Here is a 244,026-nt window from a genome sequence, read left to right on the forward strand (position 1 = left end):
TAGGGGGGATAGGACAGTGTCGAGGTAGGTAGAAATGAGTTCAGTGGGGCAGGAGCATGCATAAATTAAAAGGTTATTGTGGTGCCAATTACATAACTGAGGCTCGAGTCTATGACTTACATTAAGCTCTATCTCTGCTCTGTAACGTCCACTGGACCAGTAATCTGGAACCACGTGCTGTTTTGGAGATATGCGTCTGATTTCAACCATGCCAGATGGTGAAATTTATATTTTTAAAAGCTGGCTTAATAATGGCTATGCAATCACTGTCATTTGGTGTTAAAAACCCATCTGGTTCACTGATGTTAAGGGAGGGAAATCTATCATCCTTATCTGATCAGACATAGATGTGATTCTGGATACAGCAATGCGATGGATTCATAACTAACTTCAAAACTGGTGAATATCAAATGTCACTGGATGGTGCAGTTGCAAACCAATAAAGGTTATCAGATGATTTTAACATCGTTCTTGCTGGGCAAGGATTGAATTAAAATTAGCAGCAGCATATATCAAATGGTCAAACTGATGTACTAGATTAGCCAATTCTGGGGAAGAGAAACACAAAATTGTATTATGTAGAACTAGGTCATTCAGCCCATTAAGCCTTTGTCAGTGTTTTATTTCAATAAGCTGCCTAACCTGTTCATAGTCATATGCTTCTTCCAGATATCCTTCTGCATGCGTCTGTTTAAAGCTGCTGACTAATTCATTTTTAATATGAGTCTAGAACACAAAGTAGCAATTATTTGTCCTTCAAACAAAACTGTGCCACTGTGGGTGGCTTGCATCCAATCTGCAGGAATTAGACTAAATGAACAATTGATATTAGCTGCGTCTGTATGGATATTGTGTAACCCTTAGTTTAAAATAATTACTGGTTGCTGTTATACAAATGGACTGAGTACCTCTAAGATGGAGGTATGGGCGATGGAAAATGCTTATCACTTTCTCGAATGGTACCACTGGTATAGTCAGCTCCTCTGGCATATATGTACAGGTATGTGTAATTAACGTCCTAAATATTTCAGGTGACATCTAATAGGATGTGCAGCTTTGTATAGATTTAGCTACAGCAGGATAAAGAACTAGCTTTATGTTTCATTACACCATGTTGGGCACACGTATCATACATTGTTCAAAAGAATGTTCTATTCTAATTCAGTTTGGGTACTGGGTCAGAAAGTGCTACATTAGTTTGTGGTAATTTCTTATTTTCTGATTTAGCAAGGAGCTGTCAGCAATTGACTTTTGCAGACTAGTACTTTCTAAAGTGCAGGACTGCATGCTGAAGGACAGTCTAAAGTTTGGGAAATTTGCCTCAATGAATCAATAGCACAAAAGACCAGCATTCAACCCCACTGTCATAGCACACAAAGGATTGGGACCAGTGTAAAAAAGGTTGAGCTTTTCAGGGAATATTAATGTACTATAAATGTAATTTAAGTGGAGTTGTTTTAAAGTAATATGGACTATATTTAACCAAATACAGCAATTAAATATTCTTATCTGTATTGCACAGTGTGACCTGACATATTTGAATTGTACTTTACAAATGTTCCTCAGTTAATATGTTTTGGTCAACCATCTTGTGCAACAGCAAGCTGACCTGAAAATTTCCCTGCTGGCCAATATACCGGTTTTCTGGTACATATCCACCTCTTAGTTATATTTAAACATTTATGGTTGAGCTAAGTATCAGCAAAATCCCTTCATGGGTCTAGTGAGGCCATTGTGCAGGTAACAGCAGAACTTTTCCAATCAGTAATTGAGCCTCCTGCTGAGACCAAATCCTGGGTGACGTTTGGAGGCAGCATATTCAATAAACAGCAAGCTATGTATAGTTTTCCCACTTCCCACTGTCCCCTGCTTGTGATATCAAAATAGCCATGACTGCATTGTGAAAGTGTTTTCCCTCCATGATGACATCTTGGCAGCTGTGGCTTCTTTTTACTTTAAATTGTTTGAAATGTCTTTTTAGACACCTTGCCCCTTTTCTACCTTTTTCAGCAGCTCCCATTTTTGAAGGTGAGGCTGCTAATTTATCAGTGTTGGGAGCCCTCCTCGTGACTTGCAGCCACATGTGTCTGAACTTTATTTGATGTTGAATGTATATTCTGGCCAATAATTGGCCTGCTCATCAAGGATTTGCAATGGACACTAAGTGCAGACACAATGCGGATGAGGACCTTGAGATACATCTGATGCAGATGTCTAACTAAAACTAAATTCATATGCATTGTTAAGTACCAAGAAGAAAACTATTCATGTGCTAGAAGTACTGCAGAAAATGAACATGAAAGCTCATCTCTAACGTGTGATAAAAAGACATTGATTCAAATGTTGGACCGATAGCTGAAAATCCTTCCTCATAAAGTAAGGGCGAAGTATCATTCACATCAGATCAAATGGCCTTCTTCAGTTTCTTGGTTGTGTGAAGAAGAGAACCAGAAATGGGATGTAAATAAACAGCATTATAGTTCAGCTAGTACAGCCAGCCAGTTCACCAATTATGGAACTGGGACCAATTTAATTTCCAAGAGCTGTCACCTCTTCTGTCAATTTGTTTTGAGTTGTTTTGCTGTGAGTTGAAAATTAATGCCGATGTTTCTTGGCTCCAGGTCAATCTCCCACATTGCAGGTTTACTCTCTAACTTGTGCCAGAGGTAACTGCTGAATATTCTTTTCATCTGGCTCTAATTAAGATCATAATATGGTGTTAAGTGGTTCAGATATAAATTTCATTGTACACAGATAAGGTGCAATGCCCTTCTGTAAATGGACATAAATGTAATTGAGGGAAAGAACCATTGGTAATCTTGCTGTTCATTACAACCTTACTTTTTGTGTATGAACTTTGAACCTCCTCATGACCTTGTTTAACTGAAGACTACAGGTGGTTCATCACTGTATATCATCACTTCTTTCTCATATATTGATGATATTTCCACTTGAAATCCTTGCACTTACATTAGAATATAAATGAAATGGCACATAGAAGTCTCTTTCTAAATATAAGGATCATTAACTTTTCAATGTTAAAAACTTTAATTGTATGTAGTTGCAGTCCTGTTCAATGAAGATAGTAGAATAAGTAGCTGCCAAGAACAAAGTAAATGGGTTTCAAGCATTTTACAGTCACACTAAATATCCTGATTTTTGCCTATTGATTGCATTATTTGACACTTAGACCAGGTTATTTCCCCATGTTTTACATTGACCGAGTTCTCTGCGTCGTATCTCTTGCACCTTTTTAGCTCCTTCTTATAATAGCCCAAACATTCCTATCAGTGAACTGCAGCTGGAGTTGACATTGTTTATTTAAATTTATTACATTTTGCATGGCAAATGAACGGAAATGTGAGATTTCCTTTGGTAGCTAGATCCTCATTCTGGCTACACCTCAAGGAAAGAAGCATCCCATGACTTGATTTCAATTTTGACAATGTTTGCAGAGAAAAATGAATTAGTTCTTGTCCAGGGTTGTCCTGAGCAGCTCCATGATGCAGGATTCCGCTCTGACACCGAGATAAACATTGCCTGCACCTAAAAGACCCATTGGCTTGGTGAAAGATGCTCTTTGGTCTGCCGCAAGCTTGTTGGTCTTCCGATGTAAAGAGTTGAGATCAACGGAGTGTTACAGACTGGCACATTCCAAGGTTCAGGACTACATTCTGAAGGATGTACTAAAGCTTGGGGCACCTAGCACCAAAGTCCATTGGGGAAAGAGGAATATTCAGGGACTTGCTGCCAAATTATAACGAAGATTTGTTTAGCAGTCAGACACTCTCAGTGCTTCACAATGAACATGAGTAGGTACCTGCATGAATAGGAAATGCTGTTTTTGCACTGCAGAAAAATGTGAAAATTGCATTGCTTTATTCTTTTTTTCTCTCTACAAAGACTGTACAAATATGACTTAGAATGTTTATAGGTACTTGAAGATGATTTTTATGAATAAAGTATATTTTTGAAATTAAAAAAAGGTTAGCCCAAATCTTCTGGTCTCCAGATTATCAGAATTGGCAGCTAAATTGGGAGACTCACATCAAGACACTGTGGAAAGCATGATATATGCTCATGCACTGACATTGCTCAGGAAGTTTAAACTTTTAACGGACTGATTCCTGCTGCCAAGTACTCTCCACAAATATATCTGACACCAAACTCAGGGCACACACTTGGGACAGATATGTGGAACTTAAGTGGATTCCAACCTTGGAAATGTTGTATAGTTTAATATCTGGGCAAATTCAGTCATGAGCCAGGATATCTCAACTGAGTACCACAACTGAATACCTCTCAGTTGACCATCTATCTCCTTATCACCAGCTACCCTCCCAACTGCCCAATGACCAGATCCAACTAATCACTGAATCAACCAGGTACATCCTTGACCCAAACTTATTAAACCACTGACCTGATCCAACTTCCGGTAAGATGGAGATAGAGTAGGGCTTCTGCGCCCAGCAATTGTCCGCTTTGTCTGCTTTTCTTTTTTTTCTTTGTTTTTCTCACTTTTCTTTTCCCTCTTATTCACTTACCTCTTGTTGAAGAGCTCAATCACGGCAATGGTAGGTGGGCCTAGCAGTGCAGACTTGAGTAGGCCCAGCAGCATGGATTCATAATGGCAGCGTAAGAGGTGAGTTTGGATTCCCAGAAGCTTCTGTATCATTGAAGCAGTCCTACCACTGACTTATGCTTGCTGCGGGGGAGGCAGGTTTATGTTCCCGGCAGCAGTTGCATCTGGTGCAGAATCATGGAGGAAGTGTGTTTGGGCCCAGTGCAGACTCAGTGGCATCGTCAGCAGCTGCATCAGTGAGCTCAGCTGAAAGCAGTCTCATGACAGCAGCGGAATTGGGCTGGTGTAGTACCTGGCGGCATTGGTGGCATCTGCATTGGTGAGGTCCCTTTAGAACTCATAGTGGCGAGGGTCTTGGTTGAGGTGAGACAGTGTCAAAGAGTGGTGACTTTCATTCTAATGGTGATGGCACAGCAAAGGGAACTCATGCCTGGTCACAAGGCCCATGGCCTGTGATGTAGCACTTAACAAGAAAGACTGTAAAGTTGAACACTTTCTTGATTGCTTCATTTTCTGCATTTATATTGTATGGTTTATTTTCTATGTTTTAAGATGGTTCCAGAGAGTGGCAATACGATGTAATAACTTGTCACTGTTCTTTGCAACAAAATACACATAACAATAAATAAATCAAATCAACTACATTTGGTATGCTTTTCTTTATTGGTCAGAGTATTGAGTACAGGAGTTAGGAGGTAGTGTTGCGGTTGGACAGGATATTGGTTAGGCCACTGTTGGAATATTGCGTGCAGTTCTGGTCTCCTTCCTATCGGAAAGATATTGTGAAAACTTGGAAGGGTCCAGAAAAGACTTACAAGGATGTTGCCAGGGATGGAGGATTTGACCTATAGGGAGAGGCTGAACAGGCTAAGGCTGTTTTCCATGGAGCGCGGAGGCTGAGGGATGACCTTATACAGGTTTTTAAAATCATGAGAAAGGCATGATTTCCCTGTGGTGGGGGAATCCAGAACTAGAGGGCATAGGTTTAGGGTGAGAGGGGAAAGCTATAAAAGAGACCCAAGAGTCAACTTTTTCACAGAGGGTCGTGCGTGTATAGAATGAGCTGCCAGAGGAAGTGGTGAAGGCTTGTACAATTACAATATTTAAAAGATATGGGCCAGGTGCTGGAAGGTGGGACTAAATTGGGTTGGGATATCTGGTTGGCATGGACAAGTTGGACCAAAGGGTCTGTTTCCATGCTGTACATCTCTTTGACTATGACTTTAATCTCAGACCACCCATCATCCTTCCAATCCAAACGGGCGGCATGGTGGCACAGTGGTTAGCGCTGCTGCCTCACAGCGCCGGAGACCCGGATTCAATTCCCGCCTCAGGCGACTGACCGTGTGGAGTTTGCACATTCTCCCAGTGTCTGTGTGGGTTTCCTCCGGGTGCTCCGGTTTCCTCCCACAGTCCAAAGATGTGCAGGTCAGGTGAATTGGCCATGCTAAATTACCCCTAGTGTTAGGTAAGGGGTAAATGTAGGGGTATGGGTGGGTTGCGCTTCGGCGGGTCGGTGTGGACTTGTTGGGCCGAAGGGCCTGTTTCCACACTGTAGTATAATCTAATCCATCTTGACGATCCCCTCACCCCCTCAGGGCTCATTGTGCGTCCCACCTGATGATCGAGCTACACACCCTCAACAATTTCCCCCCACCCAACCTGACTAAAGCCCCACTCAATTAACTTCCCATTCAACTATCCTGCAACCACCCAACTACTCCTCCAAATCAACCTATCTCCCTCCCACTGACTATCCCATGAACCCAATTAAATCCTAGCCAGTTCACCTTCTCACCCACCTTCCTACATCACCTACACTTGCATTCAGACAATCTCAGATTCACCTACTCATCCATATGCTAACTCACTCACTTCCATCTTAAAAAAAATTACTTGAATTCACAGTTACTTGTAAAAAGAGAACAGACTGAGGCAAAGGTGTGGTGTGGAAGATCAGGACATGAGTGTTGCCACAAAAGTGGTCCCCTTTTTGGGCTCATTAGAGCCCCTTTTGTGGGTCACAAGATGGTTTACTTAAGAGGAAACTCCTCTGAAGTGCACAGTGATCACAATATTCAATCGGTGGTCATCCATGTGACAGACAGCCTGCCCACTGCTAGTAAAATGTCAGCAATAACATGTGCGATGGTCTTAATTGACCACTATATTGACATTATTGGCTTTGGGCTACATTCCTTGCAGCAGACAGAATATCATGCTACATAGCAACGGGCATCCCATTCACCTCACACTATCCCCCTGATTTTTTAGCGACCCTTGCCTCCTATCGAAGTAGTTTGTTTTTGCTTCCCGAAAGCTTTTCATTAAAAAGGAAAGAACAAACTCAACACTAAAGAGACTGCATGGATGAGTAAAGTCATAAGGGACCGTATGAGACTTTTGACATAGACACAGACAGCAGGGAGTGCAGAAGACAACACAAAGAGGTTAGGAGAAAAGACAAAAATGTGGGAAGGCAAAAAAGAACTATGAAATTAAATTATCAATGAACAAAAAAACAAAAGACTTAAATATTTCCTAGGCCTATCAGTGAAAAAAAGGAAACCTCCGATGAGAATGAGACCACTAAGGAATATGTAGGATAATACCACAGGTTATGATAGATGGCATAAATATTAAATAATTATTTTGCTTCAGTTATTTACTAGAGAGATAGAATAATTAGATGTAACTTTGAATGATGAGCAATGAGATAACTGCATTTAAAATACAAAGGGATGTATAAAATAAATCAAGGTCAACAAAGACAAAGCTGCTAGTTCGAGTGGATTGCGCCCACATAATTTTAAAGAATCCAATAAAGAAATACCAGAGGCAATCATTGAGACAGCTACCTGAAAACCAGTGGCGTCTGAAAACAGGACATTTTCCTTAATTGAAAAAAGTTTACAAAGAAATTTACGTGGACCGTTTGGTTTGGCACTGTATGGCTCTATGAAAACCTTTTACAGATTGGATAAAGAGAACTCTTAAAGGGAAGAGTAACATCTAATCTAAGAAATTCAGTAAGAAATCTAATCTGGAGAATATATTTTACTCCAAACTGTGGTAAGAATGTGAAATGTCGTATCATAGAGTAAATGTAGTGAATAGTATAGTGGGGAGAAACTGGACAGACATGTGAAGAGAAAGTGAAGAGAAATTGATTTGGATTAGGAAAATAAGAGTTGGCTTAAGTGAAGCATTAATAATGGTACAGACTGGTTCAGGCAAATGCACTGCTTCTTTGTCTTATATATCCTATGGAATCCTAAATTGTAATTTATTTCTTGCCTTTAAAACCTACCTGGAAGTCAGTGGCTAGCAGTCTCACTTCTAAGTCAGAAGATTTCAGATTGAAGTCCCATTCCAAAGATCTAAGAGCAAAATGTAAGCTGCTTTAATTTTAACTTATTTTTAAGTTTATAATGAATACATATTTGGCAAATTTCTTTGCACACTCATCAGTATGTCAGCATTAAGTATTAGAATGTATTTTCAAGATATTTGGAAGGGATTCAAAGGGCTTTTGCCTGAAATGTTGATTTTCCTGCTCCTCTGATGCTGCCTGACCTGTTGTGCTTTTCCAGCACCACTCTAATCTTGACTCTAATCTTCAGAATCTGCAGTCCTCACTCTTGCCTTACTGGAAATGCAGTTGATGCTTAATCCCTATAAAGAGGAGGTAGATACAAATCTGGTCCACAATGTGGTTTGAGACGGTAGACAAATGAAAGAAGCAAAATGATGACATTTTCAATGAAAACAAATATTTTCTGCTAATAAAAGCAAAGTACTGTCAATGCTGGAACTCTGAAACAAACCCAGAAAATGTTGGAAAAATTCAGCAGGTCTGGCAGCATCTGTGGAGAGAGGAACAGAGTTAATGTTTTGTATCTGATATGCATTCTTAAGATTTGAACAGAACATGCTGATTCTATTTCTCTCTTGCTGCTGAACCGGTTGACATTCCCTAGCATTTTCTGTATTTGTTGTTTATTTTTTGCTGTTTGGTTCAGTGAATAGTATGCTCCCTATTGCGAATCATAAAGAATGGTTCAATAGCAAAGATGTTAGAATATTCCAATTTTCTTGATTATCATTAGGGATAAGAGAGATTGTGTAGAGATTTGCCTCTTAAAATTAAATAATTGGGATAGACTCCACAACACAATAGAATATATGTAATCTATCAAAGTATGATGGCAAAATAGGTTTTGAAGAAGAATGATATTGAATTTATACCACAGATGTTGCCAGACCTGCAGAATTTCTCCAGCACTTTGTTTTTATGACTGAATAATCTTTTTGTTATTCCAAGCTGTCTTGTGTTCTTAGAAAATGCCAATCAGACTGTAATATCAAGAAGCTTTTTATCTCACTTTGTAGGCATTACAAATACCATCAGTCCTTAGCAGCTTTTCACTTCTGTGAAACACTAACTAGAGAAGTAACAGCAATACTGATGGCAAATGCATTAGTACTAAACAACAGAGATTTGGGAACAGTTTTGATCTATTGCAAGGCTGAGGAATGACAATGCCCTGTATTCCTGATGAAAGGCTTTTGCCCGAAACGTCGATTTTACTGCTCCTCGGATGCTGCCTGAACTGCTTTTCCAGCACCACTCTAATCTAGACTCCGGTTTCCAGCATCTACAGTCATTGTCATTCCTCAGGGTAAAAATCAATCTCGGTCATGGTTTTTGTGGCGTCAGTTGGAGACAAAAAAATGTCAAAATCAGAGGCTAATGTTCTAACTACTCACCTACTGTTTATTCTACTATTCAGATGTGCCTAGGCTAGACTAGGTTGAATAATTTCTAAAATTGACTTCAGAGTAGATAAAATTGTTGGTTTGTGGCTAATCCTGGTTTTACAAGATAGTAGTGAGGACAAAGGCACAGCAGTCTGGAAATGTATTTGGTATTTTGTCAGTGGATAATTCCCATCATTCATTATCATGATGCAAGGAATCTAATAATGGCATCAAGTGTAGCAGTACCAAGTGGAAATTAACATTTTCAGCATTTCCATAGTTACCAATATATGTTAAAGATGTTTTCTTTAACTCTGAGAAAACCATCATTTTAGCTTTCAATAATAGATAACATGTGTCTCAATTTAATAACTGTAATTTGAAAAAAAGACTAATTATTTCTTTATGAATGCTGAGTGTCATAAGTGAAAATAAGGAGCTGAAGTGCAGTCAAAACCTTGTCTGTTCTCTTTGTTTGTCTCAGTGATGATATGGTGCTATGCTTGGTTTACATGTCAATACATATTAATGACTTGGATGATGGAAGTGAATGTGCTATCGCTAAGTTTGTGGATATTACAAAAATAGATGCGAAGGCAAGTGGTGAGAATGACACAAAGACAGCATAAACCATCTTACTCTTATGTTAACATTTCTGCCCTGAGCTTGCTACAATGTACTGATGAAGCACAACACAAGCTCAAGGAACAACACCTCATTTTCTGCTTCAGCAACTTACAGCCTTGAGGTCTCAATATAGAATTCAATAAATTCAGAAAATAACCATATTATATCTGTTCTTCATTTTTCTTACAATTTCTACCACCATGCCTCCACCCACAGGCACTTCCCCCACAGCCACTTCCCCCACAGCCTTGTCTATGAAAAGATGTGGGAGTGAGTTAATCACTAAACAAAAAAAATCTATGGAACTGCAGATGCTAGAAACCGGAAATTAAAACAGAAATTGCTGGAAAAACTGAGCAAGTCTGGCAGCATCTGCAGAGAAAAAGAAAATTTAACATTTTGGGTCCAGTAACTCCCCTTCTGCATTTCTGTTTTTATTCTTGTCTTGCTTGTGTGTTGTTAACTTTGCTCTTAGCTTGCAGGACCCATTCCCTCCCTTTCTTACCTTGATTTACACCCAGTTTCCATCTCTCTTTCTCTGCCATTAAAAAAATCCCTTTGTCTTTTGCACTGGGCCTTTGCCTCTGTCAAAAGTATGAAAAGTTCTGAAGACGTCATACCAGACTCAAAATGTTAACTTTGCTCGTCTCTCTTAGATTTTTCTCTGTATTTAGATGGGATTAATTCATGATCTCATCGTAAAAGATACTCTAGGGAAGAGTGATCATTTCAAAACTAGAGGGCATAAAGTTTAAAGTGAGAGTGTAAAGATTTAAAAGGGATCTGAGGGGCAACCTGATGCTGCATGTATGGAATGAGCTGCCAGAGGAAGTGATGGAGGTGGGTACAATTACAACATTTAAAAGACATTTGGACAGGTACATAATAGGAAAGGTTTAGAGGGATTTGGGCCAAAGGCAAACAAATAGGGAGAAACTCAGTTGAGGAAACCTGGTCGGCATGGATGAGTTGGAAGAAAGGGTCTGTTTTCATGCTGTAGGACTCTAAATTCAGTTTGAGGACAAGAAATTTATGTCTAACACTCGTGTTCTGGTAATAAATAAAGGTAATTGCATAGGGATGAAGATAGATTTGGCCTGAGTGACTGGGCAGAAATACTAACAAGGTAGCATAGTTGATGAACAGCAGCAGACGCTTAAGGAGATATTTAACTCCTCCCAAGTAAAATATATTCCAGAGAGAGAGAAAAATTATAGAGGGGATAATGCATCCATGGCTATGATGTTAAAGTAACATGAAGGCAAAGACTAAGGCATACCACATTGCAAAGATCAGTGGCAGGCTGGAGGCTTAGGAAACTTTCAAAGACCAACAAAGGGTTACTACAAAAAGAAGTTATGAAAGAAAACTAGCACGAGATGTAAAAAATGGATAGCAAAATCTTCCATGAGTCTATAAAAAGAAAGAAGAGTAGCTAATGTGAATGTTGCTCTCTTAGAGGACTAGACTGGGGAGTTAATATTGGGGAACACAAATGGCAAAGGCACTAAATCAATATATTGCCTCAGTTTTTGAGAATGTTGAAATCATCACTATAGTAACAGATAATGCAGAGGTTAGAGAAAAGGAGGAAAAAGTACTGAGCAAACTATTGGAATTAAAGGCAGAAAAGTTCCCAGGGCCTGGCGGCCCAGATCGTGCTGACTTAAAGTGGCAGCATAGTGGATGCAATAGTTATAACATTCCAAAATGTGCCGGGTTCTGGAAAGGTTCCAGCAGACTGGAAAAATACTAACACAACACCCTTATTCAAAAACTGAGGGAGGCAGAAATGAGGAAACTGTAGATCAGTTATGATTTGGAGATGGCGGTGTTGGACTGGGGTGTACAAAGTTAAAAATCACACAACACCAGGTTATAGTCCAACAGGTTTAGTTGGAAGCACACTAGCTTTCAGAGCGCTACTCCTTCATCAGATGGTTGTGGAGTATAAGATCATAAGACACTGAATTTATAGCAAACGTTTACTGTGTGATGTAACTGAAATTATATATTGAAAAAGATCTGAAATGTTTGTCAAGTCTCTCATCTTTTAGAATGAACATTTTGGTTTCAGTTCTTTCATTTTGAGTGTGAGCAGCAGCTAAGGTAAGACAGTTTGTTTTAAAATTACTTACCGGTAGCGGGCAGCGGTGTTTTTTTTCTCTCTTCACAGAAAGAGCGGGAGCAGAAGGGGGAAGTGACGAAGACCAGAAGGGCAGCCGGGACCCGGAAGCAGGTGTAGCGTAAGCTTACCTGGGTAGGTTTTTTTTCCTATAAAAGCACGCAGGAGAAGAACCCGAGGCACTACAGCGGTAGTGCCTCCCAACCGCCCTCCTCCTCTAACCTAATAATAAGACCCGTTGTGGTAAGTAGGTAAGTGCTGCATTTTGCTTGTTCTATTGTTTAGACCCAGTTTTTTTTTAAAGGTTACATTTAGAGGGATGGCAGTGAAGGCAGTGCAATGTTCCTCTTGCAATATGTTTGAGGTAAGGCATGCCATGGACGTCTTTGCTGATTACACTTGCAGAAAGTGCACCCATCTCCAGCTCCTCCAAGACTGTGTTAGGGAACTGGATCTGGAGTTGGATGAACTTAGGATCATTTTGGAGGCAGAGCGGGTCATAGATTGGAGCTTTAGGGAAGTAGTAACTCCAAAGAATGCAGACAGATGGTGACAGTGAGGGGGACTGGGAGGAGGCGGCCAGTGCAGGGACCCCCTGCGGCCGTTCCCCTCAAGAACAAGTATACCGTTTTGGATACTTGTGGGGGGACGACTTACCAGGGGTAAGCAATGGGGTTCAGGCCTCTGGCACGGAGCCTGTCCCCGTTGCTCAGAAGGGAAGGGTGGAGAAGAGCAGAGCAATAGTAATTGGGGACTCGATAGTTCGGGGCACAGATAGGCGGTTTTGTGGGGGCGAGAGAGACTCACGTTTGGTATGTTGCCTCCCAGGTGCAAGGGTCTCTGATCGTGTTTTCCAGGTCCTTAAGGGGGAGGGGGAGCAGCCCAAAGTCGTGGTCCACATTGGCACCAACGACATAGGTAGGAGGAGGGCTGAGGATGTTAGGCAGGCTTTCAGGGAGCTAGGTTCGAAGCTCAGAGTTAGAACAAACAGAGTTGTTGTCTCTGGTTTGTTACCCGTGCCACATGATAGAGAGTCGAGGAACAGAGAGAGAGAACAGTTAAATGCGTGGCTACAGGGATGGTGCAGGAGGGAGGGATTTCGGTATCTGGATAACTAGGGTTCTTTCTGGGGAAGGTGGGACCTCTATAAACAGGATGGTCTACACCTGAACCTGAGGGGCACCAGTATCCTTGGGGGGAGGTTAGCTAGTGCTCTTAGGAGGGGTTTAAACTGACTCTGCAGGGGCATGGGAACCTAGACTGTAAGTTTAGGGTGCAGGACCTGGAGTGTATGGAGATTAGGAACATGGCATCAATCTCAAAACAGGGTGCCTGTAAACAGGAAAGTGGCTTGAAGTGTGTATACTTCAATGCAAGAAGTATACGAAATAAGGTAGGTGAACTTGCAGCATGGGTTGGTACCTGGGATTTCGATGTTGTGGCTATTACGGAGACATGGGTAGAACAGGGACAGGATTGGCTGTTGCAGGTTCCAGGGTTTAAATGTTTTAGTAGGGTCAGAAGTGGGAGTAAAAGAGGGGGAGGTGTGGCTTGCTTGTCAAAGATAGTATTACAGCGGTAGAAAGGACGATGGATGAAGACTCGCCATCTGAGGTAGTTTGGGCTGAGGTTAGGAATAGGAAAGGTGAGGTCACCCTGTTAGGAGTTTTCTATAGGCCTTCTAATAGTCCTAGAGACGTAGAAGAAAGGATTGCGAGGATGATTCCGGAGAAGTGTGAAAGTAATAAGGTGGTTGTTATGGGGGACTTTAACTTTCCTGATATTGATTGGGAAAGCAAAGCTCGAGTTCGTTAGATGGGTCGGTGTTTGTCCAATGTATGCAGGAGGGTTTCCTGACACAATATGTAGACAGGCCAACAAGAGGTGAGGCCATACTGGATTTGGTTCTGGGTAATGAACCAGGCCAAGTGTTAGAATTGGAGGTAGGTGAGCACTTTGGGGACAGTGACCACAATTCGGTGACTTTTACTCGAGTGATGGAGAGGGATAAGTGTGCACTGCAGGGCAAGAGTTATAGCTGGGGGCAGGGAAATTATGATGCGGTGAGGCATGACTTAGGATGCGTGGCTTGGAAAAGTAGGCTTCAAGGCAAAGACGTAATTGATATGTGGAGCTTGTTCAAGTAGCAACTATTGAGTGTCCTTGATAAGTATGTACCTGTCAGGCAGGGAGGAAAGGATCATGTGAGGGAGCCGTGGTTTAATAAGGAATTGGAATCCCTTCTTAAATGGAAGAGGGCGGCCTATGTAAAGATGAGGCGTGAAGGTTCAATTGGGGCGATTGAGAGTTATAAGGTAGCCAGGAAGGATCTAAAGAGAGAGCTAAGAGCAGCAACGAGGGGACATGAAAAGTCCTTAGTTGGTAGGATTAGGGAAAACCCAAAGGCTTTCTATAGGTATGTCAGGAATAAAAGAATGACTAGAGTAGGAATAGGTCCAGTCAAGGATAGTAGTGGGAAGTTGCGTGTGGAGGCTGAAGAGATTGGGGAGACACTGAATGAATACTTTTTGTCAGTATTCACTCAGGAACAGGACATTGTTGCCAATGTGAATACTGAGTCACAATTAATTAGAATGGACGGCTTTGAGGTATGTAGGGAAGAGGTGTTGGAAATTCTGGAAAGGGTGAAAATAGATAAGTCCCCTGGGCCTGATGGCATTTATCCTAGGATTCTCTGGGAAGCAAGGGAGGAGATTGCAGAGCCATTGGCCTTGATATTTATGTCCTCGTTGTCTACAGGAATAGTGCCAGATGACTGGAGGACAGCAAATGTGGTTCCCTTGTTCAAGAAGGGGAGTAGGGATAACCCTAGTAACTATAGGTCGGTGAGTCTCACTTCTGTTGTGGGCAAATGTTAGAGAGAATTGTAAGGGATAGGATTTATGAACATCTGGATAGAAATAATGTGATCAAGGATAGTCAGCATGGTTTTGTGAAGGGCAGGTCGTGCCTCACAAACCTGATTGAATTCTTTGAGAAAGTGACTAAGGAGGTGGACGAGGGGAAAGCGGTAGATGTGGTGTATATGGATTTTAGTAAGGCGTTTGATAAGATTCCCCATGGTAGGCTACTGCAAAAAATAGGGAGGTATGGCATTGAGGGTGAGTTGGAGGTTTGGATTAGGAATTGGCTGGCTGGAAGAAGACAGAGGGTAATAGTTGATGGTAAAGGTTCATCTTGGAGTGCAGTTACTAGCGGTGTTCCGCAAGGATCTGTTTTGAGATCATTGCTGTTTGTCATTTTTATAAATGACCTGGAGGAGGGGCTAGAAGATTGGGTGAGCAAGTTTGCGGATGATACGAAAGTCGGTGGAGTTGTTGACAGTGAGGAAGGATGTGGCAGGTTACAGCGGGATATAGATAAGCTGCAGAGCTGGGCAGAAAGGTGGCAAATGGAGTTCAATGTAGGTAAGTGTGAAGTGATTCACTTTGGTAAGAGTAACAAAAAGATAGGGTACTGGGCTAATGGTCGGATACTTGGTAGTGTGGATGAGCAGAGGGATCTTGGTGTCCATGTACAGAGATCTTTGAAAGTTGCCACCCAGGTAAATAGTGTGGTGAAGAAGGCCTATGGCATACTGCCTTTTATTGGTAGAGGAATTGAGTTCCAGAGTCCTGAGGTCATGTTGCAGTTGTATTAGACTCTGGTGTGCCCGCATCTGGAGTATTGTGTGCAGTTTTGGTCGCCATAGTATAGGAAGGATGTGGAGGCACTGGAACGGGTGCAGAGGAGGTTTACCAGGATGTTGCCTGGTATGGTAGGAAGATCGTATGAGGAAAGGCTGAGGCACTTGGGGTTGTTTTCATTGGAGAAAAGAAGGTTTAGGGGTGACTTGATAGAGGTGTACAAGATGATTAGGGGTTTAGATAGGGTTGACCATGAGAACCTTTTTCCACGTATGGAGTCAGCTATTACGAGGGGGCATAGCTTTAAATTAAGGGGTGGTAGGTATAGGACAGATGTTAGGGGTAGATTCTTTATTCAGTGAGTCGTGAGTTCATGAAATGCCATGCCAGTAGCAGTGGTGGACTCTTTATGGGCATTTAAATGGGCTTTGGATAGGCATATGGAGGACAGTGGGCTAGTGTAGGTTAGGTGGGCTTGGATCAGTGCAACACCGAGGGCCAAAGGGCCTATACTGCGCTGTATTCTTCTAAATTCTAAATTTAAATATATAAATCGCAGAACTTTTATAAAGTTACATTTTCAAGTGAACTTTAAAGTTATTATTAATGTCTTCGATGCAGAGATCGAATCCACTATATCAAAATTTGCAGAAATCACTAAACAGATAGGAAAGTAGGTATCAAGGAAGAAATAAGAAATTTACATATTGATATATATAAGTTTGATGAATTGACCAAAATTTGGCAGATGGAGTTTATCATATAAGGTTATCCATTTTGCATCTTGGTCCAGGATCTCCCCACATACATTTGGGACACCACCCATGCCCTCCACCTCTTCCATGACTTTTGGTTCTCTGGCCCACAATGCCTCATCTTCACCATGGACATTCATTCCCTGTACATGTTCATTGGCCATGATTAAGGCTTTGAAGCCCTCAATTTCTTTACCTCCAACCATCCAACCACTATTCCTCCACTGACACATTCATTCGACTTGCTGAATTGGTCCTCACCCGCAACAATATCGCCTTCGAATCCTCCCATTTCCTTCAGACCAAAGGGGAGCCATGGGCACCCGCATGGGCCCCAACTATGCCTGCCTCTTCATCCGGTACATGGAACAGCCCATCTTCCGTAGTTACACTGGCACCATTCCCCACCTTTTCCTCGGCTACATTGATGACTCTATCAGCATCACATCATGCTCTCATGAGGTTGAACAGTTCATCAACTTCACAGGCACCTTCCACCCTGATCTCAAGTTTACCTGGACCCTCTCAGACACCTCCCTCCCCTTCCTGGACATCTCTACCTCCATTTCCAGTGACCGACTCAACACTGACATCTACTTCAAAGCCACCGACTCTCACAGCTATCTGGACTACACCTCCTCCCACCTCCTATAATATTGCTATCCCTGACTCCCAATTCCTCCGCCTTCGCCACATCAGCTCCCAGGAGGAGCAATTCAACTCCAGAACATCCCAGATGGCCTCCTCATTCAAGGACTGGAATTTTCCCTCCCACATGGTCAACAATGCCCTCCAGTGCAACTCCTCCACTTGCCACACCTCCACCCTTGAACCCCACCCCCAACCACAAGGATAGAACTCCCCCCAGTCCTCACCTTCCACGCCACCAATCTCCTGATACAACGCATCATCCTCTGCCACACCCCACTACCACAGATATATTTCCATCCCCACCCCTTTCAGTATTCCACAGAAATAATTCACTCTGCAACTCCCTCGTTAAGTCTGCACTCCCCACCAACCCACCCTCCACTCCTGGCACCTTCCCTTGCCACCGCAAGAGGTGTAAAACCTGTGCCCACACCTCCTCCCTCACCACCATCCAAGCCCCGCAAGGATCTTTCATCTGGCAGAGACTTTCCTGCACATCCAAACACCTCATCCACTGTGTCCGTTGCTCTCGATGTGGTCTCCTCTACATTGGAGAGACAGACAGTCAACGTGAGGAACATTTCAGAGAACATCTGTGGGACACACTCACTAAACAACCACCCACCTTGTGGCCAACCACTTCAACTCCCCCTCCACCAAGGACATGCAAGTCATGGGCCTTCTCCACTGCCAAATCCTAGCCACCCAACAACTGGAGGAAGAACGCCTCATTCTTCCGTCTTTGGATCCTCCAACCAGTTTTCTGATCCCCCTTCCCCTACCTCATCCCAGATCCAACCCTCCAATTCAGCACTGCCCTGTTGAATTGTCCCACCTGTCCATCTTCCTTCCCACCTATCCGCTCCACCGTCCGGTCTGACCTATCATCATCACCTCCCACCTTCGTCTACGTATCACCTTCCAAGCTACCTCTCCGCCAACCCTACCACCCTCCTATTTATCTCTCCATTCCCTTCATTTCCTAACGCCCCCACCACATTCTTGATGAAGGCCTGATGACCAAAACGTCAACTCTCCTGCTCCTCGGATGCTGCCTGACTTGCAGTTCTTTCCAGCACACACATTTTGACTGTGAATCTCCTCCTGCTCCTAGCTGTAATGTTATTCTCTCTCCACAGATCTGATAAACCTGCCAGACTTGCTTAGTTCCTCCAGCATTCTTTGTTTGTTTCAGATTTTCAGCATTCTCAGCTTGCTTTCATAATATTTATGAAGATTAATATTTACTAATCTTTTAAGATAAAATGCAAACACATCTTTTGCAACTAATGCAGCAATTTTGGTTGAATGTCCAATTCTGAAAGCTCAGATATGCAATCAACAATGAAGCAGTACTCCAGAAGTAAGTTGTCAGATGTGGAGGTGTCTGAGACATCAAATTATCTTTGTCTGTCTTCTAGCAAATAGTTGCTTTCAATCATGTTAGGATTATCAGATGAACTGTGATTTAATTGAATGACAGAGCAGACTCGATGGACTGAGTGGGAGGGTCTACTTCCCCTCTTACTAGTTATGGTCTTAATAGCTGCCAAAACACAAACAAGGAGATGTGATATTACAACATATGAGGAATGATTTAAGATGCAATCCTGTATCATAGCTCTAAATGGGATTTTCTTTTGTCCACCCTAACAGGATTGCCATTGTCTGCTCTTTCTCCACTCTTGTCTGTAAATTGTGATGGAAATCATAGGCCTCATTGTTGGAAAATTTCTTTTTTTGTCCCACTTCCTAATACGTTTCTGGAGTCAGCAAAGGAAAAATGTTGATAGGTTCCAGGAAATCACATTAACAGTTCTGTGCTCTTCAATGGAGGCAAAACCTTTAAAGTGACCTCCCATTCCTCCAATCTAGTTACTCTCAGGAAATTGCAGGATTCTTTCAAATTAATGCAGGTTGCTATGGACCAGGCCTGACCCCTCAAAACATTTTTAGGCAGGTAACCCAGACTGTAACTTTACTATTTGTCTTAGGTAAGTGTATAGTAGATATTCCCGGAGTGAATTAGCTGATCTGACTGCCAAGTTTTAAACAAGCAGAATGTATTTACAAAATTATGGAATGAAACACAAAGAACAGAAAATAGAATACCAGATAACTTATCCTATCTAAAACCAAAAGACTATCTCGACTTAATTATGCTGTTCCGAAAAATACTTGGAACAGTCCCAATAAACACATCCCTTAGCACAAAGAGTGAATATGAAATAAACCAGGGCTGGAAGGCTTGAAGTTAGAGAGAGAGAGAGAGAGAGAGAGAGAGTACCAGACTGGACTAGCCCCAGCAGCCTTTCTTCTCACACACTGCGGCTGAACTGAATGAAAAACTCCAATCTAAACGAAGGTTAGCTACATAGCTGGCTGGCCACTCCCCTTTGATTATACTGGGTTTTTAAAGACATGAAAATCTTAGTACATGACATTCCAACCGGAACTTTGTCAACAAACACATTGACTCGGATCTCATTTACCATCCACTAAGAAAAAGAACAGAAAATGGTGTCACCACAGGAAATGACATCAATAACTCAAGGAAACCTAAACACAGAAATAGAAAGCGGGCCATACCACCAGTGCTTCATCCAGAGGCTCACTGATGATGATATCTAGCATGGTGACAAAACATCTGAAAATGAACCTTCCAGCTCAGCGTGCAAACCTACATCTAGACCAACAATGTGACAAGGTGTGTGGGGTCCATCACATTTCCTCTGCCTCCCAAGATCAGGCCAAGAAATTGATCTTTCATCCCGGCTATATGAGAACTCTTTCAAATTTCCTTCAGTATGAAATATACTGTTTATACAATTAAAAGAATGAACAAGAAATCTAGTTTTGGTGGAATGCCAATCCTCCAGCTCCGTTCTTATGTTAAATTAATTCCATGTATCCTGCATTACAGCAGTGACTTAAATTTCAGGAATTACAACATTACCTGTAAGACACTTTTGGGATATCTTGAGGTCATGGAATTTGCTAGCGAAATGCACTCTTCCTTCTCAGTCAGCTTAGGTGATAGAATAAGATGATATCATGTTTGAAGAGTGAAAGAACCCACAGCATGTCATGAATGCAATGCAGTGACATGTTGGTAAGATCAGTAAGAAAATTGATACTCAACTATGTCTCCTCAGAGCATATCACTTTACAGCCAAATAATTACTTTGGAAGTGCAATCACTTTTTCTCTTTAACATGTTGACACAATTATTTGAAAACATTTAAACAAACAAAACAACTATCTTGTAGCAAGGAAAACCAGTTAAGAATCAAGTATGTTGCAACTTCAAGACTATTTTAATCAAAATGGTGGAGACTACAAATTAAGATGAGAAGCTCTTTAAATGTTATCAAAATTCAGCGAGGAATATTCTTTTGCTTTAAGTTAAAATTCAGCTTTCAATTATTATTCTCCCAGCATGCATGTTACACAGTTTTCATGACCAGATTAGAAGAATAACATGCCTGCCTAATAACTATGTGTTTGTGTGGAAGAAATCAAGTAATATCAATGCACAATTGTTAAGTGTGTGGATTTATACTGACTGAAAAGAAATGTTTTGCAGTGTGAATCCTTGTAACTCTTTCTCTGTTTATTGCTTAGTACAAAAGTTATGCACACAATAACAAAAATCCTAGCTCCAGTCATCTGACATTTTAACAATTAACAACACAAGTTAACAAAACAAAAAGCAATCCAGAGAAATCAGATCAAAATGTCCATTCAACTGCTTGGAAGTTATCTAATCCCTTAAGACCAGGGTATCTATTATCTTTTGTAATTATTATTGATTCCTGAAGAAAGGCTTATGCCTGAAACATTGATTCTCCTGTTTCTTTGATGCTGCCTGACCTGCTGCGCTTTTTCAGCAACACATTTTTAAGCAGTAAATTATTATTAATATGTGGTGAAGACGTCTAAAACAGGCAACCCTATTAATCAGAACTTAAAAATCTATGCCTACATGTTAATTCTGAACAACAATCCATCAAGCCAATAATTTTATTTGCAGAATACCGAGGAAGTGCAATTATTGTTAGCTTGGTGGAATCTGCTCACAGAAAATTCTTATCTTATCTGCCAGGTCCAGACAGTGCAGGATGCGATTCTTTTCAGAGAGTTCAGTGCATGTTTGGCCTGCTAGTTTCTGGGCAAACAAATTGAGGTCTTGCATGAATACTCCAACATGGCTATTAGGTGCTTCTGGAAAATGATCCAAGGTATCTGATTTGAACCGGAAATGTATTTCTTTTTTGCGTTTCAACTCTGATCCTCTTTCCTCAGTCCACACTAGGGGTCTAAGATAGAATCAATAAAAAGCAGGTACTTAACCACACATTGTAAAATTATCACACAGCTCATTTCTTAATGCTGTTACATCTTGGTGTCTTGGCATCAAGTGTCATTCACTCACTCTGATTTTTATCCTTTCTTACTTTAGACTTGTTTCTTGGAAATAGATAAATCAACAACCTCTATTATCATTGATCAAAATTGGGAACTGAAAGGGTATTTAACCTTTAGGAAGGACAAATAAAACAGAAAGCGAGGTGGAGTTGCATTGGTAGCAAAAGATGGGATCAGTACAATAGTGAGAGAGAATATTGGTGAGGTCATCCAGATGTGGCATCAGTCCAGATGGAGTTAAAGCAACAAGAGGCAGAAACATTAGTGGGAGTTGCCTACAGGAGAAGGAACGTTTTCCACTGTTCAGGGCCGGTGACACCACAGCTGGAGTACTGCATGCAGTTTTGGTCTCCGTGGCCAAGAAAATAAATATTTGCCATACAGCAAGTAAATTGAAGGTTCACCAGATAGCTTGCTGGGATAGGATGAGAAAAAAATAATGTCATTGATTGTATAAAACCATAAGAAACAGGAACTAGGGTAAGCTGTTCAGCCCCTTGAGTCTGTTCTGCCATTCAACAGGATCATGGCTGATGACTGAATATTGACGCTAGCCCTGAATTTGAGAGTTTGCCAGATACTGCAACAAATTGTCGAAGTACTTTGGCAAAAATAAAATATTTATGTCTCAAGAACAACCCATTGCAAGATTTTTGTTGTTTTTCTAAAATGTTTATTCTATTGATTCTCACCATAGATTACACAGAACATGCTGGCATACAGTTAGCAATGCAGTGAAATTTAAAGGCCTGATTTTTGCAAGGTCATGAAGACTCCTCAGTCCTTATAAAACGGTGAGCAGACAGATCCAACATTTACTGGGAGAGCAAATGGACAAGGGTTTGACTCCCACAATGGGAAATCCAGTTCAGACAGGCCATTAGAAATTAGTGCTGAGTTCAAATAGACTGCATTTTGGCTATATATTCAGCAAAGTGAAAAGACTCCTCAGTCCTTTCAAAATGGTGGTCAGCTCACCATCTCCCTACAATTTGTGGAATTGAAGACTGATACTGACACTAATTTTGTATCACTAACCTGCTACTTTTAGTAAGGAAATGTACCGTCATCTTCCAGTAATGCTGCTTTTGTTGTTCTTCCAATGTAGCAGATTTAAACGTGAGCTCCCCAAAGAGATCCACAAGCCACGAAAGACGTGATATTCCACTAAAAGCAGGGAATCCAGTGCGTTGTCTATCTAGAGGTCCACCTGGAAAATGATAGGTGTGTATATTGCACAAGCTTTGCTGCAGCAAAATGATATAGGCAAGTTTAGGGTGAGAGGGGAAAGAAGAGATCTAAGGGGCAAGTTTTTCACACAGAGGGTAGTACGTGTATGGAATGAGCTGCCAGAGGAAGTGGTGGAGGCTGGTACAATTGCAACATTTAAGAGGCATTTGGATGAGTATATGAATAGGAAGGGTTTTGAGGGATATGGGCCCGGTGCTGGCAGGTGGGACTAGATTGGGTTGGGATATCTGGCCAGCATGGACAGGTTGGACCGAAGGGTCAGTTTCCATGCTGTACATCTCTATGACCCTATAAGTTAAATCCTAAGGTCTGACATGTCACGATAACATGCTCCTTGTGAAAATAACAATTTTATCTAAAGTTATCTTGCTTTATTATCAAATATTAAATTACCTACAATCTGCACAGTTAACCTGTTGACAACTATCTAGTTGTCAGTGTTATGTAGAGAAGGTATCAATAATGTAAATGTTGGTGAAATAGAGAGCTTTCCTATCATACAACACTGGATGACACGCCTCCTGAACAACAGAAATGGCATAGTATAGATGGATTGAAGCAATATGACAGCTAATGGATCAGATCAAAGCTCTACAGTCCTGCCACACCCATTTGTGAATGATAGTGGGGGTTAGATAAACAACTAAAAGAAGTAGGCATAACTGTGTCCTTCCTCAATAGTCATGGAGGCTAGCACCTGAGTTCAAAAGACAAGTTGAAGTATTTCTAACCATCCAATCATCACCCAATCCATTTGGATTGCAACTATCTTCAGCCATAAGTGCCCAGTAAATAATCCAACTCCGTCTCCTGAGGTAGGAGCACATTACTGCAGATGCTGGAATCTGTACTGAAAACAACAAATGTTGGAGATAACTTGTGGGTCAGATAGCATTGAAACGTTAGCTTGCTCTCTTTCCATGGATGCTGTCTGACTGGCTGTGATCTCCAGCATTTGTTGTTTTCAGTTCAGTCTCGTGAGGTCCCTAACCTCATGGATGCCAGTCTTCAGTCGATTTAATTCACTCTGTGACAACAAGACTCAGCTTAGTGCATCGGTTACATTAAAGTCTATGGGACAAAACAACATTTCAGCTGTATCCTTGGCTAAGTTGTTCCAGTACAGCTATAACATTAGCATCTCCCAAATATTATTGAACATTATGCAGGTTTGTCCTGTCCACAAAAAGTAGGACAAAAACAATCCAGCCAATTACCAAGCTACATGTCAAATGGCACTTCCTCAGCAATAAATCAGTTAATTGTAAGCAAGCAGGTGCAACAGATGGTGAGGAAAGTAAATGATATGTTGGCTTTCATAGTGAGAGGAGCAGGGAAGTCTTGCTGCAATTGCATAGGGAAATTATGCCCCTCACTCTAAAAAAATGCTAGATCAGCCATTAGATAATAAGCAAGGACAATTGTGGAATTTCCATTCTGTATTTCCATTTCAGATATTTTGTTATTATGACTACCTGTGAAATGCAGGGAACCCTCTATCAGCTCTTTTCCATTCACTTGCTGTTTCAACTGCTTGTACGATTCTGTCAGTAATTCTATGTGCTCCACATGTAGAACTTTTCCTGCATTTCAGGGAAAAGAATACATTATAGTTATCATATATTCAACATGTATATGTTTATAAGTATCAATTAAAATAATGCAATTATATTTCCAGAACAGGATAGTTTTTAAATAAAAAAAATGGAAACATGGAAGTGAAATTTGTTTTATATTTACTAGGACAGTTCAATACATTACATTTTCCTGATGGTTTAATGTTATGTTATAATAATTTAGTATTTTATAATTAGTCAAAGTGTGTCTCGGTTCTCCGCAGGTTTGATATCAGGCAGGTATCTGATTCAATTATGTTTTAGGGAAACATTCTTTCATTTCTCATGTCCCTCCATTTTTGTCCCCATACTGGAATTAATATAAATATCAGCACATTGAGTGTATCTGTGTGCTTGTCATAATATTTTGTGTTTTCTAAATAGTAAGTAAAGGACTGACAAATTACACTTTCAGGGAGAAAGTGAGGACTGCAGATGCTGGAGATCAGAGTCGAGAGTGTGGTACTGGAAAAGCACAGCACTTCAGGCAGCATCCGAGGAGCAGGAGACTCAACGTTTCGGGCATAAGCCAAAACATTGCTATATATAAAAATGGGCTCCATAAAAATTTCAAATTTTGGTAATTTATTATAACTTTTAACATTCAAGAACTTACAGAAAGTTAATCCCATCAGCATTGTAAAGCGCTAACTTGAATTCTGCAAAGAATAATTCAATACTCCTTTTCAAAACCAGAATTAAATCTATTTTTGAATACTTTCAGTGCCACTGTCATTTGAGTTTAGCATTTCAAAAAGCGATCTAATGATTAGAGGTGCTGTATGTGGGTACCTGTGGGAACTTGAGGGATAACACGGTCGATATCTCAAAGATAAATTTGAAAAGAGACTCAAACATTCGGCCTTGTTAAGGGCACTTCTGTTCTAGAAGGCGGATTGATGTTACCAGAAGGTTTCAGTCCAGATGAGCAACTGGAGAATTCCACAAAGCAACATTTAAATTGTATATTATCAAATGAAAATAAAACACAATTAAGTTTAATTTTAACACAGTTTTTCCCATTGGGTCTTAAGTTTAATAAAGCTACATTCATCAAATTAACAATAAAGTACATAAGGATATTGTCTCAATAAGACACATTTAACTGCAATGCAGACAATTTCACTTGTTCATGTATTATTTGTCAGTATTCACTCATTTAACTTTTGAATAATCAGTTAGAGTTCAATGGTTGTTGCTGACACCAAAAAAAATGCCATTAGTTTGTATGAATAGTGATGGTATTCTGGAAATTCACATTCACAGAGCTAGTGTTTACAACTGTTAGTGACTTGAAAGTGGCATTAAATTTTGAAAAATAAACTTTATATTATTTAGTGTTTCAAATTTTATATTGAAATCAATTAAAAGGTCCTTCCAAAAGTGGAATAAAGACAGAAAAAGTATTTGTTCCCTGACCCACTGTTTAAATGTTACCAAAACAAATATTAGATGTGACCAGTATTTGAGAGATTTTCCAGATCAAATTTTTAAACATCTATTGGTACCACAGGTCCATTATTGGCCCAGATTCAGATCTCAAACTATAAGTGCTCAATCATTGGAGCTGACACATTTTCAGCACTTTATACAGTCATTGTCGTAAACAATTTTGTTTTACTGCCACTATTTGATCTAATTACCTTTCATATCAGCAAGATCCCATAGTTCTTGGGCCGCAGCCACTGAGAGTGCCAACGGATATTCCACACAGACATGCTTTCCTGCCTCCAGAAACATTCTTTTTAATCAACAAAACATAGAATACACAAAAACAAAATCCAAAATTAATAAACCAAATCTAGCTCAGAAAATACACTTTTTTGTAAATCTGATTATTACATTCTCTCCATTTCCACTATGTATTTTATCAAGACTATTGAACATGGAGCTACCACTGGAAGGTGTTTAGCAGTGTGAAGAAATGATAGGCAAAGGGAGAAACTAAGGGCCATTTGCAATCTTGGATTGTCTTTAATCACTAGTGTAATGCTTTTTCATTTCCATGGAATGCCACCTTGTGCTGAAAAGGCTTGTGTGTTCCGTTGATCCTGAGAACAATACCATCAGGAGTTCTCAACTCCTGACAGGGTCACCTATGACAGTAAGGTTGGGGGAGAAACTAGACAAAGCAGTGAGCCAGTGGATGAAGTCTGCAACAGTAGGGAGCTCCCCAGTCATCGAGGTTTCCTTTGCTACTGGAACTGGATCTACTTTCTGTCAAGGATCGTGTGCCTATTGATGTGCAATTGCATTCCCATGTGAAAAGATATCCTAGGTGTCCATAAGAAAAATTACGCCTCACCTCCCCTCCCCACCACCGCCGCCACCACCACTACCCATACACACCCACCCACCCTGTAGTGATTGGTGAGAGGTGACAGGGACATGGATCTGGAAGTCCCTAGCTTAAGATTGGCTTGTAGGTGATGGAGTGTGACTCAGTCATTTCACCCTTGGAATAGGAACAGGAGAGTGTTTCAGCAGCTTTCTTCATGACTGAACAGCCCTCAGACTGACAAAATTCCTCAACTCCTCATCAAGTATGATCTTGGACTCCCACCCAATGTGACAGAAGTCGAAGCCTCCATTAGACACATGAAGAAGGGAAAAGCTGCAGAAATAGACAGGATTCCACAGAAACTTGCAAATGTTGAGGAGCAGAACTTACCCATCATCTCTATCAACTGTCCTTGAAAATCTGGGACAACGAAGGAAATTGCTATCAATCTCACGGATGCTGTCATTGCCACCTTCTTCAAGGAAGGAGTCAAAGTGGTCTGTGGGAACTACTGAAGAATCTTTCAATTCTCCATCACCAGGAATATTACCAGCCAAATCCTTGCTAGGCACCTTCTCAGGAAGGATTTCCTGAATGTCTGTGTGGCTTCTGACCAAACAGTGGAACTTTGAACATAATTTTCACTGCTTAGTAACTCCAAAAGAAATGCCAGGAACACCACAAACAGCTCTCCATGACATTTATTGACCTGACAAAGAGTTTTGACTTAGTTAATCATGAAGTGCTATGGAAGATCCTTTCAAAGGCTGGCTGTCCAGTGAAATTCACCAACATCCTCTGTCCCCTCCACAACAAGTTGTTGACAGTGGTCCTTCTGACAGTAATAATGACAGAATCCTATGAGGTCAAAACAGGGATGTCATCACTCCCATCTTCACTGCCACTCCTCTTCATCTTGTCACAAACAAGCTACCCAGTGGTGTGGACATTGTCTACAAGATGGATAGAAAACATTTCAACTTCAACTGATTGAAACCAAAGAACGGGTTGTTCGGCTATAACGTGACAGTTATGTTCCTCTGCAATGTCGCGCTATAGAAAATCACTCCAAGGAAAACTGCTATAGAAAATCGTACTGTAGAAGATCGCTAACAAATAATCACTATACCCGTTCAGTAGAAAGTTTACGTTATCCAAACAATGTCCAGAATTCGTCAATTGGGTTACAGCCAATTCGCACTGATGAAATGCGTGTTATAGCTGAACGATCTGTAATAAGTGATACTGTCCTCTCTTGTGGAACTTCAGAATGTGGATGACAATGTCATCTTTGCTTCTGCAGAAGAGAATCTTCAAGCCTCACTTAAAGCCTTTGTGGAAACATCCTAATGCATTAGCCTCAGCCTCAATCTCAAATCCTTTACCAATTTGTCCCAGGTCAAATTCCATTCCATCTCTCCATTAATATCAATGGAAAAACCCTCCCAAATGTGGCACAGTTCCCTTATCCAGGAAGCTAGCTCTCACATAAGGTTGACATCAATATGGAGATTCAATAGCGCATTAAATCCTGCAAGTACCACTTTTGGACACCAAAAGATGACTGTCCTGATGACTGTGAAATTAGTGCTGATACCAAAATCCTTGTGTATAACATAGTTGTGCTTTTTACTCTCCTATATGGCTCAAAAACATGGACTAAGTATAAATGCCACCTCAAGACCTTTGAGAAGTTCTAACAGTGTTGCTTGAGATCGATTCTCTGCATCAGGACAGACATACTAACATCACTACCCTTGAAGCAACTAACAGTACCAGCATTGAGGCCATTATCATGCAAAACAAACTGCTTTGGACCAGCCATGTACCTAGAATCCCTGAGTTCCAACTACCAAAGCAAATCTTCCTCGCCCAGCTCAAGGAAGGCACTCCAACATTAGGAGGACAAAAGAAGCATTTCAAAGACACCATGAAGGCTTCCCTCAAGACACATGACATAGATGTTAGTGCATGGGAGATCCTCATTTAGAAGAAATTGACTTGGAGAAAACTCTTATATGAAGGGACACAATTCTTTGAGAACAGTAGTCAGGAAGATGCAGTACAAAAAGAGGAATGGAATGCCAATGATCTCGAAGACAGGGACCACTTGCACCTCCCGGAAACAACTGCCAAATGTGTGGTTGGAGATGTGGCAGTAGAATCAAGATTATTAGTCATGCAAGGACCCACACAAACCATGATCAGTGACATGAAAATTCCTAGATGCACAATCATATTCATTAGAGAGTAATCGCCAATGAATGATCTTTTATACGTTCTGGAGGAGGCAGGAATTACTGCCTAGGCCAGCATTTATTGCCCAAATGTACTTGTCATGGAGAAGGTGATGAGATTGATTTCTTGAACTGTTGCAAACCTTGGGTTGTAGGTATGCCCGCAATACTGTTTAGAAGGTAGTTCCAGTATTTTGATTTAGCAACTATGAATGAACAGGTATACAGTTCCAAGGAAGGATGGTGTATGGGTGAACAGGATACTTTCAGGTGGTGATGTTGCCATATCCCTTGTCCCTCAAGATGGTAGAAATCACAGCTTAGGAAAGTGCTGTAAGAGGTACCTTGGGTAAGTTAGTGCAATGCATCTTTTGATGATGCAAACTGATGCCATGGTGCATCAGTGGTGAAGGATGTGAAGGTTGAAGATGGTGAATGGATGTCAATCAAGCAAGATGGTTCTTTGTGAATAGTGTTAAGCTTCTTGAGTGTTGTTGGAGCTGCGCTGACCCAGGCAAGTGAGGAGTCTTTCATCACACTCCTTTGGGGAGACATGTGACTTACCTACAGCAGAATTCGCAACCTTTGACCTGTTCTTCAAGCCATTGTATTTATATAGCAATTCCAGATTACTGGTCAATAGTAATCCCCAGAATGCTGATATTGATGGATTCAGTAATGGTAATATCATTGAACATTAATGTATAGATTCCCTGTTGTCAGAGTTGGCTGTTGTCTGGCACTTATTGGCCCAAGCCTGGAGATGTTGTTCAGGTCTCGCTGCATATGAACATGTATTACGTAGTATCTGAGGAGTGACAAATAATGCTGAATATTGTCCAAAAATCATTAGCAAACATCCCCACTTCTGACCTTGCACCAACCAAACCGTGCAGGATCTGACTCAGCCCTACCCAACCTGACTTCTTGGTCTACCATAAGCGCTCATCCACTTACCTGACTTCCTAATTTTCCACCAAGCTACCACCTTATCCCCTCAGATACCTGATGCCCCTACCATCTGACACCTTAAACCCTCATCCACCTGCCACCCCACACCCAAACTTTTCTCCCTCCCCATCTTCCATCCAACTCCATTTACCTTTTCACAGTAACTAATAAAAGGGCTACTGGATCTACAAACTATAGATATGGCATTTACTACTGGAAAAGGGGACACACAGTTTCCACAGTAATCCACTCATTGCTGGATATGCTGTTTTCTAACAAAAGGCTCTTGTGCAGGAAGTTCAAAGGCAGAACAGATCAAAAGACAAGTCCAATCAGGCTTGGAAGTAGGGTTTCCAAGCCTGGTCAGAAGTTTTGGCCCAGTTTCACCCCCTAGCCTATATTAAACTCCTATGCCTAGTGCCAACTTTGTGGAAATGCAATACTATCACCATTGAACAGGAGATCCAGACATTCTTACCTCCATTATGCATCATGTAAATATTAATTCCCAGGTGATCGCATCCATCATTTGGTTAATTCTCAAAACTACATCCTATATGCTTTTCGATATTTTATTAGCAAAATACCAGAAAATGAAACAATAACTTGAGATAAAAATTAACATGCCAGAATTGGAAATTTAAGATGGAAACAGTGAATGATAATACAACATAGTTCATTGGAAATGACAGAGAGTAAAATATAAGCAATGAGGATACAAGGTGTAAAGCTGAACATTTCTGAGAGAGAGGGGGCTTGCTGGGCTAGCAGCCTAACATGAACACACCCAAATTCATATGACTTTTTATAATCTAGTGAAGGAATTGTGGATGTATCACCTCGGAGCATTCCAGAACAGCCAGTGGAGGACCTCTGCCTTTTACACCTCCTGAGGCCTCAGCAAATCTTACACCTAAAGTAGCAGCAAGGATATCATTCCTATCTAGGTTTTTTTAAAAAAGGCCTCTGGTGTTTGGAAGCAGAATAAATGAATGACAGGACTTACTTGACCATATTTGGCCTTAAGAATATCACAGTATTCCTCTAATGTTTCAACTGGCTACCTGAGGCCAGTTCACTGCAACCATGCAAATGACCCAGGGATTCAGGATGGAGCCTCTTTCATGGACAATGCTTCAATTCTACTGATGTTGTTCCAAGAAACACACACCCTCAACTCCACCACTATTTAACTCTTGAGAAATTTTTGGGGAAAAATGGTTGTTAGTTTGTGAAATGACTGCATCGAAGTACTTGACCTGTACCATGACCCTCCATCTCAGTATATAATACAATTCTGTCCAAGCCCTTGGTAATTGTGTCAGTTGTGATAAGAAAAAAAGCACGTATAATATTGATTTTTCTTCCTCTTCCAGATATTGAATCACATGCAATGCATTTCCTGTATTCATAGAAAACTGATTAGGCTTATAACTGCTGTGCACGTTTAAAGGCTGCTTTGTTTATCATACCTCACGTAATCCTCATGAAACTGATTCTCCAAACTGATGATGGCAGCTTGTATTTCATCACTCTGTAGAGCTTCCTCCAGTGTAATCTGTTTCACTTGCTCTATGTTGCCTAATGTCCGCCTGCCAATTTGAAGAAATAAGCTCAGCAATAGATTTAAGACATCAACATAATAAAGAGTGCTTCAACACTGCACTGACTTTATGGCTCAGTGATGGAGGCTGCCAACAGCCCAGGCGACTCAATGTTGAGTTCTCCAATTTCAAATAACCTCTCTTCTCATCCTCTGACTCCCTTCCCAGCCCATCCCCCTCCCTTCCACTGCTCCCTGCAATTAACTGGATTCATTCCTCCCATTGACCAACCAGGTCACACACTCTACCTGTCTTCACCTATCCCCATTTCACCACCCTGCCCCTGCTCCTGCCACCCACTTTATCTGCAGCTCCCCCTACACCCATCCCCAGGCCTGAAGAACGGATACACCTGAAATGTTGACTTTTCCACCTTCTGAAGCTGCCTGGATTAGATTAGATTACTTACAGTGTGGAAACAGGCCCTTCGGCCCAACAAGTCCACACCGCCCCGCCGAAGCGTAACCCACCCATATCCCTACATCTACATCTACATCTACCCCTTACCTAACACTACGGGCAATTTAGCATGGCCAATTCACCTGACCTGCACATCTTTGGACTGTGGGAGGAAACCGGAGCACCCGGAGGAAACCCACGCAGACACGGGGAGAACGTGCAAACTCCACACAGTCAGTCGCCTGAGGCGGGAATTGAACCCGGGTCTCTGGCGCTGTGAGGCAGCAGTGCTAACCACTGTGCCACCGTGCTGCCGTGCCTGGCTTGCTATGTTCTTCCAGCCTCCTGCCTGTTTGTTTTTTCATTTCCTGAAAAAGCAACTTCTCACCCTACTTGAAGCAGCTGGCCAAACAGAGGCCACCTCAGAGGCTAATGCTGCTGGCTATACAACACCACCAAAGCTCAGGAGCAGCAAACAACGTAGGTGACTTTGCAGGAGAATAATTGCGGGTGGCAGCATAGATGAGGGGTATCAGGGAAGTTGTAAGCAAGGGCAGGGAGTGGTTTTCAGCATACAAACTCAAGTCCTATCCACTTCTGATCATATCCAGACTGGAGAAGATTGAGGCCTTCCCCTCAGACCCAGCAGATAGGCCACTCCATTTTATGGAATCACAGACGTTTACACTATAGGAGACCATTCGATCCATTATGTCTGTACTGGTTCACGAAATAGCTACCAACTAGTCCTGCTCTCCAGCACTATCTCCATAGTCCTCGAACTTCATCACTTTTAAATTAATATCCAATTCTCTTTTGAAACAACGCTGAGTAAAGCAGTTTTTCTTCATCTCACTCCTAGCTCTCTCGCTGACAATCTTGAAATTGTGACTCTTAGTTACTGATATAGGGACAAACATAGTGGAAAGAGAATATTGTATTTTACCCTTTCAAAATTCTTAATCTTCACTGCTCCAAGGAGAATAAGCCCAATCTCTCTGATCTTTTCGTGTACCTAATATCCTTACTTCCTGGTATTATTCTAGTACACCTTCTTTGAACTCTCTCCAGGGCTTTAGCATCCTTCCTTAAGTAAGGTGCCTAGAACTGAATACAATATTCCAAATTTATGCATCAGAATGTCTGCCATTATTTCACCTGCCAGGAACCAAAAAAACAGAAAGCATAAGAACAAGGCCTTTGGCAAGGTTATCACAATTGTTAAGACAACATGCCCAAGACACATGGTGCCTTTCTAAACTAAAAACCTTTTGACTCTACGCGTATCCCTTTATTTTCTGCCTATTAATGTTTCTGTCGAGATGCCTCTTAAATGTTGGCATTGTATCTACCTCCAGCAGCTTCTGTGGCAGTGCATTCCAGACACTGAGCACCCTTTATGAAAAAAACTTTGCCTCTCCAATCTCCTTTAACCCTACCTCCTTTTACATTAATCCTACATCCCCTAGTAAATGATATTTTTACCCTGGGAAAAAGACTCCCACTCTGTATAGTCATTGTTAATTGATCACTTAAGGGCCTTCATTGATGGCTGGTCAGAAAAGGCGAGCTTGGGCCTTTGTGCCCACAAGTTAATTTCTATGGTACAGAGAACCTTTCTGATTGTTGTGGTTCTGTTCGCCGAGCTGGGAATTTGTGTTGCAGATGTTTCGTCTCCAGTCTAGGTGACATCCTCAGTGCTTGGGAGCCTCCTGTGAAGCGCTTCTGTGATGTTTCCTCCGTCATTTATATTGGTTTGTTTCTGCCGCTTCCGGTTGTCAGTTCGAGCTGTCCGCTGCAGTGGTCGGTATATTGGGTCCAGGTCGATGTGCTTATTGATTGAATCTGTGGATGAGTGCCATGCCTCTAGGAATTCCCTGGCTGTTCTCTGTTTGGCTTGTCCTATAATAGTAGTGTTGTCCCAGTCGAACTCATGTTGCTTGTCAGTTGCGTGTGTGGCTACTAAGGATAGCTGGTCGTGTCATTTCGTGGCTCGTTGGTGACCACTATAAATGCCAGAGGAAACATCACAGAAGCGCTTCACAGGAGGCTCCCAAGCACTGAGGATGTAATCTAGACAGGAGTCGAAACGTCTGCAACACAAATTCCCAGCTCGGCGAACAGAACCACAACAACGAGCACCCGAGCTACAAATCTTCTCACAAACTTTGAACCTTTCTGATTCCAACCCGATTATTTACCCCTTCCACCAGATTCCTTGCCACTTCTTGGAAGGGAATAATTCCATCCAGGGAGTAGAAATCAGTAGTCTAAATGGTAGGATGTAACTAGTGGTGTCCCAAAACCATCTGTGTTGGGGCCTCAACTATTCATTGTGAGATTATGGGATAAAATGCCATGTTTTTGAGTGTGTTGATGAGACAAAGGTGTCATTGTGTGAAGTATAGATAGAAGCATGAAATGACAAAGAGAGATCCTGAGAAAATCTGCATCAAATTGATTTCAATGTTGGTGAGTGTATAACCTTATATTTATCTATCATGGAATTAATTTTACAATTCTATGCAAACGTTAATACCTCTGCAATCTGTTGCTCCAAATTGAATATACTCCCACAGAGTTTCTAGATTCTGTTTTTAGTTTTGAAGTCTAGATCATGAATATAAATTGTGAACAATTATTCCAGCACTTATCCTCATAGAATATCATCCATTAGATTTTCCCACTCTGAATAACTACCCATTCTTCCTATTCTCAGTTTTGAAGCGAACTAGCTTTCCATTCTGCTATTTCTCCAATTATCACATATTCTCTGACCTAAACTTTTAGTGGCAGTTATCTTGGTGCAGACCCAATGGACTGAAGGGTCTTTTTTTTATTGATTAGATTCCCTACAGTATGGAAACAGGCCCTTCGGCCCAACCAGTCCACACCAACCCTCTGAAGAGTAACCCACCCAGACCCATTTCCCTCTGACTAATGCACCTAAAACAATGGGCAATTTAGCATGGCCAATTCACCTAACCTGCACATCTTTGGACTGTGGGAGGAAACCAGACCACCCGGAGGAAACCCACGCAGACACGGGGAGTATGTGCAAACTCCACACAGACAGTCGCCCGAGGCTGGAATCCAACCTGGGACCCTGGTGCTGAGAGGCAGCAATGCTAACCACTGAGCCACCATGCTGCCATAGATTCACTGTATGAATCTATGAATCTATAATTGATTAGTCTATTATATGGCACTACATGAAACGCACGAAAATAGAGATAAATTAATAGCTACTACATGATTCTTGTCTACTCTTTGTTAAATGACCAAAACTTTAACAGGATTGGTGAACGCTGACTGTTCTTTATGCATACTAATGATGGAATGCAAAAACCACAGTAAGATTTTCTATATTATTTGGGATAAACATAATAATTAATTATCTATTTGATCATGGTTAGTCACATTTGTACAGTGATACAAGATGGAGTAAGCGGCACTTTCCTAAGGTTCTTGTGTCCTTCTCTCCAAATGCCGTAAAAGAGCCTTGCACAATGTGCAGTCCACTGCATAAATGAAAGCAAATTATTCCACTAGGCCTGCTTGAAGGGAACTTAGAATAAACAAGTGACTGACTAAAGATGAATGGAATAAAATCAATTTTTAAAGCAAAAGAAGCTGAATTCTATTTTTGGACAATTTTATTCTAATTTGGACGTTATAACATGATGCTGGCATAGCTGTAACATCATTGGGCTAGTAACTTAGATGTTCATGCACTTTTTTGGGACATGGGTTCAAATCCCCAGCATTGTAGCTGGTGAAATTTAAATTCAATTAACAGAAAGGAAAAAAACATTGACGTGAAAGCTCATCTCAGCAATGGTAACTATGAAGCTATCAGTGATTGTCCCTTCTGGTTCACTTTAGGGAAAGAAAATTGTCATCCTTTCCTGTGAGTCTACACCCACTACGGTCAACTTCTAATTACTGTCTGAAATAGCCTCTCAGTTCGAGAGCAATGGTTGCTGAACTTGCCAGCATTCTCCACATCTCATAAACAATTACATTATCAGAGGTGCAATAAGTCAGAAACACGTCTGAAACAGCTGGAGTGAAATCAGATTCACTAATGAGTTTCATTTCCAGCCCATGTAGCTGTTACTTTTCTCATCAGCACAGGGCAGTGTTTATTTCACTGATGAGTAAACTTGGATAAGTCTGCACTCTTTTGCTTTCAGTTCGAAATTTGTTTATTCATTCTTCTTGATTCGGAGTCTGTGGCTTATAGGATAACAGCTTGTAGGCTACATTTGCTCATTATTTGAAAGAGCTCAGGAAGACTCATGGCATTAGGCCTTTTAATGAAACTATGTAGAGAGCGAGTTGGAACAGTTCAACTCCTTTAAGGAAGTTCCCTCCTAAAAGGGAATTACACCAGGAGTGCCCTTCTAACGTAAAAATATGAAACATTACAGAAGAACGGTATGTAGAAAAGTACATTCAGTACTTACAGTTTATATCTAATGTAGCAATATGGAGTTTTGATGACATTAGCAAGGTTAACACATGAATAGGCAAATGCTCAAGAAAATTGCATGAATGTGCACAATGTTAAATTGCACAATAAAAATTAAACTAAATGTGGTAATAAAAGGATTATTCCCAAAAGGGGCGGCATGGTAACTCAATGGTTAGCACTGTTTCCTCACAGTTCCAGGTATCCAGGTTTGATTCCATCCTCAGGTGACTATCTGTGTGGATTTTGCACATTCTCCCTCTGTCCTCTCACAGTCCAACAATGTGTACATCAGGTGAATTGGCTATGTTAAATTGCCCATAGTGTCCGGGCGGTGTGTAGGTTAGGTGGATTAGCCATGGGAAATGCAGGGTTACAGGGGGGTGGATATGGGCGGAATGCTTTTTGGAAGGTCGGGATTCTATGATTCTGTGAATAGGTGTTTTCTGAAAATGATGGCTATAGCTTGAAATTGTCAAATCTAGAAGGCTGTTAAGTACTTAATTTAAAAAGTGTTTCTCATTTTTTAAAAAATGTGTGCTTTAGTCTCAGAGGCCAGAGCCCTCTTATGACTCATTTTAAGTATCCCTACCTCTGGACTGTGAGGCCCGGGTTCAAGTCCCATTTGCTCCAGAGGTGTGCAGGTTAGCTAGAAAAATAAGTTGAATTTAAATAATAGCTGAAGTAGGAAGGGCCCTCATGTCACAGTGGAAGCATTCCATGTTCAAGTCCCACCTGCTCTACAGGTGTGTAATAAGTAGATAGTGTCATAAAGAAGGCAAATGGCAAGCTTGCCTTTACTGTTTGGGGAATTGAGTATAAGAGTCAGAATGTCTTGTTGCAGCTTTATAAGACTTTGGTTAGGCTTGTATTTTATTCAATTCTGGTTGCCACATTACAGGATGTGGGCTTTGGAGAAGGTGCAAAAGAGGTTTACCAGGATGTCGCCTGGATTAGAAAGTAAGAGCTACAACAAAAGGCTAGAAAAACTTGGGCTGTTTTCTCTAGAGTGATAGAAATCTATAAAATGATGAGATTGGGTTGATGGTCAGAATCTTTTTCCCATAGTTGAAATGTCTAGTTCTAAGGGGCATGCATTTAAGGTGGGAGGGGAAAGTTTAAAGGAGATTTGAGGGGCAAGTTTTTTTATACAAAGAGTGGGAAGAGTCTGAAACGCACTGCTAGTGGTGGTGATGGAGAAAGATGCAATAGGAGTGTTTATGAGACTTTTAGATAAACACATGAATATGCAAGGAATGGAGGGAAATGGACCAAGGGCAGGCAGAAGGAATTAGTTTAATTTGGTGTCATGTTTGGCACAACATCGTGCACCGAAGGGCCTGTTTCAGTGCTGTACTTCTATGTTCTAAGTAATGGGTTCATTAGAAACAAAAGTAGGTTAGTGTTAGAGGCCAAGGATAAAGATGTTAAGAATGTGAGTCACTGACACTTGCTTTAGAGTCATAATTTCTTTAATTACTTGTCCCATTACCAGGCATTTTTGTTTTGCACCATCCTCCCTTTGGTCAGTTAATCCTTCCTGCCTTCTTCTTAGTTGCAGACCTTCCATTTATTCTTTCCTCACTTCAGCTTTTTTCCTCTGCCATTACTTGTGTAAAGCCTATTACATCTCTAATTGTTTCTAGTTCTGAGGAAAGATAATCAACCTGAAATGTTTTTATCTGAAATATGGAGCATTTCCGGCATTTTTGGATACAATTTAAATCACTGTCTTATACACCTTGGCTTAATGAGCTTTGTACAATGCCTGTTTCCTATCGGATTCTTCCTGTGAAATCTATTGCTGCTGTAACACAATGGTGTTTTAGAAATATAGTATTGAATAATTTTTCAAGAATTAATAATTTTGACTTGATCAAGCAAGTGAGGAATTAAATCATATTATAAATAAGTCTGTAAGGATAAAAGCTATATAGTCCAGGTCGAAAGTAAGTTTCTTTTTGCTGTTTCATGGCTCTGACTGATGTAAACTTAGGCTAACTATTGTGAAAATGTTATGAAGTAACATTCTTACTCAAAGACAAGCTTGGTATTAACATATTTTAGTTTTGTAATAAAGTAAGTAACAGGCCAACAGATATATGTATCTATGAGTATATATACATATAAGTATATACATAATAGTGGAATTAGGCTCTATATTGTGTTTTGTACGCTTCTAATTATTTTGATCTTCTTAGATGTATCATTTGGCATATTTAGGAAGATAGCTAATCACCAAGTGGCAATGCTGCATACTGTAAGCAGACACACTAATAACTCATTGGTGCTACATTATCTCACTAAAGATCTTGGAGTTGGGAAACTAACCTATTACAAAACGGGAGATCATCCAAAGGGATTGTTAAAGAATAAACCAATAGACAGGAGGACCCAATATCAGTAAGATGACCATTTGTTTTAAGAAATAAATCAGGAATTGGGCACATTTATTTAGCTAATCCAAGTTTAACTATAAACAGTCTGTGTTCTGTTTATGCATCTAATAAGCCAATTGGAGTTTGACCTTGCTTGTCAGGGTTCCTAAGGCTTGGGTTTTAGTGGGTTGATGCACAGAAAGGAAAATTGAAGATAGAAGAGCAACTTCAGGCAAACAAAAACAGAACAAGGGACCTGTGCCCAGCTAATCAGTGTTGCAAAATGGTGTTCTAAAATAGACTGACTGAAAATCATTGCTTTTAGGAAAGTATTATTTCTTTTGTTGTGATGAACTTAATAAATTATGTAAATCCAGGGAAACATTTTTTTTGGAAGCAATATTAGTAAATTTGAGATTACTTCTGTCAAACTCAGTATATAATTGTAATTTACATAGATCTTATAATTAAAGTGTGCCTCAAAGTCCTATGGAACGGCATCTCTGATGTAGTTACATGAACTTTTAGTAAACCCACATACAAGATTTTGGATATAACATCATTAACTATTTACAAAGTTTGTTCAGAGACTGTTTGGAAATTTCTATGGTGTAAAATTATAGCTCATAAAAGCATCACTTCTCTTTGTAAATCAATTATGTACTTATTAATGGAATACTCATGTTAATTCATTGATCTTAGCAGTATGACATTCCTGATGAAGAGCTTATTGCCCGAAACATCGACTCTCCTGCTCTTCGGATGCTGCCTGACCTGCTGTGTTTTTCTAGTGCCACACTTTTTGTGTATGCATGTTTTTCCAACTGAATGGAATAGTTGAAACCAAATTAAGTATAAGCTTTCCCATATATCTGGTGATTTGCAATCATCAAAAATATAACATATAAATTTACATTATTAATTCAAAATATAATTCCACAAAATGCTTACGTATAGTGGGTGGTTTTGTCATTATGTGCAATTCAATATTGTAATTTATTGTGAATGGTTTGCAATTTGCAGGCACTATTGTATATATCTCATGGCGGCATGGTGGCTCAGTGGTTAGCACTGCTGTCTCACAGAGTAAGGGGCCGGGGTTCGATTCCACGCTTGGGCGACTGTCTTTGTGGAGTTTGCACGTTCTCCCAGTGTCTGAAAGAGTTGCTGCTGGGTGGTCCGGTTTCCTCCCACAGTCCAAAGATGTGCAGGTTATGTGGATTGGCCACGCTAAATTGCCCACAGTGTTCAGGGATGCTTAGATAAGGTGTATTAGCCACAGGAAATGCAAGCTTATATTGTAGGGGGATGAATCTGGGTGGGATGCTCTTCAGAGGGTCGATGTGGACTTGTTGGGCTAAATGGCCTATTTCCACACTATGGGAATTCCATGGTTATATCTTAATGAATCTGCAACAACTTTTACTCACTATGGTGACTATTTCTTTCAGTTGCTACTGATCTGTTACAGTAAGTCAGGTTTCTGTAAGTGCTGCATTTCTGAGGATACAGTGGGACAGAGAGGAAGAACATTTAATGCATAGTATCAGTAGAACCTTGTCTCACAATGGACAGTATTCCAGACTGTTACACCACTATCTCAAAAGAATGTACAGAAAGAACAAGGCAAAGTTAATATCCGTGGCAACACTTTATCCTTGTGTAATTAACAGATCATTGATAGCCCTCTCAATTCAGTTAGACATTGTCAGATTAGACCTCATTCCAGCTTCTGAGCAGTTGCGATGCAATACTAAGGTAGTTCTGTTTTCTATGACGAATTATTAAAGTAAGACCACAACTGCTTCTTTAGATGGGTGCAAAAGATCATAGGGCACAGAACAGTATTGAAGTTATTAAACATTCACTCATGGTACATGGGTGTTGCTGGCTGACCAGCATTTATTGCCCATTCCTGGTTGCCCTTCAGAAGGTAATAATAATAAGCTCCCTACTTGAACCTTCAGAACCTTGTCCAATCGATGTTCTATCTGTAGACTCACAAGAAAGGAAATTCTAGACTTTTGACCTGATATCACTGAAGGAATGGAAATGGTGGGTGGTGAGTGACTTGGCAGCGAACATGCAGATGGTGGTGCTCCCATGTATCTGCTGCTTTTCCGTGTATACCCAGATGGTAGTGGTCATGAGATTGGAAGTGCTGCCTAAGGAGCCTTGATGAATTTCTATGATGCATTTGTAAATGGTACACACTGCTGCTACTGAGCATTGGTGGTAGTGGGAGTGGATATTTGTGGATGTGATGCCAATCAAACAAGCTGTTAGAAGCTAGATATATCAAGCTTCTTGAATGTTATTGGAGCTGCATTCATCCTAACTAGTGGGGAGTATTCCATCATACTCTGACCTGTGCCTTGCAGGGGGTGAACAGACTTTGGGGAGGTAGAAAGTGAGCTGTTCACTGCAGGATTCCAAGCCTCTGACCTCGTCTTGTAGTCATCTTATACGTATGGCTAGGAGGAAGTGAGGACTGCAGATGCTGGAGTACCAGAGTTGAAAAATGTGGTGCTGGAAAAACACAGCAGGCCAGGCAGCATCCGAGGAGCAGGAGAATCGACGTTTCAGGAAGAAGGGCTTATGCTCGAAACGTCGATTCTCCTGCTCCTCTTATACATGTGGTTCGTCTAGTTCAGTTATTGATCAATGGTAACCCCATGATGTGTTCAAAATGGGGAGTGGTAACACCATTGAATGTCAAGGAATGATGGTTAGATTCTCTCTTGATCGAGGTAGCCATTGCCCAGCATTTGTGAGGCGCAAATATTACTTGCCACGGTTCAATACAAGCCTGAATATTTTCCAGGTCTTGCTGCATTTGGGTATGGACTGTTTCAGTAACTGAGGAGTCACAAATGGTGCTGAACACTGTGAGCATCCCGACTTCTGAATTTATGATGGAGGGAAGGTTGTTGTGGAAGCAGTTGAAACGTTCTGGCAATTGATACAAATTAGTGGCTCACTAGGCCACTTCAAAGGGCATTTAAGAGTCCACCACATTGCGGAGGGGATGGAATCACGTGTAAGTCAGACTAGGTAAAGATAATAGATTTCCTTGCCTGAAGGATATTAGTGAACTACATGGGCTTTTCCAACAATCAACAACAGTTTCATGGTCATCATTAGACTTTTCCATTAAAAGAAGAAATCTGGAATTAAACCAAATTTTACATCAACTATTATGGTGGGATTCAAAATCAGATCTCCAGAATATTACTTGGATCTCTGGATGACTAGTCTAGAGATGAAACCACTATGTCATTGCTTTCACCAAAGGGAGTTTAGAATAAGGGTCATTCTCTCAGTGTTCGAGCCAATAGTTATCTCACAACCATTATCATCAAAACAGATGAAATGCTCTTTTATCTTACTGTTGCCATTCAACCTTGCTGCGTGCACATTGACCACTGCATTACCAACAAAACAGTGAAAATATACTGTAAAATGAATCCATTGATAATAAACGGTTTTGGGACATTCCAAGGTCATATGCTATAATAATATAAGTTTCTTTGCTTATTCAGTCATATAATAGTGTGCAACTGGGGTAACAGTTACAAGGACAGTTTATTAAATTCTTTAGTTATTTTGAAGGAAATCAACATCAATTTAATGCACACGATTAGGAAGTGATGATGAATTACATAAAAGCTGGAACATTTTGGGTAACAGTATTGTTAGAATAGAAGCTCTCATGTGTGAAGGAGGCAGTCATGGTATGTTTGAATTTCATGTAAAATGGAAAGTACCAAAATGGATGCCCATTATACAGTTTGCCTGATTTCAAAGGAATTTGATATTCCCTCATTTTACACATGATCCGGAATGTGAAATATTTAGGTAAAAAAGTTGGGCTTAAGCACTGGCAACTCTCATAGTGCTGCTTCAGTCATCACCTTGAAGGTGAACCTAGTTTGAAATAAGTCAGTGATTTCAGGTTTTCCTTGCTCCTAATTAACTGAGTGTTCATTTTTTGACAGATTTGAAACACTTGGAAATGAATATGCTATCTTACACTATATTACAGTTCAGAAGTTACTAATTGAGAAAAACTTTGCCTGCAATGAGGCTGGCTCATATCCCCAGAAGTAGCCTTTTAATTTGCCATCCTTCAGGTTAGCAATTCAATTTAGTACAGTAGGTGATGTATAGTTGCAATTGGTTTGATCAGAAGGTCAACAAAGCTGAAGTGGCCATAAGCCAGCTAAGTGAGATAGGTGCTTTGTTAATAAGTTAATGCTACTGAACAAAATTGAGTTTCACTCAACGGGATCATTTCATATGGTCTTTGGGTGAAGAAACAGTTAATCTTGCACATGTTTCTAATGGAAATTGATATGACATTCCTGGTTTCTTGTATTTTTAATTATTCCTAACCAGTTAATTGTACGTTTTGGTATTAGACAATTAAATACATCTTGTTAGGCAAGACAAATGTCTCCTCTTCTTACAATTCTATAATGATCTATCCTTCATCAATGATAAGTACAGAAGCCCTTAGACTCAGTATAGTAAAGTCACCACAGTCCCAGAGGGCTGCTCTCTCATGAGAGAGAGACAGACATCTGGTGGTTGGTTCAACCTGATGGTCACCATGTGTCAGAAAAGGGATGAAGTTGAGAACGCAGATCTTCATGGTAGCATTAGCTGGTATGAAACACATGTGACCACATTCGGCCCATGTCTGCATGGGTTTCCTCCCACAGTCAAAAGATGTGCAAATTAGGTGGATTGGCAATGATAAATTGTGTGTAGTGTCCAGAATGTGTAGGCTAAGTTGGTTAGCCATGGTAAATGTGGAATAGAGTGGGAGGTGGGGTCTGGGTGGGATGCTCTTCAGATGGTCAGTGCAGGCTGAATGGCCTCTTTCCAAACTGTAGGGATTCTATAATTCATGAAGTTGGTTGTTGGGGAGAGAGCACGGAGAAGTCACTATGCCACCAGCAAAACACTGATAGCCTTACAAAATTGCTCGAATAAGCATTTCATCATTTAAAATCAGTTGACCACCTCACTTTAGCAGGAGAGTAATCCTGACACTGGTTTCTCCTATTTTCTTAGCACCTCACTCCCCATAGCCAGTAAAATTCTGCCCTGTGTGCCTGCAAGGCATAGTCTCTCTATAGGAGTTGGAAAGTCATGTTGTGGCTGTATAGGACAATAGTAGACCACATTTGGAATACTGAGAGAGATTCTGGTCTCCCTCCCATTGGAAGGATGTTGTGAAACTTGAAAGGGTTCAGAAAAGATTTACAGGGATGTTGGCCAGGGTTAGAGGATTTGAGCTGGAGGGAGAGGTTGAATAAGCTGGGGCTGTTTTCCCTGGACCGTTGCAGGCTAAGGGGTGACCTTATAGAGGTTTATAACATCATGAGGGGCATGGTAGGGTAAATAGACAAGATCTTTTCCCTGAGGTGGGGCAGTCCAGAACGAGAGGGAAAGGTTTAGGGTGAGGGGGGAAAAATGCAAGAGAGACCTAAGGGGCAACTTTTTCACACAGAGGATGGTGCGTGTATGGAATGAGCTGCCAGAGGAAGTGGTAAAGGCTAGTACAATTACAACATTTAAAAGGCATCTGGATGGGTATATGAACAGGAAGGGTTCAGAGGAATATGGGCTAAGTGCTGGCAAATGTGACTACATTAGGTTAGGATATCTGGTCAGCATGGACGAGTTGGACCAAAGGGTCTATTTTCCGTACTGTACATGTCTCTGGCTCTATGACTCTCCATAGGTGTTGTTTGACCTCTGTTTACAGTTAGGAGAAAGTGAGGACAGCAGATGCTGGAGATCACAGCTGAAAAGTGTGTTGCTGGAAAAGCGCAGCAGGTCAGGCAGCATCCAAAGAGCAGGAGAATCGACGTTTCAGGCATAAGCTCTTCTTCAGGAATGAGGAGGGTGTGCCAAGCAGGCTAAGATAAAAGGTAGGGAGGAGGGACTTGGGGAAGGGGCGTTGGAAATGCAATCGGTGGAAGGAGGTTAAGATGAGGGTGATAGGCCGGAGAGGGGGTGGGGGCGGAGAGGTTGGGAAGAAGTTTGCAGGTCAAGAGGGCAGTGCTGAGACCGAGGGTTGGGACTGAGATAAGGTGGGGGGAGGGGAAATGAGGAAGCTGGAGAAATCTGCATTCATCCCTTGTGGTTGGAGGGTTCCTAGGCAGAAGATTAGGCGCTCTTCCTCCATGCGTCGTGTTGCCATGGTCTGGCGATGGAGGAGGCCAAGGACCTGCATGTCCTTAGCGGAATGGGAGGGGGAGTTAAAGTGTTCAGCCACAGGGTGGTTGGGTTGGTTGGTGCAGGTGTCCCATAGGTGTTCCTTGAAATGTTCCGCAAGTAGGCAGCCTGTCTCCCTAATGTAGAGGAGGCCACATCAGGTGCAGCGGATGCAGTAAATGATGTGTGTGGAGGTGCAGGTGAATTTGTGGCGGATATGGAAGGATCCCTTGGGGCCTTGGAGGGAAGTGAGGGGGGAGGTGTGGGCGCAAGTTTTGCATTTCTTGCGGTTGCAGGGGAAGGTGCCAGGAGTGGAGGTTGGGTTGGTGGGGGGTGTGGACCTGACGAGGGTGTCGTGGAGGGAGTGGTCTTTCCGGAACGCTGATAGGGGAGGGGAGGGAAATATATCCTTGGTGGTGGGGTCCGTTTGGAGGTGGCGGAAATGACGAAGGATGATATGATGTATCTGGAGATTGGTGAGGTGGTAGGTGAGGACCAGTGGGGTTCTGTCCTGTTGGCGATTGGAGGGGTGGGGTTCAAGGGCGGAGGAGCAGGAAGTGGAGGAGATGCGGTGGAGAGCATCATCATCCACGTCTGAAGGGAAATTGCGGTCTTTGAAGAAGGAGGCCATCTGGGTTGTTTGGTATTGGAATTGGTCCTCCTGGGAGCAGATGCGGCGGAGGCAAAGGAATTGGAAATATGGGATGGTGTTTTTACAGAAGGCAGGGTGGGAGGAGGTGTAATCTCGATAGCTGTGGGAGTTGGTCAGTTTATAGTAAATGTCCGTGTTGGGTCGGTCGCCCGAGATAGAAATGGAGAGGTCTAGGAAGGGGAGGGAGGAGTCTGAGACGGCACAGGTAAATTTGAGGTCGGGGTGGAAGGTGTTAGTAAAGTGGATGAACTGTTCAACCTCCTCGTGGGAGCACGAGATAGCGCCGATACAGTCATCGATGTAGTGGAGGAAAAGGTGGGGGGTGGTGCCAGTGTAGCTGCGGAAGATGGACTGTTCCACATATCCGACTAAGAGGCAGGCATAGCTGGGGCCCATGCGGGTGCCCATGGCTACTCCTTTGGTTTGGAGGAAGTGGGAGGATTGGAAAGAGAAGTTGTTCAGAGTGAGGACCAGTTCAGTCAGTCGAAGGAGGGTGTCAGTGGAAGGGTACTGGTTGGGTCGGCGGGAAAGGAAGAAGCGGAGGGCTTTGAGGCCTTCGTGTTGGGGGATGGAGGTGTGTAGGGATTGGATGTCCATGGTGTAGATAAGGCGTTGGGGGCCGGGAAGCGAAAATCATGGAGGAGGTGGAGGGCCAGGGTGGTGTCCCAAATGTAGGTGGGGAGTTCTTGGACTAAGGGGGACAGGACAGTGTCGAGGTATGCAGAGATGAGTTCGGTGGGACAGGAGCAGGCTGAGACAATGGGTCAGCCAGGGCAGTCAGGTTTGTGGATTTTGGGCAGGAGGTAGAAACGGGCGGTGTGGGGTTTTGGGACGATGAAGTTGGAGGCGGTGGATGGGAGATCCCCGAGGTGATGAGGTTATGGATGGTCTGGGAGATGATGGTTTGAGGGTGGGTGGTGGGGTTTAAATGCGAGCTGGCGTTTAGCCTCAGCAGTGTAAAGGTCGGTGCACCAAACTACCACCGTGCCTCCCTTGTCTGCCGGTTTGATAGTGAGGTTGGGGTTGGAACGGAGGGAGTGGAGGGCTACACGTTCCAAGGGTGAGAGGTTGGAGTGGGTAAGAGGGGTGACAGGTTGAGGCGGTTAATGTTGAAGCAGCAGTTGGCTATGAAAAAATCGAGGGCGGGTAAGAGGCCAGCACGGGGTGTCCAGGTGGATGGGGTGTGTTGGAGGCGGGAGAAGGGGTCATCAGAGGGTGGGTGAGAATCCTGGTTGAAGAAGTAGACGCGGAGGCAAAGGTGGCGGAAGAATTGTTCGATGTCTTGCCGCGTGTTGAACTAATCTAAGAGCGTAGAGGGATGAAGGTGAGGCCTCTGCTCCTTCCACCTCTCGCATTCCCAACGCCCCTCCCCCAAGTCCCTCCTCGCTGCCTTTTATCTTAGCCTGCTTGGCACACCCTCCTCATTCCTGAAGAAGGGCTTATGCCCGAAATGTCGATTCTCCTGCTCCTTGGATGCTTCCTGACCTGCTGCGCTTTTCCAGCAACACATTTTTCAGCTCTGTTTACAGTTGTCTGAATTCAGTAACAGATTGTCCAGTCATTCACTCACAATAGAAAACCATCCTAGCCATCTCATATTTTCCTTTGCAGTTTCCTATTCTAATTTCCAATGTTCTTGTCTTGCAATATTTCTTGAATTAGGTGGCTAGGCCAAAGGGCTTGCTACACCTGCTTACAATGGTAACAAGGAAAGTATGCTCGATGGCTGGATTGATCCAGAAAATAGTCATAAATAACTTATGTTCATATTTCTTGTCAAGGATTCTTTTGTAAATAGCCATGTTTTACTGAGGGTAGGTCTTAGCATTGAGCTGTTATATTCTTGTTGCCAGCCCTATTTCTTGGCTTTGTTGTCCCTAAAGAATCCATTTTCATGTGAGTTTTTAATCGTTGGGAGCCCAAACGCAAGAGTCTGGTTGCATTATTGACAGCATTAGCTCCAAGATTGGTCCTGCAATAGGAACCTGGTAACTGATCTGTTGTAAATCCAGAATGTATAATAATTTATTTTGTTAAAGGGTTCCTCTCGAGGCCAACATTTTGGTTTTCAGAGCCACTTTTTGGTTTTCAGGGGCTATGTTATCATTCTCACAAACTCCTTTATTAGGAGGTGCAGTCTCGCCATAGCATTACTTTCTGCGTTTGTGTGGACATGTGCGCCATTTGGATTCTTACAGAAGCAGATTTAAAAGTACTCATTAAGATCCATAATAGTCATCAATCCTCCATTAACGTTAAAGCTACAACACAAAAGGAAAGAATTAATTTTCCATACACCACAGTATTTAAATTGGCACAACATAGTAGATGTAAGTTAGCAAAAGAGATTTCCAAAATAACTTACATGCACTTCTAACGCACAAAAGGCCATCACCCAAAACATACCTTTCAGATTGGTGAGGTCACAGCAATTGATTGTTAAGCTCAATATCAAACTATAATTTTTCCCCAGCCACAAAAAAAATGCAGCTAGCAACTCTAAAATGCAAGCAAGTGTTCAACTGCTGCAGAGGAAAGCTAGGAAACAGGTAGTTACTACTTTTACTTTGTAACTGTATCTCAGATCCCAATCTGACCAGATTTAAATTTAATATTTGACATTCATTGCATTTTTGTATAGTACCTGCTGAACATATGCAACATTATGATAGAGATTACAAATTCATTTCAAAGTAATTTATTGCTTCAATGACTTCAGGCCTTCTTAGTTAGTTGTGTTCACTTTGTTGACAGATCTGAAACTGTTTTCTCCTTTCCAGCTTCTATCACACTTACGTTTCAGCCTGTCTCTCCCCAACCCTTTGTAGCATCCTTCTTCCTCCAAAGCCCCTCATGGCCTTCCTCTTTTTCCTATCCCCCTTGTAGCCTCCCCAAGCCTTTGTGGACTATCTCACCTTCCCCCCTGCCTTTACCCGAACTCCTTTATCTCTCAATCTGTTCCCAGCAATTTGATAGGTGTTTAAAGTCCTCAGACCCTTAAACTGATCCCAGGCTATCAGCTCTCCTACCTCTCTGACTTGAGGCCCTCGTTCCCAGTCCACACCTTATTCTAATTTAGATCACTCACCCTCAGCCTTAGAATACCCCCACCATCACCCCACTACCTTGATTCTTGCTATTCTCTCCCACATTTACTGCTGATAGTTCACTAGTGAGTTTGTTTTAAGTGGTTTTTCTTCCATTGGTCACTCCCATCAGTGAATTTTGCCTAGTGATTTGGCAATTTTTGGAGGGGGTGGAATAGCCAGCTGCTGTCATGTACTGAGCGCACTGAAGTCCCAGGTTTCAACTTCCCATGGAACACCAGGACAAGCGTTGGCCAGTTGAGGCTGGGTCAGGGAAGGTATGACCACACATGTAAAACACATAAACAACTCAAATTGTGATTGCAATCATTTAGGTCAGTCCATCACCCTCACTGCATCAGCTAAAGCCACTGAATGGATTGTTAAGCTCAATATCAAACTATAATTTTTCCCCAGCCATTAAAAAAAATGTATCTAAGAACGCAAAAATGCAAGCAAGTGTTCAACTGCTGCAGAGGAAAGCTAGGAAACAGATTGTTTTAACAGGATTTGGGAAAAAAAATCCATCACATAGAAGAACATCCCAGGAGGGACAGTTAATAGTGCCTGAAGGGCTTTATCAAGCCTGAAGTCAAAGGAACCTTATAGTTTCAAAGAATGAACTGTATAAGCAATCAGCTGTTTGTCGCCACCCCAGCTGAGACATGGCACAATATTTTTCGAATTAAAATTTTTTGAAGAGTTAAGGAATAAAGTTGCTTGGGGTCATAAAACACTGTGTGCGTGTGTGCAAGCGAGCGAGCGCAAGGTCAATTTGATTGGCTTGGCAATTAAAGTACTATGACTCAAAATTGTTTTAAAACAAAGGTTTCACCACATCTGCAATCTGAATATTGCAGGAAAGTATCAAAATCACACGTAAGCTTCTTTTGAATATTATGGTCATAAAATACACACAGATGAGAAAAACCTTTCAGCATATCCTGCAATTTATAATGCTCTCTACAATGGATCTGAACTGTTTCTTAAATAATCCCAAGTTTTTGTTTTAGTTGGTGTATCCAAAAAATCCCTTCTAGGTGCTCATTATTTCAAGGGTTACCAACTCTCCTGGAACGACCTAGAGTTTCTCTCAACACAGCATTTCTCTTTGGAGCTCTGCTTCCAGCAGCCCAGGAAATTCAATACTTTTAATTTTGTGCTGCAGGGAATCCCTGTGCACCCCCATCCCACCCACATAATAGTGTTGGTGCAAAGGTGAAAGCAAAAATTACAGAGGATTCTACCATCAGAAGGTAAATGCAACAACATCTGTGAAAGTCAAGTATACAAATGTCACAGGATCAGACGTCACGTAACCAGGCGTCTCACGGCCCAGTCTTGTCTCATCAGAATGCCTTGTCATCAAACTTCTATGAATTTGTGTACCCTGAACTAATCCATGTGAAGAAATTCCTATTATTAGTGCTAAATGTTTATTTTGTTAACTTCAAAATGTGTCCCTCTCTCAAATTAATATTGTATTCTAGATTTACCATGCCACTTGCTGTCTGCTCATTCCGTCCAATGACTTTTCAAAATTTCAAAAAGACCAAAGTATTTTGGGGGCTCTGTACCTTTGTCTATTTCTATTTGTGAAATACTTATTTTATTTTAAATGTACTGAGTGGTTGAAAGTGATTGTGTAGAAGTGCAAAAAGTTCAAGGGGCAATCAAAGATCTGGCTCCTTTCATTTTTAATAGTTTCCTTATGATAACACACAAATGGATGAACACACAATGAAGGGAAGGAGAAATAAGCTAATACTTTGGAGGAGAAATTAAGCTAATACTTTTGGAGTGAGTGATGTTGCTCTCAGCTTTTCTGATTATTTCTCAGACTCACATGCCACGATGGAGAGCTTCTTCATTGTGTGGAAAATAGCAGACCAGTTCAGAAACTGAATGAATTCATCAAGCCAAGGCTATTCAGGATCGCATACACTTCAAGGAAGTCAACCCTCACTCTTCTAAACAAAACAAGTTCAGTCTGTTCAATCTTTCCTCAGAAGAAATATTGCTCAATTCAGGTATCAATTTGAGTAAACCCACTGAACTGCCTCCAACGCACCTACATCCTTCCATAAATAGAGACCAAAACAAGATATATAATCTTATGAACTATTTACTCAATCTCAGATGTGTTGAGTTTTTTAAAGGGTTACAATCATGAAATCTCACTAATTCTCTTGCTGTATCTTACCAAACTTGCTGTACTAATTGTCTTCCCCGCCGCATGGCATCTCTCCCATCTGATTTCAGCCCCATTTTACTATGTGCCCTTCCAGAACAATTCACCACTCACTGGATGTCTGCTCAAAGACAGACCTTCTTTACACTTGTACCATCTTTGACAATCTGGCATTGTTCCTTACTGGCAATATCATGGTATAGCAGCCACAAAGCTTCACTGTTCATGGACATTGTTGATATGGCTGACACTCCTTTGCATATACAACCCTCTCACCCTAGTCACTGTTTAACCAGTACATCACAGAGTTTACCATTGCGTAACTACATTCCGTCTGAACACTCTCCAAGTCAGTGTGACCCTGTCCCCATTGACCAATGTAGACTGGCAGCTTATCGTTGTACATAAGGGAATATCAAAACCAGGCAAACAACTGGAAATATACAAACAGAAATGTGAACTTTTATTTGCAGAATGCAAAATGTAAATTTGCCTTTACAACCAGATTTATGAATCATGACCAAATAAAAAGAAAGAGTCAATGATTACCTGCTGCTGCCACTCTCATCCATTTGAAATGGGTATCAGTCAGGTTCTGTCTGGCCTATTATACTCTGCTCTACCACGGTCTTGCTCAAAGAATGGGCCGCATCGGTGAGCGGTTGAGCAATGGTGTCGTCAGCCATGCTGGGTAGCCTTTGTCCCTCAGTAACCAGCTTTGTAAGGTCCTGGATCCTAAAATGCACCAGGTATGTCAGCGTGCTCCAGGAGGTAGGAGAGAAGGTTGCTGTCAAAGTACCAGACAAATACCTCACTAATTCTCCTGCTGTATCTTACCAAACTTGCTGTACTAATTGTCTTCCCCGCCGCATGGCATCTCTCCCATCTGATTTCAGCCCCATTTTACTATGTGCCCTTCCAGAACAATTCACCACTCACTGGATGTCTGCTCAAAGACAGACCTTCTTTACATGTGTACCATCTTTGACAATCTGGCATTGTTCCTTACTGGCAATATCATGGTATAGCAGCCACAAAGCTTCACTGTTCATGGACATTGTTGATATGGCTGACACTCCTTTGCATATGCAACCCTCTCACCCTAGTCACTGTTTAACCAGTACACCACAGGAAACGATAACAGTGATTACGGATCACCTGAACATTAAAGAAGAGGAACCCCTTCCAATTGATGAATTCTGTGGCTATGTGATAATGCTTTCTCAGAGTCATATGCGTGCAGCTGATGGCAACTGCCATAAGGGATACTCACTATGTTCAGGAAACTCCTGAATCCAACTCCCAGGCTAAACACTGATGTTGTCTTTGGGAATAAAATGAACCGCTGTGACCTTACACGATAGCAATGGTCACGGTCATGATGTTTTTGTACAGAGATCCCAAGCCAGTCACCCATCACTCCCTGGAAGGAGTCAGCTACAAAGAAGTTCAGTGTAGCAGTGACTTTCGCAGGGACTCAGAGGAGCCAGTCTCTAACTCCTGCAGCCCTCCAGTCCCATGTCTGGTAAGTTTCATCGCAGTGTCCCAGGACATATGAAGCCTGCACTGATTAGGCACCTCACTCATCGCCAGGAAATGGAGGGGGAGGGGGGGTGGAAGAGATATGAGTGGCTGCTCCTGGGCTTGCTGCCATCTGTGTTTGTTCTACATCTGTCTTCACCTTATGTTGGTCACTGCCTAGTTATCACTAGTGGCTGGGTACAGCAATCTTGGTGTAAAAAGGACCAAACGTGGGCACAAAAGTTTCTGAAATGTCAGAACAGTCATGAGTGGCGAACCTTGCAGAAGTGGCTATGTATACTTTCACACACACTGAGACATGCTGAGTGCAGATAATGGGGATATATATAATGCCACACCAACTGAACATGCACCACTTATCAGTGAGAATGTGTCTACAGCACAACACAACCCTCCCAACTATTCACCCACATCTGCCATTGATCCCTCTCCCCAAGTCAAGCCTTCAGAAACATGGATGGATGACTCATCCCAAATCCATGACTGTTTTTGATGATCAGCCCCAGTGCATGACCAGACACCCCATTTGCCATGCCCATAACTCTTAGATTAAATGACAGGCAATGCCCCTGATAATTGAGTCCTGTGGGGCCAACACATTGGAGGGAATCCTGAGGGACAGGATGTACATGTATTTGGAAAGGCAAGGATTCATTAGGGATAGGCAACATGGCTTTGTGTGTTGGAAATCATGATCACAAACTTGATTGAGTTTTTTGAAGAAGTCATAAAGAGGAATGATGAGGGCAGAACAATGGGCATGATCTATACAGATTTCAGTAAGGTATTCAACAAGGTTCCCCATGGGAGACTGGTTAGCAAGGTTAGATCTCATGGAATACAGGAAGAACTAGCCATTTGGATACAGAACTAGCTCAAAGGTAGAAGACAGAAGGTGGTGATGGAGGGTTGTTTTTCAGACTGGAGGCCTGTTACCAGTGGAGTGCCACAAGGATCGGTGTTGGGTCCACTACTTTTCATCATTTTTCTATATGATTTGGATGTGAGCATAACAGGTATAGTTAGTAAGTTTGCAGATGACACCAAAATTGGAGGTGTAGTGGACAGCGAAGAAGGTTATCTCAGATTACAGCAGGATCTTGATCAGATTGGCCAATGGGCTGAGAAATGGCTGATAGAGTTGAATTCAGATAACGAACAGGAAATGACATCACCACAAACCCCAGGAACCCCATCCAAGAGAAAGGTATAAATAGAAAGCAGGAGACAACAGCTTCGCTTCACTTGGAGGTCGCCACTGATGATGTTACCTAACCAGGTAATGATACGTCTGGCTATCAAACCTACAGCTCAGCGAGCAAACCTACACCCTAAATCTCAACCTGAGCTACAAACTTTCACAAACCTTGCAATTCAGATAAATGTGAGATGCAGGATCTTAGCAGGATTTATACACTTATTGGTAAGGTCCTAGAGAATATTGCTGAACAAAGAGACCTTGGAGTGCAGGTTCATAGCTCCTTAAAAGTGGAGTCGCAGGTAGATAGGATAGTGAAGAAGGTGTTTGGTATGCTTTCCTTTATTGGTCAGAGTATTGAGTACAGGAGTTGGGAGGTCATGTTGCGGCTGTACAGGAAATTGGTTAGGCCACTGTTAGAATATTGCGTGCAATTCTGGTCTCCTTCCTATCTGAAAGATGTTGTGAAATTTGAAAGGGTTCAGAAATATTTACAGAATGTTGCTAGGGTTGGAGGATTTGAGCTATAGGGAGGGGTTGAATAGGCTAGGGCTGTTTTCCCTGGAGCATCAGAGGCTGAGAAGTGACCTTATAGAGGATTATAAAATCATGAGGGGCATGGATAGGATAAATAGACAAAGTCTTTTCCCTGGATTGGGGAGTCCTGAACTAGAGGGCATAGGTTTAGGGAGAGGGGAAAGATATAAAAGAGACCTTGGGGCAACATTTTCACACAGAGGGTGATACGTGTATGGAATTAGCATCCAGAAGAATTGGTGGAGGCTGGTACAATTGCAACATTTAAAAGACATCTGGATGGGTATATGAATATGAAAGGTTTGGAGGGATATGGGCCAAGTGTTGGCAGGTGGGACTAGATTGGGTTGGGATATCTGGTCGGCATGGACGAGTTGGACCAAAGGGTCTGTTTCCGTGCTGTACATCTCTATGACTCATTGGTGAACAGACACCACCCTTCCCCCACTGAACTGCAACAGGATTCCAAGACATTGAGTGTCCCCAAATGGACAAGTAACTGAAACAGAGGTAAATCATCATGTGCGGACTGTGCCTGTAACTGATGGTATGGGGACACCCTAACAGACAGTGACACCCTACATGATTTGAACTGTGGACTAGTCCTGAACAGTTGCTGCCGCGTGCACTTTCTTTGAATTACAGTGGTTCAATGGTTAGCACTACTGCCTCCCAGGTTCAATTCCAGCCTTGGATGACTGTCTGTGTGGAGTTTGCCTACTCTCCCAGTGTCTGCGTGGGTTTCCTCTGGGTGCTCTGGTTTCCTTCCACAGCCCAAAGATGTGCAGGTCAGGTGAATTGGCCATGCTAAATTGCCCACAGTGTTAGGTGTGTTAGTCAGAGGGAAATGGGTCTGGGCGGGTTACTCTTCGGAGGCTCAGCGTAGACTGGTTGGGCCAATGGGCCTGTTTCCACGCTGTAGGGAATCGAATCTAATCTAATATCGATCAGAAGAGGCCTTTCGGTCCATTGATTCTGCATTGACGGCAAAACCCCTTTAAGTCTACACCCTTCTCACTTTCTTGCACTTGGCCTTTAGCCTTGAATGTTATAACATTTCAATAGCTCACCCAAGTACTTTTTAAAAAGTGGGGGTTTCCTGCCTCACTTATCCTCCCAGGCAGTGCATTCCTCCACCCTCTGGGCAAAGTAAAATCTTTCCTCAAATCCCCTGTAACCTACCTGACTTTCACCTTAAAATTATGCCCATTTGCTATCAATCCTTTTGTTGAATGAATGTGCCTTGCCATGTAGGCAGTTGGCATATTTGAAAGGTGTCACATTACACTCTCAACATGCCATGCAGCAAGTTTTTCCCAGCTTCCAATGGCAAGACATTCTAACACTGAAGAGCAGCCTTTGTGTTAGTGCTAGACAGCCCTTTAGAATAGTGATGACAGCCTTTGGCTCTCACTTAAGCACCAACGTGATAACACGATAAGGTAAGGATGATGGAAGGTAGGTGCAAAATCAATGAACACTAAGAAAGCAAAGAAGCAGTCCTGTGATACAGTCTGGTTCATTGTGAGCTGGGAGCCTGTTCCTCTGTGCAAAATGTTCCAGCTTCAGCCTTGCTGTAACCACGTTGTACCTTATGAGCAGTCTGCCTGTGTACCAGGAAGATAGCATGATAGTCATCATGGATTGGCAGACGCTAGATGCCATTCTCTGCAGGTGATAGGTACCACTGGTACTCGTTTACACATCAGACTTTTGATGCAGCATCATAAGAAAACAAAACATTGCAGTTCTCTCTTTAAGCTTTGCCACAGCCTAGATTTTTACTGATGTTATCAAACTGCCCACTGATTTATGGAAGCTAAGATACAAGTGGCTGATTCACTGACAAGGTTGGCACAATGCCCGTCTTCAGGAAATCACAGGTCTAATATGCCTCATTTTTTGTCATTTGAAGTAAATAGATGGAAAATAAAGTGCTGTGAGCCCTACCCTCATTTTCTACCATCACTGCTCTTTACAAAGAACGGCCAGTTCAGCAAACAGCACCTAATTGTTGGCAATCTGTCTGTTCATAGTTGAACCCAATTCTGTCCTCACTTGATTTGACACTACACTATTCATTAGTAATTATTAGACATATTTGTATGGTTGCTACAACTGGCATTATGAAAGAAATTCACTAACAAACACACAAAATGCTGGAGAAACACAGCAATCCTGGCAGCATCTGTGGAGAGAGAAACAGAGCTTACATTTAGAATCTGGTATGACTTTTCTTCAGTGTCACTGGGTCAGAACCCTGGAACTCCCAAGGGCTGAAACAACTGAAGAAGACTGCTCCTCACAACCTGCTCAAGGGAAATTAGGAATGGCCAATAAACACTGGTGTAGCAAATAATGCCTACATCTTGGGAGTTAATAAAAAGTAATATATAATTATTTACTTAGGTATAGAGGATGGGTTGCAGTTCACCTGCCTACCCTCCGTAACATGCAACTGAGCTCAGGAGTAGTTGGCAAGATATGGGCTGGGCACCCTCCTCATTATACATCTAATGCCACCACAAACATGCTTGGCAGGGTCCTGCACCATGTTAAATTTATATTCAGCCCTTGGTCAGGAGACCAAAACAACACACAGGGAAAAAAAAAGTATAATCACCAAAGGGCACTGCAAAAGAGTGTTTTGTTGTTTACAATAAATAACAGTTGAAAACAAATAGCTTAAACTATCTTTTGAACTGGGCTGTGATAAAGAAAATATATTCTGTTGATTTATTCTGTCTGATATTCACAAAGCAAAGATTTACTGCTGTCACTACAAAGGCATCTTCCTTAGGAAATCCAAGAAAATTTGTCAGAAAGTTACACTTGAAATGACTGCAGTAAATCTTTGTCAATGTCACAGTCCGGTATAAAAACAGGGAAGGCTCATGGTTTATTGCTTTGGTAAATAATGAAGACTGGAGAAAATCATGATAAGACAGGAGACAGCATTCGTTTGCAAGAGATGAGGATCCCAAAATATCTCCAGCATAGATGGCACCCCAATTTAACTATGCCTACTTGGGCCTCTGCCCAACCCAGCTAAGGTTTGCAAGGTTCAGGAAGGTCCCATCATTTAATGATGACTTCCCCTGACAAAGGAGTTTGTTAGGTATGTTCCTATGTGCGAGTTGGGAGCAAAGGATTTAAAATTGCATAGGTTAATTAATAAGCACCATCATTAGGTGGTTAGTTGTGAATTAAGCATACATTTTAATTCAATGCTTTGAAGTGACTGATTGTATAGTTAAGGAGAAATCAGTAACTGAGGATTACATGGAAGCCATTCAATATGTATCTCCCAACAGGCTTGTTGGAAATATGAAGGTGTTACAAAACCCAGCAATCTGGATAGGAAGTTGGTGAATAGATAGGAAATAAGGAATTAGGGTGGATAGCTGTTGTTCTGATTGGAAAAGGTTTGGTACAAGTCATTCTCCTATAACGCCGTAGTTGTGTCCCAGTGAAACCTCACTTAATACAAAATTGCTTAATTGAAATAATCGGGCCTATGGGAAAGTGAAGTTGGAGCAGACCAGCAAAAGTATCACTCACAAATCGCTCAAAAATAACCCCAAAAAAGTCTAATGCAGAGTATAGCACAGCCTAAGTGAAGGTTGAAATCATATTTATTAACAAAAGTCATTTAACACCGTACATGTAAAAAATGTAAGAAAGCTGTTCTCTGTACTGTACCTCTCACAGAAAGTTGCTTTCTCAGCAGCTAACATTGGCATATGCTCAGGACAGAAGAACGCCAGTGCATGCACAGAACAGCACAGGGATTTCGGTGCATGCACAGAACAGTAAGAACACTGGCGCATAGACAGAACAGCACAGGGATTTCAGCACGCACAGCGGCACACGCACTGAACGAAGCGCGCATATCGATCCCATCTGGAATCGTGCTACAAAGGTAAGTGTTCTTCAAAATATCGTTCCCTAATTCTGCAGCAACGTTATAGCCAAATCACGCTGCAGAAATATGTGTTATGCCAGAATTACCTGAATATCACAAGGAATTTTTTTGCTGGATCTGTGTTTACAGATGTTTAGTGCAATTGCAAGGGGACAGCAGAATTTGCAACAATTAAAAAGTATCAGAGGTTGCTGAATGAGCAAAATTGGTAAACATAGATCATCTGGAAATCAATGTGAATAAGTGTGAGGGACTACAACTTTCCAGTTGAGCTGGATTATACTTTCAAAAATATAGCCAATTTACAAAACTCTAGGATTCTCAGTGGTCAATGTTCCTCAGAAGTATTGCCAACTTTCATGCTAAAATTAGAGATTTAGGTTTGGGGACCCCAATCCCCTCAACCTGCCTGTCCCACACTTCTGCTGAGAACATTGGACTCCTAGCTGGAGAAGATTTGGATGTTCCTGTATAGGCCATTAAGGATTGGAACCACTACTAAGCATAATCACTGGAAGGCTGTTCTTCTCCCTTGATACACTGGCCTTTGAATTTATGTTGCACCTCTTGTAGGCCATGAACAGAAGGATTCTCAACATTGGGATATGTCTGCTATCACGTCTCTTTGCAGATGGCTAGTAAGAGCTTAGTAGTGGTTCCAATCCTTAATGGCCTATATGGGAACATCCAGATCTTCTCCAGCCAGGAGTCCAGTGTTCTCAGCAGAAGGGTGGGACAGGCAGGTTGAGGGGGTTTGGAGTCCCCAAACATAAATCTCTAATTTTAGCATGAAAGTTCGCAATACTTCTGAGGAACTTTGACCCCCAAAACCTTTAGCTAAATCACACCATTTACTTTGAACTGGGGCTGACAAATGTTGTTCCAATTTAGCCAGAATACTTCAGTTCCATATCATGAACTTGTGCTCATGTGTAGAAACAACATTAACATTTCTTACCTGGAGACAAAACCCATGAGTTTAAGCTTTTCTATGGCGCTGTTTGGCAATGGATTCAGCAGATCACGGACCCGAACTCTGCCAGCGGTGCCAATCCCAACAATAACCACACCCAACATTTCAGTGTACTGCAAATAAACACAAAAATGTAGTCAGAGTTAGACTAAATCTGTCTTTTCTTGAAATCAAGTATTTTGCTGTCAATGTAAAACCTGTGATATGAATCATTTATTCTATCAGCTGTTTAGCAGCTAGAAATATGCACAAATTAGTCAACCAGAAATTAGGTTAGATACAATTGTATTTTCAGTGGTTATATTTAACTAGAGTTAGCCATCCTATATTTCTTTCTTAATTTGAATTGAGGAGTTATGCAAAAAGCTTTAGTTATATCAGCTGGCATTTCTTCCTAAACCACTACAGCTGATGTACAATTTCCCCCAACACCATATTCTTCAAATTTGAGAGGAATAGAGTCATAGAGATACTCCGCATGGAAACTGACCCTTCGGTCCAACTTGTCCATGCCAACAAGATATTCCAACCCAATCTAGTCCCACCTGCCAGCACCCAGCCCATATCCCTCCAAACTCTTCCTATTCATATACCCATCCAAATGCCTCTTAAATGTTGCAATTGTACCAGCCTCCACCACTTCCTCTGGCAGCTCATTCCATACACGTACCATCCTCTGTGTAAAAACGTTGCCCCTTAGGTCTCTTTTATATCTTTCCCCTCTCACCCTAAACCTATTCCCTCTAGTTCTAGACTCCCCAACCCCAGGGAAAAGACTTTGTCTATTTACCCTATCCATGCCTCTCAATTTTATAAACCTCTATAAGGTCACCCCTCAACCTCAGACCCTCCAGGGAAAACAGCCCCAGCCTGTTCAGCCTGTCCCTATAGCTCAAATCCACCAACCCCGGCAACATCCTTGTAAATCTTTTCTGAACCCTTTCAAGTTTCACAACATCTTTCTGATGGGAAGGAGACCAAATAATGTTGTCTTATTAAAATTAATTGACATGGCAGGGGCCTTGGAGGCGGTGAGGTAGGAGGTGGGAAGGACATTTAAATTAGGCAGAGCAGGGGTGTTCCTGAACCCTGTCACCATTGCCAGAACTAAGTTCTGGGAGAGAAGGTCCAGAAGCCACCTTCTTATGCCGCTGCCAATTGACACCCTTCTGTGACCATTCAGTTAGGTATAATCCAGCTATAAGTGGACCAGCCAAAAAGTGACCCACCTGAGAGAAAAGAAATGTCAATGCTAGTTGTCAGCTTGGTAGGTGGCTGAGGAGATCTTGATCAACAGCTTCCTTATTTCCCCTTCCCCCACCTCATCCTAGTTTCAAACTTCCAGCTCAGTTACTGTCTCCTTGACTTGTCCGACCTGCCTATCTTCTTTTCCACCTATCCACTCCACCCTCTCCTCCTTGACCTATCACCTTCATCTCCTCCCCCACTCACCCATTGTACTCTATACTACTCTCTCCCCACCCCCACCCTCCTCTAGCTTATCTCTCCACGCTTCAGGCTCACTGCCTTTATTCCTGATGAAGGGCTTTTGTCCGAAACGTCGATTTCGCTGCTTGTTGGATGCTGCCTGAACTGCTGTGCTCTTCCAGCACCACTAATCCAGTATAAAGTCATTCAATGCCTGAGCAAGGGTAATATATCAGACAGGACATGGCTGCTGACAGTCAACATCCTGTCCTTGCTTCAGATTTCCCTGACTCCCTCTGCTGGCAGAAGCTATGGGTGTCTGTGCAACACCACTGAGAGTGCAGTGGCTTCAGACCTTCAATGAGCCAGCAGCTTCTGACAGAGAAAGCTCTACCCTTTCACAACCTGTTTTCAGATGAGGCTCTTAGGTGCTTGATGGCAAAAGATATGGTAGGCCTTCTTTGTAAGAGTCAACCTGGGCACCATGCTGCTTTTGCAGGCATTTCCCATGGCACCCATCAAAATCAGCAACATTTACCCAGTAAATGGCAGATAATGACACAGTGCAAAGCGAACGTTGCAGAGGATTCAGGGCATAGCTACATATGAAGGCCATGTTGTAGACAGCATCTGATCATTTTAATGTGGGTGTATAACATTTAAGTGGGAAGATTTATGATGTAGGTAATTTTGCCTTTGTTGATCTGATTGTTGATTTGCATTTGAACTATCAAAATAAATAGAACTCCAACATATCTAAACATGCCTATTAAGATGTGGGCTATTTAAATTAATATAATGGAGTCTTACAGGCAACATGTAAATTAATGGAAATACAGTGTTTAAGTTTATATTTACTCCAAGTGATCTATTTTTGGTGGTGTGACCTGCAGTAGGAGCATGGAGGTGAAACCTGTTCCAAGGTCTCAGAAGCACATGCTGGTTGGGAGACAAGAGCATCTGCTGCAGGATTGGTGGGAGTATAGGATGAAGTCTGAGAGCCAACCACCTCCTCACCTGGGAGTTAGGAAATTATAGTGAGGCTGCAGTGGAAATGGGAGAGGGAGGGTGACTACTAGGAGGAAGTTAATTTTATTCCAGTGCATACGCTTTTTCATTTTACACCTAGCAGCTATTGCTTATCACTTGAGAATGACGTCAATTTCTACCTGCTCTTTGTGCAAGAAATGCAGTCGGATATCACTTTACCTTTCTATACATAGCCAAGCACAGGAAATTATTGGCTTGTTCTCCTCGGCCTGTGTGTGTCTGCATAATTAACAAGTGCAAACAATTAGGTCAGAAATGCTGAGAGTAACATTTAGTGTATTTTTTAAGGTTTGTAGTCTTTTCTTGTTAGTTATTGACTTGGTAAAAATCAAGAAGGATCTCAATCACAATTATTATGGGCACAAAGAGAGGCCATTGGCCCATCATACCTGCTCCAGCTCATTAAATAAACATCATTACCTCATGCAAATCTCCTTTTCTTTTCCCTTACTCCCTTGCACATTATTTCTTTCCAATGCTCTTTGGAATGCCTCAACCGAGCCTGCTTCCACCACATTTCCAGGCATTGCATTCCACATTCTAATTACTCACTGCGTAAAAGAAGTTTTTTTCCCCTCTCATCATCCTTGCTTTGTTTGCACATCACTTTAAATTTACACTCTTTCGCTTGTTCCTTTTACAAGCCGGAAGAGCCTCTATCTATGGAATCCAGTTCATTCGTGATTTTGTAAACTTTATCAAATTTCATCTGAACTGACTTCTTTCTAAGGAAAGTAGTCCCAACTTATTTAATCTATCCTCATAACTGAAGTTTCTCATTCCTGAAACTATTCTTGTGATTTATGTCTGCACTCCAAGACATTCTGAATTTATGATTGAATTATATCTGCAATACTGTTGGCAGTGCTTTACAGCTAACTATTATTTTGTGTTAGTTTACTAGATTGCTACTGGCTCCTTAAATACCTGGGATTAATACATATGGTCACAAGGCAATTAAAGTACAGGGAAGTAATGACTGTACAGTATTTTAAAAGTCTGCAATATTGTAGGTGGTGTGCAATTTCAGACTGTGGAACTAAAGTGGTATCACTTCCAATTTCATGTTTTCTCCCCCCATTTTTCATACAATTACAATTAAAATTGAAAAAAAGTGTTGACAAAAGAAATATGTGCAATTACTGTGTATGGAAAGTGTTTTGATGGTGAAATTCACCATCAGCTGACAAGGTAGCAGGTCATGGGTAGCAATAAAAATGTCAAATAAAGAGGCTCTTCATTGTGGCCAATTTTTCCCCTGAACACCACTTCCATTACATAAAAGCACAAAGGTGGCAAAGTTGTTTTTTTCTTAAATTTACATTTCACTTGGACATAATTCACATTATACTGGTTTATTTAAGTGTGCATTGTTACTGTTTGTTGAGACTAGCATAGTCAGAGAAATAAATACACTGGCATGCCTTGTCAGTTACAGGGCAGTTCAGGACAGTTCCTTTCTTCTGGAAGAAAGAGTGTTGCACCTTTTGTTAAAATTCCTTATTAAATGTTCCTTTCAGTACTGTGTTTATGGCTCTGCATGACATACCCAAACGTAACAGACTGAGCTGGCCCTCCCTTCCATACTTCACTAAGAAGCTTGTCCAAAAACAACATCCAGGAGGTGAACTCAAAAACTATAAAGACTTTGTCAGCCAATAACCCAGTTGGAGCCACACTTCGACACTACTTACCTTGAATTTTCTTACCTCGATAGACTGTTCCCATAAATCAACATCACCATCTCTGCCCAACACCCATTTTCAGCCTTGCACCATGCCCATGATACCCTTTTCCACTCCTCCATCCCCTCAACCCCAATTCACAACACCCCTCCCCCAACTGACTTGCATAACTGAAAAAGTTGAACAGGGTGCTGCTTAGCCATCATTCAATTTGTCTGTCTCCAATCTTATCACATAAATTTCCTTCGTTCTTGTTCCATTCACCCCTTGCTCAAAGCCTGTTACACTTCTAACTGTTCCCAACTCTGATGGAGGGTCACAGACTCTGTTTCTCTGTATATACTGATGCCATCTAGCCTGCCGAGTTTTCTCCAGCACTTTTTGTACTTTTATTCTTGAACTCGATTTATTTAAATAAAACAGCAAAATACTGTAGATATAGGAAATCTGAAACAAACACAGAATGCTGAAGAAACTCTACAGGTCTGACAGCATATGCGGAGAGAAAAGTTTTAAATCAAGACCCTTCAGAACTGAAAGGCTTGGGAAATTGGTTCCTTTTTATACTTTTGACAGAGACAGTTTTTGTTTTTAATAAGGCTCTGTTGTCTCAGATTTGACAGCCAGATGGCCAAAGCTCCAATGTAGCATGCTGACCATAATCCTATATTTGGAGTTCCCATCTATACAATGATGGCCCAACCTGGTGAGGCTCTAGACAGTCAGAGATAAAACATATGCTACAAATTGCCTGTTGGGATCCTGTTGAAGTTCCAATACATTGACTGAGTGGGAATCTCCTTGGAAGTCTGAACTTCTGAAGTGCAATTTCCCCACTCCCCAGGCACTTGGGCAAGGTCCTGACCCTGAATTAGAGTTGGACACTTTGCAAATGTCAAATGAACAAGTCCTAGTTTGACTCGAGTAACTGTGCAACTAATCCAACCCTAAGGCCTCCCACCAACAATCCCCTCCACATCCCTAGACCCTTCAACCACTCAACCCGTCTAGATCCCATGATCCAACTCTCCCCAAGGTGCAAATTGTCCAGCCTGCCCTTAGCCATTTACCTCAGCCATTCTGTCTATTTTCACATCTACACATTCTTCCATTCACTCTCACACTCACCCACATGTCCACGAATATATTGAAAAGTGATTTAAATATCCCAGAATTTTAAATATCTTGGTGAATGCATACCAGAATATGACAGCCAGTGCGTGGCTTATTAATGATCCAGCTCTACGAGGAAGGAAATTCATTTAAGGTATGCTGTGCAATTAGAGTCATAGAGTCAGAGATGTACAGCATAGAAACAGACCCTTTGGTCCAACCCGTCCAGCCGACCAGATATCCCAACCCAATCTAGTCCCACCTGCCAGCACCCTGCCCATATCCCTCCAAACCCTTCCTATTCATATACCCATCCAAATGCCTCTTAAATGTTGCAATTGTACCAGCCTCCACCACTTCCTCTGGCAGCTCATTCCATACATGCACCACCCTCTGTGAAAAAATTGCCCCTTAGCTCTTTTTTACAACTTTCCCCTCTCACCCTCTAGTTCTGAACTCCCCAACCCCAGGGAAAAGACTTTGCCTATTTACCCTATCCATGCCCCTCATAATTTTATAAACCTGCATAAGGTTACCCCTCAGCCTCCTATGCTCCAGGGAAAACAGCCCCAGCCTGTTCAGCCTCTCCCTATAGCTCAATTCCTCCAACCCAATTTGAAGGAGCTATTGGAATAACCGGCCAGAAATGTGAAGCTCGGCGTTATTGGCAAAAATGTAGGAGCAGAGCAACAATATAATGCTGATTGCCATACCTCTGAAGGTTCAAGTCAATTGGCTAGATATTAGTGTCAGAAATCATATTTCCATCCCTAATCAGTTTAAGACTCACTAAACTTTAAATGGCCTCAATACTGGGGATTCTAGGATGGGGGTTTTTGTTACAAACTTGTTCAGGAATTCAAGAACAACTGCTGGAAAAACTCAGTAGGTCTGGCAGCATCTGCAGAGAGAAATCAGAGTTAAAGTTTCGAGTGAATGATCCTTCCTCGGAACTGATATTAGCGAGGAAACTTTCAGCTGGTGGTGAGTGTAGGATTAAGGTGCCAGAGTACATCAGGTCTGGGAAGTATAATGCTGACAGCAGATGTGTTGAGTCCAGCAGTAGATATGCCAGGTAATGGAACCCTCTGAATTCTCCAACTTAAATGAATTCTTTCAGAGGGTTACAGACAGAAGAGAACTGCTCAATCGTAAAATTAAATTTTCTTATTAATTCCCATAAAGTCAACAACATCTGTGATTTTGCTATGTGCAATTGCTGTCTACATTAATGATGCTGTGGCCAAATTTTTTTTTGGACACTGATCTGACCTCCAGAACAATAATCACTGTCTTGTTGAATTGGTGTAAATGGTTTATATTAGTTATCTGGCTCCAAAAGCATCCCCAAACCATTTGTGGATGAATATGTCACAGAAATGTCATGATGTTTCCCCTAACATAGGACAATAAAAAATCTACAGCAGCAATTGAGTAGGCAGTCATTTGCCCTAGAACAGCCTTCTTCATTGAAAAATTTAGATTAGTAAAGGGAAATCCAGATTAGATTACAGTAAGTCTGTAATTAAGTTAGCTCACTGAGCTTGAAGGTTTGTTTTCAGATGTTTCATCACCATACTAGGTAACATTATCAGTGAGTGTCTCTGGTGAAGCGCTGGTGGTATGGTGACAAAACATCTGAAAACAAGCTTAGCGAGCTAATTTACATACTTATCATTAACCGGAGCTACAAATTTTCTCAAAAATCGCTGTAAATCTGTATCATACTTTACAATCCAGAACAGTGCAAGGAAGTCTTGTTGTTTTGATCAATTTCCATGGATATCACAATAGATACAGGCTGAAGTTATCGCTTGTTGTCAATGTTGCTAACCTTGGAGGAAAGCATCAGACAGATTGCAGAGTCATTCAGATACATGGGTGTATATTTTCCACTGTTTTCTATTACTAGTCAGAAAAATCAGCCAGAGAATAAAAATTGGAAACTAGCAGATGGACTCTTCACTGAGCGACATGACCCCCCTGCCTGTTATAGTCCAATCTGCAGCATATTGCATCACAAATATTAGCAAACAGAGGAAAATACATTATGTCGAGATTGGTATGTTTTTCTCCTGATGTTGGATCTTTGCTCTTCATTTCTGTAGGGCGCATCTGAAGAACAACAAAACTTATAATGACACAGATATTGTAATAAGCATTTGAAGCCACAGAAGCCTAAGTATGCCCCGTACTGCCTTTTCCTCCAGGAACAGCCCACATTATATTTCTTTTTAAACAGCTTCCTATAAGGTAAACATATTTAAGATGTCTAAAAAATAGCAATCATTGGTATGCACTCAGCCATACTCACATTCTTTCATCTGAGCAGACCTATATGCCACTGTGATTTTAAGTACCTTTTTAAAAAAACAATCAGGAAGCATAACCCTTCTGGCTGATGTTCACACGTTATAAACTGGATGGGACTAACAAGGAAAAGGATCTCCAAGCATTACAATGTATTAAACATCATGTGCTTTTTGAGCCAATGTTAGGAGAGTTCACCCAAGAATGGATTATGAGGCAGCACGTTACCTCAATGAGTCTCGTAGATTGTACATTGCTTAAATTCCAAAATGGTCAATTTTAAAAAACATCTTTTTTTTTCTTTTTAACACATTCCAGAAGTGGCATGGCACCTACTGCCACTGACTATCTCCTCTCTGAAATCTGTGCTTCATTCTCATCCTTGACTAAACACAGTTGCTTGGTCTTTCTTGGTATGGTACAACATCCTCACTTTGCATTTCCAAATAAGGCCTCAAGGTTCATGCCAGTTCAGCCACACTGCATTTCCACAGAAAATGTCTCTCTGCTGCATCAGCATTTGTGTTTCTGCAGTTTAATTTTCTTTTAACCAGATTATTTTCTTGAATAAGAATAAATGAAAAATGAAGCTTAACTTCAAAAGCAGTAATCATATAAATCATTTAACTAAAACTTCCCCCCTTATTCTAATCCCAGTTGGAACTTCATGTGGATTTACAGGTTAACTCATGTCATACACAAATTGCCCCCAACAGAACCATTCTGCGACATTTTACTTTGAATAACACATTGCCAATCTACCTGTCCTTGAGAAAGTGGAAAACTGAGCATTATGTCTCTCTTCCACTGGTACCCATCCTCCTAACACTTCCCAGCTTGCTTTAGGTAAGCAATGGCTTCATCACACAAGTAGGAACAGGAATTTCCCATTTTCAAACATTTGAGAAGGTAAGCGGTCTTCTTGAACTGATTCAGACCCTGTGCAATGTCGGCACATCTACATTGTTGTTACAGCAAGTTCCAGAATTTTGACTCAGCAACATTGTAGGTATTAGAGCTAACTACCAGATTAAAATGGCTTCTGCTTGTTAGCTTAAACTTTTTGTGAAATTGGGAAATACCTGGATCTTTATCTTCTCATTCAGTGATCCAGTATTCAAGACGTGCTCTCAACAAAATCACCACCTGCATGTTCCCCTCCAAGTCACACACCAGTCTGACTTGGAACTCAACTACAATATCTTCACCTCTTATTAGGCAAAATCCTAGAATTCCTAGCCTAGCACCATTGTGGGCATATTTAAAGCGCATAGATTATGGTTCGAGATGACAGCTAACCACATTCTCAAGGGTAGTTAGGATTGGCAATAAATGCTGGCCTCACAAATGATGTTTATGCCCAATCAATGATTAATTTAAAAAAGGTTAGTTTTATGTAGGCCCTGGTTTAACTTTCCAGCTCTTTTGATGTCTTCTTGTTTGATTTATGGTAGAAATATGCCACAAAGGCTATGGATTTTCATCCTCAGTGATGCTGCTCATCGTGAATAAGCAATTTAACTGTAGATTCCTGAAACAACTTGTCTGTTTCTGAAATGCCCAATCGCCATGAGTGCTGCTGAAAGTACTGTATCTCACACCAGCAGACGCATCACGTTTAATGCAGGATGAAGAAGATATACTGAGGGAAAATGGAGGAGCGAGATACATACACTGTACGGGTGGTTTACTGTACTGTGTTGCAGCCTGATAAGAAAGGTAATCTCTCTCAGTTCCTCAACCATTTCATAACACCCCTTCAATTATTATTAAGTATTATCCAAGCACTTGAGGAGTTTAATAAATTACATTATAGGTTAATTTTATTGACATGAACTTAACACTAGTTTTAAAATTATTTTAGGAGGACAGGTACTATTGATATACTTTAATACAGGGTAGGAACTTTGAACAGTTTGTAATACCTGATGAACACATTTCAAAAAAATCAATTAGACTCCAGCTGCTCCATGTTCGACATCACAACCAACAGACCAAAATTCCTTGTCTCAAGTCAGGTAGGGACATTCAATTCAAATTTAGCTTTCTTTATTTCACAGCATTTTATGCCACAGAAGGAAGGCACTCAGCCTTTGGTGCTTCTCCTAGCTTTATGAAAGAACATAAGACAGGAATAGGAATTGTTCTGGGAGAAAGTAAGTCCTGCAGATGCTGGAGATCAGAGCTGAAAATGTGTTGCTGAAAAAGCGCAGCAGGTCAGGCAGCATCCAAGGAGCAGGAGAATCGATGTTTCGGGCATGAGCCCTTCTTTAGGAATGAGGCCACGTGCTCCCACGAGGAGGTTGAACAGTTCATCCACTTTACCAACACCTTCCACCCCGACCTCAAATTACCTGGACCGTCTCAGACTCCTCGCTCCCCTTCCTAGACCTCTCCATTTCTATCTTGGGCGACCAAATCAACACGGACATTTACTATAAACCGGCCGACTCCCACAGTTACCTAGACTACACCTCCTCCCACCCTGCCCCCTGTAAAAACGCCATCCCATTTTCCCAATTCCTTCATCTCCACCGCATCTGCTCCCAGGAGGACCAGTTCCAATACTGAACAACCCAGATGGCCTCCTTCTTCAAAGACCGCAATTTCCCCCCAGACGTGATCGACGATGCTCTCCACTGCATCTCCTCCACTTCCCGCCTCTCCGCCCTTGAGCCCCGCTCCTCCAATCGCCAGTAGGACAGAACCCCACTGGTCCTCACCTACCACCCCACCAACCTCCATATACATCGTATCATCCGCTGTCATTTCCGCCACCTCCAAACGGACCCCACCACCAGGGATATATTTCCCTCCCCTCCCCTATCAGCGTTCCGAAAAGACCACTCCCTCCGTGACTCCCTCGTCAGGTCCACACACCCCCACCAACCCAACCTCCACTCCTGGCACCTCCCCCTGCAACCGCAAGAAATGCAAAACTTGCACCCACACCTCCCCCCCTTACTTCCCTCCAAGGCCCCAAGGAATCCTTCCATATCCGCCACAAATTCACCTGCACCTCCACACACATCATTTACTGCATCTGCTGCACCCGATGTGGCCTCCTCTATATTGGGGAGACAGGCCGCCTATTTACGGAACGTTTCAGAGAACACCTCTGGGACACCCAACCAACCAACCCAACCACCCTGTGGCTCAACACTTCAACTCCCCCTCCCACTCCACTAAGGACATGCAGGTCCTTGGCCTCCTCCATCGCCAGATCATGGCAACACGACGACTGAAGGAAGAGCACCTCATCTTCCGCCCAGGAATCCTCCAACCACAAGGGATGAACACAGATTTCTCCAGTTTCCTCATTTCCCCTTCGCCCCACCTTGTCTCAGTCCCAACCCTCGAACTCAGCACCACCTTCCTAATCTGCAATCTTCTTCTTGACCTCTCCGCCCCCACCCCCACTCTGGCCTATCACCCTGACCTTAACCTCCTTCCACCTATCGCATTTCCAACACCCCTCCCCCAAGTCCCTCCTCCCTACCTTTTAGCCTGCTTGGCACACTTTTCTCATTCCTGAAGAAGGGCTCATGCCCAAAACGTCGATTCTCCTGCTCCTTGGATGCTGCCTGACCTGCTGCGCTTTTCCAGCAACACATTTTCAGCATTCATTTGTCCTACCATTCACATAGATAATGTATGACTTAATTCCCACTTTGTGTAAGCAGTAAGAGCTATCCACTTAATCCTGTCACCTTATCTTTTCCATATGTTTATCCACTTTTATTCTTCAAACTATTATGAATTCTGCTTACACCGTTGTTTCTAGCAGGTCCAAACTGTTGTATCAACATATATTTTTACATACATCTTGTAGTCCCGGCGCAATGAATTGTGCTGTGGTAAAGGTCTAACTTTCTTTCACATAGCTTACCAGAAATTACTCCCATTCTTATGGCTTGTCATTGGTTTATGTTAGAAGGATAGTTTGGACATGTTATGAATGCACCATCATTGGCTATCAGATCTTGGGATGGGACTTAGACTCAGACCTTTTGGGTCAGAGGCAAGAAGGTGCTACATTGTGTTACCTCCATCAGCAAGACTTCAACACACACTTTATCAAATAACTTTTGTAAATCCAGATAGACTAGATTCTCTGCATTTTCTTCATCAGTAGATCACATTACTTCCTCAAAAAAAAGTCAGAAACCTTTCCTTTTACCTTAATGAATCACTGGTTCTTCTACTGTCCTACCAATTTTTGCCCCTCAATCAACATGACTAAAAAATATAATTTGTCATTATCACACCAATGTCTCTGGGGGCTTCACTGCACCACATTTTCTATATAATAAGGTAAACAGTGCCAGAAGCACTTCATTGACTTTACCATTAGAAAGATAGCACAGAAGACCACCCGCAAGCTCCCTATCAGGCTCCATACAATCCTGATTGGAACGATACTGCCAGTCGTTATCTGTCGCTGGGTCACTATCCTGGCACTGTGGGTATCCTCACCTCCCCAGGTTGCAGCAAATCAAAAAGGCAGCTCAACATCAGTTTCTCAAAGGCAAGTAGAGATTATCTAAACACCTATCTTGCACACATAATGTATTTTAACAGTAATACCATAAATTCCCGTTTCTTTACTACAATAAACGTACTCTATGAATACTCACACTCACCTCCTGAAAAACTTACGTAAACTGTTACATAAAGTTTCACTCTTTGAGACAGTGCGCAGGCGCATCCTGAACCACCTGACTCTCTGTAGATCCCATAGACCGTATTCCAATGACGTCAGAGCGCAGGCGCCGTGGCCGCCATTATCCCCGTCCCTGCAGCAACTGCAGGATGATGAAAATGAGACTGACCACATCTGGCAGTGTTTTGTATCACCACTGTCTCTATATCAACAAAGAACTGTAGCATCCACTTTCTAGCTGCACCATCAGCCGTGTGACTGGGAGAACGACGCAGCGAATGAGAGGCTCATCCATTATCCTGCTGAAATTAACCTCGGTTCACCGGCGGGAAGAGTGACTGCATCGGTTTATTGGATGAAACGAATTCTTAAGTATCGCCTTGAATTTGTTACGCACGTTGATTCGCAAGTTTTAATTTGTTTTTAAAAGTGTGTTTTTAAATTAAACTTTCAGGACATATTTTGATACCTTTTTGGACTTTAACCAATGTCGCGAGATTGTCAATAAAGTTATTGTGAGACTGACAAGATGGCGCTCTCCATGTGGTGAAGTCTTGGTGATTCAATGTGAGGAATCTGATAGTGTTTTTATTGTTGTTACAGCCTGTAGCAAAGAGACTGGATTAAATCTAAGGTCATCGTGACTTCTCTTCACTACAATAACTCGAACAGGTAATTCCAGTTTAACTTTCCACACATGCTGCCTGTGAATGTTTCCTTTTTTTTATTGAACATTTGCCAGGACCCTTAGCTTTGTCAAATTGCAAGCTTTCCCTTTGGTCGTTCTGTTGCAAGGAGCATCTGGATTAACCTGCAATTTAAATCGTTTCTTTATGCGGTTTCTTCTTTAGTTTCGGCACCCTTCCTCTCCTCAAATCCCCCACCGCCAAAAAAGGCCTGAGGCTGATACGGTAGATAACGAGAACAAGTCGAATAGTCAAAGCAGGCAAGAGCTTGGTATATAACGAGGTAAGATTAATAAATTTAAACTGTATTTATTTCAAAGCAAACGGTCTGAGAGGTAAGGCAGATGAATTTAGGGCATGGTTAGGAACATAGCAGTGTGCCAGAAGGATTGGTGCTGGGTCCACTGACCATTTATATAGGTGGTTTTGACTTGAATATATGCATTTTGTTAATAAGTTTGCAAATTACACCAAAATAGGTGGTGTCGTGGACAGTGAAGTACGGTATCTCAGAGTTACAACTGGAGATCAGTTGGGCCAGTGGGCTAAAGAGTGGCAGATGGAATTTAGTTTAGATAAATGTGAAGTGTTGTGTTCTGGAAAGGCAAGCCAGGGTGGGACATATATAGTTAATTGTAGGGCCCTGGGGAATGCTGCTGAACCATAGGACCTAGTGGTGCAGGTGCATAGGTCACCCCTCAGCCTCCGACACTCCTGAAGAAGGGCTCATGCCTGAAATGTCGATTCTCCAGCTCCTTGGATGCTGCCTGACCTGCTGTGCTTTTCCAGCAACACATTTTCAGCTCTGATCTCCAGCATCTGCAGTCCTCACTTTCTCCGTGCAGGTGCATAGTTCCTGGAAAGTAGAATCAGAGGAAGACAGGAGTGAAGAAGGTATTTAGCATGCTTGCCTTCATTTTTCAGAGCATTGAGTATAGGAGTTGTATAGGAGTATACTTTTAGAATACAGCATATAGGAAGGATGTTGTTAAATTTGAGAAGGTGCAGAAAAGATTTACAAAGATATTGCCAGGACTGGACGCTGAGAGCTATAGGGAGAGGCTGAATAGGCTGGGGCCTTTTTTCCCTGGAGTGTCGGAGGCTGAGGGGTGACCTTACAGAGGTTTATAAAATCATGAAGAGCATGGATAGGGGGAATAGTCTTGATTTAAAGGTAGTCATTCTCACCTCACCTCACCTCTGGAACTTTGTTCTCTTTTCATATCTGGACCAATATTGTATTAAGATTAGGAGCTGAGTGTTCTGTTGGACACCAAGCTTGGCATCAGTAAGTAGGTATCTGCTTTTGTCAATGCTGCTTGATGGCTCCAAAAAACCCAAAGAACTGCAGATGCTGGAAATCAGTAACAACAACAAAAATTGCTGGGCAAACTCAGCATCAGTGGAGAGAAAGTTCTTCAGAAGTAATTTTACTTTCTCTCTGCAGAAAATACCAACTTGCTGAGTTATCCTAGCAATTTCTCTTTTTTATTTCTACTGGATGGCTCTATAAATAACTCCTTCAATTACTTTGCAAACGACCGAGAATAGACTGGAGTGGTATTTGGCTGATTGGATTTGACCTGCATTTTGGATAGGAGTTAACCAATTTTTCCACATTTACAGATGCTACTGTTGTATCTGTACTGGAACAGCTTGGCTAGAGTTACTGCACACAACTGCTGGAATATTGTGAGGGCCCATAGCCTTTGCACTAACCGTTTCTTGATGCCACGTGGACTGAATTGAATTGGTTAAAAACTGATGTGTGCTGCTGAGGATTTCAGGAGAAGGCCAAGCTGAAACATCTATTTGTGGCTGAAGGTGTATACAAATAGCGAGTTTTGAGAAGATTTATAGCTCAGGTTGAGGTTCTGGATGTAGGTTTGCTCGCTGAGCTGGAAGGTTCATTTTCAGACGTTTCGTCACCATACACGGTAACATCTTCAATGAGCCTCCGGACGAAGCATTGCTGATGATTCATGCTTTCTACTTATATGTTTGGGTTTCTTTGGGTTGATGATGTCATTTCATGTTCTTTTTCTCAGGGAGTGGTAGATGGGCTCTAACTTGATGTGTTTGTTGATAGAGTTCCGGTTGGAATGCTATGCTTCTAGGAATTCTCGTGCATGTCTCTGTTTGGCTTGTCCTAGGATGGGTGTGTTATCCCCGTCGAAGTGGTGTCCTTCATCATCTGTATGTAAGGATATTAGTGAGAGAGGATCATGTCATTTTGTGGTTAGTTGATGTTCATGTATCCTGGTGGCTAGTTTCCTGCCTGTTTGTCCACTATAGTGTCTGTTACCTTGCATGGTATTTTGTAAATGACATTAGTTTTGCTTGTTGTCTGTACAGGGTCTTTCAAGTTCATTAGCTGCTGTTTTAGTGTGTTGATGGGTTTGTGGGCTACCATGATGCCAAGGGATCTGAGTAATCTGGCAGTCATTTCAGAGATGTCTTTGATGTAGGGGAGAGTGGCTAGGGTTTCTGGATGTGTTTTGCCCAAACAAGCAGACAGAACACGTCCTGAAACCCTAGCCACTCTCCCCTATATCAAAGACATCTCTGAAATGACTGCCAGACTATTCAGATCCCTTGGCATCATGGGAGCCCACAAACCCACCAACACACTGAAATAGCAGCTAATGAACTTGAAAGACCCTATACAGACAACAAGCAAAACTAATGTCATTTACAAAATACCTTGTAAGGACTGTAACAACACTATAGTGGACAAACAGCAGGAAACCAGCCACCAGGATACATAAACCTCAACTAGCCACAAAATGACATGACCCCCTCTCACTAATATCCTCGTGGCATTCCAACCAGAACACAATCAACAAATACATTGACTTGGACCCAATTTACCATCCCCTGAGAAAAAGAACAGGAAATTGACATCACCAACCCAAATATATAAGTAGAAAGCAGGAATCATCAGTAGTGCTTCATCCAGAGACTCACTGAAGATGTTACCTCGTGTGGTGACAAAACATTTGAAAATGAACCTTCAAGCTCATTGAGCAAACCTACATTCAGATGCATGCAAATATTTCAGTCTTATATTTTGCATTGAGGTACTAGACCCTCCCACCTCCCAATCATTGGGGATTGGATATTTGCAGAGTCTTCCCCCAGTGAGTTATTTAACTATACACTACCATTCATGACTGGATGAGGCAGGAATGCAGAGTTTAAATTGAATTTGTTGGTTGTGGGATCACTGTCTACTATGTGTTACTTCTCTGTTTTGCATGTAAGAAGTCCTGTGTTGTACCTTCACTGGTTTGACACATCATCTATAGGTACACCTGGTGCTGCTCCAGGCAAGCCTTCCTGCACTACTTGGTTGACCAATTGTTGATCTTCTGGTTTGTTGGTAATGCTAGAGTCAGTTATATGCTGTTTTATGAGGTTACAAATTGTGGGCGAATACAAAGTCAGCATGATATTCAACGTGACTACAACAAAGCAAACTGTTCCTGCTTATTCCACTGGATCTGTCTGAGCCTTTGGCACAGTTGATCACATCACCCAGCTTCAGTGCCTTTTCACTGTCATCCAGCTGAATGGGGCTGCTCTCTTGATGATTTTATTATCTATCTAACCATAGTTAAACTCATGGCTTCTCTTCTCATTCCCATATCTTCTTCTTTTGTGCCCCATAACAATCTGTCTGCTTTTACGTGAAGTTTTTGGAAAGCACAGTAAATTTTCACAAGTATACTGACAACACCCAACTCTACCTCACTGCCATCTCTCTCAATTCTTCCATTGTTGCTAAATTGTCATAGAACATAGAACTGTACAGCACAGGAAAGGAACATTTGGCCCATGATGTGCTGAATATGATGTCAAACTAAACTGATCCCTTTGCCTATTCTTGGTCCATATCCTTTCATTCCTTGCAAATTCATATGCTTATCTAAATATCCCTTAAACATCCTGATCATATCTGCTGCTACTACCACCCCACTAGCATGTTTCAGACTCCTCCCACTCTGTGTTTCAAAAATAAACCTGCCCCTCACATCTCCTTTTGAACTTTCTCCCTTCCACCTTAAATGCATGCCACCTGGGATTATACATTTCAACTCTGGGGAGGAAGATTCTGACCCTATCTATGCATCTCATAATTTAAACTTCTAACAAATCTTCCCTCAGTCTCTGCCGCTCCAGAGAAACTGTACTAAATGAGGAGAAATTCTGTCTAGTAAATATTGGGAAGGCTGAAGCCATTTACTTTGGTCCTAGCTGCAAATATGGGATCCCAGATACTGACTCCATTTATGTCCCTGGCAACTATCTGAGATTAGAGTGCTGTGTTTCGACCTTTGGTATCATGTTTGACCCCAAGATGAGTTTCCAAACACATACCCGTGCTGTCACTAAAAACCACTTTTTTTTTCTCTCCCAGAATATCACTCAATTTTGCCATGGCCTTAGTTCACCTGCTGTTGAATACCTTATTCATGTTTTTGTTATCTCCAGATGTGACCAACCTGCTGACTGGTCTCAAATTCTACGTGGTGTAAATTTAAGGTCATTTAAACAATCTTGCCGATGTCTCTGTCCTGACCAGCATCGAGTCCCAATCCCTATCAAGCCTATTAATGCTGACCCACACTGTCTCTCAGTCAAAGTTTTGATTTGAAAACTTTCAGCTGATCCATCACCTCTTTCTTCCCTATCTCTGAAATCTCATTCAACTTTACAACCCTCTGAGGTACAGGTGCACCTCTAATTTTGGCTTTTTGAGTCCCTTCAATTTTTAACTGCTGCATGATTGGAGGCCATATTTTTCAGTTGCTTGGACTCTCAAAGCTAGAATTCCCTTCCTACACACATTAGCCTGTCTACCTTTTTCTTCCCTCCTCTTAAGATGCTTCTTAAAGCCTATCTTTTTGACTGAACTTTTGGTTATCTGACCGAGTGTCTATCCCTATGTTGCCCAATGCGGCAATTTGTTCAGTAATGTTACTGTGAAATTGCATTAAAGGTAGTGCATACATGTAAGTTGTTGTTCATACACTGGTGCTAACATACATCCTCTGCAGAGGGCACTGTTTGACTGAAAGTCGAAGTGTAACATCAGTATGAGACTGATTTGTCTTACTAATTTGGAGTATTCCCTTGGCAGACCTTCTGTACCACGCTTCCAGCAGTGTATTAGCAGGAACAGCATAACAGATGCTAAATTAAAGGTTGACATCGCTTGAAATGGATATATTGGATTTAAATCACTTTCAAACTGTGTGCCATTGCAAAACAGATCAGTACTAATTAACAGATTGACCGCCTAACCACTGGACTTCTCTGCAGCTTTTATTTGTCTGCATGTTTACCTATTTTTATTGTCTCTCGTCTCTCTCTTCCAGTTCCCGCCCCCCCCCCCCCCCCCCCACCCCAACTCTCATCACACACCCCACCATCTCCACTTCTGAAACCAGAGAGTCTGCTATGAACTATTTGAGCATTTGACTAACCATATTCACACCTTCTTTATGATCATGTTTCTGTGTATAATCATTTAGTAGTCATTTAGAGAACACCGAGCGGAGAATTCACCACAAAGGTATACAGGAAAGCCACACACACAGACCAAGTCCTGAACTACGAAAGCAACCACTCCAACACACACGAAAGAAGTTGCATCAAGACACTGTTCAAAAGGGCTACAACACACTGCAGTACACCAGAACTGCAAAGAGGAAGAAGAACACCTATACAATGTATTTGCCAAAAACGGATACCCCCACAATTTCATCAACAGTTGCCTCAGGGAAAGACAACGGAATGAGGACATGCCGCAATCCAAAGGACTAGCCACTTTACCATACATCAAGAGCATTTCTGAACTGACAGCCAGACTACTATGACCACTAGGACTCATAGCAGCACACAAACCAACAGCCACTCTCAGACAACAACTCACCAGGACAAAGGACCCGATACCCAGCATGAGCAAAACCAACGTAGTGTACAAAATCCCATGCAAGGACTGCACAAAACACTACATAGGACAAACAGGAAGACAGCTAATGATCCGCATCCATGAACTCCAACTAGCCACGAAATGACACGACCAGCTATCCTTAGTAGCTACACACGCAGATGACAAGCAACAAGAGTTTGACTGGGACAACACTACTATTATAGGACAAGCCAAACCGAGAACAGCCAGGGAATTCCTAGAGGCATGGCACTCATCCACTGATTCAATCAACAAGCACATCGACCTGGACCCAATATACCGGCCACTACAGCGGACAGCTGGAACTGACAACCGGAAGCAGCAGATTCAAACCACCATAGATGCCGGAGGAAAGATCACAGGAGGCTCCCAAGCACTGAGGATGTCACCTAGACAGGGGACGAAACGTCTGCAACACAAATTCCCAGCTCGGTGAACAGAACCACAACAATGAGCACCTGAGCTACAAATCTTCGCACAAGCTTTGAATTTAGTAGTAAAGAACTTGAGTAGTGCTTATAAAAGAAAACATTTTGTCAACACTGAAATCCATACACCACATTGCTAATTTGTGTGATAGCCAGCACATTTCTTGGCTTGATGGTAGTATACTATTAGTGGTGAGCACCACTTGTGTTACTATTGGGTAGTAGCAGTGAGAAACTGCAAGTTTCACCTGTTGCTCAACTTACGGTATACCTTGCCCTTCAGGACCAACAGTGCCCATATTAGGGCTGTTCGTAAATTTGAGCAATACACAGTGAGAAATTGTCAGATCAGAATAACAATTATCTGGTAAGATGGTTTTGATGCCATCCTATTTCAGCATCAGTAAACAAATGGCTCACACCTTATTTGAGGCTTCTTGGGAGGGCAGTCTTTTAGCACATAAAACAATAGGAATCTCAGTGTGCACATTGACCAGTGACAGGATGCCTGTGGTAAGCTGTAGTAGAGAATCTCTGACCGATTTCTCAACTTTACATAGAGGAAAAGGAACTCCTTTGACTGTGTTCCATTTTTGGATTTTGATTTCTTTTCCAGATACAGTCTTTCCCTGCAGTCAAAACTCACTCTAAACCTGAAGAAAACCAGTTAGCCTTTCCTTGAGCTTGTTGTCAGCTATGACTTTCAGTTGTTATATCAGAAACCTTTGACAACTGAACCAGCTACCATGTGACACTTGCAAACCAGTGGAAGCATTTGGAAAAAGGACACCAGAAAGAACCGGTTGGATCAGCTAGAACTAACTCAACAGAATTTGTGGACATAGACAACTGAACTGTTGATTTTCCATAGTGTTATGTGCTGATAGTTCATATAGGTTGGGTTAATGTTAGTTGCCTTTTCTCTTAAATAGGCTTCATCCTGTGCTCCAATTGTTGGATGCAGCTGCATTTTCAAATCAACAATCATATCAGTGCTTTATTCTAAGCCTTTGGAAAAAGGAAGCCAAAAAGAATCTGTTGGATCAGCTAGAATTAACTCAATAGAATTTATGGACGTAGACAACTGAACTGTGGATTTTCCATCCGAGTTTAGCGTTTTAATTAATAGTGCTATGTGCTGTTAGTTCAGAGTTGATGGTAGTTGGCTTTTCCCCAGGGTGGGGGATTTCAAGGTAAGAGGGCATGCTTGTAAGGTGGAAGGAGCAAGATTCAAAAAGGCAAATATTTTACACAGAAGATGGTTCACCTGTGGAAGTGGTGGATGAGGCTACAATTACAACGTTTAAAAGACATTTGGATAGTTACAAGAACAGGAAAGGTTTGGAGGGATATGGGCCAGGAGCAGGCAGGTGGTACTACTTTAGTTTGCAATTATGTTCAGCATGGACTTGTTAGACTCAAGGGTCTGTTTCCATGTTGTATGACTCAATAATTGTTTACCTGTGGCTGGAGTCTAATTACTTGTAATAAATATTGATTCTTGTTAAGTACAGAAACCTGTTCTGTGCTTTCTGTTGATGTAAGTTAAAAATCAGGTAAATTGCAGAATATTGTGTACTTATTTTTTTTTTAAATTGTTTGAATCTGGGAATAATGGGACTTGATTTACAGTGTGCTGCGCTAGTGAGGCGTGATGCTGTTGTTAAAAATGAACTTGACTGCTCAAGTAGCTGATTTCTTAAGATCAAGAACGAGTACAACATGAGCTGGCTATATCAGAGTCGACTTGCTAAGCAATCAGTGTTCTCTCATGTAGTATAAATGTTGGTTTTCCCTAAAATTTGATCCTTGCAAAATGACCTGATTAGTGCAAGATAAAATGTTTCTGTGACTGTGATAAAGGTAAACTTTCCCTCATCATCCGTCTCCATCTGTATTCAGCTTTGACACAGTTGACCGTACCATGTTCCTCCAATGCTTCTCCTCCACTATTAAGCTGGTTGTGCTGACTTGGTCCTACCCTCATCTGTCAAATTATAACCAGAGAATTACCTGTGATGGTTTCTCTTCCAGCTTCTCTACCGTAACTTTTAAGTGTGTTCCAAAGATCTTGACCATATGCTATTCCTTTGCATCATCATCATAAACTATCAAATTCAACATTAAAGCTGATGATACTGTCACCAATATCTCAACCTCTTCACTCATGGAGTGTTTCTTGTCCAACATGGATGAGTAGAAATTTTCCAAGAATGAATATTTTACTCATGTTGACAAATGATTTTTTTTCTTTTGGTTCCCACAACATTCTCCATTCCCTAGCTCCTGTCTCCATCCATTCTCAGGACTGGAACCAGACTGTTTGTTTGTGACCTTGAAGGTTTATTTGTTTCAAGATGAGTTTCTAATTACGTATTCAAGTTATCACTAAGTTTGCCTATTTCCACCTCCAGAACATCAGCTGCTTTTTATCAACTGTTGCTGAGATTCTCATCCAAGCCTTTGTTCACTTCTCTGCTTGAATATTCCCACAAGCTCTTGATCTCCCATGTTCTATATTTCCACGAATGTAGGGTCATCCAAAACTATGCTGCCTATGTTTAACCTTCAAAATGTCCCGTTCACCAGTTGGCCCTGTGTTCATTAATATTGGCTCCTGTGTAAGCAGTGCCTCAATTTTAAGCTTTTCATCTTTTGCTTTCAAAGCCCAGTAATATTTTTGTACCTTTTGTACCTCTGTAATCTTGTTCAGCTGCATAACGCATCAAAATCTCTTCACACTTCCAACTCTGCTTTTGTGCATTCTCCGTTTTAATTTTTCCATCAATGGTGACCATAGTTTCAGTTGCTTAGGCCCTAAACTCTGGGATTCACAGACAGGCCTCACTGCCTCTTTACCTTTCTCTCTGCACCTTGTAGGAAGCCACCTTGTAGGTAATCTGATTTAATATCTCCTTCTCTGCAGTGTTCTAAATGTTTCATAATGCTCCTGTGAAATGCCTTGGAATACTTTATTATGCTAAAAGTCCAAATAAGTTCATATTTGTGGTTGCAGAATGGAATTGATACCGGGTTTTTTTTTTGTTTTAATTTGAGTTTCATTACAATTTGATTCCATCCTTTCCTCACTTCATAATGTCCAAGTAATTCCCACCCTGCTGGGTGAATGCAGAGTTGTAGATTGTGGGGATCTGAGCAGATCCTTACATTAAAGGCACTTCTTGGTTGACCCTTCATAGTACGTGTCCAACGGAAATGAACTGCCACTTTTAAACAGCCAGTATTAGTTTTCCTTTTTAGTTCTCTTTACAGGAATATGATAGATTATGTCTGTTCCCAGTGGCATCCTGGCTGTTTCCCAGCTGTAGGATGTGTTGCTGCTTCACACGCGTCTTTAAGATGACTAAAGCAGGAAAGGGCTTGGCTGTCATTTTGGCTAGTGTACTGCTCCATCCCATGTTCATCACAAAGGATCGCTTATTAAGGATATAGATAAGAAATACTAAAGAGACAACTTTGGCATGAGTACATTTGATTCTGTATTTTATACACTGAACATTCTGGGAGTGCCTTTTGTCAGCAATTAGTCTTAACAATGTGTACTTAACAAGACAATATGACATGGCTTGGCGCCAATTAAACTAACAAGATATGTGTTACTATTTCATTGGACTCACCTTTCAATACAGTCAATTCATACAATGAAAGCTATCAGATGTTTTAAGTAATTTATAGGGGAGTGTGGCAAGCTATTGAATGCACTTTTCTGGGTTTAGGTTATGTTTGATATTGATGACCTGTGGATTACGTACCTATTTCACTGTTTTGTAGTTCCTATTCTCAACCCTATCAGAGCGGCTTTTTCTCCTCCTCTGCTGTTTGCATTTGATCATCCTTGCAAGTACATTTTCACTGGTGTCATTTGCAACAGTTTTGTTAACTCCAGTAAAGAGCATCTTTAAAATTTCATTGCAGGTGGTTCATCTCAAGCCATTACATTTTACCAATAAATTGGGTGATGACAACTTGTTGTCTGGCCTGTCTTCTTGAACCAAATGAACAAGGAAATCAAGAACAGCAGTTTTGAAATGTCAGTCTATCTGAAACTCCAGTCTGGCCTAGATCTGAGTACAAGTCTGCAATAGTGGTGGTGGGTGTCAGATACATTGGCTCTGTGGCTGGTTTACAATGCAGAGTGATGTCAACAGTGTGGTTTCAATTCTCATACTGGCTGAGATTACCATTAAGAACTCTCCTTCTCATCCTCTCCCCTCACCTGAACCATGATAACTCTCAGTTTAAACCACCACCAGTCATTTCTCCCCAGTGAGAGAGAATATTCCTATGTTCTGGTAAGACTTTGGTAGCTTTACCTTTATTGTATTCTAACTCACTGCTGCAAATTCTAGTGAGTTCTGGTTAAATATTTTTTGTGGTTTTCTCATGTGTTTTCTAGAGGAAATATTCACAATGGATACCCAGTATTTCCAGAGCTATGATCGATCTCTCTCTCTCTCTCTCTCTCTCTCTCTCTCTCTCTCTCTCTCTCTCTCTCTCTCTCTCTCTCTCTCTCTCTCTCTCTCTCTCTCTCTCTCTCTCTCTCTCTCCCCCCTTTATTAGTATATGAATGTTGGGCTTTGCCTCAGCTCAGCTGGTCTGACTGCTGTTGCAGAATTTATCAAAGATTAAGAACAGAAAATGCCAGGGAGCAGTCAGGTGACCAGGCAGCATCAGTGAAGGGAAAAAGAATAAATGTTTGTTTGAGAAATGAATTTCTCTGATATTGGCTCATACCCCACATTTTGTTCCTTGTGATGTTTGCAAAATACTAACCTTGATATTTTGAATTTTGAATTTTTATGTCCTATCTTAATTTTGAAATCTTTCATACAAATTGGATTGTGTATCAATGTCAGCATGTTTTTATGTGGCTTTCAAACATTTATTCAAAAGAAAAACATTTTTGAATATCTGTAATTGGTTCTGAAGGACATAGTTTTTGTGGAATTGTCTGAGATTGACCTGGTCCTAATTCTGGAAGCTTCCTTTTCGACAATCCCTTGTGATGGGAATTCAGTGCTAACATATTTAACCTTGAGTATGTTTGGAAATCTGAAAGCCAGGCTGCTGTGATTAAAAACTTCCGTATAGTATATTAAATATCATCTGAAATGATATTCCAATGAATCTCTAAACTTCAGCCACTGCTTTAGACTATTTACCATTGTAGGAGTACTGTAGGTCCGCACGAGATTAGAGTGATCAATATCAGATGCTGTCTGCTCAGTTTGTTCATTCAGGCAGTACAACCCAAAGCAGATCTATGTTTTCTAATTATTCAAACTCTCAGAAGATTCACCCACACTTTGTTTAGTAAGCTTAGGGAATAGTCTTGGTTATACCCTTTATCACTACATCACTATACAATATTAACCCATGGCCATCCACAGCCTTTCCCCAACCCACCCTCTCTGGTGGATAAACAAGATCCCAGGGTATGATCTTTGAAGAAAAAAACAGGAGTATTTTCTTGTTATCCTGGCGAGTATTTATACCTTGGTCAGTAACACAAATATTGGTTATCTGCTCATTATCTAATACAGTTGAGGAAACTAAACATAGGCTGGGGAATGCCTTGCAGGACAGTGAGCAGGCATAACCCTGAGTTTCTGGTTTCTTGTCATTTTAAAGTACCATCTTGCTGGCATGCTTACATTCCTGTTCTTACAAAGCAGTTTCAATAGGATTTTGTGATTGGGTAAGAACATACTGCGGAAAGGTGTGAAATTATCCACTTTGATAGGAAGAACAGACATACAGAGTATTTCTTAAGTGGTAAGAGGTTGGAAAGTGTAGAAGTTACTGAAGGATAACATGAAGGTGCATCAGGCAATTAGTGGTATGTTGGACTATATCAAAAAAGGATTTGATTACATGAGTAGCAAAGTCATGCTTCAACTGTATATAACCTTGGTTAGATTGCATCTGGTGTATCATGTGTAGTTTTCGTCCCATTTGCTTATGAAAGATGTTATTACCGTAGAAGGAGTGTGTTGATTTTACGGGTTCGTGATCACAGTTGCCTAATATAGGCAGTTGACAATTTATAAGTAATTTTCTGATAGTTTATTGAGTTGCTAAGAAGCCTTAAATAAGGAAGGTAAGCAACTGTGAAAATGGGGGATGCTTCACTGATACCAGAGGACAAACAGAATGTCGGTGCAGAATGTATCAGTCTTGTCAAATTGGTGAGGCTCTATGGCCAAGGTGTTAGTATTCCTCCTCCTCCTGGTCCATCATCCATTCGTCTGGTGAGGACTTCTTGATGAAGACTGTTCACTGGTGACTTCCGAAAGAAAACTGCTGCTTACCATCTTTGCTTGATGAGAACTTTCCAAGAATAACGTCCCTCTGCCCTGAGTACTTATTTCTACAAGCAAGTTATTTCCTCTGTGTCAATCAATTGTCTGAGCCCTTTTGGACAATGGCCATGGGACAGCCACACGTGACTTCGGATGATCATCATCCCATTGCCTGCCTTCATCAGCTGGTTTGTTTATCATTCTAATACAACGTTTTCTTTGTTTTTGAAAGAAAACACTGATAATAGGGTGTAATTGGCATCAGATGTATTAGTAATGCTAATGCTGGTGTTGTGATCTCTGTTTTCTGTAATGTTATAAAATGAAAGATGGGTAAATGTACCTTTTGATTAAGGTTGACCAGTTTGCAGAAACTATTTTTAGCTCAACATAATGTTACATGGTGAGGTAGACAAAGGGGACAAAAGTCAGGCGAAGGTTCAACACAACTTTGTTGAGTTCTACAACTTCATCAAGGGAAAACAATTTATTTATCAGGCACTATAACTGTACTTTAATTAAACTCTCAAAATGTTCATCGGTCTCATTAGTTAACTGTCTTAAATCTCCTAAACAGTCTTAAATCTACACCAGCTACCTATTTGTGACGTGTTTCCGAGGATTTGCTACACTCTATCTACAGGTTCCTACTCCTGTGTTTGAACTATTTGTCTGAAAAGACTGGTATCAGCTGTTCATTAAGGCTGGGATAAGCTGTTTCTTGGTCTTTGAGGGTTAGCTAATGTTTCAGGATCTGCAGTTGTCAATTTGGGCTTCCCCTCTTGTCCTGGGTGGTCCTTATTCTGTGGGTCATCTCACCAAGATGATTTCTCTAGGTCTGGTCAGTCTGATGTTCACCACGAGGTTCAAGGAGCTGGACATGCTGTGCAGCTTGCTGCCAAGCGAGGGTGCTCTCTGGAAATACTGTTGAAGAAGGTTCAAAAGCATAGAGAGGTGGAGCACCAGGTTGCTCCTCTTATCCCCCATCCTTGTGCAATTCTTGAAGATTCTGTGGCCTGTGTCCAATACTAGCATCGGATGGGAATAGGAAGATCCAATGAGGTGACTGTTTTCCATATTTGAAGGTCACAGAATGTGGTTTTGTATCTTCAACTATCCAGTGCTGTCCTTGTTGTGCTATGCCTCTGGCTTACTACTGAGCTGGGTTCCACCAAGTCTAACAAAGCAGGTTCACTGGAGGTGTATACACTGGTTTGTTCTGACAAAATATGGCCATTACTACCCTGCCAGGTAGTTCCAAGCTGGAACTGCAAGTTGCTTGTCCAAGGCCTGGTTGTATGATTATTATCTGTTCTGACTCTGCAGTCTGCAAATTGCAGAGTCTGGCTAGGTTTCTGCATTGTGAGTTTTTATCCAAAAATATTTCTGTAACAATCCCTGAGGTCATGGGTCATCTGACCATGGTAATTATTTCTTTTGCTTTAATATGCTAGAATTTTGGAATGTTAGGTATTGCTGTAATATCTGTTAAATTAACTCTCATGCTGCATAAATGTAAACAAAGATTCAGCAAACCTTTTTCATGGGATAGCGGGAGAGTTGCGATTCAGTAAACTATACCTGTGTTCTCTAGAATTTCGAAGAATGAGAGATTATCCCATTGAAGCCAATAGATTACTTAAAGGAATAGACAAATTAGATGTGGGTAGGATGTTTCCCCTGGTTGAGGAGTCTACAACCAGTACACCATAACTCAGGAAATGTATATTGGTCCTGGAGTGGGTGCAATGCAGATTCACTAGAATCATAAGTAGTGTTAAAGGGTCAGTAGCATAGAGTAGGCTTACATTTCTTTGCATATATAAGATCTAGGAGTGATTGAATTGAGGTATTGAAGATGTGTTTTAATTTTAACAGCATATGGGATGTAGGCATCACTGGCTGGGTCAGAAATATTGCATGATCTTAATTGGCCTTGAGCTGAGTGAGTTGTTCAGCCATTTCATGGGGGCACTTAAGAGTCAACCATATTGTCATAGAGTCATAGAGATGTACAGCATGGAAACAGACCCTTCGGTCCAACCTGTCCATGCCGACCAGATATCCCAACCCAATCTAGTCCCACCTGCCAGCACCTGGCACATACCCCTCCAAACCCTTCCTATTCATATACCCATCCAAATGCCTCTTAAATGTTGCAATTGTACCAGCCTCCACCACTTCCTCTGGCAGCTCATTCCATACACGTACCACCCTTTGCATGAAAAAGTTGCCGAGAACTCTGTGGGAAGCTAGAGAATTGATTGCTGGGCCTCTTGCTGAGATATTTGTATCATCGATAGTCACAGGTGAGGTGCCGGAATACGTGGTGCCACTATTTAAAGGGCGGTAAAGACAAGGCAGCGAACTATAGACCGGTGAGCCTGACCTCCATGGTGGACAAGTTGTTGGAGGGAATCCTGACGGACAGGATGTACATGTACTTGGAAAGGCAAGGACTGATTAGGGATAGTCAACATGGCTTTGTGCATGGGAAATCATGTCTCGCAAACTTGATTGAGTTTTTGAAGAAGCAAGAAAGCAAATCTTAGCAGGACTTATACACTTAATGGTGTTGCTGAACAAAGAGACCTTGGAGTGCAGGTTCATAGCTCCTTGACAGTGGAGTCGCAGGTAGATAGGATAGTGAAGGCAGCGTTTGGCATGCTTTCCTTTATTAGTCAGAATATTGAGTACAGGGGTTGGGAGGTCATGTTGCGGCTGTACAGGACATTGGTTAGGCCACTGTTGGAATATTGCGTGCAATTCTGGACTCCTTCCTATCTGAAAGATGTTGTGAAACTGGAAAGGGTTCAGAAAAAATTTACAAGAATGTTGCCAGGGTTGGAGGATTTGAGCTACAGGGAGAGGCTGAACAGGCTGGGGATGTTTTCCCTGGAGCGTTGGAGGCTGAGGGGTGACCTTATAGAGGTTTACAAAATTATGATGGGCATGGATAGGATAAATAGGCAAAGTCTTTTTACCTGGGGTCGGGGAGTCTAGGACTAGAGGGCATAGGTTTACGGTGAGAGGGGAAAGATATAAACATTGCTGTCAATCCAGAGTCCTATGTAGGAGAGAACCGGTAAGGACAGGAGATTTGCTTCTCTTAATAACCAATCTGGTTCACTATTGTCCTCCTGATAATTGGTAATGGTTTCTTGGTTAACATTAGTCCAGCTTTTAATTCCACATTTTTAAATTAAGTTCACATTTCACCCTCTGACATAGTGGGATTTGAATCTACATGTTAGCTTGGTTCTGGATTACAGGTCAAGTGACTGAGTTTAAATTAGTTAGTAGAATAGAAGGGGATAAGCTATTTGGTGAGCAAATCAGAACAAAGGCAACATGGTGACTCAGTGCAAGGTGGTATGGTGGCTCAATGGTTAGCACTGCTGCCTGACAGCACCAGGGACCCTGGTTCAATTCCAGCCTTCGGCGACTGTCTGTGTGGAGTTTGCACATTCTCCCCTGTCTGCATGGGTTTCCTTGGGTACTTGGGTTTCCTCCCACAGTCCAAAGATATGTGGGTTAGATGGATTGGCCAGGTTAAATTGCCCTTAGTGTCCACGAATGTGTAGGTTAGATGGGTTGGCTATGGTGGATGCACTGATAGGGGTGTAGGTCTTGGTGGGATGCTCTTTGGAGGGTCGGTGTGGATTCAATGGATGAAATGACCTGCTTACACACTATAGGGATTCTATGATTCTACAATAATTTATATTGGAGCAGTTTGGCCATTTAGGGATGCTATTAAAAAACACTTCATAGCAGATAGTGGGAATTGGAACTTTTTCCTGTGAAAGCTTGCTGAGGAAGGGATCAACTGAAAATGTTGAAGCTGAGATTAATAAATTTTTGAGGGGATTTAGTAAATGGAAGTTAAAATACAGATCAACTGTAACCTAATTAAAAAACAGAACAAACACTGATTTATTTCATTTGTTCATTCTTTCTTTCCCCACATGAGGAAACGTTCACTCTGTATGTAGTTTGTCAATCCCTTTTGGCATTTTATATATCTCAATTAGATGTCCCCTCGTTCTTCTAAAATCCTAAGTTTCCTTTTAGTCATTCATGGGATGAGAGTGTCACTGGCTAGACCACCATTTATTGCCCAGAGGGCAGTTAAGAGTCAACCACATTGCTGTAGGTCTTAAGTCACATGTAGGCCAGACCAAGTAAGGATAGTAAGTTCTTTCCCTAATGGACATTAGTGAACCAGATGGGTTTGTCCTAACAATCTACAATGGATTAGTGGGTCATCGTTAGACACATAATTCCAGGTTTTTTATTGAGTTCAATTTCTACTGTCTGCCATGGCAGAATTAGAACCCAGGTCACCAAAACATTTCCTGGGTCTATGAATTAACAGTCCAGTGATAATACCACTAGACCATTGCCTCCCCTTGAGTTGCTCCATCTCTATCCATGAGACCAGCCTCTCATCTTGGTAATCAATCGAACAAACTTTCTCTGAAATGCCTTCGATGCATTTGCAGCCCTCCTAAGTAAGGGAGCAAAATTGTACGCTGTATTTGAGGTGAGGTCTCACTAATAACCTGTATAGTTGTAGCAGCACTTCCTTACTGTTATCCTCTCTTCCCTTTAGCAATAAATGTCAAAATTCCATTTGCCTTTCTTATTACCTGCATTCTGGTTTCTGCAATTTATGCCCAATCCTTTTGCACCAAAGTTCTTTGAAGTTTCTCTCCATTTAGATAATAAGTTGCCTTGCCATTCCTGTGACCAAAATGGGTAAACTCGCACTTATCCACATTAAACTTGACCTGCAAAATTTTGACCCATCCTAACATATCCATTCCATTTGGAAATTTCTTATTTTTTCATTACATTTTATATTCCCAACTATTTCAGCGTCATCTGCAAATTTAGCAATAGTATTTTCTTTCCCTGCATCCAGTCATCACTATAGATTGAAAATAATTGGAGCCCAAAGATCAAACTCTGTGGCATTCCACTAGTTGTATCTTGCAACAAAAAAAGACCCATTAATCTTGACTTTCGCTACTTTCTGTTGGTTAGCCAATCCTCTATCCAAGTTAATAAACTACCTCTAACTCCGTTACATATTACCTTAGTTTGTAATGTTCTTGCCTCAGTATCAGATATTTGTGCCAAACTAGGGATGCACAAAAGTCTGTGCTCCTGTATACGTTTGAGGGAGCGCCGCACTGTTGGAGATACCATTTTTAAGATGGTACATTAAATTGAGGTGAAACTATTTCATGTCAATTCTGGCCAATCCTTGACTCTCAGTCAATATGGAAACCGATTATCTCTCGTTTCAGGTTTTGGGAGCTTGCAGTGCACAAATAAGCTGCCACATTTCCGACAAAATGAACTTCAAAAAAGTTCAGTGACAATAAAGTGTATTTCAACATATGCTGATAGCTACTATTTAAATCCATATTTATTTCATCTTTAATTTTTGTAAGGATTAGTGAAGGTGAAAATAATCCAGTGTATTCTTTCACTTCTGAAAGGAAATTGAGGTCTTCACTTAATTGCTATGAGGGCAATTAATTGGAAGTCAGTTTTCTTTATAATCACAAAACCATAAGCATTTTGCCTTATTCCACTTCATAATGTATGAAGGACATTCACTATTTAGCATACCTTCTGACATGCAACATATATTGCTCTTGAAGTGCATGGAATAATAAAGGTGGAGAACATGTGAGGAAGCAGTGTCAAGGACAAGGGTAATTTTAAGGGTGTGAAGTTGTTTGAAGTTGTTCTAACTACAGGGTACACACTTTGCTAAATGGCATGTCCAGTTAATCAGATAGTCAGCTACAGTATAATCCATTTCTAGTAGTTACAGGCTATGGGAAATTTGATATAAATATCTGCCAAGTTTAAGGCTTTCATTTTCCAAAAATGGAAATAACTGTTAGTCATAATTTAAGTAACTGACTCTCAGAACTCACTTTAAACTTGAACACCTGCTTCTTTTGCAGTAGAAGCTGCAGTTTGCAATTTAGCCAGTCTAAATGTTTGTCCACTTGATAAGTTACCACACTTTTTTGGACAAAAGTGATGCTTTTAATAAATTGCAGTTTGAAAAAACAATATTTAAACCTAATTGGTCCAATTTCAAGCACAAGGGGACAAAGTAAGTTTTGTGTTTTGACTGATGTTTGTTTTCATTTTACTATTGTTATTCAGAGGATTTGTACTATGCTTTGATTCAGACCAGTTGAGTAAGTGGGCCAGGTCATGGCAGATGCAATATGACATGGTTAAATGTGAAGTTATTCACTTTGGCAGAGGAATGGCAGATTATTTTTTGAAATGGTAATAGGTTGGAAAATGTTGACGTACAAAGGGATCTGGATGTTCTTATAAATCAATCATTGAAAGTTAATAGATAGGTGCAGTAAAAAGTTGAGAAAGTAAATAGTATGTTGCCAGCTTTGCAATTGGACGTGAATATAGCACCAAGGTTGTTTTTCTGCAGCTGGTGAGCTCATACCCAGAGGATTGTGTGCGGTTTGGTCTCGAAGAATTAGGGGGGATGTCATTGTAACTTATAAAACTCCTGACTAGGTTGGACAGACTACATGCAGGGATGATGCTGCACCCAGTTTGTTGGTGGGTTGGGAAATGGGGGTGAGATGGTGCTGCACCTGAAACCAGAGGTCATGGTGGGGAAATTATTTCACTCCGAACCTGGTGACCATGTGGCCTTCTCTACTACAGAAGGCAGTGGAGGCCACGTCACTGAATATATTTGAAAGAAATGGACAGAATTCTGGACACTAATGGCGTCAAGGGGTTTGGGGAGAGAGATGGCATATAGCATTGAAATAAAGACCATCCATGATCATGTTGACTGGAGGAAGAAGCTTGAGGGGCTGATAGTATAATTTCTATAATTCTATGCTTTGTCCTCAGAGGAAAAACTTTAAATATGAAGTGGAACTAAGACGTTGCTACAGATTTAATGTCTATGAAGGAAAACATGAAGCTGCTTGTTTTCTCCCCAAAAGGTAGTTGCTTCTGCCAGAGGGACTAAAAGTGAGTCCTGAACACTGAGTAGGTGGAGGGTTGGATCAGGTTTAAGAGGCAGCCATTAAATTCAGGAACTGGTCCGTTACAGCAAGTAAGCAGGAAAACCTATGGTATATTATGGTTTATTATAAAGGGAATTGAATGCAAGAATAGGGAGGTTGTGCTTCATTTATAAAAATATTAGTAAGGACACTCTATCTGGAGTATTGTGGACCATACTGGACACACTGTACTGTAAAGGAAGGATGTTAATGCATTGGAAGCAGTTCAGAGAAGATTTGCCAGATTAATACCGGAAATGAGCAGGTTGCCTTATGAATAAAGGCTAGATAGGCTAGGCCTGTATCCTGTGAAATTTCAGTCAGAGCTGACTTAATTGAATCATGTATGAACCTGAGGCGACTTGAGTGGGTGGATCTGGAAAGGATGTTTAGTCTTGTGGGAAAATCTAGAACTAGGGATCAAAGTTTAAAAGTCAGATGTCATTCATTTAAGTCATAGATGAAGAAACTTTTTTTTTTCTCTCTGAGGGTCATTGGTCTTTGAATTCCCTTTCTCTAAAGATGGTGGATGCATCTTTAAATATTTTCAAGGCAAAGATAGATTCTTAATTATCAGAATACAGAAAGGTAGAGTTGAGATTAAAATCAGATCAACCATGGTCTTATTGAATGTTGGAACAGGGTTGAATAGTCAAGTGCCTCACTCTCGTTCCTATGTATGGTTCTTGGAGCTGCTAGTCCAAGTAATATTTTTGAAATACATGCACAAGGATACCCAGATTTTGTAGTGTTAATATTAGAAAGGAGGCTGAAGTGTGAATCTGCAATTCTATAAATCAGGTCACTGAGCTCCTCAAACCTGCTCTGCCACTCAATAAGATCATGGCAGATTGGATTGTAAACTCAAATCCGTCTTCCCACCTAACCCTTATAATTTTCCACCCTTTTGCTTAACATGAATCTATCCACTTCTGCCTTGGAAACTATTCAAGGACTCTGCTTTTACTATCTTTTCAGGGACAGCCTTCCAAACACACACAGCCTTTTGGTTTTAATCTCCATTTAAAAATGCAACCATTGAATCTCAAACAGTGAGTCTTGCTTGAGCTTTTCACTAAAGAGGAACCATCTCTCCACTCTTATTGTCAAGACCAATTAGAATTTTATATGTTTCAACCAAATCGCCACCTATTTTTCTAAACTTCAGCTGGTATAAGACTAGTCTATCAAACCTCTTTGGATAAAACAACCCATCAGTTCTTATATTAGCCTGGTAAACGTTAACTGAACTGTCTCCAATATATTTACACTTTTCTTTAAATAAAGTGACCAATACTGTGCATGGTATTCCAGATGCAGTCTCACCAGTACTTGATGTAATACAAACATAAACTCACTTTTTGTATTCAAATTCCTCTCATGATAAATACAGCATTCTATTAGATTTTTTAATTACTTGCTATAACTGCATACTAATATTTTTGAAATACATGCACAAGGATACCCAGATCCCTAAGCATCCCAGAGATCTGCAATCTCCAACAATTTAGATAATGCCAGCAGGACAATTTCAAATTTCCTATACTATATTGCATTTGCCACATCTTTGCCAAGTCATTTAAATCATTCCGTTTAACCTCCTTGTGCTCTCTTCAATACTTATTTCCGTATGTATCCAGAATTGAGGCATATTAAACCAAGGGGCCACAGATAGGGCAGACAGGAAGAGACTTTTCCCTTTGGTGAAGGAATTAATGCCTGGGGGAACAGAGACTTAAGGTTAGAAGGTTTAAAGGAGATGGAGAATTTTTTTTCACTCCGATTGGTGGGAAAAATGAAATTTATTGCCTACAAAGATGATAGAGGCAGAAACCTTCCTAACATTTAAGTAATGTTTAGATGTGTACTTGTGATGCCAAGACATACACATTTGTGGGTCAAGTGCTGGAAAATGGGATCAGAATACTTAGGTGCTTGTTTTGACTGGTACAGACTTAATGAGCCTTGGGGCCTTTTTCTGTGCTGCAGACTTCTATAACTCTATGCCACCTGAATGTGCTCTTTCCTGCCTGGCTTTTCCATAACTATCCCATCCCCACCTTGACAGAAAATATCCTGCCCCAGCCAGGCTTGACCTCCCCTCCCTATCATTAGACCTCACACTGACCTGGTTTTAATCCGAGTCTTAGAATCTATGGACAACTTGTAGTCCCAGTCTTGTTAACTGCTTCCATAAGTGCTTCTGGGAGTACAGAAAAGCCATTTAAACAAATTGGCCAGCAGTTCTGAGGTGTGACTTCCACCTGAATGGGGACAGCAGCTAATTCATACTCCACTGTGCTTAAATGACTGTGGATCCGTTGTGATTGGCAGTGATGAGTTTCTATTCTGTACTTCCATCTTCCTCATGTCTCCAGAGTATTAGTTTACACATGTGGGTTACTAACCCCAGTAACATTACAGTGCTACACACCACTTGGAACAATAGTCCAATAACTATTCATCTATCTAATCTTAACTTTTCTGTTGGTACTTTATTGAGTAATAATAGGCTGTAACAACGAAAACATTGAAGTTGGGATGTGATCAGGTGACAGTGTAGATATAATAGGTATTAAACCTTTCCATGATGATTCCTGTGTGACAATTACTTTGCAGTAGGAGCTATGCCATCTCTATTAAATAAAGACCCAATACTGCTGCCATTAGAGTGTTTCACGTTAATTGACTCAGTCTGCTGCTAAATTTTCTAGCAAATTGGAAGACTAGGCTATTGATTATAATTTGGCAAATGGCAATAAAAAAAAGCTTTTACAGGCAGTTCAATTGAAGCTGGCTTGTACTATTGATTCTTCTGTCATGATAATCCAGTGAAAAATTCTAAGTGGAAAATAGCAGAGATGGAGGACCCATGATTAATCCTGTACTGACCTTTTTTTTTCAGATTAGGACTGCAGAAAACTTTCCAGGTTTTGCATAAAACTAAGTTAAATGAAACAGATTCTGGGAGGTTAAAAACAGAGAAAATTGGCACACAGAGAATTTAGTACTCTTTGGGCCTAGCAAAGTCTTTCCAACATTTGAAATGCCTCCATAAAGACTGAAAGAACTGCTGATTCTGAGGAAGTATCACTTGACCCAAAACATTAATGCTGATTTCTCTGACACTGTCAGACCAGCTGAGTTTTTCAGTAATTTCTGTTTTTGGAGTTGAATTATCTCCTGAAGACGGGTTACACCTGAAATGTTTTCTACACCGCCTGATGCTGCCTGGATTGCTGTGTTCTTCCAACCTCCTGCTTGCCTACCAGGGATTCCAGCATCTGCAGGTTTTTTTTGTCTCTATTCAAATTTTAATAGATACACAATGCTGTGAAATATATTTTGTTTTAAAATAAGATTGTATTGTATTTCCTTATATTGATGTGTATTAAATGCATATTCGGATGACCACTTACAAAGTTGTGGTTATGTGTCTGAACCTTTTGAAATGCCTTGAATAAGTTCACTGGAATTAATCCAGATATAGATACCAAGTGGGGAAAGATGCTTCACAAAGTCTTTGGCAGAAGTTGGACTGAATCTTGAAACAGTGAAGGTTGATTACATATTACTTCTAGCTATTTACACTATATTTTAGGTACATTGTGGTCTCCTAAGCGACATCAGGCTCAAATACACATTATGGTCAGCTACATTAACATATCACTAGAACAACTGGTACTGCATCACTGGTGCACAGCATGAGTACAGAACACGAGGTAGCTCCTTCTAGGAACAGTCCTTTATGATTGGCGCTTATCTTGTACCAACATTTAACAATTTCACGTACTACCTGCTGTCCTGTTGAGGTCGCCAAGTACTTTTTCACAATGATTATACAGCAGATACTTTGAGATCCATTGGTGTTAGTGAATGTAATATGTAGTTCAGAAACTGAATTGAGTACTCCTAAATCAAGTGTGACATATTCAAATAGAGTAAACTATCATATTCCACAAATTCCATTCCAAAATCAGAAAGTCACTTTCCTGTACATGGGGGCATTTTCATTCTTCCCTTTTGTGATCGTGATGGTCAATTTTTGTCAAATTTCTACCACTTTATTCTGTAGATCTTTATTGCCTCCCCGTAGACTGGACTATCAGTGCTGAACATACTTTGATCCTTCAACAGTAATTCCAAAATTTTTTTTTTTGCCTCCCTGAGCTGAAACTAGAATGAAGCTCAAGCACTGCAGATAAAACATAAAAACACAACTTACCAGCAACTCTGCTCAGTTCCTCCTGAATGATTTGATGTTATGTCAAACTGTGTCCTGCTTTCTTCGTAAGCAACTGGGCTCCTGCTGGGAAGCATGTGGGTACCTCATAAATACATGTTCTAAGATATCATTACAACCCTGATGCAATATTAACACAAAATATAGTGTAGTTGAATTAATGCCCGTGGTGAGGATGGTTTCACAGGCCTGCTGGGAGCACTATTTAAAAAGCTTCTTGCATTCAGATATTCAAAGCATAAGGACCATGAGGATATTATACTTTTGGCATTTCACATCGTGTTTGAGCTTGGAGATTAATTGATCTTGATTTTTATTTTGCTTCGCTCACCTTGAATAAGCACATTAAAGCTTATGATGCATGACATTATCGCTGCTTCGATTTAAATGAGGGTTGACATGCAAGAACAATGTGCTAAACTTAAATAAGGGTAATTATAAAGGAATGAGGGCAGAGCTAGCTGGAGTGGACTGGGAAAGCAGTTTAGCAGCAAAGACAGTTGAGGAACAATAGTGGTTGTTTAAGGAAATGGTTCATGGTGCTCAGCAAAGATGAACTTCAGTGAAGAAGGAGGATTACAGGAAGGGGATAAGCCAATGCTGTTTAACCAGGGAAGTTAACAATAGCAACAGATGGTAAGCCAGAGGGTTGGAAAAGTCTATTTAAAACTAACAAAAGACAACCAAAATAAAATTAGGGAGAAAATAAACTTTTGAGGCTAAACTGCCAAGTAATATCAAGATGGACAGCAAACTCTATTTTTAAATATGAAAAGGATGAGGGCAGCCAAAGTGAACATAAGCCCTTTAGAGAATGAGGCTGGGGGTGGGGAACCAGGAAATGGCAGAGGAACTGAACAAATACTTTGCATCAGTTTTCACAGTAGAACACACCAATAGCATTCCAAAATCTAACTCCCCTGTTTAAGAAGGGAGGGAGGCAGAATACAGGAAACTATAGGCCAGTTAGCCTGATCTCATTTGTTAGAGTTCATTATTAAGGATGAGATTGTGGAGTACTTGGAATTGCATGATTAAAAAAGGACTGAATCAACACAGTTTCATCAAAGGGACGTCATGCCTGACCAATCTGTAAGAATTCTTGTTGAGGATGTAACAAGCAAGTTAGACAAAGGAGAGCCAGTGGACGTGATCTGTTTGGATTTCCAGACAAGGTATTGCACAGGAGGCTACTAAATAAAATAAGAGCCCATGAAGTTAGGGGTAAGGTGTAGCATGGATAGAGGATTGGCTGACTGGCCAAAGACATAGTGGGATTAAAGGGTTTTTTTCCCAGGATGGCCCCCAGTATCTAGTGAAGTTCTGCAAGGAACAGTGTTGGGACGACAACTATTCACATTATACTTTAATGATCTGGATGAAGGAACTGAGGGCATGGTGTCATCTGCAACCTAGTAACAAAGATCAGTGGAGGGGCACATTGTTTTAAGGTTGCAGAAAGAGAGTGGGCAAAAAAGTAGCAAATGGAATAGAATGTGGGAAATTGTGAGGTTCTGCACTTTGGTAGGAAGAATAGACACGTCAACTAATTTCTAAATGGAGAAAGGCTTCAGAAATCTGAAGCACAAAGTCCTCATTCAGGATTCTCTTAAGGTTAATATGAGTCCAGTTGGCAGGTAGAAAGGCAAATGCAATGTTCGCTTTCATTTCAATATTGACCTTAGTACTATGGAGATAACATGTTATCTTGAAATCTGTGGCCCCAGAAATGCCTGTCTATTTCATTAACTATCACATTTCACATTTCACATTCCAATTGAGAATTCAGTTCCTCTCCCTGTATAGCGATGCCAGTTGTGGTGCCACATACCTGGCTGTGGCCGCACACACCAGAAATTTAATTGCAGTTGCCAATATTCAAAATAAGAAGACTTTGGGGGGCTCTAGTGTTACTGACTTGATCTCCCTTGATGGCATAATGGTCACACTCATTCACTCCCCGCCTGCATACCCTTTAATAGATGTAGTCAACCCACAGATTAATGTGTTAAATATTAAACAGTTAGCCTCAGTGTACTGCAGTGACTCCAGCTACTGCTGTATCTCCAAAAGCTGCTACCACTAATCATGTTACATCCAAGTGGAATATGTTGTGTGCTCCACATCCCCAAGCTGTTGTATCATTTCTCTATTAATTAGACTACTGAACTTGCATCTTAAATAACTAAAGTCTCACTAACTACTCCGCAATCAGTTGCCTCTCTTGCATTGACAGTAGTTTAGAAGGGGGTTAACTAAAATGTTTATACTTAACTCCTATTATCTAAAAACTTTAGGTTTCAGTTTTCTGAAAAATCCAGAACCCTTGCAATGTTACAGTGCCTTGTTATTTAATTTTAAATTTATTCCCTAGATAAATTAATTGAAAACTGATTTTAAACCATCAAATTGGCTCCGTTGTATGATAATTCATTCATTGAGTATAGCATTAAAGTCAATCGCTTTAAATGAAATTATATTAAAATCAAATTTGAGAAAAACAAAGAAACCTGGTCAGACTGAGTTATCCGTTTTTGAAAAACCATGCTGGTTGTTATTGTCAAACCTACAAATGTATCAAATGTTACATATTGAACAGAGTGACAAAGTTCTAGATCTTTTAATATTGAAGCTGAGCAGAAAAAAAATTCTGTGACTGGAAATATTAACTCCAGTTGTTAGTATCTCATTGGGTGGTAATGCTTCATTTTGCTGAAGCAGAAGTCTTTGCATTTATCAACTTCCTCTTCAAGCATGGAATATTCACACAAGAAATGGCATATGTCCAGAAACATCGGTTTTCCCTTGCACCTTTATTTTCCTCTGGATGGAATCTAATTAGCTTGGTTTTTTTAAACATAGTTCAGGTTCATTTTCAGGTCCTGACCCCACTGCATTCCAATCACACTGGACTAGGCCAAAGAGCTGGTTAGCTGTGGGCGCCCTGCCAAATTAAAAGTTGGTTGGTGAGCTCCGCTAGTGGGAGCACTTGAGGCTCCAGTCTGGGACCTCCCCATCTCGAGAAGTGGGCATCTCCAGTGTTCTTGGGAGACTGAAATAGCCCCTCAAGATGGTGGCACATTTTCACTATTTAGTAATAAATTGTAGCCATATTGCCAGCCACCCTTTGAGCAGGGTTTTGCCCCAGAAGAGCTGCAGATTCTGGTCTGAACCCACCTCCAGGAAGATCACTTGGAGGTGGGAATGGACTGGGCAGATGTCCCAACGACCACCTTTCCAAAATTGCCTCTCTGACCTCAAAAGCCACAATGTGAGTTTAAGTTTTCAATTTTTACTCTCACTTCCCATTGTTCATTTATATTCTATCTGCCTCTCTCTCTATATTTATGGGGTTTTTTTCTCTTGCTAGCCCTCCATCTGCCCTTGCATCTATCTCTCTCTCTCTCTCTCTCTGTCTCTCTCTCACCCCTTTAAAATACATTTGCAAACCAACTGTCTCTGTTGCTGTTTGTGTCTATTTTTCTCTCTCATTCTGCTTGATTGTGTCTATGTCTGAATGTATCAATTGCTCTTTTTATTGTTTTCTTTCTGAAGAGACTCGAGCAAACCTTTCTTCTGATAGTACTTTAAACTTTCTAAGTATCAAAATTGTACCAACGTGCTTAATAATTGATTAGAATATCACACTCTCATGGTTTTGATACTAGCCTAGCATTAACTAGCAATTGTGGAGGTGTGATAGAAGGCAGAGTGGGAAGTGAGAATGATTGTCCACAGCTAATAACCTTACATTTACTAGCTCAAACTCACTTAAAAGCTTTTACTCAATCTGCCAGCTGCCATTTGGAAAATTGAGAGTCTGCCTGGTTGGTGTGAAGGGAGAACTATTGTACACTGATGGGGTTGAGGAACCAAAAGGAAAGCACCATAAGGTCACAGCACAGGGAGACAGATTGAATCTCAGGGGGACCAATTGGATTAAGACTGCAAGACCATAAGATATTGGAGCGAAGGAGGCCTCTACGATGAAGGGAAGGATGGCTGATCACAGGAGAGGATGTCGATTAGTTGGAGGGATGAGAGAAGAGCCTTGCTGCTGCTCCTGTTGGTCCAGGAGCAATGCTGGAAAATAACTTTGCTTTGTTCACATGCCATGTGTTCCCAAGTATTACATTAAAGTTAATTTTAAATGAAATTATATTAAGAAAGCAAATATTCAAGCCAATCTAAGGAACTTGGTCAGACTGAATTATCCATTTTTGAAATCCTCGCTAGTTGTTATTATTGCTAAATATACAAATGTATCAAATGTTACATATTGAAGAGGCAGCCAAAGTTTTAGATCTTTTAAAGTTGAAGATGAGCAGAAAAATATTCTGTGACTGTAAGTATCAGTTCCAGTTGTTAGTATCTCCTATTCGGTGAAAATGCTTCATTTTGCTGTGGCAGAAGTCTTTATGTTTATCAACTGCCTCTTCAAGCATGGAATATTCACACAAGGGATGGCAAATGTTTTCCCATGCATCTTTATTTTCCTCTGGATGGAATCTCATTAGATCAGTTTATTGCATGTTGAACTATGTCAGAATGACAAAATGTAACATTTTTATGAGCTCATGTGAAACATTCCACCTCCAAGATTACAGTGTTACCTGTGTAGTGCAATGTTACCTCCCCAGATTCTGTGCTAAGACCCTGTAGTGGGCCTTGTACCTATGTACCTACCTCCTAACTCTCTCAGAATATGATTTTTTTTTAAAAAGCACTCTTTACGATACCCATGTTTGTAGAATCTAGAAGATGACTGACTGGGCAAGAGAGCAGTGAAATAGTTGAGTCAAGAAGTGACAAAATAAAGGATGGGATGGGTGATCCAGCAGGACATAGACTGAGACAGTGGCGATGCTACAGAGCTTGGAAGTCCAGTCAGGATCAAATAGGATGTCAAGATTTGCAAACCGTCTGACTCAACCTGAGGCTATGGTCAGGTGGTATGGTTTCAGTTCCAGTGGAATCAATGGCCAACTGTTTTTTTTGTGCAAACTCATGACAAAGTCACTCACCTCATTGGCGGGGGATAAAATGTTACAAGAATAGGCCAAAATCTGCTGAGTTGCAATACATTTGAAGAACCTAATCCAAAATCTGGTTGTATCTTTGACAGTGTCCAGAGTACAGGCACATTAGACACACTTAGTTGAATTTACGTGTCTTCAACTCGAGACACAATATATCAGAATTGAAGATTTAACACTTGTATATGGCGAAACCAAATTACTTTTACAGCACAGTTAATCATCTTAACATGACTGAAATTGGGAATCTGTATAAAGATTCTCAGGTATCTGAACATTTTGTAGCACATCAAGACAGAGTGGATCTGGAAGTGGCACTTAAAACTATGCTTAAAAGAAAATATTTTTAATCAACCTGTTCAGAAGATGTTACTTTAAACCTCTGCAGGTGAAACGTGAACCGGGTCTCCTATCTCAGAGGCAGGGACACTACTACTGAGCAATAAAGACAGTGCTTACAGTTGTGGTTTCCAATAGTGAAATGCATGGGTTAACACTGCTCAGTAGCATCACTTGCAGGAAACTGAGTCTCGTGCAGAAAACTCTGAAAGGAAACAAATGTTTGTCCAAACATCATAAGCCTCAATATTTATCACTTTGCCTGAGCATTCCTTCAGGAAATTCAGAAATGGTAGTTACGTAATTTTGAAACTTAAGTAGTAATTAAAGGTTTGTGAACTGTGCCACATTGTTTTTGGGAAAGACTCTTAGAACTGCAAAATCCAGCAACAGAAAAACAGGAAGATAAATAACATACACTATACATCATAGTTTTCAATGTTCCAATCCATCCACTCTGTTATTTTCTTAATTTATAAATTGAAATATATTAAAGCCATAATAATGTAGCAGGTTGCATTCATCCAACAGTGCAGTTGAATTTTGTTGAGCTGATTGCAACCTGCAGTAATCGGTGTTATATTCATCTGTTTTATGAGAAAAGTGTTTGCAACATAACATAGATGATGCCATAATTACACTACAGTTTTGACTCTAGTGATATCTTTTTTGTTTTACAATTTCAAATTTATAGTGCTATGGTCCTCCTCTTGTAGAAATCAGCAATTTTGTGCTGGCTCTAAGTCCACCTGAAGAAGGTATCTTCTCGTAAGCTGCAAAGTAAACATTCCAGTTACTTAAATATTTTATTAATAAATTTACCGCAGCATTGTTTAATTATCAATGAATGGAAAAAGTTGTGGCCAGCATGTTTTCTTAGACATCGATATGCATAAAACACCTGGCAGGATTCTATGTGTCATTTCCAGAGCTCAGTACTTCCAGCTCACAAATCAACATGCTTTACTTCATCAAAAAATGTAAACATTTTTGCCAGTAGAAGAAATAAGATGGAAGAGGCCCATAATATTTATCATAATCTGTTATCGGCAATATGATGACATTTTGCTGTGTTTATTTTGATTTTTGTCATATGTTTATATGATTGAAGAAAGCTTTATTGAATTTTTTTGTGTGAGGATTATTTGCCTTTAAGAGTAGCTAGCTGAACTCTGTAGCTTAATCAGGCTGGACTATAAAGTCATAATTAAAACAGTAAGGATCACATTCAAAGAATAGGTTGCTTTTAGTTAGGATTCAGCCTGAGGCCATGTATAGTCAGGGTACCGTAATGAAAGAAATAACTGTACTTGACTATCATTATATAATTTACAGTTTGCTTGTGACCTCAGTGTGTTCCTTTGCATTCATCCAATATGATTTTCATAACTGCTCTAAATGATTGTAAACTGTTGACACTTTTTTCTTGCTTTCTCTTTCACTATTTGTATCTGCCTTGAAAGTAGAGGCATAGGTATAGAAATTTTAAATTATTGTCAGCACAATATGTTAATGACAGAGTCTATGATATAACTGTTAAATGTGACTGCGAACCAAAAATTTCTGCTCAGTTTCTAATTGAAAATAAACTACATTTGGAACAGGCACATGTGGGTTGGCAATACTGGGAAAGGTTCTCTTGACTTTGTAGTCCAAGAGTACAAAAGCACTTGGATGGCATCCCAGGATTTTGAAAACTACAAAGAAGTTTGAGTAACTGCTATAGCCAATTGTGGAATCAGGTTATTAGAATCTTGGAGCATAGTGGATGGAAAAGGTGGGAGCTGGAAGCCTACTTAGGGAGATGATGGCCTAGTGGTATGATCACCAGATAATTAATCCAGAATCCCGATAATGATCTGGAGACCCAGATTCGAATCCCATAGTGGCAAATGGTGGAATTTGAATTCAATTAAAAATATAGTGATGACCATGAAGGTGTTGTCAGAAAAATCCATCTGGTTCACTGATGTCCTTTATGAAAGTAAATCTGCCATCCTTACCTGGTCTCATTTTATACTGACTTAGGAGGTTGCCATCCTCTATGGTTTGTATTGAATTTTAGTCCAACTAACAATAATACTAATATTTCTGGCCTGGAATAAACCTTATTGCATTGCTTGCCATAGAACCGCGATATGGATTGTAACATGCTCTTACAAAGCGTTGCTTCCCATCACCACAGATTTCTGTTGTTCCAGATCTATTTCTTTCACAGCATAAAAGATCATCTCTGAGCAGCCACTGTTTTGTCTTTACACTTGGTTTGCATAAATGTTTCCATCTCAAGTTGAGATCATGCTTTATTAGTTATTTTCTACAATGATTCAGCTGAGACTGGGAACCTCCCAAGTAAAGGCAGAGTGATTGAATGACAAAAAAGCAAGCTCAGTGTCATAACTGCAATGATGGGTCAAATGCATTATGTGTCCCTGCACACGAGCAACCTGGCAAAAGCATGCAAGTCATAGGTATCGTGTCGAAGGGCTGAAGTGTTGTCTGAATTGGTCGGAGAGCAGGCAGGAAGATCTGCTGAGACCAATGGATTGCCAGTGCCAATTAGAGAATTACCAAATGCTCAGGACTGCAAAATTGTGAAACCACCATTTGCAGCTATGAAGAACAAAAGTAATAATGTAGTATAAATATGTAATACCTTACTTGTTGCCAAAACAAAAAAAATGAAGACATTCAGAGAAATTAACCAAATGCTACCTGACCTTGGTGGGACATACAGGCCCATTAATTAATACTTTATCCATTATCTGAAATTATTCTTCCAGAATTTATATTGAACTGCTCCAAAATGAAAGTTGGTCTGACTGAGGAAGAATCATAGAAATTCTAGGAATGTTCGAAATAGGAGTTGACCATCTAATCCTGCTGTGCCATTCAATAAAGTCGTGGTTGATCTAGTTTAACTGGCTTGAACTCCATTTTCCAGGCTAACCTGAGGTTAGATTTAGATTTTAAGATTTTATTGTTCATTGTTAAAGATGAGATTGCTGAGTACTTGGAGGCACATGGAAAAACAGGGCTGAGTCAGTACTTCAACAATGGGAATCATGTTTGACAAATCTGTTAGAATTCCTTGAAGAGGTAACAAGGACAGCCAGTGGATGTGATCTATTTGCCTTTCCAAAAGACCTTCCACAAGGTGCTTCATAGGAGTCGCTAAATAAGATAAGAGCCCTTGGTGCTAGGGACAAGGTGCTGGCATGGTTAGAGGATTGCTGATTGGCAGAAGGCAGACAGTGGGGATAAAACTGTGTTTTCAGGATGGCAGCCAGTGACTAGTGGGATTCCACAGGGGTCAGTGTTGGGACCATAACTAGTCACGTTATACATTAACAATCTGGATGAAGGAACTGAGGGCATTGTTAGGAAGTTTGCAGATGATACAAAGAGAGGTGAAGGGTAATATTGAGGAAAAGTGAGGCTGCAGAAGGACTGGAATGGGCTAGAAGAGTGGGGCAAAGAAATGGCTAATGGGATGTAATGTGGAAAAGTGTGAGGTTCTGCACATTTGATAGGAAGTGTAAGAGTATAGACTAGTTTCTAAATGGGGAAAGGTTTTGGAAATCTGAAGCACAAAGAGTCTTTGGAGTCCTCGTGCAGAAATCTCTTAAGGTTAACATGCAGGTTCAGTTGGCAGTTAGAAAGGCAAATACATTAATTTCAAGAATTCTGGAATACAAGAGCAGAAATGTGCTGCTGAGGCCTTGGTTAGACCTTATTTTGAATATTATGATAGATTTGGGCCTTGTATCTAAGGGGGGGACATGCATTGGCAGTGGAGGGGATCGAGAGCAGTTTTGCAAGAATGATCCTGAAGATGAAGGGCTTGTCATATGAGGAGTGGTTGAAGATTCTATGTCTGTATTCAATGGAGTTTAGAAGTACAATGACTGATCTGATTGAAAGTTACAGAGTACTAAGAGGTCTGGATAGACTGGACATGGAGACAATGTTTCCACTAGTAGCACAGCCTCCGACTAAAGGGATGACACTTTTAGAACTGAAATGAGGAAGCGGTTTTTCAGCCAGAGGGTGAAAATCTGTAGAATTTATTGCTGCAGAAAGCTGTGGAGGCCAAGTTATTGAGTGTCTTTAAGACAAAGATAGCCAGGCGCTTGATTAGAAAGGGGATCAAGGGTTATGGGGAGAAGGCCGAAGAATGGGATTGATTATAAAATATCAGCCATAATTAAGTGGTGCAGTAGACTCGATAAGCCGAATGGCGTAATTCTGCTACTGTGTCTTATGATTCTATGAAAGACACTGCAAATATATTTGCAGCAGCAGTTTTGGAGACTACTAAAAGTATATTAATGCCAGCTTTAATGAGGGAATCACTCTTGTAAGAAGAGTGTTGAATCAAAATTGACGGCTTGAACTTTTTCTTTGGTATTTTGATTTGTTAGCAACAATCCTCAGGAAAAGGAAACTTCTCAGGACAGTACGCTTAATTTTCTATATGTATATGGATATATAACACATAAATAGATGAAGCAAAATGTTGGATATTATTGTGTGTCTTTTTCTTACGTGGAAGCAGTTAATAGATTGCAGTAAAAAGTTACCGAAATAAAGGATTTAACTATATTCATTATTCTGGATTAGTGGTGCTGGAAGAGCACAGCAGTTCAGGCAGCATCCAAGTAGCTTCGAAATCGACGTTTCGGGCAAAAGCCCTTCATCAGGAATAAAGGCAGTGAGCTTGAAGCGTGGAGAGATCAGCTAGGGGCGGGTGGGGGTGGGGAGAAAGTAGCATAGAGTACAATGGGTGAGTGGGGGAGGGGATGAAGGTGATAGGTCAAGGAGGAGAGGGTGGAGTGGATAGGTGGAAAAGAAGATAGGCAGGTAGGACAAGTCCGGACAAGTCATGGGGACAGTTACTAAGCTGCAAGTTTAGAACTAGGGTGAGGTGGGGGAAGGGGAAATGAGGAAACTGTTGAAGTCCACATTGATGCCCTGGGGTTGAAGTGTTCCGAGGCGGAAGATGAAGCGTTCTTCCTCCAGGCGCCTGGTGGTGAGGGAGCGGCGGTGAAGGAGGCCCAGGACCTCCATGTCCTCGGCAGAGTGGGAGGAGGAATTGAAATGTTGGGCCATGGGGCGGTGTGGTTGATTGGCGCCAATCAACCACACCGCCCCGTGGCCCAACATTTCAATTCCTCCTCCCACTCTGCCGAGGACATGGAGGTCCTGGGCCTCCTTCACCGCCGCTCCCTCACCACCAGGCGCCTGGAGGAAGAACGCTTCATCTTCCGCCTCGGAACACTTCAACCCCAGGGCATCAATGTGGACTTCAACAGTTTCCTCATTTCAGGTAAAAACAATGACTGCAGATGCTGGAAAGCAAATACTGGATTAGTGGTGCTGGAAGAGCACAGCAGTTCAGGCAGCATCCAATGCTCGTTGGATGCTGTCTGAACTGCTGTGCTCTTCCAGCACCACTAATCCAGTTTCCTCATTTCCCCTTCCCCCACCTCACCCTAGTTCTAAACTTGCAGCTTAGTAACTGTCCCCATGACTTGTCCAGACTTGTCCTACCTGCCTATCTTCTTTTCCACTTATCCACTCCACCCTCTCCTCCTTGACCTATCACCTTCATCCCCTCCCCCACTCACCCATTGTACTCTATGCTACTTTCTCCCCACCCCCACCCTCCTCTAGCTTATCTCTCCACGCTTCAGGCTCACTGCCTTTATTCCTGATGAAGGGCTTTTGCCCGAAACGTCGATTTCGAAGCTACTTGGATGCTGCCTGAACTGCTGTGCTCTTCCAGCACCACTAATCCAGAATCTGATTTCCAGCATCTGCAGTCATTGTTTTTACCTTTATATTCATTATTCGTTGAGTTAATAGTTCCAGATGAGAACTTTGCTTTGAAGATCTTGTATTATTTTGAGTGAATGTGTTTCACAAATAAGAGGGAAAGGTTAAGTGATCACTTACCTGTTCGATGTTTGATCTTTAATTTTATGAAATAGGTGGAGCGAAAGATTATGTAATCTTGACATCCTCTCCCTCATGATTTTTTATACAGCTTTTTTGTTGTATTGGAATGACATGGAACTACATAACGCACCTGCATCTAACATATATTTTGTTACTGGTTACATGTACTGCACTTCACTGCCAAGTGCAAAATGAAATTCAGTAGTTGAGTTCATTAACTCTGCCCTCACTTTTAAAGCCAGCTTTGCATATGTGAACAGGAATTCAAGTAACCTCTGACTCCATCAAGATCAAACCTGGAACAAGTAACTTCTTGTTTAATCTTTTGATTTTACTTGATATCCCCATGAGAAGCACCTTGGGATATTTTACCATATTAAATCTGCTATATAAATGCAAGTTATGGTTGTGAAAATAAATGAGAATCACTCTGCCACTGTGTGAAAATGACCTTTGTTACTGTGAGCAAAGGTGTAGAAAATCACTCTTATACAGTTTTAAAATGTTGGTTCAAATTCCAAATAGTCCTGCTTTCAAAACTGTCAAAGTATTAACCTAAGAGTTTACATTAATGGGTTTTGGCGATTTGACAATACCATTTTCTTCATTCTTTTCCTTTCTGCGATGTGGGTGTCTCTGGTAAGGCCAACATTTATTGTCCATCCCTAATAGCATTTTAACAGAGCAGCTTGCTTGGGTCATTTCAGGGCATTTCAGAGTCAACCACATTGCTGAGAGTCTGAACCCACATGTGGCCAGGCTAAATAAGAATGACAGATTTCCTCCCTTAAAGGATATTAGTGAGCCAGATTGCTACCTTTTCTGGACCTCTGGATTACCAGTCCTTTGACATTAGCACCATGTCATTGTCTTTCCTTTTGTAATGAAAAATTATAAGTTAAACCTTTGTAACGGAACAGCAGTAATAGGGTCATCTAGTATAATAGTAATGTAACTCTGATATTAGATTGTTAAAAGCCCTTGTTAGAAAATGGAGTCAGGTGAGTTTGTTTTAATTTCACTTAGAAATTGCATAGGGTATACAAAAACCATCCATTTGGCTCAAGAATCTAAGCAGACATTTACATCCCTCCAATTCCCCTTATCTAACTGTTCTCTCCATACTCAAAGGATTATCTAACTGTCCCTTAAATGCATGTATGCTATTTGTCTCAATGAAACTCTTTGAAGAGTTTACTCTGAATTCCTTATTTGATTCTGTGGTGATCATCTAATATTGATGACCTCTGTAAAATGGATACACTCTCTCTGTATCTGCTTGATCAACATTTTGTCATCTGAAAAATCATCCTTTTCTGATAGGTATAACCTTGCAGTTCTAGCAAATCTATTTTGTATTGTCTTTAGTGTTGTTGCATTCTTTCTATAATACATCAGCCACAACTGTCCATGGTACTTCTGTGTAATCTGACCAAGATTTGATACAATTTTAGCAATGTTGTTTTATAACTTCAGTTCTATCTTTTTAGAAGCAAAGCTTTGTGCTTGGTTTGTCTGTTCCTGGCCTTAAATCAGTGTCACTCATTTATTGATTTGTATATTTGAAATTATATATTTCTCCACTGCCACGCTCAAAGTAGATTTTTATTTTCTGAGTAATACGCAGCCTCCATTTTTTTTTACCAAAATGCAATATATCACACTTGCCAACATTGAAATTCATTTGACAATTATATGTCCGTTCAGCAAGATTACTAATGCATTTTTGAAAAGATTTTGTGCAGTACATCTTTGTATTAAGTATCAATCCTTGCAACCTGTCCTCACTGTTCCTCATTCACTAATCTAAATATTCTGTTGGAACTACTTTATTAGTGCTTTGTTACATTGTGGTGAAAGGAATATTTTTAGGTGTGTGTGTGTGTGTCTTGTGTGTTTTATATGTATATATACATAACGTAAAATTTAGATTTCAAAATAAAGGCCAATGGGTATCTACGAGGGGTTTTCTTTAAAAGAACAAAATCAAACTGTTCTCCTGAAGCAATGACTAAATCCAGCAATTTGCCATAAAGCAGATCACTGTAGACCCTTGTAATGTTAATGAAAATATTTCTGTGCTGTTTTGTTTACACCAAGTAGGATGAACATATGAGGCCTTTAACTTTGCTTTTAGTTCTGAACATTCTAGGATTGAGAATTTTTAATTGAGTTCAGAAGACACCGGTTTAGAAGCAAGTTTAATTTCTCTCTTAGAAGAAATACTTTCAGGGCAGTTGAAGCAATTCACTATCTCAGCAAGAGAGTGTAGTTTGTAGAGCTTCCAAATGAGGAAAAGTAGATTAGAAACCTGCAGGTTATAAGAACAGGGAAAGTTTGGACTGTCAGATTTGTGGAAGAGTTCATGTTAGCAGAAATGAAAAGGGCTCCTCAAATTGTCTTCACAGTCCACGGCAAAGAACCTGTCAAAAGTCAATTTAGTAGACTCTAAAGCTAGGATATAATTATTTTGTAATGGATAGTGTCAGGAAACAGTTTAAAACTTTGTTTTTCTATGTGATTTAAGATCATTCTAACTGTCTTCGACAATTATTTAGTTATCTTGGTTTGCTAGCTTTTTAAAATTCTTTGTTGTAATAATCTTCAGTTCTCTTTCTAAAGAAAACTTAGTGTCATGTAAGTATGTCTCGGTGACTAGCTTTCACATTAACTAACTCGGAACAAGTAAACAAATTATCTATCAAGCCTGGTCACATTGTGGGTTCTGATCTGTCCAGTGGTAACATCAACTGCGATCAGAACAACATCAAGTTGTGTGCAACTAAATTAAGTGTCTGTTTTCTGTTTTCAACTGACAGATTCTGAAGATGAACTTCTAACTTAGAAAGAAAGCATCTGTTTCAGCCATCTAAAAAGCCACTGTCACTTCAATAAAGCTTAAGGTCAGTCTCTTGAAGCACTATGGGTTTATTTGCATTGCTGACATCTGGATTGGCTCTGCAGAAATAAGCATTGAGTTGTATTTTGAAAACAAAATGATAAAATGCTAAAAATATCGAGATCTTCAGCAATTGTGCAGAGAAGAGTTGATATTTCTGATCCGTCACCTTGCGTCATTTGTACTCGTTATGATTGTCCAAAACACCATTATTATCTAAATGTGTGTGGGTAAACCCATGAGTAATACCCAAGAATTAATCATGTGAACAAGGAAATAGTGGTGAAACTGAAAATTGGGCGAATGTGAGTTACAATACGATGATGGAGAGATAAGCATTTCGTGCCAAAAGGAGAATTATATTTTTTAAAACCATGCCTTTATTGCTACAATAATCCTTAACTATATAGGGTTCTACAAATGTACTAGATATGTAGCTGCATTGAGAATGACATCTTCTGGAATGGTTTAGAGAGAATTAAGTTAGCAATTTTAGATTCTATCAGTTTTAAAGGATACAAGGAGATTAAACAATTACAGGATTGCAGCCCCTGGTTTCTGTTGCACATGCAGTGAGATAATAAAAGTGAAAAAAAAGTTACTAAAATACCTTAAATTTGCATCACGTTGTGAAAGTTGTGATGAATACCTAGCTTGTACCAATTTCACAATAATTGGATGGTATTGCAAGGTGTTTAAACATAATTTAGTTTATTTCATTATTATGAGCGGGAGTGAGTTGTGAAAATGCTAAGCTTATGTCGTTTTGTTTAATCAGAGGAAGTGAATAAGAAAATAATGGGACACTTACAGTCAAACAGTCAGGGCAGGCAGGTACAAGGTTGGACTAATAAATTAAACTGCATTTATTTAAATGCAAGGGGCCTAACAGGGAAGGAAGATGAACTCAGGGCATGGTTAGGAACATGGGACTGGGATATCATAGCAATTACAGAAGCGTGGCTCAGGGATGGGCAGGACTGGCAGCTTGATGTTTCAGGATACAAATGCAACAGGAAGGATAGAAAGGGAGGCAAGAGAGGAGGGGGAGTGGCACTTTTGATAAGGGATAGCATTACAGCTGTGCTGAGGGAGGATATTCCTGGAAATACATCTAGGGAAGTTATTTGGGTGGAACTGAGAAATAAGAAAGGGATGATCACCTTATTGGGATTGTATTATAGACCCCCTAATAGTCAGAGGGAAATAGAGAAACAAACTTGGAAGGAGATCTCAGCTATCTGTAGGAATAATAGGGTGGTTATGGTAGGGGATTTTAACTTTCCAAACTGGGACTGCCATAGTGTTAAGGGGTTAGATGGAGAGGAATTTGTTAAGTGTGTACAAGAACATTTCCTGATTCAGTATGTGGATGTACCTACTAAAGAAGGTGCAAAACTTGACCTACTCTTGGGAAATAAGGCAGGGCAGGTGACTGAGGTGTCAGTGGGGGAGCACTTTGGGGCCAATGACCATAATTCTATTAGATGTAAAATAGTGATGGAAAAGGATAGCCCAGATCTAAAAGTTGAAGTTCTGAATTGGAGAAAGGCCAATTTTGATGGTATTAGGCAAGAACTTTCAAAAGCTGACTGGGGACAGATATTCACGGATAAAGGGACGGCTGTAAAATGGAAAGTCTTCAGAAATGAGATAACGAGAGTCCAGAGCCAGTATATTCCTGTCCGGGTGAAAGGGAAGGCTGGTAGGTAAAGGGAATGCTGGATGATTAAAGAAATTGAGGGTTTGGTTAAGAAAAAGCAGGAAGCATATGTAAGGTATAGATAGGATAGATCGTGTGAATCCTTAGAAGAATATAAAGGAAGTAGGAGTATACTTAAGAGGGAAATCAGGAGGGCAAAAAGGGACATGAGATAGCTTTGGCAAATAGAACTAAGGAGAATCCAAAGCGTTTTTACAAATACATTAAGGACAAAGGGGTAGCTAGGGAGAGAATAGGTCCCCTCAAAGATCAGCAAGGCGGCCTTTGTGTGGAGCCACAGAAAATGGGAGAGATACTAAACAAGTATTTTGCATCAGTATTTACTGTGGAAAAGGATATGGAAGATATAGACTGTAGGGAAATAGATGCTGACATCTTGCAAAATGTCCATATTACAGAGGAGGAAGGATGGATGTCTTGAAATGTAAAAAGGTGGATAAATCCCCAGGACCTGAACAGGGTGTACCCTAGAACTCTGTGGGAAGCTAGAGAAGTGATTGCTGGGCCTCTTCCTGAGATATTTGTATCATCAATAGCCACAGGTGAGGTGCCAGAAGACTGGAGGTTGACTAACATGGTGCCAGTGTTTAAAAAGGGTGGTAAGGACAAGCCAGGGAACTATAGACCAGTGAGCCTGACATCAGTGGTGGGCAAGTTGTTGGAGGGACTCGATGTACATGTATTTGGAAAGGCAAGGACTGATTAGGGATAGTCATCATGTCTCACAAACTTGATTGAGTTTTTTAAAGAAGTAACAAAGAGGATTGATGAGGGCAGAGCTATAGAAGTGACCAATATGGACTTCAGTAAGGCGTTTGACAAGGTTCCCCATGGGAGACTGATTAGCAAGGTTAGATCTCATGGAATACAGGGAGAACTAGCCATTTGGATACAGAATTGGCTCAAAGGTAGAAGACAGAGGGTGGTGGTGGAGGGTTGTTTTTTAGACTGGAGGCCTGTGACCAATGGAGTGCCACAAGGATCGGTGCTGGGTCCTCTACTTTTTGTAATTTACATAAATGATTTGGATGTGAGCAAATGGGGTACACTTAGTAAGTTTGCAGATGACCTCAAAATTGGAGGTGTAGTGGACAGCAAAGAGGATTACCTCAGAGTACAACAGGATCTTGACCAGATGGGCCAATGGGCTGAGAAGCGGCAGATGGAGTTTAATTCAGATAAATGTGAGGTGCTGCATTTTGGGAAAACAAATCTTAGCAGGACTTATACACTTAATGGTAAGGTCCTAGAGAGTGTTGCTGAACAAAGAGACCTTGGAGTGCAGGTTCACAGCTCCTTGAAAGGAGAGTTGCAGGTAGATAGGATAGTGAAGAAGGCGTTTGGTATGCTTTCCTCTATTGTTCAGAGTATTGAGTACAGGAGTTGGGAGGTCATGTGGCGGCTGTACAGGACATTGGTTAGGCCACTGTTGGAATATTGTTTGCAATTCTGGTCTCCTTCCTATTGGAAGGGTGTTGTGAAACTTGAAAGGGTTCAGAAAAGATTTAAAAGGATATTGCCAGGGGTGGAGGATTTGAGCTATCCCTGACGAGGCTGGGGCTGTTTTTCCTGGAGCTTCGAAGGCTGAAGGCTGACCTTTATAGAGGTTTATAAAATCACGAGGGACATGGATAGGATAAATAGATAAGGTATTTTCCCTGGGGTGGGGGAGTCCAGAACTAGGGGGCATAGTTTTAGGGTGAGGGGCAAAAGTTATAAAAAAGGACCTAAGAGGCAACTTTTTCATGCAGAAGGTGGCATGTGTATGGAATGAGCTGCCAGAGGAAATGGTGGAGGCTGGTACAGTTACAACATTTAAAAGGCATCTGGATGGGTATATGAATAGGAGGGGTTATAGGGATAAGGATCAAGTGCTGGCTTATGGGACTAGATTAGGTTGGGATAACTGGTCAGCATGGATGAGTTGAACCAAAGGTTTCCATGCTGTACAGTTCTGTGACTCTATGACTCTAATTGTGCAACAATACATGGTAGGGCGGCACAGTGGCACATTAGTTAGCACTACTGCCTCACAGAGCCAGAGACTTGGGTTCAATATCTGCCTTGGGCAACTGTCTGTGTGGAGTTTGCACATTCTCCCCGTGTCTGCGTGGGTTTCCTCCGGGTGCTCTGGTTTCCTCCCCAGTCCAAAGATGTGCAGGTTAGGTGAATTGGCCATGCTAAATTGCCCATAGTGTTTGGTGTAGGGAATGGGTCTGGGTGGGTTGCTCTTCAATGTGGACTTGTGGGCTGAAGGGCCTGCTTCCATACTGTAAGTAATCTAATCTAAAAAAACAAAAAAATACACAGTGAATAGCTGTTTGTGGCTAGCAGTGTTTGACATGGTACGCAGCTGGGAATTAAACACGGCACTGGTGAGTATATCTACTGTTGCTGAATGCAAGATAGGGTGACAGTGGTGCTATAGACACATTGTACATACACAATAAAGTGAGCCGCAGAGAACTGTGTAAAATAGCTTGCTAGAGCTCACAGAGAGAAATCCTCCAAGAAACTCCCCAAAATTGACACTTAGCTGACTTTTGATGGAATTCAGCCGTATGTCTTTGTATTTAAGTGTGACCATTCCTTCCTTGCCATCTAACACTGGTTTTAATGTTTGACCTGTCAATATCGTAAGGTTCACAAGATCTATGAGAGAATTCTGGAAATAAAGCCATACTGCATACTGTTCACAAATCTATTCTTCAAATCTACTTTGCCTAATTTGTGGAAACACACTATATTATTAAAGCTAATCTAAGACACCATAGGAAGGACAATTCACAAGCTGAAAATCAGAACAGTAAATGCAGGACATGCAATGCATATTTATCAAAAATTTGCAAAGTGCAATAGATTCATGCTTTGGTGATCCTTCTGCAAAATTCCAATACAGATGTAAGATATAAACCCAAACGAGAAGAAACAGGTCAATCTTTTTTTTTAACTGAAGGGCCTCTTGTGAATCTCCAGAATTTTCTAATTTTATTTCAGAAATCCAGGATTCCATTCTATTTCTTTTTATCAGCCCAAATGTGAGATTTTGAATATATCTGGAACTGTAGTTTATTGCCATTTTGTTCTGTTTTTATTAGGTTCTGTAACTCTTGGAGGATGCCAGTTTCAACGCGTGCTTTACAGCAGATGGCTATATACTTGGGAATAGTATCTGGAGGAGGATGTGCAGTGATGTACTACCTTATGCAACGTAAGAACACAAAAACACAACCTGTTAGACTTATTATTTGTTCCAAAACCTTATTCCCACTGACATTTGGTAGATATCATAGACCGGCTGAGTAACAAGCTTAAGAACAGCATCATATTGAAAGATTTGTGATAAGTCAGAAAACTGGTATGCATTTTAAGAAATAGCAAAGAATGACAAATAAAATAAAGGAGGGCAATGTTGAGTAATGAGAAAAAAAGTGAGTAATGTAGAATCTGTCTCTGTTTGAATCAGTAGTTAAATTGGGAAAGGATAACTCAAGCTGATGTTGGTCCGCTAGAGAGCGAAACTGGGGAATTGATAATAAAAAAGAAATGAAGGAACAGTTTGAACAAGTATTTTGCATCGGTCTTCACTGAAGCAAATTTAGCAAATTTCTCAAAGATACTGTACCTTCGTACATTGTACAGCTTGCTGTGCAGCAGTGTACAAAGTCAATCTCACATCTTGACCATGTGCCAGCAGTTTACTTGGCAAACACCGTTATATGCAGCAAACAGACAGCCATGTCTCAAAGTCATAGGGGTGTATTTTCACTGAAGTCCATGGAGGTACAGTGAGTCAGGGAGTCCCGACACAGTGTCAAGGGCAGCCTCCTATACCCTGACTAGTGGATAGAGTGCCTGTCCTTGGCCGATTGAGATGATCGTGGTTCGAGAGTTTGTACCTCTGCAGTCTCTGGGGAGTGAGCTGTAGTCAGTCCTGTTACTACATAGCAACCAATCTGTGGGGTAGGGTAATGCAGTCAGAGAGATACATAGGTTTCAATCAGGGGTGTGCGCACTTCTTACCTCAAGTTGTTCAGTTATATTGGTCAATGGAGTTAGCTATAGTGATCTATCAGGTTCACAGGAAATATAGACATACAAAATTTGTGCTAAAGTAGGCCGCTGCGCAATTTATAATGATCATTGCTGCTCATCCAACTCAATAGCCTGTTCCTGCTTTTTCCCCCTATATCCTTTGATCTCTTAGTCCTAAATGCTATCCAATTCCTTCTTGAAATTGTGCAATATTTTGGCCTCAACTGCTTTATGTAGCAGGAAATTCCACAGGATCACCTCTCGTGTGAAGAAATTTCACCTCAATGCAGCCCTAAATTGTTTATGCCATATCCTGAAACCATGACCCCATAAAGGCTACTCTCATGAGACCCTTTTAAAGGGATCGAATGTTGCACAAAGACCCATGCGCTATATAGGAGACAGACCTGCAGGTTCCCTCATCCTGGCCATCCGCATGCATTGGCCCCCTGTGTACTGCACACTTTGCTGCCCCAGACATCACTGACCATCTCATTTCACACCAGCACAGAGGCCAGAATGAGAATGAGGAACACTGGTGTCAGCAGAACCCATTGTCCTATATTTTTCCACATTCTCCAGCAGGCTTTCAGTACAGACATCCATGGTACATCCTGTGATGACATGAAGTTAGGCATTCTTTCTGGCATGGATTCATGGTACTATACAGTGACTCAAACAGAGGTAGAATAAAAACAATCTATACAAACAGAAGACTTCATATACAGTGCAATGTCACTTACCACAAAACTGTTAAGGGTTGATGGTTAGTTTCTCTTGTTGGAGATTGTCATTGTCTGGCACTTGTGTGGTACAAATGTTGTTTGCCACTTGTCAACTTAAGCCTAGATATTGTCCAGGATTTGTTCCTTTTGTGAATGGGCTGTTTTAGAACCCGAGGAGTCATGAATGATGCCAAACGTGGTGTCGTTATCAGCGGACATCCCCACTTCTGATCTTATGATGAAGGAAAGGTGTTTGGGCCTAGGGCGCTTTCCTGATGAACTCCTGCAGAGATGTCCAGGAGCTGAGATGACTGACCTCCAACAAGTACAGTCATCTCCTTTGTGCCAGGTATGACTCAATCCACAGACAGCTTCCTCTGTCGCTCACTCCTCCACACTCCCCATTTCCTGTAGACTCCACTTTAGGGTTCCTTGATGCTTCACTCATCAAATGGCCTTGATGTTGAGGGCTGTCATTCATGTTTCATCTCTGGAATTCAGCTTGTTTGTTCATGTGTGAACAAAGTTGTAATGAGATCAAGAGCTAAGTGGCTCTGGCTTAATCCAAATGAAACATTAGTAGGCAGTTTATTGCTAAGCAAGAACTGCTTGATAGCACTGTTGATGACACCCTCCATTACTGAACTGATGATGAGGCAGTAATTACAAGGTTCCATTTGTCCTGCTTTTTATGTACCATGTATACCTGGGCACTTTTCTACTTAGCTCAAAGGTGGCCATACTTTCTCCTTTACTAAAAGGCCAAAACTCCAACACCTCTTTCAAATGCTACTCTCCTTATTGGTTTTTCTCGTCCACTTTACCCAAGTCACACAATAGAACATATAAAAGTACAGCACAGAGCAGGCCCTTTGGCCCACAATATTGTGCCAAGGTTTAATCCTAATGGAAAACATAGTAACTTAACCTATGCACCCCTCAACTCACTGCTCTCCATGTGCATGTCCAGCAGTCGCTTAAATGTCCCCAATGACTCTGCTTCCAACACCACAGCTGGCAACACATTCCATGCATTCACAACTCTCTGCATAAAGAACGTCTGCCTTTATACCTTCCTCCTAATATCTTCAACCCATGACTTCTTGTACCAGTCAATCCTGCCCTGAGGAAAAGTCTCTGGCTATTGACTCTATCTATTCCACTCATTATTTTGTACACCTCGATCAGGTCTCCTCTCTTCCTCCTCCTCTCCAGAGAGAAATGTGTGAGCTCATTCAACCTTTCTTCATAAGGCAAGTCCTCTAGTCCAGGCAGCATCCTGGTAAACCTTCTTTGCACCCTCTCCAAAGCCTCTGTATCTTTCCTATAGTAGGGTGACCAGAACTGGATACAATATTCCAAGTGTGGTCTCACTAGGGACTTGTAGAACTGTAGCAAAACCTAGCAGCTTTTAAACTCGATCCCCCTGTTAATGAAAGCCAAAACACCATATGCTTTCTTAACAACCCTATCCACTTGGGTGGCAACTTTGAGGTATTTATGTACTTGCACACCTAGATCCCTCTGTTCCTCCACACTGCCGAGAATCCTGACTTTAATCCTATATTCAGCATTCGAGTTCGACCTTCCAAAATGCATCACTTCACATTTATCCAGGTGGAACTCCATCTGCCATTTCTCAGCCCAGTTCTGCATCCTGTCTTTGTTGCGCTGCAGCCTGCAGTAGCCCTCAATACTATCGATGGCACCTCCAACCTTTGTGTCATCTGCAAATTTACTAACCCACCCCTCAACTTCCTCATCCATATTTTATAAAAACTACAAAGAGCAGAGGCCCAAGAACAGAGCCCTGCGGGACCCCACTCAACACTGACCTCCAGGCAGAATACTTTCCATCCACAACCACTCTCTGCCTTTTATCAGCCAGCCAATTCTGAATCCAGATAGCCAAATCTCCCTGTGTCCCATACTTCCTGACTTTATGAATGAGCTATGTATTGTTCTAAAGCCTTCCTTCCTTTAGTTTATGAACTGACTCATGAGTTTTGGAATTTCAGCTTTATCTCAGCTCTTCTTGTCCATTTCCTTCAAAATTTGTCATAATCTCTTAATGTGAATAAATGAGTTGGTGGTTAAAATTGACTTACAGATTTGGTGGCTGGGGTGGGCTTGATACTGTATGGATTTGATGCAGATCTCTATTGTGAATAATTGTTTTTATAGAAAATTTTGCCAAATCAGAATACTATAAGTTGGCAATTGAAGAACTCAACAAAAATGACACAGCATTAGAAGCCCTGGGAGCTCCTCCATTGCACATCCGAAATATCAAACTCACTGACAGGAACAATCATGTGGATGGAAAAAGTGCAAGGGTACAGTTTTCAGTTTTTTTTTGTCAACTCTGCTTTTGCATCTAAACTTTTAAGTTGTTTATGGAGCAGTAACATCATTGTGCAGGTTTCTTCCATATGTCCGTTTTGATTTTCATGTACCTTTTAATTTTAACTATTAGCTGAATTGTTTCCATTCTTGATGCTACAGAAGGGAATTTATATTCCTTTTAAATAATGAATGAAGTTTGTGAGTGGATGTTAAGTGAAAGCATAGAATTAGAATAAATGTGCGCTAGTCTATGGAATCCAGATAAACTGACTCTATTAACTAATTGTGTGGCATTGGTTTATAGATTAAAATCCCAGTTTGTGGATCAAAATCAGCTGGATATCTCCATACCTATTCTGTTCGGGATGGTCTACAGAAAAGGTAACCTATAGACACGTAACCATCTAAATGATTGTTGTTTCAATGTTGTTGTTTAAAAGTCAGTTTGATTTCCATAATCAGTAGAATTATGCATATATTTTAGTTCTGTCAACAAGTGTTATGTGGTATGAACATATCTGGAGATGAATATTTTAGACATTTTCACACATATTTGAAAGAATTATCTAGAATTCTTCACAGAAGCGCTTCACAGGAGGCTCCCAAGCACTGAGGATGTCACCTAGACAGGGGACGAAACATCTGCAACACAAATTCCCAGCTCGGCGAACAGAACCACAACAATGAGCACCCAAGCTACAAATCTCCCAAACTTTGAAGAATTATCTATATTTTCTCAGGTTGTCCTGATTTGGTTTCAGAGAATGAGGAAACTGAACATAGCCAAGAAGTGTGGCAGTTAACCAAGTGATTTAGACTGAATGAGAAGAAATTTATGACTTTTGTTCTGCTCCACTTGGCGCAAAGTGGAGAACTTGCATTGCATTCGTATATGCTGTAATGGTGAACGACAGTATGAAGAAGTTCTGCAAAGATATAATTCAGTGCAGTTATTTATGATTTATGCTGCCTCCTGTACAACATTTTCTTCTGTTGAAAAGTTCTAAAGTAGAGAACAACCTGAAGGGGATCAAAGAAGACAGCACAATTTTAAATAGCCATTGGAGATATAAACAGCAACCACTTTCAAAGGTGTGATGTGAGAAAAATGAAATGATTGGAGAAAAGAAAATACTGCTTATAAAAATGACCAGTATTCAGTAAGAATTCATTTAGATGTGATAGAGATTTAATTAAATAAGATTTGACTGGGATTTAAAGGAATCTTATGAAATAAGATGCATCAATAGGAACCAAATTGTGCTTTAGATTCCAAAAAATGTCTAAAATATTTCTGATCAAACACTTGTATTAATTGTTATGTTGATGTTTAATTAAACTAGAGTCTGTAAAATGTACCATCTTTTTATTGACTGTAGATTGGGTGACTAAAGACCTTTAAATGTGTGTTCATTGTTTTTCTCTCTGATTCTCTTTTTAAAAATCCTATCTATGCAAAGTGGATTGTTTTGGACCAAGCATTAGTTCACTTGAAAGGCTTTAAGGATGATCTTGATGGCTTGTTGGATATTTTCTGCAACTTGTGGAAAATGAGAGAGAAAAACTTGGCAAGACCAGAATTGATTTCCAAAATAGTATTTTCATGTCAGTCAGTTGCTAGTGTTCTGAACTGACATTGTGGCAGAGGTCGCAGATTTAATCCCTTATCGACTGAGTGAGCTGCTTCAGCCAAGACAGTTTTAAGTTCTGTCCCTAGTGTGCCTGGATAGGAAATGGAAAAGATCAGTCAGGTACCTACTCTTTAATGTCTCCAAGGAAAATGTTAAAGTGTGATAGTGAGTGAGGACATGGTTGAGCTTGACTGTGCTGGTCCACCATGAAAGAGCAACTAGGGGATATATATTCACTCATTTACAAAGAATAGGTATTTGGGATGTTTTGTGATGCATGGTAATGCCCCTATCTCTGGGCCAGGAGGTCTGGGTTCAGGTCCCACTTGCTCCAGAGGTGTGTCATAACATTTCTGAATAGGTTAATTTGAAAATAAACAAAAACAATTGGAAGACATGGGTGATTTACTGGTGGTGTTTAATAGATGGAAAACATACCATCTATCTTGATATGGTGATTGGGGAAAACATTTAGTTGTGTGTAATAGCAGCTTTGGCCATAAATAATTTTAAAAAAAGAGAATACCTACTTGATCAATTAGAAAACATGGAGGATTTGCTGGTGGTAATCAATAAATGAAAAAATACTATGGGTAATTTGGTGATGAGGAAAAGGAAACATACAGTTATGTGTGAGAGCACTTAGGAGTCATAGAAATGCACAGCATAGAAACAGACCTTTCGGTCCAACCCATCCATGCTGACCAGATATCCCAACCCAGTCTAGTCCCACCTGCCAGCACCCGGCACATATCCCTCTAAACCCTTCCTATTCATATACCCATCCAAATCCCTCTTAAATGTTGCAATTGTACCAGCCTCCACCACTTCCTCTGGCAGCTCATTTCATACCCGTACCACCCTCTGTGTGAAAAAGTTGCCCCTTAGGTCTCTTTTATATCTTCCCCTCTCACTCTAAACCTATGCCCTCTAGTTCTGGACTCCCCGACCCCAGGGAAAAGACTTTGCCTACTTACCCTATCCATGCCCCTCCTAATTTTGTAAACCTCTATAAGGTCACCCCTCAGCCTCCAACGCTCCAGGGAAAACAGCCCCAGCCTGTTCAGCCTCTCCCTGTAGCTCAAATCCTCCAACCCTGGCAACATCCTTGTAAATCTTTTCTGAACCCTTTCAAGTTTCACAACATCTTTCCGATAAGAAGGAGACCAGAATTGCATGTAATATTCCAACAGGGGCCTGACCAATGTCCTGTACAGCCGCAACATGACCTCCCAACCCCTGTACTCAATACTCTGACCAATAAAAGAAAGCATACCAAACGCCTTCTTCACTATTCTATCTACCTGCGACTCCACTTTCAAGGAGCTATGAACCTGCACTCCAAGGTCTCTTTGTTCAGCAACACTCCCTAGGACCTTACCACTAAATGTATAAGTCCTGTGAAATAAAACTGTTTGGAGGGCTGTCGTGGTACAGTGGTTATGTTTCTGCCTTTGAACCAGGAGACCTGGGTTCAAGTCCCATCTGCTCCAAAGATGTGTCAGAACATCTCTGAACAGAATGATTAGAAAATAAAAGAATAGATAGTTGGATAAGGTACCTGAGAATTGGCAAAACATCTGATATCATGACTGATCCTAACTCAAGCTTATGAGAAATGAGAATTTTGGAAATTTTGCTGAATTATTTGTTAATCACTCTACCTGTGGTGTTTCTTCTTTTTTATTAGATGGTTTCTACAAGAAGCTGTGTTGCAGCTGCTGGATGGCCAACAAGTTTTAGTTTATCCATTGACTGAAGATAAAGACCACCGATATTAATGCATGAGCAAAGTTGCATTCTTTACAATGTAATTCAATCATTGATGTTATTTCAAACAAAATAATTTTTCAAAATAGTTTGAAGCTTAAAATCACACAGTTGTTTCTAAAATTAGTGCATCCAACAATTTCAGTTAAACAAAAAAATAAAGTCAAAGATGTTGACAAAAACAGAAATTGCTAGAAAGCCCAGCAGGTCCAGCAGCATCTGTGGTGAAAAAGCAGAGTTACATTTTGGGTCCAGTGACCCGTCTTAAGAATTGAAGATTCTGAAGAAAGGTCTCTAGATTCGAAATGTTAACTGTGTTCTCTCCACATATGCTACTGGACCAGCTGAGATTTTCAGCAATTTCTGTTTTCATTTTATTTACAGGATTGCTACAAACCTTTTTCAGGCCAATTCGATGTAAGGAGAATTTTTTTGTTGTGTCCTCAAACCATGTACAGACATGTTCCTGAGAATAAAAGGTAATTCTGTTGAAAAGCTGATGTTAGTTTGATTAGTAACCTTGACTATAGGTTGAATTGACCGGATTTTTATTTTATGCACGATGTGTTTTATTAAGAAAACTTTAGATGTATGTCGATATTGATTGCAAGGAATACAAGAAATGTACATATAACACCAATGTCAAATTACTTGACATTCAACCAGTAACTAGGGAACATACTTTTCTACCTACAGGTAGTCAATGCACAAACATGTACCTTTCAGATCTTGGAGGAGCTTGCTCTGAGTGTTGTTCCAGTCACTATATGTCTTATGAGCTAAATCCTCAGTTCTTGAATGGAACGGTAACAAAAACATTTGGATATGAAATAACAAATCCAAAGTTAATGGAGTTTCAAGCATTAAATTCAAAAAGAGCTGGAAATATGAGAAGTGATGTATGCGGTATAATAAATTTGACTTGGTCTACGTATATATCTTTTAATAATCATTCAACCCCTGACACAAACCTTATAAAGTCTGGGAATAGAATTGAAATGTTCACTTGTGAAGATCAGTTTGGAGTGCAGCACTGTTGAAGTATGTTAGTGTGCACTGCCAAATTAAGATGCTAATGCTTGGTGAAAGCACATCCAAATGTTCCACACAGCAATACAATAGGTCTTATTCTTGTGGAAGAGATGCCCCAGTCTGTCAACTTGAGCAGTATCCAATGATAGATTTATAATTTAGTGTTTATGGATGCGTTTGAACTGATTAACCAATTTCTTCATTTAAAAAACTTAATTCTCAGGCTGTCAGCACCATTGTTGTCTATCATTTCCAGTTGTCTGCTGACAAGGATGGATATGCTACAGGAACCACAGAGGTAAAAACAATGACTGCAGATGCTGGAAACCAAATTCTGGATTAGTGGTGCTGGAAGAGCACAGCAGTTCAGGCAGCATCCAAGTAGCTTCGAAATCGACGTTTCGGGCAAAAGCCCTTCATCAGGAATAAAGGCAGTGAGCCTGAAGCGTGGAGAGATAAGCTAGAGGAAGATGGGGATGGGTGCATAGAGTACAATGGGTGAGTGGGGGAGGGGATGAAGGTGATCGGTCAAGGAGGAGAGGGTGGAGTGGATAGGTGGAAAAGAAGATAGGCAGGTAGGACAAGTCCGGGCAAGTCAAGGGGACAGTTACTGAGCTGGAAGTTTAGAACTAGGGTGAGGTGGGGGAAGGGGAAATGAGGAAACTGTTGAAGTCTACATTGATGCCCTGGGGTTGAAGTGTTCCGAGGCGGAAGATGAGGCGTTCTTCCTCCGGGCGTCTGGTGGTGAGGGAGCGGCGGTGAAGGAGGCCCACGACCTCCATGTCCTCGGCAGAGTGGGAGGGGGAGTTGAAATGTTGGGCCACAGGGCGGTTTGGTTGATTGGTGCGGGTGTCCCGGAGATGTTCCCTAAAGCGCTCTGCTAGGAGGCGCCCAGTCTCCCCAATGTAGAGGAGACCGCATCGGGAGCAACGGATACAATAAATGATAAACTAATATTGGCTGAATGTTTCTGGAGAGAATCAAATACTACCACTGAGGCAGAAAGCAGGAGACAATCCAGTACTGTGGACAGCAGGAATTAACAGTAAAGGCCCTCCAGAACTGCTGCCCCAGTCAGAGGGCTGACTCCTCACCAGCAATGGCAAAGCCATCAACAGCAGGGGGTGCTGCTGAAAATGCCAGAGGAAGGACAAAGTGGCTTCAGGATGTGGTGCCCTTGGAAAGAAGGTAAATTTTACTGGTGATTTTAATCTCTGTATAGTGGATCCATCAGTATCAACCTGAAACTGATGCATTTTATTACTCAGAACTGAAGATCTGCAGTCTTTTTTGTTTGTTGAAGCAAACAGAATAGATAAGCAGGCCTTTCAACCTGGCATTAACTCGTCAGGGCTGCAAATTGTACATTTATGGTAGTTGGTAGAAAGTGGTCATGTGATGTCAATATACCAGACTCAACCTTATGCCAAATTTAGTTAACAGATCAGCCAACACTGAAACCTTGATCGAATGGTATAGTGAGGATGAACCAAGTGATGTGGGGAAAGGGAGGAGGAGACTCCCTTTTAACTGGTTCAGTGTAAAATGGCCAATATTGGTTTACTGCCCATTTTACATCAAAGGTGATTTTCATTTCATTCATTGGAATACATAAATAAATTCCAGGATAAACAGGTAACAGAACAGGAGGAATGCAGTTTCAACGCAATGTTCCATTGTCAAGATCAAGAAACACAGATATCTACATTGGTTTTTGAAAATGTCAGTGCTGTAGTGCTTTTCTCTATAGAAAGCATACGAGGTACCTAGGTACAAAATTTTAGATTACATCTTTTTCTAATTTATTCCTAAGATTTTGTACCTAGGTATCTTGTGCCTGAAGTGACACAAAGGACTGAAATGCTGAACCTTTTTTTAAAATTTATTCCTAAGAACCTGTACCGAGGTAAGTTTGTACCGGAGATGGTGCTGCAAGTTATGATTGTAAACTTTTCACTGCACTCGAGTACATGACAATAAATTGAGCAAAGAATGTAATGAAAATTGTGCACTGTGTTAAATTAATGGGGGGAGCCATCGGATGTGGTTTATTAGGACTTTAAGGTGGGACTTTGTAGAAAGACTTCTGAGAGATTAATTTATATACCAATGTACATGGTGTTGGGGCTAGTACATTGAGGTGCTCAAAACTGTTTGGTAAGCTGGAAACAATGAGTCGGAATAAATGTGTCTTTTTCCAAATGGCAGGTAAACTCTAGTGGGGTACCTCCTGGATCAATGCAAAGACCCCAACTGTTCACAATATATATTAATGATTTGGTTGAGAGAACTAAATGTAATGTCTCTAAATTGGCAGATGACACAAAGCTTGGTGGGAGGGGGAGCTGTGAGGAGTATGCAGAGATATTTTGGATAACCACACGCCAGATGCAGTATAATGCAGAGAAATGAGAGCTTTGATAGCAAAAACAGGAAGGCAGATTATTATCTGATTGGCTATAAATTGAGAAGGGGAATATGAAAGAAGACCTGGGCATCCAGTCACTGAAGGTACGCATGTAGGTGCATATGTGCTAAAGTAGGCAAATGGTACATTGGCCATCAGAGCAAGAGAATGAAGGTGCAGGGCTGAATTGCTGCAATTATACAGGGCCTTGGTGAGATCAGACCAGGAATATTGTGTGCAATTTTGGTCTCCTTATCTGAGGAAGGATGTTCTTACTCTAAAGGGAGTGCAATGAAGGTTCACCAGATTGATTCCTTGGATGGTGGAACTGATATGAGGAGAGATTGAATCAAGATCATAATTGCTGGAGTATAGAAGAACAAGGAGAAAGTGAGGACTGCAGATGCTGGAGATCAGAGCTGAAAATGTGTTGCTGGAAAAGCGCAGCAGGTCAGGCAGCATCCAGGTCCCGTTCCTATAGAGGAACAAGGCACATTCTCATAGAAACATAAAATTCTCACAGGTTCGGTGCAAGAAGAATGTGCCCGTTGACAGGGAGTCCAGAATCAGGGGTTATAGTCGAAGGATACAGGGCATACCATTTATGCCTAAGATGAAACATTTCTTCACCCAGAGTAGTGAGCTTCCACAGAAAGCAGTTGAGGCCGAAACATAATGTTGTCAAGTAGTTGTTGAATCTAGCACTTGGAGCTAAAGGGATCATACTATATGGGGTAAAGCAGGAACAGAATTATAAGTGGGATCAGTCATGATCATAATGAATAGCAGCGCAGGCTCAAAAGGACTAAATGGACTACTTCTGCTCCTATTTTCTGTTTCTGTGTAACTAGGTGAAGTTGTGTACATTGCAAAATATTATTATTTAAAAGAAAGTCTATTATGTCAAGTTAGTAAATACTATTAATCATTAAATAATGAATGCTTGTATTTTGTACGCTATAAACTAAATATCTATGCACTAAGCTGCTAGTCATCTCTGGCTTGCAGGAATGTTTAATTTATGTACATGACAGTCCCTATCTCTAAAGTCTGAAGATTATTTACTCAGTAATTATACTTAAGCACAGATGAATAAGCAGTCAGATATGTTTATTAAAGGAATATGTACATCTTTATGATAAAGATACAAAACTGCCTCACCCACAGCCCCTCACTCCACAACTATTACTGCAGGTAAAAGAATTGGCTAGCAATTGTTAAATTTACAGTATACTTCTGAACACAAAAGGTAACACTGTCAAAAGTTCAACTTAAAATCAAGATCAGTTAGAGAAAATTAGATTTTACTATATAATTATGAAAACATGGCTATGGCTACCTCAAACTTACCAGAAATCAATTTATCAAAAATACTGGTTAACATTTTAGATACAGAAATAAGAAAAAAGATCTTTAGTAGCAAAAACTTGTTCTGTTAGTTGAGGTTGTATTTCATTTAGCACCATTTGCAGACAAATTCTGTAGATTGGGTGACATGGCAATGTATTCTGAAAATCTACTTCAAGGCTTGGAAGCAGCTTTGTATCACTTTCATCTATTATTACCCCATTAGCCCTTAAACGGCCAGTAATATTTGCTTTAACCGAAAGGTTAATATTTACATTAATTGTGCAGTAACTTATTGAGGGGTGGGGAAAGAAATCAAAGAAAATGGGTGCAACGTGAATTTAAGAAACAAGACTAAGATTACTTTTAAAAAAACTTTACTTAGTAAAAATAATCATAATTAAAATATATGGCAATATTCAGGGATCCCTGAGTTTTTTTTAAATGGAGATTTTATCTTGTGAAAATGTACATTTTTGTGCTGTAGAATTTTAAATTGGTGTGAAATACTGAATATAATAATCTGGCACAAACATAAGCTGCTGTCCAGAACTTAGTTCTGTTCTTTATTAATTAAACTTGTTCTAATTCCTCAAGACCAGTGATTCTGTTGCTTGTTACAACATAATGGTCCTCTATTCTGCTGACTGCACACTGATGTGGATAATTTTAAAAATGTATTTTTAAATGGATTCATAAATGTGTGTCGCTTTAATAGCTTTGTAATTCATTAGAAAGCTAACAAATAGCTTACTGTTAACCAGATTACCATTAAAAAATGTACATTTAACAAATTAAATTTTGCAGTCCTGTGCATAATGAATACCATATAAATTTCTAATCTGTAAGGCACCAATAGAGTAACATCTATCGCTGTCCATCGTGCAGCAATTTTCCTGAATAAGTTCATCTCATCCTGGGAAAATCAAGCATTTGTTTCCATTCACAAAAATATTCAAACATTAAAAAATACATATACAAACAATATAATTATTCAAAAATGAAATCAATCAAGTTTAAGAAAAGTCAAAGAAACCAACCTTTGACTTGTCTAATTAATTCATACATGCTTAAAAAGAAAAGGAATGTAGCAAATAATTCTAGATAGCAACATAAATCCCAAATGTGTGTTATTTGTAACTATAGCTTGCTGTAATATTTTAGGGAACAAGTACTTTTAGAATTCAAAAAAAATCATTGAAGTGCATTATTCACAAGAACTGCATATTTTTATTGCTGACAGTACAGCGGCTTAAAGGATCAATCTAGATCTATTTTCTTCTCCCCCTACCCCTCCCCCGTCACCAGTTGTGCAAATAGAATGGATATTCCAATTAATGCTCTGCCAGTCATCTTTTGTGAAATAAGTATCAGCTCCGAATTATGTTCTGAAGAAAAGCATTTCAGTTATCACCAACCCTTTATACTCTCTGCTGAGCTTTACTTTGAACATTGTTAACATTGTATCAGAAGCATGGCACAACAGTGCTTGGTATTTAAGCATTAAAACAGTTTTTGTTTGAGTATCTGTAGAGAAACTGAAGCTCACAAAATAACTGTTTTGTCAGAGTCTGTTATTTAAAAGACTCTTTTTTAAAATGTAGTGTGTATTTCTATAACACAAGTCAATAGATAAACTCTCCTGAAATTTCCTGTAAGGTATTAAATGGTTCTTCAAATTTGAAGCGCTTGGAGATGGCTTTTTGGTCAGTTTTAATGTTTTCTTTCTCAGACTGTCTGCACTGTCCCAATGTGTATGATGCCATGACAATGAGCTCTTCTGTTTCTTGGTTTTGTGTTTCTGATTCTTCCAAAACTTTAGATTCAAGGGTGTTGGTTGAAGCTTCAGTGACAAATTCTGTTTCATCGCATTCAAAAGCCAACCATGGATGCCTGAGGCACTCCTCAGCTAAAGCTCGCTCTCTGCCAAAGAAAAGCAGATAATATAAACAAAGGTAGAAAAATCAAAACTACTTGTAAATTCAATCATACTAAAGGCACTGCATGAGAAAATGTAGTAGCATGGATCAACATCAGTTGACAGATACAAATTAGACTAGGAATGGGTTAGGAATGAACCATCACAAGAGGTTAGGGATCATTTGCATTTGAGCAAAAGGAACCTCAATCTTGAATGATGCTAAACTTCCTATAAACACGAGCAACCAGTTAAGATTCCTGTAGGAGGAGAATAGGGTAACAATGGCAAAATAGACAACAGATACAAATATGGACATTTTGTTCTACTTAAGAAATAGCACTAAGTTTGGAAAGAAAAATAAGGAATGAGAGAATCCACTCAGTGGAATGTAGAGAGATCAATCAGTTCGAATACATTATTTCCTGAAGACCTTGATAAAACCACAATAAAAGTCAATAGCTTTTTATGTTTTATAATAGACAGTTACAAAATTAAAGTAATAAATCTGTTTTAAAAAGTCATAATGCTCGAATGTGTATACTTATCTTATTATTGATAAGGCTGTTAATGTCTTTGAAGGAATGGAGCAAAGATTAATCAGGATGAAGTTAAAGCTAATAAACTAGTTTTGGTAGAAATTATTGGAGATATTTCCAGTGTAGCAGAGAAGCTTGAGTGAAGACTTAGTGGGGCAGAAAATTCTTGCTGGTGGATTCTCTAATTTATTCCTAGTACATGAGCTGCTAAGGCCAGTATTTGTTGGAATCTCTTAGTTACCTTTTGTGAAGCCAAGGGGATAAACCTATAACCAAAACAGTGATACTTGGAAGTGAAAGTACTGGTTGCATAGGAGATCCATTTTGAAGTTACAAGTCAGACCAATATGTTTGATTCACAAGTTTTACTAGTTTTTCTTCTGAGAAGGTGGTAATGAATCACTGTCTTAAACTGTAGTCAGTCAGTCAGGTGTTGGTACACACGTAGTGCTCTTAGACAAGGAGGTGAAAATGTGTTGCTGGAAAAGTGCAACAGGTCAGGCAGCATCCAAGGAGCAGGAGAATCGACGTTTCAGGCATAAGCCCTTCTTCAGGAATGAGGAAAGTGTGTTCAGCAGGCTAGGTGGAAGGAGGTCAAGGTGAGGGTGATAGACCGGAATGGGGTGGGGGCGGAGAGGTCAGGAAGAAGGTTGCAGGTTAGGAAGGCAGTGCTGAGTTCGAGGGATTTGACTGAGACAAGGTGGGGGGAGAGGAAATGAGGAAACTGGAGAAATCTGATTTCATCCCTTGCGGTCGGAGGGTTCCTAGGCGGAAGATGAGGCGCTCTTCCTCCAACCATCGTGTTGCTATGGTCTGGCGATGGAGGAGTCCAAGGACCTGCATGTCCTTGGTGGAGTGGGAGGGGGAGTTGAAGTGAAGTGTTGAGCCACGGGGTGGTTGGGTTGGTTGGTTCGGGTGTCCCAGAGGAGTTCTCTGAAACATTCCGCAAGTAGGTGGCCTGTCTTCCAAATATAGAGGAGGCCACATCGGGTGCAGCGGATGCAATAAATGATGTGTGTGGAGGTGCAGGTGAATTTGTGGCAGATATGGAAGTATCCCAGCTCGCGGACACCTCCTCCTACTGTCCCCTGGACCATGATCCCACCACCAAACCATCATCTCCCAGACCATCCATAACCTCATCACCTCAGGGGATCTCCCATCCACCGCCTCCAACCTCAGTCCCATAACCCAAATCCACAAACCTGACTGCCCTGGCTGACCCATTGTCTCAGCCTGCTCCTGCCCCACCGAACTTATCTCTGCATACCTCAACACGGTCCTGTCCCCCTTAGTCCAAGAACTCCCCACCCACGGACGGGACACCATCCACGCCCTCCACCTCCTCCATGATTTTCGCTTCCCTGGTCCCCAACGCCTTATCTTCACCATGGACATCCAGTCCCTGTACACCTCCATCCCCCATCACGAAGGACTCCAATCCCTCTGCTTCTTCCTTTCCCGCCGTACCAACCAGTACCCTTCCACTGACACCCTCCTTAGACTGACTGAACTGGTCCTCACCCTGAACAACTTCTCTTTCCAATCCTCCCACTTCCTCCAAGCCAAAAGAGTAGCCATGGGCACCCGCATTGGCCCCAGCTATGCCTGCCTCTTCGTAGCATATGTGGAACAGTCCATCTTCCGCTTCTACACTGGCACCACCCCCCACCTTTTCCTCCCCTACATCAATGACTGTATCGGCGCTGCCTCGTGCTCCCACGAGGAGGTTGAACAGTTCATCCACTTTACCAACACCTTCCACCCCGACCTCAAATTCACCTTGACCGTCTCAGACTCCTCCCTCCCCTTCGTAGACCTTTCTATTTCTATCTTGGGCGACCGAATCAACATGGACATTTACTATAAATCGACCGACTCCCCCAGCTACCGAGACTATACCTCCTCCCACCCTGCTCCCTGTAAAAACGCCATTCCATATTCCCCATTCCTTCGTCTCCGCCACATCTGCTCCCAGGAGAACCAGTTCCAATACCATACAACCCAGATGGCCTCCTTCTTCAAAGACTGCAATTTCCCCCCAGACGTGGTCGACGATGCCCTCTACCGCATCTCCTCCACTTCCCGCTCCTCCAACCGCCACCAGGACAGAACCCCACTGGTCCTCACCTACCACCCCACCAACCTCCATATACAGCGTATCATCCGCCGTCATTTCCACCACCTCCAAACGGACCGCATCACCAGGGATATATTTCCCTCCCCTCCCCTATCAGCGTTCCGAAACGACCACTCCCTCCGTGACTCCCTCGTCAGGTCCACACCCCCCACCAACCCAACCTCCACTCCCAGCACCTTCCCCTGCAACCGCAAGAAATGCAAAACTTGCGCCCACACCTCCCCCCTTACTTCCCTCCAGGGCCCCAAGGGATACTTCCATATCCGCCACAAATTCACCTGCACCTCCACACACATCATTTATTGCATCCGCTGCACCCGATGTGGCCGCCTCTATATTTGGGAGACAGGCTGCATATTACGGAACGTTTCAGAGAACACCTCTGGGACACCCAGACCAACCAACCCAACCACCCCGTGGCTAAACACTTCAACTCCCCCTCCCACTCCACCAAGGACATGCAGGTCCGTGGACTCCTTCATCGCCAGACCATAGCAACACGACGGTTGGAGGAAGAGCGCCTCATCTTCCGCCTGGGAACCCTCCAACCGCAAGGGATGAACTCAGATTTCTCCAGTTTCCTCATTTCCTCTCCCCTACCTTGTCTCAGTCAAATCCCTCGAACTCAGCACCACCTTCCTAACCTGCAATCTTCTTCCTGACCTCTCCGCTCTGCCTCGCCCCCACCCCACTCCGGCCTATCACCCTCACCTTGACCTCCTTCCAGCTATCGCATTTCCAACGTCCCTCCCCCAAGTCCCTCCTCCCTACCTTTTATCTTAGCCTGCTGGATACACTTTCCTCATTCTTGAAGGGCTTATACCCAAAACGTCGATTCTCCTGCTCCTTGGATGCTGCCTGACCTGCTGCACTTTTCCAGCAACACATTTTCAGCTCTGATCTCCAGCATCTGCACTCCTCACTTTCTCCTCTTAGACAAGGAGGTCCAAGTTTTCAACCAATGACAAGTGTTAATTTGTCATGGTCCATGAGGAGGCACAAGCATTTTTCCTTGTTAGGAAGAGACCAGTGGCTTTATACATTAAGGGACATGACAGCATTAAAATGGGGAAAGCCAGGAGATAGATTGTCACAGCTGCTACAGAGATTGAACACATGAACACAGTTGATAAGATTAAAAATCACACAACACCAAATTATAGTCCAACAGGTTTATTTAAAAGTACAAGCTTTGGGTGTGCTGCGAGCTGACTAAGGAGCATTGCTCTGAAAGCTTGTACTTCCAAATATACCTATAGCCTGGTGGGGTGTGATTTTAACCTTGTCCAGCACCTCCACTTCAGTTGATAAGAGAACTGACCCAATTCAGTTATGGTGACGGAACAGCGAGGATTGCTCTCACATGATTCCTTTATTATTAATGAAAGCTTAAAAAAAACACTTGCAATAGCTTCGCTTCCTTTCCTGCAGTGTCATCTCTGGCATGGCCATATCAATAGTTCGTTTCCAATTCTCATTTGTATTCTGCTCCTCCCTAATATTTAAAGTTGGTTAATTTTCAAACATACACTGACCAAACTCAACTCAACTCGATCGCATCATCTTACCCGAATCACCACTGTTGGTAGATTAGCAGCCTGTTTATCCAACATCCAGTACTGGATGAGCAGAAAATTTCTCCAATTAAATACCGAAGCTATTGGTTTTGGTCTTCACTTCAAACTTCTCACTCTCATGCCTGACTCTAAACTTTACCGTGAATGTTGACTGAGATTAAGATTAAGCCAGTTTGTCTACAAACTTCATGTCACATTTGAATGAGAGATGAGCTTCTGACCTCCCATTCCAGATATCACCAACATGCCGATGTCCACCTCTAACTTAATCTGATTGATTGTCTCAGCTCATCTGAAACTCTTATCCTGCCTTTTATCTCTAAACTTAACTGTTCCAATACGCTAGATTAGAGTGGTGCTGGAAAAGCATAGCAGGTCAGGCAGCATCTGAGGAGCAGGAAAATTGACGTTTTGGGCAAAAACCCTTCATCCTGAAACGTTGATTTTCCTGCACCTCAGATGCTGCCTGACCTGCTGTGCTTTTCCAGCACCACTCTGGCTTCCAGCATCTGCAGTCCTCACTTTTGTCTGTTCCAGTACACTGCTGACTGATCTTCCACATTCTACCCATTCTAATCTTGGGGCCATCTAAAACTCATTGCCTGTGTTTAGCCGGCAGCAAGTCATATTCCCCGATCTCTCCTGTGCTTGACCGGGAGCCAAGATAGTTGAACGAGTAAAGTGTTGGCATTAAAAAGCTTTTTCCTGTTTTCAAATCCTTCTAAGCTTGCACTCCTACATATTTCTCCAGCCCCAAAATCTGCAATGTCTGTGCTCTATTCCTGAAGAGGATTACGCATTTTCCATTATAACTGCTGCACCAATGGTAGTGATATCTTCAGTTACTTAGACCCAATATTCTGAAATTTCTCACCTTCTCTGCCTCTTGAAAATCAACTTCATTGTTCAAATATTTGGATGTCTAACCTCATATCTTTTTAAGCCTTGTGCCAATTTAAATCCTTTGGTATCTGTGCAATTAATGCTTTCTTTGTGTGTTTTGGTTTTAATCTTAAATGAAAGGGTGATGATTATCAAGGGTATTGATTAATTCTGAGCTGAAAATGTGTTGCTGGAAAAGCGCAGCAGGTCAGGCAGCATCCAAGGAGCAGGAGAATCAACGTTTCGGGCATCAGCCCTTCTTCAGGAATGATTCCTGAAGAAGGGCTGATGCTCGAAACGTCGATTCTCCTGTTCCTTGGATGCTGCCTGACCTGCTGCGCTTTTCCAGCAACACATTTTCAGCTCTGATCTCCAGCATCTGCAGTCCTCACTTTCTCCCTCTATTGATTAATTCTTCAAACTAGGCTTCTGTGCAAGTCCAAATATCCAATATGTCAACACAAATACAGAAGCTAACCTGGCTGCAATCATTGAAGAAAGAAGATCAGTAAACCAAAACATTGGCCCCAGAAATCAAAATCAAACCCTTGGAGATAAGAAAGTATTTTGATTCTAGGTATATTAAAAAAAAACTTGTTATTTAATAATAATGAAGGTAACAAATGAATCATTCCATTACAATATGAAGCCATAATATACCAAAATTGAATGCCTAGAAACAAAACTTAGAATCATAGAGATGTACAGCATGGAAACAGACCCTTCGGTCCAACCCGTCCACGCCGACCAAATATCCCAACCCAATCTCGTCCTGCCTGCCAGCACCCGGCCCATATCCCTCCAAACCCTTCCTATTCATATACCCATCCAAATGCCTCTTAAATGTTGCAATTGTACCAGCCTCCACCACTTCCTCTGGCAGCTCATTCCATACACACCACCCTCTGTGTGAAAACATTGCCCCTTTGGTCTCTCTTACATCTTTACCCTCTCACCCTAAACCTATGCCTCTAGTTCTGGACTCCCCGCCCCCAAGGAAAAGACTTTGTTTATTTACCCTATCCATGCCCCTCCTAATTTTGTAAACCTCTAAGGTCACTCCTCATCCTCCGATGCTCCAGGGAAAACAGCCCCAGCCCGTTCAGCCTCTCCCTATAGCTCAAATCCTCCAACCCTGGCAACATCCTTGTAAATCTTTTCTGAACCCTTTCAGGTTTCACAACATCTTTCCGATAGGAAGGAGACCAGAATTGCATACAATATTCCAACAGTGGCCTAACCAATATCCTGTACAGCCTCAATATGACCTCCTGACTCCTGTACTCAATACTCTGACCAATAAAGGAAAGCACACCAAACGCCACTTTTACTATCCTATCTACCTGCGACTCCACTTTCAAGGAGCTATGAACCTGCACTCCAAGGTCTCTTTGTTCAGCAACACTCCCTAGGACCTTACTATTAAGTGTATAAGTCCTGCTAAGATTTGCTTTCCCAAAATGCAGCAGCTTGCATTTATCTGAATTAAACTCCATCTGCCACTTCTTGGCCCATTGGCCCATCTGGTCAAGATCCTTTTGTAATCTGAGGTAACCCTCTTTGCTGTCCACTACACTTCCAATTTTGGTGTAATCTGCAAACTTACTAACTGTACCTCTTATGCTCGCATCCAAATCATTTATGTAAATGACAAAAAGTCGAGGACCCAGCACCGATCCTTGTGGCACTGCACTGGTCACAGGCCTCCAGTCTGAAAAACAACACTCCACCACCACCACCCTCTGTCTTCTACATTCGAGCCAGTTCTGTATCCAAATGGCTAGTTCTCCCTGTATTCCATGAGATCTAACCTTGCTAATCAGTCTCCCATGGGGAACATTGTTGAACTCCTTACTGAAGTCCATATAAATCACATCTACTGCTCTACCCTCATCAATCCTCTTTGTTACTTCCTCAAACAACTCAATTAAGTTCATGAGACATGATTTCCCACGCACAAAGCCATGTTGACTATCCCTAATCGGTCCTTGCCTTTCCAAGTACATGTACATCCTGTCCCTCAGGATTCCCTCCAGCACCTTGCCGACCACCGACGTCAGGTCACTGGTCTATAGTTCCCTGGCTTGTTCTTACCGCCCTTCTTAAACAGTGGCACCACATTAGCCAACCTCCAGTCTTCAGACACCTCTCCTGTGACTATCGATGATACAAATATCTCAGCAAGAGGCTCAGCAATCACTTCTCGAACTTCCCACAGAGTTCTCGGGTACACCTGATCAGGTCCTGGGGATTTATCCACCTTTACCCGTTTCAAGACATCCAACACTTCCTCCTCTGTAATTTGGACATTTTTGCATCTATGTCACCATCTATTTCCCTACAGTCTATATCTTCCATTTGGAAAACTCAAGTATCAATTGATGGGAGAGAAAAAAAAAATCAAAAAAAGAACAGACATAGTGACAGAATAAATAAGTTGTATGAAAATGCAGTCCTGTTGGATACCTTCCAATAAACTAAATAAATTAATGAAGGGAACATAAAAATCAGAAACTTACTCAGGCTCCTTAACAAGCAACGTCTTGATGAAGTCTATGGCCTGTTTGGAGATGTTCTCAAAATCATCTTCTGTAAAGCTGAGATTTAACTGAGAAATGTTGAGAAAAGTTTCTTGTTTGTTATCTCCCAGGAATGGAGAAATGCCTGTTAGCATCACATATGCAAGGACACCTATACTCCTAAACAGAGGAAAGTCATTCTGAGAAGCAGTTCCAACAAATTCAATTACAATCATTTTAAAAGGTTACACTCGACATTAACTTACCACATATCTGTTGCTGTGCTGATCGGCTCATAATTTAAAATTTCAGGAGCTGAAAACAGAAGAAATAAATACATTTTTGGACATGAATTTATTGGATGTCATTAAAAGCCAGGGTGCACTGAATGCACCAAATAACTTAGAGTCATACAGCATAGAAACAGACATGGTGGGCCGAAGAGCTGATGTCAACCAACAAGCACCAAATTGCACTGGCATTATTATGCTCTGGCATTTTATGTGCTCATCCAGATACTTTGTCATACATACAGCACAGAAACAGACCCTGCGGTTCAACCAATCCTTGCCAAACATAACCCCAAACTAAATTCGTCTCACCTGCCTGCTCCTGGCCTATATCCCTCAAAACCCTTCCTATTTATGTATCTATTCAAATGTCTTTTAAATGTTTTAACTGTACATGCATCCACCACTTCCTCAGGAAGTTTATTCCATATGTGAACTACCCTCAGTGTAAAAAAAACTTGATACCTGCTGTCACCACCCTGTCAGGCAGCACATGCCAAATGTCTACCACCCTTTTGGTAAAAAAACAACTTCTTTCTCAGATCTCCTCTAAATCATTTACTCCTCACCTTAAACTTATGCCCTCTGGTCTTAAGTTTAATATGGAAAAGATTCTCATGATTACGCTGTCTATATTTTTCATAATTGTATAGGTCAATCAGATCCCTCCTTGGCCTTCTGTGCTCCAAGGAAGACAAATCCAGCCTATCCAGTCTCTCCTTATAACAGACTTTTTATCCCAGGCAACATCGTGGTGAATCTCCTCTGCACCTTCTCCAGTGCAATCGTGCTTTTCTGGAGAGTATGAGGCAACCAGAAATACACACAGTATTCCATCTGTGGCCTAACCAATGTTTTATACAGTTGTAACAAGATTTCCCTGCTCCTATATTCTACTTCCAGCTAATGAAGGCAAGCATCCACTATGAGAAAGTGAGGACTGCAGATGCTGGAGATCAGAGCTGAAAATGGGCAGCATCTAAGGTGCAGGAGAATCGACATTTCGGGCATGAGCCCTTCTTCAGGAATGCATGCGCTTTTCCAGCAACACATCTTCAGCAAGCATCCACTATGCCTTCTTCACCACCCTGTCTACCCATGCTGACACCTTCAGGGATCTATGGACTTGTACACCAAGGTCCCTTTATTCCTCAGTACTCCCCAAGGACCTACCAATCATTTTGGATATCCTTCCCTTATGAGAATTCCCAAAATGCATCACCTCGTACTTATCAAGACTAAATTCCATCTTCCATTGTTCTGCCCAATTTACCAAGTAATCAACATCAAGTTGTAGCCAGAGACCATCCTCCTCAGTGTCAACAACACCCCAATTTTCATGTTACTATTTATACCATCTACATTCACATCCAAGTCGTTAATCTGCATTACAAACAGAAAGGGCCCCAACACTGATCTCTGTGGTACACTGCTGGTCACAGCCTTCCAATTACAAACCAATCCTCTACCATTAGACTTTGCCTCCTATTTGTAAACCAATTTTAGATCCAGTTTGCCGACTTCCCTTAGATGCAGTGAGCAGCTTTTCATGTGAACCGCATCAACTGTACCATCCTCATCAATATATTTAGTCACTTTAAAAAAAACTCAATTAAAATAGTCATACAGGATCTCTCTCAAATCTATGCTGGTTATTCCTGATCGATCCCTGCCTTTCCAAGTATTACTTAATTCTGTCCCTCAATTTTGTTCAATAATTTCCTACCATTGATGTTTGACTAACTGCTCTGTAATTACCTGCAGAAAATGTGTTTCTGGAAAAGCGCAGCAGGTCAGGCAGCATCCAAGGAGCAGGAGAATCTATGTTTTGGACATGAGCCCTTCAGGAATTACCTGGCCCATTCCTGCTTCACTCCTTGAACAGAGGAACCACACTAGCTATCCTCCAGTCTTCTGGCACATCACCTGTGGCCAGCAAAGTATTAAATATCTCACGTTCTTAAGAACCAGTTCTAAAGAAGGGTCACTGGACCAGAAACATTAACTTTGCTTTCTCTCCACAGATGCTTCCAGACCTGCTGAGTTTTTCAAGCAATTTTTTATTGTTTCTAATTTCCAGCATCTTCAGTTCTTTTTTTTTTTAAATTAGGTATCTCCGCCAGGGTCCCAGAAATTTCTTCCTTTGCCTCCTAAAGCAGCTTGGGATACATCTCATCAGGGCCTGGGGAGTTTTGCACCTTTATGCCCATTGAAACGTTTAATACTTCCTCCTTTATTAACCTTAACATGTTTCAGAACTTCTCGACCTAAAAAGAAATCCCTGGCTGCAACATCTTTCTCCTCCATGAATATAGATGGTAAGTATTTATTTAAGCACCTCACCCGCATTCAGATAGATTTAGATTTGGATTTAGATTACTTATTCACTAGCTCCATACGCAGGTTGCCCCTTTGGTCTCCCTTAGGCCCCACTCTTTCTCTGGTAATTCATTTACTCTTAATATACTCGGAAAAGGTTTGTGGTTTCCTTAATCCTATCTGCCAAAGACATTTTGTGGCCCTTCTTTGCCTCAGTTCTTTTTTAAGCAACTCTCTACACTCTGAACTTTTGAAGTGCCTCCCCTGTTTTTAACACTGTACCTGACCTCTTGTTCTTTATCAAACTCTCAATATCCCTTGACATCCAGTATTCACTAGACATGCTGCCCTTCTCCTTCACTCTTCGAAGAACATGTTGGGCCTGAACTCTCACTATACTTCTTTTGAAAGACTCCCACTTTCCAAATGTAGACTTAGACTGCAGCTGCTCCCAGTCTATGTTTGCCAGATCCTGTCTAATGACATTGAAATTGGCCTTCCGCCAGTTTAGACTCTTCTCTATTCTTCGTTTCCATAACAACTTTGAAACTTAGAGTTACAGTCACTATCCCTAAATTGCTCACCCACTGAAACTCCTAACCACATGACAGGCTTCATTCCCAAGGATTAGGTCATGCATTGCCCCATCTCTACTAGGACTATCTCTGTACTGCAGAAAAACTCTCCTAGATGCATTTTAAGATTTCCACTCTAATTCTTTCACGCCAAGACAATTCCAATTAACGTTAGCAAAGTTAAAGTCCCCTATGACTACAACCCTTTTTCTCACACAACTTTGTGAGTTGGCTACATATCTGCTCCTCTATCTCCCTCTGACTGTTGAGGGGCCTATTTTATATTTCCAGCTAACTAATTGCCCTTTTAAAAAAAATTTAAGCTCCATCCAAACGGCTTCCTTTGAAACGCCTTCGAAAACAGCTCAGTGGTTAGCACTGCTGCCTCACTACCAGAGTTCTGGGTTTGATTCCAGCCTTGGGTGACTGTCTGTGTGGAGTTTGCACATTCTCCCCGTGTCTTCAGGGGTTTCCCCTTCCGCCAACTTTAAAACCTAAACAGCCCAAGCAAAACCCACCCCTACTCCCCCAGCAAGCATATTGATACATTCCAGTTCATATGCAACCTGTTCAACTTGTACAAGCCTGCCTAATTCAGAACTGTTCTAATCATCCAAAAATCTAAAGCCCTTCCTCCTAGAACATCCCTTTAGCCACACATTCATCTGACCTATTTTCCCTTTCCTATACTAAGTAGTGCGTGGAACTGAAAGTAATCAGAATTTAGCAGTCTTTCTCTTTAACCTACGATCTAACTCTCGCAATTCTTGTTGCAGGACCTCGTTTCTTTTTTCACTCATGTTGGCAATACTGACATATACCAAGATTGCTGGCTGTTTACCCTCCCCCTTCAGTATGTCCTGCAGCCACTCGGAGACATCCCTGACCTTAGTACAAGAGAGGCAACACACCATTTGAGAGTCTCATTTATTGCCACAGAACCGCCTGTCAATTCCCCTTATAATCAAGTTCCCCTAACACTGAAGCTCCCTCAGTCTTTTTCCTCTCCTGCTGTGCAGCAGAGCCAACTGTACTGCCACAAACATAGCTGTTGCTGCTTTCCCCTCAGATCCAAACCCCCCCCCCAAAAAAAAATGTATATGTGTTTAACATGGGTCTGAACTTCCTTCAATATTTCCTAGAAACTAATATTAGTCCTATAGAAGCAGTAGGAAAATGTCTACACATTAAGCAAGTCAGTCAAAAGGTAGGGATAACTCACAAATTTGAGATTTCCCACAAGCAGTAGAGATTAAGCAGGTGCATCCCAATTTACAGCTGTCAGTTGGAATACAAGAGGGAGAAATGTGAGGTTATACATTTGGCAGGAAGAATAGAGAAGCTGAATATTATTTAAGTGAGAAAGATTGCTGACAGCTGCAGAGCAGAGGGGTTTAGGAGTCCTCATCCGTGCATCACAAAAAGCTAGCATCCAAGTTCAATGGGTAATCAGAAAGACAAATGGAACATTGGCCTTTATTGCAAAAGGAGTGGAGTATTATCATAGGAAGGTTTTGCTAAAACTATACAAAACATTTATCAGATCACAGCAGGAATATTGTGAACAGTTTTGGGCTCCTTCCCCAAGAAAGGATATACTGAAATTGGAGGCAACCAAAGTGGTTCACTAGGCTGATACCAGGGATGGACAGGCCGTTTTATGTGGAAAGGAGTCGACTGGGCCCGTACTTGTTGAGATATACAAGAACGACAGGTGACTTCATTGAAACACTCTTAGTTGACATTTATTACAGTGAATCCTCTCAGAGGGCTCTTCAGGCAGAGTCATTAAGGATATTCAAGACTGGGATTGACAGATTGTGAATCAGTCAGGGAATCTAGACTTATTATTAAAGGGCAGGAAAGTGAAGGTAACGATTATTAATGAGCCAAGATCTCATTGAATGGCAGAGCAGACTTGATAGGCTGAATAGCCCATTTCTGCCTTGATGTTTTATAGTCTTCAATCAAGTAGGGAGCCAGTTGTTGATGGGAATAGCAGTAGGTAACTTCATCCTGGAAACAAAGATCAATTGGTAACAATCAGTAGGGTGACAATGTAAGGGGCACATAATTCTGATGAAAGGAATTTTGATGTCGATGGAAATGGGGGTTGCTTGGGGCAGGGGAGTTTGAGAGTGGGTGGCGAGCAGGAGATTTGGAGGTTCAAGGTCTCAGTGGGTCGGGGTTTGGCTGGACCTCTATCATGGACTTGCTGTAATATTTCTATTTGTTAAAAAATAATACACTCCAGGTAACTGCAGCACAATATTGCTATCTCCCAGTCTGGTGTACAGAGCTAAGGGTATGACTATGAAGTATGATTACATTAGAAAGATTTCATAGAAACTAAACAGATTGCACATAGGGAATGTGTGTTCCAGGCCACCAATGTTGAGAATAGCCCAGTTGATGGTGTAGCTGGAGCAATTACAAGTTTGAAGAAAAATTTAACATGGAATGGAACAAACAGAAATCATCAATTTGTGGGAATTAGCAAACCACAATATTCACAATTCTGGTATATTGAATAAAGAATCAATCCTACTTAAATATTCTGGTAGTTTATTCCAGTGACAATTTAGTATCTATATATTTTTAAAAAAAGAGTTAAACATATGATGGTTACTCAAAGTAATGCTGCTAACTTAAAATAAAACATTGTTTGTGTAAATGATGGGTTGCTAACATCTCAGTTAAATCGCTAATCATGCCAGGTCAAGTCAAATTTGGCATACAGGCAATTTGGAGTTATTGTTAAACTTGAACAGGATGATTTTAAGGATTTAAATCCTAGCCTTGATTCTTATTTAAGCCTTTTAAATCCACTAAGAGCCAAGCTGCAGATTGGAGTTAGTTCCAGCCTGGAAAGCACAACTCTGACTGGTCATCAAGCAGTGCTGAAAGCAGTAGAATGAAAATGTATCAACTGAGACCACAAGAGGACAAATGTTAAGAAAATCTAACTGTATTGAACAATAAAGTGGAACAGAAAATGCTCAGGAGGACGTAGACTGTGGAGTAGGCATGTGTCAGATGTAATTTAATGCAGAGAATTGTAAAGTGATACATTTTGATAAGCAAAAGCAAAATAAGAGACAACATAAACTAAATGGTACAACTTTAAATGGAGGTGCAGGAATAGAGACACCAGCACAAAAGTACGCGGACAATTCTTTTAAAGTTGAAAAGGCTGCTAAAAATCTACATGGAATCATTGACTATTAATAGAAGTGGCATACAAAGAAGTTACACTCAACTATTATTACATAAAATCGGAGGAAGAGTCACTTGACTTGACATGTTAACTCTGATTTCACTCCACAGATGCTGGCAGATCTACTGAGCTTTTTCCAGCAATTTCTGTTTTTGTTTATTATTACATAAACACTGTTTAAGGCCTGTGCTGAAGTATTTTAGCTAATTGAGGGCACTACACACATTAGGAAGGATGTTAAGTCATTAGAGAGAATACAAATGGGATGTAACGACAGTTGCTATGTGGTTGAATGCCTTAAATAAGTGATGTGGAGGTGTTGGTATTGGATTGGGATGGACAAAGTTAAAAATTACACAATACCAAGTTATTGTCCAACAGGTTTATTTGCAAGTACAAGCTTTTGGAGCACTACTCTGTTGTCAGGTAGCTACCTGACGAAGGAGCAGGACTCCAAAAGCTTGTACTTCTAAATAAACCTGTTGGACTATAACCTGGTGTTGTGTAATTTTTAAACTTTAATTAAGTGGAGAGACCAAAGAAGCTGGGATTCTTCTTAAAGCGGGAAAGATTAACAAGGGTTCTGACAGATGTGATCAAATTATGAATAGTCTTATTAAAACAAAAAATGAGCAACTATTTCCAGTGGCACAAGTGATAGTGACAGGAGAATACAGATTTAAGGCAAAAGAAACTATTTTAAAAAAATGACAATTTGTTGTGAACATGAATACATTGCCTGAAAATGTAGCTGTAGTAGATGTCATTGTAATTTTTGTTTAATACATGAAGGGAAAATCTATGGGGCTGCAAGAAAAGAGCAGAAAAGCGGCCTACCAAAGAGCAAGGAGAGCTATGATGAACTGAATAGCCTTCTTCTGTGCTATATCATTATCTTTCATAGACTCAGAAAAATATAAAATTTGAACAAGTGATACTATAATAAACTATACAGTGAACAAAAACTGGGACATTTAGATTCTGTGATCTGCAACACATGAAAGTCACAGTATATTTTAATAGACAATGTTTGCATGGATAGGTATTCTTCTGCATTTAGAGTCTTCTGAAAAATAAACACATTGAGAGTTCATCTAGTTACAAGAGTCCACTGCAGGAAATGGTGAACAATGGTGCCCACAGTGAGATTTTGCTAAAACTGAACTATTTTCAGTTTGAGTGAAACTTAAGAATAACCTACCCACATATTCAGGTGTTCCCATAATTTCTCTAAGCTCTTCATTATTATTGACTTGTCGTGAAAGGCCAAAGTCAACTATCTTTATATCTCCCAGAGGTGACGGACTCGTCAGAAGAATATTTTGTGGCTAGGATGGAAAGAAAAAAAAAATAGGAATTAGGTAGTGATCAAAAAGAAACACAATAACAAAAAATAGTTTTAGTTGTGTTTTAACTATTTAAAATGATTTTATATAATTTTCATTATCAAAGCTTGACTTGTTACAATATTCAACAACCTAACAAATGTTTAACTGCACACAGACATTATTGGACAATTTAAAGGCAATATAACAAAAAGTTTGAAATTTTATAATATACTATACTTACTCCCCACTTGAAAAAAAAACTCTTGCATTAAAAATAAAATGGTATAAATATGACTAAATCGACATTAATAGTACCTAAAGAATAAATAGAATTTACAGCCCAGGAACAGGCCCTTCAGCCCTCCAAGCCTGTGCCAATCCAAATCCACTGTCTAAACCTATCGCCCAATTCCTCACCATCTGTATCCCTCTGCTCCCCACCTACTCATGCATCAGTCCAGATGCTCCTTAAATGAATCTACCATGCCTGCCTCTACTACCTCTGCTGGCAACGCGTTCCAGGCACCTACCATCCTCTGTGTAAAGTACTTGCTGCGTACATCCCCCTTTCACCTCTCACCTTGAACGTGTGACCTCTTGTTATTGAATCCCTCACCATGGGAAAAAGCTTATCTCTAGCCACCCTATCTATACCCTTCATGATTTTGTGGACCTCAATCAGGTACCCCCCCTTGATCTCCTTTTTTCTATTGAAAACAATCCTAACCTACTCAATATCTCTTCATAGCTAGCACCTTCCATACCAGGCAATATCCTCGTAAACCTTCTCTGCACCCTCTCCAAAGCATCCACATCCTTTTGGTAATGTGGCGACCAGAACTGTACACAGTATTCTAATTGTGGCTGAAGCAAAGTCTTGTACAATTTTAATGTGACCTGCCAGCTCTTATACTCAATACCCTGTCTGATGAAGACAAGCATACCATATTCCTTCTTCATCACTCCATCCAGCTGTTCAGTCACCTTCAGAGTACAATGGACCTGAACTCCCAGATCTCTTTGCTCATCAACTTTTCCCAAGGCTCTTCCATTTATAGTATAGTTCACTCTAGAATTAGACTTTGCAAAATGCAACACCTCACTTTTGCCTGGATTGAACTCCATCTGCCCTTCTCCACCCAACTCTCCAGTCTATTGTCCTGTATTCTTCGACAGTCGCCTATACTTTCTGCTACTCCCAACAATCTTCATATCATCTGCAAACTTACTGATCAGACTAACAATGCCCCCCTTCCAGATCATTTATGTATATCACAAACAACAGTGGCCCCAACACTGATACCTGTGGAACACCACTAGTCACCCTTCTCCATTTCGAGAAACTCCCTTCAACATACTATTTTCTGTATCCTAGTGCTCAACTAGTTCTTTACCCACCTAGCTCGAACATCCTGCACACCATGTGACTTCACTTTCTCCATTAGTTTACCATGGGGAGCCTTATCAAACACCTTACTAAAGTCCATGTATATGATATCTACAGCCCTTCCTATCAATTTGGTCACTTCCACAAAGAACTCTTAAGTTGGTAAGATCCGCACGCATAAAACCATGTTGCCTATCATTGATAAGCCCATTTTTTTCCCAAATGAAAATAGATTTTATCCCTCAGTACCTTCTCCAGCAACTTTCCCACCATGAGCATCAGGCCTCACTGGTCTGTAGTTACCTGGAATATCCCTACTACCCTTCTTGAACAGGGGGACAACATGAGCAACCCTCAGGTCCTCCCGCACTTCACTTGTGTTTAAGGATGCTACAAAGATATCTGTCAGGGCCCCAGCTATTTCATCTCTCGCCTCCCTCAGCAACCAGTCCTGGGGATTTGTCCACCTTAAGATCCTTTAGCCTACCCAACACATCTTCCCTCCTTATTGTCAACATGATCCAGAGTAAACAAACCTCTATCTCTAATTTCAACATTCATCATGTCCCTGTCCTCAGTGAACACTGATGCAAAGTAATCATTGAGAATTTCACCCATTTTCTCAGGTTTGACACACAACATTCCTTCCTTCCTTATCCTTGAGTGCACCAACTCTTTCTCTAGTTACCACTTGCTTCTTATATATGAATAAAAGGCTTTGGGATTCTCCTTAATTCTGCTCATTAAAGTTATTTCATGACCCCTTTTATCTCGCTTGATTCCTTGTTTAAGATTGGTCCTACTGTCCCGATATTCCTCCAGGGCCCGTTCTATCCTTAGCTACCTGGACCCTTTTCTTCTTGGCTAGTCGCACAATTTCTCCTATCATCCACGGTTCATGAATCTTACCTGAGAGTTAATAGATTGGATTTCGATTTGTTGTTGCTGTAATCATAACTAAAATATATATGGTCAAGTTTTCAGAGTAATTTACTTGTGAAAAAATGTTTTACCTCAACATCATACAGGTTTAGCAAACATACAACAACATGATATATTAGCAAACAACATGATATAATGAAAGGAGCAATTCCCTCTTTTTAACTTACATAACTTCAATGAACCTGACTTCTTTCTCTTTCTGTCTAAGTCTTTCTCCTATCTCCATTGACTTGACTCAGCTATCTCAGCATTACTAACTGTGTCAAAATTAAACTTTGATTACTAATCCCAATCAGTGATTGAGACTGTGACATTGATTAATTTGTCAAATCAAAAACCCTGACGCGCTTTACTAATAGACAGCCTGCTACTGGCAGACTTCCAGTTTATTTGCAACTTTGACATTTTTTTCCTGACTTTCTCTTGAGAACGTAGGGGACATTTGGACTGTGAGGTTCATCATCCTTTCCTTCACTTAGATTTCCTCATTCAAGCAGATGATCCATGTGACAATGATGCACACACTCTGCAACTTTCATTAGATCATAAAATTATGGAATTTCTACAATGTGAAAGCAGGCCTGAGTCCACACTGACCCTCCAAGCATCCCACACAGACCCACTCCATATCCTATTCCTGTAACCTGCATTTTCAATGGCTATCCAACTAGCCTGCAGGTGCCTGAATATTATGGGTAATTTAGCTTTGGCCAATCCACCTAACCTGCACATTTTTGGACTGTGAGGTGAAACCAGAGCACCCAGAGGAATGCCATGCAGACACGAGGAGAATGTGCAAACTCCACACAGACAATTGCCAGAGGATAGAATTAAACCTGGGTCCCTGGCATTATGAGACAACAGTGCTAACCACTGAGCCACTGTGCTGCCGTAAGATGTATAAATACACTCTGCCTCTTGCAGTAACGTCAATCACACATTCTTTTCACCATGATCTTCTGGCCACCATCAACTGCCAAGCTTGATGTATGTTAATGCATTTCACTTTGTCTTGCTTTTCTTTTGCTTTGTTATTGATATCAAGCTTAAGTAAACTTGATCCTACCAGCATTTTTCAACACAAATTCAAATGTTGAACAACCCATTGTACAACCATGGGGGTTATTTTGCAAGAGAAGAGAAAATTGACTAACATCTATTGACAGAAAATATACAAATTACTGTCTGCCTCATCACTTAGCATATACCCTTGTAAAGATCTCTTCACAATCTGTAGCCTTCCTTCCAGACAACGTTGAGATGTGTGATAAGTTTTAGATTCAGTTTGTGAAGATAACTATTTCCAAAAAAAGGTCAGGAAGACATGGAATAAAGTGACCTAAATACATCATATCAAGAAAGCATGTGATTTAGCAAGTGCCTAGCCAGATACTTGTGACGTTGATACTTCCAAGGAACAAGAATAGGCCACTTGGCCCTTCAAGCCCAATAAGATTATGATTGATTACTTTTAACTTCAACTCTACATTCTTGCATATCTTGAGAATGCATTAGCCCCTTGGTAATCAAGATTCTATCTCCTACTGTCTTAAAGATATTTAAAAACTCTGCATCTTTATGATTCCTCATTTTTTGAGGCAGGGAATTCAAAAGACTCTCAACCCTCAAAAAGAAAGAAAAGTTTCCTCATCTGTCTTAAATGGGCAATCCTTATTTCTCGACTATAACCCCTAGTTCTAGATCTGAATTTCTCAGCTGAAAATCCTTCTCTTCAATACCCTTTAAAGGAATTTATGAAAATCATTTTATTTAGCACAAGGTGGAAATATGGAGCAGATAATTTCAATTTCTTTAGAACACTTGAAGTATTTACTCTGTTTATGATGTACAAAAAAAAATTGCAATGACGGTATTAATTTATGTTGATCTCAGAAGAATTAGAATTCACTTTCCTGCTAACAGATGAAATGTTTTTCAGTTCAGCAGAACCATTTCACCCTCGCAGAAGGGCAGATCAGTTTGTAAAGTCTCCAAGTTGTGAGAGTTTGTATAAACTTTTGCAAGTGGTCAGAACTGAAAAGGTATTTAGTTTGTTAGAATTCAAAGGAACTCCAAGGCTATCAGAACTGGGAAGAAGTCTTAAAACTATTTCAATGGTCTAAAAATGAAATCTGTAGAGAATTAATTAGAAATTAAAGAATTAGGATTGAAATGATGTTTCACTGGGATTCAGTACCTGAAAAAGATAACCCATGTTTTCACTGTTTATGGTAAGATATTTTCATATGAATGAATATATACATTAAATATATAGTTTGTGTATGCTTATGTAATAAACTTTTGTTCTTGTGTCAAAAGAACATTTGCAGCCTCGTGTGAATATATTCAAAGACTAACCACCATGGATTCTATCTGCAAAAACTAAACTTACATCTATCACACCAGATTGGTCTCGTATTACCCAAAGCTGAGTTCATAATAGGTGCACTCAATAACTTCTCACCAGCTCTTCAAATTCTTGATCTATTTTTGGATCTACCAAAAAATAACCTCTTGCTTTTGCTTTTATGCAGAGATATAGGCTACTGCCCAACTCTAATTGCTTAGGGTGTGGAGATACTCGCAGTGCTGTTAGGCAGGAATTCACAGGATGTTGGGCCAATAGTGTCATAGAGTCATAGAGATGTACAGCATGGATACAGACCCTTCGGTCCAACCCGTCCATGCCGACCAGATATCCTAACCCAATCTAGTCCCACCTGCCAGCACCCGGCCCATATCCCTCCAAACCCTTCCTATTCACATACCCATCCAGATGTCTCTTAAATGTTGCAATTGTACCAACCTCCACCACATCCTCTGGCAGCTCATTCCATACACGTACCACCTGCTGCATGAAAAAGTTGCCCCTGAGGTCTCTTTTATATCTTTCCCCTCTCAGCCTAAACCTATGCCCTCTAATTCTGGACTCCCCGACCCCAGGGAAAAGACTTTGCCTATTTACCCTATCCATGCCCCTCATAATTTTGTAAATCTCTATAAGGTCACCCCTAAGCCTCTGACGCTCCAGAGAAAACAGCCCCAGCCTATTCAGCCTCTCCCTGTAGCTCAGATCCTCCAACCCTGGCAACATCTTTGTAAATCCTTTCTGAACCCTTTCAAGTTTCACAACATCTTTCCGATAGGAAGGAGATCAGAAATGCACGCAATATTCCAACAGTGGTCTGAAGGAATGAAGATATACTTCCAGGTCAAGATGATGTGTGGCTGGACGGAAACTTGCAGGGGATAACATTTACGTGCATGTGCTACCTTTAACCTTCTAGATACCCATAACCAATGACACGCAATTTCCTAAGTGGACAATCATACTAGTTAGTGAATGATTGCTGAATATAACCACGATGGAAGGTGATGTTGGAGGAGCCTTGGTGAGTTACTGCAGTGTACCCTGTAGATGATACACACTGCTGCCACTGTGCAATGATAGTGAAGACAGCAGATGCCAGTCAAGACAGATAATTCGTCCCAGTTGGTATCAAAGTTACTGAAGTGTTGCAGCAACTCCACCCATCAAGACAACTGGAGAGTATTCCACTGAACTCCCGACTTGTTTCTTCTGAATGGTGGACAGGAACAAAATGATATCCAGCATCTGCAGTATTTTGTTTCTATAATAAGTTGGTGGACCATTCTTGGGATAACTGGAGTTGCTTTGCTTGCCACAGAATACCTACTCTCTGACCTACATTTGTAGCCACTGTATTTCTATGGCTAACCCAATTCCATTTCTGGTCAATGCAATTCCCCAGGATATTGATAGTGAGGGATTCAGCAAAGGTATTCTCCAGCATTTTGATAGTCAGGGATTCAGCAATGGTAATTCCATTGAACATTAAAAGGTGATGGTTAACTTCTCTCATTCTCTAACACTCATGGAGCATGTTTGGTACTTGCTACTTATCAGCCTAATCGTGGATGTTGGATGTTTGAACTCTTCTTTGTTCAATTCTCCCATGAAGCCTTCAGAGGCATTTTCCAATTACACATTGTCTCTTCTCACTGTGTACCTGAACTTAGTGTGAAGATGGAGCAATCTTTCCAACTGCTCAAAATATCCTCAGTATTAACTTCAGAGGTAGTAAACAGTGTGTCAATGTTCTTCAGTTCTTAATTTAAAAAATGGAATCTAAAAAAAGAATTCCACACCATCTTCATTAGCTTTCTGTTGTTTATTGCACTGAATAAGAATGACAAGTACTCACCTGCAGGCAGCCATTATTCAACAACTTTATTTACACCTCCCAGAGAGAGCGAGAAAGGGCAACACAACAAAATGTTAAGCTGTTACAATGTATGTTTCAAGCAAAAATTAACTGAAAGTTTATAGCAAGTTTAACTTTCTAGTGTCCCCACAATTCATGAAACATTAGCTGTCTTTTTTTTGTGTGGGGAAAGCAGACTGAATAGCCTACCAAAGCTGGTCCCTTCACATGTTATCACTTTATTCAGTGCCCGCATGTCGCAAGGACATATGGAAGCATTACTGTTTAAATGCTCATTGACATCACTGTTAAATTAAAACATCTCAATCTCAATTTCTCCCAAAATGTATTTGGAAAGTGTTCCTTCTCATCTCTGCCCAGCATCCCCCCACCAATTCAAATTGAAAAGTTCTGGATAATCATTGGCTTGAATTAGAACCAACGTAAACAGGATAAGCTAATGAGACTTGTCATGGATTTATTTGACAGAACCCAGATTAAAGTGCCTGGACCGAAGATAATGACTGTGCTTTACATCGATAAATAGGGGAAACAGATTTTCTGAAGTCAAAACTGTAACTCATTTTTTTAGTGAGGTCATGTCTGGACTGTTGATAGAAAGTAATTCAAATCCTAGTCAGTGAACATAAGCAACTGTTATTATGGGTGTACACTATATACAAAAGATGATAAGAACAGACATTAGATTACTTAGTGTGGAAACAGGCCCTTTGGCCCAACAAGTCCACACCGGCCCGCCGAAGGGCAACCCACCCAGACCCATACCCCTACATTTACCCCTGCACCTAACACTACAGGCAATTTAACATGGTCAATTCACCTAACCTGCACATTTTTGGACTGTGGGAGGAAACTGGAGCACCCGGAGGAAACCCGCGCAGACACAGGGAGAATGTGCAAATTCCACACAGGGAATTGAACCCGGGTCTCTGGCGCTGTGAGGCAGCAGTGCTAACCACTGTGCCACCGTGCCGCCCACATGTCTAGAAACCTATGTTCTTAGATCCCAGTGTCATCTTACGATGCTCAGGTTTCTTTTATTAGTGAGATATAGTTAATGTTTAACTCCACATGACTGTAGGAACTTCATGATGATTGACACATTGAGTGACCAATATCAGTGTGTGCAGTTGGGGCAGTAGGAGACTGAGATAATATTGCCAGAAAATGCACACTTAGAATTGCAACTCTCTGAAGATTGTTTTCTCATCTGCCTACCAATATCATTGTAAAATTATTCTCTCTTTTAAGGAATATATCTCCACCTTTCCTTTCAAGATTGACACAGATCAGTAGATTAACTTCAAGATGGAACCACTTACAGTTTAAAACCGAGAAATGGCTGCACAGTCCTTTCTCCCACATTGACTTTGTTTAAAGCCTTTTCCTGCATTTATTTTAAAATGGAATTTTACTCACCAGCAATTTTCGGCTGTGTTTAGAATTTTAATGATGGTAGGAGCCATTCAAAAAAAATATTTAGAGGAGTGATAGTCCATAAAAGGATTACAGGCATCACGCTCCATTAGGGAGATAATTAGTTAGGCATAGCTGGAGGGTAACCACCCCACAATGCACGGTGGCACAGTGGTCAGCACTGGTGCTGTGAGCCAGATTTAATTCCACCCTCTGGGGACTGTGCAAACTCCATACAGTCCACAGATGTGCTGGTTAGGTGGTTTGGCCATGCTAAATTGCCCATAGTATGTAAGGACATGCAGCTTAGCTGGGTTTGCCATGGGTAATGCAGGGTTACTGGGATAGGGTAAGGGGGGGGGGGGGGAGGTGGGATGCTCATTGGACAGTCAGTGTGGACTCAATAGTCTGCTTCCACACTATACGGATTCTACGATTCACAGAATAAAATAAGGAAACAGGCCTGTGTAAACTACCACAGCCACTAAGGGGTTTGAATCTGCACTATTGGCTTTATTCTGCATCACACTGTAGTCATCTAGCTAACTAACCACAATACACAATATCTATTATATTTAAAATCTACTTTGCTTTGAAAAAAAAAGTCTGCAAATATTAAATATTTCTGGACCCAGATTCAATTGCTTCTTGTAAATTATATAAGAATTTCTTCATGAATGACAGATTTTGCTTTCTAGTGCTGGCTTGCTCTCCTCCTTCCTCCAAGTTTCGTTTTCTCTGTCCACCTGACTGCACTGCACTAAATTACATCATTGGCTAAGCTAGCCATAGATACAGAAAGGTTTTAGTGAATCTAAAAGTCTGTCATTTAGTGCAGGTGGGCAGAGGGGGCAATAAGGCTGGAGGAAGGAGAAAGTAAGTGAAGACGTGTTAATGTCCATTTCTCACTTCCAAGCTTGGAAATTTCAAAGACTTGGAAAATAAAATCCAAGTAATTAAATGCTGAAGTTCTCTCTATTTAAACATGCGGGATGGGCTAAAAAGGGGAGGGCTGTCCGCTCAGAGCTGAAAAAAAATTCAAATATTCTGACATCCGAGATACCAGGACACTTGAAGCTGACACTTGGTTCTGTGTGCAGATGTAGCTGGGTGGCAATAAGTAGTAGATTGGTTCATGGTCTAGTGACCAGTTATTGATGACAAAAGCTTTTTAACCTGCCAACAAACATTTGGTCAGTTCTCAGGTATCAAAACAGCTTGGGGCAGTGAGCAAGTTAGAGAGGTGTGTTGAGAAGTGGCTTCTCTATACTCAAAAACTCACTTTAAACTTGGAAAAACAAGTTTTTTTTCCCTTCAGTCATTGCAGAGCTGTGGCATTTAACCAATAAGGCAGAGATAAGGTCAATATAATGTATGTGGAAGCATTGGGTACTTTGAAATGCAGTAAGGTAGACAAGTCACCAGGGCCGGACAGGATCTATCCCAGGGTACTCTGGGAAGCAAGGAAAGAAATAGATGGGGCTTAATAGATACCTTTGCATCCACTTTGGCCTCAAGCAATGTTCCAGAGGACTGGAGAATGGCCAGTGTTGTTCCTTTGTTTAAGAAGAGACACAGAGATAATCCAGGTAATTACAGGCCAGTGAGCCTGATATCAGGATGCTGTTGGAGAAGATACTGGGAAACAGGATTTATTCTCATTTGGAAGCAAATGGACTTGTTAGTGATAGGCAGCATGGGTTTGTGCAGGGAGGGTCCCATCTCACCAAATTGAGTCTTTTGAGGAGATAACAAGAATGATTGAGGGAAGGACAGTGGATGTTGTCTACATGGACTTCAGTAAGACATTTCATAAGCTATCTCCTGGCAGGCTGGTACAAAAAGGTAGAGTCTCATCGGATCCAGGGCGTGCTGGCTAAATGGGTACAGAAGTGGTTTGGTCGTAAAAGACAGAGAATGGCAGTGGAAGGGTGCTTTTCAGAATGGAGATCAGTGATTAGTAGTGTTCTGCAGGGATCAGTGCTGGAACCTTTGTTGTGACCTGGAGGAAAATGTAGGTGGTCTGATTACTAAGTTTAAGGATATGTACAACAAGACATAAATTTATTAAAGATTTGGGCAAAGAAACAGATGCAATTTAATCCGGACAAATGTGAGGTGATGCATTTGTGAAGATCAAGTTCAGGTGCGGCTTATACAAGAAATGGTAGAATGCTTAGGAACATTGCTGTAGAGGGGGACTGGTCATACAGGGATATTAACCAGATCCCTGAAAAATGGTAACAGAGGTGGATAAGGTGGTCAAGAAGGCACACAGCATGGTGGTCTTCATTGGCCAGGGCATCGAATATAAAAATTTGCAAATTATGTTATAGCTGTATAAAACTTTAGCTAGGCCTCATTTGGGACATTGCATGCAGTTCTAGTTGCCACACGATGGAGGCTTTGGAAAGAGTGCACAGAAGGTTTACCAGGATGTTGCCAGGTTTGGAAGATTTTATTAGGAGGGAAGGTTGGATAAACTAGAATTGTTTTTATTAGAAAGACAGAGGCTGAGGTGTGATCTGATAGAGGTATACAAAATTATGAGAGGTTAAGATAGGGTGGATAGTCAGAGGCTTTTTCCCCAGGATGGAAAGGTCAACTACAAGAGGTCACAGGTTCTAGGAGAAAAATGCAGGGAAAGATTTTGACATGGAGGGTGGTGAGTGCCTGGAATGCATTGCCAGTGGAGGTGGTGGAAGCAGGCATGTTAGCAATGTTTAAGGCATATCTTGATAGACACATGAACAGGAGGTGAGCAAAGGGAAAGAAACTGCATATGGGCAAGTAGTAGCAGGTTTAAATAAGGACTAGGAATTGGTACAAGCTTAGTGACCGAAGGGCTTGATCCTTTGCTGTGTTGTTCGTATTCTTTTATAGTGAACCAGCCACCTCGTGTCTCTTGCAAATTAATGAAAGCATCTGGAGAAAGACAACTGAATAGGAGCATTCTGACTAGCATAAGAATCTCGGTATTATCTCATCAACCCTCAAATAAGATATGCTTCCCAGTTTTCCTTTGCCCATAACCTATTTTTCTTGCTCTGTGTGTGCATGTGAGAGAAAAGGGGAATTTATAAGTGGATTAGAGTTTTAATTTATAGTGTTACGTGCTGATGGTGTATAACGGTTTACCTGTAGCTAGTGTCTAATTATTTACAGGGAGTCTTCCAGGGACTTCCCTTGGAGCTGGCAGCAGTTGGAGGCCGGAGACTCAGGAAGCGGTAAAGAGCTAAACAGCTTCTGGTAAGAGAGAGCGGGAAATCCCAAAGTGTTGTCGCAGCCAAGTCAGTAAGTGATTGGCTGTTTGAAGGTTGAGTATAACTTTTTAATTGTTTACTCAAATCAAATAGCCAGTTGACATTTCTGTTCCTTCTAGTTAACTTTTAGTGTGTGTTAATGCGAATTCGATTTAGATTTTTATTAAGTGGGGAGTGTTTGGGTTAATTAATTAAAGGGATATTAAGCTAGCACCTTCAAGTAGTATGTTCCACCTGTAACACGTCAGAGTTCTTGGGTGCTGATAGGACCGATGAGCAACGCGTGTGCAGGAGATGCCATCAGTATCTCTAACTCGATAGCCAAGTTACAGAGCTTGAGTGAGGTCTGGAGGTGATAAGCATCCGGGAGAATGAAAGTTACATGGATAGTGCCCCACAGAATAAAAGGGTGCAGGAGGATAGGGAATGGGTGGCCATCCCTTGCAAGTATAAGGAGAGGCAGGTACTGCAGGAGTTCCCTAAGGCTGCGTCAATAACTCACTGGTACTCTGTGTTGAATTCTGGTGATGGTGATAATGCCTCAGGGAATTTCAGCCAAAGCAAAACCCACAGCACTGCGGGTTGCTCAGCTGCAGAGTAGGGAGGAAAAAAGCTATTAGCACTGTAGTAATAGGTGACTCAATCGTTAGGGGAGCAGACAGGTGCTTCTGCAGCCACTCTCGTGACAAAAGGATAGTGTGGTGAGTCCCTGGTGCAAGGGTCCTGCAGGTTACTGAGTGGCTGCTGATGGTGGGGAGGTGAAACCAGTCAGTAGTCGCGGTACACATTCTCACTCTCTCAGCGGAGCAGGTAAGGGCTGTTTGGCAGTGGCTGCTTGAAGGCTCGGTGACGTTTGTTTAACGGTTTAAATTTGAAAGTTTTTTTTTAAAAAAAAGCACGGAGCGGACCCGGAAGCTGGTGTAGCGCAAGCTTACCCGGGTAGATTTTTTTTCCCCCTATAAAAGCGCGCAGGAGTGGAACCAGAGGCACGACAGAGGCACCACCGCCCTCCTCCTCTAACCTAATAATAAGACCCGTTGTGGTAAGTAGGTAAGTGCTGCATTTTGCTTGTTCTATTCTTTAGACCTAGTTTTTTTTAAAAAAGGTTACTTTTAGAGGGATGGCAATGAAGGCAGTGCAATGTTCCTCTTGCAACATGTTTGAGGTGAGGGATGCCATGGTCGTCCCTGCTGATTACACTTGCAGGAAGTGCACCCATCTCTAGCTCCTCCAAGACCGTGTTAGGGAACTGGAGCTGGAGTTGGATGAACTTAGGATTATTCGGGAGGCAGAGGGGGTCATAGATCGGAGCTTTAGGGAAGTAGTAACTCCAAAGATTGCAGACAGATGGGTGACAGTGAGGGGGACTGGGAGGAAGCAGCCAGTGCAGGGACCCCCCTGCGGCCGTTACCCTCAAGAACAAGTAAACCGTTTTGGATACTTGTGGGGGGGATGAGTTACCAGGGGTAAGCAATGGGGTTCAGGCCTCTGGCATGGAGCCTGTCCCCGTTGCTCAGAAGGAAAGGGTGGAGAAGAGCAGAGCAATAGTTATTGGGGACTCGATAATTCGGGGCAGAGATAGGCGGTTTTGTGGGGGCGAGAGAGACTCACGTTTGGTATGTTGCCTCCCAGGTGCAAGGGTACGTGACGTCTCTGATCATGTTTTCCGGGTCCTTAAGGGGGAGGGGGAGCAGCCCAAAGTCGTGGTCCACATTGGCACCAACAACATAGGTAGGAGGAGGGCGGAGGATGTTAGGCAGGCTTTCAGGGAGCTAGGTTGGAAGCTCAGAGTTAGAACAAACAGAGTTGTTGTCTCTGGTTTCTTACCCGTGCCACGTGATAGAGAGTTTAGGAATAGGGAGAGAGAACAGTTAAATACGTGGCTACAGGGATGGTGCAGGAGGGAGGGATTCCGGTATCTGGATAACTGGGGTTCTTTCTGTGGAAGGTGGGACCTCTATAAACAGGATGGTCTACACCTGAACCTGAGGGGCACCAGTATCCTTGGGGGGAGGTTTGCCAGTGCTCTTGCGTGGGGGGTGGTAAGTAACTCTGCAGAGGCATGGGAACCTAGACTGTAGCTTTAGGGTGCAGCACCTGGAGTGTAGGGGGGTTAGGAACATAGCATCAATCTCAAAGGAGGGTGCCTGTAAACAGGAAAGTGGCTTGAAGCGTGTATACTTCAATGCAAGAAGTATACGAAATAAGGTAGGTGAACTTGCAGCGTGGGTTGGTACCTGGGATTTCGATGTTGTGGCTATTACGAGACATGGGTAGAAGAGGGACAGGATTGACTGTTGCAGGTTCCAGGGTTTAAATGTTTTAGTATGGTCAGAGGTGGGGGTAAAAGAGGGGGAGGTGTGGCATTGCTTGTCAAAGATAGTATTACAGCAGGTGGAAAGGACGATGAATGAAGACTCGCCATTTGAGGTAGTTTGGGCTGAGGTTAGGAATAGGAAAGGTGAGGTAACCCTGTTAGGAGTTTTCTACAGGCCTCCTAATAGTCCTAGAGACATAGAAGAAAGGATTGCGAGGATGATTCAGGAGAAGAGTGAAAGTAATAAGGTGGTTGTTATGGTGGACTTTAACTTTCCAGATATTGACTGGGAAAGCTATAGCTCGAGTTCGTTAGATGGGTCGGTGTTTGTCCAATGTGTGCAGGAGGGTTTCCTGACACAATATGTAAACAGGCCAACAAGAGGTGAGGCCATACTGGATTTGGTTCTGGGTAACGAACCAGGCCAGGTGTTAGAATTGGAGGTAGGTGAGCACTTTGGGGACAGTGACCACAATTCGGTGACTTTTACTCTAGTGATGGAGAGGGATAAGTGTGCACTGCAGGGCAAGAGTTATAGCTGGGGGCAGGGAAATTATGATGCGGTGAGGCATGACTTAGGATGTGTGGATTAGAAAAGTAGGCTTCAAGGGAAGGGCGCAATTCATATGTGGAGCTTGTTCAAGGAGCAACTATTGAGTGTCCTTGATAAGTATGTACCTGTCAGGCAGGGAGGAAAGGGTCGTGTGAGGGAGCCGTGGTTTAATAAGGAATTAGAATCCCTCGTTAAAGGGAAGAGGGCGGCCTATGTAAAGAGGAGGTGTGAAGGTTCAATTGGGGCAATTGAGAGTTATAAGGTAGCCATGAAGGATCTGAAGAGAGAGCTAAGAGCAGCAAGGAGGGGACACGAAAAGTCCTTAGTTGGTAGGATTAAGGAAAACTCAAAAGGTTTTCTATAGGTATGTCAGGAATAAAAGAATGACTAGAGTAGGAATAGGTCCAGTCAAGGATAGTAGTGGGAAGTTGCGTGTGGAGGTTGAAGAGATTGGGGAGACACTGAATGAATACTTTTCGTCAGTATTCACTAAGGAACAGGACATTGTTGCCGATGTGAATCCTGAGTCACAATTAATTAGAATGGACGGCTTTGAGGTATGTAGGGAAGAGGTATTGAAAATTCTGGAAAGGGTGAAAATAGATAAGTCCCCTGGGCCTGATGGCATTTATCCTAGGATTCTCTGGGAAGCAAGGGAGGAGATTTCAGAGCCATTGGCCTTGATTTTTATGTCCTCGTTGTCTACAGGATTAGTGCCAGAAGACTGGAGGACAGCAAATGTGGTTCCCTTGTTCAAGAAGGGGAGTAGGGATAACCCTAGTAACTATAAGCCGGTGAGTCTCACTTCTGTTGTGGGCAAAGTCTTAGAGAGAATTGTAAGGGATAGGATTTATCAACATCTGGATAGGAATAATGTGATCAAGGATAGTCAGCATGGTTTTGTGAAGGGCAGATCATGCCTCACAAACTTATTGAATTCTTTGAGAAGGTGACTAAGGAGGTGGACAAGATGTGGTGTATATGGATTTTAGTAAGGCTTTTGATAAGGTTCCCCATGGTAGGCTACTGCAAAAAATACAGAGGTATGGCATTGAAGGTGAGTTGGAGGTTCGGATTAGGAATTGGCTGGCTGGAAGAAGACAGAGGGCAGTAGTTGATGGTAAAGGTTCATCTTGGAGTGCAGTTACTAGCGGTGTTCCGCAAGGATCTGTTTTGGGACAATTGCTGTTTGTCATTTTTATAAATGACCTAGAGGAGGGGCTAGAAGGTTGGGTGAGCAAGTTTGCGGATGGTTCGAAAGTCGGTGGAGTTGTTGACAGTGAGGAAGGATGTGGCAGGTTACAGCGGGATATAGATATGTTGCAGAGCTGGGCAGAAAGGTGGCAAATGGAGTTCAATGTGGGTAAGTGTGAGGTGATTCACTTTGGTAAGAGTAACAAGAAGATGGGGTACTGGGCTAATTGTCAGATACTTGGTAGTGTGGATGAGCAGAGGGATCTTGGTGTACATGTACACAGATCTCTGAAAGTTGCCACCCAGGTAAATAGTGCTGTGAAGGAAGCATATGGCGTACTGGCTTTTATTGGTAGAGGAATTGAGTTCCGGAGTCCTGAGGTCATGTTGCAGTTGTATAAGACTCTGGTGCGGCCACATCTGGAGTATTGTGTGCAGTTTTGGTCGCCATACTATAGGAAGGATGTGGAGCCACTGGAACGGGTGCAGAGGAGGTTTACCAGGTTGTTGCCTGGTATGGTAGGAAGATCGTATGAGGAAAGGCTGAGGCACTTGGGGCTGTTTTCATTGGAGAAAAGAAGGTTTAGGGGTGACTTGATAGAGGTGTACAAGATGATTAGGGGTTTAGATAGAGTTGACCATGAGAACCTTTTTCCACATATGGAGTCAGCTATTAAGAGGGGACATAGCTTTAAATTAAGGGGTGGTAGGTGTAGGACAGATGTTAGGGGTAGATTCTTTACTCAGTGAGTCGTGAGTTCATGGAATGTCCTGCCAGTAGCAGTGGTGGACTCTCCCTCTTTATGGGCATTTAAGCGGGCATTGGATAGGCATATGGAGGATAGTGGGCTAGTGTAGGTTAGGTGGGCTTGGATCGGCGCAACATCGAGGGCCAAAGGGCCTGTACTGCGCTGTATTTTTCTATGTTCTATGTTCTATGTACCGATGACATCGGTAGGAAGAGAGATGAAGTCCTGATGGCTAATGAGGGATTTTAGAGAAGATATGTAGCTCAGATTGTGGATCAGATTTTACATTTGCTCGCTGAGCTGGTAGATTTTTTTTGTCAGACGTTTTGTCGTCATCAGTGAGCCTCCGATGAAGCGTTGGTGTTCTGCCCCGCTTGCTATTTGTGTCTTGGTCTGTTGTGGTGAGTGATATCATTTCTTGTTCTGTTTCTGAGAGGTTGGTCAATGGGGTCCAAATGGATGTATTTGTTAATGGAGTTCTGGGTTGAATGCCAGGCCTCTCAGAATTCCTGTGCGTGTCTTTGTTTAGCCTGTCCTAAGATGGATATATTATCCCAGTCGAACTGGTGCCCCTCTTCATTTATGTGTGTGGATACTAGTGATAGTTGGTTATGTCTTTTGGTGGCAAGTTTTCTGCCTGTCTGTCCAATGTAATGTTTGTTGCAGTCCTTGCAGGGTATTTTGTATATGACATTCGTCCTGATGGTTGTTGATACAGGGTCCTTTAAATTCATCAGGAGCTGTTTCAGTGTGGTGGTAGGTTTGTGAGCTACCATGATGCCTAGGGGCCCGAGTAGTCTGGTTGTCATCTCTGAGATGTCTTTAATGTATGGCAGGGTGGCCAGCGTATCTGGGTGTGTTGTGTCATCTTGTTTAGGATTGTTGTGCAGGAATTGGTGAACTGCACTAATTGGGTGCCCATTGTTCCTGAATATGTTGCATCAGTGCTTTTCCTCAACAATGTATTCAGGAACAACGGGTACCCAATAAGCGCAGTCTGCCAATTCCTACACAACAATCCTAAACAAGACGACACAACAAACCCAGAGTCTCTCGCCACCCTGCCGTACATTAAAGACATCTCAGAGATGATAACCAGACTACTCGAGCCCCTAGGCATCATGGTAGCCCACAAACCTACCACCACACTGAAACAGCTCCTGATGAATTTAAAGGACTCTGTATCAACAACCAGCAGAACAAACGTTATATACAAAATATCTTGCAAGGACTGCAATGAACATTACATTAGACAGACAGGCAGGAAACTAGCCACCAAGATACACGAGCACCAACTAACCACCAAAAGACATGGCCAACTATAACTAGTAACTATACACACAGATGAAGAGGGACACCAGTTCGACTGAGAGAATACATTCATCCTGGAACACACTAAACAAAGGCACACACTGGAATTCCTACAGGCCTAGCATTCAAACCAGAACTCCATTAGCAAACACGTTGATTTGGACACCATGTACCAACCTCTCAGAAACAGAACCGGAAGTGGTATCACCCACCGTAACAGACCAAGACACAAATAGCAAGCGAGACAGAACACCAGCGCTTTATCAGAGGCTCGCTGATGATGTTACCGAGCATGGTGATGAAACGTCTGAGAACAAACCTACCAGCTCAATGAGCAAACTTACAACATGATGCATAACCTGAGCTACGGAGGGAATTAGGAACCAGGATGAAAGCCGGGACCTCAAACCTCTCTAGATCACGAACTGTGCCATGTGATAGTAAGACTAGGAATTGGCAGATTAGACAGTTTAATATGTGGCAGGGGGAGTGCTGTCTGGGAGAGGGTATTAGACACCTGAATAACTGGGGCAATTTCTGGGGGAGGTGGGATCTGTCCAAGAGAGGGACAGCCTTCACCCCAACAGTGACCGGACTGATATTCTTGTGGGTGGTTTAGCTGGCTGGACTTTAAACTAGTTTGGCAGGGAGATAGGAACCAAAGGGGAAGATCTGAGTAAGCTAGACTGGGTTAGAGCTTAAGGAAAACAAGAATCAACACAGTAAATAAAAAGCAAGAAGTAGCTGAGCAGTGTAGCACTGAGGTAAGTGGAAACCAGGTAGTGACAGAAAAAATGAGAATGTTTGAAAACAAGAAGGTTCTTCTGGTGGAGGTTTTAGGATTCAAAAGGTGTGAAATCTAGCATCTGGGCACTTTACCTGAATGCTCACAGCATTCAAAACAAGATTAATGAGTTGACAGCACAAATCATCACGAATGGATATGATTCAGTGGCCATTAAAGAGACATGGGTGGTCACAATTGAGAGTTAAATATCCAAGAGTATCGGACTATTTGGAAGGACAGACACAAAGAAAAGGGAGATGGCGTAGCTTTGATATTTAAGGATGACATCAGGGCAGTAGTGAGAGATGATGTAGATTCTATGGAGAAATGAGTTGAATCAACATGTGTAGGAATTAGAAATGGTAAGAGGAATAATTACTGATAGGTGCGGTCTATCAGCCACTAAATAACAACATCGTGGTGGCGTGGGCAATAAACAACTGATGCATGTAGAAATGGTTCGGCAGATATCATGGGGTGTTTTAATCTATATATTGATTGGTCAAACCAAGTTGGTCATGGCAGCTTTGAGGAGTTCATACAGTGTATCTGACTTAGGTTCCATTACATTCTGTTTGAGGAAACTACGACAGAGCAAATTATCCTAGATCTGACCCTGTGTAATGAGACAGGAATAATAGATGATCTCGAAATTAGGGATCCTCTCGGAAGGAGCAATCACAGTACAGTTGAATTTAAAATACCGTTGGAGGGTGAGAAGGTAAAATCCAATACAGTGTCTTATGCTTAAATGAAAGGAGACTGCAATGGGATGGAAGAGGAGTTGGCTAAGGTAGACTGGGAGCAAAGACTATACGGTGGGACAATGGAGGAAGAGTAGTGGACCTTCAAAGCAATTTTTCACAGAGCTCAGCACAAGTATATAACAGTGACAAGGAAGGACTATAGGAAAAGGGAAGATGAGCCATGGATAGCAAAGAAAATAAAGGAAGGTATCAAATAGAAAGCAAATGCACACAAAGTGTCAAAGTTTAGTGGGAAACTAGGGGATTGGAAAATCTTTAAAGGTCAACAGAAAGCCATGAGAAAAGCTATGAAGAAAAGTAAGATAGATTATGAGAGTAAACTAGCTCAGAATATATGAAGTGAAAAAGCGAATGTCTGAGGTAAACAATGGTCCTTTAGAGGATAAAAAGGGGGAATTAATAATGGGAAATGAGGATATGGCCCAGGCATTGAACAGCGGAAGAAACAAATAACATGCCAATAATTGATGACAAGTACATTATAGCAGGTGAGGACCAGAAACAAATCATTATCACTAAAGAGCAGGGGGCAAGCTAATGGGGCTACAGCTAGACAAGTCCCCTGGTCCTGATGAAATGTATCCCAGGGTACTAAGAGATAGCGTGGGAAATAGCAAAATGTGCTTGTGGTAATTTACCAAAATTTGGTGAACTCTAGGGCTGTTTGGCAAATTGGAAAACAGCAAATGTGACGCCACTGTTTAAGAAACGAAGCAGACAAAACGAGGGTAACTATAGGCCTTGTTAGCTTAGCTTCTGTAGTAGGGAAAATGTTTGACTCTATCAAAGAAGAAATAATGAGCCATTGGGGTAGAAATTGCCCCATCGGGCATACGCAACATTGGGTCTTGAAAGGCAGGTCACATTTAACTAATTTACTAGAATTCTTTGAGGACTTTGAGCAAAATAGATAATGGGGAACTGCGCATGAGGTATATCTTGATTATGGAAGGCATTCGACAAGGTCACATACAAAAAGCTGCAAAAGACACAAAAGATAAAAGGTGCACGGTGTTCCGGGTAATGTATTAGCATCGATAGAAGTTTAGTTAACTAATAGAAAGCAAAAAGTGGGGATTAATGGCTGTTTGTCTGCTTGGTGATCAGTAGCTGGTGGTGTGCCTCAAGGATTAATTTTGGGATCACAATTGTTTACAATTTACATAGAGTTGGGGACTAAGTGTAGTGTGTCAAAGTTTGCAGATGACACTATAATGAATGGTAGAGCAAAGTGTACAGAGGAAACTGAAAGTCTGCAGAGGGATATAGATAAGTTAAGTGAGTCAGCAGGGGTGTGGCAGATGGATGACTACAATATTGGTAAATGTGAGGTCATCCATTTTGGTAGGAATAACAGCAAAATGGACTATTATTTAAATGGTGCAAAGTTGAAGCTTCCTATTGTGCAGAGGATCCTAGTTGTCCTCGTGCATGAATCACAAGAAGGCAAACAGAATATTGTCCTTCATTGTTAGAGGGATGGAGTTTAAAAGTTTGATTTTTCTGGGACACCTCATGCCTAAGAATGTACAAAAATCCCTGCCTATTTATACAGAAAAGAAACACGCAGTCAGAGATGCTGCAGCTGTATACGGTGCTGGTGAGGCCACACCTGGAGTATTGTGGAAAGTTTTAGTCTCCTTTATTGAGAAAGGATGTACTGGCACTGGAAGGGGTGCAGAGGAGGTTCACTAGGTTGATTCTGAAGTTGACAGTGTTGTATTATGAGGAGAGATTGAGTAGACTGGGACTATACTCATTGGAATTAAGAAGAATGAGGGGCATTCTTATAGAAACATATAAAATTATGAAGGGAATAGATGAGATAGGACCAGGGAGGTTGTTTCCACTGGCAGGTGAAATTAGAACTGGGGGGGGGGGGGGGGGCATAGCCTCAAAATAAGGGCAAGAAGATTTAGGACTGAGTTGAGGAGGAACTTCTTCACCCAAAGGGTTGTGAATCTGTGGAATTCCCTGCCCAGTTGGGGCTACCTCATTGAATGTTTTTAAGGCAAAGATCGATAAATTTTTGAAAACTAAAGTAATTAAAGGTTATGGTAAGCAGGGGTTTTGGTTGGTGGCGGGGGTGGGGGGGGGGTGGCGGGGGAGCGTGGTGGTGGAAATAAGTGGAGCTAAGTTCACAAAAAGATCAGCCATGGTCTTATTGAATGGTGGAGAGGGTTTGATGGGCTAGATGGCCTACTCCTGCTCCTGTTTCCTAATGTACTTGTAATAAAGAGAGTCTTCCTAAGAACAAAAACCTGATTTGTGTTTTCTGTCAACCTGGGTCTGAAAGTCAGGTAAATTGTATGCACCTTTTTTTCTCTTAAGCATCTTTGACTTTTGGGACAACTCCACAAATAGCAGGGCTTGATTTTCTAGTATGGTTCACTGGTGAAGTGTGACAAGATACACAAAAGTACATGTAAAATACACTGCCCAGCAACTATGGCAACTGCCGGAGGTTTTTAGTATAACTAAGTCTTTTTTTAAGCATTGACACAAGATACAAGCAGATGTTCCTTTGGAGAAGAATATACAAGTTATAAATAGATTATTGATGCTTTGAACTAAATATTTTGTTTTGCGAACACAACAAAGAAGATACTGTATTAATTTCTAATTTGTCATCTAAATAAATAGCATCACTGACTCAGTGTACCCAGACAGAACAGAAGTTTTTCTCCGTTCTTAAACTCAAGTGGATACACAACAATAACAGTAGCTGACAAAAAATACCAATAGCAACCAAAGTAGATTCCTTTGGAATGCAACATTTATATGTCTTAGTGCCACCAAGTGAGATAAGACTACTGTCAAAACATAAGTGTGATTTTTTTTGAAAAAGGGAGGTCAGCAATTTGACTATGACTCCTCATGCCGAAAAGCGTCCAAAAAAACCCACCTATTTATACAGAAAAGAAACACACAGTCAGTCAGAGATCCTGTTATTAGGCCTAATATTGTAAATGGGCACAGGACTTTGGGAAACATGACTAACATCCCTGTATATTTGGAAACATTAACCTATCTGCAGTAATCTAATGTAAGAATGAGAAAAGTTACATCAAGATAGGAAAGGGGATTCCCATAAAATGGTTCTTAAACTGACAACCATCCTTCCCATAGCAAAATATTCCTTTCACAGTTGAACTTCTGATACAAGGCAAAATCATTTAATTTAAATAAAAGCCATGAGCTGTGTTTAGTATTCAAATCACTGCTGGTGGCTTTTGGAGGAGCTCAGAAAATGCGCAGTTGTGGCTTAAAGTAAATCTCCTTGAACAGGAAAGTTCCTGCTTTCTATATAAAGTCCAAACTGAAAGATTATGTGACTTTGAGGATACAATGTGTATATGAGCAAGCAGGCCCAATACACCCAATAATCAAATGTTACAGTCAACCTAACATATGCCTTATCCTTTGTAAAGCTTGCGCTAATACTTTTACAAGCACACTCCTTATACAAATCCTCATCTGCAAGATTCATCCCGGTAAATGATGGCTATTAGAATTTTACATTGCTAGCATTTTCTGGAAGGCTAAAACATTGCCCATTTATGATATGCATAATGTGATAGTAGTAGGGAAATTATAAACTAGACTATTATAAAGAAAGTGATTACTGGATACTGTATTTGGAAAGTAATTGTCTGATTCAATAGAGTCAACGTGGTTTAGCGAAGTGGAAAATCACATTTGAAAAGCCAAATAGATTTTCTAGAGACCGTCACTAACCGAGTGAATACACAAAACTAGTGGATGCGGTGTATTTGGACTTTTGGAAGGTTTTTGATGTAGTCCAGCAGTGCAAGTTAGTAAACACAGTCAAAGCATGTGAAATTGGGGGTATTACATGAGCATGGATTAAAGATTGGTTGACAGGTAGTGTTATGAAGGTGTAAGAGGTACTGTACCTTTAAGAGAGTTGAAGGACTTAAAGTAGTACAGAGAGTGCTAAAGTACAGAGAGTGCTGGAGAAGTTACAATGTAACTTCTGGTTTAAAGCAGCTAGCACTGGCTGGGTTGCCTGGAGATAAAAATAAATTCAAATTCGGTCAATCAGTTAAAAATACCAATCTTCAATCAAGTTTGAATTGAGGATATTGACAATATTAAACAACCAATGAAGCAATCCAATGCCTAGGGGTATAAGACCGGGTAAATTGAACAGTTGGGGAGGAGAATTGCCAAGCCACCAGCATGTACAGACTGCCTGAAACACAGCTCTCTTAAAATTTACCTTTACCTATCAATGACCTGTGAAACAGGAATCTCTAAGAAGAAAATCCATACAGAAAGACACAAAGGGAAGATTCGACAGCTGCCTGGTTTTGAAATTTGAATTTTTGGCAAATCTTAAATCGGGGTTTTATCGGACTAGTATTATAGAAGGGAAAGCAAAAGATAGGTTAGAGAAAGGAGTTGTAAATAGTTGTTAGTAACTATTCTCTGTTAAACTTTAAGAAATAAAGTTGTTACTTTTTTACTTTAAATTGTTCCTGGCCACTTGAACTTTCACAGATTACAGCATGGGGTGAACCTTTTGTGTGTCAGGTTTAAATTAGCAGAGGGGTTTACCCAGTGTCGTAACAGTAGAAAGCAAAAAGTAGAAATAAAAGGGTTGATTCTAAGACTGACAGGTTGTGACTGATGGGGGTATTGCTTAGGATCATAATTTATATTAATGATTAGATGTCAGGACCATTTGTAATATTTCCAAGTTTGCAAATAACAAAACTTGGTGGGAATGTGATTTGTGAGGAGGGTGCCATGAAGCTCCAGAGGGATTTAGACAGTTGAGTGATTGGCAAGAGCATAGCAAATGGAATATAGTGTGGTTAAGTGCGACACTATCCACTTTGGTAGGGGCTGAGCATTGCTTGAATAGTGAGACGATAGAGAATATTGATGTCCAAAGTCACCCAAGGTCATTAGTCACTGTAAGTTATTATATAAGTGCAGCATCAATTTAAAAAGTTTTAACAGAATATCAGCCTTCATTGCAAGAGGACTCTAGTTCAGGAGTGAAAAGGGCTTGTTTCAATTATACAGAACACTACACCTGGAGTATTGTGTGCATTTTTACCACTCCCTGAGGCAAGATATACTTACTATCAAGGGATTGCAGTTGAAGTTAACCAGATTGATTCCTGTGATGGTTACACTGTCCTGTGAGAAGTAATTTAGGGGATTAAGCCTGTTTTCTCTGATGGCTAGAAGAACAAGAGACAATTTTGTAGGGACAAAATAGGTGCAAAAGGATGGTTTCCCCTAGCTATGGGCTGTGGAATCAGCAGTCACGGTCTCAGAATAAATGGCAAGCCAGTTAGCACTGAGAGGAGGTATTTCTTCACACAGAGAGGATTTGGTTTAATGTGAGAACAGAGCTTTGAGGTAGATGATTTACCATTCCAGATCATGGATGAATAAGACTTGAGGGCCTAAAAGGCCTCCTGCTACTCCTTTATTCCCCTGCTTCAATCTACTGTATTTGTTAGATGTCAAGTATAGAAAACTAGTTTTTAAAATACTGCTGCTTTAGAAAAGTGGTGGAAAAGCACAGCAGGTCCGGCAGCATCCGAGCGGCGGAAAAATGACATTTCGGGCAAAAGCCCTTCATCAGGGCTTTCCTGATGAAGGACTTTTGCCCGAAACATCGATTTTCCTGCTTCTCGGATGCTGCCTGACCTGCTGCACTTTTCTAGCACCACTCTAATCTTGACTCTGATCTCCAGCATCTGCAGACCTCACTCTCACCTGCTTTAGAAAGACTCAACAGAAACCAAAATAACTAGGAAATGATGAGCTATCACCTGAACATAGAAACACGTCTCAAAATAACTTTGTGCTAAATAAGAAAAAAAAAATCCAGGACTTGAATCTAGCCCTTATTTACAGAATGAAAATATTTATTTTGCTGTAGTTGTCTGCCTCACCTTGTTGGGTAGCTTAATAAAAGCTACTAGTTGCAAAGGGTTGAGATCACTAGTGATAACAGCAGGGCCAATAGCTGACCCTGCCAATGTAATGCAAGGTCAGTGAATTTAAATACACGCCACGTGTTGCAGTGTTTAACATGGGAATCAGAGAATACATTCTTTAGCAGCTGTTGTAAAGTAGTACAACATGGGGAGGCCTTAGGAAATGCTATGAAATCAATTAAAAGGGATACAACAGTTTATTTTTTGAACAGCAATCAGCCTTTCGAAATCCTGCACTTGGGGATACTAAATAGTATCAACAGAGAAGTGAACCAGTAAAGGAACAAGAACAGATTGAAGGCAACAAAAAGAGCTGTGCTAACTGCTGACTCCCAGTTTGACAGCTGAAGAAGTCGAAATGAGGAGAAGGCGAGAAACTCACTTCAGGATGGTGTCCCAATAAAATGACAAACGAACATACCTAGCAGAAGATGCAGAATACAACTGCAAGATGGGAGCAGTGGAGCAGAGGTGTTTGTGCCTATTCTGAGGCCAGGACTCTTCGCTTCCATCTTCTCGTTTTTATTTTCCCCTTTTTTGGCAGGAATGTCAGCAGCGGTGGGAGCAGCGATGGGCCCACCATTGATTTTGAGCCCAGTTCTGGGTGTGGCTGCTTCAGCATTGCTGATATTGGTCCTGGCACAGACTCATGGCAAGACCACCCTCAAAAATGGCAATATGGTTCCAGTGGTGCAGGCACCAGAGTGTTCGCAGACTGAGGGACGGACTTTGTGGCTTTGTTCTTCTGGTGGCTGGACCCATGTCAGAGGTGGGCAAGTGACATGGATGTTTACTTTTTTTTGACTGTCTTTTTTATTTCTGTTTTTAATCCTATCTTTTGAATAGTAAGATGGCACTGGAGAACAGCAACTATACACACTTTTCACTGTACTCCTGCATTTGTGCAGTCGAGTGTACGTGACAATTTTAAAAAGTCTAAATCTAGAATAGGCTGAACACTGTGTACAATATCTGCAAATCCCAGGAATAGATATGGGAGTAAATAGAATATCATAAAAGAGAGTGGACTCAGTAAGGTATCAACATTACCAGGTACCAGAACTGATGATGACACAATTACCAGCCTCAAAATGTAGCCTTTCAACTTGTAACACAATCTCTCCATGATCATACAACCCTTTCTGTCCATTTCATGCACACCCATACTCCAAGCAAAGCACACATTCAACTTACAACAGCAAACCTTCCAGTGGTTTCACTACAACACACCCAGTTTGGATTTCAGGTCAGATTTATGACTGTTATCATCAATATCTTTTTCCTGGGATATGAAGCAGTTGTGGTGACATTCAGAAGCAAGTCTCTTCTTACAATGGAAAAGCAGCTGAAAGTGAAGGCTAGCTGAGCACTGGCTGATAATGCAGTACTAGATGAGTACCATAACCTTGACAATTGATGGAAGTACTTCCAGTGTATGAATGCATCTGTAGGCATGCTCGCTGCAGGTGAAAGACAGAGTCTGAAGCAGCTGTCCATTGTCCTTGATGAGTATGTGTGTCTAGGTTTGGTGTCTGCTGATGCCAGGCGTTGTTCATTGCTCATATACTGCCTAGGAAACAATTCATTTTTATTCGTATTTAGGATGAGAGCATTGCTGCTGAGCCCAGCATTTATTACCCAATGCTGCTGCTTTTTGAGAAACTAGTGGTGAACTGCCTTACAACCAAATAACTTGCTATGTCATTTCAGAGGGCAATTAAGAGTCAACCACATTGCTGTGGTCTGAGTTCACATATACAGCACCCTGGTTAAGGAAGGGAGAGTTCCTTCCCTCAAGGACATTATTAAATCAGATGCATTTTTATGATCATTCTGTAGTTTAAATAAACTAGACGATTTATTTAATTAATTGAATTTTATTGCCCCAGCTACCACAGCAATAATAACACTGCAATATGAACTCACCTCTTGATTATTATTCCAGGCTTCAGGGATTATTACTCAGATAAAAGAATCACAATGCAGTGGAAAGGGCAAATCTGGTTGGGTTGTGCATCCTACTCTTTATAGAATCTGTCTGATTTGTCAATTCATTGAAATAAATAAAATGAAAATCATACAAGATTAACACAAACATACAAGCAAGGAACACAAGGATGTTTCTCAACCCTTCAGGCCTGCTCTGCCATTCAATAAATCAATTCTCTAGATTTCTATTAATAGGATCATCAACTAATTTGTTAACTTTTTTAAAAAAATTACCTGTTTTTACATCTTTAGCTAGCTTTCTCCAGTCCACTAAAATTTCCCTCCTTATTAATTGGTTTAGTAAGTTGTTGCTTTTTAATATTTTGTCCAATATTCTGACAAGCTACCTATTTTTGCACAATTATATGCCTTATATGAATCTGAAAATAATCTTTGACTTTTTCTTAGTTAACCACTGGTGGTGTATCAGTCCCTTAGAATTTTTTGTTATGTTGGAATGTGTCTATTCTGTGATTGCCAGAATATCCCCTTAATGTTGCTACTGATTTTCTATTGGTCTATACCTTGACCTGCTTTGCCACTAGCTTTGCTACAGAAACACAAGAGAGGTAAAGCAACAAAGAAGGAAATTGGTGAAAGGAAAATTAAGTAGAGGTTTCAGTTTGAAAGAAAAACAAAAACAGAAGTTGCTGGAAAATCTCAGCAGGTCTTGGAGCATCTGTGGAGAGAAACCAGAGTTAACATTTCGGGTCCAATGGCCTTTCTTCAGAACTGTCTCCATTGCAAAGACCTTTTTAATCTAAACTGTCCCATTTTGTGCATTCAAAACAGCTGTAGAGAGCTACATTTTTGCATGGTCCAGGAACTGTTAAAGCTTCTGTATGTGAGTATACATGAATGGCCGAGAACATCCTCATGTCACTCATGTCAATTGGCCGTTCCGTCCTGAGCGTGTGTCAACTAACATTAAGTTGATGAACAGTGTACAGAAATAATGAATTTAGAAATTAGTGAATCACAGGACTTTGGAGTAACAATGACAGTGGAACACTCGGCATTCACTGTGAATACACCACTGAACCAAGTTTGAACTTTGAAAGTCTGCACAGATGCGATATTTCACAAAGATGTTCGTATATCAAAGATTAATGTTTTACTTTCATCAGCTGTATTGATTCATTGAACTTTTCTTTAAAAACAAGCACATTTTTATTGTCACACTTTGCAACATACTTTATTTGACAAAGGAATCCTCGAGGTATGTGAACAGTTTTCATCCGGCTTTACCAAGGGATACCTACAGAAACTTAAAATGTTGGAAATAGAACAATACAAATCTGATTAGCCAGGGCCACGAAACAATAGCTAAGTTAATTGTGTCAACATGAACTGATCAAATTACCTTCTGGAAAATGCAATTATATTTTGCTCTATTCCCCTTAACTAGAGCAAGTCACATGACCAGCAAAACGATTTTGAGAGATCATTAAACACATCATTAGGTAGGCAGGGAGAATTATTGATGAACTGTGGACAAACAGTTGAAGAGCTGCAGCATTCCTCTCCCTCTAATCTTAGAAAATCTCTGAGCCCTTTTGCTTATTGAATCCAACCAGAGATCATTTAAAGCACCTGGCTTCTGAATTATGCTTACAATTACAAATCAATTAGAATCATCAGTCAGGCTGACAATATGACTTAATTGTATGCACTAGAAGCTACATTTATTAATAAATAAAAAGCATTTTTTTTATAGACAAAGAAAATGTGTATGCATTGTGCCTGTTTTAACTCAATAAATTAGGTGACAGCCATTTGCTGACTCATTTCTCAGGACAATGCCCTGAGAAATCAGATTTAACCTGCCTGGTTTGAATTCTAAACAAAGCCTGGCAGTTAACTGCCACTCATCACAAATTGATATTTTTTTCTATGGAAACACCTCTACCAGAATTAATTTGCCGCCATTCAGCACTCTCCTCTCATGCAGTATAAAAGTGTTGGTTTTCACTCTGCTTTGATATTCTTCTGAATTGTCCTAATCAGTGCATGAAAACCTTCAAGAAATGTCTTTTAAACGCAATACAGAGGGACCTCGATTATCTGGCATTAGATTCGGCAAGATCACAAGGTCCCGATGCTCGGCTAAATTACGTTAGCTGGCATTCGATTAAACGATCGAAATACTGCCTGCCTGTGTCCTTCAGATAATCAAGGTTCCTCTGTATTCAAGTTCTGTACATGACTAAACGACATTTGAAATCCAATAATATGCATTATATTTCAGAAGGATCAAAATTATTGAAAACAAAACCAACTGTAGATGCTGGAAATCTGAAAAAAAAATTCTTGGAGAAACTGACTAGGTCTGCAGCATCTGCAGAGAGAGAAACAGTTAACGAGAAAACAGAAAAAAAGCAGATGCTGGAAGTCAGAAACTAAAACAGAAACTGGTGAATAACCTCAGCAGGTGTGGCAACATCTTTGGAGAAAAAGCAGAGTTAACATTTTGAGTCCAATATAACTTCATGAAATAACTCCACAGAGGCCAGTATCCCGTCACCAAATAACATTTTATTTACACATGGAGAATCCTTGAAACTGATCCAGCTTCGTCAGAGCTAGCTCGCAGTGTGAACAGAACCTCTGACACTCCTGTTCTTTTCTTTTTTGCTCTTCTTACACACACACTCACACACTGATCCAATTCTCAATAGGGAAAACACCCAAGTGGCCAGTGACAAGCAGTGCCCTTCACATCAAAGGGCAATGCTGTGTGAGCACACCCCCCTTTTTTCTTTTTCACTTTTTAAAATTAACCCCCACACTACCGCCTAACCGCTTATTTTTTCCCCAGCACCCATGGTGTGTGTGTGCAGGTGTGAGACACAGTGAAAGACACAAGGTGTACGAATCTTTATTCAATTTCCACCACCAGGAAGATAGGAAAACACCCGGGTGGCCAGTGACAAGCACTGCCCTTCACATCAAAGGGCAGTGCTGTGTGATCAAAACAGTGAAGGGGAGGGTAGGGACTAAATCAAAATAGAGTTGGAGGGAGAAATAATGCACTCCACTCCCTGCGGCGCCCACTTCTCCCTGAACAACTCCAGGGTGTTGGTGGACACCGCATGCTCCTTCTCCAAGGACATCCGGGCTCTAATGTAACTGCGGAAGAGGGGCAGGCAGTCGGCCCTAACGACCTCCTCCACGGCCCACTGCCTGGACCTGTTGATGGCCAGTTTGGCCAGGCCCAGGAGCAAACCCACGAGGAGGTCTTCAGACCTGCCCTCCCTCCTCTGTACCGGGTGCCCGAAGATCAGGACCGTGGTACTGAAGTGCAACCAAAAGCAGAGGAGGAGGTTTTTGAGAAAATCAAAAAAGGGAATGCAAACGCCCACACCCAATATATACATGGTCCACGGACTCCACAGCGCCACAGAACAAGCAGTTGGGCTGGGAGTCCATGAACCACCGCAATCTGCGGTTGCAGGGGACCGCTGCGTGCAGCACCCTCCACCCCAGATCCCCGAGAGAAAGGGGGAGGACTCCCACATAGAGAGCCCTCCACTTGGGATCCCCACCGCCCGGTGGGACACTCCTGTTCTTATCTGTCAGCCAGGGCTTCCTGATTGGAGCAGATTAACAGCCCCAGTCAGGTCACTCATTCTATGAGGTTGACCTGGCTGACCTTGTTACAATCACTACACTTCAGAACTTGAAGACTCTGAAGAAGAGCTCTATTAGACTCAAAACATTAACTCTATTTCTCCCTCTACGCAAGCTGCCAAATCTACTTAGCTTTTCCAGCACTTTTTAAAAAAATGTTATTACCTTCTGTAGTACGTCAAATGAATTATCAAATGGAATTTTTATTTGAACTTCAAATGTAAGTGAGAAATATAAAACATTCTTTAAACAGTAATTATCTCATCCTTCTTGGAAATGCTGGTACAGACGGTCACTTGTCCTGAAGAAAGATGAGGCACATCCTGTTCCTATATTAATATTTTCTAAAGGCCATATAAACAGCAGCTTGCTGCCAAATTATCTATGACCTCAGGATATGGTGATATTAAAAATAAGTGATTCTACTGATGGCTTGGACATAAATGATTTTGTACATTTTTATTCAATACATGGAGCAAGTTTATTTGGTTGTAATTCCTGAAGAGGACATGTTTCTTTGTCTGCGGATGCTGCCACACCTGCTGAGTTTCTTCAGCACTTGCTGGTTTTACTTCAGACCTCTAGTTTCCACAGCACTTTACATTTATCTCAGCTGATTTCGGAATAAAGAGAATAAACATTTACTTTCTATCAATCTAATGGTTGGCAGGCTAACTGCAACTGAACAACTGGCTACCTTCATAGAGGAAATGGTTTGGATACAGTCAAGATATATTTCCTCAAACAAGAAAAGGTAGGACAAACAAATCCAAAGATCTCTGGATAACGAAGGAAATAGAAATTAAGTTATACAACAAAAAGTGTCCTTATAGCAGATGTATACATAACAATTGAAACCCAAGCTGAGTTCAGATGGTTTAGAAACAACATGAGAAAGCAAATGTGAGAAGCAAAGTGGGATCATGAAGAAAAACTAGCAGCTAACATAATGGAAAAGTCCAAAGGTCTTTTATAAGGACATCAATAGTAAAATGATAGGAAAAGGAAGAGTGACATTAATTAGATGGGATTTGCACATGGAGGCAAGAGGCACAGCTCAAGTTTATATTAATACTTTTGCATCTGTCTTTGCCAACAACTTTTCTTAAAGTTGATAGGCATCAGAACCGGATGAGATACGGAAAGAAATGAGTGGAAATCACAAGGGCACTGGCAATAATCTTTCAGTCTTCCCTTGAGTCAGGGGTGGTGCCGAAGAACTGCAGTATTACAACCATTGTATTGCTAAAAAAAGGTTGCCCATTTTTGTCTAACAGTCAGTTTAGCTTCGATGATGGGGGGAAACTTCTAGAAGCAATCACTTAGGGTAGAATTAATAGTCTCATTAAAAAAAGTAAATAAATGTGGAAGAATCAGCACAGATTTGTTAAATGAGAATTGTGTCTAACTAATTTTCAGGAGTTTTTCTACAGAGGTAACAGAGAGGGTTGATGAGGGAAAGACTGTTGATGTGAATACAAATGGACTTCCAAAAGGTATCAGCCCTGAGGAAATATTTAGGCCATGAAATAAAGGGACAGCAGCAACATAAATACAAAATTGGCTGAGGGAAACAAAGCCGGGTAGAATAGCTAATAGGTATTTATTGGCCTGGTAAAAAGGTTCATAGTGGAGATCCCCAGGCCATTGGTTGTAGGATTCTTGCTTTTCCTGATATATGTTAATGATCTAAATTATAGCGTACAGGTGACAATTCAAAGTTTGTGGACAACACAAAACAAAACTGAAGAGGGCAGTGTAGAATTTCGAAAGGGCAGTGACATGTTGGCAGAGTGGATGGATAGATAGGTAAATGATGGTATGCTATTTGGCATGCAGGAGAATTGAGATCTTGATGCATACCTACAGCAGTCATTAAAAGTGGAAGGACAGGTAAAGACAGTGATTAGTAAACATTACAGTCTTATAGACTTCTTGAATCGGGGTACAAGAGCAGAGAAGTTGCGATAAACTTGCAGAAAACTCTGGTAAGACATCAACTGGAATATTGTAGAGTTCTGGGCATCACTCTGTAGGAAGGATGTGAAGGATGACATTGGAAAAGAGATCTGCAAGAATTATTCTCGGGATAAGATGCTTTTGTTGTAAGGAAAGACTGAGGAGGCTGCGACTGTTTTCATTGGAGAGGAGGAGGTTAAGTGGAGATGAGATAGAAATTTTCAATATCGCGAAGGGTCTGGACAGAGTGGATAGGGAGACAGAGTGGATAGGGAAAAACTGGTCCCACTTCTAAATGGATCGAGAGCCAGGCAGCACATTCTTAATGTGTTTTGCAAACAAACAAAGCAAATATGAAGTGAGGAAAAGAAAACATTTCTGTACAGCAGGTAGTTAAGGTATAGAATGTACTGCCTGGAAGCATAGTAGCACACAGCCAACTAAGACACTCAAGAGGGCATTGGATGATTATTTAAAGAGTAGCTATGTACAGAATTAGGAGAATAAGCAGGAAATAGACTCCCAGTTAAAATGCACAGATAGCCACTGCAGGCAAGATAGGCTGAGTGGCCTCCTCTTGCGTTGTTAAAATTCTGTGAAGAATACTAATTGTAAAATTAAGATGTAGTACTGTCAACTTAGTTGCATAAGTAACTAGATTAAAGTTTCCCAAACGTGTTGCACCTTGGATTTTTTTGGACTTATCGTGGCCTATCAAACTGGGCTACAGCATATGGCTGGCATCATCAGAATCATTAAGAGTAAGTTTAACCACGAGTTATGCTGCAGAAAAAGAAATTTCTAGATTGGCATATCCACCATCTGGCTACTGTCTCAATTACCACCACACCTACTTTTCCGGCTGTTAAATATCAGGTTGGAGAATACAGTCCATATCATTTAATCATTGACTCTATTTTCTGAATGTACCTTTGTTAATAAAACAAATTTTACACACATTCACAGAGCGACATTTCTCTTGATGTCTTTGAGCTGCCACATTGTTTAATGTTTACTCATCACTGCTTGTAAGGAACTCTTAAAGATTGACTTCCGCAGGTTTGCAACAACTCACATGATTCATATATGATGTCGGGGAATATTAATACTCGAACAGTTGGGTGGTGCTAATAACCCACCATCTGACTAATGCCCAACAGGAAATCTACTCCGGATTCGCTCACATTTCTGGGTGGTACATTTTCACATGATGCAGGGCTATGGCAATCATTCCAGAAGGAAAAGTGTAGTGGATATTTTTAAATGGAAATGTTGTTAGATTAACTCTTCAGACCTGAATTAATAAATTCAAATTGGCACACAAGATGTCTGAATAATAAAGTCATAGAGTTGTACAACACGGAAACAGATCCTTCGGTCCAACTCATCCATGCTGACCAAATATCCTAAATTGATCTAATCCCATTTGCTAACATTTGCCTCATTTCCCTCTCAACTCTTCCTATTCAAATACCCATCCAGATGCCTTTTAAATGTTGTAATTGTACCAGCCTCTACCATTTCCTATGGCAGCTCATTCCATATATGGACCACCCTCTGCATGAAAAGGTTGCCCCTTAGGTCCCTTTTATAGCTTACCTGTCTCACCTTAAACCTATACTGTCCTGTTATGGACTCCCCTAACACAGGGAAAAGACCTTGAATATTCACCATATTCATACCTCTCATGATTTTATTCAGTCACCCCTCAGCCTCCGACGTTCCTGGGAAAACAGCCCCTGTCTATTCAGCCTCTCCCTAGAGCTTAAACATTCCAACCCTGGCAACATCTTTGCAGATTTTTTCTGAACCCTTTGAAGTTTCACAACATCATTCCTATAGCAAGGAGACCAGAAATGAATGCAGTATTCTAAAAGTGGCCTAAACAATGTCCTGTACATAATAATGGTGATTATTTTTTGTCGATGTCAGAGTGAGAGAAACAGCAGCAGTGGATAAATCACCATATTGCTTGTGGATAAGCCATTTTCACTCATTGTGGAAATACTGGATATGGTACAGTCACTGTAGGGATTGACAGAAAACAAAAGGATAATTAGGTAGGATGCCAGAGAGAACTCCTGTTACAGTATCTTTTATGAGCACCCAGGAACTGACAAGTTTTAATATAGCACCTCATCTAATTCCTCAGTACAGCACTTAAGTAGCTGCCTCAGCTTTGTACTCATGCGTCTGGAATGACGTTTGAACCCATGGCTAGATGACTTAGAGGTGACAGTGCTACCATTGAGCCATGTCTTGCATTAAAAGGTCTTGCACAAGTGTAATTTTTCTTCCATAGTTGGGAGAGGCTTCTCAATAGATTAGGTGCATTCTTGGTGGAGGTGCAGTTAATTAGGTTATCTCTTGTGAACTGTTTTGTTACTGTCTGAAAGTTAGGTATTTAATTTTTAAAAAAAGAGGAATGAGGAGAGTTAAATGACCATAGGAAGAATTGTCCAAGTTACCCAGTAGGGAGAAATTAAGGGATCAAGATGTGGATGATGGGGTAGATTGTTCAGGGCAAGCTCAAGGTTATTGCCGTATGAGGTCTGTTGTTGCAGTTCTCCAGCTTTGATGGGTGTGGTTACTTTGAGAGGTGATTATGTACTCTGGATTATGTGGGTTTAAGAAAAATGTCAAGAGTTCTTGGCTTTAGTTATCCAAAAACACTGGCTCGTTGTTAATGAATTGTTTTTCCTGAATGTTTAGTTCTCTGTAGTCTCTCACACACTGTCATTTCACACAAATCTAACCTGACAGAGTTCTATTTTTTAAAAATAACATTTCCCATCAGCTTGCGACAAAGACATTTGCATTGCATTCCAATGATTCAGCACTAGCTGCTATTAAATCTCTCCTCAAACAACAACCAGCTAATTGTAAACAATGAAGTTCAAAAATTAAAATGTAAAATAAAGGGATATTTCCCTACAACAAAAATCCAGCCTGCTTTAGACTAAGTGTATATGCAACAAAACTGATTTAGCAATCAACTAGACATGTCTAACAGACCACAACGAGTACTACTGCACCTTCATCTTCTCTGTTAAAACTGTTCACTACTCCAGGATTAATGAAAGAAATCTCCCGAAAATTTGCCAAACCACTCTCAACTCCAACAACTCTGTCCTAATCGGTTCCTCTTCCTCAGCTACACAGGTCACAGAACTGTTACAGCACAGAAAGAGACCAATTGGTCTTTTGTGTCTGTACCACACTTCCATCAGAATAACTTACCTAATGCCACTCACACCCCACTCCCCACAGCCCTGTTGATTCTCTTCTCAGATAAAAAAGCAAAACCTCAATTTAATTTGGCTCTAGCACAATCTCAGACAGTGCAATCCACATCTTTGCTGTGTGAACCAGTTTTCATCATGTCACCACATTTTTTGTACCAGTTACTTTAAATTTGCACCCTCTTACTCTCAGTCCTTCCACAAACAGGAAGACTTTTTAATCCCCCATCTATCATGATTTTGAATCCCATCTCCAAGGCAAACAAGGATGGGAAATAAATACCCATAAACATTTATGAGCAGTCCCCGGATTGTGAACGAATTCTGTTCTCGAGTCCGTTCACAAGTCAATTTGTACGCAAGATGAAAGACAATGCAAAATGTTATAAAGTAGCTGTTTGTAACGACAGGAAATGTTTCAGTGTCAGATCTTTAAAATTACATCCTTGTATGAAATCACATTTGTTAATACAAGTGACCGCAAGTCAAACATTCAGAAGTTGAGAGACCATTGTATTCCATTTCCCTACCAATTTTCTGAAATATTCTTATCAAATATAGCCTTCCTCTTTATGTTGTCATTCCTGATTAGCCTTTAACCTTCCAAATTTTATCTTGTATTGTGAAGCAAATTAATCCACAAAAGGAATTAGGACTGATTGGCCTAAGACTTAGTTTCTTTCTCTCTTTTCTCCCTATCCTTGAACATGGTTGAGTACTGTGTACCCTCAAAATATTTGGCATTCTGCCAATTTATCAAAACTGTTTGTAAATAATGTTTAATGATATGATCATCTTCTCACTGATTGTACAATCATATTCAAGTCTTAGGATTTCAAGGAAACTCACAACCACTCATTCATACAATTGGCCGTTGACTTTGAATGTGAAGACGCTGCACCCTATTGAGTTACCAGATAACATCCAACTTCCCGATACATAACAACTTTAAAATTCAGAGGCAGTTATATAAACTTAAAGCAAGAACATGGCGCACTTACTTTTAAATCAAGGTGGACGATGTTGTTTCGGTGCAAGAAAGCCACACCCTCTAATATCTGCCTCATGAGCCGTTTCACATCTTTTTCTTTGAAGGCCTCTTCCCTCTCGGCTACACATTGGTTAAAAATTTCACCTCCAGCAGCACTGTGGAAGAGAGTAAAGAAGTTATTGTAACTCAATTTAAGTGCGTTGGTAATAAGGATTTTTTAAAAACCCACAAATATGCCCCAAACACTTTCTTTGCTCAGCTACTAAAGATGTACTCCAAAAGGAAGCCTCACATGACTGTCACACATCTTTTTGCACAACTCCGTTTTCTTTACATTTGGAAAATAAATAGTAACACGATGGTTGAGCATGCCTTGGACACTACACCAGGACACTTGTTATATTCCTACGTAAGACAGTACATTATAAGGATTCATGGTGCTCGTAGATAACCTACTCACACACAAGGGTAGGATGAGTGTGAAAATCTACCCCACTGTTATATTCCCTTAAGGAATATTAAGCCAAATTTAAGAACAAAATAATTTGCAATTTTTAATTAAATGTTCCAAGTTAGTTAAGAATCTATCATTTGCAAGCAATACAATGTTACAGGCTGTATTGAAAATAGATCATTGCATCATTTGCCTGTGATATCTTTGCAAATTGTAACACTTCTTCCACAAAGCAAAATGGTTTTCAAATCTGTTTTTCACTATGTCAATATCCTAATTAACTTCACTGGGCATAATGCAGAGATATCATGCAGTGCTATGCTATTAACAAGATTCAGCTAACTCTCAACATCATTGTACATTCTGATCTGCTTCCAATTACGAAAATATTCTTCAAGAACTCAAAATATTTCATGTGGAAAACAAAATCTATGAAGTTAATAGAACTTTTCATTATAAACAATGAGAAGAATAAAAGGTTGGTTTTGGAGCTGAACAGTAAATGAAAATTGATTACACCTTCACTACTTTGTATACTATGAAATTGTTACATTAATAATAAGGATTGGCACACAAAAATATTCCCCTGCTTATATTCGTGATTCTGTTCAAAGAAATATTGGGGAGATAGGAAAATGGAAAGAAGCTTTATTATTCAGGTTTAAATATATGGTGTGGCTAATAGTCAGATTGTCATTTATAGTGTAAGTAACAAAATCATAAATTTAAATAAAAGTAGACTAACATCCTACCTACATCCTTACAATACCTGCACACAGTAATTTTGTCTGTTTGTTCAGTTATCTTTCCTGAAGTTAAATTATGTGTCTATTAACTTAATCAAGGAAAATGCAAACTAGTGTTTAATTGAAATCAAAATTGCCTTCAAGTATTATTCACAAATAAACTACAAGCAAAATGCAATTTATTCCCAATGCTACATGGAAATCACAACAAGAGAACTGGAGGCTTAGCCCAACCAGTCGCTATTGGTCCTGTTCTGAAGAAAGGTCTCTGGTCTCAAAATGTTAACTCTGCCTTCTCTCCACTGATGCTGCCAGACATACTGAGTTTTTCCAGCAATTGTGTTTTTGTTTCAGTCTCTGTTGGGATTTAGCTACCATATGAGCAGAAGTCTTATTCCATGTTCTTGCTCCTTTTCTGATCGTTTTATGCATTTCTCCTTCACCTACCGATTTGCCTTACTGTTAAATGTAGCAATGCTCTCCACTGTGGTGTAATGGTTTAGCAGAGTGAGCCTATGGGATTGTGGCTTAATGGTAGTGTAACATCCATGAAATCTCCATGTGAGGAGACACTCTGAACATGCGTGGTCAATGTCTGTAGTGTTAGTATAGAAATAGAAGGCCATCATACTGCAGAATCAGGTAAGAGACAAGAACACCCATCAGACCAACCAGATGATGAAATATGGTGGCAACAAGGTGACAGCGCATAGAACTGAAATCTTACAGAAAAGAATCCAAAAGATTCCACAACTGAAAAAGCCAAACCATAACAGTGCAAAACTACAGCAATATCTTCAATCTACAGTTGAAATTGAGGTAGAAAAAGCCATGTCTATGACTTAGCAGCAAGCAGACATTGTGACCTAGGAGCATAGCAAAAGCCAAGTCAATGGCAGAGCTTCAAGCAGGCAAGAGGATGGAAGCACCACTGCTATTACCCAACTCGCTTCAGAGAGAAAAAGGCCTGCATTTGGGGTTATTGTGAAATGACTTGAGACTTGCTTCCACGGATATCAACCAAGCTCAGGATTGGAGAAAAACGAGTAACATGCTCTGGTCTGTGCATTCACCCCATGCCCCCATTAGAGATGATTTGCTGACAAAACAAGATGTGGATGGAACGTTACCTTTTCACAACAAAGTCCTCGACACATTTTTCAGCTTCTAAGAAAACTTAACAATCAAATGGGCTAGCTTCAATAAATGGGAGGTAATGACCAGGCGAGTGTAGCTCTTGGATATTATTTTTGGATGAGGCACTGGTGGATATTTTGCAATCCAAAAGATCACTTAACATTCATGAAGGCATTACCATCCTCACACCTGAAGGTTTGTAATGGTTCAACAAGACACCTCACCACCATCATTCTTAGGGCAATTGGGGATGGATAATAACTGCTGACCCAGCCAGGAATGCCCACATCACTTAATGGATAAAATAAAAAGAGCGAGAAAACAAAATAAAAATGGCGCCATTCGGTGGTGTTCTAAACCACTGACCATTTTATAATCTTAAGATAAAAGATGTACCGTGCTTCTTACATTGTCAATAGAGGTAGCTCCAAGTGAAGGATCCAAAATGCAAAAGCTGGCAACACAGGAACGTGCAAATGGCCAGTCAGCCTCTTGAACCTGTTCCACCATTCAATGAGATCACATCTGATCTGTGGCTTAACTCCATATACCTGCCTTCGGCCCATATCCCTGTGGAAGTTGGTTTAAGAACTGTGGTCTCCCTTCCAGTAATGCTCCCAAGTAAAGATCATCTGTTCTATATTGGGAGTGTTTTTACTGTGGAGAAAGCGAGGACTGTAGATGCTGGAGATCAGAGTCGCAAGTGTGATCCTGGAAAAGCAGGTTAGGCAGCATCCGAGGAGCAGGAGAATCAACAGTTGATGAAGGGCTTATGCCTGAAACATCGATTCTCCTGCTCCCCGGATGCTGCCTCCCCTGCTGTGCTTTTCCAGTACCACACTAGAGTGTTTTTACTATGGGCAAGATCCATTAGAAATTGCAACATTCAATTAGTGAGTTCTGCCTTTTAATAAACATTTGCTCCACGTTTACTTGAATCAATATGGGCACGTTAGACAAGGGAAGATAAGAGTTGTAGGGGATGCATAATCATTTTCTGTGCATTGCTGAAAACAGAGTTTATCAAAACTTTCTGTCTTACACACGTCAGGACAATTTGCAAGAATGTTAATTCAAGGGAGAAGCAACTTTTTAGACGGCATGAGTGGAGAGTGTCAATTCACAAAATGTAAGCACAAATGAATGACAATTGACAGGACAGTCAACAACTAAAGCAACTCACCATAAACCAGAAGAAAAAAATTCAAATTCATTTCTAAGCATATCAAGACTTACAAATACTGTTTACATCTCAGCTGATGTGGTGATGGAATTATGTCATCTCAGCTCAATAGTTAGTCAGTCAGTCTGGCAGTCACATTGCTGTTAAATGGCTTGCATGAGATTCTACTTTAGAAATAATTGTATTGATTCCTGTGAGTAATTTGAGAATGGAGATGGTGCACATTGTAAATTTTTCAAACCATGTCGAAAATAACCCAAAAAATATAAATCAAAAAGAACTACGGACGCTGTAAATCAGAAACAAAAACAAAAGTTACTGGAAAAGCTCAGCAGGTCTGGCAGGATCTGCGAAGAGAAATCAGAGTTAATGTTTCAGGTCCAGATCTGATCACCAGACCAGAAATGTTAACTTTGATTTCTCTTCACAGATGTTTTCGGACTTGCTGAGCTTTTCCAGCAACTTATGTTTTTATAACACAAAGGTGTCCTTTTTGTAAAATTGTAGTCCTTTAATGTAGTAGATTCCATATTTTTAATGCATCGTTGATTTTGGAATTTACTGAAATGTTATTTTCTCAAAAATATTGCAATGAACATCGTTCCATAGACATCTTTTTGGATGAAACATTAATCTGGATACGTAAAGCAGTTGCTTTGGTGAAAGGAAATTGTGAAAAAATAAAAGTTACCTCACTGTAAGGGGTTTAGTAACAGTTCCAGATCATAATATCAAAGATACGATGTAATTGTAAGAATAAACCTATCCTTTAACCTGAAATGAAATAAACCAAAAACAAACAGTACAGATAATATGACTGAATTTCCACAACCTGCTATCCATTGTATTATAGGGTACCAAAGACAGAAAACGGTAACTCAGTGGTTAGCACCGCTGCCTCACAGTGCCAGGGATCCAGGATCAATTCTCACTGCAGGCAGCTATCTCTGTGGAGTTTGCATGTTTTCCCAGTGCCTGCATGAATTTCCTCCGGGTGCCCTGGTTTCCACCCACAATCCAAAGATGTGTAAGTTAGGTGGATTGGCCATGAGAAGTGCAAGGTTATAGGGATAAGGTGGAGGATGGTAGCAAGTCTGGATGAGATGTTCTTCAGAGGGTCGGTGTGGACTTGTTGAGCTGAACGGCCTGTTTCCACACTGTAGGGATTCTGTGGAATTGAAATCCAACTGGTTTGTCATGCCATCTAAACTTCTCAGTGCATTACTTTGTATCACAGACTTTTGAATACCGCAATGCATTACTTTAGATCCCAGTTTAGGTTTAAGAACAGGTATTCTGTTAAAATCTGTGCTTTTTGATGACTAAGATTCCACCTGTTCCACTATAAGTGCACATTCACATCCAAAATGAGTTGCCTTTCAGACTCTTCTTCCTTTGTTATATATAAGCCTACTATTTCTTGAATTAAAAAAAACTCAACACTTTTTTTCATAATCCTCTGTGGTATGTAGACAAACCAGTTTCTCTTGACATTGAGCCAAGTATCAAGCAAGCTGCATCACAGTACATCAGCTATAACGGAATGCACAATAAACATCTAGGCTATCTTGTAAATTAGGGTACAAACAGGGCACACAACAGGACTCAATTAACAGCAAAGACACCGTCAGCTCTCTCTCTCACTTTCTGCTTGTACTTTTCCTCATGTCTTCACTATGTCCTTTAGTAATACTTGCAACATCTTCACTATACAATGAATATGGAATATGCTCCATAGCAAACGGTCACCTCACAATAGACTACAATGTGATGTTTTAAAAAATTTGGGATGAATAGTTTCCTTCAGAACATGAAATGTCAGTATTTTATCCAAACTCCTAGAAGGTATAGCACAAACCTTGCAATTGATGAGCAGTAAGTGCTAGCATACGGAATTACGCCCACACTCCACAAACAAAAGACAATGCTCACACTCAAAATATACCTGATACCTAACCATGTGATAATCACAGCTGGGTACAATTTAGCACTGCTCACATATACTTTTGACTTACTTGTGATGTCTCCACTGTCGATTAGTCTAACAAAATGCACCAAGGCTGACATATGAGCAATGGTTAGCGATGCAGAGTTTGAAAGGGTTCTCATAGAAAACAAGAATTGTATCCATCAATGATTCAATGTGTGGAGCTTTGTTGCAACGTATGTTAGGGTGCAGAAGAAATCTATTTCCTATACTATAATTCCAAGAGGGAAAATACCCTCAACATTCTTCTAGACATCACAACATTTAAATAAGGAATGAGAAAGGTCATTTTGACCTATTGAGATTACAATTCAAAGAATTTTGAATTGAGATATGCAGACAATAGTTCAAGTTGCTATCATTGCTAGTATTACCTTCATTGGTTTATTTGGGGATTTCTTCCCCATACAGTGAGAGCATTTTTCTAACAGTGTTTGCATCCATACCTCTGATGTCACAAACTACACCTCGGGTGTATGGCATGTTCATACTGAACCTTGTCTGTTCTGTGTGTAGAGGCTGATTCATGAGGAGAAATCCCTTCTACAGTGAGCACACGTGAACAGTATTGCCATGGAGCTTCATTAATACTTTTTATATTCCACCAAGCTCTCTTTGCTGCCATTTGGTCATCTCTTTTGTCCTCTACCTTTTCTATGCCCTTTCTGATCACTTCACTCCAGGCTCTCTCATTGACAGCATGGACTGACAATGCATTGCCTCGGATTACAGTCAACTGGAATTTTGGTAAAGCGCAGCAGGTCAGGCAGCATCCAAGGAGCAGGAGAACCGACATTTCGGGCATGAGCCCTTCTTTAGGAATGAGGAGAGTGTGCCAAGCGGGCTAAGATAAAAGGTAGGGAGGAGGGACTTGGGGGAGGGGCGTTGGAAACGCGATAGGTGGAAGGAGATTAAGGTGAAGGTGATAGGCCGGAGTAGGGGTGGGGGCGGAGAGGTCAGGAAGAAGATTGCAGGTTAGGAAGGTGGTGCTGAGTTCGAGGGTTGACAACCCAGATGGACTCCTTCTTCAAAGACAACCCAGATGGCCTTCTTCTTCAAAGACCGCAATTTCCCCCCCCAGACATGATCAACGATGCTCTCCACCGCATCTCCTCCACTTCCCGCTCCTCTGCCCTTGAGCCCCGCCCCTCCAATCGCCACCTGGACAGAACCCCACTGATCCTCACCTACCACCCCACCAACCTCCATATACATCATATCATCCGTCGTCACTTCTGCCACCTCCAAACGGACCCCACCACCAGGGATATTTTTCCCTCCCCTCCCCTATCAGCGTTCCGAAAAGTCCACTCCCTCCATGACTCCCTTGTCAGGTCCACACCCCCCACCAACCCAACCTCCACTCCTGGCACCTTCCCCTGCAACCGCAAGAAATGCAAAACTTGTGCCCACACCTCTCCCCTTACTTCCCTCCAAGGCGACAAGGGATCCTTCCATATCTGCCACAAATTCACCTGCACCTCCACACACATCATTTATTGCATCCGCTGCACCTGATGTGGCCTCCTCTATATTGGGGAGGCAGGCCGCCTACTTGCGGAACGTTTCAGAGAACACCTCTGGGACACCCAGACCAACCAACCCAACCACCCTGTGGCACAACACGTCAACTCCCCCTCCCACTCCACCAAGGACATGCAGGTCCTTGGACTCCTCCATCGCCAGACCATAGCAACATGACGGCTGGAGGAAGAGCGCCTCATCTTCCGCCTAGGAACCCTCCAACCACAAGGGATGAACTCAGATTTCTCCAGTTTCCTCATTTCCCCTCCCCCCCACCTTGTCTCAGTCCCAACCCTCGAACTCAGCACCACCTTCCTCACCTGCAATCTTCTTCCTGACCTCTCCGTCCCCACCCTCACTCCGGTCTATCACCCTCACCTTAACCTCCTTCCATCCATCGCATTTCCAACGCCCCTCCCCCAAGTCCCCCCTCCCTACCTTTTATCTTAGCCTGCTTGGCACACTCTCCTCATTCCTGAAAAAGGGCTCATGCCCGAAACGTCAATTCTCCTGCTCCTTGGATGCTGCCTGACCTGCTGCACTTTTCCAGCAACACATTTTCAGCTCTGATCTCCAGCATCTGCAGTCCTCACTTTCTCCTGGAATTTTGGTAAAGGCAGGTTCAACTGAGGCATACAAGAGGGCATGAGATGATTATTTGAATAGAAACAATGTGCAAGGGTATGGTTAAAAATAGGAAAATGGTATTGAGTCATAAAGTGTATTTAGAGTGCTGATGCTGAGACTGTGGGCCAAACGGCCTCCTTCTGTACTGTAATACGTCTGGTGATTCTGTGAACTTGACATCTCACTAGTAGAAATGCTGGTCTCAAAAATGTCGGTGACCTGTTGGCAACACCTTAATATCAATTCTTTGAAGACATATCTGTCATCCATTCAGGTCACATGACTGAGCTAACAGAGTAACTACTATGTCAAGAGGCCAACCATGCCAGGAATCTCTGCACACTGGTGTACTTCAATGCTTGGCAGTCTGTCTTACCTGGAGATACCCAATATTCATTCAAGCTGGAGCTGTTGTAAATATAGAGCTACTTTTCTTGGTTTGTGTAAGTTGTACATACTTCACTGCTGTGAAGGAAGATGCTGAGAACATTAGCCTGGTATGCTCTGACTTTGTATTTTCAGTTGGATTACTATTGGCTCATGCTTACCTTCACTTTAACATGTCAGCTGTGGCATTAAAGATCCTGGTGCTATTTTGGTTGCTGGTAATCATTGATCCACAGTATATGACATTTTCTTTTATTTATTCAGTCAAGAGGATGTCACTTGCTAGACCAGCATTTATTGCCTATCCATAATTGCCCAGAGGGCAGTTAAGGGTCAACCATTTCTATGGGTCTGGAGTCAAATGCAGGCCAGACCAGGTACGGATGGCAGTTTCTTTCCCTAAAGGACATTAGATGAGCTCCAGACTGAGGCGATCAATGTGATGGATTGTGTAGTCTCTACATTCAGGCTCACAACACTGGCCATCGAAACTCTGCAGAGGGTGGGGAGAACTGAACTACAAGCTGCTGCAAATACATTTCAGTACGAGGGAACCAATGTGGTGCTGTCAATAAACAGCAATTCATGGACACTGACTTCAGCTTGCAAAAAGGATCTGATGTTACTCCATTCTGATGCATGGAATTGTACCTATGTTTGTAGAAAGAACAAATTATGCCCAGGATTTCAGAAGGGCACTGTATTTACTACACCAGTTTATTATAGTCATCACAAAACCTCACTTGAATTTGTCTCTCTGCCTTCATTTTTTTCCCAGTGCGATCCATTTGGTAATGAGTCCATATTATCTGCACTATGTAAAGCAGTTTATTACATTATCTCCAAAGAACCTTTCTGTGAACTCACTCTTTTGCAGACTTCAGTTCTAATCTCCCTAATCCCTCTCTTATCTCAAAGGCAGATGTACAGCATAGAAACAGACCCCTCGGTCCAACTCGTCCATGTTGACCAGATATCCTACATATTTCTGGTCCCATGTGACAGCATTTTCCCCACATTCCCTCTCAAACTTCCTATTCATATACCCATCCAGATGCCTTTTAAATATTGCAATCATACTAGCCTGTATAACTTCCTCTGGCAATTCTATCCATATTTGCACCATCCTCTGCATGAAAAGGATGCCCCTTAGATCGCTTTTATATCTTTCCCCTGTCAAGTTAAACCTATGCTCTCTAGATTTGGACTCCCCCACCTGAGGGAAAAGACCTTGTCAGGCTATTTACCCTATCCATGCCCCTCATGATTTTATAAACGTCACTCCTCAGCCTCTGAAGGTCCAGGGAAAACAGCCCCAGCCTATTTAGCCTCTCCCTATAGCTTCAAACCAACACCCCCCCCCCCCCCCCCCCCCCAACCCTGTCAACAATCTTATAAATCTTCTTTGAACCCTTTCTAGTTTAACAACATCCTTCCTAGGAGAGGGAGACAAGAATTGCATGCAATACTTTAAAAATGGCTGAACCAGTGTTCTGTACAATGTAACATGAACTCATCTCTTTTTATGCTTTGGATTAGAATGAATGTACTTTGCTAATCTGACACAGGAGCCTCAACCCCTCTCAGGCTGGCCCAGAATTTCCACAGCTTCCTACATAACTAAAATACAGATGGAGCTGGCCCCTCAATTACTTTGACAAATATAGAGCAGCATTTAAAGTTACTCTAGATTTGAAGGAATACACTAGATAGTGTTGAATACCCAGTGAATGGGGGAATGAAAGACAACAGAAAGAAAGACGAAACAAAGTCACTGGCCTTTCACTCAGAGCCAGGAAAAGGGTGGGGGTACAAGGAGATTTTCAGACAAGAAATGCTGAAGCATAGGCTCATCAGGCCACCGAGAGAAATTAACTGGAAGATCTCTTTGAAAACTATTGGAGGTGTTTCTTGCCAAGCAGCGAATTCGATCGGCAGGTTGGCTGTCAGGTAGGACAAAGGCTATGGATCAGATCACAACCAAGGTTGATATAGCAGTACAGAGGGATTAGATATCTTGTAGGTGTTGGAGGTTAATGAAATGCAAGAGCATGAAAATGTACAGATAGGTTAGTAGGGATTGGGAGTATTCCTGCTCCTATTGGTCCAAATGAAGTTAACTATCTGCCAGCCTCCTGCCAATCTTGGAATCTCACCCATCCTGTGCTCAATACAATGCAGTTAAACTGGAGGCACAGAAACTCCACAAAAGATTTCACAAATCAAACTGCCTCAAGTAAAGTGATTGCTCCACCCACTGTAATTAAAACCAGAAGTGGCAGGTCAGGGCCAGGTTTAGAAAGTTTCACATTTTTACCTTTCCACCCACCCTTGGAGTTTAACATTCATTCACTGTGTTGCAATTTTAATTGCAGTGCAACCCTAGAATGAAATTACACCACTCGTATTTCGTAGTTTATATAATGCTTTAACAATTTCAAACACAGAGCTAGTTTTGAATGTCAGTAGATATATCTATTGCAGCAAGGTTAGGAAGTGCATAGATGATCCTGGAGTACATTTGCCATCAGAATGCTCAGGAGTAAATACACAGCACAGGGATATCATGGTTTATTACCATGGAACAGCAGTTTACATAGAGAATCAACATTTACCATATTCAAATCTACTTTGGAAAACCGACAATCTAGCTGATCTTCTTCTATTGCAAAATCACCACCCCATCTGACTTTCTTCCACATGAAAGTCAATGGAAAATGAAATGGTTATTTGACCTGTAGTTGCCTGACTTAGTCACTTACAATTACACCTTTAGCTTCTACACAATTAAAACTCAGAGAATGAAGCGCCTGGCAGCTTCTAACAAATACGTTTCAAGTAGCCTGCATTGGCCATTTGAACTAGGAATAGTTGGAGAACTGCAGTGGACTCAGATTAGAACTCAAGAAATTGGAGCAGGAGTAGACCATGTAGCCCCTTTCAGGAAGAGGGAAATAGTCCTGTTAAGTCAGCTTCTGGAAAAAACAAATGTTCTGACTTGAGCTACACTGAGAAGAATGTATTTATCGTCCGTCTTTAGCCTCACTGAATTGATGAGCCTTCTCATTTAGCCACTCCTGCTAGTGGGGATAAGTGGGGAATTCCAGGATTGTGATACAGACAGAGAATGAACAGCAGTATTTGCTCTAGGTGGAATTTTGTACAACATGGTGATGCTGGTATTCCTATAACATTGCTGTGCATCTTTTGTGAAATTTTACAGGGTGTTCCTTTTGGTGGTAGTTGGAGCAGGTGGAAGGAACTGCTTTCAAAATAAACTTGGTGAGCTGCTGCAGTGCACTTTGTAGATGGCACATACCATAAGCAGAGATGTACTGTTTGCCTCTTGAATTTCTTGCTGAACCTGTGCTTAAGTGCAACAACTTATGAACAAGGAAACACAGGTCAATTTCAACACTTTCCAATCTCTCACCATTCAAGAAATGCACTGCACCTTTGTTCCTTCTATCAGAATGGATTGGTCAATCTTCAGTCCTATGAATTGCTCCAGTAAGTCCCATTATTTTGTTTTTGTGTTGTTGTGGCTGCATCAAACGAGATGAATGGTAGGTTTTTCACCACCGACTGGAGTCCTGTAGATTATGGAGAGGTTCTGAGGAGTTAATATGTGAAAGTATCAACTCTGACTTGATCTTGAAGCCAAATGTTATGATCCCTCCATTTCAGTTTCTGGTCAATAATGGCTCACAACGTGTATCAGATTCGGAAATGGTGGTGCAATTGAAGGTGCAGGTAGGATGCCTGGGCTTTCTCTTGTAAACTCGCTCATTAGGTAGGGCTGATTTTACCTGTAATTTGATAGTCCAAGCCTGGGTGTTACCAAAGCAGTCTACAGGCTTCATCACTGGTGGGGGTTTGAATGAAATTGAATCAATGTCAGTCCTAAGCCTTGGGCTTGTGCTGCTGGGAATGTCACTGGTGAAGCAGCTGAGCTGAGTAAATTTGGACCAGACACATTCAAGAACTTGGAGGAGGGGGGACATGCAGCCTATTCCACTATTCGATCAGATATGGCTAGTCTGAATCTTAAACCTATCTACCTATCTTATTTTCAAACATTTGATCTTATTGACAGAATTCCATAAAATATTCTTAACACTGTCTTGTGCCTACATTTGTGAGTATCAAACAAGCATTTTTCCAGCCACAGGACTATTTTCTCTGACTCCCATTGAGTTCAAAGATTTATTTTAAAGTGCTCCTTGATGCCATACATAGAACAGGATCAACCACGATCCTACTAAATGGTGCAGCAGGTTTTAGGGTCAGATGGCCTCTGTTGTTGCTATTTCTTACGGCTTAATACTGTACTACCTTCTTGTCAAAAGCAGCTCCTGCTGTGACAGCATCTCAAGTAGCACAAAATACCTGATCAACAAGTGACTCCCAAGAACAATGACTGTGTCTTGTTGATAATTTTCAATTGTCTTGAAAGAAAAATACCAAGAGTCACATTTAGTAAATGCCAGCAGTCAAGAGGAACTTAATAGAAGTCTTTGTAAAATCTTAAATCTGCATTAAAGAGGACAAGAAAATTGGGCAATATAGTAAAGAATTTTGACAGGTTACTAATTAAGGCTTTGTGCAGCACAAGTTGTGATCTCAATCCAAGGATTCCATTTTTGAAGGAAATGCAGGCAGAGGGAATGAAGTCAGAGGTACGCATAGAGCATTCAAATTCTAAAACAAAGCCGAAAGGAAAATCGCAGAGAGCACCATTCCCACACATTCATTTCATTTGAACTTCTACCATAACTGCTTTCAAACAATTCGTGTTTGATCCTTTCTGATCAACTATATTTGTGTGGTCACATAACTAACAAATTATGTGAATAGACTGTTGACGTCATGCATGGTTGATCATTCACTGAAGATTAGGAGTCAGTGGTAAGTGAGAGCAAACAAAGCAATACAAAGCATGTGTGTTAGGTTAAAACCTGCACTCAGGCCAAACTAATCCAGAGTGTAATGAATCATAATATTAGAACAGAAAGCAATATGAGTGACATGTTTAAGTTGAATTACCATGTGGCAATGTAAGGTCACCTCCGTGAACAGGACAAGAAACTCTGACAGTATAGTGATGAGTTGAAATGAAAAAAAACAAAAGAAAATTCATCCAAAAAAATTGTAATTTTTAACCCAAAAATGCCCCTTTACCTTTCTTGCAATTAGATTTGCGCTGGCTTTGATCAAACTTACAAATGAATTCCAAAATGTGAAACAAACCAAAAGTAAAGTTTGAGAGACCCAACTTTCAGTGAAAACCTTGGAGGTTTAAAATCCACTTTCCCCCATTATGTCACAACATTTCTTTTTGGTGATACATCAGCTGATCCGAGTTGTCAGGTCAGACACTGTACCAGGCAACCTGACCCCCAAAAATAACACAAACAGAGCCTAAAAGTGTTTTCAATGTTGAGGGATTTTGTTTTGGAATACAATAACCTTCATGCGGACAGATTGTCATTAATTTGTGTGCAGTAGACCACAGGATATAGGAACAGAAATAAGCCATTCACCCTACTGAGATTGCTTTCCCAGTCAATGAGATCATGGCTGGTCTGATAACCCTCAACTCCACTTTCTTGTCTTTTTCCTATAACTCCCACTACCCTTCCTGATTAACAATCAATTACCGCCACCTTTAATATACATAACAAGAGCCCTGTGCATAAAGAATTTCACAGGGTCATCACCCTCAGAGAAGGAATATTTCATTTGTCCGAAAGATGTGATCCCTTATTTTAGTCATAGACTCTCTCACAATGGGGAAACAACCTCTCCACATCTGCCCTCTCAAGTCTCCTAAGAATCTTATAAGTTTCAAAAGGGCCATCTCTCATTTCTTCTAAATTTCAAAGAGTATGAACCCAATCTATTAATCTCCCCTGATAAGACAGTCCCTCCTTACCCAATATTATCCGAAGAAACTTCTCTGAACTGCCTCCAGTGCCAGTAAATCTTTCCTTAGATAAGGGATCCAAACTGTTCACAGTATTCTACCTGTGCTCGTATTAGAACCTTACACAGTTTTAGCAAAACCTCTCCACTTGTATACTCCATTCTCTCCGAAATAAAGGCCAACATTCCATTTGTCTTCCCTCTTACCCTCTGAACTTGGATGCCAGCTTTTTTTGTGATTCATGCACAAGAACACCCAAATCCCTGCTCTGCAGTCATTCTCCAGTTCCTCTATTCTTCTGCCAAAGTACAAATTTTCCCACATTATATTCCATCTGCCAGGTTTTTTGCCCAAATATTTAACCTGTCCATATTCCTCTGCAAATTCTTTTTTATCCTCACAACTTGCCTTCCCACTTATTTTTATGTCATCCATAAACTTGGGTGACAGTTTATTCACTTTCTTCATCCAAGTCATTAGTATATTGTAAATAATTGTGGCCATAGCACTGATCCCTATGGCTCTCCAATAATTACAGGTTACCATCCTGAAAAGCGTCCTCCCCAACCCAACTTTCTGTCTTCTATTATTTAGCCAATGCTCGATCCATATACACCTCCAACACTACGAGTTCTTATTAACTAGCCTAACATGTGATGCTTTATCAAGCACCTTCTGATAATCCAAATAGGTTACATCCACTGCTTTCCCTTTATCGATCCTGCTTGTTACCCCCTCAAAGAATTCTAGTAAACTTGTCAGACATGATTCCCTCTCCATAAAGCCATGCTGACTCAGTTTGATCACAATGCATTTCTAATTGCTCGGTTATTACATCCTCTATAATAGACTCTAACATTCCCTCTATAACAAATATTAAGCTAACCAGTTTGTAGTAAGTTTATTTTTGTCTCCTTCCCTTCAAAATAAAGATCTAACATTGAGAGTTTTCCAATCCGCTGGAACTTTTCTAGAATCCAAGAATTCTCGGAAGATTACAACCAGTGCATCTACCGTCTCTGTAGCTACTTGCTTTAATTCTAAAGATGCATCCCATCAGTTCCAGGGGAATTATCTGACTTTACTGCCATTATTTTCCACAGCACCTTTTCTCCTTGTTTAGAGAGAAATTCAATCATTGGACACAAGGCCGGTTAGACCACCACAATATCATTGTTTGATTATTTAACTCCAGCAATGGTGTCAATGACCAGGTGTGGCTGAACATGTTCCAGATGAGAAGCCTTTTTTTTAATGCAATCCTCTAAAAATCAGAGGCTCCAAACTTTCCTCCACCATATATTGAAGCCACCTTTAATCCATTCTTTAATGTAAACATGGATGTTGACTCCTCTTGGGAATTCCTGTTTTTGGGATGCTTTCTCTTGAAGAATACTGTTGGCTTAAGCTGGCAGGAATGTCAAAACTCATGGGAGTCTCAAACATGTTCTTAATACAGGCCAGTCTGTGTCAATCCTTTGTCAATTTTCATTATAAATCACTGAAATGCGATAAGTCTGTCATCGAGTTCTGCTGGGTGATGCTGTGGAAACTTGGTCTTCTTCAACGGTATAAAATTGTTTCACTTCATAAACCTGATATATTATTGAAAGTTGGCTTTGGAATTCGCAATGCCTTTTGCTATGCTGATTTTAGGGTAAAGTTTCAGATATATCTATGAGAAACTAAAAATTCCTCTCAGTGATGTGAGTGGACATAAGCTTTTTTCACTTGTTTTAATAAGGCATCTGCCTAAGCTGCATAGAGAACTTCTTTCAATCTTGAATGTTCTTCTTGGTTGTCTTGAATTCTGTAGCTGCTGCAAGCTCAACTCTTTAAAGTTGATCTGGCCTGTGTAAAAGAGTTCCAACTATTGCTATATTGGAGGGTGGGATTGGCATAAACACTGTACACACCAGTGAGATGGTAGCCTTGTCAGCTTACATTTCCATGTGTCCACACACGTCATTGAACAGCCACCGTCAATGGTGTGTTAGTTTATGAGTCCATTGACAGTAGGTTTACACCAAGACAAGTTTGTTTTCAGTACTCAGTGGATGTTAGGTAGAAAAAGTTGGTATTTTTGTGGCCAAAAGATGGGATTTAACTTTTACATGAGATTGACTATTACTCAAGAACTTTCGGTACTTCAATGGCAAAAGGGGTGACATAAAACTATTGAGACTTTTTCCAAGGGCTTTATTGTCTGTCCTTTAAATAGTGGTCTTTCAATCACAAATTGGGCAATCCAAAGTCATTGATAACACAGACAAAATAAAAAAAAGTTTGCTCATTTTGGCATGAATTAAGAACTGAATTCTAGTTCTATAAAAAGTAGTGCTTGCAAACCCACTGTGGAAAAAAAAAGTCTAACTTCCCCTTAGGAAAACAATTTGCTCTCAAATGAAAGGTTTTGTTATGAATAGCATCCTGTCCTAACTAAACAGTGAGCCCCTGGTAACTGAAGGGTTCTCTTTAGTCAGACCATGAACATGAATTGTCACGTGCTGAAAGCACAGTGACATAAATGAATTCACAGCAGGAAACCAGCAAGCAATGAGGCCAAGTTTATGTGCCAGATGTAATGTTACTTTTGCTCTCCAAACAGCCATTAAAAGTACATGACTGTGCTTTCTAATTTCTCTATAAAGTCTATTACTAGTCAAGTACATTATATAGCTCAAAATGGAAGAGGTATTTTTGCATGCTTTCCACTAGAACTCCAAGCAGAGTCCTGAAAAGAGAAAAGGTTGGCAAATCTCCAACGAATATTGAATCACCTGAATTCTACAATTCACGTTTAATGCACTCAAATCCAACTTCAAAACCTACTAACAAAAAGATACAATTTGTGCCTTTTGTTTCTCTGCTGGGAAAATTCAGACAGGGTTTCCTCAATCATGAAAGGATGTCAGCAGACACTTATGCAAACAAACTGGTTAGCTGCCCCTCCATTTAAATGAATTGAAATTAACCCATTACTTGTCCACCATTCTCTCAAAGAAAATCAGCTATGCAACTGTGGTTCCAACATATGTGAGACACTAAAGAAACCAAGTCCTATCCATAGTGCTCAAACAATGAATGCTTTGAGCATTAATCAATTTAATTCCCATGGAAATGGAGTAATAAAACGTGAAAAAAATTCTTACAATACAGCAAGCACAAACAATACTGCAAAAACAATTATGATTGAAACATATTTTCAAATGTTTATATAAAAATACTTGGAAAAAAATGAGATTACAATTATTAGTTCAGAGTATCAATGGTTGTTCACATGAATATTGTTGCTAATTCTCCTCACATACCTAACTTCTAAAAATGTTACTACTTTGATTAGCTACACATGGTATGTTGCATTCAGAGTAAAATTTGAATTGTAGCGATTGGAAGTAGCCAGTTACTGTTATTAATACTACTGGCTGAGTTCAAATGATCAAATACTTTGTTCTGTTTTGAAAATAAATGACCTTAAATTGTTCGCAGACTACACACATATTTTGCTTATACATTTTACCATGCCAGTAGGACAAATACCACACATACCCTTCAAAGTCAAATTTGAGACAAAACTTGTGATAATAAGTAATGGATCAATGATGACACAAGTAATCTATTCTGATGAAAGCTCATCATCCTAAAAGATTAACTCAGTTTCACCCTACAGATAATGCTTAACCAGTTAAAGATTTCCAGCACTTTTTGTCCTTATTCTGGCACATTTTCTTTTAGTGGTGAAATAATGGAGACAATTATCAGCATAAAGTATCCACTTTCACAAAACTCACTTGGAAAATACTCATGGGTTTTGCTATACACATCAAGCTAAACTGCAAAACTTAACTTAAATGTTGCACTTACTTTATGTAAAAATAAGAAGTGTTAATTAGTATTTCAGAAAAGCAACCAGACAGAAAGACTGCAGAAAACAAAGTATTTAAATAATAAATTAACAATAAATTACCAAATTGGATGCAGCTTATTCTGCACAGACTGTATTCCAACTTTTCTCTCGACATATTCTGAGTCAGTCACCTATCATTCACTATCCTAACAGGAGACAAAGTCAAACGGTCACAGATCTACAGCACAGAAAAAGCCTCTCTATCCATCACATCCACACCAGTCAAAAACCACCACCCATTATAATGCCATTTTCCAACACTTGGCCCATTGCCTTGTATGTCTTGGCATCACAAATGCACATCTGAATACATCTTAAAATGTTATAAACGTTTCTGCCTCTATCATCCTTACAGGCAGTACTTTCCCATAACCCTCTGGGTGAAAAGGTTTGTCCTTCCATCTCCTCTTCACCTTTATCCCCTTAAATATATACCATCAGGAAGAAAAGTTTTTTCCTTTCTACCCTATCTCAATTATGCCCTCTCTCAATCTCCTCTGCCCTCAGCATAACAATCCAGTCTATCAATCTCACTTCATAATAAATGCTTCAGCCCAGGCAACACCCTGTCAAATCTCCTCTGCATCATCTCCAGTGCAATTATGTTCCTCTAATAATATGGATTCCAGAATTGCACACAATACTCCAGCTTAAATAATAATATGCTAGGGCTTTTTTCATGCCTAAATTAATGGAAAGTGAACAAAATCATTTCCAACATAAACAGGCTTACATTATTGGTATTATTGTCAGACAACAGGCAGAACTGTTATATAGTGCCATTAATACAGGAAAACATCTGTCTCTGTCAGCAGCCTCTTGCTCCTACATTTGTCAGTCAGTCTCAGGTCTTTGAAGGGTTTGCAAACACAGCTGGATCACACTAGAGCACAATTTGCAATAAAACACTGCTCATGGCATCCAAAACTCCTGCATGCATGTTCTTGTTTTTCCCCTTTTTTTTCCTCTATTGATAATAATTTGGTTCAAACTATGTCTGGCAGTGGTTAAAGATGTACATTTTAAATTTCTAAGTTAGGACATACCAAAGGATGGGTGGGGTATTTATTCCCCTTTTTTTTAAATATAAAATAATTTTTTTTATTCATATTGATATTCTATGGGGTGTTTATTCTTTTTAGCTTGTGCTTGCGATGCGGCTCTAGCTGGGAGAAGTGAAGGTGGTTGAGATGGTTAGATTCTGGATTAGTGGTGCTGGAAGAGCACAGCAGTTCAGGCAGCATCCAAAGTGCAGCGAAATTGACGTTTCGGGCAAATGAAGGGCTTTTGCCCGAAACATCGATTTCGCTGCTCTTTGGATGATGCCTGAACTGCTGTGCTCTTCCAACACCACTAATCCAGAATCTGGTTTCCAGCATCTGTAGTCATTGTTTTTACCTCCCTGAGATGGTTAGATGCCTATTTATGGGCAGTTCGGGACGGGTAGTTGCCCTCTCCGGGCAGGGGGTGAGTTCCCCTACTCAGTGCTATTGGCGCTGATTATGTTGGTTTGTTTTCTGTTTTTTGTTGTTTTTTATTTTTAATAATTTTGTATGTGTATTAAATGTAGTGGTGTAGTGGTTTTAGTTTATGTAGCTTTTATATTTGGTGGACCATGCGACACTAAGGCTCAGCAATTTGTGGTTCGGTTTCCTCCTCTCTGGAATTTAAATGTAATTGCAGAAGATTATGGCTAATGATTTGATTAAATGGTGTACCTGGAATATCAAGGGAAGTCACTCACAGAATGATAAACGCATACCCAAGCAACAATATTTATACATACTACAATTGTTTAACTTAGGTTAGTTTGTCCACAAAGTCTCTTGCCTTCTCCGATGTGTCAAAGAGATGCATGGATCCATCTCAGGTGATCCGAAGCACTGCCGGATATCTCAGGGAATACTGAATCCCAAGCTCCTTCAATCTTCTCTTGACACCATCATACGATTTTCGTTTCTGGATCACTGCCACTTAAAAGTCCTGAAAAAGGCCTTTGGATCCTTCCTGTGGAGTCTGGAAGCCTCCATAACTCTCTTCTTATCTCAGTAATGATGGAACCGCACCAGGAAAAGACCCGACCTCCGTGCTGCGACCCAGTGAGCCCTCTCTATCTTCACTCCTCTCATGCCAGTCTCCAAGTCAAGGAATTTCGGAAGCCAATCTTCAACAAATTCCACAGGCCGCTCACCTTCCTTACCCTCAGGCAGACTGATGATCCGAATGTTTTTTCTCCTGCCCCTGTTTTCAAGATCATCCGCTTGGTCACGCAAATTATGAACCTGTCTCTTCAGGGCGTGGATCTCTTCCTTGAATGAACTGGCATCAGCTTCCACTGCTGTGACCCTGTGTGTTCCACCTCATCCGTCCTCTAATCCAGGTCTCCCAACTGCTGCTCATGCTTCTGCAGCATGAGAGAGACTGGAGCCAGCTTCTCTTCAAACTGTTTCCCCAACATCTCGCGAGTTTTTGAGAGCTGGTTCACCAGGTCCTGGAGAGTAATCCGCTCCGAGGCTGCTGCAGGCTGAGCTGTAGGCCCGGCCTCAGATGCTCCTCCTCCCTTTTTAGGCATTTCTGGACAGCTAAAAATACAGGTAAGTCAAGTTTTAAATGTTTCTTGGGGCTCCACAAATCTTTCCAACGCCCCAAAAAGTCTTGATGACCTGGGTTGGGTGGGTTAAAGGACCGTCCTGCTCCTGCTGCGATGCGAAGCTCTGCAGTGTGATCTTCTCAGATCGCCGCCATCTTAGATCCTCCAGAAAACACATTTAATGATGGAAAGATTGTCTCTGCTGAGGGCTTCATTGTCTATGAAGTCACATTCACGATTCAAGACAATTCCGCTGTATATACGAGTTTAGGATTAGATTAGATTCCTACATATGTGGAAACAGACCCTTTGGCCCAACAAGTCCACACCGACCCTCCGAACAGTAACCCCACCCAGACACATTTCCCTCTGACTAATGCACCTAACACTATGGGCAATTTAGCATGGCCAATCTACCTAACCTGCACATCTTTGGACTGTGGGAGGAAACCGGAGCACCCAGAGGAAACCCACGCAGACGCAGGGAGAATGTGCAAACTCCACATAGACAGTCACCCGAGGCTGGAATCGAACCTGGGTTCTTCACGCTGTGAAGCTGCAGTGCTAACCACTGAGCCACCATGCCAAGATATCTGCCAGACATTCAAGAGGCAACCAAAGGAGTTGCTGGCCTCAGCCTGTTGACTGCACATGTCCTCAGTGATACTGGCAGATAATGCCACCTAGACAGGCAAACTATTCCACTGTTGTAAGGCTGTGACTGTACATGCTTATGTATAGGAGACTGTAATTTCCTCAGCATTTTCATAAAGTATTCTGTTAACTAGTTCATTAGTAAGGCTGTTGCTGCCATAAGGAAACAGTTTGCAATGATCTACATCGCTTCCTGCTTGTTTAACAGAAAGTCACATTTGTTAGTGAACAAATCTATCAGTTCTTCTGCAGCTTTGATTTACACCAGTAGTTGGTTACGAGTTGAAGAGCTTGTTATTCATTCAGAGGTAGATGCACAAGCTTTCCTTCAAGCCCACCCTTACCTCTTGAAGCATCAACCAAAGGAAAGAAGGAAGAGGGTCAGTGGCAGGACACCCTTTCGGAGAGCTCTCCATCCTGCTTGACCTGACTTTTCTACAATTAACAGACACTAGTGAGGAGCCTTAGAGGACACGCCAATCTAGATGATGCTTTCTAAAGTTCGTAGTGACTGACTGTATCACATGCCATGATGAGATGTACAAAGGTACTGGGCAGGCCCATGTTGTTTTTCTCTACATATCTTCTAGATTTATTGCTGCAGAAAGATCAAATCTTTTACCTTCCTATTGTGCCCAATGTAGTTCCGACTTTCAGGTAGACTTTCTTGCAGCTATTATTGAACAAGTCCATTTTGAAGATTTTGCTTTCAATGGGAGTATGACGATGCATCTATGGCTTAAATAGCCTCAGTTATTTGAAAGGCCTGAAGCACTGTCCATTTCCCCCAGCATGCTGTAAACAGATCAATAAGCCTACAAGCATGATAGCTCTTCCCTGGTCACGGACTTTGGCTGGAATCCTGTTTAGTTTGGGCGCTATGTAAGATTTTAGTTGTACAACAGCAGTCTTGATACCTTAATGGTTTGGTGGTTCAATTTCTTCTGGAAATTCTTTGCAACAGACATATGGAAGATTCTCAGATGCCATAAGCAGTGATAAAGTATTAGATAAATATAAAAATTCTCATTTAAGTAGTTGGAGTACTGTGCGAAGTTTTTGGCCCCTTATCATAGAAAAGATGCACTGGCCATGGAGCATGTTCAAAGGAGATTCACAAGAATAGTCCCAGGAATTAAAAGGTTAACATATGAAGAACATTTGAGGATTCTGGGTCTATATTCAATGGAATTTAAAAGCTTGAGGGGGCATCTAATTGAAACATACAGGATACTGAATGGCCTGGACAGAGTAGATATTGGGAAGATTCCATTGGTAAGAGAAACTAGGACCAGAGGGCACAGCCTTACAGTAAAGGACAACCTTTCATAACGAATATAAAGGAGAAACTTCTTCAGCCAGAGAGTGGTGAATCTATGAATTCATTGCCACAGAAGGCTGTAGAGGACAGGTCATTTAGTATATTTAAACTAAGACATAAGTTCTTGAGTATCAAGGACTATGGGGAGAAAGAGAGAGAACGGGTTGAGAAACTTATCAGCCATGATTGAATGGCAGAGCAGGCGCAATAGGAACAGAAATTAGGCCATTCAGCCTATGTCTCATGGTCTTAAGTAATGTAGAATGTTCCATCATGATGTGACTGGAACCTAAAGCATAGTTCTAAGATGTACAAGTGTAAAAATAGGGAAAATGACAAACATAGATTTCAAATTGATTTGGTAATCTGGAGTTAAATTTTGGTGAATGAGATTTACCTTTGATTATTTCAGATAGTGGTCTCCAAGTACTTTTCTAGAACATACTGCTTTGATTTCCAACCTACTGTCCAAGCCACGTCCAGATAGACAGTATTATTGTAGAAATATTTTATTTGTTTGAAACTCAAAAAATTTGATATCAAGTTACTAAAGATGTGAAAATTCAGAATGTGACTTTCTCCTGCAAGCCCCTCGCCACCAGAAGGTTCTCTCAGATTCTTTAAGGTTTGGTGATCTCAGACTGTGAGCATATGTTGTTTTGTTTAGAGCATGACACCAGTGCAATTTATCTGTTGTTTGTGAAAACATCAGAAAATACCATCAGGTATTATTGTCAATTAGCTCAGAGATTTATTCTCAGTTTCTCTTTTCTATCCATTCCATTCATTTTTTTTTCCATTTTCCTCACTTCAGCTCATTCAAGGGCAGAGGGTGAGGAGAAAGGAGATGTCACAAAGTCAAAAGCACACCTTTACAATCATCACCAGTGAGACAATGTGCTTTTCTAAAAGGGTGTAGCTTCAAAACAGTAGCCTGAAATTGCACTGAACTCTTATCCAGATCCTAGCACATAAGAAACAACCAGAAATTTGACTCAGTGTGGAAAGTAGTACTACATCCACCCCAGTCAGAACATGAATCAAGATCCATTGGGACCAATCGGATCTGTGCCATCTATCTTGCCAACAAAGTAAACCAGCCGTGTCCAGTATTTCAACCAGCTGGGATCATAACACAATCCAGCACTAACCTTTCTGAGCTCCCCCCATACCAACCCTTCTGATATCTAACTGCTCTCCATCTCTCTCCCCAACACAGTCCTTTCCCAGCTCCTACTGCAGGCTTTTCTGATCCTCCCCACTTCTCAGTACTAGCCCTTTCAATCTGTTATGTTCGGGAGCACCTGGTATATCCAGCTCTCAATGTCTTCAAATTAACTTTGCTATAGAAGGACCACTAAAGCAACTTAGAAGTATGCGACTGATAAAAATATGATGCACATGATGCTTACCTTATACAAATTTATTATTTCCAAAATATTTCAACAATTAGCTGATTTAATGCAGTTTGAAATATCTAGATTATATTATATATCTGGATTTATAATATATAGTGAAATAAAGTCAATAGTCCAGCAGTTTAAAAAGAGTGACCCTATGCTTCAAGTGAAATCAGTTGAGGAATTTTTCACAGTCCTTTCAAAGAGAAAGTACAGGATATAGAAAATGAAACTTAACAACACAACAGAATCAAGATGATTCAGAGCATTTTCTACTGAGGGGTGGAAATGCCATCCCCACAGTTCTCATTAAGACCAAGTCCATAACTGGAAAACACTTACACTGGGAAAAGCCTAAAAGTTACAATAGACAAAAATATCATACCCAAGGGAGGATGAAATAAAAATTTCTTAAATCTTTCAAATGCCTTAGCCTATAATCAACTTTTAATTACATAATTCATACAAGCAAACATACAAAATAGGAGTAGATTTACCTGCCAGTCCAGCTAGTTCCGTATCAATAAGATCATGACTGTTCTGGTTGTGGTCTCAAATCTACTTCCTTGTTGACACCCACTAATTTCTGGCACCTTAAGTAAAGAATCTTTCTGCCTCTCAAAAATATTCAATGACAGTGCCTCTACTGTTCTCTGAACACAGAGACTCTCAAACTGCAGAAAGAAATCTTATTTCCATCTTAAATGGGAGGCACCTTACATTTTTAAACTGCACCCCTTAGTTCTAGTCTCCCCCACAGGGGGAAACCTCCTTTCAGCATACACACATACCCCACCCCTCCCACTAAATACCCTCAGAATCTTGTTTACCTCCATTAGATTGCCTTTCATTCTTTAAAGCTTCAATGAATAAAAGGCCCAACCTGTCCACATAAGACAATTCCTTCATCGTTGGAATCAGTTCATCGAACTTTCTATGAATTGTTTCCAATACAATTATGATTTCTTAAATAAGGCAGCGAAACTGTACAGAGTCCTCTCCAGTCTCAGTAATGCCCTGCACAACTGCAACAAACCATCCCTACTTTTATATTATTACAATGCTCCATTTGCCTTTTTAGTTATGTGCTGCCTGTTCACTGAAGTTTGTGATTCATGCATCAAGATACACAGTTTCTCTGTACCTCAGCCTTCTGCAATTTTGCTGTTTAAATAATGCACTCATTTCCTATCGTTTCTGCCAAAGTGGACAAGATCACATTTTCTCACATTATACTTTATTCACAATTGTTTATCCACTCACTTAAGCTGCATCCCTTTACAGACTCCAAAGTACCTCTTCACAACTTATTATCTCACCTCATCAGCAAATTTAGCGACCATACACTCAGTCTCTTTGTAGAAGTCACAAAAATTAATTATACATTGTTAAAACTTCCAACATTGATCTCTGTGGCAGCAACTAGGAGACAGTGAGGACTGCAGGTGCTGGGAGAGTCAGAGTCAGTAAAGTGTGGTGCTGGAAAAAGCACAGCAGGCCAGGCAGGAGAGTCAAAGTTTTAGGCAGGACCTTTCATCAGGACTGGGGAGGGGAGAGGGGGCTGAGAAATAAATAGGGGGAGGGAGTAAGGCTGGGGGCAAAGTTGGTGGGATGGTGATAGGTGGATGCAGGTAGGAGGTGATTGTGATTGGTCAATGGGAAGAGTGGAGCCGATAGCATTCCACTCCTTACATCGTGTCAACCTGAAAATGACCTGTTTATGTTGGCTCAATCCACTACTAATTGATTAACAAACCTTTTGCCCATGCTAATAAGTCACCCCTGCGCAATGAGCTCTTATTTTCTATACTCATGTCGAGACAGTGCATAAAAAAAATCAGTAACTTTAATAACCAACTTCAATTATTTAAACATTCTGGAGTCAAAATACAAACTACAGAAAGGACATAAAGAATTTTTAAAAAACTATACTTACTATTCCAAAACTAGGATCATTTCTGATGCTGTTTCATAGACTTCATACAGGTTGATGACCCAAGGATTGGATTCAGCCAATTCTAATACTGCAATCTCGTGAATAATTTCCGTTCGACAGTCTTGACCCTTCCTTCTTTTTCTCATGAATTTGGCAGCATATTCCTTCCTTGTAGCTTTCTCGGTACATTTTTTTACAACTGCAAATTTACCTCTGTGCAAACAAGAGAGAGATATCTCTTCAGTTTAAATTGACCGAATCATTCAAAACTTTGCAATAGACGTGGAAACTTTAAATCGTTACAACTTGCTTAATTCTAATGCAAATGAAGAATTACAACTATTTCTAGTTGGCATTTTGAGAAATTATACTGTACTTTTCTTTGCTTTAAACACGAGTTCAAATCTAAGAATCAGATTTCTTGCAATGCAGCCAGCAATTGTGGTTAACTTTCTTTTGTTGCTCTTCAGTTAGTTTCCAAAGTACATGGGTTCAAAACATCAAAGTATACGCTGTTTAATATTTAAACAAACAGTCAGCTTTTGAAAGTAATAGTGAAGCAGAAAATTAGCAATAAGATGTACTTTCTCAGTGGAGAGCCAAGAAGGTGCATAAACACAACCATGATCTGGTATAAAGTTAAAAAATCACAAAACACCAGGTTACAGTTCAACAGGTTTATTTGGAAGCACTAGCTTTCGGAACGCGCTCCTTCATCAGGTGGTGATGAAGGAGCAGTGCTCCGAAAGCTATGGCTTCCAAATCAACCCGTTGGACTATAACCTGGTGTTGTGTGATTTTTAACTTTGTCCACCCCAGTCCAACACCAGCACCTCCACAGCATGATCTTGGATAGCAATGTGAACCCGAATCACATTAAAATTGCATGTAGTATTTTAAATGAGTATTTTCTTCTCTCTGTTACTATTTTCTTCTATTAACCAAACCATACATAAAATCTAATAAAGGTATAAATTTAGGATTATAACAAGTTACAATTAGAAGAGAATTCTACAATTAGATCACAATTTAAATTTAATGAATACCAGATTGGAAGAAGCCATAATTTAACTGAACAGCAGGATTGATTGGCAGTACAAACAACAAAGAATAATACAGCACAGGAACAGGCCCTTCGGCCCTGCAAGCCTGCGTTGACACATTTTGCCCTTCCATACTAAAACCATCTTCACTTACAGGATCCATATCCCTCGATTCCCTTCCTATTCATGTATTCGTCCAGGTATTTTTTGAATGCTGCTGTTGTGCCTACTTCCACCACCTCCTCTGGTAGCACGTTCCAGGCACTTACCGCCCTTTGTGTGAAAAACCTGCCTCGCACATCTATTTTAAGTGTCACACTCCCTGCACCTTGAACCTGCGTCCCCTAGTAATCGACCCCTCTATTTTGAGAAAAAGCCTAAAAGTTTCTACTCTATTCATGTCATAATACACTTCTTTCAGGTCACTCCTCAATCTCCCATGTTCCAGTGAAAACAAACCCAGTCTATCCAACCTTTCTGCAGAGCTAAAATGCCCCATACCAGGCAACATCCTGGTAAACCATTTCTGTACCCTCTCCAAAGCATCCGCATTCTTCTGGTAGTGTGGTGACCAGAATTATGTGCAATATTCAAAGTATGGCCTAAATAAAGTTCTATAAAGCTGCAGCATAACTTGTCTATCCTTATACTCAGTGCCCATTCCAACGTGGGCCTTTTTTACAGCCTTATCTACCATCACTGCCACCTTCAGTGAATTGTGGACTTGCACACCCAGATCCTTCTACATATCAATACTCCTAAGGGTTCTACTATTCACTGTATAATTTCACCTGTATTTGACCATCCAGAATGCATCACCCCACACTTGTCTGGATTAAACGCCATCTGCCATTCTTCTGCCCATGCCTCCAACTAATCTATAATCCTGCTGTATCTTTGACACCTATCACACCTCCACCAATCTTTGCATTGTCTGCAAACTTACTAATTAGACCAGCCATGTTTTTCTCCAGATCATTTATGTAGACCATGAACATCAGAGGCCCCAGCACTGATTCCTGTAGAAGACCACTATCACAACCTTCTATTGAGAAAAGCATCCTTCCACTACTACCTTTCACCTTCTCCAATCCCGACCTCACCAACAAGCCAGCGGATAAAGGAGGCGCAGTGGTACTCTGGCACACTGACCTCCACACCACTGAAGCTAGACGCCAACTCGAGGACACCACTTCCTACCGCCTCCACGACCATGACCCCACCCCCCATCACCAAACCATCATCTCCCAGACCATACAGAACCTCATCACCTCAGGAGATCTCCCACCCACAGCTTCCAACCTCACTGTCCGGGAACCCTGCACTGCCCAGTTCTACCTCCTTCCCAAGATCCACAAGCCTGACCACCCTGGCCGACCCATTGTCTCAGCATGCTCCTGCCCCCGAACTCATTTCTACCTACCTCTACACTGTCCTATCTCCCCAGTCCAGGAACTCCCCACATACATTCGAAACACCACCCACGCCCTCCACCAACTCCAAGACTTGTGTCTTCCCGGCCCCCAACGCCTCATCTTCACCATGGATATCCAATCCCTCTACACCTCCATCTACCACAACCAGGGCCTCCAAGCCCTCCATTTCTTCCTCTCCCAACGTCCCCAACAGTACCCTTCCACTGACACTCTCATTCGTTTGGCCGAACTGGTCCTCACCCTTAACAATTTCTCCTTCAAATCCTCCCACTTCCTCCAGACCAAACTGGTAGCCATATGCACCAGTAATGGCCCCAGCTATGTCTGTCTCTTTGTTGGCTACGAGAAAGTGAGGACTGCAGATGCTGGAGATCAGAGCTGAAAATATGTTGCTGGAAAAGCGCAGCAGGTCAGGCAGCATCCAAGGAGCAGGAGAATCGACGTTTCGGGCATGAGCCCTTCTTCAGGAATGATGAAAAGTGTGCCAAGCAGGCTAAGATAAAAGGTAGGGAGGAGGGACTTGGGGGGGGGGCGTTGGAAATGCGATAGGTGGGAGGTGGTTAAGGTGAGGGTGATAGGCCGGAGTGGGAGTGAGCGTGGAGAGGTCAGGAAGAAGATTGCAGGTTAGGAAGGTGGTGCTGAGTTCGAGGGTTGGGACTGAGACAAGGTGGGGGGAGGGGAAATGAGGAAACTGGAGAAATCTGAGTTCATCCCTTGTGGTTGGAGGGTTCCTAGGCGGAAGATGAGGCGCTCTTCCTCCAGCCGTCGTGTTGCTATGGTCTGGCGATGGAGGAGTCCAAGGACCTGCATGTCCTTGGTGGTGTGGGGGGGGGGGTGGGGGAGTTGAAGTGTTGAGCCACGGGGTGGTTGGGTTGGTTGGTCTGGGTGTCCCAGAGATGTTCTCTGAAACGTTCCGCAAGTAGGCGGCCTACTTACAGAACGTTTCAGAGAACACCTCTGGGACACCCAGACCAACCAACCCAACCACCCCGTGGCTCAACACTTCAACTCCCCCACCCCCCCCCACACCACCAAGGACATGCAGGTCCTTGGACTCCTCCATCGCCAGACCATAGCAACACGACGGCTGGAGGAAGAGCGCCTCATCTTCCACCTAGGAACCCTCCAACCACAAGGGATGAACTCAGATTTCTCCAGTTTCCTCATTTCCCCTCCCCCCACTTTGTCTCAGTTCCAATCCTCGAACTCAGCACCACCTTCCTAACCTGCAATCTTCTTCCTGACCTCTCCACGCTCACCCCCACTCCGGCCTATCACCCTCACCTTAACCTCCTTCCACCTATCGCATTTCCAACGCCCCTCCCCCAAGTCCCTCCTCCCTACCTTTTATCTTAGCCTGCTTGGCACACTCTCCTCATTCCTGAAGAAGGGCTCATGCCCGAAACGTCGATTCTCCTGCTCCTTGGATGCTGCCTGACCTGCTGCGCTTTTCCAGCAACACATTTTCAGCTCTTTGTTGGCTACGTAGAACAGTCCATCTTCCATAATTACACCGGCACCACTCTCCACCTCTTCCTCCACTACACTGATGACTGCATTGGTGCCACCACGTGCTCCCGCGAGGAGGTTGAGCAATTCATCAACTTCACCAACACATTCCACCCTGACCTTAAATTTACCTGGACCTTCTCTGACACGTCCCTTCCCTTCCTGGACCTCTCCATCTCCATTAATGTCGACCGACTTGACACCGACATTTATTTTTTTTTTACAAACCCACCGACTCCCACAGCTACCTGGATTACACCTCTTCCCACCCTACCTCCTGCAAAAATGCCATCCTGTATTCCCAATTCCTCTGCCTCCACCGCATCTGCTCCCAGGAGGACCAGTTCCACCACAGAACATACCAGATGGCCTCCTTCTTTAGAGACCGCAATTTCCCTTCCCACCTGGTTAAAGATGCCCTCCAACGCATCTCGTCCACATCCCGCACCTCCGCCCTCAGACCCCACCCCTCCAACCGTAACAAGGACAGAACGCCCTTGGTGCTCACCTTCCACCCTACCAACCTTCGCATAAACCAAATCATCCACCGACATTTCCACCACCTCCGAACAGACCCCACCACCAGGGATATATTTCCCTCCCCACCCTTTTCACCTTCCGCAAAGACCGTTCCCTCCGTGACTACCTGGTCAGGCCCATGCCCCCCAACAACCCACCCTTCCATCCTGGCACCATCCCCTGCCACCACAGGAATTGCAAAACCTGCGCCCACACCTCCTCCCTCACCTCCATCCAAGGCCCTAAAGGAGCCTTCCACATCCAAAGTTTTACCTGCACATCCACTAATATCATTTATTGTATCCGTTGCTCCCGATGCGGTCTCCTCTACATTGGGGAGACTGGACGCCTCCTAGCAGAGCGCTTTAGGGAACATCTCCGGGACACCCGCACCAATCAACCACACCGCCCCGTGGCCCAACATTTCAACTCCCCCTCCCACTCTGCCAAGGACATAGAGGTCCTGGGCCTCCTTCACCACCCGATGCCTGGAGGAAAAATGCCTCATCTTCTGCCTCGGAACACTTCAACCCCAGGCATCAATGTGGACTTCACCAGTTTCCTCATTTCCCCTTCCCCCACCTCATCCTAGTCCCAAACTTCCAGCTCAGCACTGTGCCCATGACTTGTCCTACCTACCTATCTTCTTTTCCACCTATCCACTCCACCCTCCTCCCTGACCTATCACCTTCATTCCCTCCCCCACTCACCTATTGTACTCTATGCTACTTTCTCCCCACCCCCACCCTCCTCTAGCTTATCTCTCTAACCTTCAGGTACTCTGCCTGTATTCCTGATAAAGGGCTTTTGCCCGAAACGTCGATTTTACTGCTCTTGGATGCTGCCTGAACTGCTGTGCTTTTCCAGCACCACTAATCCAGAATCTGGTTTCTAGCATCTGCAGTCATTGTTTTTATCTCCTATAACTAAGCCGGTCCTACCGAGATATTCAAGTGAATATTAAATATTCAAGTTGGAATCAATCTTTCAAAAATTGGCAATTAAAATGAAAATTTAAAATAAAAAATGATTCACTGACCACTACCAAGACTCGATTTCACAATGCATTCTTTGGTCACGGAAATAAAAATTCACATGCAGTTGCAATTGCTCAGATTGACAATTTACAAAAAGCCATAGATGTTTGGGTTTTCCTGTTTTGACTACTTTCCTGCAGCAAGTCCTTGTGCAAAAACCTTAAAGCAGCAACCAGATTAGCAGGTAAACATCACAATTCTGCTCCACATCTCTGACTAAGCCACTCTGTGAGAGTGCGACTACCAAATTTAAAAGCAACCTTAACTTGAACAGATGCAGTTCAAAAAACTGAACATTCTTGGTCTTCTGGAAGGTAGACCAGGTTTTACTCTGGTATAGCTAAATACAGCTGCAAACAATTTAACTTTGATTTTCTGCCACTGAAACTCTATTCTTGCAAAACCATTTCTGACCACATTTGAATACATAGTTAGATGAATACTTTTTGAATTACTTATTGTGGAAATCACTAGGTTTCAAACACAAGTGGAAAAGGAAAAAAATAGTTTGGTTTATGAATGCATTTTCCAAATTTTAATTTGCCATATGTTTATTGCATTACTGTACTTTCTGAAAATAGTGTCATGAGAGAAGGAGTAAAAGACTCATGCCATATCAGGATGGTGCTTTGCTTCTCAATTATGAGGTCATTTCCCACTTTGGCACATTTTCAAAAAGGAAGTGGACTACCACGCTGGGAACAGCTTTGACAATGTAGACGAGGCTAATTTTCAGATACTAGTCCAAATGTAATGTCATTTTCCACTGTCAATCACAAGGGTTGTAACCAAATGTCCTTGAGACCAGAGATCTTAAAATAAAAAGGTGTAACAATGATCTTTTCACAACTGTGTTATTATTGTTGGCAGACATTAAATGCTGACAGAAAGTAGGGACTGAATAACGCTTTCAACCTAGTCTAGCTCAAACCCGTTGCTGGAAACATGCCTTGGGGTCAAATGTGGCACTCAAGGTGACAAACAGTTTGGTTTAAACTCAAATTACTGCCAAGGGCAGGGGTGCAAAGCAATGCACTAGAATGGTCACGGACATGGCAAATGGGTTCCAGTTTCCTTTACAGGATTCAAGACATCGACCTTCGGAAAAATCCAGCAGAGATCCAAATGACTGACGACTGAAGCAATAGCTACCAAACAGTGTAATAGTCAGTAAACTTGAATCTTGGTCTAAATGAATCTGCCAGAACCATTTCAAGACAAACATTTTTAATGAAAATGCGAAGTATATTAAAAATTAAATGCAGCTGAGTGGACACATCTGTATGCACAGATATCCTGTAGCATTGTTCAGAGTGAGTTAGTGGATACAGTTAGGGTTATTATGCGGAGTAAAAATCACACGTAATCATACCATTGATGTAGAGTGACTAAATAAGTCAACTACTATTTTGGCCACAAGGCATTTTATCCATTGTTTGAGGATTGATTTCTGAAACAAGCCTTTTTTTTAAGAAACCATCACTCAGCAGCCTTTGATTACAATATTGATAAATAAGTGGCCTGGAGTATTTTACTTTCAATTGGAATCTTTATTCCTTGGAGATATGTGGGGAAAATGTTAAGATTATGGAATTAAGTGTGCCATAACAAAATTTCTTGAACATAATGATGATGTAACTGATCACATAACTCTGACATCAGCAAGAGAGCTGAAAAATGTGTTGCTGGAAAAGCGCAGGTTAGGCAACATCGAAGGAGCAGGAGAATCGACGTTTTAGCAATAAGCCCTTCTTCAGGTTCCTGAAGAAGGGCTTACGCCCGAAACGTCGATTCTCCTGCTGCCTGACCTGCTGCGCTTTTCCAGCAACACATCTTTCAGCTCTGATCTCCAGCATCTGCAGTCCTCACTTTCTCCCATCAGCAAGAGAGCGCTGGTTCTGGTCTGGAATGAATAGGAGGAGAGAGATCTTAGACACTACATTTGAAAACCGTATTTGATAACCTCAATCGATGTAAACAAAGGAGTTTTACAGAAAATAAGTAGCTGAAGAGTATTACTTGTAATAAGGAGCAAGCAGCCTCGGGGACAGTGTGTGTGCAGACACCCACAGCCAAATACACACCAGATTCTCTCTCAATGCTCAGGAATCAGTATTGATTTAAATGCACAGTATAAAGCACAGTGGCTCAAGGGAAAACTAAATCTCCAGAGCCAGAACCTGAAGATGAATTAGAGGCAAAACTCGAAAGGGAGGGTAGGATTTCAGAGGACTTTTAATGTATGGTTAAAGGGAAAAAAAAATTAGAACACTCTGAAGGCAGACTGGGACTTTGGAGAATTTTGAGAAACAGAAAGCAAAAGGGGACGACTCCAAGGGCTGGGTATATGTCTCAGAGGACTTTGATTATAGGGATGTACAAGACTTTCTACCAAAGCCATGAACTGGCAATATTCTGGAGAGGAATAAAACACAGGCCAAGAGCACGTCAATAGTAAGAAAAAAAGGCGTATTTACCCAGGTTAGCCAGAAATGACAGCCCATAGAAATGGACCTCCAGTAGAGACCTTGCCATTACCTCAACCTTTGTGTGAAAGATGCATAATGAAGCTATAAGTGGGAAGTATGGATGAAAGCACAACAGAGCACAACAGATGCATTATGAAAGCATTAAACCCATACTTCAGCCCCAAAGAAATTTAGTTAGTGTGTTTGAGATTTAATCAGCAATCTCAACATCTTGGAGAATCAATACAAAGCTTTGGATGGAATATTATCTAGCAGGGTACGACTGCTATGGAGTCAAAAAGTGTGGCACTGGAAAAGCACAGCAGGTCAGGCAGCATCCAAGGAGTAGGAGAGCTGACATTTCCGCCATAGGCCCTTCATCAGGAACAGAGCCTTGAAGGATGAATTAATTAGACACTATACAGTAGTTGGTGTGAGGGATGTAAAACTGTCAGGCATTTTTCAATCCAAGCAGGATTTAACATTGGGAAAGCAAAATTAATTAATGATGCAGGTGGAAATCAGGGCTCAAAATAATCAGTGTCACAAGGAAACATTGTGAAGTCATCTGACATGCTCAGATGGAAAGGGCCAAATATGATGGAATCACACACCTGAAAGCTCACCAAAATGCACAAAGGACAGGAATCAACATTATTGGCCTATTGATTGGACAAGATACAGCACCAGACAGTGCAACAATGTCCAGAAAGGGGTAGCTGAGTAGCACAAAGAACTATACCACACAGGAAGAGGCCCTTCGGCCACCCCAGACTGTGCCAACACATGATGCCTTTCCAAACTAAAACCTTTGCCTCCAAGCTATCCATGTTCCTCTATTCCCTATCTGTTCATGTATCTGTCAAGATGTCACTTAATCTATTGTATCCACTTCCACCACCTCCTCGGTCAGCGCACTCCAAGCACTTACCACCCTCTGTGTAAAAAGAGGCCTCTGGGTCACCTACATCTCCCTTAAACTTACCCTCTTTTCCCTTGAAGTGATGTTCCCTAGCAACTGATATTTCTATCCTACGAAAAAGATTCCAACTATCAATTCTATTAATGCCACTCATAATTTTGTAAATCTTGATCAAGTTGTCCTTGGGGCGGCACGGTGGCACAGTGGTTAGCACTGCTGCCTCACAGCGCCAGAGACCTGGATTCAATTCCTGGCTCTGGCAACTGTGTGTGGAGTTTGCACAATCTCCCCCTGGCTGCGTGGGTTTCCTCGAGGTGCTCCAGTTTCCTCCCACAGTCCAAAGATATGCAGGTCAGGTGAATTGGCCATGCTAAATTGCTCGTAGTACACTTTGATGCCACTAAAGATTTCAAGCATTTACTATATAATGTTCCCCCTGCATTAGATTTTCTAAAATACATCACCTCATATTAAACTCCATCTGATCTTTCAGCCTATTTACATCCTGATGTATCCTCTGGCAATCCTCATTATCGACACATTCCCCAATCTTTGTGTTATACACAAACTTACTAATCAGGCCACCAACATTCTCCTCCAAGTCATTTACATACATTACAAACAACAGAATCCCAGCACCCATCCCTACAGATCACTACTGGTCACAGATCTCCAGTAGGAAAAGTAACCTCTGTCTTCTATGACCAAGCCAATTCTGTATTTATCTTACCATAGCTCACCATAGATCCCGTATGACTTCACCTTCAGTAAAAGCGTGCCATGAGAAACCTTGTCAAAGGCCTTGCTAAAGTCCAGATAGACAACATCAGCAGCCTGCCCTCAATCATTTTTGTCACTTCCTCAAAAAACTCAATTAACTTTGTGAGACACAACCTTCCATGGACAAAACCATGCTATTTATTGCTAAATGTGAGTAAATCCTAAGAACCTTCTCCAATAATTTCCCAACACTGATTAAAGTTCACTGGCTTGTAATTTCCCAGATTATCCCCATTGCACTTCTTAAACAAAGGAACAACATTGGCAAATTTCCAACCCTCTATGATCTTCTCTGTGACTAAACAGGATACACAAATTTCATAAATTTCCTCACTGTGATTTCCTCACTGGCCTCCCTCAGCATTTTGGGATCGTTCCCATCAGATCTACCTTAATGCCCAACGCTATCTCCTTTTTTTTTGATATCAACATGCCTTAGAATAATCAACATACCTCACCTGAGACTCACCATCCATCATTTCCTTCTCTTTTGCGAATACCAATTTAAAGTATTCGTTGAGGATCTCACCTACTACCTGTGGCTCCAAGCATAAATTCCCTCCTTTCTCATTGACTGGCACTACCTTTCCCTTGCTATCCTCTTGCTCCTTATACATGTATAAAACACCTTGGGATTTTCCTTATCCTGTTTACCAAAGTCATCTCATGGCCTTCTTAAACCTTTGTGTTTTTCCTGCAATCTTTGCATTCTTCGAGGGCTCTATCTTCAGTTTCCTAAACCTTACATTTGTCTGCTTTTTCTTTTTGATTGAACTCGAATCCATTTTCTTTTAAAAAAGATTCCCGAATGACAGATATGGATGCACCCTCAAACAAAGGGTGGACGCTAGGAAATTGTTTCCGTTAGGTGAGGAGACTAGGACCCGTGGACACAGCCTTAGAATTAGAGGGGGTAAATTCAGAACAGAACATTTCTTCAGCCAGAGTTTGTTAGGCCTGTGGAATTCATTGCCGCAGAGTATAGTGGAGGCCAAGACGCTAAATGTCTTCAAGGCAGAGATTGATAAATTCTTGAAGTCACAAGGAATTAAGGGCTACGGGGAGAATGCGGGTAAGTGGAGTTGAAATGCCCATCAGCCATGATTGAATGGTGGAGTAGACTCGATGGGCCGAATGGCCTTACTTCCACTCCCATGTCTTATGGTCTTAATCCCCCCCCACAGCAACCTCCTCCCCACCACTAATCTACATACCCCAGTTCCTGCCTAATATTGCTGTAGTTAGCCTTCCCCCAATTTAGTACACAAAAGTGTGGCCAGTTGTATCATGTTGGAAAATATTGCAAATCAACAGAAAACTGATTTCCCACCCCATTACCAACAAAAACATTTAAAAAGGGGATGTAGGCATCACTGGCTGCCCATCATTTATTGCCCATCCCTAGCTGATAAGGTGGTGGTGAGCTGCCTTCTTGAACCATGCCAGTCCGCCTGCTATGGGTTGTTCCACACTGCCCTTAGTGAGGGAATTCCAACATTTTGACCCAGTGACAGTGAAGGAACGGTGATGGACTTGAAATAGGAGTGGCTTGGAGGGGAACTTGCAAGTGGTTATGTTCCCCCATATCTGCTGCCCTTGTCCTTCTAGATGGAAGCTGTCATAGGTTTGACAGGTGCTGTCTGAGGATGTCTGGTGAATTTCTCCAGTGCATCTTGTAGATGGTACACCCTGCTGCTACTGAGCGTCACTGGTGAGAGTGGATGTGGCGCAAAACAAACGGGCTGCTTTGTCCTGGATGGTGCCAAGCTTTGTGTGTATTGTTGGAGCTGCACACATCCAGACAAGTGGAGAGTATTCCATCACACTCCTGACTTGTGCCTCGCAGATTGGAAAGTCAGGAGGTGAGTTATTCGCGACAGTTTCTGCAAAAGAAAGATTTCTAGAAAAGTGGAAATCATGTAACAAAGCAGGAAGTTCAACATAAAGATATAAAATAAGATGATGAAGGCAACCTTTACCAAGGAGGTCAAAGAATCGAAACCTTTGCTACATAAAATTAAAAACATGTCTTTGAAGCAGAATTTAAACTTGACACAGGACCAACTGCTTCAGTACTGGCAGACAGCTTGCCATGTTGTCTGAAAAAGTCTGACTACAAAGTGCAAGATCCAAGGGGCACAGGTCATCAGGTGGATGGAAATGACTAGGTAGCTTAATCTCAGGACAAAATGTCAGTGTAATAGTATATATACTGAGGAACCAGAATGTTTCATGGTTGAGCAGAAATGCATGTATTTGCCCGAGTCTCATAGAAAGAGTGCGACAGTAATTCAGAATGAAGGCATGAGAGAATTTCAGCAAGACTTTCCAAAGTTCTTCAAAGTCCTAGTGAACTGAACATATACATCACATCACTGTGCCCCTAGCCAAGCTGTTCCTGTACAGTAAAACATTGACAGAACCCTTAAGCCATGTGGAAAATTGCATAAGTATGTCCTGTGCACAAAAAGCAGGAGACAATCTAACCATGCCAATTACCACCCGATTAGTTTCAAGAGTACTATCAAGTGGCACTTGCTTAGCAATAATCTGCACATTGATGCTCAGTTTGAATTTTGACAGAGTCACTCAAGTGAACCTGACTATATTGTTGGAGAAAATTATCTGAAGAAAGGTTAGAGGATGAAGTTTAAAAAGCCTTATTCATTTTGCATGATGTTCTTTTTAAGCTCAAGCTGTTCGAGTGAAGATGTGCAGTCGTGAGAACAAAATAGGGACTTCAAATAGAATGAATTGCATTGACAGATGCTTATTATAGTCTTTGTCCAAACATGGACAAAAGAGCCAACTTCCAGAGGTGAGGTGATAACAACTGCCACTGACATCATCTAACAGAGTACAGCATCAAGGAGCCACAGCATAGCTCGAATCAATGGGAATCAGGAGAAACAACTACTGGCTGGTATCATATCTGGCAGAGGAAGATGGTTGTAATTATTGGAGGTTAATCATTCTAGCTCCAGGACATCCTGAGGAGTGTCTGCAGAGATTTTATCCTAGGCCCAACTTTCTTTAACTGTTACATCAATGATTTTTTTCCTTAAACATTGAGAAAGAAAGTTGAGATGTTCTCTGATAACTGCACAAAGTTCAACACTATTCAGAATAAGTCCTGAAGGGTCACTGGACCCAAAATATTGATTCTGCTTTTTCTCCATTTATACTGGCAGACCTGCTGAGTTTCTCCAGCTCCTTCTGACTTCCATCATCTGCACTTCTTAGTTTTCTCTGTAAAGTATTCTAATAACTTGTTTTTAAAACTGCAAACATCTTCTTACACAGCTTCCTTAGGTTAAAGCAGCATCTTTTCCCATTTCAGTCCATATTCCAAAAAAGGTTGTCTTTACATCTCAAAAGATGATGCCATCCAAAATGGGTTACAAAGTCATGTTCCACTATCTCTCCTGGGCTTGCTGGCCTACACTGGCTCCTGGTTGAGCAAGCTTCTTGATTGTTAAATTTTCATCCTCATTCCAAATCCCTTCATGTATTCACCCCTCCCTCTAAACTTCCTCCACCTCCACAGCCCTCCAGTCTGCAATCTCCTAATCCTAGTCACTTGGACATGGTCAATTTTAACTGCTCTAGCAGCAGTGCCACTGCCTTCTGTTATTTGTGACCTAATCTCCAGACCTCCTTCCCTAAGCTCTTCTACCTTGCTTTCCTTCTAAGAAATTCCTTAACAATTTAACACTTTAACCGTGCTTTTGGTCATCTAACCTAATCATTCCTATCTCCACAAACTGAAATATTGTTAAATATTTAGCCACATAGCATCAATAATAAGCATCTGTCAATGCAATTCATTCTATTTGAAGTCCCTATTTTGTTCTCACAACTGCACACCTTCACTTGAACAGCTTGAGCTTAAAAAGAACATCATGCAAAATGAATAAGGCTTTTTAAACTTCATCCTCTAACCTTTCTTCAGATAATTTTCTCCAACAATCATGCAGTGTTGGAGGCTAGAGAAATATTTTTGTTGTCATGTTATTGCATTATGGCTGATGTATCCAGAGAAACTCCCCATCCATACCGCATATGCTGAAACAGCCAAATTGGTCTTCTGTTGGTCATGATCAAGCTCTGCACATCATGCAATTTTCAATTTTCAACAGGGTTCATCTCTCTGCCCATTTCTATGGATTCCGGTGTGGACCCAGGCAGCGTGAGGGTGTGAGAGACACAACCTGCACTTGCTTAATTAAATGGCTGGTTTGCAATGCAGAGTGATGCCAACAATATGGGCTCAATTCCCACACCAGCTGAGGTGACCATGAAAGAGACACATTCTCAATCTTTCCCCTTGCCTGAGGCATGGTGATCCTCAGGGTAAACCACTACCAGTGGTCTCTTTATAATGAGAGGGCAGTCCAATGGTCCCCTGGGAGAATAGAGACTTTGCCTTTACCTGTAACTCCTTTCAGATCAATTTATCATCCAATCCTTCTTTTCCAAATACTTATCATTTCCTCTTAAAATGTCATACTGCTGTCAATTCTACTGGTACTCGGGATGACACGTCTTGTGGTCGAATAAATCGCAACACAAAAACTTTGTTTTTCCTTTTCACCTCCTGATTCAACTGAGGAGAATCCCCTGCCTCCCTTCCTTTGCAATAACAATCTTCCTCATGAAGATCCCACAGACTTGTACTTCATCCCTGCACCATCCTCCCCCACCCACTGCTCCCCCCAAAGGCTTGAACTGACAGGTGACAAGTAACATTCACATCACGCAATGCCGGGTAATGATCATCTCGGATGACAGAATCTAACAACCACCCTTTGACATTCAACGATGTTACAACTAAAAACATCCTGGGAGTTACCATTGGCCAGAAACTGAACGGGTTTAGCCGTAAATGTGCAGCACCTTCCAAACCACTTCCATCTAGAAGGACCAGAGCAGCAGATATGGAACACAGTCAGCTGCAAGCTTCCCTCCAAATTGCACACCATACGGACTTGGAAACATATCACCGTTCCTTCACGGTCACTGGGTCAAAATCCTGGAAATTCCTCCCTAACAGCACTGTGGATTTATCTATAGCATATGGACTTACTTTTTAAATTCATTCACAGGATATGGGTATCACTGGCCAGCATTTATTACCCTTCCAGAGAGTAGTTAAGAGTCAACTACATTGCTGTGGTTTTGGAATCACATACAGACTAGACCAAGAAAGGATGATGGTTTCCTTCCCTAAAAAGGGCACTAGAAAACGAGATGAATTTTTCAAACGATCATTAGAATCTTAATTCCAGATTTTTATTGTATTCAGATCCACCATTTGTCACAGCAGCATTTGAACCTGGGTTCCCAGAATATTACCTGGGTCTCTGGATTAATAGTCTAGTGATAATACGACTGGGCCTTACCTTCCCTTTTTTTTAATTCATTCAGGGGATGAGGGTGCCACTAGCTGGGCCAGCATTTATTGCCCACATCGAACAGTCCCAGAGGGCAGTTAAGAGCCGACCAGATTGTGGGTCTGGAGTTATGTGTAAGCCAGACCAGGTAAGGATGGCCGTTTCCTTCCCAACTGGACATTAGTGATACAGATAGGTTTTTCTGACAATCAACTAAGGATTCATAGTCAGCATTAGACTTAATTCCATTTTTTTAAAAAATGGAATTCAAATTTCACCATCTTCCACAGCAGGATTAAAACCTGTGTCCCTAGAACATTATCTGGGTCTCTGGATTAACAGTCCAGCAATAATACCACTGGACCATTGCCTCCCCATTTTCACTGCAGCAATTCAAGAGGGCAACTCACCATCACCTTCTGAAGAGCAATTAGGGATGAGCAATAAATGTTAGCCAAGCTAACAAAGCTCACATCCCATAAGTGAACAAAAGAAAAAATGTCCTCCCCCATTTAAAGAATTATTAGCAGCTGTGTCTGCGAGATTTATGCATCTTTCTAAAAAGTGCCTTCGAGAGGGCTGGTACACATAACTGAAGTTAACAGTAGTTAGTGGTGGTTAGTAGTATTTTTGAAACTGAAACTGCTAGTTAGAATAAAACAAAGAAGCTTGCCAGCCTTCAATAACATTCAGAGCTCAGTTACAGCAAACTAAACAAACTGATGTTCATACAAAACTAAGATACAAACTCAAGTGAGGGACAATTGGTATTGTTGGATTTTCCTTAAAATTTAGACAAAATACAGGATACAAACAACACAAATATCTAAACTGCTGTGCCTTTAATGACATTTCACAACAAGGCAGTAATAGGTGAACTTCTATAAAGCACAATTGCTTCTTCCACTTCATGCTGAGCCTCTTTATCCCCTCTGCAAAACAAAAGAAAATTCTCTCATCTATACTTGATTGATACATACAGGACCCTGAAAGGCCTTGACAGGGTAGATGCGGAGGGAATATTTGCTCTTGCAGGAAAATCTAGTACTGGTGGTCTCTGTTTAAAAATCCAGTGTCACTTATTTAAAACAAAGATGAAACAAAGAATTCTCAGAGAGTAATGAAATTTTAGAACTCTATTCCACACAAGGACTCTGCTTCCACCTCATTAAGTGTTTTTAAGGCAGAGGTAAAAATTCTTGTGAAGCAAACGGACAGACAGGAATGTAGATTTGACTTTACGATTAGATCAGACACAATCTTATTAAATGATGGAGCAGATTCATATACAGGCCTGGGGCTAATAACAGTAAGGTTAAAATGGCAAGAGTAATGGAGCAAACATAAGCATAAAATACATTCACTAGGCAAATACATAGCAGCGAGTGGATAAATAGCTGCAAAATACTTTTACATAAATATAGGACATAATAGGACAACGCATTACACAATTTGGGTAGACGGACTGCATTCAAGTAAACTCTTTCTCCTGAATTCAAGTAAACCCTATTGTCATGTATTCTGGAAACCAAATTGATTTCAAAGACATACTTAGCAGCATCAAGTGACCAACGATGGAATTACATACTTTTCATCAAAGGTACAGTATAAGATCCAAATTCGTTTAGAATTTCCTAGTGTGAAGGCAAATCATTCCCTCCCCTGATTTGAATTCAAGACCACCAGCTGGATGTGGCAACATGCTGATGCCCTGAATCTAATTTTAACATATTCCCTCCCAAAACAAATACATCAATTCTTTTGTGGGACCACATTGCTAAGAGATGAAGTCATTCTCACACTGCACTTCTCTCTTTCTCCCCCTCTCCTTCCAGATACAGTGAACTATTATGTGAATATAAATAAATAAACCCGGTCACAAGAGAGGTTAAAGAACAAGGAGTAAAACAAAAGAGTCGCATAAGTTAAAGAAGTTGAAAAACAAAAATCCCTTTAAAATTATTCAGGTGTCACTGGGCAAGTTACTCATTTTGTACGAAGGTGAAAAACAAATATAGTTTATGAATTTAATTTGTTTTCACATTGAATTAAAAACTATAGTCAAAAACAGATGGAGTGAACAAGTTTTCACTTCAGTTGTTTTGTAAGCCGCTGAGTCTGCTACTGGACTGAAAGGTATTGATTTTTACCATATAATGCTGGGTACCAATTCCAAATTCTGAACTAAATATCATCAATATAACGGCAAAGTCATTTAGTTAGACAATAATGCAACTCAGAGACATGTGTTAATTATATATTTACACAACTGTCTAGCAATAGCAAAAGACAAAGATTTTGTAACCAATGAAAACTCTAAGTACAAATTGCAACCACACACAAAGTGTACATTAACTATGCCATGACAATCTAGTACCAGCGAAAAGTGAAGCCTCAAAGTCATAATCAAAAACTTTGCAACAGGGAAATATCCAGTAACTGTGAAGTAAGATGGATCGGGAAAATATTACAAGAGTTGCATGCCATATGACTGTTGAAATCTGTCAATGTACAGATGAATACCTATGTACCTATCAATCAAGTTATTAAAATTCATATAAAACAAATAACAAAACTGTATAGTGAGAAATATTAACAAAAGCAAAAAACTGCAGATGCTGGAGATCTGAATTTTAAAATATGCTGGAGATCTATAGAAGAAGGTGCTGAAGAATCAGCCCTGTTTATGTTACATGGGAAATTCCACAACAATCAACTATAGGTCTACAAGTTTGTTAAAAAGACACAACTGTGTATATTTTCTGCCACATACTGAGTCTGATAACTGGAGAAGGATCACACAGAATTAAGTAGGAAAATGCATGGCAGTGGAGTACACAATCGGCACGGGTTTTTACTTGGCCATAACTACCTTCAAAGATGATGATGCTCTGGGCTCATCTATTTACAGCAATAACACCTCCCTCGACATAACCACATTATATCAGATGGAATCACTACTCCTATTATCCCACAGTATAAAAAGGTGAGATTAGCATTCCTCCTCAAGCACCAAGCTGGAGTTCTTCCACATGAAATATTAAACAGGAATGTAAACAATCAGCTTTTCAAGAAAAACATGAATGTCCCTGTGAAGTGGTCTGGAGTTACTAACAATATGATTCTATGAAGAAGCTGAGTGAATGCCAACAGGGAGCAGGAAAGAGAAAGTCACAACCAACAAAACATGCACATCACAAGAACTGAATGTCTCCCCGAAAGGAGGGAATGCTACCTTTGGAATACAGTGATTCATGTGATGAGGCTGATTCTTCTCTCATTCAGAAGTCTGCAAAGGCTGCTGGCTAAGGCCAGATGGTTTCATTGATTTGCATACGAATCAAACTGCTGTCAACAATGGAGACTACAAACTTTCAATACTCAAGTAAAACCCATAGAAAATAAGTAAATCATATTTTCAAGCTTTTGTTCAGTCACTAAAGCTATGTGAAAACATTTTGCAGAAGTTCAGCACAGTTACAGTGATAGATTCATAAAAGGCACAGAAGGAGCCCATTTGGCAGATCAAGTCCAGTTCTCATAAAACATCCCAGCCAGTCCGACGCCCCTTCTCAATCCCCAAATCCCTGCACATTTATTTGCTTCAAGTGCCCATTCAATTTCGTTTTGAAACCATTGATTGTTTCCGCATTCACCATCCTTGTGGGCAGTGAGGTAATTACCACTCTGTGTAAAATTTTCTTCTTTGCAGCCTCTACCCTTCTCTCCTAGTCCTTGCACCTGCTGCGATAGAGTGGTTTGCCAATGAGCTTACAAAGTGTGGTTCTTGCATAACAAATCTGCGAGGCAAATGTTAAACTGTTCAAATTACCCATTTTCTATCAATTTCCAGGCCTAACTCTTAATGAGTCATCACTTGTGATTGCTATTCAACCAGTGCTATGACCACATTATAAGCACACCTTTAAGCTTCTTTCATTAAAAGATTAAAAGAAAATTTACTGCTGCCTTTTTAGTAACCTCAACTTGCACTTAGCAACTGAGATACCTGCACATACCAGTCTTCCTGCACTTGGAAATGAGATGAGAGAAGACAGTAGTGAATTCTTATCTTTTTTTGTAAGTATATTTATTAGCAAATTTTTAAAAACACTTTACAAATATATAAAGTTATTGAAAAATACAAACAAATACCAGTATAAAGAGAAAAAAGTAAATTACAATACAACTACCGTCTACTAACTACTAACCTACCCTAGGAGACAAAACAAACCTGAACACTGTGCAAAGCAACCCAATAAATAAGTAAATAACTAATAGATTAAAAAAACAAAGAAAATTAAAAGAAAACACAAAAAAACCTGACAAAATACAAAAACAGCTATTCTCGGCGCAAAGCTCCCAAACAAAGGAACGGGAGCACTGTATGTGTACCCATATTAACTCAGGGGTCCCCCTTCCAGGGCCCAGGGCTCGGCAAACCATCCTGGTTAAACAAATGCCCTGGTTAAGATAACTGAGAAATCTATATCCAAGTATCTCAAGTAGGGCTGCCATGTCTTATAAAAATGGTCTGTTGTGTGGTGCACCATGTTTGTAAAAGAATCCAAGGGAATGTGCTCCATAACTAATTTCTGCCATCCCAGCAAGCCCAGCTGGTTCTCAGACACCCAATTCATCAGAATATTCTTCCATACGCAAGAATATTAAATAGTTTCTTCCCATGCCAATCTAAAGATGGTAAATTTGGTAGACCCAAGAGGAGAGATAGATATCAGGTCTACTTTAACTTCAGTCGTCAAGACCCTCCCTATCTCTCCCGCCACAGCGCTCCAATAAACACAGAGCCTGTGGCATGTCCAGAAGCAATGGATAAGAGTACCTACACTTATTTTACATTTGGGGCAGATTAGAGATGCTCCTTTTTTAAACTTCGCCAGATGGTCCAGTGCTAGATGAGCCCTGTGCAGACCTTTTAACTGTGTAGCACATGAGATCTTTCCAGCATTCTCCCATATGTCCTCCCATGTTTCAGAAGAGATCTCTACTCTTAACTGGTTAATATTCTGGCAGGCCCTGCCACCCAGCAGGCGACAGAGAGCACTAACCGAAAGAGTGCTTGTGGAACGTAGCAACCACCTCTCTATATCGGGTTGAGTGAGAAGCTTAGTCTTCTTCTGGAGAAAGCCCTAACCTGAAAAAAACAGAAAAGATCTCTGCTGGGCAGCCCGTATTTGTAGCTCAGTTGCTCAAAAGACATCACAATCTCCCCCTTAAACAAGTCTCCCAAACTAGAAACTCCTCTCGCTGCCCATAGTTTGAACCCCGAGTCCATCATCCCTGGTCGGAACCCTGGCAAACTAAAAGCATAAGTGGCGAAGTCTTGGATAAGCAGCCCTCACTCTGACGCATCGCCCTCCATACCTTGATCGTATTAATGCCAATGGAGTTCCGGCAGTGGTCCATAACTGTCCTCATCTTATCCACGAACAACAGGTTAATAACAGGGAATGTTGCCTCGATATCCTGCCATATTGAGTTCAGATCGTTACCTACCCAATTGCAGACTAAGGACAGCAGGGAATTCAACTGATACCTCCTGATGTTTGGCAAATCAACTCCTCCCCATCCTTGAGGTAACTGGAATTTAGTAAGTTTGATGAAGGGCCACCCACAATGCCAGAAAAAGGAACCAAACCATCCGATAGTTTCCGCGTTGATCTGGGAAACATTAAAAGGGAGCATACGCATGGGATAAAACAAAACAAGGAAGAACATTCATCTTAATGAGAGACATTCGGCCCAACTATGAAATTGGAAAATCCTCCCATCTCTGGAGATCCCGCCTAATATTGTTAAGCAAGTGAGCAAAGTTAGTCCAAAATAACCGATCAAACTTGAGGGTAATAAAAAATGCCTAGGTATCGGAACCTTGCCCGTGACCACTTAAAAGTGGCACATCCTTGAGGAATTCTTAGCTCTTAAAATGTTACTGCATAGCTAATTTGTGAACTAAAAAAAAATTGTATTGATGTTTGTGATTTGCAATGATCCTTTTTCCAAGATGGTACTGGCAAGGCAGGTAGTGTTCAGGCTTGTCAGAGTCCGTTCACTCCAGGCTAGCAGCATTGTTTTCTCTATGTACATTTTTTGTCTTTTTTTCTTCTTTTTTCTTCATCTTAGAGGGCAAAGTGTGTTTGGTATGGCAGTGGCTGCAGCATCGGTGGTGTGGACAGGGACTCCTGGCAGCAGTGGTGGTGCCCTGAGCCTGGTTCTCAGTGGCAGGAGGCCCAGAGCATGGAGACCTGACAGAGGTAGGCCCACAGCCTGGGCTCTTGGCAGTGGCAGTGCCCAGAGCAGGGAATCCTGGTAGAGGTAGGTCCAGAGCCTGGATTCTTGGCGGTAGCGGTGACCAGAGCAGGGACGCCTGGTGGCAGTAGGAGCCTGGACTCTTAGCAGTATCAATGAAATAGCTGTGGCAACAGAGCCAGGGTCTCCTGAGGCATTGATGCTGTCGTTGCTGTTCCTGGAGTGGCTCACCTAGAGAACCAGAACACCTTGCAGAAGCCCTGAAACTGTACTTGAGACCGCATTTTGAACAGAAAATGAACTCTTATTTAAGTCATTTCATTTTATCCTTATTGTATGTCAAAATAGTACCAGATTATGGCAAGAAAACATATTTTGAAAATATATTGTCACATATATCTTGAAAATACTTTTCATTGTATGTGACAATAATTAAATCATTCATCATTCACTCAGTTCTCAACATATGAGAGTAACGCAGGGACACCACTGCATTGCATCCACTAAACAGTTTTCACATAAAGAGTGCATAACCTTATAAGGAGTAATTCACAAGGATTTAGAAATAAATCCATCATGCCTCACTGACCTATTAGGATTTTTTTTTGAAGAGGCAACTAAATCAGCATATGTTGGATATCCACTGAACACAAACTGATGGGATTTTCAAAAGATAGGTGATGTGATTTCATGTGAGTTTTGTAGGAATTCATGATTCATGGAATTAAACTCAAGTCAGCTGGCTGGATTCAAAATTACTTTTCAACAGAGAACAGAAGACAACAGTAAAATACCAAAACCTTTCTAGAGTTTCAGACATTGGTCTAATGTCTGCACCATACACTAGTTATACTAAAAACGGTATTTAATATAAACTTTGCAAAAACAACAAAATGTGGTAAATTAGAAGTATATGACAGACTGAAAAAATTAAGAAACATTAATTAATATGGACTTCAAAATGTGGATGAATGTAATATTCAAAAAAGATATATGAATTGTGTACATGGTGAAGCAGTCCTACTTGTAGCAGACTCATAAATTACTACATTACTGCACAAACTTGCCAAAATTAATTAAATACTAGGATGTACCTCAAGATCAAAAATAGTTAGTTGTTCTAATCTACAACTAGTCATTCATATTTACCTGAACAAGATCCATTTTACCTTGCCCACAGCCAGGGCATACTAAAACTTCACTAGCAATGCACTATCAAAGTTTCCAGTATGTAAAGCCGACATATCAGGCTTTGCTAAAATATAGAGATTTTGCAAAATTAAACTATGTGTATTTTAAGCAACCTCCTTTAAATAAATTGTAATGTACAGGAAAACATTCAGAAGAAATATAGCATGGATGATTTCAAAACCTAGGATTCTAAATTAGAAAAAAAGACACTCAAAAATAATTTTGGAAAGAGGAACACAATCCAAGGTTTTAAAATAAGGAGAGTCACAAATGACATGACAAGATCATACCAATTAGGAGCCACTTTTTTAGGAGACATAATTAAGTAGGTCACTCAGCCTCTTGAGATCCACCATTCAATAAATCATGGCTGATCTTGTAATACCACATTCCCAGCTGCCCCCAATAACCTTTCACCCCCTTGCTCATCAAGATGTAAGCAAGTCATTTGAACACTACAGGATTCAGTTTTAAAATAAATTCCACTTTTAAAACCCTAAGAATTATACATTAGGAGCAGGCCCTGAGTATTTGCATAGCACTTGCTGCAACTATGTAGGTTAGCCCCTTCTAAAAGGCAGCAGGATAAATATCTGGCTAGAAGCAGTTTGAAGAGCATCAGGATAATACAATAAGATACTCCAACGGAAATTATAATGATGGAGTTTGGCAGCAGTATATTGTCATCTGTGAAAATGGATATTATGGAGTTTTTAACAAGTTACAGATCAGATAGTATTAATCCAAAATTTACCTCATAAGATGGAATACAAATACATATCTCATTACCAATCTCACTGAAAGATTTTTTAAAAATATAAATTATGTTCATTTTGTGAAAGCCAGAATGATTGAGGCAGCTGGTCTAACATAATTGAGGACTAGAGGTAGCAACTAATGTAGCAAGCTAGCTGAAAGTCTTCAGGTGACATTACACACAGAACCTGGTCTGCATCTGACATTACAATCCTCACTCCCTGCTTTCAGTTTTTTATTTGCAGCATTTATCTAATTCTGTCCAATCTGCACTAAAATCTATACTTTTAGCTGCCAAACCATTTTTGTCAGTACGCACAATGTAACACTGGCTGTAATTAGGATAGGGTAAACAATGGGAAAAAAATGGTTGATAGCTTCTCAACTGATGCACATGCACTGTAGTTGAAATCATTGCCATGGGTCACAGATAGCTGATCTGTGATCTAGAAACTCCATTTTTATCTTCTCTTTAATTAATAGCCTCCAGTAAGTGATAAGCAGTGATCTGGAAATATTGCATTTTATAATTAAGCAGTGCAGCATTTGAGGCAAAATATGAGCTTTAAAGACAGTGGAGAGGCTGATCTGATAAATGTTGACAAGGCAACAAAGTCCAATAATTCCCTGTGGCTGAATCCTGATGCAACACAATAAGCCACTGAAGGTCTTCCATCCAAAAGCAGGTCAATTAGCATCAAATTAGTCTGTGGTAGCTTTTACTATTCAAGGTTTTAGGATTTTGTTGACTACATTAGAAGCTCTTCAAAGATGAGGACTCAAGAGATGTCCACACAAAATATTGAATCATACATTAAATTCTTATAAAAATGTCAATATTTGAATATTTAGTTTTTCAAAACTGTTCCTAGCTCCTGAATTGCAGTGGTTTAATTCATACAGAAATAATATCTTATCAACAACTCAATTCTCCTGCAGATTTTCGAAACAACGTGCGACAAAGAACATACTTAAGAACTTGCCGTAAATGAAGATTTCACTATCGCCTAAAGTCAGCCTGGAACAAACACTTGGAAAATCGTAAAACATAGATTTGCTATGTCACCTGTCCTAATTATATATTTAAAGGCTAGAGCATTGGAATTTATAAACTGCTGAAGCAATTTTCTAAGTACATTAAGACTCACCATCATTACATGGAGTGACAAAAGAGGATGTTACCTCTAACTGCACAAAGTCGGTTTCAACTGCCAGTCATGTCAGAAAGTCATAGAGACATACAGCATGGAACCAGACTCTTCGATCCACCTCGTCCATGCTGACCAGATATTCTAAATTAATCTAGTTCCATTTGCCACCATTTGGCCCACATGGTTCCTATTCCTATTCATATACCCATCCAGGTGCCTTTTACATGTTGTGATCATACCAGCCTCCACTTCCTTTGGCAGCTCATTCCACACATGTATCACCCTCTGCATGAAAATGTTGCCCCTTAGGTCCATTTCAAATCTTTCCTCTCTCACCCTAAACCTATGCACTCTAGTTTTGGACACCACGACCCCAGGAGAAAGACCTTGGCTGTTCACGCTATCCAAGCCCCTCACGATTTTATAAACCTCTATAAGGTCACTTGTCAGGCTCTGATGGTCCAGGGAAATTAGCCCCAGCCATTTCAGCCTCTCCCTATAGCTCAAACCCTCCAATCCTGACAAGGTCCTTGTAAATCTTTATTGCATCATTTCAAGTTTCACAACATTCTTCCTATAGCAGAGCAACCAGAATTGAAGACAGTATTCTAAACGTGGCCTAACAAATATTCTGTACAGCTGCAACATGACCTCCCAACTCCTACACTCAATGCACTGCCCAATAAAGGCAAGCACAACAAACACATTCTTCACTATTCTGTTTACCTGTGCCTCTATTTTCAATGAACTATGAACCTGCTTTCTAAGGTATTTTTGTTAAGCAACACTCCCCAGGAGCCTACCTCTCTAGAACTACATCCTGCGTTGATTTGCCTTCCAAAATGCAGCACCTCACATTATTTACCCAAATTAATCTCTATTTGCCACTCCTCAGCTCACCAGCCCATCTGATCAAGGTCCCATTGTACGGAGTAACCTTCTTAGCTGCCCACTACACCACCAAGTTTGGTGTCATTTGCGAAGTTTGCAGTGGATGTAGTGTACATGGATTTTAGTAAGGCATTTGATAAGGTTCCCCATGGTAGGCTTATGCGGAAAGTCAGGAGGCATGGGATAGAGGGAAATTTGGCCAATTGGATAGAAAACTGGCTAACCGGTCGAAGTCAGAGAGTGGTGGTAGATGGTAAATATTCAGCATGGAGTCCAGTTACAAGTGGAGTTCCGCAGGGATCAGTTCTGGGTCCTCTGCTGTTTGTAATTTTTATTAATGACTTAGATGAGGGAGTCGAAGGGTGGGTCAGTAAATTTGCAGATGATACAAAGATAGGTGGAGTTGTGGACAGTGAGGAGGGCTGTTGTCGGCTGCAGAGGGACTTAGATATGATGCAGAGCTGGGCTGAGGAGTGGCAGATGGAGTTCAACCCTGCCAAGTGTGAGGTTGTCCATTTTGGAAGAACAAATAAGAATGCGGAATACAGGGTTAATGGTAGGGTTCTTGGTCAGGTGGAGGAACAGAGGGATCTTGGGGTCTATGTACATAGATCTTTGAAGGTTGCCACTCAGGTGGATAGAGTTTGTAAGAAGGCCTATGGAGTATTATCGTTCATTAGCAGAGGGATTGAATTCAAGAGTCGTGAGGTGATGTTGCAGCTGTACAGGACTTTGGTTAGGCCACATTTGGAGTACTGTGTGCAGTTCTGGTCGCCTCACTTTAGGAAAGATGTGGAAGCTTTGGAGAGGGTGCAGAGAAGATTTACCAGGATGTTGCCTAGAATGGAGAGTAGGTCGAGAGTTCTCGGCCTTTTCTCGTTGGAACGGCGAAGGATGAGGGGTGACTTGATAGAGGTTTATAAGATGATCAGAGGAATAGATAGAGTAGACAGTCAGAAACTTTTTCCCCGGGTACAACAGAGTGTTACAAGGGGACATAAATTTAAGGTGAAGGGTGGAAGGTATAGGGGAGATGTCAGGGGTGGGTTCTTTACCCAGAGAGTGGTGGGGGCATGGAATGCGCTTCCCGAGGGAGTGGTAGAGTCAGATTCATTGGCGACCTTTAAGCGGCATTTGGATAGGTACATGGATGGGTGCTTAATCTAGGATAGAAGTTCGGCACAACATCGTGGGCCGAAGGGCCTGTTCTGTGCTGTATTGTTCTATGTTCTATGTTCTATGTTCTAAGTTACTCACCATACTTCCTATGTTCACATCCAAACCATTTATATAAATGACAAAAAGCACTGGACCCAGCACCAATCCTTTGGCACACCACTGGTCAGGTCTCCAGTCTGAAAAGCAACCTTCCAGCACCATCCTCTGTCTCCTACCTTTAAGCCAGTTCTGCATCCAAATGGCTAGTTCTCCCTGTGTTCCATCTGATTTAACCTCATTAATCAGTTGACCATGCAGAACCTTATTGATCACCTTACTGAAGTCCATATTGATCATGTCCATCTCTCTGCCTTCACCAATCCTCTTCATTACTTCTTCAAAAAAAAACTCAAAGTTAGTGAGACATAATTGTGGTGAAGCTCAGAAGTACAGAATAACTGCTTCCTGCATAGGGGCGGCTCGGTGGCTCAGCGAGGGGAGCACAGTGACTCAGTGGCTAGCACTGCTGCCTCACAGCACCAGGGACCCAGGTTCAATTCCTGCCTCAGGTGACTGTCTGTGTGGAGTTTGCACGTTCTCCCGGTGTCTGCGTGGGTTTCCTCCGGGTACTCTGGTTTCATCCTACAGTCACAAAGATGTGCAGGTTAGGTGAGTTGGCCATGCTAAATTGTCCATAGTGTTAGGTACATTAGTCAAGGGAATGGGTCTGGGTGGATTACTCTTCAGAGGGTCAGTATGGACTTGTTGGGCTGAAGAGCCTGTTTCCATGCTGTAGGGGATCTAATCTCATAGTAGGAGAGGAAATTGGAATAAGTTATATCAGCTACTCTTGTGCCATTAGTTTATAAGCAAATATCTGGCAATAGCCACAGAGAATTGGCAAGTATTACAAGAATGATGGGTGGAAGCTCAGAGTGAAAAAATATATACAAAAAAAACCTACTAATTATGTCTACAGACTACCCTCAAGCAGAAACATGGGCACAAGAATAGTCCAACTCCAATCCAATCAATAGCAGTCCTACCAGACATCTTACACTGCAAAAAGTCATCAGTTGTATCATCAAGTAATATCCCCTTACCATTAGGTGCTCACTAATGTCCTGTTTAGATTCTGAAAAAACTGTTAAGCTGCAGATCAAGACATGGGCACAAGTTTTGAATGGCTGAAGAGAACTGCCCTTAACATTAAGGTCATATTCAACCTGGCAACAGCAATACCAATGTTGGTCCAGAGAAAACTCTGCCTCAGAGGTATAGTCTAATAAGCCACTCAGTTGTATTGAAGAATGTGGCTCATCACCAACTTCTCAAAGGAATTAGGAATAGCCAAAAATATCTATATTTTGAATTAACAGCAAGAAAAAACACATCGAAGTTAGATGTCAAACCTATTCCCATTGTATACCATCCTCATTATCACCGTATCAATTGAGTTTGACCATCATAATAGCAGCAATAGCTCAAAGAGAAAACCCATCAGCATGCAGACTTCTCAGGATTGTATTGGATTAGCAATAATTTCTGTCTTGCTAGAATCACCAGTGACCTCAACAAAAAATTAAAATTAAAGCAACTTTGTAAAGACCAGTGTGATCTTTTAATCAGATTCAGAGGTTTGGAATAATGCATAAATAACATTTAATTGGCACAAAATACTACCAAAGTGAAATGTCTGTTTAGCAGGACAATTTTCTGCTTGTAACTCCTGAGTTAGCCCACCTATTAACTTCCTGTGTCCCTGAACAGGAATATATTAATTTAGCCTAATGGATTGGTTAGGGCAGATAGCCTGTTTCAATGCTATATATCCTATGTAATCCTATCTACCTATGGAACTCACAATTATAATCCAAAGTTCCTGCCATCAGCACACAGTTTTGTTGCCCACTAATATTGCTGGTAGTGAAAATGGTTCACTACATTTTCTTTTCAGTCCAGTGCTGTGCATAAAACAATGCTCAGCAAAAGATTCAACTGAAAAGTTATATTGGAAGGACAACCTATTATTGCATGTGCCATAGACCAGCTCAGCAGTGAATTCATTCACGCCTCACTATTTACAAGATATCAGAAGACAAACATGGACTAAATTAGTTCTCAAACCATCACTTTTAACTCTTTGGCAAACTGAACAATCATTTGCTGTTCATCGCCTTTCCATCCATATTACTGCATTGTCTCTTACACTTGAATGTTGTGACAAACCTCGATCACTTGTTGAAATATCATCTGAAATCCATATTTTCTAATCTAATGGATCATTTTGTCTTTGTCTAAATCAGTTATATCTTCAAAAACTATTAAAGCTAAGTTATGCTTGACCATGACACCACAAGATCAATAGAAATAGTAACAGGAGTAGGCCATTCAGTCCCTCAAACATGCAGCACCATTCAAAAAGATCACAGCTGTTCCAACAGTTCTCGTGTCCACTTTCCTGCATTTCACCCAACACTTGATTCTTCTACTGACCAAATCTAGTAAATGAATAAAAGCAAAATACTGAGGATGCTGTAGAAACTCAACAAATCTGTCAGTTTTTGTGGAGATTTAGTCACACATGACTCTTCTTCAGATTGTGTCCTTTAGAAAAGATATAATTGCACTGGAAGCAGTTAAAATAAGACATTCACACAGCTGGTCCATGGGATGAAGGGGTTGCCATGTAAGGAAATATTGCTCAAATAGACTTTATAAATATCAGAGGCAACTACACTGAGCACAGAAGATTCTGAGGGGATTACAGGCTAGATGCTAAGAGAATGCTTTGTCTCATGGAGGAGTCTCGAACCAGGCAGCACAGTTTAAAAAGGAGTGTCTGTCATTTGAGGAGGAGATGAATTTTTTTTTCCCCCTTCAGAGGGTCATCAGACTTTGGAATTCTCTCCTCCAGTGTTTGAGTCATTAAATATATTCAAGGCCAATTAGACAGATTTTCTGTAGACAAGGGAGTCAAGGGTTATGGACAAAGGTATTAAAATGGAATGAAAGCCACAATCAGATGAGTGATAATCTTATTGAATGGCAGAACAAACTTGAGGAACCAAATGCTTCTATTTCATATGATCTTTGAAATCTATATTGGATTTCAACGTGCATTTTCATAAAGTGTATAATATATATATAATCCATTGTTAAAGCTTCATCCTCTGGTGTTAAGAGTTTGCCATTGATCCCCAAGCAGTCCCTGTGAATGGCCAATTTCTATTTCAATCCCAATTATCTGCTTTTGCACCATATCCCTTCCCAATTCAAAATCCGTCTCAGCTTCGATTTTTAAAATTGTCCTAAAGTTTTTTTTTGAGAGAAGGATCTTTTCACTGCAGTTTGTGTGAAGAAGTGATGTCAAGAAATTTAAGATTACTTACTTGTTCTGAACTCAGATTTCTGAAATATTTCTGTTTAGCCTATCAAATCCTTTAAACACCTTATACACAATTTCATCACCCCTTAAATCTTCTACAACAAAGGGAATATAGGCGTTGTCTATGTATCCTGCAGTTCTCATTTAACTTTTTTTACTCAGTGTCAAACTAGTGAATTTGTACCAGTCTTCCACAATAGTACACTTCCCAAACCAACACATCCTTCCAACCTGCAGTGCCTTGAACTGAATAAAAGTGAAATATTATAAACTGAGTAAGGTCTATCTAGAGCTTTATACACGTGCATGATAACTTCGCTTAAGGTAAAGGCTACTGTCACTTGTCCATTAGCTTTTATTGCTTTTCATAAATGGAAAATTGCAAGGATTTGCTCTCATTGAAATTATTTTGAATTACTCATATCAACCATTAACAATTATTTTGTAAATATATCTCCTCCATCACTATTAGCTCTCTACATCCTTTGCTCTGTGGACCTTCATCAGTGGTTCCACTCACTCCTCCTCCCTTTTGGCAATAGTGTAAATACCATCATTCTCTGCACCTACAGTTCCAAAGATGAGTCATATGAGTCTTGAAACATCAACTCTGTTCTACCTCCATAGATGCTATCACACTTACTAAGTTTCTCTCGCATGTTTTGTTTTTATTTCTGAATTCCATCTACCAATTTGCTTACTCTATAAGTATAAAAGGTTCCTTTGCAGCTTTCTGTTCCCATCACTTCTACTTATTGTGCCAGTTAAATTGGCTGTTGACAAACCTGGACATATGTCTCTTCATTCCTTCATGCAATACTTGCTTGTGTTAAATTTTTAAAATATGAAATTTACTAACAATGTATAAAAAAATTCAGGTAGGATCTTAAAGCAAAAAACCTCCAGAGATAAATTATGTAACTGTCTTTTAACCTTTCTAGAGTAAGAAGAAATATGTGTAAAGTAATCACCTAAAAACATCTCTGGAATAATAGGAAACGGTGATCAATAATTAATTGTTGAGCTTGGAATGCGTTTTTTTTTAAAAAGACATAATTCCTTCTAATTAGCAATGATCAACTTGGAAAACATGTTTGAAACAAAACAAGTGATGGAACTTGACATCGATATCTTTCCAACCTGCATACCCAAGGACATCAAGTAATTTTATAACTCTATGATAATAATTAAACTACCTTGAATTACTAACCCCTCTGAAGAAGTGTCATACCAAACTTGAAACATGAATTCTATTTATATCTCTTCAGATGCTGCCAGACCTGCTGAGCTTTCTAAGTTTGTTTCAGATTTTTCACCATCTGTGATATTTTGCTCTTATTATCTTGCATTACTGACTGCAGCAAAAATAGTCATGCAATATCAGACAAGTAAACATTTTGTGATTTGATGATTGAATACAGCAGTTTTTTGAATAACAGATTATGATAAGGAATGTGTTTGTGCTGTTCTTAAAGAAGAGAACAAAGAACTCATGTTTCTATAGCACCTCTACTTATCTCACGACGTGCCCCACAGTCAATAAGGCATTGTCAAATGTAATCACTGTCATAAAGCAAACAATTGAGTAATACATTGCTATCATTTGAGGAATGTAATATAAGCATCGTACTAAAAGGTGCAGGACACATTTTTTAATAAAGTATGTTATTGCTTACAGGTGATAATCGACTTGAACAATTAAGATCAAAATCATGTATAATCACATGCTGGACAACAAACCATGTTGATAAACTTCACAAGGTTTTATTTCATTATAAGCCTGACATATCTTTAAATGTTGATGAAATTGGACTTAGTTTACAAACATTACACAAGCCAGAGCGTGCAATTTCAATGAGAAGTGGTCACATAGGGAAAGAAGCAAAGTAACAGAAATCAGATCATGGAACAGGATGACTGGGGAAATAAAAAGAATGTTGAGTAATTCCAGAAGCCTCATGTTTGTGTGTTATCACTCTTCCAGTGACTTGCAACAAAATGCATAATAGCTGCTGATTCTCTTGAGAAGTGACTGAGTCACTTTGAATGTATTGATTTTTTTTCATCCAGTTTAAGGTAGATTTTATGATTCATTTGTCTTTCAGACTCTGGTCTTTTAGTGTAGTACTTTCAACTCTCTCTCATTATTAACAATTGGCTGCTTTCTCTCTGCTTTTCTGTTCTGGTTGCTGTCAGTATGTTTGTGAAAGACATTTTAATTTATTTTTATGTGATTAATGTGAAGATGAATTGAGAAGATGGCCAATATTTCACAAAGGGTGATGAAACTTTGTGATATTTGGAGCAAAATAAAAATAAAATCAAAAACCTTTGCTCTTGGCTTGACAAAACAAAAGGTAATTCACATGTAAGAAATGTGCATATGAAGTACTGATTCTGAACTGAATTACAAGTGTCAATCAAATGCTTGCATTCCCTTAGCACGCTTAATCAAAATTGAACCAACTGTAACACAAAATGGAGAAAATAAAGATACTCAAGAAGTAGCACACTAAGCGGAAGAAAAATCACACTGCAAATGTGCAGTGAATAGGAAAAAGACAGACTGTAATTAAAACATGTATAGCTAATAATTACAGTGCATTGGGTTATTTATTAAACAAAGTAAAAGCATGCTGCACATAAACTATCTTATGATCAGCAAAGGTTACATAAAGCAGTAAAATGCGATGCAATTTAAAATGTGTAAAAACAAAGGTTTTGCTCAAAGCTATGCATTTTACTCATCTTACAGAAAAAAAAGAGTGCAATAAAAAAGTAAGTAATACAGTTGGGCAGAGGTGCTCAGAGGTCACCTTCTTGAAGAGGAAATAATGGAAATAAATGGCTGAGAGCTATTGTACAATGGAGGTGACAAGCACTTTGGAGGAAACTCTACATACTCCCATTTGACAATTAAAATTGGATACTCAGCCTATACGGTTACATTGCAGTTGATGTATAACAGAAATTGTGCTGGACTGCAAGATACAGAACATTTCATCCAAGATGCCAAAATAATACACCCACACACCCTTTAGTCTTGTTAGAACCTCAGACAAGAAATGCCTCCTCACATCTATCCATTAGCATGGACTACTTAACAAGCATTGTCCAGAGGCACACTCCTGAGAATTTTATATCTTCAAAAGAAAAAAAAAATCCATTCATATATTTTGGAACATTTATAATGACAACCTACGTTTTGAAACACACTTGCACAGTAAACACTGCAACTATTTTCTGCCTGGCAGGCATTCCAGACAGATGTAAAAGGGGAATAATAGGCAGAATGAAAGAAGGGAAAAGCACTGCCAAATGTAGATCTGGCCAAACATCATTCAGGTGTTAATTTTTTTCCACATTTCATCTCCCATTTGACCAGCCATGAAACAAAGGATAATTTAGCAACACAAAAATCACTTTCCCCCTTACAGAGAATGACGCAAGAGAAGTTTGTGACACTTTTAAACTGAGCCATGCCAGCTAGTACAGACTTCCTGCTGTGTAGATTGGCATTTAATCCAATACACCAGGGGATTGGCAGGGAAGACCTCAGGCATGCAGGGTGTGAGCACAGTTGGCAGATCTCCCAGGAACAGTCCCACTTTTGTATTCCAAGTCCAAAATCCACAGCACAAAAGAATTCTAGTGAACCACGAGTGAAGGATTCAGAGACCTTGTGGCAGCACACAGGTCTATGATTAAGCAAATTTGTGGCCACCATGTGGACTTGGCTTGTACCTGTATCAGAAACAAAAGTCTGCCAAACCTCAGAAACCAAAATAGAACCTGTGGAAAGATGTAGCCACCTGAATAACAAGCAGCGCTCTCAGGAAATCTCATACTTATTCCTGGGAGGGATTGGAAGCAGAAACAGAAAGATGATTTATTAAATGCTTCAGCTATTATTGAAGTAAAATTTTCACACAAAGAAAGGAGGCTGCTCCCCTCACCACCTCCCCCTAAAAAAACTTTGCCTAAAGAGAAATAACAAGACATTACTGGAGAAAATTATTATATTGCAAAGATTGAAAGAATCACTTGGAGAAAATACAGCAGAAAAGGACATGTCACCTCTACAGTTTTGAAGAATTATCAGTCGAGTTGTACATTAACACAAGGTTTCCCTAGTTAAATATCAATTCTTTAACAAACATTATTTGATGAACTTTCAACTTGATATTGAAGTGCCACTACTTTATGAAATCAAATCTAGCAGAGACTCTGTTTACATGTAATAGAGATTAAATAAACTTTTAAAAAGCTGTTCATCGTTTCTCAATAATTGTTGCATCTTGTTAGAAACAGACAACCTGCAGTGCATCTACAGTACTATAAAAACACATTTATTTCACAGTTAAGAGTTGTTTGAGTTATATTTAGTAAGTTTGCTGCCCCAAGTGGATTCAAAAGGCAGTGCAGTAGGACACAAATGTGCAGTAAATACAGTGGAGCCTGGAAGTGTATGTGTTAGGAGATGTAGCCCAGGAAGAAGGTGAGTAGTTTTCTCCAATTCTCTGAAACTATAGCTTCCCAAACCTTTAAATGGGCAATGGAAGGAATTTTTAAAATCAAAATAGCAACACTAAATATACCAAATCAAAACAATCTCGATTTTTTTCTAAAGAATAAAATGTTAAAGTATTACAGTTGTGATATTTTGTTCATTTTCTCTTGTCCTGTGTGGATTCAATTTGCAGAGAATAGTTATTCCAACAATTAATAAGCACATGGATTTGAGAGCTACAAAAATCTTTGTCAGAAACTCCAGCTTTCTTTACCAGAAAACTTCAAGTGTCGGCCAAGTGTTAGGCTTCCCATTCTATTTAATATGGAGTGTTTAGCTTTAGATGAAAGTAACCAATCCCTTGTTCTAGTTACTTCTAAAATTGTGCACAAGTGGAATTGTTTTACTCAGATCAAATCTGAAACAAAGTGCTACATGACTAAATTCACTGTAACTCTCAATCTGATGTGCTTTCCAATAATGGAAGTTTTATAAGATGTGTAACATACCACCAGCTCTCACAGCACAAGTTTCCATTAAAGTCTCTAATAAATTACTAAGTTTCATTTATATAAAAACTTAAGTGGTAAATGTAGTGTATAAAATGCTAAAACACAGAAACAATAAACGTAACAATCATTGACAGTATATATATTTACAAAATACCAATATTCTGAACATATATACATCAAATGTCTCAGCAATTTCAACTCCAAAGTCATTATTTATTTACAGTTTACTAACAAATGGAACCCCTTGACTGTGGAAAAAAACATAATAAACAAAGATATTCTCAAAATAGCAACAGATTACCCAGAATATACAGTTCAAGCCTCTCAAGAATATCTGCCTGAGCCACAATTTCCCTCACTGACAAGTTGTCTTTTTCAGTCACTGCTAAGAGTTGCTCTACCAGAGTTGCTCTGTCTTTAAATCTCTTTCACTGACTCACAGTCTGAATCCTTCATCTGTGCAGGTCATTACTTACCGCCGTCAGCTTTTGAAAAAAAACATAATCTCTTCCTTCTTCGTTCCATCTCAAATATTTTTTTAAAAACCCTTTCGGCTTTTCAGGTTGGGATAAATCTGTCTATATCACGATGTGGGGTTCATACTGTCATAATGTGTGTGGGGTTGTTCATCTCACGCGTGTGTGCGGGTCTCTTGGTCTTAAAGACCACGATCTTGTACTGATAGAGTTTAGTCTTGTTCTATGAAAGGCTCTTTCCCCTCTTTCTCCCTGTGACCCCCCCCCTCCAAGTCCGTATTAACTTCACCCTGCCCGGCTCTCCCTGGATTACCTGCCGAGCTCTTTGCCCACCAGCGTGTAGCAGTTACTGAAGTTGTCGGTGCAGACCCGGGTCTGGACGGTGGACATCAGCCCGCTCCGTGGCTGGCTCATGGCTTCGCCTGACTGAGGCCGGGCACGGTGCTGGAGTGCGGCTGTATGTCCCGGCCTGAGCTGCCGCCTCTCACTCTCCGGCTCAGCTCCTGCACTACCGGCTCATTCACAACACTAACCCCACCACATCGTCACCATGGAGACAACCAGCTGATTGACAGCGGGGGGGGGGGGGGGGCGGGGAAGGGCACGCATTTAAAAAGGCGATGGAAGAATATCATTAAAAAGGCAACACAAGGACATTTCAGAAGGTCACTTCTTGCGGGGTTTTTGTTCCGTTTTTAAGTTTCACCAACGCCTGAAAAATCTTTTTTTTCTTTTAACTTCTACAGTGTATTTCGAAGTACAGACATTAAAATACGTAGAGGCAGAGGATTAAGGAGGTTAAAAAATAAATTGACAAAGATAACAGTAGAGCTGTGAGTCTAGACTCATTTAGGTGGACTCTGCAGGCTGGGGTTCATTTTTTGAAGATAAGGAAATGTGTTTGTATTTGTCCCTCTACGTACAACATGACAAACGACTTCTGAGCATAGGTTCTGGTCTAAAAGGGACAGTAGCAACGTGGATATAAAATTGGTGAGTGATAAGAAACAGAGGATACTCGTCAGTAGATCTCTTGGGGGCTGGAGGAAGATTTGTGGTGGAGTTTCCCAAGGATTAGTATTGGGACCCTTGCTTTTCCGAATATTTAACGACTGGATTTCAGTTTGCAGGGGGCCATTTCAAAGCTTGCAGATGATACTGAACTTGGAACAATGGTATACTGTGAGGAGGATGGTGTGGAACTCCAAAAGGTCATTGACAAATTGCTGAAGTGAGCGGATAGGTAGCGGATGAGGTTCAAAACACAGAAGCGTGAGGTGAAACACTTTGGTCTGAGGAACATTGAAAAACAACAGAAAATAATGGGTACAATTCTTAAGGGGTGCAGGAGCAGAAGGACTTGGTGTTTATGCACACAGATCATTGAAGATGGCAGGAAAGTTAACAGAGTACATAGTGTTCTTGGCTTTATTAATAGGCTCAAAGAGTACAAGAGCAGGTAGGCGA

At 41.0% G+C, this 244,026-nt stretch overlaps 3 protein-coding genes across 13 annotated transcripts; 1 reads left to right on the forward strand and 2 right to left on the reverse strand.

The window, feature by feature from the left end:
• Nucleotides 1-20,442: 20,442 nt before the first annotated feature.
• blvra (biliverdin reductase A) lies at nt 20,443-71,414 on the reverse strand. 6 transcript variants are annotated; one of them, XM_072575673.1, is made up of 7 exons: nt 71,329-71,414; nt 59,085-59,212; nt 31,385-31,504; nt 26,087-26,184; nt 24,303-24,410; nt 22,615-22,786; nt 20,443-21,467 (listed from the first exon to the last, which is right to left on the reverse strand). In XM_072575673.1, exons 2-7 carry the CDS (start codon nt 59,201-59,203, stop codon nt 21,206-21,208), a joined length of 879 nt encoding a protein of 292 aa, XP_072431774.1. In that variant the 5' UTR covers nt 59,204-59,212; nt 71,329-71,414; the 3' UTR covers nt 20,443-21,205. The 6 variants fall into 6 exon arrangements, with proteins under 6 accessions (XP_072431774.1, XP_072431775.1, XP_072431776.1 ...); XM_072575674.1 differs by having other exon boundaries at nt 71,323-71,341; XM_072575675.1 differs by lacking the exon at nt 71,329-71,414 and adding an exon at nt 71,308-71,326.
• A 47-nt stretch (nt 71,415-71,461) lies between these two features.
• coa1 (cytochrome C oxidase assembly factor 1) lies at nt 71,462-123,047 on the forward strand. 4 transcript variants are annotated; one of them, XM_072575680.1, is made up of 8 exons: nt 71,462-71,777; nt 71,952-72,020; nt 72,200-72,317; nt 110,243-110,326; nt 115,144-115,256; nt 118,990-119,141; nt 119,456-119,532; nt 122,473-123,047. In XM_072575680.1, exons 5-8 carry the CDS (start codon nt 115,163-115,165, stop codon nt 122,561-122,563), a joined length of 414 nt encoding a protein of 137 aa, XP_072431781.1. In that variant the 5' UTR covers nt 71,462-71,777; nt 71,952-72,020; nt 72,200-72,317; nt 110,243-110,326; nt 115,144-115,162; the 3' UTR covers nt 122,564-123,047. The 4 variants fall into 4 exon arrangements, with proteins under 4 accessions (XP_072431781.1, XP_072431779.1, XP_072431778.1 ...); XM_072575678.1 differs by having other exon boundaries at nt 71,462-71,720; XM_072575677.1 differs by lacking the exon at nt 71,462-71,777 and having other exon boundaries at nt 71,797-72,020.
• A 4,039-nt stretch (nt 123,048-127,086) lies between these two features.
• Nucleotides 127,087-243,069, reverse strand: stk17a (serine/threonine kinase 17a). 3 transcript variants are annotated; one of them, XM_072575682.1, is made up of 7 exons: nt 242,873-243,069; nt 207,150-207,362; nt 181,381-181,525; nt 144,516-144,642; nt 137,180-137,228; nt 136,914-137,093; nt 127,087-129,261 (listed from the first exon to the last, which is right to left on the reverse strand). In XM_072575682.1, exons 1-7 carry the CDS (start codon nt 242,971-242,973, stop codon nt 128,964-128,966), a joined length of 1,113 nt encoding a protein of 370 aa, XP_072431783.1. In that variant the 5' UTR covers nt 242,974-243,069; the 3' UTR covers nt 127,087-128,963. The 3 variants fall into 3 exon arrangements, with proteins under 3 accessions (XP_072431783.1, XP_072431784.1, XP_072431785.1); XM_072575683.1 differs by lacking the exon at nt 242,873-243,069 and adding an exon at nt 242,560-242,662; XM_072575684.1 differs by lacking the exon at nt 207,150-207,362.
• Nucleotides 243,070-244,026: the final 957 nt, after the last annotated feature.

This window comes from Chiloscyllium punctatum, chromosome 8, assembly GCF_047496795.1.
Source record: "Chiloscyllium punctatum isolate Juve2018m chromosome 8, sChiPun1.3, whole genome shotgun sequence".
NCBI classification, from domain to species: domain Eukaryota; kingdom Metazoa; phylum Chordata; class Chondrichthyes; order Orectolobiformes; family Hemiscylliidae; genus Chiloscyllium; species Chiloscyllium punctatum.

What these genes read in the sequence shown, in the direction of transcription:
- coa1 (XM_072575680.1), top strand. Translation starts at nt 115,163, where the DNA reads ATGCCAGTTTCAACGCGTGCTTTACAGCAGATGGCTATATACTTGGGA. An exon ending in GATGTACTACCTTATGCAAC is followed by an intron (nt 115,257 to 118,989) that starts GTAAGAACACAA and finishes TTGTTTTTATAG; the next exon opens with AAAATTTTGCCAAATCAGAA. An exon ending in CGGGATGGTCTACAGAAAAG is followed by an intron (nt 119,533 to 122,472) that starts GTAACCTATAGA and finishes CTTTTTTATTAG; the next exon opens with ATGGTTTCTACAAGAAGCTG.
- stk17a (XM_072575682.1), bottom strand. Translation starts at nt 242,973, where the DNA reads ATGAGCCAGCCACGGAGCGGGCTGATGTCCACCGTCCAGACCCGGGTC. An exon ending in ATGATCCTAGTTTTGGAATA is followed by an intron (nt 181,526 to 207,149) that starts GTAAGTATAGTT and finishes TCTCTTCCACAG; the next exon opens with TGCTGCTGGAGGTGAAATTT. An exon ending in TTGCTTGTTAAGGAGCCTGA is followed by an intron (nt 129,262 to 136,913) that starts GTAAGTTTCTGA and finishes TTTCTTTGGCAG; the next exon opens with AGAGCGAGCTTTAGCTGAGG.
- blvra (XM_072575671.1), bottom strand. An exon ending in TTTCATGAGGATTACGTGAG is followed by an intron (nt 26,185 to 31,384) that starts GTATGATAAACA and finishes TTGATTAAAAAG; the next exon opens with AATGTTTCTGGAGGCAGGAA. An exon ending in GGGTTCCCTGCATTTCACAG is followed by an intron (nt 22,787 to 24,302) that starts GTAGTCATAATA and finishes ATCATTTTCCAG; the next exon opens with GTGGACCTCTAGATAGACAA.